The sequence below is a fragment of the Myotis nattereri genome (genome assembly GCF_964212035.1).
Source record: "Myotis nattereri genome assembly, chromosome: 7".
In the NCBI taxonomy this organism is placed as follows: domain Eukaryota; kingdom Metazoa; phylum Chordata; class Mammalia; order Chiroptera; family Vespertilionidae; genus Myotis; species Myotis nattereri.
Window position 1 is genome coordinate 50,222,310 of NC_138082.1, and position 288,358 is coordinate 50,510,667.

Sequence of the window (288,358 nt, forward strand, 5' to 3'; positions counted from 1 at the left end):
GATTCTCTTCAGCTGAGAGAATGTCCCACAGAGGGACATAATTGAGAGCTGTTGGCTGTAAAACTACAACCAATGCTTGAGTCCTCAGTGGGTTCAGGGGGTGTACCCCATTATAAATAAAGCATATTAAGGATGTGTCATGTAAGCCATGTTAGAATAATAGTAATCATGGATTTTAAGCATGGGTGAGACAGAATCTGATATATATATTTAGAAAGATTCTGCAATATAAGGAACGGATTTGAGAGAAACATGACTAGAAGCAGTGAGACCAGTTGAAAGTTGGTTAAAACATTTCAGGCAACAGAGGATGGTAGCCTGAAGTAGGATAGTGACAGTAAGAATGGAGAGTTGTAGATGGATCTAAAAGGTACTTAGGAAGTAGAAGGAACAGGACTTGGTGTTTGGGTTTGAAAAAGTTAGAGAGAGAAGAGTGCAAGTTGTAACCCAAATTTCTAGTTTAGACACACTTGACGGGGAACAAAGCAAGATAAACCAATTATTTGACTGTTATTGTATTTTTTTTTTTAGTAGTAGGAGAGAGAGGCTAAATTCTGTTTTGGAAATGTAGAGTTAAAGTGAGTTACAGTGGCATGTATGTGGGAATTACTAAAAAACATATAAGGGTCTAGATCACACGAAAGTGGTTTGGACAAAAATAAAAATAAGTGGGCCATCAATATAAACGTGGTACTGTGGCCAAGAGAGATCAAGGTTGCTCAGGAAGGTGTAGAAAGTGAGAAAAGCAGAAGGCCTAGGATAAAACCATAAGGTCTTGATTTTTCTCTTTCATAACTCATTAATTATATTCCCACCCTGAACTTTGAACTGGATTAGGAAGGAGAGAAGAAGAGTGATAGTTTTAAAATAACTTTGATGTCTCAAACATATTATCTCATTATCATATAATTTCAAGTTATCATCCCCATTTAACAGATGACAGCAAAGGCTAAGGAAATTAAGCAACTTCCAGAAGTCACAATGCTATCTATATACATAAAACACTAATATGCAATAGACAAAATGCGGATGCTCCTGCATTGAGCACCTGCCCCCTGGTGGTCAGTGAGTGTCATAGCGACTGGTCAACCGGTCGTTCCGGTCATTCCGGTTGTTCAGTTATAATGGTTACTTAGGCATATATATATCCTATCTAATAAAAGAGAAACATGGTAATTAGCGTACGACCACTACCCTTCCCATTGGCTAATCAGCGAGATATGCAAATTAACTGCCAGCCAAGATGGCGGCCGGCAGCCAGGCAGCTTGAAACTAACATGAGGCTTGCTTGCTTCAGTGACGGAGGAAACCAACGTTCCCCGCCTGCCTTGCTGGCCTCTGAGCTTGCAGTTTAAAAAAACATTGTAACAAATATAGAAGCTAAAAAAAACCCCAGAAACCTGCTTTCAGCGAGCCGGGATCTCAGAGCTGGAATTGATACAGAGTTTCGATTATAGAACCTAAACAAACCAGATACCTGCTTTCAGCAGCGGATGCCTAAGAGCTGAAGCCTCAGAGCTAAAGCTGGCCCAGAATAAAAAAAGAAAAAAGAAAAAAGGAACAGTTGGGAGCTTCAGTCCCAGCCTGAAAACAGCCCTCAGCCCCTCACCCAGACTGGCCAGGCACCCCAGTGGGGACCCCCACCCTAAAGGGTGTGTGACCAGCTGCAAACAGCCATCATCCCCTCACCCAGGCTGGCCAGGCACCCCAGTGGGGACCCCCACCCTGATCCAGGATACCCTTCAGGGCAAACCAGCCAGCCCCCACCCATGCACCAGGACTCTATTCTATATAGTAAAAGGGTAATGTGCCTCCCAGCACCGGGATCAGCAGAGCTGAGAGGCCTCCTGGCACTGGGATCAGCGTGACAGGGGGCAGCGCCCAAACCCCCTGATTGCCCTGCAGCTCTGTGTGTGATAGGGGGCGGGGCCACAACCTCCCTATCAGCCCTGCTCTGTGGGTGATAGGGGGCGGCGCCCCAACTCCCCAATAGGCCCTGCTCTGAGCCCGACCAGGGGCTGCACCTAGGGATTGGGCCTGCCCTCTGTCACCCGGGAGCAGGCCTAAGCCAGCAGGTCGTTATCTCCCAAGGGGTCCCAGACTGCAAGAGGGCACAGGCTGGGCTGAGGGACCCCCCACTCCCCGCCCCGAGTGCACAAATTTTTGTGCACCGGGCCTCTAGTATGTATATACTAGAGGCCCAGCTCACAATTAAATCATGCATGTGTAGGGTCCCCTAGGCCTAGCCTGCCATCAGGGCCATGTCTGCCACCCCATGACGACTTGCACACTCCACAGACGCTGCCAGCACCCTGTGACGCTCCGCTGACACTGCCAGCGCCCCATGATGCTCCGTGGACACTGCCGGTGCCCTGCCATGTTCCAGGGACACTGCCAGCACCCCACGACATTTCGCTGATGCTACCAACTTCCTGCGGGTGGGTGGGTAGGGGGAGGGTGGGACCCCAGACCCGCTTCGCCCACTGGTGGGACCCCAGACCTCACCACCGCTGCCGTGGGCCTCATGAGATCATTTGTGCCTGGCTCGCCCCCATTCCTCTCTCCCTAGTGTTCAGTGTCTGAGTCACTGGCTGCTCCAAACAGTTTGGCTCTTTCCCTTAGTAACAGCTTTTACCTTCTGCCTCAATTCCTCTCCCAGCTCCCGTGCTGCCTCTTCCCCCACGTGCTGCCTCCCCCTGCCACTGGCCGTGTGCACCCCCGCCCCTGCCCCTGCAGCACGAGCACCTCTGCTCACCATCTGGGGACCCACACCTACCCCCGCCCACCCAGCGCCCATTCCCCATGCCCTCTTCACCACATGGCCCTGCCCGCCGCCCGCCTTGCTGTGATCGGAGCCTGTGGGCTGTGGGACTGAGAAGTGCTCCATGCACTTCCTGGTGACTGGTCTTTGGTTGTTATGGTGTTAAGGCATTATGGCCACTGGCTTTTTATATAGATAGATAGATAAGCATAGTCTTATCTTGGTTTACATAATGTACTAACCTTTAAAAATATTTTTTAAAATATTAAAAAGTGAAATTAGAAAAATTTAAATCTGCTTTAAGAAATAAGAATATGGTCTCCTATGTTTTCAAACCTTAAAAGAAGATGTATTAATTTGTTTTTATCAAATAGAAAAATAGAAGGAAATGGTTTCATCTATCAATAATTACTCTGTGGAGAAAAGTTTCTATTTTCTGAAGGGAATTAAAAATATATAGCAATAGGCATTTAGGACAAAATTACCTCACAACAAAAAGTGTATGTACTGTTAGCACTGCTGTTATTTATTTATGTGAAGCTAGAATTACATGCCCACATAGGGCCCAGATTATGAAAGTGCCTGAATGGGTTTCTCAGAGCTGTGAGAAACTGTGACTGCAGAAGCCTATGGGGAACTTTCTTGCAGGCGTTCAGAGACACCTCCTCCCACCCAGGGCTTCTGTTGAAAAAGATGCATCAGTGGTCTGTGCTCATTAGCATCTGCGAATGTCCTCGCTAACATTCCTAGGCTCAGAGAGGGGGAGCTCAGTCTTCCTGCCTGGCAACTGAGAGAAAAAGTAATGTTAGCAGAGGGACTTTTGACCATACTCATAAGTGGGTAACCATTCGTTTGCTGTTGGCTCCCTTGGACATATCCTCAATATGAAAGATAGCACACACCCTTCAGAAGAGCAGCATCTCCATCTATAGTTCCAGTGGTGAGGCTTGAATATAGAATAATGTTCAATTATTATCTGTCATTAAAGAGTGTTTATGGCACATGCAATTGTATGGGTGGACACAGTTAAAACCGCAAAGCCTCATGATTTGCTGTAATGAATGTTAAATTACACACATATCAGGATTCCTTGTCAGCCCCAACCAGGAGCAGAAAGAAGGCCTCCTTTTAAAATCATCCTTTGTCTCATTAAGTGTGTGTAGAATATTGGTTATGACATTAAGATTAAACTGGGTCAAAAGCTGCTATGTAGATCTTGAAAAATTATTTCGCTCCGTAAGGAAAGAAAACACACCAAAAATACATTTAAATTGTGCAGATCTCATCCATCATGAATGTGGGTTTTTTAAAGGATAAAAATAATAGAGGATTGTAGGCTTTTAAAAAATATATAGTATACAATTTTAAAACTTGAAGGAATTAAAATGCGTGTAAGTGTAGTCTCGCTTATTTTGTATGTGACTACACATATTCACAGATTGTGGGACATTATTCAAGGTCATACAAGAAAAGAGTATTTAATGGTAAAAGTAGGACTTTAAACCAAGTTTTTTTTTATTCCAAATCAAAACATGTACCACAGAGCTACATTGCCTTGTTTCATAAATACTTGATAAATAATAAATATAGGATGATAAAACGCTATCAGTTGATAAGTACTAAGTAAAAATATCAAGTCATATATTTAGAAATTTCAAGGACACTGAAAACTTTACTAAAACTAAATACTTGTAATTTGCTTGGGGCAGTGACGTTGCTTGATTTTTAAATATCACACAGTAATCACTCCTCACTTTATCTTATTGGCTTCACTTCTTTGAGGAAAAAAGTGTCCTTCTGTCATTGAAAATGCTAAATGAAATGCATCAGTAGAAATTAATAGGCAATAGAACCTGCTGAATTCTCTTGGAGAATGTTTGTATGATGAAAGCTTGGCAACTGTTTTCGTGATTAATCATGATAATGCACAAACCCTTGGCTTCAGATAAACTGTCCTATTCCTTTTTCTGGAATATGTCTCCTTCCTGGAATATTGCTCTCCTTCCCTTTTTCCTTCAAGGAGGATTAACCACTCCACCCTCTTTATATTCTTCCCTATGACAGTTCTACCTTCACTTCTTTATTCAAATCCCACTTTCCCAGAAAAGATATCTCAGACCACCAAAGGAGGACGCGATCTTATTTTCTTTTGAATTTCAACGCCCTTTCTATTTCCACACTTAACACTGATCTGATCATACATTGTAATATTATCACATATTCCCCAGACCTTAAACATTACAAAAGGATTGAGTTACTAGTATATGCTCTACAGGGTAAGTATGGGGATAGGAAGCCAATAAATATTCCTTGCTGATAGCTAGAGTGAATACACAGCAATGGCTAAGTACATCAGAAGCAAGGATACTTTAAAAATCAATCAGTGGATCTTTGGTTAGCACACATGCTAAAAGTGAACTTTCTTTATGAAGACAGAATACTTTCAAGCCTTTCCTGTTACAGAGAATTGAGAATATATATATATTCTCAATATATATATATATATATATATATATATTCTCTCTCTCTATATATATATATATATATATAGAGAGAGAGAGAGAGAGAGAGAGATTTTCGATTTAGTTTAATCTTAAAGTTTACTTGGCTAAGAATAGTCTTCCTCCAGCTGACCAGGGATCAAAATTTCCATCTCTATGTGACAGAGACAAGAAAGATAGAAGTGAATGTGAGTGAGCACTCATCACAGGCCCGGTGACTACCATATATTTCCCACTAAAATTTACAATAATCCTATGAGAGAGGATCATTATTTCCCTTTCCCCCCTCCAAAGGTTTCCCTGAATATAGGGAACCAAGATTACAGAGAGAATATGGTCAAGATGTGCTATTTCCTATAGGCAATATTTACTCTGCTCTGTTTTGAAAAACCAATTTATTTTGAAATACAATAGCTTGTGTTTTTAACACTCAATATATATAAACCGTTATTGTTTATTAGACTAATAATTCATTGGGGCTCAAAATTTAAATATCAAACTAGTAAAATTACATTTTAAAAATTGTCTTATATTAGTACAGAAAAATAGTGGTTTGGAATTTGTTCTAGAAATATTTTTTCCTAAAAAAACAACACACTTAAAGCCAAACTTTATCTGCTTTGTATTTGTCAAGGTACCCATGTGGGGCAATAGCAAAAATTGGGGTTTTATCCAGCCTCCAAATCTTATGATTTGTTAATTTACAATGTGCCTTAATACTGGAATTAGAGGCAAAGTTTTTCTCCCTAATTAAGCTAGCTGATGGAGTTGTTCCTTGTACATGTGAAATGTGCTTGCATTTAAATGGAGCCCAGTGGCCTGTCCTCTGTAAAGAGGGCAATGTTTTCAAATCTGAAGACATGTGCAGCTGTTCAGCTAGTTGACTAATCACTTCTGAGATTTTCTTCCCCAAAATAAAAATCATCTGGGGACTGATTGTTAGTCAGAATAGTAACAGAGCTTGGCATTTCCGAAGATCTGTTCATCACTGGGTTTCACAGGTCTGAGCCCAACTCTGAAGTCCTAAGCTTCTCTCCCAGGGGTCCAAGTGGAGGCCTGAGTGGGAACAGACAGCTCTGCGGCAGGTTTGGAGTCAGGACTGGACATTCCTTACTCACATTTCCACTTCACATCCATGTGGCCCTGCACTTGACTAGTACAAGCCTACCGTGTGACGTGCTGAAACAGCACTATTCTCTGCAGAATCCCATGATGTGGGATGCATCCTGGCTCTCTCTTAGGAGGGGCATGGAATTAGGTAAGCAACTGCTGTACAGACCTTGTGTGGATCTGGTACAAATCCAAGTCTCTCGGGCAGGGATTTTCAACCAGTGTGCTGCAAGGATTTATAAAACATGCAATACCTGACTGTTTAGTCAGGGCACTGATATCTTCTCCCTTAGACTGTCAAATAAAAAAAAAAAAAAATGACAACAGCCAACACAACAGCCATCTGGTGTGACTGAACAAAATTATACCTATTTTTTGTCAGATTGGCAAAAAATATAATGTACTTTTTGGTGTGCTGCAGAATGTTAGTAATTAGTTTACCATGAGATGAAAAATGTTGAAGATTTCTGTTCTAGGGGATCAAATATATGAATGTGTTTTGTAAACTATTAAATAAGTTCATATACTGGAGCTCCAATGGCGCAATCGGTTAGCGCATGGTACTTATAAATAAGTTCATACAAATGTAAATTATGATTAATATTTATCTCTCATTTGCCCAATATCCTCATCAATTTCTTCACTTATAAAGGGGGTGAGTAGATCATGACTCGGCATATATAATGTCACTATGAAGAACATGTTTAGAGATTTACTAAATGGAATACATTCTAAATTTTTTATAATCCAGCTATATCTACAAAAAATCTGGGCTATTTAATGTCTATTTTAATAATTGATTTTTCATTTAGTTGACCCTACTCAAGAAACCCTATATGTAGATTAAGCCCTAGAAACAACTAGCTATATGCCCTCAGGCACGTTGTCTAATTTTTAACGGAGAAGTCGGAGGTGGGTGGGTGGGTGGGAAGGGTAGGAAAGAGATGAGACAAAAGGGACAGACAAAGGGATCTGGGCCACCTGCTTTAGCATCTACTGCCTTAATTCTCTACCTCCAGGAAAACTATGGCCTTAAGCAAAGAGAGCTGGTTTAGAGCTCTACGTACTCACTGATTTCATGTTCAAATATATGAGGAAGCCAATATTTGCTATTTGAAAACATCATTTCTAAAGCTAGGTTCCAAATTTGGAGTTCTGACTAAAAATGCCTGAGTACTTTGCAGAAGTCATAAAGGTCGGCAATCAAAAAATGTTTGTTGACTGATTGATTGGCAGACAGGCAGACATAGCTTGGTGACTAAATAAATTAGAATCCCTTCTGGAAAGTAATCACCTAACTAGGGACCACATTCCTCAACCTTCATTGCATCTAAGTGGAGCTGTGCGACTATTTCTCCCCCGTGAAATAAAAGCCAGTTCATGTGTGTCACCTTTGGGCTGAGAAGTAGGTGTAATTCTTTAGGATCTCTTTTTCCATCTGTTGGCTGCCTCTGAGCACCTAGAGGCAAGAGAAGCCCCAAGATGGAAAGATCCAGGATTCATGAATGATCCCATGGAAGGCCACCTCCCCACCAGGAACAACCACATAGAAATCTGCAGGAGTAAAACAGACAATTTCATTGTGCTAAGCCACCAAGACTTTTGGGGGTACTGGTTGCTAAAGCTAGTGTTACTCTAATATAAAGGGCAAAAATAAAAAGCTCATGTTTTACGGAGTTAAACCTAAGATAACTAACAAAGTACTAAGGTGATTGAGCTGGCCTAGAAATAATTAAATTTTCTGTCATTAGGCAAAAATGGGACATTAAAGTAGAAATTAATTTATAGGAGCATGAAGAAAGTTACAGTTGTGTTCTCCCTTGAGTTTACGATTTGTAAAACTCATACCTATCAGTGACTAAATATATTTTAATTTTGCTGTCACCTGTTCAGCTGGATATAGTCTGCTTTTCTGCAAGTAATTTCCCTTATTTATTCCTATAAGTGAATGAAATGAATAACGTACTCTATGTGGCTTTTTAGTGCAGAAGAGACTGGTGCAATATTCAAATTTTTTGAATAGGTTATATCAAGGTGATTGTGACTTGGTTCAGAAGTCAACTATCTTCCATGTAAAAAGTGAGTTGAATAGAAATTAAAAATGCCCCCCCCCCTCCCCGTAGAGTTAGCTTCTATTCCAGTTAGGGCAGGAACCCTCTACAAGTTCAAAGTGAAACATTTGGTTTGAGGGGCCATCTTGTTCCAGGTCCTTTAAAAGATATCAGTATTATTCTTCGTTCCAATATGAAAAGCTGCTTCTGGCTTAGGGAAGCATTCTTGCAAACTGATTGCATATCTGACAAAGCCCTTCCATGGCTCAGCAGGAGGAACCATGTGCTTTTCAGTCTAGCTGATTCTAGCAAGACAACAGGCAGAGCTGAAAATGAAAAAAAGTAAAAATGTCTTTTCTAAATTAGTGAGACACCATTTTACTTAGTAATTGCAGAAATTTAAAGGATTGGAGATTTAATTCCATGTTCATTCATTCTTCCATTGTCAGAATCTTTTCAGAAAGAAACCACTTTAGACAACCTTATTTTGAGGGTGAATATGGGGTGAAATGGTACATGAGCTTATTTTCCCTTTTCATTCTGAGAAGTTTGCCTACATCTTCCTCCTTGCATCCACTGGACTACAGTGTATGTATATTCCCACTGTTACCCAAGTAATATTCTATTGCAAAAGTAGGATATTTATTTTTCCCCATAGAAGACCCAGCTCTAAAATGAGAAGCCTTTTCCTTCTTTTGGTTTAATAAATGAGTTTAGACTAAATGATCACACTGAATACTTTATGATTTTACCAGAACTACCTAAACTATACTAAGGGAGAATGAATATGGGGGAAGAAAACCTCTTTGCCTAAAAAAAAGAAGAATCCCAGTTTTATTAAGGGAGTGGCAATGGGTTCAGCTAAAAACACAATTATTCCAGATTCCCCTGCATGAGTGATGGCATTTTTCACAGTTATGACCCATAAGGATTAAGTCAAAGTTTCCAGGGGATCTGGGAAGGCTCTTGGAGAAAGAGCTGATTCAGCTGTTACTTGCCTTTTACCTTTCACTCGTCCTGTCCCCCTACCTGGAATGTAGACAGGATGCTGAAGATGAGGCAACCATTTTGAGACCACAAGGCAACAAATTAGACGATAAAAGCCACATAGGATGGCCAAGCGGAAGAAAAATGAGCTGAGGTCCCCGAGGACTGTGGGTTTGCCAGGACTGTAAAGTCCTACCTTAATGTCACTTGACCTTAATGTCACTTGACCTGACTTAATGTCACTTGAGAGAAACAAAACGTCTATTTGATTAACCTAGTGAAAGTTGGATTACCCTTATGAGCTGCCAAGCCTATATCAACCTAACACAATTAGATTGTAAGGAGGATGCTATTTTTTTTATAAGAACAAGTTTCTTAACAAGGATTTCAAAAGCATTCATTTACTATGGTGATTATTAACCTGATATACTTATAAATTATTTTTTTACATTACTTAAAATGACTCCTCCAAGGAACTCTACTAGGCAAATAAAATATGCAACCCCCATAAATGGATTATCATGAATGTGTTTCAGCCCTCCCTTTATTCATTCAGCAAATATTTATTGAGGACCAGTAAGCACTGTTCTAGGGGCAGGGATGCAAGGTTGAAAACAAATGCCTGACTAGAAGGGTCTCAATTTACTTAAAAGTAATAAGATAAAGTATTTTTTTTTTTTTAGAAAACTCTATTTTCCAATTCCTTGCTTCTGATGTGTTGTTTATTTCATGAACATTATTCTACAAGAGGAAAAGCCAAGCACCACAAAATAAAAGGATCTTAACCACAAACGTGGTGTCCATCACTTAATGTTCAGAACACTTTCATCATTTGAAAATTTAATTCAACTTTGCACCAATACTTTCATTAGCTATGAGAAGTAATTGAATGAAATTCCTCATTCTATCCACTGCAGAACTTGTTTGCCCCAAAGCAGTCTACTGCTAAGAAGACTAGTGCTACTCCGCTTTGGTTTTTGCCATTTCTATTATTTTAAAAAATAAAAAATACCTTTACACCAGTATCCAAGGGCAAGCATTCACTGGAGTACAGTAGGCAAAATACTGTGAAGATCAAGAAAACCACTTTACACTCACCTATTCCTCTGTGTCACCTTAAGCAGACCATTTAACTTCATTCTACCTTTGTTTCCTTAGGGGTGAAATGATGGGGTGAAAATAGATCATTGTATTGTTCCATGGACCTAAAATTCTCTTATCTCCCTGCTCTATTCTCAGTGTGACGCATTAGTACACAAGTTTCCCCCACTAAGAGCAGCACATTAAGATTATTTTTAAATGATGCATGGCTTCTTCTCTATTTCTGTTGTCTCAGGAATTATGTCTTAGCCCACATCCCCACATCAAACCACAGTTTTATATATAATTAAATAATATAATGCATCTTATATTAATAATACCATGCCACTATCCTCAGGATCAGCATATAGGACAGGTTTTATTATTTCTAGTTTTATTATTTCTAGTTTTCAAATTAGAAATTTCTAATTTTCTAGTTTTATTTCTAGTTTTGCGATAATTGAATAAAAATTAGATGGAAAGAGTATATTGTTTTTAATTTGCTATTTTAAAATATTCACCTCATCCTTGGAAATGAGCCTAGCAAAGCTTATTTCAAAAGCACAGGAATGCTATTGCCCCATTCTGAGAAACTGCTTTCAAACTCTAACAAAAGATTTATTATATGCAAAATCTGAATGCTGAAATTCAAATCTTCCTTTTTGGTATTGACAAAGGAAGTAATTAATTCACACATCTAACAGTTATCTGCAAACTACCACAGAGAGGCACCTGCTTTTCTTACTGCTTTCACAAAAATATTTCAAATTGAAATAGACTAAGCACCACTGGTTTAACCCACTCCATGCTGAATGTGATATATAAGATTTAAAGTGCCCTGATCTGGCTTGCAACAAGACGTTTAAGGAACATGAACACTCCTTACAATCCTTTAGTTATCATCCTGCAAACCAACTCACACCTCCAACTATTACTCTCATTACATACATACATATTCCCCTTACTCACCACAATGAGTTAAAGGCAGACAAAAGCTCTCGGTGGCAGCCTTTGAGTCATTACTTTGCGATACCATTCCCTTCATCTTAGGTGTCATGGCATAGTACTTTGCAGACAGCTATTCATTCTGCTAGGTTTGCTGCAAACACTGAAAGAGGTGTCTTGCACTTGCTGGAAGATTTAGCTTTTATGCTTCTGGTCATTCTTCCCACAAAAAGAATGAGACCAGTTTCTGAGCCATTCTTAACTCTCCTTAGAAAATATTTCAAAAGAGAAAGACAAGAAAGACTTCATGATTTTCACGCAAACTCCCAGCCTGCCTGCTTGCCTGCTGCTGCCAACACTTCTAACTCTTGCTGGTGATGACATTCAGCGAGCTCCCCAGTCCCGATGCTTCTTATGTAAGGCTGTCTAGGTCAAGTGTAGGAGACACAGTGCTGGCCTGTGAAAACTCATGGAACTGTTACCTTCTGATTAACACTTCAGGGGCTATGGAAGCTGGAGGAAGCTGAGCTTGTACTACATCTTTTGGGGGTAAATATTTTTGCATGATTCAGTGGTTTATATGCTATAGTCTTGGCAGATGCCTGTCAGCCATGCTGAGAGGTGCAGGGAGAAATTACTAAGAGATTCCAGATCTGTTAGCATGCTTGAATAAGCACAGTAAATGTGTTAGCAATCCTAGCTTTAAGCGTTTAAGGAGTAAATGAATCATAAATTAGGGTTTGTTTATCAAGCATCATCTCTAACCATCAGGGCATGAATGTTGATTTGACTGTTTAAACTCTGAATGCAATTCATTTGCTCGGAGGTGCTGTAGAAGAGATGATTAGATGTAGCTATTAGTTTGAAGAGATTTACTGCAGTTCTTGGCTACTGCATTGCTCTTGTCTGATTGCAAATTTGCTTCCCTTGTAAATGAGCTAGATGTTTTCCTGTATGTGTTTTCTGTTGTAATAACATGATAACAGAGCCTGCCAAACCTGGCAGTTTTGTGACTTCCACAAATAATAAATCCTGCCTACTTAGTACCAAGGTGAATACTGCAGTAAGAGCGCCATTCAATCCTAGCACTGAATGATGTTGGGTTAACTTCCTTGATTCAAACTGTGCTGTGTTTAGGGGACTTGGAGGTATGATCTCAGGTTTGACATGAACAGTTAGTTACTTACTCTCTGAATCAAAGTAGAAATGTATAGCGCCGATTCTGTTTTAGACTCTCACTGTGTCCTGGTGTGGGAATTCATTAGAATAGCAGGCTCTTGGTGAATGCTGCAGAAAAGCCTGGAGAAGTAGCAGGGTGAGATTGCAGCAACAGTGTGATATGGGCAAGGAATTTTAATAAGACTTAACCAGAGATGATGGTACAGCAGATGGCACCAAATTTAGAACGTAGCTGGATATTTAAACAACGGAAGACAAATGCAGCACATTTGAGAGGGTTTGGCTTCCTGTGCGCCCTTGGGCAATGAAGTTCAGTCCCTTGAACAGGATGCCTTGAGGTAGTAAAGTGCAGGTTGTGTAAACTGTCTTCATGATTGAAGAGCTAAGTGGGAAGTTGAATATTCAGTCACTGGGTGTCTCTCAATGGGGGCACTGTCACAAGGCAGGTAATTAGAGCACCTTCACTAGGTAAACAGGTAGTTTTAAGTCTCTGGAATTTCTTGCATTCATTTTACTAACTTAAAGAAATGAAAATGGGTGTCACTAAAATAAATTTCTTATGGGCTACTTTTCATTCTATTAATCATGATAGAGGGTCAGATATTCTTCCCTGTGGAGCCTGATCTGCGCGTCATATAATGAGGAGCAGCCCTGGCCCTGACTCACAAGGTGACAATAGCAACCCCTGGTTGTGACAAAGATATTTCCAGACATTAACACATGTCTCCTGAGGGAAAAATTGTCTTTCCCAACAGTAGCACATTGATTACTTATGATGGGAATATACCGCTTAACATTTTATGCTATATTTAATTGATTAAGCATGTACATTTTCCCCAAATAATTTGAGGAGACAGTTATAGTTCCTCAGGGACGGATTTTATCTTGCTGATGTCAATAGGCATTTTCCCCATAGACTTAGCTTGGCATAAGCGCCTCACCAGACCAGGTTTTATTCAGCGTGGCATACAGAATATTCCTCATAACTGTAACATTAAAAATGATGCATTCATACTTAGTTGTACTCACAATATTTGAGTTTACTTATCTTCAAGGAAACACTCAGTACTCAAATGGTCTATAAATGATTTTCATTTGATACTTTTTGTTTGCCCATTGTCTAAATGGGATTCTTCTTTTTAGGCAATGAAGCCTAAAAAGTTCTCTTAATGTCTTCATTTTTAAAGTAAAGGATTTGAATTAAAGGAGGTATAAAGTTAGTTTTGCTTCTGCTATCTGTAGTTTCTCTGAGGGAATTACCTTTATTGATTAATCTTTGCTAACATGAGATTACATCATAAAGTGATATTATATTTTTAGAACCTACAATATTAGGCTAACGTTTATGGAGTACCTGTTCTAGGCCAGTCAGTGGTCCTCAACATGTCACCTCCCAACTAGAAGCATCAACATCACCTGGGAACTTTTTAAGAATGCAGATTCTCATGCCTCACGCAAAACTTGCTGAGTCAGAACCTCTGGGGTTGGGGTGGGGGTATTTGATTTTTAACAAGCCCCCCAAGTTACTGTGAAGCATGCTAAAGTGTAAGAACCACTAGCTGGGCAGTACTTTGGTTAAATATTATGAAAAATAGGTTTCACTACATGCAATCAAGTGTACATTACATGATAAAATTCTCTATTTTTCTGGTTGCCCAGATTTCCTAATGTAAGCAGTTCTGTGTTTTAAAGTTTTATGCAATTTTGCATTTAGTACATCTTAAGCCTAAATTTGTCCATAAGAAGCTTTATTTTCCGACAGTTCCATTTTTTAGCTTTTAGAAGTTACATAGTGTGATGGGAAAAATGCTAAAGGATCTATCTCTTCGATTTGCTCACTGTGCGATGGGGCATGTGTCACTGACCCTCTCTGATGTTCAGTTTCTCATTTGTATAAAGAAAGGCTGACCTAAGCCAGGGTTTCACAACTCTGCACCATTCACTTTTTGGGTCAGATATTCTTTCCTGTGGAGCCTGTTCTGCACGTCATATAATGAGGAGCAGCCCTGGCCCCGACTCACAAGGTGACAATAGCAACCCCTGGTTGTGACAATTAAAAATATTTCCAGACATTAACACATGTCTCCTGAGGGAAAAATTGTCCTTCCCATCCCCTCACATCTTCCCTCCCCCCGCCCCATGTTCGAGAACCACTGGCCTAGGTTAACTCTACTATGTAAAGTTATATTATACTAAATAATACAACTGTATTATTTCTCCCTTTATTTTTTAAAAAAATATATTTTATTGATTTTTTTACAGAGAGGAAGGGAGAGGGATAGAGTTAGAAACATTGATGAGAGAGAAACATCGATCAGCTGCCTCCTGCACACCCCTTACTGGGGATGTGCCTGCAACCCAGGTACATGCCCTTGACCGGAATCGAACATGGGGCCCTTCAGTCCACAGGCCAACGCTCTATCCACTGAGCCAAACCAGTTAGGGCTTATTTCTCCTTTTAGAAGCAGACAAGTTAAAAATTACAAATAAGTAAGTATGTGTCTTACTGGTATAACACAGGTATAAGCTGGGGCCTCTACCCCCTGATGGTATAATTTGCTCAAATACCTAACAATTTCACAGTCAGGAAGTCCAAACACCTTCTGCAACTTCACGGGGATTTAAAGTCTTACATTATCTTCTGTGTCCTGGAGTCCTGGTTCCATGTAAAAAAGTGACCCAGATTCCAGCTCTCACTAGTTTCCACCAGAAAAGTATGTAATTATCTATACCAATTATCTTTGGGTTTTAATGGACTTTAGTAAGGATTTGGGTTTTCTCCCCATTCCCTCTCCTATCACCTTGCCCCTCCCTGCAAGATGTTCTGAGAGCTACAAATTCTTCTTCTCTAGGATACACAGTAGTCCAGCTTTTCACAGCTGTTATAGCAGCTAGATGTAACTGCCCAAATCCATCAGAGTTCAGAAGATCAAGGGCCTTTGGTTTAGGGCTATTTCCCCTTCACAGAAGGAAGTTGGGGTCATATTATATCACCATAAAGTCATACGACTGAGACTGATATTGAGTTTAAGTTTATTTTCATGTGTTTAGAAGTCATACTGAACGATAGCGCCTGGCTCTTAAAATCACATATTTCATGCTAGTCATAGAATTTTAAATTATATCATCCCATGAATTGTTACCTCAAACAATTCAGCAACTTAGTCCTGACTTTTTCTAAAGCTGATATGTATGATAGGAATAGATATGTCCATATGAACACATGCATAGACACACTTCACAAGTTAGAAATTCTTTTTAATTCACTGTGCTGCAAATTCAAATTAAGTGTTTTTCCAAGATATCTGTGAATTAGGGACTTAATCTATAATGTACATATAAAAATGTACCAGATATATATATATTTTAATTAATCAAATAGCTTATATGTAATGATTATATCTGTATTTCTAAATAATTTATACAAGATTCATTCTGAGACCCACAACATCCTCATATGAAAGGTCCCATTACTGTTTTCATTTTATAGATAAGGAAAAAACCCTTAAGATTTCCAGATGCCAAATCTACTTCTCTTTTCACTCTTCTACAAGGCAAGACTCAATAGTGTATGCAGTTTGAACACTTTGGTGAGTACACTATCTGTTTTTTGATAAATACCTATTTAAGAATCATCATGCTCCAAAATCATTCAGATACATAAGGGCTGATATGTGTTACCAAGTCTTTGCTTTAGTTGCTAAGATTAATACATTTCCCCTGACTTATCCTACATTGATGTGTATAATATACTTAACTAGAGGCCCGATGCATGAAATTCATGCAAGGGGCTTGGCCCCTGCTGCCGCCTCTGCCTCTGCCTGGGAGTGGTGGCTGGGGGCCTCTGCCTTGGCCCCCGCCACCGTGGCTTCATCCGGAAGGTGGTCCGGTCTAATTACCATATTACGCTTTTATTATTATAGATTGTTCTTTCTACATGTTACTAATGTATATGGAATGACTTCAGCATATCACTTATTATACTAGTAATCACATGTATTATCACTTAATGTCTCAAAAATAACCATGAGGATGGGAAAATTCCCCCTCCTAAAGGATGAGATTAAATTTAATTTAACATAAACTTGAGTTTCAGCAGATTTCCTGCACTGACCCAGCCACCTGCTCAGTCTTCCTGAGAATATAGAGCCATAGCAACAGACCTTCTTTTTCCACTGCTACACCCCAGTGCACGGCACAATGTGGGGCAGATACTGAGTCTCAATAAATGTTTACTGAATGAATGTTTCATAGTTGTCATTGCTATCTAGTTCCATTATATTTTGGACTTTACATAACATTATTCACTAAGTCATTTAAATACCAACTTACAAATGAGATCTAAAAGGAACAATCAAATTCTAAAATAAATAAATGGATCATTTATGGCTGCCATATATATGACTCTCAAACATTCATGCTACTTTTATTTAACTTGAGAACAAAATTGTTTGGGTTTGATATAGAGACTTTCTCAGATTTACATCCTGAAAAATTATTTTCAACATCAAGTATAAATTCTTCCTTTAAAGTACTAGTTTTCCTAAACCAGATCACACTGCCACTGGCAGCTTAGTTTGATCTTAAAGTAAATACCTGAGAACTTGAAAGATCTGTTAATCCATCTTAGAATATTAACTCAGAAAATTTTATTAATAATAGAAGCTAAATTAAACACATATTCAATGAGTGAAATCCAAATTAACTGATTGTATATGCAAATTCCATTTGTCTGAAGCTGTCACTCAACTTAGTAGTAGTCCTCCATTCAGAGTGGAAGTTGTCAACCGACATCCCATCCCTGCAGAGTTAGGGATGTGAGCTTGTTGTCAAACAGTGCCCTTCCTTTCCACTGGTTAGCTCCGTGACCACAGGCAATTTGTTTAACCTCTCTGACAGTCTCAGTTTCTTCAGCTGCCAAGCAAGAACCAGACTATCTCCCTGTCAGAATTTAAAAGAGATAATGTATCTAAGTGGTTTATTACAGTGCTTTTCACAATATTAAAAGTATTAAGAAAATAACAGTTTATACTCCAAAACATATCAGGCATCACATACTCCCAAACATATCAGGCTGTCATAGGGAGTCCTCCTAGTCTTTTCTGAGCAACAAGGACATTGATATCAAAATTAGGATTTGGGACTCAAAAGATGCTAGATTCAAGGATTGAGGTTCGAAGAACTGATGAGCCAGGAAGTAGTGATTAGGCAGGGCAAGGCTAACCCATGATGGGTGAATACCTGGATTCCCTCACCCTGTCCCTAAAGATACTTTTCAAAATGCAATACCCTAAGATAACTAGTCAGCCAGATGTCCACTTTTTTTCTAAAATGTCAGCCCCTATTCTTAAAAAATCAGATTATCAGGATAAATAATCCTTTGAGATATTTAAAAGCCTACGAAATGTAGAATTTTTTCCCCTACAGTTATTAGGAGGACAAACAAGTATTACTGAAAAAAGAAAATTTAATTACAGATTTTATTTATTTTGAAAAAAAAAATAATTTGGACCTAAAGATAAACCAAAACAAATTCTACCAAGCTAATGTGAATTTTTTGACAACAGAGCCTGAATGAAATAATTCCTCAGAATTTTTTTTCTAATCTTAATAGTCTGTGTAAATAAGTTTAATTCTGGAATATGATCATATAAATAACAAACAAATCCAAGGTGATCCTATTTAATAGGCCCATTTAGTTTATGCATTGATAATTAATTATAATGACTTGATATTGACATTTTATCATTGTCCTACAGTGCATCATTGGTTACATATGTCTCGGGATCTAGACCAGTGGTGGCAAAACTATGACACTTCTGACACACGAACTCATTTTTTTGGTAGATTTTTCTTTGTTAAATGGCGTTTAAATATATAAAATAAATACCAAAAAATATAAATCTTTGTTTTACTATGGTTGCAAATATCAAAAAATTTCTATATGTGACACGGCACCAGAGTTAAGTTAGGGTTTTCAAAATGCTGACATGCCGAGCTCAAAAAATTCGCCATCACTGATCTAGACTTTATTTGATAAATATGCTCATTTATGAAAAATCATTGTTTCTTTTTTTTAATGTGTTTTATTGATTTTTTACAGAGAAGAAGGGAGAGTGATAGAGAGTTAGAAACATTGATGAGAGAGAAACATTGATCAGCTGCCTCCTGCACACCCCCTACTGGGGATGTGCCCACAACCAAGGTACATGCCCTTGACTGGAATCGAACCTGGGACCCCTTCAGTCCGCAGGCTGACGCTCTATCCACTGAGCCAAACCGGTTAGGGCCATTGCTTCTTTTTCAAAGTGGCATTATACTTATTTTTATGTCCAGAAGAGTGAAGCAGTGAAATAGGATACCTAAAAGACTTGTCAATATCCTGTTAGGATTGTCTCATTTGGGGATACAAGAAAAATAGAACAGGTGTCAATCTTCCCTATGAAATTTCCTAAAAGATACTGTTACCACCTAATATTGGGGGAAGGGAAAGTGGCAGTAATAGAAAGAGAGTGTTGGTTTCAATTGTACAGTTTCTAGTGAAACCATTATAAAAATTTTTGTATTAGCACAGTCGGATATCAGAAAGAAATGTTTTGGTCTATAGATTTACTAAACATTTCCCCCTGACATAAACCACCCCTCCCACATGCACATCCACCTTGTCTAAGCAGGGTTTTAAGAACAAATAAACCAATTATAAGGATACTGCTAGTATTAGTCAGTGCCCTTGACAAGAATAGATGGCTCCCTCAAACTGGTGGAAAGAAAAAAACAAAATACTTGGTTTTAGCTTCTCAGCACCATATCCTCCTGGTTTCCTTGTGAACAGAGTCCCACCTTTCTGTAGCAGGTGTGCTGGGCCCTGTGTGATCTGGCCAACTTCCCACCTATCCAAACTGTAGCCACTTCCACAGATCTAACCTCACATCTGTCTGGAAACAGGACTCCTCTTCTCAGACTGCACTTTCCCTCTCTCCTCCACACATCTTAGTAAACTCCTATGGGAAACTCCTAGGTAAAGTCAGAACTTTTTTTTCCCAGTTAACAAAGAAAAAAATGTGATAATTCTTACTGATAGCTATCAACCTATGGATGGTTGTCAACACCAATAGGAATCCCCAATGTGGAGTGCAGTGAAGAAGAAAACTTTATTCATTGTAAAGCAGTTCAATGATAACACAGCAGGGCTCCGAGGCAGGGCTGAGGTCAGGCCCCTCTCTGGCTAGACAGCTCTGTTCTGCTCCTCTTGGGCTGCTTTGCCCCACACTGCTTGGCTCCGGGGAGACATCTTCAGTGTTTCAGCTCAGCCAGGGAGATGCAGTCTTCAGTCTTTGGTGGGAAGGGAAGTATATTCTCAGAACCAGAGGGAAGCTGGCTGATAGAGACAGACATCTCCACTCCTGGTCCCTGATTGGTTCATCCTCATGTAAATGAGGACTCCAAATCCTCGCAGTTTGATTGGTCCAAAAGGCACTGTCCTGATTGGACAGAGTCACTCTGATAGGTTGATGGGGATATAACTACACTGCTCCAATTAGATGGGGTAAGCCTCAGTCCTATTGGCTGAAATAGGATTCCAGGAACTCCTTCATAAGGGCTGGCTCAGATGGCAAACATACAGCACAAGGAGAAGTCCAGTGCAGAGGCACACAGTTCTGTGCAGGCTTCTCTCTGGAGTGCAGTTCGCGTGAGAAGCCCCTGTGTAGACATGGATGCTAGGCTCTGGCTATTATTATTATTATTATTATTATTATTACTAGAGGCCCAGTGCACAAAAATTTGTGCACTCGGGGGGAAGGGGGAGCCCCTCAGCCTGGCCTGTGCCCTCTTGTAGTCTGGGACCCCTCTGGAGATAACGCCCTGCTGGCTTAGGCCTGCTCCCGGGTGGCAGAGGGCAGGCCCAATCCCGAGGTGCAGCCCCTGGTCGGGCTCAGAGCAGGGCTGATTGGGGAGTTGGGGCACCGCCCCCTGTCATGCACAGAGCAGGGCAGATTGGGAGGTTGCGATGCCACCCTCAGTCATGCTCAGGGTAGGGCCGATTGGGGGGTTGGGACACCGCCCCCTGTCACACTCAAGGCAGGGTCGATGGGGAGGTTGCGGTGCCACCCCGTGTAACGCACAGAGCAGGGCCAATCCGGGGATTGGGGCTCCTTACCCTGTCACGCACAGAGCAGGGTCGATCCGGGGGTTGGGGATCTCCCCCCTGTCACAGAGCAGGGCCAATCCGGGGGTTGGGGCGCTGCCCCCTGTCACACACAGAGCAGGGCCCATCAGGGGGGTTGGGGCTCCTTACCCTGTCACGCACAGAGCAGGGTCGATCAGGGGGTTGGGGAGCTCCCCCCGTCATGCACAGAGCAGGGTCGATCAGGGGGTTGGGGAGCTCCCCCCTGTCATGCACAGAGCAGGGCCCATCAGGGGATTGAGGAGCGCCCCCCTGTCACTCACAGAGTAGGGCCGATAGGGGAGTTGGGGCACTGCCCCCTGTCACACACAGAGCAGGGCTGATCAGATGGTTGGGGTGCCGCCCTCTATCACCCACAGAGCAAGGCCGATCAGGGGGTTGGGGCGCCGCCACTGTCACACTCAGGGCAGGGCCGATGGGGAGGTTATGGCTCTACCCCGTCACACACAGAGCAGGGCCCGTGAGGGGGGGGGGGGGGTTTGGGCGCCGCACCCTGTCACACACAGAGCAGGGCCGATCAGGGGGTTGGGGCACCACAGCCTGTCACACACAGAGCCGCAGGGCGATCAGGGGGTTGGGGAGCTCCCACCATCAGGCACAGAGCAGGGCTGATCAGGAGGTTGGGGCGCCTTCCCCTGTCACGAACAGAGCAGGGAGGATAGGGAGGTTGTGGCCCTGCCCCCTGTCACACACAGAGCCGCAGGGCGATCAGGGGGTTGGGGCGCTGCCCCCTGTCACGCTGATCCCAGTGCCGGGAGGCCTCTCGGCCCCGCTGATCCCAGTGCTGGGAGGCATATTACCCTTTTACTATATAGGATAGAGGCCTGGTGCATGGGTGGGGCTGGCTGGTTTGCCCTGAAGGGTGTCCTGGACCAGGGTGGGGTCCCCACTGGGGTGCCTGGCCAGCCTGGGTGAGGGGATGATGGCTGTTTGCAGCTGGTCACACACCCTTTAGGGTGGGGGTCCCCACTGGGGTGCCTGGCCAGTCTGGGTGAGGGGTTGAGGGCTGAAGCTCCCAACTGCTCCTTTTTTTCTTTTTCTCTTATTCTGGGCCAGCTTTAGCTCTGGCTCCAGCTCTGAGGCCTCTGCTGATGAAAGCAGGTATCTGGTTTGTTTGGGTTCTATAATCGAAACAATGTATAACTCCAGCTCTGAGATCCCTGCTTGCTGAAAGCAGGTTTCTGGGGTTTTGTTTAGCTTCTATATTTGTTACAATGTTTCAAACTGCAGGCTCAGACGCCAGCAAGACAGGCGGGGAATGTTGGTTTCCTCCATCACTGAAGCAAGCAAGCCTCATGTTAGTTTCAAGCTGCTTGGCTGCCACCCCCCATCTTGGCTGGCAGTTAATTTGCATATCACCCTGATTAGCCAATGGGAAGGGTAGCAGTCGTACGCTAATTACCATGTTTCTCTTTTATTAGATAGGATTTAAATTTGAGCCCAGTTAGCCACCAGGAACCCTTCTTATTAAGTGTCTTCTTTTAGGGTCCACATGGCAAAGGTATAAGAAACAGGTATCTTAATGCTATTGCTGCTGGAGTACAAAATGTTGTCAAAATTTTGGAGGGAAGTTTAATATATCTACCAAAGTTAAAGACACTTACCCTTCCACTCAGCAGAGCCATTTCCTGAGAATGAAGCCTACAGAAAAACAGTACAAGTGGGGAAAGAGCTTATAAAGTGATGTTTTATACCAGCATTGTTTGAAATAACAAACAACCCAAAAAGCAAAAACAAACTAAAAAACCCTAAAAATAAGTGTTTATCATTTGAGGACTGATTAAATGTAATTTTTTGAAAGTAAAGTACTCTAAGTAATAGCAAGGTAAGGGATTCAAGGTAAATTATGTGCATTAAACAAGTACTTTGTCAATTCTGGAAAACAAAACAAAACATATATTTCAGATGGTTGGATAGCTATAAGAAATTTCAGAAAAGTTGCAACAAAGTTGTTAACAGTGACTTCCTTTGCAGAATGGGCCTGGGGAAGGGAAAAACTGAAAAGTTAAGACCCATAAAGGACAATTGACATTCAAATGTTACGCGAAGGGTAGGTTAGGAGTTTTCTCAGTGGAAGAAGGGAAGTGCCTGACACAGACTTCCAAGCACACCTCCCAAAGGTGGAGGGAAGTGTCAGGGAATGGTGAGGAAATGGCTGATTTACACATTACGAGTGCGGAGAGACGTGGGTAGTCGTAAGGCTCTGAGGCGGCTATGACGGTCAGTGCCAACATTAGTACTTTTTCAAACTTTAAGGTGCACAGGTATCACCTTGTGATCTTGTGAAAATGCAAATCCTGCTTTAGCAGGGAAGAGTGGAACCCAAGATTCTGCATTCCCAAGAGATGCCCATGCTGGGAGTCCGCAGCCATACTTTGAGAAGCAAGTCTTTAAATTTAGAAAGTATGGTGTTTTTGTGTGTCTTTCGTCTTCACAAATATCAAGCCGAGCCAGAAAGCACTTTACTTTTTGTGTTCTGAAAATGAGCTGAAAAAAACCAGCTCATTGAGGATGATGCTTGCAACATGAAGCTTTGCCAGAGCAGCCTTGTTGTGAAATGTTCATGATCAGCAATTCTGCTTGAAGAGCCTCCCCGTTTGTAACAAATGTGGACTCTGGAAACTAAAGCAGTGCCAGACCGAGGCATGCTTCTCCCCTCCACTCCTCCTGTGGGGTTTATTTGTTGACTTGGGGTTGACATAGTTACATTCTGTGGAAGGTAGAAGAATCCAAAACAAATGAAAAGGAAGAACTGCCACCTGCCACCCTCCCAGCCCGCCACAGGCCGCAGCCCCCCCAACATGTCTGGCAGAAATCAGGCTGTAGATCTCCTGCACACCTACCAGCTATCTTGGTTTGGCCACACGGAGAAATGCCTTTCCTCCATTGCATCCTGAGTGAGTGTAATGCGATGTAATCCAGGCACTGGGGAGCAGCTCTGTCATCTCCCACTTGATTGCCTTTATACTTGGATCCCAGAGACTTACCACAATGAGTTTCATAATGTGATGTTGCAGAGGTTTTATATAAAACAAGACAGTGGGAACTTGTGGTAAGATCGGGTTCTCTGGAGACAGATTCTCGGTTTCAAAACCACACTTAATCATCTCTTACTGTGTGACCTTGGCCAAGTGACTAAAACATTCTGAGTCTCAGTTTCCTTATCTATCAAATGGTGATAATGATTTCAGAATCCATTTCATGAGATTGCTTTGAGGTTTCCATATTTATCAATTATTACTTCTCTTAAATCATCATTAGAAATTACTTGAAAATAGTGATGTTATATATCAATATATTTATTTCTGAGTACCTACAGTATAGTAGGCACTATGTTGAGTTAAGGTATTCATCTCATAAAGATGTTATCTCTGCAAAATACTTTACATTCATGTGTTTGCTTTTTAAAGCCAAAAAAGAGAGTGCTTTTAGAGATAAAATGGGGCACAGTTCCTCTCCCCACTTCTCACCAGCCCTTCGCTGGTAGAACTTGCAAGTTACCCTCCCTGTGGTTTTAAAGGAATAGAAGTCTTAAGAAGGACAGTGTGAATGAAGGGACTACACACAGAGAGGGTTTAAGGGCACTAAAACAAGATGAGGAGGTACCAAGAGTCATGCAAACTTGGGAGGACAAATATGCACATGGGAGGAACAGAGTTCAGAGCCCCTTGCGAGTGCAGCCGTGGAAGAGGGGCCACCCCAGCAGAAGCTGCTGAGTGCACGTCCAGGGAGGGGAGTGGAGGGAGTGAAATGCCAGGTAGAAGTGGGAGCAGGGGATGGAAAGACCCTTATCCCCTAGAGGGCACTTTCCGTGGGTAGACAAACTCAAGGAGCCTCACGTCTTCTTGCTTCTTTAGAGTTTTGCCCAAGGCAGGCACTAGTAGAAAACTGGAGGGTCCTCCCATCACACGCCTGCCTTCCAGCTAAGGAAGAGGCTGCATTCTCCTGTGGGTCACCTCCTGCCCGGCCTGCCAAAGCTCCAGTGTTACTGGAACCTGGTGCCATTGCCCTCCTCTCACCTGTTAAGACCAAGGGGGTGGCCTTGGCTCTTTTCATGGCTGGTCCCTGGATGCTTCCTCAACTATCTTCACCTAGTTTGTAAATAGTTTCTCTGTTAAATTATTTTCACTTCATTTGACCCCTTTTGGTTAAATGTGTATCATCTATTTCCTGACTGAAGCCGAGTGCAATTTTAAAGCATTTGATGTTTCATGGAAGGTAGCTCTGTTGTGAGTCCCTAGAGAGGAGACTGGGCAGATGAGAATGTGAGTAAAGGTACTGCTGTCTTGGGAAGCAGAGGGGAGAGGAACAGGAAAGCAGAAAACAGGAGTTAGGACATTAACAACCATGTGAAGAAGGGGAAATAATTAAGTAATTTCTGCGTTTCACTATTGCTGAAGTCATGTAAGTTTCCCCATTGTGTATTTGCTTACTTGCAGAAAGAGTAAGGGGAGGAGAAATATAAATGGTCACACCGCATGTGTGTGAATTAAAGAGGTGCAGATGCAGAAAGAGCCCTCTTCTGTCACCCAGCCGGCTCTTCCCCACAGGGAGTAGGAATACAGGTTACTTTAACGTCATGGTAACAACCAGAATGTATAGACTTTCAAAGGGACCAAGTGGGGCATGGAAACAAATATATCAGTCTCTGAGCTTCCTCATGTATCAAGTGCCATGGAAAATATTAAGGCAAAGTGTTTTTGGCATGTCAACATCCCCTGATGAGTAGAGGAATCTGTTTGTTTTCATCTGACTGCAGACCACCACATATAGGAGACTGCCACAAGCCTGGGAGTGCGGCTGCCCAGCGCCTCTCCTACCCTCAAACCCCCAGTGATCGCAGTTGTGTGTAAGAAGACATTCTAGTGCTCTACTATCCAATATGAATAGAGACAATCCCAGAAGCAGCAACTCAGTTCATGGGCCACAAAGTTTCCAAGGCATTCTGGCAGGACTGGGCTAAATGTAATGATCAGCTGGCTCTCCTTGAGGACTTCTCCCCATTTATTTGTTAATCTGTTCTAAAGAATCGGAAGCCCTGAAGGGGGCCCTGAATGACCTCTGTCCATTATTTGGCCCGCAGTGGAATTCTTGCTTTTCCCAAGGGGACCGAGAAGACATAGAATCATATGTGATTTGTGTAAATTTGTGAATAGATCTCTGAAGATTGAAACTGCTTAAGGATGTGTAAGCGATGTTGTTCACTGGGAGAAACACGGCAGCACCTAATTCTAATGACATGTGCACCCATTACGGAGAGCTTTGCTGTGCTCTTGGCGAAGTCAATGGCTTTCTGTGAAAAGAAAAAGATGCTGGAAAGAATTCTTTAAGGCAGGAGTGGGGAACCTTTTTTCTGTCAAGGGCCATTTGGATATTTTGACATTATTCCAGGGCCATACAAAATTATCAACTTAAAAAATAGCCTGCTATATTTGGTCAAACATTTAATTAACACACTCCTAGCGCCTTGGCAGGGCCAGACCAAATGATTTCGTGGGCCTGACGTTCCCCATCCCTGCTCTAAGGGAACAGGAACTACATGTTTGCTTATGCTAAATTATAGCAAAGTTCACTTTTATTCTGTAAAGAGCTGTCTTCATAAATATCAGTTATTTACTTCATTATAAAAACAGTCCTCTTCATTAAAAAAATCTAATTAGACCTCCTCAATATGTAGACAAAGTGATGTAGTTGATTTAAAGATATATTAAAATAGCAAACTGGCATTTAGGTTCTAATCACTGATCAACCCAACACTAGCTTTAACTGACTCTTCTTTGCAAAGTGGGGAAATTGCTACATTAATTAGATCATGCAAAAACCCAAGCATAATATTTAATTGACTTAAGAGGATGGGGAAAATCACATGTAAGCACAGAATAGAACCCAGCACAGTAACTCAGTTTTGTATGATTGTTCATGCATTTTTTAACAACTGACATTTATCTTTCTTTCCTCTCTTTATCCTTCTGTGGCAGTTCCTCTGGACACAATGCTTTATATATTATGATATATTTGATCTTGTCTCAAGAGTTTTATGGAGCTTTTATATATTTAAAGAAAAGGATAAAACTCAACCGTGTGAGACAAATTTTATTTCCATATATGAAAGATAACTGCCATATAAATATGGTTTCTGAATCTAAAGACACAGAAAATAAATTTTAAAAAATATATATTTTATTGATTTCTTACAGAGAGGAAGGGAGAGGGATAGAGAGTTAGAAACATCGATGAGCGAGAAACATTGATCAGCTGCCTCCTGCACACCTCCCACTGGGGATGTGCCCGCAACCCAGGTACATGCCCTTGACCGGAATCAAACCTGGGACCCCCCAGTCCGCAGGCTGACGCTCTATCCACTGAACCAAATCAGTTTCGGCAGAAAATAAATTTTTAGATTACATTTTGCCTTTTCAAAGACATTTGAGAACTTTATGACCATTTGCTTCCTGGATATTTCCTGGGACTGTCTTGGGGCCTGCGTTCCTGAAATCTGTCAGGGTTACATTCTGAGTAGCTGGTGCTCACACCCTTGAGCTTGAACCCTTTGTGGTTAATTAATATTTAAGATCAGTACATGGAGCTAGACCGAAGGACGGTCATTTTCTTTAACCTTTGTTAAAACTAATGTTGGTTAGTCCATCACCTTCTTAAACAGTAACTGCAATCAGATCCTCCATCGCATCCATCTCTCTGTCAAAACATGAGTGAAAATCAATTGTGGCATTTCTAGAAATATTCCACTCACTTCCATTTTGCTCCTTATGTGCTGATGCACCTACTCAATATTAATTTCTTTCATGTGGAAAAAATTTGAATGGGCTTTTGTGGCATAAAACTAGCTGTGTGACCTTGGACAAGTCACATCGCTGCTCTTGACATCATTCCTCAGATCCAAAATAAGAATCCTTGTCTGGAGGATCTCTGCGAACTCTGGAGCTCCACAGTTCCTCAGTGGTTATCATCTCTCTAAAGCAGTAGTAAACATTTTTTTGGTCAGTTGACATTGTGTTTTATAAGGTTTAAAAAGGTTATTTTATCCTACATATAAAGTTTTCTTGGATTTTATTCTGGAATTTTGATTCATCGAGTCAGCAGATGTCATCAGTTCAGAAAATACCTTAATTCAACCACAGACACTGGCATGTTTGAGAAATAAAATACATAAGACATTGTTCTTGCTCTCAAAGAGATTGGGGGTGGAGGCAGGTGGTGGAGAGGTACACAGATAAAGGGTAGAGGGGATATAACCAGAAAAGAGAAGGTCGCTAAGCAGAGGAAATGAAGGAAGCAAGCTGTCGAAGGTGTGATACTCCTGACTAATTTCGGGAAAGGCAGAGTTTGTTGTTATGAAAAATGCCATCAATGGCATCCTCAGTAGATACTGATAGTGGACTCTTACACCTGAGCTGAAGAAAAAATAGATAAATAATCCAAGCTCCCAAATAAGAAAGAATTTAAAATGGAAAATTCATACAGAACACTAAAGTGATTTTTTAAGTGGAGATATAATTAACATAACATTGGATTAAGTTTTAGGTGTATAACACAATGACCTGATATATGTACATACTGAGAAATTATAATGTGATTTTTTTAAAATATGTTGCTTGGTTGTAAAATCGAAGATGAATAATACTTATAAACTTATAAAAAGTAGTTTGGTAATTTAATGCCCATTTTGAACCAGTATTGCAATGCTGACTTCATTGGATGTTTTACATTCTTATATTTAATTCCTCTTTGAGAAATCAGGTTTGTATCTTACTGTGTCTTGTCCATAAAACTGATTTATTTGGTTTAGGATGACCATTATTTCCTTCTCCAACACCAATGGAAAAGGAAATTGCTATGAATCTTCCAACAGGAGACATTGCATCCTTAGAAAAGTTTGCCTATGGATTTATAATGAAATTATGGCTCTCATTGCTTTGGATGGAATGGCAGGGATGGCATGGGGAGGCTGAATGCCCTGATGTCCATCATGATCCCACAGCCTCCCTCCCACTTTAAAACACAGCATTGTGGTGAGGTCAGAAAAGCCCTTCCTTTTCTTCTGCTCTATGACTAGAGAGATTCCTGGGAGTCATTTTAATGACTTTTTGAAATTTTTTTGTAAAACCTTAAATATTTCTCTGTGTGCCCACAACATATTGGTTCTACAGACATGAGAAACATTTTAAAATAAAACCAGTAAGAACAACAATTCCAGTTATTTAGACTCAATACATTGTAGGTGGTCCTAAAAATGGCAGTCTACGAGTGAAAAAAAATCTCAACCCTATAATAGATTTGATTCAGTGCATTCAAGGGGGAGGGACATGAAATATTTTGATATCATGCTTGCTAAAATAGCTGATTTGCATGCTTAGGGGAGGATATATGGACTTTACCACAGTTTCAAATGTCTACCTTCTAATACTGGTGTTCCGAAACTAACAGACCAATTTTGTGCTATTAAGAAATTGTAACTTTAGCTTGGCTGGCATCGCTCAGTGGTTGAGCTTCAAATGAACTAGGAGGTCATGGTTCGATTCCTGGTCAGGGCATATGCTCAGGTTGTGGGTTCGATTCCCACTGAGGGGCATGCAGGAAGCAGCCGATCAACGATTCTCTCTCATCATCGATGTTTCTATCTCTTTCTCCCTCTCTCTTCCTCTCTAAAATCAATAAAAATATATTTTAAAAAAAGAAACTGTAACTTCAAACTTGCTAGAAAACTAATTGGCTGTAGTCCTAAAAGAGGGTTCTTAATTGCAGTTTCTGCATTTATTTATCTGCCGGGAGCCGGTCCATGCTTGCTGTTTCAAGGGACCTGGCATTTATGGCATACTGTTCTTAATATGTTTTCTCACCTTCTTGGCACTATGTGTTTTAACCAAGGTTGTTTCCCCAGGTAGGGATTTTCCCCTGAAGTCAGGGAGGGGATAAAACTCCTTAACTAAGTGCCAGGCAGGTAGTTAATCACTTTAACTACAAACAATCATGCTTAAGCTACATAATCTTTACTCCCTGGAATGGAGATAAGAAACGCCCTAACCTTTGTAATAGAGATTGAGAGGATTGAATCAACTGGTATAAATACAGATGCAACAAGACAGAAAGAGACAGAGAGAGAGACAGAAATTGGCACAGAACCTACACAGAACGTTCTCTAGAGACAGAAGAACTTCGCTGGAGAGAACATGGCAAAAGATCCTGGACAGAAACTGCCCTCAGAACCTAGAGACAGAACCTAGGCACAGAACCTACACAGAACGTTCTCTAGAGACAGAAGAACTTCGCTGGAGAGAACATGGCAAAAGATCCTGGACAGAAACTGGCCTCAGAACCTAGAGACAGAACCTAGCGAGAGAACATGGCAAAAGATCCTGGACTGAACCTGACTACAGAAATTGGCAAGAGAACCTGACTAGAACCTGGTGACTGAACCTGGCTTGAGAACCTGGACAGAAACTGGCTGAAGAACCTAGCGAGGGAACATGGCTACAGAACCTGGCTGGAGAACCTGGAGAACCTAGCAAGACAACATGGACACAGAACCTAGCTGGAGATCCTAAGCAGAACCTCTCTGGAGATCGAGACCATTCCTTCTTCACCGACTCCGTCTACGCCTTTGGGAACCCCTGGACCCGCTGGGGTTGGACCCCAGCATTTATCTAGTAACAGGTAAATTCACTTCTGGCTCATTTTCAAAAAGACAAATTAACATGGAAAGTAAAGATATGAGTTCATTATTTTCTGCTAGGAAATGGTTTTTATTTCTAAAATAGTGGCTGCTACAGGCCCCGTGTTAGTAAATGCTTGGGGGAGAGCAAGACATTGGCATTAAGTCTTTGCAGAATGCTGCATTATATGAAAAAGTATTGGGAAAGTCACATCTACAAAAGCAAAATTCTCAGTGATAAATTATGTTTACTGGGGAATCACATCAGTTCTGTGCTTTAGCTGAGTTCCATCTTCTGATCACAAAAGGGCAAAGTGAGGATTTGAAGTGAGGTGATGATACAGTGGCCCTATGGATTTAGAGTCATAAGGTCTGGGTTCAATTTCTGGCCCTGACATTTGCTATCCATAATGGAATCACTCATGACTCTATCAGAAGACCTGCCACCACCCACAGCCCCTGTGGCATCTCCATTAAATCCTCAGGGTCCCAAGGTCAACTCTGGGTACCAACATCCCCATCCCTCTCCTTCAGGGAGGAGTTAGCGTCTTGTCATTGGTGAGCCAAATTCCCAAACAAATTACTGAAGGATCTGTAAACATTTTCTGCCTTAAAACTCGAATGTAATTTATAATTCTGAGCAAAAAAAAAATAAAAATAAAAATAAAAAGCATAATTATTTGACCATTACTCTGGGAAATGTTTGGCCAAAGATCAGGTATGACCCCCGCCTCCCTCCATCTGCCTGCCGGGCCCCAAATTAGTTAACTCATTTTGTAAGGCAAGTGGGTATTCAGAACCTCAAGAGGTGGAAATCAGACAGAACGTTTTGATAACACATTCCTTTATTTTCTATACAACAAAATATCAAATAATATTCTGATATTAATCACACAGATACTTCAGCCTTCTGACATCGAGCTTTCTTTCAAAGTTCTAATTGCAACAGGTGATTCTCCTGATTTGGAACTGGGAGACAAAAGTAACTGGTGCAGCTTTTTCCATCTGAGACACCTCTCTTCCTCTTTAATGGCCAAGACTCACAGATGGTGATTACGTGCCACTGCCGTATTCCCTGACTCTTTTGGACATTGAATAGTGAACTGCTGCCACTGCCCCCCAAAAGAGCTGTACCAAAGTAATGATCCAATTCACATGACGGAAGAACTATTTGAGGACTAAAGGACATCTTATGCTTTCATCCTCTTTGCCTTGTTAGACATTCTCTCACAAGAAAGGTACAGCCCAAGCCTCTTAGCCAGTTTAGCAAGTCCATGCAGACACAGGTTAAAGTATTGTATAGACATGTATAGTCTTTCCATTATCTGAGATTACAGAGAATCTCTTGGATTGGCTAACATTTGGATGGGAGGGAAGGCTGAAGTTACCATTTCATTCTTTGAAACTAGAAACAGAACGGTGAGAAAGAGAAAATTGTATCTCAATAAACCAACTTGATTCACAAAGATTAAAAAAGTGCACAGATGGTTCCACAGGGAGTTTATAATTTTAGAGGTGAATAGGATATACATAAGACTCTCGGCACAAGGTCAAAAGGAACAAGTGCAATAGTGTTGTAGGGTAGCACATATAAAGTTTCATTTAAATTTATCTTTTGCCATATTTTATGAATAAGTGATTTCAGTGTATATTACACTAATTTAATAAAAACCTCACATTTTGTTTTTATGCCAGGCCTAATATGAGGAATATTTAAAGTTACCAATGTTGTTAAATTGCTTCAACTCGGACAAATGAAATGTCCTCTGTATAGAGTGGAGAGCTACTCATTCATTAAACATTCTCATTGTGCAATGGGAAGATGTTGGCCTTTTTTTCGGTCTGTTTATTCTCTTATGTCTAATGCTTTCAACTTAACAAATAACCATATTTCACAAAATGAAATGTGAAGTTGTTCTGTAATTAAAGAAAAAAAGAATTCTACCTATAGAGAAAAAAAAAAAAAAAGAAAGACATTCGAGAAAAGAAAGATTATGTGGCCTAAAAACATTGGTAGAATTTTTCCATATACAGACAGGGGGAAGGTCTTTCAAGAAAAGTCAAGGTTGTGAGCAAAGATACAGAAGTGAAAGGGGGTGGGGGTGTTTAAGCAGCGTGGCTTTCCATTTGCCTGAAGTGTCAGAGTAAACTCAACTAACGGAGGGTTGTTGATCCAGGTTGTTCATTGATGTAACCTCAGGAAGAGTGACTGGCATATAGCAGGAGCTTGAGGACATGAATAAATGACGTACCAGAATATGAGCAGCATTTATAGCTTTCAAGAGCGAGGGCCATTGGATTCCTGCAGTGAGTGAACTAGTTAGGACTCCACGGAGTAACAGAAAATAAGTTCAACTGAGCAAAAGTGGAGTTTACGTATATCTATCACGGAATCCCAAATCAGGGAAGTATCTGGGTCTTGGGAAGGACTGGAGCCAGAAACAGGAGGTCAGTCTGGCCCTTTTTGCCACTACTTCTTCCATCCCTGCAAGATTCCTTTGTCTCAGCTCCCTGGCCCACCTGGTCCTGAGTCTGCATGGGGAGCGAAAGCTGGACCCTGCAGCTGCTAGGATCAGCTGGTCAGATTCCCTCCCCTGCTCTGGTTCTCTGTAACTTGGAGCACAAGCTCATATCTGGAGATTATAAGAGGCAAAGCTATAGAGAGCACTGTTATGAGCAGACACTCAAAAACTTGTGCCCTATGATAAGCAATTAGAAGGTGTTAAAGCATGTGGCCAGGGCGTTCTTATTTTTATGCCTATATATATAAACCATAAGGACTATTCATATGGAATATGTTAGCCTAAGATTTTATTTATTTTTTTAAAATTAAATCTTTATTGTTCAGATTATTACAGTTGTTCCTCTTTTTCCCCCCCATAGCTCCCCTCCATCCAGTTCACCCCACTCTCTGCCCTTACCGCCCCCCCTCCACTGTCCTCATCCATAGGTGTACGATTTTTGTCTAGTTTCTTCCCGCACCCCCCATACCACTTTCCCCTGAGAATTGTCAGTCCACTCCCTTTCTATGTCCCTGATTCTATTATATTTCCCAGTTTATTCTGTTCCTCAGATTATTTATTCACTTGATTTTTAGATTTACTTGTTGATAGATGTGTATTTGTTGTTCATAATTTGTATCTTTACCTTTTTCTTCTTCCTCCTTTTCTTAAAGGATACCTTTCAGCATTTCATGTAATACTGGTTTGGTGGTGATGAACTCCTTTAGTTTTTTCTTATCTGTGAAGCTCTTTATCTGACCTTCAATTCTGAATGATAGCTTTGCTGGGTAAAGTAATCTTGGTTGTAGGTTCTTGCTATTCATCACTTTGAATATTTCTTGCCACTCCCTTCTGGCCTGCATAGTTTCTGTTGAGAAATCAGCTGACAGTGGTATGGGTACTCCTTTGTAGGTAACTGACTGTTTTTCTCTTGCTGCTTTTAAGAGTCTCTCTTTGTCTTTTGCTCTTGGCATTTTAATTATGATGTGTCTTGGTGTGGTCCTCTTTGGATTCCTTTTGTTTGGGGTTCTCTGAGCTTCCTGGACTTGTAAGTCTATTTCTTTCACCAGGTAGGGGAAGTTTTCTGTCATTATTTCTTCAAATAGGCTTTCAATATCTTGCTCTCTCTCTTCTTCTGGCACCCCCATAATTCGGATGTTGGTAGGCTTAAAGTTGTCCCAGAGGCTCCTTACACTATCTTCATATTTTTGGATTCTTTTTTTCTTTTTGTTTTTCTGGTTCGGTGATTTTTGCTTCTTCGTATTTCAAATCTTTGACTTGAGTCTTGCGGTCCTCTAGTCTGCTGTTGGAACTCTGTATAATATACTCTATTTCAGTCAGTGTATGCTTAATTTCTAGTTGGTCCTTTTTCATATCCTCGAGGGTCTCACTAGATTTCTTGAGGGTCTCACTAAATTTATCAGTGGTTTCTAGAAAATTCTTGAAAAACCTTATAAGTGTGGTTTTGAACTCTATATCCAATAGTTTGCTTTCCTCCATTTCTGTCATTTGTGGCCTGTTTCTTTGTCTCCACATTTTGGCTGCTTCCCTATGTTGATAGAGTGGCTTTGTGTGCTAGGTGTCCTATAGGGCCCAGTGGCTCAGCCTCCCCAATTACCTGAGGTGGACACTCTTGGTGCACCCCTTTGTGGGCTGTGTGCACAGTTCTGTTGTAGTTAAGCCTTGATTGTTGTGGGTATCACTGGGAGGAATTGACCTCCAGGCCAATTGGCTGTGAGAATCAGCTGTGTCTACAGTGGGAGAACTTCTTTGCTGTAGACACCCTTCTGGGGCAAGACTTGCTTCAGTGGAGCTTTGGTGCTCACTGAGTCTGCCCCCTGAGTGTGTCCCTTATGGATCTGAGGGGTTGTAATCTGGATGGTCCCACTCTGACCACTGGGTACACTGGCTCTTGGATCTCTAAGGAGGTGATAATTTAGCCTCTGCCTGAGTCTACTCAGCAGCAGCTATGGAGAGATCTGCAGATTCCTCTTCTTTGTTTGGGATTTGGAGGTGCCCAGATGAGGCCCAGCTGTGAAGCAATGCAAGCTGCTGTGGGGCCTTGGGCCTTCTTTTGGAAGTTCTGGGTCTCTCTGACCCAGCTTCAGTTTGTTAGGTAATTTTAGATTACAAAGGGCCAGGCCTTTCATATGCAAAAGCCACTTTGCACAGCTTGGGTGGGGCGGGGTCTCAGGGAATTAACAGGGTGGAGCAAACAGCTATGGCTGATCCTCAGCCCTGCCCTGAGAGGCCCCGGGTCTCCGTGTCCTGGTAATCACTGCAAGCACCTCTGAGAGAAAGCCACCCTCGAGTTCAGCCCGATGCCAGACAGTCCAGTTTCTCCCCGTATGAGTCTGCATCCCCAGAGACTCACCTGGAACTGGAGTTCAGGGCCATCTGGAGCTTGTGTCTCCCTCCCAATCGAAAAAGACAACGGCATCCTCAGTTGCCTGCCCTTTCCGCACCCACCTCCGTACCTCTGCACTTTACTTCCGCACCTCCTCTGAGTCTCAGTGTTTAGCCTAAGATTTTAAAAAATACCTGTTAGTTGACATATTTTCCATTCTTTATTTCTACATCCTGGTAATTATTTACCAAATATTGGTCAACTGACTCTCCAGCTCCTTTCAGCATTGTCCTGACTCTACCAAAGACTGAGCAACACCACTTCCAGACACTGACTAACTTTATTTAATGTATTCATGCCACCTTGATTACCCTTTGGAGGATTTTTAAGCTGGGACAGGAAATGATTACTCAATTTCTTTCTTTTTAGAGATGAGAAGATGGGTCCATGAGTAATTTATAATTAAGGGCTAGTAAATGTTTTGCAAACATAGAAATGAAAATTACATTCTTGTGATTCTAGAACAAAGAAAGAAAGGCGGACTTTTAGTATGTTCTAAAGAACAATGGATTTGGGTCCCAAGAGCCTTAATATTATTGCTTTGCTAGTTATATGTGCAGCCTTGAGCCTTACTTAATATGGTTCAGAAAGCCTCAGAACTCTCAAATGTACCAGGAAAATAACTATAATGATATTAATAGTAACTATTGTACCATCCTTTAGTAAAAAATAAAATGTTGAAGGTGATGTCATTTAATAAATGGTAAAGAACATGCCATGATAGTTATCAACAACAAGTATGTTAGGTGGTAAACAACCAGAATGAAATATTTTGTACAAATGACTGCAAATGACTATCTACACTTAGTTAATTGTGAGCTTATACACCACCAAATGTTAAAGGCTGTTTCTGTTTTAAAGGACAGTAGATAACATAGGAAGCTCTAAAATCAGTTTCTGGAGTTATGAATAGTTTCACATAGGTTCTCCAATATCAGGAAAACCTGATGCATATGGCTTTCATAATTCTATCAATAAGTGATACTTAATTGGATTCAAAATTTGCTTACTAAAATATGGTCATGTAACTAAGCTTTAGGTTATGTCCACAAGATGGGGAAACATATTGTGGTAAAAGAAAAGAAAATCATAGACATTTAAAGTGGAAATATAATCTTGTTTAACCTCTCATTACAGCTAAAGATGAGGAAAATGTAAGTTTTCATAGAAGAGTTCAGTGACTTGCTCAAACGTATATGGTCATTAGTGTGGAGCCTGAAGTAAAACTCATATCTTCTCACTCTGAGCTGTTCACTATAACATAAAACCTATTATTTAAACACGTTATTAAAAATGAGTAAAATTTTAAGTAGATCCCCAATGGAAAACCGCAGATCTGTAATAAGTACCACCCAATTTTCTTCAGGTGGAATAAAACCACAAAGTTTTATTCACAAATTTTACAATTTGTAAAGACTATAATGATTCATAATGGGAATAAAATAATTCTTTTAAATAAAAATAAAATGCAAAAAAACAAAAAGGTACTTGCTATATTTGAAGATAGCTATATTTAGTTTTAAATTTGATCATCTTTGAGTCATTAGGTATTTGGTATGATGGAAGTATTAGAAATGAAGGAGAAACAAGAGGGAGAAATAATGAGAGAAGCAAAAGGGAAAGAAAGAAGCTGAGAGGAAAGAGGTTGAGAAAGAACATGTAAATCCGGCTAATGAGAACATATCTAACGTTGGACCACTAGATGGCGATATAATGTAAGGTGCTTCCTCGACTTTTTTTTTTTTTTTTTTTTTAAACAAGCTATTTGCTGATTTGTATTAGGTACCATAGAGTGAGGCCGGGATGAAGCCGAGAGGATGCTGCAGAGGTCTCTGGTGCATGTGTGTATGTGTGCGTGTGTGTGTTTGTGTATGTGTGTTCTGCCCCAGTGAGACTGCAGCCCTTGTAAATCCTTGGTCACCTTTTACAAGAAGGAATCTGAGCAATTGCAACTGAAGGCACGTTGTTATCTGGTCTCTGGGAGATGCAGTTCCTCATTGCGGATGGATAATTTTCTTTTAAATCAGGTAAGCCATCTGGTTGTTTCGTTGCGATGTTAGACATATTCATTCCAGTTATTCCTTTGGAAAAAGAGCCCTTGGAAATACAGTTTGGGCTGAGCAGGAAGTCCATTTTTGTCTGTGAATTCGGACTAACTGTCCCCCTCCTCCCCTCTTCTCCTCCCCGTCTCCTCCTCTTCCCCTCCCCCTCCTCTCTCAACCTTCCATGAACTGAAATCAGGTTTGTTTTGCAGCTCTGCATTTTGATACAAGATGGGATTCTTTGGCCTGAAATAGCTTGGAACCTGGCCAGTTCTTGCCTTTGCTTGCCTCCATCCTATTCAAGGTCTCCCTTGAAGCCCCCTCCTGCACTGGGGCTTTGGAACTGCACTAGCTGGGAATAGAGGTCATGGTGTTCTTAAGGAGGGAGCACACATTAGATCTGTGTTAAGCCCAGGAAGGGAAGGCAGCGGACCGCTGCTGGAGCCTAGCATTGCAGGGGTGCTCAGCCTCCCCAGGCTGAGGCTGGGCTTTGGAGGAGAGATGCCTCATGGCTTGGCTTGGGCGAGAAGGGGACAATGATCTCTCCCCGCTAACTCCGATGGAACTGTGCTAACAAAGGAGCTAGCGGGCAGTGGGCACAGACCCTTTCTGTGGAACCAGATGGGAAATACTGAGTTACTTTTAATTAGACAGAGGTCACCATCAGCAATGATACTGCAGATGCTGTTCCGTTCCCAGTGTGAACGTCTTGCCTTTCCAAATGGCACAAGAAATGTCTCTGGGTGGATGGGAGGCTTTTCCGAACGTCTTCATTATCATGGATTCCCTCTCTCCTACCTGTTTGAGGCATGTGTGTGAAGACACCCCCACCCCACGTTTACTTCTCATGTTTCTTTTTGTTCCTTTCAGTTACTCACTGACAACTGTCACTCCTCTTTAACAAATGAGTCCAGATAGAGCGGTGGCAGTTGCTTTTTTAGGTGTCTGGTGAAATGATTAAAACCAAAGCAGGGTAACGTTCTGTCCATACGTGCATGTGACTAAATATTTCTGAGGTGCCAAACTTGCAAATTGCCAAATGCTGTTGCTATGACACTTACAATGTGGCTTCCTTTTCTATGGATTGACAGGTTCACGTGCTGTGGGCAGGTTTCTGATGCGCTAGTGTAGTAACAGAACATATTTCTCCATAAAGCCCTTTAAATCATCCCAAGAGGGTGATGCCAGACAGAAATAGGAAAATTCCATGCTGAGGTTGGTGGATTCTGCTTTAGGAGCAGTGGGTACCTTTCCTATTGGCTGCAATACCTGGCAGGCCAGGGTGATGCAAGTGGAGGTTCTGCACGTCCCTGGGCGTCTGACACGTTCTTTCCCCTCCTCTGTGCATTTGGGAAGCAGAATAACTACGATGAAAAACTCCTGTGACCCTCCTCTGTGGTTGCTGCTTTTGTAATTGCTATCGAGCCATTGCACCCTTCTTCTAGGAGCAGTGTTGCAATTTAGGCCTTCCTCCACAAAGCTCCTTGAAGAGATTTTTAGATGGTGTCTATTTTAGGAACATAATGTGTAGACAGGAATGGATGGCCACAGAGATTTACGGGAAAACAATTTCGTGGAGGGGTCGAAGTAACATTATAAACCACTAGAACAGAGCACAGTGGCTGGTTATATATCACATGAACCCAGCAACAGAATTAGATTCATTGAACTCACTGCAACTCGTTTGAAGACTTTTTCTTTTTTCTTCCCTCTTAACATGGTTGGTCTGTTTTTTTTCCAAATATCTCTTTAGGTGGCCATTGCATCTAGAATGCTCATACTGGTAAAAAATAACGCGTTGGATTTTGCAGCCAATACTAATAGTGTTCATTTACTTCCTGTGATATTTTCTATCTAGAGACTCGTTTATTAGGGCAGTTTCCCTTTAAGGCCTGGTCCAGAGGGTTTCTCCATGTATGGGAGGGGAGGGGAGTGGAGGCACACTTGGAGGCCTAATTAATTATACAGTATCCAAGAGGGCACTGGGGATTTCAGACAGGATTCTGCTTTATTAACCAGAGATAGCAGGGTGAAGGGATGGACTAGAGACCCAGAAATAAACTCTCTGGCCACCAACCCAGGAAAACTCTGGATCTCCCAGAGGAGTCCCGTAAGAAACATTCTAGCTCCTTGTGTAGAGGGCCCTGTCAGGGAACCCAGCGATTCAGAGAGGGAAACATAAGAGCATCTTCTCTGGGGGTGGAGGGGAGAGCCTGGGGCTTGTTTGGGGTTATCCCTAGCGCATTACAGACCAGGCAGTCCTCACCAGCTTAAACTGGTCTGTGCTTGACACAGAAAAGCAGCCTTCCACCATTTAGCCTGGGGGCCCACACCCGGTGTTTTCCTCCGGGGCAGTTGGAGAGGCGAATCCCGTCACCTCTTGCAAAAGAAAGGCCTATTCTCTCAGCTACCTTGGGAGGGGAAGAGAGAAGGAAGAGGAGGGTGGGGGGAAGAGTGGGAACTGGCAATTGAAGCTCTCACAATCTTCAATGCAGGGTCCCGGATGCTGTGGCTGTGAAGTAATCACTTCCCTTTGAAATTCTGATTAGTCAATTAAGCTTGTTTCACAGCTCACTTTAGATTATGCTGGGATCGGGTAAAGGTGGGGGAGAGAGTTATTCTGAGAGCAACTCTGGTCAGAAAAAATAAGCCAAATTTCCCCCAAACTGTGCCTTTCCAGCTTTTTCTTTTGGTCGTGTTTCGAAGTTTCCAGCTATTAATTATTTTCTTTAACAAAAGATGTATAACATCTATTTGGTGCCAGCCACTATTTTAAGCAGCACTTTACAGATATTTTCTCATTTAATTCCATGAGGTAAGTGCTATTATTAACGATCGCTTTATAGAGGAGGAAACCAAGGCACAGTGAGGTGAAGTTAACTTGCCTTTGGGCAGACAGTTTGTAAGTGGCAGAGCTCAAACTTGAACCCAGGGGGTCTGGTTGGAGTGTCTGTCTGTGCCCTTGCCGCCCTAGCACCTGAGTGATGGTAGAGCTATGGCTTGGCCCCTGACTAGGACTGAGGTTGGTGCAGTCTGTACATGGCAGCTGTAATTCATCTGCTTTCGGACTCACCAAAATTTCAAAATACTTTCTTTGAATGAGTACAGATTCCCTAAATCTGCATTCATTCATTTTAAAAAACAAACAAACAAAAAAACCCGAATGTGCTCACCTATAGCATAGGTCAGTCCCTATTCTAGGTGCTGGAATATGGTGAATAAAACAAAATTCCTGCCCGCATGGTGTTTTCAGTCTAGTGATGGAGGTAGGAAGTAGACAAATCAACGCGTAATGAAATACCAGTGAATATACTTTCTTTGACAAAAATATAGCAGGGTAAGGCGATGGTGAAGGCAAGATTGGCATGAAGGTGGCAGGACCCCTTTCGTCCTCTTGTTCTAGGACTAAAGGGGTCTGTTTGTCTGTGCGCTTCAAAGCGCAGTAAGACAGGAACAAGAGTTTGCAGCAAATAAAGCAAGGTTTATTTTTAGAAAGTGACCCAAAGACAGGTTAGCTAATGCTCTAAGACCTGGCTCCCCAGTGGCCTCTGGGAATGGGCTAAGTCGTTAATACAGGAGTAAGGGTTGTGGTCCGGGTTGTGTTCTCTACTGATTGGTTGGTGCAGGATGCGGGGTAGTTGATCAGTGCATCTGGTCCTGATGTCAGCCACGGCATTCCTCCCTCTGGTTTTGCCATTTTTCTGGGCGTGGAGCTGAAACACAACTTGAGGCATAGATGTTATCTCCTCTGGTTTGATCAAAACTCTGTCCCTGGGTTAAACAGACCCAGGCTTTGTTCCTAAGATTATTTTATCTGAATCAGAACCTCATTGTCCTGAGGGCTTAAGGAATAGGAATAAGTTAGTGATCCTACAACAGAGAAGGAGATAGGTGAGTCAGGGTGCTGGGTGAGGCCAGTTAAAATCAAAAGGAGAAACGGTTATGCTAAAGAAATGAAGTTTCTACACTGTTACAAAAATGTTATTAAAGAGGAGCAGAAAGTGATTTTTATCTGAATGAGGTGAAAGAAGAGGGTTCAGGGCAGAGAAAAGGGAGAAACACAGAGGTCCCAAAGGGCGCAGTGTCTCAGGGGTATAAGGAATGGGACCTGTTTTCTGATCCTGAGAGCAGAAGAAATGGAAGGAAATGGGCCACAGGGTGACCAGCCTGACCTGTGGAGTGGGTGAGTGTGCTCTAATTGTCCCTGCAGGGCTTTGACAAAAAACAAATCAAGGAGCAATTTAATGGTGACAAGTTACTAGGTTAAAACACACACACACACACACACACACAGTCATTTTCACACACAAAACAAGTTTTAGCAATTTTTTTAAAGTTCTTTGAAAAATGCTATGGTTCCTAGAATACAGTGAAATTGAGAGGTGTTTAAAAGACACTATTAATGAAAAAATCTGTTTTAATTGAAATTATAGGTTAGGTTGCTGTAAATTATCTGTTAAAAATAGTGCCATGACCAGTTTGGCTCAGTGGATAGAGTGTCGGCCTGCAGACTGAAGGGTCCCAGGTTCAATTCCGGTCAAGGGTATGGGTATGTACCTTGGTTGCGGGCACATCCTCAGTACGGGGTGTGCAGGAGGTAGCTGATCGATGTTTCTCTCTCTCATCGATGTTTCTAACTTTCTATCCCTCTCCCTTCCTCTCTGTAAAAAATCAATAAAATATATTTTTTAAAAAATAGCCCGTGACCCATTCAGTCTTGTTTGCACTTAAGGCCTTACCCTGAGATGACTGAATTGAGAAGGTGCAGCCACAGCAGACACTGAAGATGGAATCCATCGGTACATTCCCTGGAGTGGTCAGGGCATTGCAGGGGCTCAAATCATTTTCTAAAAATTAATTAATATTAATGTGATGTCAAAGTAACATGATGACATATAAATATAAGCTTTGTTTTTTCCCTAAATTGAACCTTTTGTTTATATATTTCTGTCTCTTCAAAATTTACCCTCTAACGGTTTATGCTTTTATAGTTTCTGGCTCTTTGCTCCCACTCCTTCTCAGTTCCCTACCAACCTTACAGTTCCTCTCTGGCAAATGGGAGTTTCTATCTAACTTGGTTCTTGTTTTATTCCTCTAAGTGGAAAAGAACTTCTTGCCCTCTCATATGGCCTCTTCCTCCTTTGGCGCTCCATATACAACCTTGGCCTTAATTTTGATGCAATATGTATAATCTTTGGCTTTAATTTTTTCTTTTGTCACTTGTGTTTTTGATATGAAATTGGGCAACAAATGGGCTGCCTGTCACTACTGGAGCCAATTAAGCAGAGATAGAGTTGAATCATGTATGAGCATTAATTCCAATAATGCCTGCAGTATAGGAGAGCAGCAGGTCATCCACGAAAATCTACTCTACCTTTCCCCATAAGCCAGCTGCTTATATTGGGTAGAAGGACAAAGATTACAAGGGAAAGTAGGAATTATAGGACCAGATTTTTTTGGCAAAAAGGTTGTTAATCGCCCTAACCAGTTTGGCTCAGTGGATAGAGCGTCAGCCTGCCGATTGAAGGGTCCCAGGTTTGATTCCAGTCAAGGGCATGTACCTTGGTTGTGGGCACATCCCCAGTGGGAGGTGTGCAGAAGGCAGCTGATCGATGTTTCTCTCTCATCGATGTTTCTAACTCTCTATCCCTCTCCCTTCCTCTCGGTAAAAAAAAATCAATAAAATATATTTTTTTTAAAAAAGGTTGTTAATCTTTCCATGATGATAGGCAGTTCTCAGAAAAGGAGAATGGATTGCATTCCGAGGTTAACTCCCATGTCTTGGGGAGTACACTCTCAGCCAGGTGTTAGAATGGGCTTTCTTTAATCAGAGCAGAACAGTCATGGTTAATTTAGCATGATTAATATTTCTTATAACTATAACTAATCCCCAGTGCTCTATTTCTGCCCCTAACAGTTATATACATGAAATAGTTGCCAAATGCAAAGTCATGAAACTTTATATTTTTTTCTATAAGTTTTATAGTTTTAGCTCTTACATTTAAGTCTATGCTCCATTTTGAGCCAATTTTTGTATATAATGTGAGGTAGGGGTCTAACTTCATTCTTTTACATGTTGCTATCCAGCTGTTGCAGCACTGTTTGTTTAAAAAACTATTCTTTCCCCCTTGAATTGTCTTGTTTATCTTGTTGGCTGTGCCATAGATACGTGCATCTATGTTTTAGCAAATTATTATTATTATTATTATTTTAAAATAGATTTTATTGATTTTTTGCAGAGAGGAAGGGAGAGAGATAGAGAGTTAGAAACATCGATGAGAGAGAAACATCAATTAGCCGCCTCCTGCACATCCCTTACTGGGGATGTGCCCGCAACCAAGGTACATGCCCTTAACCGGAATCGAACCCGGGACCCTTCAGTCCGCAGGCCGACGCTCTATCTACTGAGCCAAACCGATTTCGGCGCAAATTATTATTAACAATACTTTTATACACTAGGTGCTAGGGACAACTTTTTTATTTAAGAAAAGAGCAGTGATATTCTTCTTTCTTGAGAATTCACATAACTTTAAAGAGAAAGTTGGCCCATATGACCTTAACTGTTAAACACTTTTTTGACCTAACTTCATGTCAAAACTTTCTAATTTAAAATATATTCATTTTTATTCTACTGGAAATTTAAGAAGATAATGATGTACAGTTCAGTAAGGACCCAATATTTTAGGAGAAAGATTACTAGTTATTTCTAAGAAACATCTCTAATGTATTGCACATGCTTTACCAAACTTACACAAACTTTATCCGTGCCTTTTATGATATTTGTTGCTAGTCTGCTTTTTTCCCTTAACCCTCAATTGAAGATATTTTTTTCCATTGATTTCTAGAGAGAGTGAAAGGGAGGAAGGAGGGGGAGAAAGAGAAACATAGGCGTGAGAGAGACACATCAATTGGCTGCCTCCCACACACACCCCTACCAGGGCTGGGGAACCTGCAACCAAGGTATGTGCCCTTGACCTGGAATTGAACCTGCAGCCCTTTGGTCCCAGGGCTGATGGACTCTAACCACTGAGATAAATGGGCCAGGATGCTAGTCTGCTTTTGTTCCATAAATACCATTAAAGGGAAATCATTGAACTAGAGATAGAAGAATTCCATTCATATTGGATTGGTTGTTGCTGTAGCTTGCTGAGGCTGCCATGACAAAATACCACAGAATGGATAGCTTAAGCGACAGATATTTATTTCTCACAGTTCTGGAGGCTGGAAGTCCAAGATCAAGATGTGGGCAGGTTCATTTTCTTTTTCTTTAGAATTTAGTAGAATATTAGAAAAGTCTTTATATACTCATGGAGAATCTACTATTTCCAATGAATAGTTTTTGTAAAAATTGTCTTCAGATTGAGAACAATAAAGAAAAACAACCAACCTGTAAATACTATCACAATATGTACATAAAAATTTTAAGTATATAGAATAGAACTTATCAAATTGGCAAATGAAGTTATAAAATTACCATCATTAGCAAATGTAATGACAACAAGAGTAAATTAACAATGTACGCTACTGAGCCAGAGTTGGCAGAATGGGGCAATGAGGGTAATTACTAGTATGTATTGCATTTGGAGATGTGAAATTATTTGTGTTGAGTGTGTAGTGGGAGGAATCTGTGTGAAGGGTAATAAATGGTTAATGACAAGTCTTAGATTATAATATGACTTATTTTAAGCTATTATTAATAATTTAAAAATTAAAGAGAAATATTGAATAAAAATTTAAAAAAGAAACCAGATTTCAGGGTTTCTAATAATATATTCAGCGAGAAGGGAAAACTACGAGAGTTCTGTTACATAAAATATTTCAATCTAAGAAATTCAGGGAATTTGAAAATCCTGAAAAGAGTTACTTTGAAACTTGACAAATGCTACCAGGCAGTACTTTTGATATTACCCTGGAATGTGATATGCCATTTTAAAAGGCCAGTGGTATTTTGGGCTATGTATGTTAGTGCGTTGGGACAAAACCAAAGAGGCAACAGGCTGGTTTTAAGTCTAGAACACCATAATTTATGTGCTACCTGGGCCTGGGCCGTGGCGTTTCAGGTTTCGGGTGATTTGAGAAGTCTGGAAGATTGCACACCATTTTTTAAAAAGGCATTTAGAGGATTAGAGATCAACCTGTATGAATGAAGAAAGAGTGCTTTTTGTAGAAATTCCAAAATGGAAGTTTGAATATAGTCAAGAAGTAAAATAGAAGCAAGCAAAGAAAAAGAAAATAAGAGGGTGATCTTCTCCATAAAACTCTCTATGGAATACCAAAGGATAGAATCTCAACTGCCTCCTCCTGGGGCCAAACTTTATTTTACTGCTTTTCTTTACTTTTTTTTTTTTCATTCCTAGGCATTTTTGTTTTACCCTCTTGTTTATGCATTTCACTTCTAACCCTCCCTCCACTCATTGAGTTATGTAAAAATAATCCACAGTTGTGTTCTCTGCATATTCATAGTCTTTGATTCATATAGAATATAATTCAAGAAAGAGAAAAATTATTGGCATGATTTCAACAGCTATTCTCAAAGCATAGTCCACAGACCCTCTTGAATTCCCTTGAAACATTTTAGGGAGTCCATCACATCAAACTATCTTCTTAATAATACAAAAACATTTTTTGCCTTTTTCACTCTATTGACATTTGCACTTATTATGCAAGAACAATGAAAACTCCTGGCCTTAACACTTGTCAAGATAGTGGCACCAAACTGTAGTAGTAGTCATTAATTATATTAGTCACTGCCATATACTCCCAATAAAAATAAGTAAGTAAATACATAAATAACATTAAAATCCAGTTTTACTAAATAAATGTCTTTGATGAAGCACTAAAAAATATTAACTCTATTTCATCTAGACATGCAAGTGCACATATTTTAAATATTCTGTGTGCTGAAATGGAAGTACACATAAAGAATACCTGCCACATGCTAAAGTATGACAATAGTTGCCTAAAAAACCACAAAAATCGCATGCAATGTTTGAGTTGCAAGCAGAACAAACTGCTTTTCTTTTTTTAAATATATTTTTATTGATAATTTTAGAGAGGGAGAGGAAGAGAGAGATAGAAAATCAATAATGAAAGAGAGTCCTTGATCAGCTGCCTCCTGCAAGCCCCTCACTGGGGATCGAGCCACAACCCAGGTATATGCCCTGACCAGGAATCGAACCGTGACCTCCTGGTTCATAGGTTGATGCTCAACCACTGAGCCACGCCGGCTGGCCATAGCTGCTTTTCTATGGGAAATCATTTTTACTTGAAAGAATGACTGACAGACAAATAATGGTTATTCATACTTGGTTATTCAACGGATGATTTTTAAAAAATGAATGAAGTGAGCCTATCAATAAAAAAAATAACTGATAATATTTGTTACCAATGACAACATTTGAACTTTCAAAAGAAAAATTAGAATTTTGGAAAACTTGTATTTGTCACCATGAGCTCAACAACTTCTCAAAATTTACAGGATTTTCAGATGTGATTAGTGCTGATGTTAGCAGAAGGATAATGAAGTATTTCAATATTTCAAAGATCTGCATGACTTAGTCAACAGATACTTTACAAATGAGAAATGGATAATGATATAAAATCATGCATGGATAATGGATCCATTCAAAGTGCAAGATAAGCAAATAGATTTTAACGTAGCAGAAACAAGAAGTTTATTGATATGGTTTGAGATTCCACCTGTCTAGTTTTGCTAGGCTATCAAAGAAGACTATTCACACTTATGTGAAAAGGCTATTAAAACTTTCTAGCTAGATATCTATATGTGACCAGATTTTCTTCATCAAGTGTAAATTATAACATTGAATAAAAAACAGATTTAAGAATCTAGACATTAAGGCATATATTAAAAAGATTTGAAAAGTTATGAAATAATGCCACTCAGATATTATTAGGGCTATGATTATTTTTCATCTAATATATTATTTTATTAGCATGTTACTGGTTTGTTATTATTTATAAATAAATTAATACATTTTTATGATTTCTCTATTTTAAATTTCTAATAAAGTAAATATCAATAATCTTACCCCAAAATATGTGACTTGTGTTTAACAGGTAGTCAATATATATTTGTTGCTTCTGATTAATCACAGGAAGACGAGGAGGATGATAGGATATTTTTACATGTACATGAAACAACTTTATTGTTTCAACCCTTTTTTTAAAAAATGTCAAATTGATTAGCACAAAGACACAGGCTAAATTAAAAAAGATATCCTGCCCTAGCCAGTTTGGCTTGGTGGATAGAGCATCGGCCTGTGGACCTAAATGTCCTGGGTTTGATTCTGGTCAAGGGCATTACCTCCGTTGCAGTCTCCTCCCTTGCCAGGATCCTGGTCAAGGCGCGTACTGGAGGCAACCAATCGATGTGTTTCTCTCACATGGATATTTATCTCTGTTTTCCCTCTCTCTTCCACTCTCTCTGAAAATCAATGGAGAAATATCCTCAGGTGAGGGTTAAAAAAACTTCTATTACTAGAAGGCGACAATAATGTGTATTAAGGAAAATCAATGCAAACATCAGGCATCATCTTTATGCTATTTTATTACCATTTCTCTGTTAGAGTGTCTAAGCAGATCAGTGCAATTGGGCATAAATTGGAAAGAAACAAATGAACAATGCAGATAATTATACAGTATTCATAAAGGGAGACAGTATAACTGCCTTCAGGTATATGCAGGTGTGTCTCAAGGAGAGCATGCAATTGGATCTTTTATCGCTGAAAAGAAAGGTCACTGGAAATGGGCATAAGCTATAGGAAGGGAAAGCTTCATTTGGTTTATTTCTTTTCTACTTCCAAAAATGATTTGATCTGAATTACAAAGTCAAATACAGTATAAATCAGAATAATAAAGGCCAAAAAGCCAAAAAGAGTGGTGAACTTGTTGCCAAATGCTGAAGTATAATGTGTTTTTTGTTGGATCTTGAGTTTAGCTTTGTGCTTATAACACTAAATGGATCGTGGCAGATTACATAGATAGACTCCCTTGTCTACACAGAAAAGTTATTAATTAAAGGGGAGCACACTGCAAATCTCTGATGGTCCTACTTCCTCCAGCATCTAACTTAGCATAGTTGTGGTTTAATCGTTTCTTTGGTGCTTGATTGACTGGCTGATTGGTATTTAGTGATCATTTTTTATTTTCTTGTTGAACTTTATTCTACTATATGTATGCCTAGCAACTGCATGCCAATGCTAACTGAATAGAAATTTTTGGCATTTTTATCATATCCAACTTATTTTCTGGCCTTACTTTGAAACATCTAAAACACTAGACATTTTTATACCAAGATTCTTTGAATTTTGAATGTTATTCCTTATTTCTGCCAAAAGATTATATAACATACAAAACTGTGACTTTATGTGGAAAATAAATTTGGCTCAATATTATGGGCACAACTTAGTGACGACTACACTAAAACTTGTTCTTTCTGGCAGATGTTATACAAGATCTAAAATGATCATTTAAAAGAACACTTTCAATCACTCATTAAATGGTTCAGAGCTTCCATTTGCAGGTCATCCATTCTGACAGACCTATCAGTATACCAGTCTCAAAATCAGTCTCCAAATGTAATCCTTCTCCTCCTCCTCCTCCTCCTCCTCCTCCTCCTCCTCCTCCTCCTCCTCCTCCTTCTCCTTCTCCTTCTCCTCCTCCTCCTCCTTCTCCTCCTCCTTCTCCTTCTCCTTCTCCTCCTTCTTCTCCTCCTCCTTATCCATCCTTTAAAACATAAAGCTCTGACAGCCCAACTAGAAATTTGTCCAAATGTTTGCAATTATATTAAAGACCATTTTTGAAAAAGATTTATCCTGGAAGGATTCTTTTAGTCTACTTTTATGAAAAAGTACATGGCTCAATTTCTCAGTGAGAAAGCTTGTTGGGACAATAAATGTTTCAAATAAAATATCAGCTCTGCTGCCTGAATTCCTGTTTTTTGTGGGAGTTTTTTAAGCATTGAGTTGTGAACCAGTAGACCCAAATTAAAATATCAAACTTCCTACAAACTATCTTTCATCTGTGATACTTTCCACTCTTGAAACTCCATTTTTATTTTCCTCTTTGAGGTAGGCAGTTAACATTTAAGAATTTTTATAAGCAAAGCCATTTTACATTTTTAAAGTTTTGGTCAGGGAGCACTGACCAAATTTCAAGGAATAAAAACACATTCAAGCTAGTATAAGTACAACGGGCTATTTATTGTAAGGATACAATTGGAAAGCATTTTGACCAAAACATAGCTAAGCCATAAAGAGCCTGAACTGGAACTGAGAAATCAGGAACCAAATCAAAATAGCCCTTTTTTTTTTTTTTCTCAGTGGTTTCATGCTTGCTTCTTGTTCCTGCTTATCTCTCTTTTGCTGTTTTGGCTGGTGTCCTCTGCTTGCTCATGGCCAGATATCACTTCCCCACACTCAACTTTAGATCACTCAGTTCATGTTCCAACAACATTCTGACTCATTCAGTCTTACTCCAATTTAAACATTCTCTGGAAAGAGAATCCTATTGTCACAGTTAAGCTTATGGATTGGTTCCCCCCTGCTCTGTGTCCTCATTTAGTCTACCAGACTCTGGTTCTGGGAATGGGATGGAAATATGAGGTGGTACAAACACGGTTGTCTAGTTTCATCTTTCAGCATGATTTACACATGGGGCACAATTTCCAAAAATGTGTGAAGGCTGGGAAACACCTAAAGTTATTATAACAACCATTTATGGTTTATAAATGGTGTCATTGAAGCTGAGGGAGGTCAAGAGATTATTTTAATGTCACAATTTTTTTAAGAATTAGCACCGAAATGTGAACCAAGATATTCTCATTCTAAATCCATTGCTTTACCACTGAACTTTCATGGTTAAGAAAAATAAATCTCTGGCCTGGTCAGTGTGGCTCAGTGGTTGAGTATCAACCTATGACCCAGGAGGTCACAGTTCCATTCCTGGTCAGGGCACATGCCTGCTCTAGGTCAAAAATGATTCCTTCCAACATTTTAATTAATTGAATCATGAATTTATCGTTAATCAACAAAATAATACTTGTATTAATTAATTCCTTACATATCAAAGACTTGTTTTTGATATTCGTTAAAGATGTTCACCCAGTCCATTATTCTATACTAGTGTCTTGCAATATTTTCCTATTGATAAAGTACAAGCCCTATATCCTAATCACCTGAACAGTTGTTTTGAGAACAGATTCTGGACCCAATATCAGAGCTCTAAAACAAAACCTTAGGGTGGGACCTTAGACTATGTATTTTCAAAGAGCTCTCTAGATGATTTTTATATCCTCAAAGTTCAGTGTTTATTAGAAAAACAATAAGCATTATGCCATATAATTTTAGTTCACAAATATAAAAATATTCCCTTAATTAAATTTTTATGTTACAGTCTTGGATTTCAAAGAAAGGAGAATTTTTATCTGAATGAAGCTCTGAAAATTGTCATTGTGGCCATATGTTTTAGTTCTTTTAGTTTAATGATAATATGTGTGTTAGAATGAGATGGGAGACTAGGATAGTGATGTTGCTGTCTCATGACCTGTGTACTGAGCAGATGACCTAGGATAAGCCATTGATTATGAATTCATTCATTCATTCATTCATTCATTCAAAAAAACATTTACCGAACACAGTGCGGCACACATTTTGGTTCCCTAATGTGTCAAAATAGAATGATGGTAGGTATATTTCTGGGGGATTTGGAGGAGAATATAGGACACAAGAGACTGAGTTGATTTCGTTCTTATTGAATAGTTGCACAATTTGCCTTTTCCTTAATGCTGAAGTTGTCTTTTCTCCCTTTCTCTTTGGCGGAAAAACGAACAATGGAGCAGCAGTAAAAAGGGTCTCAACTTGCTTATGCAGCTGGCAAGATTTATCAGTTTGTGAAAATGTCCAAAAGTGCTGAGTAATGCCTGCAAATGTAACAGGCAATCAGCCCCTTCTCTGCAGCTCAGTTAACGTCTCTACCAGCGCTATTCAATCCCTGAGTTTGTATAGCCCCGTTTCTAAGCCCTGTTTCTAAAATGAACCTCAAACTAAATTAAGCCCACGATAAGTTTAGCACTCATTTCTTTATTCAAATCGGCAGCATCGAAGTCTCTCCTGCAAGGCCCCTCTGCTTTGGTGAATAGATTAAAATATTTAATAGTTCTATGTCTCTAATTTCAAAAACTTTCTAAACAATTTCCTAAGGTAAATGCCTTTCCTTATAGCCAGTAATGTTAGATTAGTTATGTGAGTTTAAAAAAAAGAAAGGAAAAGAACATGTCTTTTTTTCCCCTCAGCTGAAAACAAGCAGTGCTACTCCAGAAATGGTTTTATTTGTAGCCTCGCTGCAGCCTCGCTCTGCTGCATTGGTACGTAGCTTCAGAACTCTGCATTGTATAACTTGCCCCTTCAGTTAGGCAGCTGTTTTGTTCTCTTTCCCATTAAAATCATTGTTCAGGAGGGGATAAAAAACAAAAATATAATGCAGGTTAGCTCATTATGTCCTGATATCTGTTTCATGCAGCCTGTGGTGCAATAAAGTACTAGTAGCTGAAATAGAATGTAAATGTAGTTTGAGTTAATTTTGGTAAATTGTGCTATTTTAAGCACAAATCTTAGGAACATGAAATTTTAAACTTGGATTATTTGATTAGGAACGGCAAATAGAAGTATGAATGAACCAATAGATAATAAACAATATTAGGTTTTGGAATATTAAATATTAGGTTCTGAAATTATAGAATATGTTTGGAGAATTTTGCTTAAAAGATGAATTTTAATGAACAATTGTCCAATTAACCAAAATATTTGGTACATATTACTCTTCTGGGTGGTAGGGGAGGTAAAACAATTTTTGTAGCTATGTTCAGTGTACAATATAGTTACATTTTATAAGAAAATACCTGTCTCTGCACAGTGAGTGGTAGAGACAATACAATTGGGCCTTGAATAATATGAGGTTAGGTGTACTAACCCTCCCATGCAGTCAGAAATCCATGTATAGCTTTTGACTCCCCCAAAACTTAACTACTAATAACTTTCTGTTAACAGGAAGCCTTACAATAAACAGTTGATTAACACAGGTTTTATATGTTATATGTATTATATACTGTATTATATAGAAAAAATCATGTATAAGTGGTCCTGTGCAGTTCAAACCTATGTAAGCTGTCAACTGTGTGACAAGGGAAGACTTTATGGCCTGACTGTGTATAAGGAGAGCTAAGTGTTGCCAATTCCTACTTTTCCTTATGCTTTTGCTAGGAATTTATTGCATCACCTCTAAGACTGAAGGGGAAATATAATTGCCTTATCTCTCAAAAATACATATAGGTTTATGATGCACACAGATGTTTAAGAGTATTTTTCTTTTTGTTTTATGGCTGTTTAGGTTTAGCAGTTTAATCCATAGTCATCTGAAATTACCTTCTCTTTCTTTCCTTGTGAAATATGCATGTATCAGACCTATGGCGTCAAGAGTGAAGTGATAAAATCAACAGAGGAGAAAAGTCATTGATGTAGAAAGATGCACTACCCAAACCTTTGAGAATAATCTCACATTGATAAATTTTATAATAAAATAAACCTAACCAATTAGCACGTGAGCAAACAGATATAACCCATGCCAAGAACTGGATTTTCAAAATTGTCTATGTGAGATTTCTGTTAAAAATGGAAGCCAACGTCATTATTATAAATATTATTATTTACACCTATTGAGGCCACATGAAATTAGTTAACTTATTTGCCCTGTGATTTTGTTTTTCCTTTCCTCCAGATATACCTTCAAAAAATGAGGTATTAGAGACCTCATAATTCAATTTGCTTGAACTGACAAAGGAAAAATTATAAGCACAGCACACACAAATTTATATTTCAGTAAACTATGTCACCACATAATGATTTTCTAATGGCTAAGGCTCTCAGTCTAAATGTAGGACACATATATTTCAGTACCTCATACTGTCAAAGCATCATTTTACTTAAGTGCAAGTTATGTCTTACTGGGTTGAGTGGTTTCCGGAGTTCAGGAAACAATCCGATGGTATAGGTGAAGGCATAATCTGAAAATAGCAATGCACATAAAACTGGACCCAATGAATTATTTTTCCAAATAAAACTTACCATATGGCAAAGACAAATAGAATTTAAGACAGGATAATATCTATTAGAACTAAATTTGCATAAGAAAGTTCTGTGTGGAGCAAGAGTACAAGCCTATGGGCTACAACACCATATATATATAGTTAAGCACATTATGGGAACTGATTTGAGTGAGCTTATGTATTTTTTAAAATATATTTTAATTATTGATTTATGAGAGGAAGGGAGAGGGAAAGAGCGATAGAAACATCAACAATGAGAGAGAATCATTGATTGGCCCTCTCCTACACTCTCCACACTGGGGATCTAGCCCGCAACCCAGGCATGTGCCCTGACCGGGAATCAAATCGTGACCTCCTGGTTCATAGGTCAATACTCAACCACTGAGCCATGCCAATCGGGCGGGTCTGTGTATTTTTTTAAATTCATCAAATACTGCCTCAAACATATTCCTAAACTCTGATTATATTCAAAGTTAACTTTGATGTGATGTAACATTCCAGATGTGCCTGGAATGTTAGATCCTATTGTGCCTTTCTAAACATTTAATTCAGTAGTTATACAATGAGCCAAAAAAACATGCCCCAAGCTGCACAATTTTATTAATAAAGTGATGTGTTACATATTTCTTGATTCCAAGCATGCCTAGAATGTAGTGTTTTATTTTAGTTTACCATATCATGCTATTTATGTTAACTTTGCATTAGTATCTGAAGTTAATATAGACCTTCTATTCAACAGAGTAATTAATTGTGTAGTCTTAAACAATGTATTTTATAGATATTGGATTGTCAAAGGCAGTCATGGATTGAGTGAATTTTGTAGTTTGTGGTTTATTATTAGAATGTCCTGAAACATACTCGTAAAAAACACAAACGAAGAGGTAGACATATGTTAGTTATGTGACCTTATTTTAAATGTAATCTGCATTTACCATGAAAACTTAAGGGTGGATAATAAAGTTATTAAAGAATGTAAATGTTTTAAACACATGTATGAAGTATGCTGTTTAGTTAATCCCAATTGTAATACTAAATATGGATATTATTATAAACCATATGAAATACATATCCTAAACATACTAAACTAAATTATTTCTGAAAAAAGAAATTTATAAAGCAATGTTTCCTAGACTTGTGAAATTCTATGTACAGCAATTTCTTCCTTGGGTGTTAAAAAAAAAAGAGTTCTGTGAGATCTCAACTGTAAGAATAACATTGTACCTGGTCATTTTTGTTATTAGTGGCAGTAACAGTCTTTTATAAAGGAGGTGGCGGAAACACCACAAAAGCACCTCAAATACTTCTCCACGATTTGCCAGGCCCAGATGGTGTATGTCCCAGAATAGCAGAGGGACTCTACAAGGAGCTGGCAGTCATTTTGGCAGCGGTCTATTTTCTCCTCAGTGTGAAAATCAAGCCCTCTTAAAGAGAGAATTGCAGGCATATGCATTTTCTCCACCTCAAATTATATAGTATAAGGTGGTCAAGATCCATAAATATTGTATGCTTATATTATAACTTTGGTGTTAGGAAACCTTTGGGGAGATTAAGTGGGACAGGTGAATTACAGAAAGTGATTTGCTCAATTGATAACTAAAAATAACCAGGTTTAGCAAATTTTTTTTTAAAGTTTTAGAAGTAAAATATAAATTGACTGTGGAAATATAGTTCATCAGGTTTCAAACCTGTATAATACAATTTCTAAATTCAAATATTATGAGTATTTTCTTTTTGGTCTCTTGTTTTTCAGATTTTTAAAGATCGCCTCTATTTCTGCCAAAATACTTCATTTACTAGACTTGTTTTGTGTTTCTCCAAGGAATACAATTCATTGAGTGAATACTAGTTTAATATGGCTACTGTGATATATTTGCATACATTTAATTTAAGTTTACAGTCATTTTAGTACTTGAAAATTATTTCAGAATTGTTCGAAACTGGCAGGCACTGGTTTGGGAATCAGGAAATAAAAGTTCTGATTTCAGTTCTATCATTAATAAGCTGTGTGACCCTGAACAAATCACATATTTATTTTGGAGGTAGGAAGCACACAAATTCTAAACAGAGAAATGCCATTTTGTTCTCTGTTAAGCAAGAGGGCTGGATTTGATGATCTCTAACTTGGCTTTCAATGTTTGCTATTTCTTGATTTTATGATTTACTTATCTTTGATTTTCTTAAACTAATTTATTTAACATTTCAGAAGTTCAAAGGTTGAAGCTAACTAAATCTTCTCTTTGGAAAGCCTGTGTTGTAAACTCTAATGACCTGCTCCACATCAACATCAAAATACGATTATGGTACATTACGGATTACATATATACTCTCGTCAGAAAGGAAACACTTACAGACTATAACCCATGACATTCTGAGACAACATATTTAATTCACTCATCAACTAGTCCATTTTTTTTCTTGTAAATTTCTTGCAGGGTCACATAAGGCATTAAATAATAGCAACATTCTAATAGATCACAATAGCAGCAGTAGAAGCTTGGATGAAAAGATGAAATAGTTGTCTCAGCATTGTTGGGGGAGAGGAATGGAGAGAGGGGATTACTTTTAGGTTTTAAAAACAGCATGGAATTTAAGGACATTGTTAAACAAACCAACAAGCAAACAAACAAAAACAATTCCCATGAAAAGTTACTGGATTATGTTACTAAATCCACGATGGCGTCAGAATGCAAAGTTGTGGATGTTGGAAGCCTCTTAAGGGCATCATGTAAAGACCACCCCTCTTTCTCACATGGATTCTGAACAAAGACAAAATTTAAACTGAAGACTAAGACAGATATGTAGCAGAGTATCATCTTGTAACCTCATAGAGGTGTGTTTGTTGAGTGTAGCTTTGTGTGAAAACCCAAAAGGACTGTTAACCAAACTCCAGAGTTAGACAGACCTGCCCATGCAGGCCTGAGTAGTCATGGCCAGAGGTGCTCCCCAAAAGAAGTAGAATAATAATTAATGTTTAAATGGCCATATTCAAGTACAAAAGCATTTATAAGATTAAGACCTTTGTGTGAAATGCCACAATGAAAATGAAATACTCCATTCTGAGCTATTATAGATATATCTATGTGGGTGGAAAAATACAGATGCCCAAAGCAGTCGGAACTGTGAGACCTCATTAGTTATGCTTACATTAAATGAAGCTTCTCCATCTGTGCTATGAAGGTAACCAAAACCATACTGCTCACCAAGCCACCTCAGGACAAAGTCTTTTGGCTGTGATAGATGCTTACTCAAGTCCAACATGTAATACATGTGTAATCGCTGCGAAAGAGAGATATGAAATGTCCAGAAGAAAAACCTCATCCAGACTAAAATATTTATTATAGTAGTAAATGGAATGGAATAGGAGTGTCTTAGAAGTGATGCAGAACATTATCATTAGTAACTTTTGTATCCGACAACCCCCCTGCAAATGTGTATTATTATTAAAATAGCATTCTAATGCTACTGACTCCTCCTCTTTTACACCAGTTTTATATCACCAGCATGTATTGTTGCTTTTATTTATTATTTGTACAGTCTAATAAATTTCCTCCTCTTATTCTTCTTTCACCCATATTAAGTAATATTGATCATAGTATTGCTTTACTTTACTATTTCTTTCCACTCACAAATTCTACTTTGCTTATTTATTAAAAAAATTTTTCCCACAGCCTCTGGCTTCCATTTATTTTCTTTTGGATTTTTTTTTCTTCTTTAGGAGTTCTTTTCTAATTGGTTTCTACTTTAGTTTTGCTTGTCTTTTAAAAAAAAATCATCATTTTTCTATTGCCCACTACGTTACTTATTCCCAATATCCTTTTGTTGTTCTTTCAAATTTGCTGTCTGTTAATGTATGCTTCCTTTTATTTTTATGTTTCTAGCTATTGTTAGCGCTCTCTCTTTCTCTCTCTCTCTCTCTCTCTCTCTCTCTCTCTCTCTCTCTCTCTTCTCTTCTCTTCTCTTTTTTATTTTTTCTAAGTGCCTGTCATTATTCATAAGGGAAATATGCCATCTCCTTGGAGTATTTTCTCACCAAGAAAGTTATGTTGCTTTTCTCTTTTGAAAGGGCTCCTCTGTCAATCCAAACACATATTTAAATGCTTGTTCTCATGTACAGAGAAAGGTGAAAGCCAAAACTACAGATTCTGTGAGGAGTCTCTCTCCCATATCTAATGAGGTATAATTTCAGAAATTAGGACCATTTAAAGTATTCAGTAAAAAATTTTACACTAAAGAGTGAGGTATGCCCGGCCAGCGTGGCTCAGTGGTTGAGAGTCTACCTAGAAACCAAGAGGTCCTGGTTCGATTCCCCATCAGGGCACATGACCAGGTTGCAGGCTTTACCTCCCTTGCAGGAGGCAGACAGTCAATGATTCTTTCTCATCATCGATATTTCTATTTGTCTCTCTCTCTCCTTTCCTCTCTGAAATCAATAAAAATACATTTTTTAAAAAAGTGAGGTATATCACCCTAACTGGTTTGGCTCAGTGGATAGAGCGTCGGCCTACGGACTTAAGGGTCCCAGGTTAGATTCCGGTCAAGGGCATGTGCCTTGGTTGCAGGCTCATCCCTAGTAAGAGGTGTGCAGGAAGCGGCTTATCGATGTTTCTCTCTCATCGATGTTTTTAACTCTCTATCCCTCTCTCTCCCTCTCTGTAAAAAAATCAATAAAATATATATTTTTTAAAAAAGAGTGAGGTATAATGTAGATAGAAAACACAATTTATTTCTGTATTTTTAAGCAATGTACAGATTTTAAATGCAATTCAGAATTTTTTCTATAATATTACTGACAAAGTGTTAATATTCATTATACTTAACAGTTTTTAGATATTCCATATGAAACATTTTTTAAAATTTTATTCTTGTAATTACTGTAATACAGAGTTTATTCTTAAAACGATTTGAATATAAGGTATACTTAGAGTAAGAAACACTTTCATTAACCTCAATATAATATCATTATAATATGGGTTAAATTGCTCACATATAAATGTTATCCCAGTATTTGATAAGACTAAGCTTAAATAAACAAATCATTGGAAAAAATATATTAAAATATATTAATCTATTATTTGGAGATTTTAAACACTTTGATTTACCATGGCTTCTACAATAAAGAGGAATTTTAAGTTGGAGTTTAATTTAAGAATTTTCTGTTATTTTTGTTTGGTTGATTTTCTGTATGAGGTTTCAAATAGGTTTGTATAGTTCTAAATTTTCTGTTATTTTTATAGGGGCTACATTTAAATTATTCATCAATTCGGGAAAATTTCATCTTTATTATATTGTATTTCTATCCAAGAATAAGATGTGCCTTTTCATCCATTTATATTTCTTTTCAGTTTATTCAAAACTTAAAAAAACCCTCTCATTTTATTTATAAAATTTTCATCAAATGTATTTTCCCCTTTTAAATAGACTTGTTTTGGTTCATAGCAAAATTGAGTAGGAATTAGAGTTCCTATATATGCCCAGTCCCCCGAAAGCACCATCCACCATCCACAGTGCACACCAAAATGTCACATTTGTTATATCGATGAACCTACAATGAGACATCATTATCATTCAAAGTTCATAATTTACATTAGGGTTCACTCTTGGAATTGAACGTTCTATGGGTTTGGACAAATATATAATGGCCTGTATCCACCATTACAGTATCATACAGAAATTTTTCACTGCTCTAAAAATCCTCTGTGCATTAGCTATTCATCCTTCCCTCCTCAACACCTGGCAATCACTGATCTTTTTACTGTCTTCATAGTTTTGTCTTTTTCCGAATGTCATAGAGTTGGAATCAGACAGTGTGCAGCCTTTCCAGATTGACTTCTTCCACTTATGTAAGATGCATTTAAGTTTTCCCCCATGTGGTTTCATATCTTGATAGCTCATTCCTTTTTAGCACTAAATAATATTCCCTTGTCTGTATCCAGTTATCTACTGAAGGATATCTTGGTTGCTTCCAATGATGGCAATTTTGAATAAAGCTGCTATAAACATCCATGTGCAGGTCTTTTAGGACATAAGTCTTCAGCTCATTTGGGTAAATATCAAGGAGGGCAATTGCTGGATTGTATAGTAAGAGTAAGCTTTCATTTGCAAGAAAATACCACACTGGCTTCAATAGTGGCTGTAACATTCAGCGGCTGTATTGCATTCCCAATAACAATGAATGAACCACATCCCTGCCAGCATGTGGTGGTGTCAGTGTTCTGGATTTTGGCCATTCTATTAGGTATGCAGTGGTATCTCATTGTTGTTTTAATTTGCTTTTCCCTGATGACATATGATGTGGAGCATCTTTTCATATACTTATTTAACATGTGCATGTCTTCTTTGGTGAGCTATTTTTTAAGGGCTTTGGCCCACTTTTTAAATCAATTTGCTTGTTTTCTTATTGTTGAGCTTTAAGAGTTCTTTGTATATTTTGGATAGGAGTCCTTTATCAGCTTTGGTTTTGCAAATATTTTCTGTGGATTGTCTTTTTATTTAGTTGATAGTGTCTTTCACAGAGCAGATGTTTTTAATTTTAATTAAATCTAGCTTATCAATTATTCCTTTAATGGATTGTGCTTTCAGTATTCATTAAAAAGTCATTGCCAAACCAAAGATCATCTGAATTTTATCCTAATTTATCTTCTAGGAGTTTATAGTTTTAAAATTTACCTTTAGATCTGTGATAAATTTTGAGTTAATTTTTGTAAAGTGAATATATATAACATGTATATATATATTTGTAAAGTGAATATATATATAACATGTATATATATTCAATAATAATAAAAACATAATATGCTAATTAGACCGGATGTCATTCAGGATGTCCTTCCTTCCAGACAAAATCACAGTGGGCGGGGACTGTGGCAGAGGTGGCAGAGGACCCTGGCCTTGGCGGTGGTAGGCAGGGGCCGTGGCTAAGGCTCTTGCACGAATTCTGTGCATCAGGCCTCTAGTATATATATAAAGTCATGTGGAGGTCCAGTTTGTCCAGCACTATTTTTGGAAAAGACCATGCTTGCTCTTTTATATTGTCTTTGTCCCTTTGTCAAAGATCAGTTACAGCTACAATCTTATTATTGCAATTCATATATACAAAAGATGCAATTAGCCGTATCATAGCTTGCTGACCTTAATGAGTTAATTCAGTATCCAAATAAACCTTGGGGCCAAGCAGTAGCATGGGCTTTGTGAAGTTCTGGCTCAGTAATACCTGTGAAATTTGAGCTCATATTAAATATGCCTGAAAATAATACATTTGGGATTTGGCCTCTGGCATCAGATCAGGTCTGACTCTGCTATCTGGAGTTGAGAGTTTTGCCTCAAGTTCTCATAATAGGACTATAGCGCTATAGGACTATAGTATCAGCAAGAATATTATTATTGCTTTAGTGAAGAAAAATAGTGCAGCTCCTATTGAGCTCATGGTATCCTGTCTTCTTTCTGGTCATGTTTTCTCCCCTGAAATAGGAGAACCCTGCTGTCTCCAGCAACTTTAGCTATCTTCCACCATGACCCAATCTAGTACTTTCTCTCTAGTCTAGTCTTTCTGTCATTCTTAGTTATATCAAAGGCATTTGTCCAGTCTTTACTTGTCTCTTTCTGTGTGTGTTCCAGTACGACAACCTCAATATGGCTAATGACATGACCAGGTCACAGTTTTAGTTGTCTCAAATCTCAGAAAAGAAGACTCAATCAGAACAGCCGGATTGGTCATTAAGGCTGGCTGCAGCAAACTGTTCTGACCACCTTGGCCAGGGGCCGCTTGTCAGGACAAGAGGATTGGACTTTTTAAAAATATATTTTCATTGATTTCAGGGAGGAAGGGAGAGAGAGAGAGAGATTAATCTTGAGAGAGAATCATTGATTGGATGCCTCCTGCATGCCCCCCACCAAGGATCAAGCCAGAAACCTGAGCATGTGCCCCAACCTGGAATCCAACCGTGACCTTCTGGTTCATGGGTCGATGTTCAACCACTGAGCCACACCGGCCAGGTACTAGAAGGTTGGGTTTTATATCCTTTAAGAGACAGCTCTCTTTCCACTTCATCCTGTTGATGAACTAACCATTGTCTCTATGGGGTTATATCCTCATCTTCTGTGTGTCTTACAGAGTGAACAGCCCACTAGGGACATGGTGGTATTTAGCCTAATGTACTTTAATTAAGGCTAGACTTGAACCACTTTCTTAACTTATGGCACAGTTCCTGTATCTGCAAAGCATAAGACTGAATAAACAATGTTGGTACATTTCATAAAATCCTAGATAGAAACCATGTCTGTTAAGCCAGGATCATAGAAGTAGAGAGTAGAATGGTGGTTACCAGGACCTGGGTGAGAGAAAAATGGGGAGTTTCTATTCAGGTCTATATCTGTTCCAGTTTTATATCAAGGACTCTAGTATATTTAAGGTTTACTGAAGAGAAAGCTCTCATTTAAGACCAATTAGTGATTTTTTTTCACTCCTGAAGTAACTGGAATAAGTGCTACAAGTGTTGTACAATTTCATGCCTTTAGTTAACAATACTGTCTTACACACTTAAAAACTTTGTTAAAATGGTAGACCTAACATTAAATGTTCTTATTACAAAAAAGATTCACATTTAATAATTACATTTCAATTTAATTAGAAACAAAAATGTCAATGCTCTAATGTTTAATGCAAGAGTTTATAGATATTAAGTCTTCTCTTAATCTCCTTAAAAAATGTCAACATTCTTTTTTTTTTTAGGACTTTCATATGTGGAGTAAATGGTAATTAAAATGTGCAGGATGACAAGATGGAGCAAACAGTGCTTGTACCACCAGGACCTGACAGCTTCAACTTCTTCACCAGAGAATCTCTTGCGGCTATTGAAAGGCGCATTGCAGAAGAAAAAGCTAAGAGTCCCAAACCAGACAAGAAAGATGACGATGAAAATGGCCCAAAGCCAAATAGTGACTTGGAAGCTGGAAGGAACCTTCCTTTTATTTATGGAGACATCCCTCCAGGGATGGTGTCAGAGCCTTTGGAGGACCTGGACCCGTACTACATCAATAAAAAAGTGAGTGTTTTTTATCAGGCATGTTTTGCTGCTAATTGCCTACTGCATACCTTGGATGGTTGTAGCACCAACACAGGCTGAATTAGCACAGTCTTAAGTACCCTTCTGTTTAAGAAATAAAACATGTTTGCATGTGTTTATGCACATACGTGAGAATGAATATATCATAACCGACGGAGCTGTTCCAAATGCACCACCACAGATACCTAATAACAAATTTAAGTTATAGGCAGCTAATTTAATGAATTAAAAATTTCTACCCTAAGATTATATTTACTATAAAATGTTATGTTTTCTGTACTTGAAAATCCTGGAATTATCACATTAAGACTTCAAAAATATTATTATTAATTTCTTATGGAACAAAATTTGATGCCACAAGTGTTTTTAATTTCTAAAGCATGTTATAGGTAAATCGGTTAATTTCTGGAACATTACTATATAAACTCCAATTTTAAAAAAATATTCAACTTTTGGTAAAAATATATTTATATTGATAAGAATTAAGAAAAATATAGTATTCTGAAGAATGTATAATGATATTTTAATGCTTGCATTTTCTGTATCCATGCTTGAAATAAGTACCTTGCATTAAGCACCCAATCTTTTATTAAGACCATGATTTCACCAAACCAAGAAGAAGAGCCTACAGGAAAGGATAAAATAAAAAATGATTATTGTATTGATTTTGGATTGCAACATATTTTTATCTTTTTCATCTGGCACAATATATTTTTGAACTCTTGGTGGAAGGGTAAGGCACAAAGATCGTATTTAAGCAAATGAAATATTTTAGTTGGACATGGACCTTAAAATACACTAGGCTCTGTTTGTTGCTGACACAGTTCTTAATAACATGAAATTAGCCTTTGTCAAATGCTTAAGTTTGGCAATTTTAATATGTGGATTTGAGACAGTCTTGTAAATCACTTCTCATTGCTATAGTTTCAAAGATAAAAAAAAGAACCCTCACAAAAGAATGACTAGCACTGTGTTTGTGTGTGTTTTTTTCTTTTAAGTTTCAGGATATAGCTGGTTTAAGTGTAACACACTTTTTACCAAGCATTTGCCCATTTTACATTATAGGAAGAGATAATCGTTTTCCAAAGATTTTATTTTTCTCTATTTAACATTACTTATAATATTGCCAAATCTTAGTAGGTAAGAGATTATCCATTTCATAACTGCCTTTCAAATTATAAGAAAAGTTTCACTTTATCATTAAACCAGTCCTTTGGAATATAATTTAATATATCACCTGAAATGCTAAAGCCCAAATTAAACAAACTAGGAGGGGTTTATTTGTATGAGGAAAGTAAAAATGCAGATAATCAAGTTATTTAAACATTTCAACTTATTGGAAAGTACTTCATTATTGAGGTAATGACTCTGCTGTGTTCTAGACAGAAATTTATTCACCCCATAGAGTGTGCTAGTTTATTTGTAGATATTGGACATATTTAGTCTGTTCAAAGACTTCTCTTATTATGGGTTAGGCCGGGGGATCGATCCCCAGAAGGCCTTTTGCTATTCAAAGACACCCAGCCCCAATCTCTCCAGCAGTAAACACCTTCTAATAGTTGTTAAAGCTACACAGGGTCTTCATCAAACAGGGCTGGAATCTAGCATCCAGCTCATATGCTGTATCCTTACTTGTGAAACAACAAATGAATGGTGTGTTTTTTTCTTTTTCAAATGAATGTTTGATAAAGACCAAACTAATAAAATGCAGTTTGACAAAAGCAGAGATTCTTCATGTGAAAATCAGATAACCTAATTCATATTTCCCTTTAAATCAGGGGTGGGGAATGCTCGGCCTGTGGGCTGTGTAAGACCCAAGAAATAATTTGGTCTGGCCCTGCCAAGGCATGAGGGGGTGAGTTAATTAAATGTTTGACCAAAGACAGCAGGCTAATTTTTAAGTGGATAATTTTGTATGATGCAAATGATGTTAAAAAAAATATCCAAATGGTCTTTGGCAAAAAAACGGTTTCCCACTCCTGCTTAAATTAAAGTTTTCAGACTGATAAAATTTGTTATCTTGAGAGGATGTCCCCAAAATAAAATTATTGGTTCATAATGAATGATATATAATCCTCCATACTAATAAAAGGGTAATATGCTAATTAGACCAGATAGACCGGACACCTTCCGGACGCCCTTCTGGACAAAGCCACAGTGGCGGGGGCCAAGGAAGAGCAGTTAGGGGTGATCAGGCCAGCAGAGGAGAGTGGTTAGGGGTGATTAGGCAGGCAGGCAGAGGGGTTAGGGGCAATCAGGCAGGCAGGCAGGTGAGCAGTTAGGAGCCAGTGGTCCGGATTGCAAGAGGGATGTCTGACTGCCAGCAGCCAGACATCCCCCAAGAGGTCCCGGAATGGAGAGTGTTCAGGCCAGGCTGAGGGACCCCCCCCCCCCCCACCATGCACAAATTTTGTGCACTGGGCCTGTAGTATATAATAAAAGGGTAATATGCAAATTGACCCTAAGAGTGGAACGACCAGGAACAACCGGTCACTATGACATGTTCTGACTACCAGGGGGCATACGCTCAATGCAGGAGCTGCCCCCTGGTGGTCAGTGTGCTCCCACAGGCGAAGCTCCACTCAGCCACAAGCTGGGTTGAAGGCTGTGAATGCAGTGGCAGTGGCGGGAGCCTCTCCTGCCTTCTCAGCAGCTCTAAGGATGACCAACTAATGGCTCCCTAGGGGAGAGCAGGCCTAAGCCATTAGTCGGACATCCCTCAAGGGCTCCTGGGCTGCCAGAGGGATGTCCACCTGCCAGCTGGCAGGTGGACATCCCCCGAGGGGTCCTGGACTGTGAGAGCATGCAAGCCGGGCTGAGGGACCCTCCTGAGTGCATGAATTTTGTGCATCAGGCCTCTAGTAAAGAATATAAAGGCAGATGGAAAACAAAATTATGCAAACCCTTTTTAATACTGAAAAGAACGGTCTTAAAACTGGGTGTGAAAGACCACCTCTGATGAAATGACTAGTCAGCCAGATTCTTGTGCTGATGTAACCCTTATAAACTTTGTCAGGTTCACATTCAGACTTGCCATTAACATCTTCTATCCTTATCTTCAAATGCACATTGTGTGAGGAAGGAAAAATATTTTGGAATTTTGGAACAAATCACAGTGAGCAAGTAGAACAACCTGATAAGAAAAATATTGTTATCAGGAAGGAGTTTTCTCTGAGGTAAGACACTTCCATTGCTTTCACATTGAGCTGACATTAAATGAGTCTTCAAATGTAAGTCATTCAAAGCAATGCAAATGAAACTTCTTACAAGTTCTTTAAAACCAATATGGTATATTTAGGATACCTTATTGAGTTGTGTTTGAAATTTCACTATTTTGCATTTTCATGTTTTAAAACTTTCTCTAGTTGCCTATACAGTTTTCTAGTCTTAAATTTTCTTTCATAATTGTATTATTTCATATGCAGGAATAGTCTTAAATTCTGAAATTGTTTTCTATGATTAAGGTTTGAATGCTTAGCAAAATAATAACCTTTTAAAAATAATAAATTTTTCTTTTCATATTTGATGACTAATTTTATTTTAGTGACTTGAATATCTGAGATTGGGAAAGTGATCATCATTAAAACAATGCAATACACATGCACAGTACTCTGGCATAGCTATAGGGTCTAATTGTGGAAATGTCACTAGAGAAAATGCTTCTTAGAATGAGATTTCCCACTGTTACTGATATTGAGGATGTGGATTGTATTGCCTGAGTGAGTTGGAATATGTAAACCTCAGGTAGGCCAGTGACTTTCCTAAGATTTTTCTCAAGTACAATAATTAAGGGGTCATTCTTACCGATATATAGTTTCTAGTTTGTTTCTTAATAATATATAGAATAAACAAAGCAATCCTATATAATAAAAGCCTAATATGCTAAGTGTCCGGTCATCCAGTGACCAGTCAACTGTTCAACCAATCAAAGTGTAATATGCTAATGATATGCCAAGGCTGCTCAACCACTCGCTATAATGTACACTGACCACATGGGGGCAAACTCTCCTACTGGTAGGTTAGCTTGCTGCTGGGGTCCAGCTGATTGGGACTGAGCAAGATGGGCCGGACACACCCTGGACCCCTCCCTCGGTTCCTCTCCAGCCCTGATCATGCACCGGTGGAGTCCCTCGGCCTGTCAAGTGCCCTCTTGCAATCCGAAACCCCTCAGGCGATGTCAGAGAGCTGGTTTCAGCCAGATCCCGCAGGCTATTCCCCTCAGAAGGATTCCAGATGCAGGGATCATGGCTGGCGAGCACTGCTGTGGTGGCATGAACCTCTCCCAATCGGGACTGAATGGGCACAAGCCCGTGGCAGGCACAGTGGGGCCAGGATGAGTGGGAGCGGCAGGTAGGAGCTGCAGGCAGCATTGGACTGCGGGTTTCAGCCCAATGCCCACAGGCCACCCCGAGGGACCCCACGTACGCACGAATTCGTGCACTGGGTCTCTAGTACTACTATAAAAATGGTTGCAGGATCTCTTTTTTCTGTTATACTTTTGATTAAATTACATATATGTAGCATATGTGGAATGTATTGTGTAAGAAATAGAAACAACACTAAGCTCTCTGTCATCTTCTACAAAGACAATTTCAGTGAGCTTATGGAATTGTCACTGCTGATGGTGTATTTCCAGATGGCATATGCCCACATATTTTTATCTTCTTTGCTCCAGTTTAAAGTGTGCAAATTATGTAATGTTAAAAATTTTACTAAAGTTGTTAAAGTAGTTTAATCCATGATCAGTGACACCATCTCATGAGCATTCCTGGTGCATGGAAGCATTAGGAACTTCCCAGACCCTCAGATGCTTTGAGCCTTCAGAAGTCCAAGGTAAGAACTAAAGAAAAAAAGAGTGCTATCAGAATATTGTCATAGAATTCCCCATACCATGTGAGCTCTGGTCCAGTGTTCTTCAGAACATCATTCAAGGTTTGATTCCTTTTATTTGTTTATTTACTTTAGTTGTGTGGCAAGGCATATTTGAGCTTGTGAACTCACCTCCTTCCTGCCCCCCTCCATGGGATTTTTTTCCTCACCGTTACTTTTATAGCTTGGGTTGATTTTGTACCATTTGGCTATGCATTCAAATCCTTCACCCACTCTTTATTACAGAAAATGTCTCCCTTCTCATGTTCTTAAAATTACAGATGACTCACTAGCACCATGGGAGGAAATATCCTTTTGACAGTGTGACAGTGCAATGACAATAAAATGAGGTATTTTAGAATTGTAGTGAGAATGGACGTTTGTTCATTATGGAAAGTAGAAATTTATCCTTTAAAAATGTCTAATGGACCATATAGAAATAACTTATTCTCTCTTTTTATCAGCTCTTCTTAAAAAGGTGCATAGCCCTAGCCGATTTGGCTCAGTGGATAGAGTGTTGGCCTACAGACTGAAGGGTTCCAGGTTCGACTCTGGTCAAGGGTACATGCCTGGGTTGTGGTCTCCATCCCCAGTGGGGGACGTGCAGGAGGCAGCCAATCAATGATTCTCTCTCATCATTGATATTTCTATCTCTCTCTCCCCCTCTTCCTTCCTCTCTGAAATCAATAAAAACATATTAAAAAATAAAAAATAATAAAAGAAATTAAAAAGGTGCATACTCCTTCTTTATCAGTCCTGCATGAAGAGTCATGCATGAATTTGCTATTTTAATCCATGCCTGGTCTGTTATTGCTAAAGGAATTTTTAGTTATTATATTGGGTAGAGAAAATTATTTACTTTGTTTTTAATTGGGTTTAGGGCATTTTTTTTCTTGCAAAAAATAATTTAGTAAGAAATCAGAAAAGTAGATAGTAATTAAAAGATTATGATTCCATGACTTATCATATGGATAGTTCCCAATTTATAATTTTTTTGCATATTACTAGCTCCTCTTGAATTACCAGTCACCTAGTATCTCCCTTACATCTAACACAGTATAATTGACTTTCAAGTCTTTCTCCTCCCCACCCATAATTTTTTCCTTAAGCCCCCTTTTTGTTACCTCTAAGCCTCTGTCTCAGAAACAATCCCAAGGTGATGATATTGGTAATTAAATAATGGTTAGCGTTAGCCTTTATTGAGTACCTGCTGTTAGTAAGAGACCATTCAAGTCAAAGTGACCAAAATGCATCAGAAACTAGTTTAAAAAAGAAAGAAGGAAATATGTAGGTGAATCTGGTTTTTTAACATTGAAAGATCCAGTACCTACAACATCATCATCAGGATACAGTCCTTTTCCATCTTGGGTTCTATTTCCACCCAAGCTAGCTGCATTGGTAGGCTGGCCCTTCCCACACGATGGCACAAATAGCCGCCAGTAGCACTAGACTAACATCCTGCAGCTTAGTAACTCCAAGAAAAAGAACTGTCTCTTCTAAAGCTCTAACAAAAGCCCTGGAATTGGTTCTAATTAGGTCACATGGCTAAGGGGTTGTGATGGTCTCATTGGCCAGAACAGTGTCACATGTTCTCCTGTGTTGAAAGGGGTGAGTCAGCTCATCAGAAGCCACCAGGGCAGACATGGGGCGGTGGTTTTTCTAGAAAGAAGAGATGAGGCCTGTTTAAAAAGGTATGTGAGGCAGGCAAAAACTTGAGCTCTGTATTCTATACAAAATGTATCAGGTACATACAGCTCTTATTTAAAACGCATGTCCTCCCAAGATTGCTTTTGTCTGTATTTAAAAATAATGAAACTGAGGTGAAGTAATTTCCCAAGTTAACAAAGATATGAAGTGAGAGAGATTAGATTTAAACCTGATCTCTCAGCTTCCATAGGCCACTGCCATGCCACTTTGGGTCTGCACTTGTAGTAACGATACAGTGGAAAAGATAAGCCAGTGATAGAATCTAAATAAGCCCGTCACTGCTTTTCCTCTCCCTCTATCCATGCCACTGTGCTAGCCGTGGTCCTTTTCTCCCAGGCTGGCAGTGTTTCCCAACGCTGACTTGTCCCTCACTTTTTTCCCTCCATCAGGAGCACCCCCTGCCTTTGTAAAAACTGAAATCTTAGAGACTCATTGGGTCTGCATCGGCTTCTAAAATAAGTCAATAATTTCATTTCCCACCAGATTCTAGTTGTCCGATAAGCACCTTATTTTTCAAAGAGGACAGATTCGGGACACTTCAACTGTGTGCCGCTGTAAAGAAATGGCATTCAAATTGGGATCTGAAGGACAGAAAAGAGAAGAGAAAGAAGCATCTTCTAGAGAAAGAGCAGTCTATCAGAGGATGTGTAACGGAGCTGGACTGTATCAAGAAGAGAATAGAATGAGGTTGGGATGTGGGCCTGGGGCCAGGCAAAAGGCCCCTTTTAGTACATCCGAAAGAGTTTGAAGTTTAAGGGCAAAATGAATTATCAGAAGCTTTGGGTAGAGGGGTAACATGGTCCACTTTACATTTTAAATATATTTTTATTGATTTCAGAGAGAAAGAGAGAGGGAGAGAGAGAGAGAAACATCAATGATGAGAGAGAATCATTGATTGGCTGTTGCCTGCACGCCCCACACTGGGAATTGAGCCCGCAACCCGGGCATATGCTCTTACTGTGACTCAAACTATGACCTCCTAGTTCATAGGTTGACACTCAACTACTGAGCCAGGCCAGCCGGGCTCAAACAAAATTATTGTAAGTTCTTACATTGACAGCCTAGAGCTGGGGAAGGGTGCATAGATCGACACTCCACACTGAGCCACACCAGCTGGGCCACGTTACATTTTAAAAGATCAATTAGGAGTCCTCTGGACACTTGGTCTAGATTTTTGACAATGAAGATGGAGAATAATGGGTAGGATCAGGATCTATTTTGGAGGTGTAACATTTAAGTATCAGAGGGAACAAGCTAATGGCGTTGTTTCCTAAATATGGAATTTGGGAGGAAAGTTATTGAACAAAAAAGTTCCAATGTGAAAAGTGGCACTGCTTTCAGAAACATGTGTCCATATGTGTATATACTTGAAAGCCAGGCAGACACACACTTTGAATCTTTTAATCCTTATCATTTTATGGTAGTTTAGAACTTAAGGGCATTCACAGGTTGTATTTCATTCATACTCAAAAGAAGTCTGAGAGCCCTAACTGGTTTGGCTCAGCGGATAGAGTGTCGGCCTGCAGACTCAAAAGAAGTCTGAGGTTAGTACTACTGTAATTCTCTCCATTCAGATGTAGAAGTTGACATAAAGTTCTCACACAAGTCTGCACTGACACTGGGGCTCAACTTGTTTTTTTCCAGTCAATGAAAAGTTAACTGCACAAGTCGAAGTATACCACAGTCACAGTATGGGATAAGATACAGAGCTAAGAAATGTTTGATCCCCAGATTTTAACATTTCACCTATGGTTATAGTTTTTCTCTCTGTGATAGAGGCAGAGGTGTCCCCACCCCTGGCTGATGAGAGCCCAGCTGGCACCTCCGATGGGTCATCCCCTCACTGGCTCTCCCCACCACCTCTTTTTCCCCCCAGCTACGGGCCAGGGACAGCAATTTTACAGACTTCTCTACATACAAATTCTTCTCCTTTGCAGGAGCTTACAGCAAAGACAAAAATTGTCTGTGAAGCATTGAGCTCAGAGATATGTTTTGTTGACTCATGCAGTATTGTTTAAAATTTTGAATTAGTTTCAGAGATGTATGAATCTGGAGATTATGCACATATCCATGCCTACACACACACACACACACACACACACACACACACACACACACGCTCACAGACACACACACGCGCGCAGGCATGTTTAGGATTTCTGATTTGCATACCAAAAATTGGCACACACCCCTTGATAGCCAGCCTCCATGAACACTGATTGTAATTGCTGGCTTACATGTCACGTGTGTAATTAGGTAAAGGCTGTGTAGTAGAGCCTGGAGGGCCCAGCAGGCAAGTGCCACAGGTTCTTTAGGCTGCTTATTCCTAAAATAAAAAGAAAAGCAGAATGAGACTAAGGAAGAAACAAAGCTATTTTAATATTGATGCTCACTTCCGGGTCAGGTAGAGAACCTGTGAGAAAGCGTCCCATCCCTCTGTGAGCCAGGAAAGGAGGGAAATCTTGGCCTGAATCCACAGGTTATAGCAAATAGGCAGGGAAGTAGGTGAGACCATTTAGAGTGCCCCCAGGAAGGAAAACAGAATTAGATGCCATGGTATTTCCTCAGGATGAGAAATGTCCCTGGAGATATGCAATAATAGGAATCTCTTGACTTCTCCATGCAGTTCTCTACACCCAAATCTCTGAAGCATCTCTCCTCCTGCCAGGACTCATTCTACCCCTCCCTGCTAGAACCTCTTCTTAAGCCAGCAGCCTGGAGCTGGAAAAAGTTTGATCCCTTTGGTCCCACTTCTGGCAGAAGATAGAGCAAGGGAATGCTCCTAGTGCCAATGCCAGGGCATCATCAAGGGAAGAGAGGTGTACCTTGCAGCCCAACCTAGTACTCTGTTGTGGGAGTTCTAAACAATTGACTTCCAAACACATTTTTGGAACACAATGTATGTTAAAAGTTGAAAATTACTTGTTTTAAATTTTGAAGCTGAGGCATAAATTTAATAACCAATAGTGTATTCTGCATTTTTCTATTGTTCATGATCATTGCTAAGCTTTCTCTGTTGCGTATAGCTTTTGCTAATGAATGCATGTGTACAACATAATCATTGATAATTTGAGCAATTTAAAAGATCACTAGTTAACCAAAACAGATTCACAGCCCTGCTATTGCAGAATCACCTGAGTCATTATTATTATTTTTTTGTTAATCCTCACCCAAGGATATTTTCCCATTGATTCTTAGAGAGAGTGAAAGGGACGGGGAGAAACAGAGAGAGAGACACATTGATTGCTTGCCTCCCGCACGTGACCCGAACAGGACCTGCAGCTAAGGCACATGCCCTTTACTGGATCCAGGACCCGCGGGGATCCAGGACTCTTCCACTGAGCCAAAACAGCTAGGGCCTGAGTGTTGTTTTAAAATTCAGAATACTAGGCATGAGAATTGAAATTACAACACCTTTATAAGCTAAATATTCTTATTCACATTTTTCAAAACAGGCATGTAAGTCACAGGAAAGTCAAGTAAGTTGATTAGAATCTCACTGCTGGAAGGCACCAGAGCCAGATTTTGACCCTGGCACCCAACTCCATTGTCTGCACTTTTAAAAACTATATAAGTTCCAACGAATCCTACTTATATTTTTCTAATGTTTCTTTACAGATTGTTAAGCTGCTGATGACTGATTTGACTGGGGGTGTTTACCTATCCTTCTTGGTTTGTCTTTTTTTTTTTTTTTAATATTTTTTATTGATTAAGATATTACATATGTGTACCCTCTACCCCCCCTCTCCCCGCTCACCCCCTCACCCCCCCGTTGTCCGTGTCCATTGGTTAGGCCTATATGCTTGCATATAAGTCCTTTGGTTGATCTTTCCCCCTTGCCCCCACCCTCCCCTACCTTCCCTCCAAGGCCCGACAGTCCAATCAATGCCTCTCCGTCTCTGGATCAGTCCTTGTTCATCAGTTTATGTTGTTCATTATATTCCACAAATAAGTGAGATCTTGTGGTATTTATCTGCTCTCCAGTTCCATCCATGCTGTGGCAAATGGTAAGAGTTCCTTTTTCTTCTTCCTCTTCTTAAAGAATACCTTTCAGCATTTCATATAATGCTGGTTTGGTGGTGATGAACTCCTTTAGCTTTTTCTTATCCGTGAAGCTCTTTATCTGACCTTCCATTCTGAATGATAGCTTTGCTGGATAAAGTAATCTTGGTTGCAGGTTCTTGCTATTCATCTCTTTGAATATTTCTTGCCACTCTCTTCTGGCCTGCATGGTTTCTGTTGAGAAATCAGCTGACAGTCGGATGGGTACTCCCTTGTAGGTAACTGACTGTCTTTCTCTTGCTGCTTTTAAGATTCTCTCTTTATCTTTTGCTCTTGGCATTTTAATTATGATGTGTCTTGGTGTGGTCCTCTTTGGATTCCTTTTGTTTGGGGTTCTCTGCGCTTCCTGGACTTGTAAGTCCATTTCTTTCACCAGGTGGGGGAAGTTTTCTGTCATTATTTCTTCAAAAAGGTTTTCAATATCTTGCCCTCTCTCTCCTTCTGGTACCCCTATAATTCTGATGTTGGTACGCTTGAAGTTGTCCCAGAGGTTCCTTACACTATCTTCATATTTTTTGAATCTTTTTTCTTTTTTCTTTTTCGGTTGGGTATTTTTTGTTTCTTTGCATTTCAAATCTTTGACTTGATTCTTGGGATCCTCTTGTCTGCTGTTGGATCTCTGTAAAGTATTCTTTATTTCAGTCAGTGTATGCATAATTTCTAATTGGTCCTTTTTCATGACCTCCATGGTCTCACCATACTCCTTGAGGGATTCATTAAATTTATCGGCGGTTTCCATAAAATTCTTGACAAACCTTATAAACGTGGCCTTGAACTCTATATCCAGTCGTCTGGCCTCCTCCGTTTCTGCCAATTGTGACCTGTTTCTTTGTCTCCGCATTTTGGCTGCTTCCCTGTGTTGATAGAGTGGCCTGCGCGCCAGGTGTCCTGTAGGGCCCAGTGGCTCAGCCTCCCCAGTTACCTGGGGTGGACACTCTTGGTGCACTCTTGGTGCCTTGGTTGTTATAGGATAGGAATTGACCTCCAGGCCAATTGGCTGTGGGAAGCAGCTGTGTCTGAAGTGGGAGAATGGTCCCCCTCTGACCACTGGGTACAGTGGCTCCTGGATCTAAGGAGGTGCTAATTCAGCCCCTGCCTGAGGCCACACAGCAGGAACTACGAAGAGGCTCAGCTGTGAAGCAATGCAAGCCGCTGGGGGGCCTTGGGCCTTCTCTTGGAAGTTCCGGGTCTGGCTGGCCCGGCTGCAGTTAGGTAATTATCAGGTTGCAAAGTTCTGGGGCATTCACATGCAAAAGCCTCTGCCGCAGCCCGGGTGGGGCGTGGTCTCAGGGAGTCAAAGGGCGTAGAAAGAAGCTATGGCTGATTCTCCGCGCCCGGAGTCGCGCGTCTCAGTGTCTCGGTAACGGCTGCAAGCACCTCTGAGGGAAAGCGGCCCTCAAGTTCGCCTGCTGCTGCCTGAGAGAGCAGCCTCTCCCCGTATGAGTCCTAAGTCCCCAGAGACTTCCCGGAACCGGAGTTCAGAGCAGTCAGGAGCTTGTGATTCAAAAAGACAGCCGCGTCCTCAGGTGCCACCCCCTTTCCGCGCGCGCGAGCCACCGCCGTACCTCTGCACTCAGCCTCCGCAGCTCCTCTGGCTCTCAGCGTGCTTTTCTTTTCTTCTAGTTGTAGAAATTACACTCAGCCAGCGTTCCTGTTTTTCTGGACGATGTTTGCTCCGTCCTTTGGGATAATTTTCAATTGTTGTGGGAGGCGACTATTTCCCGGTGTTTATCTATGCCGCCATCTTAGTTTCTCCTCCTTGGTTTGTCTTTAAAGTCAGAAATGATAGTTTACCTGGCAGTCTTCCTGTAGGGAGTTGGACCTTGCAGTACAACGAATGGTTTATGTCCAGGTCTGTGCTGCCCAACAGAGTAGACATTAGCCACGTGCGATTATTGTACGGAAAGTGTGGCAAGTCGACTTTGAAGACAGGATTGTATGAAAAAGGATGTACAATATCTCCATCGTTTAAATATTGATTTCATTCCTAAATGGTAATGTATTGGAAATACTGGATTAAAGAAAGCATTTATTTCCCTGGCCGATTTGGCTCAGGGGATAGAGCATTGGCCTGTGCATTGAAAGGTCCCAGATTCTATTCTGGTCAAGGGCACATGCCTGGGTTTCGGGCTCGATCCCCAGTAGGGGGCATGCAAGAGGCAGCTTATCAATGATTCTCTCTTATCATCATTGATGTTTATATATCTCTCTCCCTCTCCCTTCCTCTCTGAAATCAATAAAAAATATATTTTTAAAAAAGAAAGCATTATTAAGTGGAATTTCACCTGCTTTTTACTTTTTTAAAACATGGCTACTAGAATATTTAAAGTCACATATGTGGCTCAGATTTATAGTTCACATAATGTTTCTATTGGGCAGCTCTAGTCTATGAAAACCTTCACTTACCCTTTTGGACTTTCTTCTATTAGAAGAGACAGTTGAGCACTCACTAGTTTATGAGCTTCTTGAGGTAATGACGTATGTATCTTTGCTTCCTCTATAAGCCATAACACAGAGCTTTGCAAGTATTGTGCTAAACAAAATACATTTTTTTTTACAATGAAATTAGTTAAATTAAAAGTTGAACCTAAAACTAGTTTCATGCTACGTTCCAGGTATCTGCAATGCTCATGCTTATTAATAGCTTATTGTACAGGGACTCAATAAATGTTACTTTAGTAACTATACATGAAGAGATAAGTGGAAAAACTTGACAAATATCTAATACTAGAAGCCCGGTGCATGGATTTGTGCACTGGTGGGGTCCCTCAGCCTGGCCTGCGGGGATCGGGCTGAAACCGGCTCTCCAACATCCCCCAAGGGGTCCTGCTCTCCAACATCCCCCACAGGCCACACCAAGGGACCCCACCAATGCACGATCAGGCCAGGGAGGGACCACAGGAGGGCTCCAGGGCATGTTCGGCTGTCTCACCCAGTCCCAATCAGCTGGACCCCAGCAGGAAGCTAACCTCTCGGTTGGAGCATCTACCCCCTGGTGGTCAGTGTGCGTCATCACGACCAGTCACATGGTTGAACAGTTGGACACTTAGCATATTAGGCTTTTATTATATAGGCTATAAAGAGTTATGTTACTACAAATATATCTTTAAAGTGGTATTTCATATATAGAATCTTATTTTTCTAATTCAATCAAACTGCTATATTTTGAAATTTGTTTTCAAGCACAAAATTTTTCACGTTAAACTGATTTCATGAATTCCCTACGGCCTTGGGCTATAAAGAGAAGCCTGTTTCAAGCTAGATGCTATTGGATCAGCCTTTTCTCTTCCACCACCAATTTTGAACTTTTCATTTTGTATTGATGTGATTTCAGGCAAAATAATGTATCTTGAGTTGTTTTAATTAAATTTTTATAGGACTAATTTAGATTTAAAGGATGTCAAGATACTTCACTGTAATAAGCCATCCAATACATTGTGTAAGAAAAAGCCAACACTGAGCTGTATGTTTAGAAATGGTTAAATGGTAAATTTTATGTTATGTAGTTTACCACAATAAAAATTTGAGGGGAAAGTGTAAAACATCACACTCAATTGAACAATTGGTAAATCTTGATTTGCTTAAACTTATATAATTCAGGTTGGGGCAAAAGTAGCTTTACAGTTATTCATATGGGAAATAGCACAATACTTAATAAGTAATAACACACGAATAAACTGTTTTGAGTACTCACAACTGTAAACCTCCTTTTGTCCCACCCTGTACTTGTTTATACAATTTGAGATACATAACATCTTGGCTAGTCTTTGAATTCTTCCCATTTCGAGCCTTTTCTTATTTGTTAAATGGGGAGGGCAATTACCGATCTATATGTTTGAAAATTCTAGATTTACCTTACTTGTAAATAAAGTGTTCCCTTCTGATTCTATTCTCCCTTCAATACTATTAATACCATTATTTGAAGAACCATGTATCTAAGTCCCATTAATTCTTGAAACTTGTAAATGAAATATTTAGCTTCTTGACTATGCAAACAACTATAAGGATGATAGATACAGAGATGAGGAAATAGAAATCAAATCAGTTGCAAACAGTAAATTTTCAGTTCTAAATGGAACTTACTGATAAAAAAATGGTAACACATTTAAGATTCTATATATTGGGTTGCTCCATAAGTCTGCTTTATTGGAAGGCTATTTAAAATAAACCCATAAACCCTTTAAAGCGACATTTATGAAGTTTTTTGGTAAGTATATATGTTTCAACCTGAGAAAAGCACAGGAGTCCTAGCAAGGATGCCTTGGCCATCTCTATGAATTGTGAACAATTAAAAAAGAATAAACATTATTGTACAGTAAACTTCATTAATATAATTATAAATTCAAATTGCAAGCACTTACACAATGTACATATATTTCTTGTAAATACTAGTATTGTTAAAAATGATTATCTCCCACACATTATTTGAATTTTATAAACAAACTAGAGGCCTGATGCACAAAATTCATGCACCTGGAGGGGGGTCCCTCAGCCTGGATTGCAAGAGGGTGCAGGCCAGGCTGAGGGACCCCACCAGCGCACGATTGGGGCTGGTGAGGGACATGGGAGGTTGGCCAGCCAGAGAGGGACTGTGGCAGGGCTCCAGGGCATGTCCGGTCTGTCTCCCTCAGACCCCAGCAGCAAGCTAATCTACTCGTCAGAGTGTCTGCCCCCTGGTGGTCAGTGCACGTCATAGCGAGCAGTTGAGCAGCCTTAGCATACCATTAGCATATTACGCTTTGATTGGTTGAACAGCAGACCAGACAACCAGACACTTAGCATATTAGGCTTTTATTATATAGGATAAAGGGAATACAACCTAAAATCAGTGAAAGTTTCCAACTAAGGCTGGAACAATTGAGAATTATGTCCCTTTGTGTTTAACTTTTGTGACAAAGTATGGACTCCTCCATGTGAAAGCACTTTTAGCTTTAGCATTACTTTTCAGCATCAGGGGTGCAGTGGACTTCGTTCTATTCACGTTAATGGTTCCAGCCATTTTTACTGCCTTTTGGGGCTCCTCTCTGCTTAGTTTCTGAGTTTTGCTCCTTTTTGTTTTAGTTCTCAAGGCAGAATTTTTCTTTCTCTCCCCTACCCCCTCTCTTGGCCTCTGCAATTCACTGATTGCTTTACCACCTCTTTCACTATCTACTTCCTTCTTCCTTTGGGCTGGAAGGTGCACATAGCCAAAGTCACAGGTGACCTCTTATGTGCATGGTCCAGTCTCCTTAGAATGAGCCAGTTCATTTTTCCCCTGTCCACTGAGCTACATTCAGTACCATCATCATCCCCCTTACCCTCAATCCCATTGTTTAGGCTACCTATGAATTGTAACTTCTTTATTATTATGTCTTTGAATCACTAGTATCTATTTCAAAATTAGTTTATAATATTATTTGATGTAAGAAGAATCTTTTTTAAAAAATATATATTTTTATTGGATTCAGAGACGAAGAGAGAGAGAGATAGAAATATCAATGACGAGAAAATCATTGATCAACTGCCTCCTACATGCCCCATACCAGGGATTGAGCCTGCAACCCGGGCATGTGCCCTGACCAGGAATCCAACCATGACCTGTTTCATAGGTCGATGCTCAACCACTGAGCCATACAGGCCGGGCAGGAGATTCTTAGTTTTAAAATATATATGCTAGGTTTTATTTTTGTTGGCTCTGCCATTCTTAGCCCCCAATATTTCTGTCAGGTTTTACTTAACATGTTTTTGGAAAAAAGAAACATATGCTGTAGGTTTGCAAGGTGGACCATACTCAGTCCTTTTTGTGTCTTTGTATGCATGTACTCCTTAAGGCAAAGGCATCTGTATTGCACAAGTCTGTTCACATTTTATGGAGAACTCAGAATGTCATTTAGGGACAGGAGCATTGAATGAATCAGAAAAAAAAAGGGGAGCTAAGTATTGTAGACATGATTATTGCTCCTCCAGTAAGTACAGGTGAAACTCTCCCCTCCTACAATGGAACTTGGTATATAGTTTTCTTTGTATTCTGAACCAGAGACCTTCAAAGATGAAAAAGAAAATACTAGTAAAGGTTCAAAGTTAAAGTTACAGCAATGCTTCTCAAACTCTCTGTTGTAGAGGTGAGTTCACCATTCTTCTATAAAATACATAAAATTAAGTACTAGAAAATGAAAAAGCAAACCAATGAAATACACCCACTTTTTATTATTGTATTTAACTGATGAAATTAGTGTGTCAAATTGACTTACAAGTTTCTAAACACTCACTGTCACGATGTTGTCCCAGTCCAGCAATGGCTTGGACACCAGCACAGTGGAGAGACTACACTTTCACAGCCCCGATTCAGGGCATTCCACACATACCAGACAGGAAGTGCTACTTTCAAACAGAAACTCAGTGAACGTTTTGGAATGATTGCTTTACTTGAATTTAGAGGGAAAAAGAAATGAGAAATCTCTCAATGAATGACCTGAAGAATAAATGAAGCATGTAAACACTTATCAAAGATTCTTAGTAGAAAGTAAACATAGTAAATGCTGGCTATGTCTTAATGTGATCGAAGGCAAAACCCCACAACTTTTAAAGAATTGGTGAATTTTAATTAAAAAGGTATGAAGTTCTCTTCCTATGAAATATTCTTCACAGAGAAAATGGCTTCCCCCACCCCCACCTCGGTCTGATTGTAAGTAAACACCTTAAGAAACACTGAGTCAGAATCTTTTCTATGCCATTGTGGGTTGCTGCTTTTTTTCTTTTTCCCCTGCACACTGCTAATTGCTTTCTATACTTAATTTTTGGGATGCAGTTTCTTTCACATTTATGGATTCCAGGTTCTACAAAGGCTTTGAGCTACTCTTCTGTGCTAAGAAAGCACTACAGGAGATAGGCAGTCAATTGGGATTAGAATTCAATGTGTCAGCTAATTCAGAAATCCCAGTACAGAATTTAGCACTCCTGGTCAACAGATACTCTCCAGGGAACTTGGCCCCCAAAAATCAATTATTGGGTTATATCCATCTAACCCAAGAGTGGGTTTGATGGTGGCTGTTTTTATTTCCTATTACCAATAGAGTTATATTCATTTTATAAGCATAAATGTTAAAAAAAAAAGTTATTTTTTTAAATATTAGTTTTGTTGAATGATTTTGCATTCTACAGAGTTACTTTTCAAGATATTTGAATTGGAAAAGCTGAAATCGCTAGAAAGGAATGTAGTGCCTTAGGATTTTCAGAATAAAATGAAATATCCACCCGTTTAAGGCATTCATTTAACTCAGATGTTTAAAATATTAAGAAAATAAATAAATGTCTTGTGTGATGACATTGCATGGACGCATTGGGTGAAAGGTAAGTGATGCCTTTGGATGCCCTCCCTGTTAAGAAGAAATCCAGGGGCAGATTGTCTTCATGGTGCACATCAGAAGTTGTAACATTGGAAGAGTCATTGTGACAGATAATAGAAAGCAGATAATAGAGTTTAAACGGTTTATGCTTTTATACTTCTCTGTTGTGTTCCTATCTTACAGACTTTTATAGTATTGAATAAAGGGAAGGCCATCTTCCGGTTCAGTGCCACCTCTGCCCTGTACATTTTAACTCCCTTCAATCCTCTTAGGAAAATAGCTATTAAGATTTTGGTACATTCATATCCTTTTCAAGTAATCAATATTAACTATATGTACATAATCTATAAGTGCTTTGTAGCTAAATATAAAATTAAGTTGGGACACATATATTTTATGGCTTTTGTCACTCTAATTTTGTATCTACTTTTGTCATATAAGCCTTATTCTTTTTTTATAAGCTTTATTCTTAGAGTGTATTAGTCACATAGATGTCACTGAAACTTACATTCTTAACATTATATATCTACATATATCTTTCTAATAATACTTGTATGTGTTAAGTCCTACAAATCTAGTGTAAGATAGCTATACTACTCTTTACTATAGTTGTACACAGTTTGTAATGACCAGGGATATGCAGCAGAGAATGATATAACAAAGAAATCTAATTCCAAAGCCAAGTTTAGACATATCTATAATAAAGAGCAGTTTAGTTTACCTTAAAATAAACCTTTAAGCATATTTTCTATGAAAGATGGTCAGAGGGCTTGACCAATACTTAGCTAATTATTGAACTTTCCTAATGAATTCTGTGAAGGAATTAGAGTAATATTGGCTGAATTTCCAATTTAAGTCATTAAATTATTATTATCAAGCAAAACTGATTGCTTAGTAAAGACTACAGAAGTTAATGAAAAAAGCTTAGATTATATTTCCAAATGGTCTTTAGGAATGTGGCAATGTGGTTCCCATGGTGTTAAAGAAAAAGAAGGACTTTGCAAATAACTTCATCTGTTCATATTCATTGGCAAAAACTTAATTTCTGATTATGTCTCATTCAATGGCTTTGGCAATAAGAAAAATAGAAATACTTGTATAATGATCATAAACTCATACAACCTGGTTCTTTAAAAAATTATAAAACTTAAAAGACCATTCTGTTTTTTAACTGATAACAAGAAAATCCTCAGTGATATAAATATGTTATTATTAAAATTAAAAGATTTGAAATATTAAAATCATATTTCAGCATTTTTACAGGTATGGTTTCCATATCCTAGTTTTTGTTTTTAGTGCCATCGTGTGGTCATTTGATGAAAACTTTCTTTTTCTTACTTATGGAAAATTTTTGTTTTGGCAATAAACTGTAGTAGAAAGCATATTGAATATGAAGGCAGAAAATTTGTGTTCTAGTTCTCGGCTGAGTTATCTAATTTCTCTGTTTTAGGCCTTATTTGCCTGATGTCTAAAATAGAGTGATTACAATATTTGTTTTTCTAGGTCCCTTTTAGTCATTTGTTTTAGCTAATACTTATCATATCACACACATTAACTCATTTAATCTGCACCTCAAACTGAGACAAGACCACTGTTAGGTTAAATTTTAATTATATTCACATCATGTTAAGTCCTGGCCTTCAAGAATATTCACTTTTAATCATATCCATGGCTGCTATAGTTAATTCAGTCAAAACAGAGCAACCCAACACCTGGCATCATGCTGTACTTTGTACATAAATTTTTTAAATATATTTTTTATTGATTTTTTACAGAGAGGGATAGAGAGTTAGAAACATCAATGAGAGAGAAACATCGATCAGCTGCCTCCTGCACACCCCCCACTGGGGATGTGCACACAACCAAGGTACATGCCCTTGACCAGAATCGAACCTGGGACCTTTCAGTCCACAGGCCAACACTCTATCCACCGAGCCAAACCAGTTAGGGCTGTATATAAATTTTTAAATGTGTTTAACTATATTAAGTAACATTTGTTTCAGAAATTACAATATTGCAGATATATGCCCTCTTCAACAACTTACTATTTTAATCACCTGAAATAGTTTAAGTCAATCTCTCTGCTCAAAAACTGTATAACTCCAGATTGCACATAGCTTTCCCTCTAAAGTTTTCTAGGGGGTAAATATGTTGATTTAGTAATATTAGCAAAAGCAACACTTTGTCCTTATATAAAGCTTTCTTGTACATTATCTCATTTAATCTATATCGCTACTCTGTGAGGGTGATATTATTGCTACATTTTACCAATGACAAAACTGAAGTTTAAAGAGATTAGATAACTTGTCCATGGTGTATTTTTCATGAGTCCTGGCTAAAATTCAGTTTAAGCTTTTCAATGTTAATTTTATATAATACATAGATTTAGATTTTTTTGTGTGTGTGTGTGTTCCTTAACAATAACCCACATTATTCAGCATGCTAATTATGTGCACTATTTTGACCAACTGTGTGTTTATGACCATGAGTAACCCTCCTGAATGGACAAAGAATGTAGAGTAAGTTCAACTTATATTTTAAACCACCTACTATGTGATTATCGATATACATATATAGTTAGGATTTTGAAACTATGTCTTAATGTACCTTCTAAATAAAACCAAAGAGCGTAATAACTAAAGGCATTTCTAAGCACAATTACAAAGCAGGAAGACAATACTCATTGACCCGTAGGCCTGCTGGGGTTGGGTCTAATATCTCTCCTTCACGTGTACTTGGTGGATACCAGGAGCCCATCATTCTTGGACACTTATCACTTTTTCTTTAGTATCTACAGTGGTCAAAGCAAGTGTGGTGAAAACAATTGCAAAAAAGAGCCAGTATAGTAGGACTTGGTCCCAGGTACATTTCAGATGAATTCAGTGTGTTACAAATTTACAGGGCGGGTTACACATGCCATCAGAAGACATCGTTGAGTCTCACAAGTTTTCCCTTCCATCAGGCACATCCCATTCAGGTCAGGCCTGTATCAGTTTCACCAAAAACATGGCAGAAAAAATATCCCAACATTTGGGATTTTAAAACTTGAAATTCATTAGACTACAGGCTTAACTAACTGAGGGGAAAGAATAGCATTTTCAGAAAACAGAAGCATTACTAACTACAGTTGTGGGCTCTGTTCTGGAATACATTTGAGCCGAGGGTCCAGATCTGTGATAGGTGCTCATTCTGCTCATGTTGTGACCACTATTGCTCCATGGCTGTTGACCCTTAAAACAACAGCCCAGAGTTATTCCCAAGATCTTCTTCAGTTCTAGACAGTTCCAGGTTGGAGCCAATCAGAAAAGGGACAAGATTATGAAGGAAAAACTATATGCAAAGAATGCCTAAAGTATTGACATTGACATGTGAGGTCCACAGGTCTTTAGTCATCCTAGTTTTTGTGATTTTATTCTTTAACTTCTGAGTAAAATATTTAAACCTTGAAAACATCCAAGTTTCTGAGTTAGCCTCATATTTCATTCTAAACTTTGATTCTAGAATTATCTACTTTGTTCTTAACAAAATTCTTTTTACAAGTAAGTTAACCTGTCTTATCTTATGGAAAGAGAGCAATAAAGACTTGCTAATTTGTCAATGTTTTTCATTTATAAAACATGATGGAAATTGAGTTTTTTACTTTTGGAAAGAAAATCATTTTATGCTTCTACAATATTATGGATTGGCCACTCCATCACATGAATGTACTAGATAATTCTCAAGGAGCTTTATTCATCAATGTCAATACTAAGACATTTCAGACAGCACCTAGCTGGACTTTATACAGCATGTATTTCTCACTCTGCTCTCAGGGCACTCTTCATGTGTTAGGGAATTGAATTTAAATTAAGGGCTATGTTTTATTTCCATGAAAATAATATCAACCTGCTTAGATTCCTTTTAAAATAATTCATCTATTCCACTGACAGGGTGATAAGAAGTTGACTTACTATGAAAAATATGTTACTTTATCAATTCTTTCTGGATACTTATCTCCAGGTACACCTTCACTGGAATATATACTTTTGAATCACTTATAAAAATTATTGCCAGGGGCTTCTGTTTAGAGGATTTCACTTTCCTTCGGGACCCATGGAACTGGCTCGACTTTACAGTCATTACATTTGCGTAAGTGCCTTTTTTGAAACTTCAAAAGAGTGTGGTTTGGCTTTCTATGAGTGTTTATGCCTTGAAAGAATAAGTTTGCTGTAACTGTAGACTATTTTGGTGTGATTTATACATTTAAACTTCGGATTTTAATTTAGTATAACAGAGGTCAAAGTGACATTTCACTTTGGCATATAAAGTCTTTGCATTGGTTGAAATTATAATTTTCACATTTAACAAACATCTAGCAAATTTCACACATGCTGCTTTTTCAACACACACACATGCACACACTAGTAAGAAAGCAAAAGTTTATTCATTTTACATTGGTAAAATGACTTTTAAAAAATACAGGCACAAACAACTCTGCTGTCTGCACCAATTTTCATTGACCTTACCCATTGACTTTTCCATCTTCTATTAGTTTGGTAAAATAATCTATACTAATAATAGAGGAATATGAAAATTGTCCTGGACGCCATCATGTAACAACCAATCAGGATGGGGGTGGGGCCGCAGCGGAGAGCTCTCAGCATGCCTGGGCCAGGGGTCCAAAGGGCACGGAGAGGAAGGGAGAGCAGATAGGCAGTTAGGGGGATCAGGCCAGGAAGGGAGGGCAGTTAGGGGGATCAGGCTGGCAGAGGGGAGCAGTTAGGAAGTTAGGGTGATCAGGCCAGGAGGGAAAAGCAGTTAGGGCCATCAGGCTGGCAGGGGAGCTGTTAGGGGCATCAGGCAGGCAGGCAGGTGAGTGGTTAGGAGCCAGTGGTTCCAGATTGTGAGAGGGATCCTGTATTGGAGAAGGTGAAGGCCGGACTGAGGGACCCCTTCCCCCCCGCCCCTCCCCCCCCCCGCATAAATTTTGTGCACCAGGCCTCTAGTAGAAAATAAACATCTATTAGCATCAAAACATTCCAAATCAAACTAATTGGGGGGGGGGGGGGATAAGTTATTTAATATATTAAATTTTTATTTCATCAGCAAATGATTTTAGTCTTATAAATGGACATACTCTCTCTGCCACTTCCTACTTCTAAACTGATTTCTTTTCTTTCTTATTTCCCTTTATGATTTTTGTCATCTCTCTCACCACCCTCAACATAAATCTTTTATCCTTACCTTTCTTCCAGATTCACTCAGTATGTGCACAATATCTGCATCCCTGTCTACCCACACCCCACACCCCCCACCACCACCTTTTTTTTTACGTGGTAAATTTCCCCAAGAGAGAGGAAACTCAGAAAAGTAATAGAAGGTCATACAGGAGCAGGTGGAACTAGAATGTGGAGGAAAGTGGACCCGCACCACTTGCTCACATCATTCTTTCCGGAGCGAACTTTTTAGCCTTTACAGGTATACGTAGATGGTTAATGGGAAGAGAAGCAGAGCTGATATTCTCGGGGCTCCAAGCACTGCCTCTCTTGTCTTCATTCCACATCTAATCAGGAAGAGCCAGTTCTTTGCCATTCCCTCTGGCCATGATTTAAAAGAAGGCATGCTGAGACTACTGTTTTTTAGAACAAAATAGCAGCAATGGCAGGAGCATCATTGGGCCCCATGAAATATTCTTAATTTACCTTTCACTTAAAGGTTACACTAGAAAAACTTTGTCATGTACAGCTAGTCAGGCAATCTGCCTTTTCATGCATCACTTTCACTTGCATAATTGTATGCATTTTTTTTCTAACTGCAACCTTGAAACTATAATTAAGCTTTCTTTTAACTTAATTATCCTAAGTTACACATGATGTTGATTGCATTTGCTTTTCAAAATGGCAACAGGATTGTGTACTTTATGAAGTTTATATCTAGTTGGTGGCCTTAACTTATGTGAATAAAGAAACCCATAGCAATAGCCTCTAGTATTTAAATTGCTATTGACACAATTATCATTCAAAATCACCAAGAATGTCTTCATAAGAGACCCAAGCAAATATATAAAATCCTGCTTAAATTTTGAATAACTCTGATTTAATTCTACAGGTATGTAACAGAATTTGTAAGCCTAGGCAATTTTTCAGCTCTTCCAATTTTCAGAGTCTTGAGAGCTTTGAAAACTATTTCTGTAATCCCAGGTAAGAAGTCGTTAGTGCAAAGTATAAGGCTCGTTGTACCTACAGCTCTTTTTTGTATCCTGTCATTGTGTTTGTGTGTGAACTCCCTACTGCAGATACGTGACAGAGTTTGTGGACCTGGGCAATGTCTCAGCGTTGAGAACATTCAGAGTTCTCCGAGCACTGAAAACTATTTCAGTCATTCCAGGTGAGAGCTGGGTTAAAAGACATCATGTGTTTTTCAGCAATAGCTTCTTTACTTGATATGCAGCATTACAGAAAATCAGAACCATGAAAATCAAAATCATAGTAATCATGATAGGGTGTTTTAAAGAAAAGTATTCTTATTATTGGGACAAAGGTTTTTATGGTCTCACATTTTTTTATTGATTTTTTGTTTTAGAGATGAAGGGAGAGGGATAGAGAGATAGAAACATCTATTTGCTACTTCCTGCACAACCCCTTGTGGGGGGGCGAGCCCAAACCCAGGCATGTGCCCTGACCAGGAATGGAATCAGTGACCTCTGGGCTCACGGGCCAATACTCAACCACTGAGCCACACCGGTTGGGCTGGTCTCACATTTTTTATCAGCCTTGGAGTTTAACAATGTCTTGCCTGAGACACTGTAATATAGAGTCTGTATGATTTACACTTAGAGATGTCAATTTTTCTCTATATCAATTGTAAGGATTTGTGCCGGGGTCCGACCCCAGCAGGTCCAGGGGTTCCCAAAGGCGTAGACGGAGTTGGCGAAGAAGGAAGGACACGGAGACAGTGTTCAGTTGATCAGCAGCCTAGCCAGGATCTCTAGCCCGGATCTCCAGCCAAGTTCTGGTCTGGATCTCCAGAGAGGTTCTGCTTAGGATCTCCAGCCAGGTTCTGTGTCCATGTTCTCTTGCTAGGTTCTCCAGCCGGGTTCTGTAGCCATGTTCCCTCACTAGGTTCTCCAGCCAGGTTCTGTCCAGGTTCTCCAGCCAGGTTCAGTCACCAGGTTCTAGTCAGGTTCTCTTGCCAATTTCTGTAGTCATATTCAGTCCAGGATCTTTTGCCATGTTCTCTCCAGCGAAGTTCTTCTGTCTCTAGATTCCGTGTAGGTTCTATCTTCTTTCTGTCTCCTAAGTTCTGTCTTGTTACATCTGTATTTATACCAGTTGATTCCAATCCTATCAATCTCTATTCCAAAGGTTAGGGCGTTTCTTATCTCCATTCCAGGGAGTAAAGATTATGTAGCTTAAGCATGATGGTTCGTAGTTAAAGTGATTAATTACCCGCCTGGCACTTAGTTAAGGGATTTTATTCCCTCCCTAACTTCGGGGGAAAATCCCTACTTGGGGAAACAACCTTTCTCAGGGAGGTGACCTTGGTTAAAACACATAGTGCCAAGAAGGTGAGCAAACATTTTAAGAACAGTATGCCATATATGCCAGGTCCTTTGAAACAGCAAGGATGGACCGGCTCCCGGCAGATTTGGTCCCTATTGAATGTACTGATCTGTAATTGCTTATTTATTGTAGTCATTGATATCCATGCCAATACAATGTAATCTTAATATTGTTTAAAAAGACCAGGGAAGCCTGGCCAGTGTTGCTCAGTAGTTGAGCATCAGTTTATGAACCAGGAGGTCACGGTTCCATTCTCTGTCAGGGCACATGCCTGGGTTGTGAGTTCACTCTCCAGGGAGGGGCATGCAGAAGGCAGCCGATCAATGATTCTCTCTCATCATTGATGTTTCTATCTCTCTATCCCTCTCCCTTTCTCTCTGAAATCAATAAAAATATATATATTTTTTAAAAGTCAAGGGAATAAGATAATACAGACTAGCATGAGTCTGCATGGAAAATGTATTATCTTAAGGTGTATTTATACTCCAAACCACCCCCAGTTTTACATCAAAATATTTGTTACTTATAAGTAGGAATTCAAAAATACTTATTCGGGTAATTTGGTATAAAATTATGGGGCAAGTTTCATTAGCAAAAAGAGAAATACAAGAGCCTTTCCCAATATAGGCTTTATGAAGACCATGAATCTTCCCTTATTTTCTCTCCAATATATTGGGACATGGATCTTCATTTCATTGTTTATTTCTGGAGGTCACCTCCATAAGCACCAGCCTACCATCAAGTGTTGCTTTTCCACTAGCATTGGCATCATTTTCAGACCTGTGCATGGAATCTATGTTTTCAAGAAAATTGTAAGGCTTTTATTTTTTCAGACCTTGTAAGTCTTCATGGTAATGGCCTTCTTTCGTTCTTTCAGGCCTGAAGACCATCGTGGGGGCCCTGATCCAGTCTGTGAAGAAGCTCTCAGACGTCATGATCCTGACGGTGTTCTGTCTGAGCGTGTTTGCGCTGATCGGGCTGCAGCTCTTCATGGGCAACCTGCGGAATAAATGTGTACAATGGCCTCCCACCAATTCTTCCCTGGAGGAGCATAGTATAGAGAAGAATATAACTGTGAATTACAATGGCACACTTGTAAATGAAACTGTCATTGAGTTTGACTGGAAATCATATGTTCAAGATTCAAGTAAGAATTACTATTATGTAGATTTATTTTTCATTGTTGATCTGCCTTCCATTTAGGCATAGATATATTTTGTTAAATGGTTGCATCATGGTTTGTAATCTCTTAATCACCATATCAATGTTTTGCACATACATTTAATTACTTTATTTATAACTATTCTAATTTTGACTCCCAAATGGCATTTTCTGTTGTATCATCATAAGGGAGGCTGAAGAATTCAGTTAGAAATTTTCCTAGGATCTTTGGTTGCTGTACATTCTCCTTGTGCTGATTGAGACAATTGAATAACATAAGAATTTCTAAAGCCCTTTTGAACTGTAAAGTACTATCCAAATGTAACCCATAAAACGTTAATTACAGAATGCCTTTTATGTACTAGAAACTGTACAGGATGCTGGGAAATTAATGGTGATTACACATGGCTTCAGGGTGCTTATGTCTTAGTAGATTATTTTTATTGTCATTTTATGGAAATCAAGTGAGACCTAAAGGCAAACATTACTCTTATACTATATTTGTAGAATAAGAATTAAAAGTAGTATCACATCAAGTAGAAGGGAATTGGAGTCAATTAAACTTTAAAAAAGAGTAATAAAAATGTTAAATCAGTGGATTTATGGGAATTCAGTTTATTTTTATTTCAAGAGTTCAGACAAAATAGTCAAATGTTTAAATAGTCTACTTTAAAGGATGGAAAAATAATTGGCCTAATATTCTTTCACTTTTAAAAGTGACAAGAAAGTAAGTCAAATTTTCTCTTTTATTTAATTTTAGTATCTGCCAGTAGCAATATTTCAAAGGCAGAGAGAGTTAGAACATGATTCATGGGTAACAGGAATGTTCTTTTAGAGAAAAATATTAAATATATGAAACAAACTTTAGATGTACTTATATTAAATTTAGTTATATCTTTATTACTTTAAGGTGATGCTTAGGGAAAATTTTTAGTATTTTAAGGTGATATTTAGGGAAAAATCAAAGAAGGGAAGAAACATTAATGACTGTTTTTATAAAAGGTTACTGGTGGTCTGATAATTCTTTTTTTAATATATTTTATTGATTTTTTACAGAGAGGAACTGAGAGGGATAGAGAGTTAGAAACATCGATGAGAGAGAAACATCGATCAGCTGCCTCCTGCACACTCCCCACTGAGGATGTGCCCGCAACCAAGGTACATGCCCTTGACCGGAATTGAACCTGGGAGGGACCCTTGAGTCTGCAGGCTGACGCTCTATCCGCTGAGCCAAATGGGTTAGGGGTGGCTTGATAATTCTTAAAGTAATGATAATATAATCTTTAAAAATGAATCATTGTCTTTTTATAGTTGTAGATCTAGAAAATACCTTAAGAAAAATACATGTCAGAGTAGTCCATGAAATGTCCCTTATTAACTACATATGCCAATAAGTCCACTGATGTCATCAACTCTCTGAAAAATTTTTTAATGTAATAACAAGGAGCTGACTATGAAGATATCATTTAGGGTATATTTTCTCTAATGAAATTTATTGGGTGCCATTTTTCATATATTCAAAGTCAAGGATATCTAAGGCCATTTCCAGCTCTAAAATTTGTTTCCTAATTATATTCTTTTGTTGAAACATTTATTTTAAAGCAAATACAAATATAAACAAAGTAGTTTATCTTTTAAAATATTAGAAAATTAAATTTATTAAAATTAAAGGTAAATTTCTTTAGATTAAGCATATAGATCAGTGAATTTAATTGGGAATAAAACTTCATGTAAGTACCTGATATCAAAAATTCATCCAGAAACTACATATTTCTTTTGCTTTGTTTAATTTTAAATAAAAGTTAAAGATTCTATCATAATTGTTCTATGTTCAAAGAAATAAAGATGTTAGAAATGAAAATTAAATTTTGCATTATGTGTTTTGTATCCCTTACAGAACTATGCATAGGTTAAATTTCTCTGAAAGTTTAGGATCTAGAAAATATTTCTTCTGCGAAAATCGAAAATTTTTCTTCTGAAAAATTCTTCTTACAAAATGATTATTTAATTTTGTGTTTCTCTTCTTGTTATCCCTTTACTAATTCATTCAGTAAACTTTATTGAAAGACTACTACATTCAAAAATACTATAATGTGGAAATAATTAACCATTAGGTTTTCTTTCAAGGAGAAACAATATTTGTAAACAACTAATTACACTATAGGATAATGAGTATAATAATAATTGAAATATATACGTGTTATTGGCAGCACGGTGGGAGCTCTCAATTTGCCAATCTTTAATGGGAAGGAATTAGAAAATATCAAAGAATAATTCACAGAAGTGACTCTTCAACTGAATAGTGAAAGAATCTAAGGAATTTGCCAGAGACAGAAAACTTTGAGATAATGAAGTATTCACCTATAATTATTATTTAAGCTTTAGTATTTAAGATTATTTTTATTTCATTTGTTTTACATAACTTGACATGACTTATGTATCCTTTACATAAAGACACCTATAAAAAATAAAATAAAAGTTACCTATGATATATTCTGGGTGTTGGTATAATGTAAATTATAATTAATTATTAAACTTTTACAAATTGTGTTTAAAAATAGAGAAAACCAGAAAAGATACAATACCTCTATTTTGAAATATGTGACTATTTGGAGAAGGCAAAGGAATCCATTTTATTTTTATCTATTTTTACAGAATGCAATTTTTACTTTTTATGAGGGTGGTGGAAAAACACTGATACCTCCTAAAATATTACGTTAATACCTATAGTTACCACTAATTTTACATTTACCAAGAACAAATGCTTTGTCCTAGTAAGTAATCCCCTTAATGTAATATCTAACATTTGTAGAGAGAAGGGGCAAATACCTGTGTCTTTGAATTATATAGTGTATTTTAAATTACTCAATGAACTCTAAAAGTAGGGCCTCATCTTCTTGTTCTCATTTTTCAATGTAATGCAAATGTTCATCACATGACTTTCTTTTTTCTAAATAGGATATCATTATTTTCTGGAAGGTTTTTTAGATGCATTACTATGTGGAAATAGCTCTGATGCAGGGTAAGCCAATAATTTGTGTGTGTTCCTGTATATGTGCATGTATATATACACACTTATTTTGTCTCTTTTTTGTGGAAACTGACAGATAACAGCCAACTAACTTTATTTATACTAATTTACTATAATTATGGTTACTTATAAGGTGACAACTTATCTAAATGTTAGGCAAGTGCTTATGTTTTATAACTTTAGCTCTAATGCTGTTTTTAAAAATAAGTTTTTATTGATTTCAGAAAGGAAGGAAGAGGGAGAGAGAGATAGAAACATCAATGATGAGAGAGAATCATTGATCAGCTGCCTCCTGCATGCCCCACACTGGGGATCAAGCCAGGCAACCCGGGCATGTGCCTGACCGGGAATTGAACCATGACCTCCTGGTTCATAGAATCGAACTGTGACCTCCTGGTTCATAGGTCGATGCTCAACCAGTGAGCCACACCAGCCAGGCTCCAATGCTTTTTTTCTTAGATGAGCATATATGAGCCAAGGGTCAACTCTGGAGGTTTCCATAGTAGGGACAATGAAAAAGAGATAAAATGCTAATTATTGACAGAAAACAATTTTGTAAAATATCATTAGAAATTCTATGAAATATGTTAATGATGACATCAAGTGGCTAGTAAAATTACGTTGTGAAAAATTGAGAAAAGTATTAGTTACTTATTTATCATACTTCTATTCCTTGAAATAGACAATTATAACATGCTGCAAGAATAAAAAAAAAAAAACACAGAATAACTTGTAAAACTTGCTTTTTCCACATTACAGCCAATGTCCAGAAGGATACATATGTATGAAAGCTGGTAGAAATCCCAACTATGGCTATACAAGCTTTGATACTTTCAGTTGGGCTTTTTTGTCCCTGTTTCGACTGATGACTCAGGACTTCTGGGAAAACCTTTACCAATTGGTGAGAACCTGAAGCAACACATATTGCATTTTTAAGTAGAAGTATATAAGAAAACCAAGTTAATTATGAAATTCAAACCACAGCATAATATAATAGAAAGGGCACAACGTGAAATCGGGAGATTTGGGTTCCTTTATCCTATTGATGATAACATTTATTAAGCATAGTGATGCTGGGGATAGTGGTTCTCTCTAATTTCCCTTGAGCTCAAAACTTACTAACCATCCTTCCGAGACACATCTTCCCAAATAGAAGGCACACCCTTTCCTGGGCTCCAACTACACCCTCAGGTATTATCTACATCCCACAGGTGGCAGGAGATGAAAATTAATAAGCAGATGTAGAACGATGATTTTGGTTTCTTTCTGGACTTTCATTTAAGACTCAGCTCCTTGATGAAGGTCTCCATGGTATTTTACTCCATTCTGTTTTATTCTTAATAATTCCAAGAATTCCCTCCTAGAGTTCAAAATGTGAATGCATGAGTTAGGGAAGAAGAGGATAAGGTTAAAACAAAACAAAACAAAACAAAACAAAGAAGTGGGAGGGGGTGTGACCATCATTATGGTTGTTTATGTCAGAATCCTTCAAAATACACAAGTAAGTTGAAAGTCGGGGCCACCAGTTAATGAAATTATATTGAAAACTAATGCTGATGTTGTTGTTTCCAGACATTACGTGCTGCTGGAAAAACATACATGATCTTTTTTGTGCTGGTCATCTTCTTGGGCTCCTTCTACCTGATAAATTTGATCCTGGCTGTGGTGGCCATGGCCTATGAGGAACAGAATCAGGCCACCATGGAAGAGGCAGAGCAGAAAGAGGCTGAATTTCAGCAGATGCTCGAACAGCTTAAAAAGCAGCAAGAGGCAGCTCAGGTAAATTCATCAAATGAAATATGTCCTGTCTCATGGTATGATATTTTTTATTGTTATGGTTGTTACAAAAATACTGGAAAGAAAGTGAGAGACAGATAATTTGATTGTATTTAAGAGAAGCTGGTAGTAGAGGAGATTGGTAAAGATTTCTACATTTCGAGCATCTATATAGATCCTTTAGACATTCTACATTGTTTAAAATATTAACCACAATAGAACACTCTCGTGCTATTTTAATCAGCTGAATATCTTTAGAATAAAAGGGAAATATGATTTTTGGGGTCCTCTCAAGTGAGAGACACTTACTGAATGAGTATACTGGCATTAGGAAAAATCCTAAGAAATCATCTTTTCTTAGAAAAAACTGTATTGGTTATTTAAAAAAATATTGGAAATTAAAAGTGTTCACCTTCGGTCCCATGCTCACATGGCAAGAATCAGTGCTGAGCTGAAGAAGCTAGGGACTATATTGGGGAATTGAATGTCTTGTCTTGCTTGGCAGAAACTATGGACCCTCCCCTCTCTAGTTTTCTGAGAGAGCATTATGCAGGGCTGAGGAAGAGGTTTTACTACCTCCCATGGATTTTATTGATAATATTTTGAGGATATTGGACAACCCAGTTTCAATAACTGGAGAGAGGACCTCAGCTCTTATCTCATTTCTCCTGCCTTTGGATATGACCTCAACTAACTCATCAGCTTTTCTCACAAGTGCCAGTTTCCTTCTCAGAGAAAAGAAGACAGTGCTAAGTAAATACCAATTTTTAGAGTACATGAAATCCCCCAAAGTACAATGAATATCTGTTCTTGTGGATGCCTGATTGATCCTTTTGAATATGTGGTCTGTGAAGCATAATACAAACACAATAAATGTTAGCACAGAGAACACCAAATTAACTTTGCAAGTGTTCATTAGGTGGAAAGAAAAAATAATTCCCTCTAATAATTGCAGAGCTGCTTCTATATAAGATCAGCTTGAGTCAGCTAACTGTATTTTTTAAATGTCATGCAAATAGTTGGGCCATTTTTTAAAAAAGATAAAGTCTTCTCTAGTGCCATGCTAAAACCATTTCTCCTCAATGTAGCAGGCAGCCACTGTAACCGCCTCAGAGCATTCCAGAGAACCCAGTGCAGCAGGCCGGCTCTCAGACAGCTCATCTGAAGCCTCCAAGTTGAGTTCCAAGAGTGCTAAGGAGAGAAGAAACCGGAGAAAGAAAAGAAAACAGAAAGAGCAGTCCGGTGGGGAAGAGAAAGATGAGGATGAATTCCAAAAATCTGAATCTGAAGACAGCATCAGGAGGAAAGGGTTTCGCTTCTCCATCGAAGGGAATCGTTTGACCTATGAAAAGAGGTACTCCTCCCCACACCAGGTATGGCACTACTGAGTTAAATGATGCCCGGGTGAAAATGAGAAAGCTGAAAGAGGGAGAGAATTAAATCAGACTTATGAATCTTCATCAACTGAATTGACTGCTATGTTTATTATATTTAAACCCATCCTTTCTTCACATAGTTATGAGAAAATTGTACTCCATATATATGTAAGTCTTACAGCCTGGTGTAGTTGAGACAACACTAAGTTGAAAATAAGAGCCCTGGATTCTCATCCTGATACTGTCTGCTGCTACTTGTAACTAATGGCATTTAATATTTCTGATCATCAACTTTTTAAAATTAAATTTACTGGGGTGACATTGGGTAATGAAGTTATATAGGTTTCAGTGTACAATTCTGTAATACATCATCAGTAAACTGTATCGTGTGTTCGCCAGCCCAAGTCAAGTCTCCTTCCATTGCCATTTATCCCCCCTTTCCTCAGCTTTTTGTTGTTGTTAATGCTACCTCATATTTTTCCCATTGAGTTTTAGAGAGAGTGGAAGTGGGGGGGGGGGGGGCAGAGAAAGAGAGAAAGAGAAACATATATGTAAAAGAGACACATCAATTGGTTGCCTGATGCATGTACCCAGACTGGGTCTGGAGATCAAACCTACAACACAGGTACATGCCCTTGACCAGGAATCAAACCCATAATCCATTAATGCGATGGCCAATACTCTAACCACTTAGCAACACCAGCCAGGGCTTCTCAGCTTTTTTAATTTTAAAAAAAATGGATTTTGGACTAGCTAATCAGTGTCTTTTCGGTCATTTTATACTGCCCCTCCCTCCTAATCTACACTAATAAAAGAGAGCCATGGTAGTTGGCGTACGACCGCTACCCTTCCCATTGGCTAATCAGCGAGATATGCAAATTAACTGTCAGCCAAGATGGCGGCCGGCAGCCAGGCAGCTTGAAACTAACATGAGGCTTGCTTGCTTCAGTGACGGAGGACTCCAAAGTTCCCCACCTGCCACTGCAGGCCTCTGAGCTGGCAGTTTGAAACATAGTTACAAAAATAGAAGTTAAACAAAACCCCAGAAACCAGCTTTCAGCCAGCCAGGATCTCAGACCTGGAGATGATACAGGGTTTCAATTGTAGAACCTAAACAAACCAGATACCTGCTTTTAGGAGTGGAGGTCTAAGGGCTGGAGCCTCAGAGCTAAAGCTGGCCCAGAATAAAAAAAAAAGAAAAAGAAAAAAAGGAGCAGTTGGGAGCTTCAGTCCCAGCCTGAAAACAGCCCTCAGCCCCTCACCCAGACTGGTCAGGCACCCCAGTGGGGACCCCCACCCTGAAGGGTGTGTGACCAGCTGCAAACAGCCATCATCCCCTCATCCAGGCTGGCCAGGAACCCCAGTGGGGACCCCCACCCTGATCCGGGACACCCTTCAGGGCAAACCAGCCAGGCCCCACCCATGCACCAGGCCTCTATTCTATATAGTAAAAGAGTAATATGCCTCCCAGCACTGGGATCAGCGGAGCCGAGAGGTCTTCCAGCACCGGAATCAGCATGACAGGGTGCAGCGCCCCAACCCCCTGATTGGCCCTGCTCTGTGCGTGACAGGGGTTGGCGCCGCAACCTCCCCATCGACCCTGCCTTGAGTGTGACAGGGGGTGGTGCCCCAACCCCCCAATTGGCCCTACCCTAGCATGACTGAGGGTGGCATCGCAGCCTCCCAATCCGCCCTGCTCTGTGCATGACAGGGGGCGGCGCCCCAATTTCCCAATCGGCCCTGCTCTGAGCCCGACCGGGGGCTGCACCTAGGGATTAGGCCTGCCCTCTGCCACCCGGGAGCAGGCCTAAACCAGCAGGTCGTTATCTCCTGAGGGGTCCCAGACTGCGAGAGTGCACAGGCCGGGCTGAGGGACCCCACCCTCCCCGCCCCCCGAGTGCACAAATTTTTGTGCACCGGGCCTCTAGTTTCTTTATAAAACATCATGTGCGCTTCTGAAAATATGAGTCATGGTATACTTTATCAAAAAGTTCATCAGTCTGATTTCAGAAATTTTAACTTCGAGTCCCAAGATACTGAGCCTTATAGATGAAGCAGACATTGTGATTAATTTAAAGTGATTTTAGAAAGATGTACTAAAGCAATTTGTGAAAAGTGATGAAATTCCTTGGAAGAAAAGAGCAATGAAAACAAATGTAGCCTTCTTGTGGCCCTGCTACTGATACTTACCGATTGTTTACAATGTCCTAATAATATTGCAATGATGTTTCCTTCTGAATTTGAAAAATGGTAGCTCAGGGTTCTGTTTTTCAATATCTTTAAATTGCAATCTGTCTCCCCATTCATTAATCTCCAGGACTCGAAACCTTCTCTTATAAAACGAATTTGAAAATGCACATAAAATAAAAATGTTGTTAATCAAAAGAAATGAATCATGCTCTGTCATGAATGCTAAAATCTCCTTCAACTTAATCTTGCAAATTAAAAACACATTTCAAATGGCTAAATTAATGATTTTGCTTTTTTTTTTTTTTTTGGTGTCCAACTTTAGTCTTTGTTGAGCATCCGTGGCTCCATATTTTCTCCAAGGCGCAATAGCAGAACGAGCCTTTTCAGCTTTAGAGGGCGAGCAAAGGATGTGGGCTCAGAGAATGACTTTGCTGACGATGAGCACAGCACCTTTGAGGATAATGAGAGCCGGAGGGACTCCTTGTTTGTGCCCCGACGACATGGAGAACGACGCAACAGTAACCTAAGTCAGACCAGCCGGTCGTCCCGGGTGCTGGCAGTGTTTCCCGCGAGTGGGAAGATGCACAGCACTGTGGATTGCAATGGTGTGGTTTCCTTGGTTGGTGGACCCTCGGTTCCTACATCGCCTGTTGGACAGCTTCTGCCAGAGGTGATAATAGATAAGCCAGCTACTGATGACAATGTAAGGAAGTTTTAAACAGTTCAGGCATGGCTGGCCCATTACTGCTGCACCAGCCAGTGTTTCTACAGAATGGAACCCCTTGAGAATGATTCCTGGTTGGTCAAGCTGTGAATGCACCTGCATCTTGTAATACCTTTATAGACTAACCAACTAAAACTTAAAGCCTCAACACTCTCTTGCATAACACCTGAATGCATTTACCTATTAAACACGCTAAGGATAAATTAGACACAATCATAAGTTACTGTCTCCAGTTGGAGGATTTGCTATATACCCATGCTGAACTTAGATAGTAGGGCATCTTCTAGAGCCTGGTAAAAAGTGAATGAATGATGTCTATGTTTAAGTGTAAAGGGTGTATAATAAATCTTTCCAACAGAGTCTTCAATATAGCCCTGCTTTAGTTTAGAAGATTTTTAAGAACACTGTGCCTAAATACATAGCTTCATTGTTCTCTTAAAATTTTCTAGTACTCATATTTGTCTTACTAAAAAAAAAAAAAAATGCTGATATAGGCTTTCTCAAAACTAATCTTAGTGAAAAGAAACAAATAAATGATTAATACAGACAGGTAAAACAATTGTCTGTGTTCAAAGGTATGTTATATGTTTGTGATGCATAACCCGCTGATGAGGAATTTCTAAACACATGCTGCCTCATTAGACTGTTAACTCACTTGGAAATATATCAGCATGATGAGGCATGACTAAGTCAGTATCAGATGACTTATTGCTTTGGTACCCTGGATGAAACTGTTGTCCATGCAGCATGCGTGTCTGTGTGTTCTTAAACATACATTTTGTGTTGTCAGTGACCATCTATGTCTTGTGCCCAGAAACTGAGATGGCAATTACATGTGTTATGATCATTTCTATTTCTTTAAAAATAAGCAGCTTCCTTTCTCAAAAGAAAATGCCCTGATCATTTATATGAATTTTTCAAGTTGTTAGTTTTTCGCTATTAGTTCTAAAATAAAGGTAACTGTTAAATCTGTCTCTCAAGAGATTTATCAACTCTATCTAAATGACATCATGTCTCATAAAATTATGAAATCAGAAGGTTAAAAAAACTCAGTTTTTGCTGTATGGCTAAACAGTTGACAGTTTGGACACTCCAGGTTAATTATACAATAAGTCAGCAATACCTGCCATCACCAATTAAATATGAAAGTGCATGATGCATGTGTTTCATGCAATTCACTGCATCATGTTAGTTGTTTACTCATCATATGGTTCAAGTTAATTATTTAATACATTAGCATTTTCTTTACAGGGAACAACGACTGAAACTGAAGTGAGAAAAAGACGGTCAAGTTCTTTCCATGTGTCCCTGGATTTTCTAGAAGATCCTTCCCAAAGGCAAAGAGCGATGAGTATAGCCAGCATTTTAACAAATACAGTAGAAGGTTTGTAACAAGTTCCATTCAATTCAATTTATTAAACGTGTCGTCTCTTTTAAACAAATCTCTCTGTGCATTGGACACAGTATATTCGGTGGAGAGTATAGTAGGTCTTCTTCAAGAGTTATTGTTTGTTATACCTACTTAGAAGTCCTAGGAACTTTAAAAAAATTCTTTAAACTCAGTGATATTGGACCTCTAACAAATGTTTTCCTGTGTGTGGAAAATCCTTGAAAATGCAGAATAAGCGTTTCTTTTTTAAAAAGAGTTAATATAAGTTTAGTATAGTTTATTTTGAATCTTTACTGTTGAAAATATTACATAGGTCCACCTTTTTCCCCCATTAACCTCTTCCAGCCCACTCCCGTCCTCCCCGCCGAGGGCCCCACTGCCCCATTATCTGTGTCCAAGGGTTATGCATATATGCATACAAGTTCTTGGTTGGTCTCTTCCCACCTGCCCTCCCCTGCCTTCTCTCTGTGGTTCAACAGTCTGTTCATGCTTCTATGACTCTGGGTCTATTTTTGATTATCAGTATTTGGTTCATTAGATTCCACATATAAGTGAGATCATGTGAATAAGCATTTCTATTAGGGGTTTCTAATCCCATTAGTCATAATGATTCTCTCTTCTGTTCTACTTAGTTTAAGACTTCCAACATCAACCTAAATACTCTCAAGATTGCAAGAGAGAAGTAGGTCATTTTTGTAAAATAAAAACAAATTTAAAAAAATGATTTTTGGCTCATGTTGATCCCTACCCTATCTCTTACAGCCAGAGGATAATAGGTTAGCCAGATATTAACACAGAATGGCACTTCCCCAATCCATGTTTCTATTGAGACTTCATTTAAAAGATGGTTCAGCCCTAACCGGTTTGGCTCAGTGGATAGAGCGTCGGCCTGCGGACTGAAGGGTCCCAGGTTCGATTCCGGTCAAGGGCATGTACCTTGGTTGCAGGCACATCCCTAGCAGCGGGTGGGCAGGAGGCAGCTGATCGATGTTTCTCTCTCATTGATGTTTCTAACTCTCTATCCCTCTCCCTTACTCTCTGTAAAAAATCAATAACATGTATTTTTTAAAAAATAAAAATAAAATACAAGATGATTCATTTAAGTTAAAGGCTGAGCCACATTATCAATACATACAAGGAAAAAAAACTGTTCTTTGCTACTTCTGTTTTATGTGTATGTCTAATGAAATATGTTCAGGAGTCTAAAGAATAAATACTTTAGATTTTTGTTTTGAAAAGAAGTCTAGTGGATCTGAAATAAATGTGTGTATAAAATAAATCTTTTGGTGGTGGTTCTTATTTTTTTTTTTTTTCAATCTAGAACTTGAAGAATCCAGGCAGAAATGCCCGCCGTGTTGGTACAAATTTGCCAACATATTCTTAATCTGGGACTGTTCACCATATTGGTTAAAAGTGAAACATATTGTCAACCTGGTTGTGATGGACCCATTTGTTGACCTGACCATCACCATCTGTATTGTCTTAAATACTCTTTTCATGGCCATGGAGCACTACCCCATGACAGCTCATTTCAATCATGTGCTTACAGTAGGAAACTTGGTAAGCATATTAGAAGGTAAATGTGTTCAGTCTTTGATTATTTTTGTTTGAGAAACTGTTTACATTTAATAGCTTTTAGCAGTCTTTCCACCAAACTTCCTACTCCTGGCTCCCAAAAGATAGGAAATATATCTAGCTGACTTCACTGTACATTTTGCCAACAATAATAGTCCTTGATATCAGAGCAAAAAAACTAAGAAAGTAATAGGCATAGGACTTTTTGAAAAGTCAATATTAATAGTTACAATGTTTTTAAGATGCAGAAGCAGTTTAAGGACACACTTTTTGAAATAATATTATCACAGTTTCCCTACCGGTAGAAGATTAAAATAAAATAGTAGATCTTTCTATCTTGCTTAGTCATCATCATTATAAGCAAGAACTTAACCAGTCAAAATGTCTCCAGCTTTTCCACTTCCAGAATCTAGGTAGGACATATATTGTTTTATCCATCTATTCTATAATAAAACTATAAAATATTGAAATTGCCCAGTACATTTTGTGTATTATATGATTAACAAGGCCATTTTGGTTGCAGGTTGCCACTTGATTCTTTCTCTTCTGTGCTTAAAAAAATAAATTATTGAAGTGTTTGTCAGTTGACTCAATTTAGGAATATTAGCTTTTATTTGCTGAAAGAGAGCTCTACAGTAATGCTTGCATTTGCCATATTTGTTTTGAGATTTAGGATTTTTGATGGTAAAGGCAGAGCATGTAAAATGTACTGCATTGTAGTATTTACATTTTCAAAGCACTAGGGTTTATACTATGGAAGTAAATTTATTTTTTGTGTGCTTAACAAATTGATAATAGTAATATTATATCATTATAATGATATAATATTACTATTATATTATTATAATACATATATATGTTTAATAACTATCTGATTTGAGGGAAATGAGAATAAACCTCTTGATAAATAAAATTGTTTCTGGGCAAAATCTTGTCAGTACCTGTGCTGTTTGAAAAGGCAGTTTGATTTAATGCACAGAACATTAGTTAAAAATAGATTTGCACTCAAATCCTAGTTTTCCCATTTTCCAATTGTATGATACCAGGCAAGTCATTGAACCCATCTAACGTTCTCTTTCCTCAACAGTAAGGTAATTATAATACCTGCCTTAGCCACTTAGCAAACTTCTGTGAGGCTCGGCCAGCATGGCTCAGTGGTTGAGCATCAGGAGGTCATGGTTCGATTCCCAGTCAGGGCACATGTCCAGGTTGCGAGCTTGGTCCCCAGTGTAGGGCCATCAGGAGGCAGCTGATCAATGATTCTCATCATCATTGATGTTTCTATCTCTTTCTCTCCCTCTCCCTTCATCTCTAAAATCAATAAAAATATATTTTTTAAAACTTCCGTGAGAATAAAATGAAATGATGTCTATGAGAGCCTTTTATCAATTATAATTGTGTAAGCTAGCAATAGAATCATTATGGGGAAAGTAGCATAAGCATTTTGTTCTAGGAGCAAATATTGTGTCATTCTACTTTATCATTATTTGATGGAATTACAGTAATTTTGTTTTGATCTTAGGTTTTCACTGGGATCTTTACAGCAGAAATGTTTCTGAAAATTATTGCCATGGATCCTTACTATTATTTCCAAGAAGGCTGGAATATCTTTGATGGTTTTATTGTGACACTTAGCCTGGTAGAACTTGGCCTCGCCAATGTGGAAGGATTATCAGTTCTCCGTTCATTTCGATTGGTAAAAACAAACAAACAAAAACAGCAACAACAAAATCTTTCCAATAACCAGGGTTTTTGCATAACATTATTGTAGATTTGAACACACAACCACTAACATTTTCAGTTTTTGTGTGACATTTGCATTGTCAGAAACTGTTCCTAAATGGATAAAATTTCCCCACTTATTTCAAAAAATGTTTATTGCAAAAAGCATAGTCATGTAAAGTTTAATGTATTTCTCAGTTACCATTCTAATTATTGTTTCTAGAGATCTACAGTCAATATTTCTGGATCTAAAAATATTTATAATGAAAATGTATCCCATTTTAGTTATAACTTAAAATATAAACAACCCTTTGTAACAATGGATGATGATGAGATACAAGATGTGCGGGCAGAAACTTTTCCTAATTCTACCTCTGGAAAACAAGCTTCTTCACAATCACAGGAAAGAAAGCTGTAGAGTTACTTAACATGCCCATTGATTCACATATATGTTCTTATACATCAGAAAAAGAATTACAATCATGAGAAATATTCCAAACTTTAAAATGCAGGCACATCTAGCTATGCCAGTGCCTCAAAGGAGCATTAATAAATAATAAATACTTTTCTACACTTATAGTAGAACTCAATATGATGTTACTTTGCATGCTGTTAACAAATAACTATCTTCAGAAATCATTGCAATTCCAATGTTAATATTAGGGTCAGGCCTAGTATAGCTTATAACCACCTTCACTAAACAAATTAAGCACATTTGGATCCCACATCGGCATTAAACATCTACTCTTAGGGAAAATGATCTACATGGTTAAAATATGTAAGAACCAGATTCTTGTTAGGGGATCCAAAATTACCCATGAGCCAGAGAGGGTTCAAAGGCAGGGCAGATGTTATAACAGACTCAATACTAATCACCATTTCTTGGTAAACCATAATATATATATAACCTCTTTAAAAGTCATGATCATTTTTTTTTTCCAGCTTCGAGTTTTCAAGTTGGCAAAATCTTGGCCAACGTTAAACATGCTAATAAAGATCATCGGCAACTCAGTGGGGGCTCTGGGTAACCTCACCTTGGTGTTGGCCATCATCGTCTTCATTTTTGCTGTGGTCGGCATGCAGCTCTTTGGCAAAAGCTACAAAGATTGTGTCTGCAAGATTGCCAGCGACTGTAAGCTCCCACGCTGGCACATGAATGACTTCTTCCACTCCTTCCTGATTGTGTTCCGCGTGCTGTGTGGAGAGTGGATAGAGACCATGTGGGACTGCATGGAGGTCGCTGGTCAAGCCATGTGCCTTACTGTCTTCATGATGGTCATGGTCATTGGAAACCTGGTGGTATGCACTTATTTGAGATATGTGTTTCAGAAATAGATTAAGAGCACGGTAGAATGATGCCATTTTATCCAAAAGAAAAACTATGATTAATAATTTTGAAAGTCTCTTACCTTGTATATGCTTATAGTCTCGTTTTGACAACACATCAATATAGCAGGGACTCTACAGTAATACTCAACACCACTTTGTCAATCATGGCATCACATTTATTATGTGAATTCTTATACAGTATCATATTGAAGACAGGCCTAATATGATATGTTGAGAACATTCAGAGACAAGGGAAGGAAAAGTCTGGCAACAATTTGGATAAAACCCAATCTTACTTGCTAGTTGAGGACTAAAAAGTGAAGCCGTTAAGTGTTCATACTGATTTTACCATTTTCTTGTCCCTTCATGGACACAGTAACAGTCACTCTCTGGGATAGCCAATTCTCTAGTGGCTCTCAGTCAAAACAAAGGTTAGCTAATAAGTCCTGAGGTTACCTGAATCGAGTAACTGATCAACTCTTCTCTCTCTTTAAACTTGGAATATTAATTACTTTTTATAGTATAGAAATAGATAATATATTCCAAAGGATATATACATTAGTGTGTCAGTCTTATGGAAATATTAGGAATAAATAGCTCTCCTAATTAATAAACAGTTCACCTAATTAGTCAATTAGTTCAATTAGTGAGGTATGAAAAATATAATAGATTAAGAAAACAAGTGTCAATGCCTATGTTAAACCCCTAATTCTCATTCTGGGTCATAATGGTCATATTTCAATTAATGTCCTATGCAGTATCACTCTTTATCAATAAAGAAACTATAGAATGTATTTAAATTCATAATTGCAAGCATTAGTGATTTCTAAGTTCAGAGCTCTTTTATAAGTACATACATCAATCTGTTTTCTTATAATCAAACAGTTTTAAACTTAGCTAAACATTAGGGCATCTCATACAACTTCTCATTCTATACGTGAGAGAGCTTGAGACCAACAGAAATCATCTCTTTGCTAAAGGATGTATGTGTAGGGAAATAGCTATTGAGCAGGATCAAAAATTCAGATCGCCCAATCTCTAATCACTGTACTGTGGTGTTCTTTTCTTGTTTAGTTGTTAGAACTTATAGTTTCCTCTACACTTAGAGGAATAAGTGATGTCCATATGCTATTCTTTATATTGGGGTGAAATTACAATCATGTTTATATTATTTTTAAGGTCCTGAACCTCTTTCTGGCCTTGCTCCTGAGCTCATTTAGTGCAGACAACCTTGCAGCCACTGATGATGATAATGAAATGAACAATCTCCAAATTGCTGTGGAGAGGATGCATAAAGGAATCGCTTATGTGAAGAGAAAAATATATGAATTTATTCAACAATCCTTCGTTAGAAAGCAAAAGATTTTAGATGAAATTAAACCACTTGATGATCTACACAATAAGAAAGACAGCTGTATGTCCAATCATACAGAAATTGGGAAAGATCTTCGCTATCTTAAAGATGTAAATGGAACCACAAGTGGAATAGCAACTGGCAGCAGTGTTGAAAAATACATTATTGATGAAAGTGATTACATGTCATTCATAAACAATCCCAGTCTTACTGTGACTGTACCAATTGCTGTAGGAGAGTCTGACTTTGAAAATTTAAACACAGAGGACTTCAGTAGTGAATCAGATCTGGAAGAAAGCAAAGAGGTAAGATTTTGTAGTTGTGGGTAGATATGACTATGTATGTGTATTTATAATTATATATTTTCTATCTAGATTTTTTTTGCCATCATATAAAGTTTTATTTCACTGATAAATCGAAGATTTAAGACCAGGGAAATGATTGATAAATTAAAGAGTAATGTAGTTTTTGTGTGAATTTTCTCATTTTTATTCATGGATATTTGTTAGATGGTGAATAAGTGAATGATCCCAGAAATAAATAAGCATCATCTGATTTAATACATAGGATAACTTTAAAAGGAATGTGTTATTATTCTAAATTTTCAGAGAAGAAAATTAGCTGATGGAGCTTAAAGTCATATAACTAATGAGGGGTATAGCTGAGAATTGAACTTACAGTCTTTGTTTACAAGGGTCTGTATATCTTCCATTGCATCACATTGTCTCATATACATGGAAGAGAACTTAACCAGAAGAAATATCCTATATAGATCCTCCAATTAAAATTATAGTGACCTATGTGTTAATCTTCCAGGATGCCATAGAATATGTCGGACATGGCATGACTTAAGCAACCAAAATATATTCCCTCACGTTTCTGGAGGCTGTAAAGTTTGAGATCAAAGTGATAGCAGGGTCAGTGCCTGGTGAGGGTGCTCTCCTGGGGCTGCAGATGGCTGCCTTCTCACTGCGTGCTCACCTGGCCTTTCCTAGATGTCATGTGTGGAGAGAGAGCTCTGGAGCCTTTTCCTCCTCTTGTAAGAGCAACTGCCCTGTCGGATTAGGGCCCACCTTAGGATCTCCTTTAACCTCTATCAATACCTCACAGGCCCTGTCTCCAAATACAGTCACACTGGGAGTTAGAGCTTCAAGAAATTAATTGTGGGGGCACACAATTTAGTCCATGGCAACTTAATTAGAAATATTAAACTAAAACTCTAATGGATATGAAAGATAATTCAAAGGAAGTCTAGAATAAAGCATCTTCATTCCCCATTTATTGTGGGGAAATCTCAAAAACAAAAAAATACTCTTTAGTTTACATTGTTTAAATTGTTTTCTTTTTTAATTAAAATTTTTAAAATATATATTTTTATTGATTTCAGAGAGGAAGGAAAAGGGGGGGGAGAGAGAGAGAGAGAGAGAGAGAGAGAGAGAGAGAGAGAGAGAGAGAGAGAACCATCAATGATGAAAGAGAATCATTGATTGGTTGCCTCCTGCACACCCCATACTGGGGATCGAGCCCGCAATCCAGGCATGTGCCCTGACCGGGAATAGAACTCTGACCTCCTGGTTCATAGGTTGATGCTCAACCACTGAGCCATGCCTGCCAGGCTAATTAAAAATTTTAATGTTGACATTATTGCAAGTATCTTCCACTTTCCCTTCCTTTGCCTACCTCAATCCACCCTCTCCTCCTCCTCCCTCCGCCTTTACCACACTCATATCCATGGGGTTTGCATAAATGTTTTTTAACTAATCTCTTCACCTTCTTTATCTAATCACCATCACCCCTCCCCCTTCAGGCACCCACCAGGCTGTTCCATGTATCCATTATTCTGGTTCCATTTTATTCATCAGTTTATTTTGTTCATTAGATTATACATATTAGTGAAATCATCTGGTATTTGTCTTTCTCTGATTGGATTATTTCACTTAGCATAATACTCTCTAGTTCCATCTATGCTAATAGCAAAGGATAAGAGTTCCTTCTTTTTTACAGCCATGTAGTGTTCCATTGTTTAAATGGCCCACAGCTTGTTAATCCACTCACCTGCTGATTGGCACATGGGTTATTTCCAGATCTTAGCTATTGTAAATAATGCTGCTGTGAACATAGGGTTGCAAATATTTTTTGATTGGTGATTCAGGATTCTTAGGCTACATTCCTAAGAAGTGGGATCACTGGGTCAAAAGGCAGTTCCATTTTTCATTTTTTGAGGAAACTCATACTGTTTTCTACAGTGGTGTCACCAGTTTGCGTTCCCACCAATAGTGCATTGGGTTCCCCTTTCTCTATATCCTTGCCAGCACTTGTTGTTTGATGATTTATTGATAGTAGCCATTATGTGAGGTGATACGTATATTACAAACTATATGATATTGATATGAAAATTATTATCATTTATTCAGTAAGCATATGCCAAGCATTCCTCATGTGTTATTTGGTTTGATTCCTATAGCAACTATGTGAAGTAGGGACCATTTTATAAATCAGAAACTAAAGCTTAAAGAATCAAGTTAATTGCCTAAGGTCTATAAAACAGTTATTGAGACTCAAACCCAAGCTTGTCTGACTAAAAAGAGAACTAAACGCTTTCAGTAGACACATTAAATATTTGTTAACTAGAGCCTGGCACGGGTAGGATCCCTAGACCTGGCCATCGGTCAGGGTGATCAAATACCCTGCCTCCCAGCCTCCCCACCTCCTCCTTCCCTCACTCCCTCAGCACCCATCTGCGGCCGCTGGTTGCCCGCCATGTTCCACGCCGCCCTGGTGGTCAGTGCATGTCATAGCAAGCTACTGAACTCTCCGTCAAACTCCTGAGGGGACAATTTGTATATTAGCCTTTTATTATATAGTACTAGAGGCCCAATGCACGAAATTTGAGCAAGGGGCTTGGCCTCCGCCACGGTGGCAGCTGCCTCTGCCTTGGCCCCTGCCACAGCGGCTTTGTCCAGAAGGTCGTTTGGAAGTTCGTCAGGAAGGTCGACAGGAAGGTCATCAGAAAGGTGGTCTGGTCTAATTAGCATATTACACTTTTATTATTATAGATTATGTTATTTAACATTAAAAATTAATATCAAAACACTAGTGACTCTGCTCAATATAGCAAAATGAATTTAAAAATGGAAATACTCATTTGGTTTACAATTTTATTTTCTAGCCTGGGAATTATTAATGAATTTTGCAGATTTTTTTTTTTTTGGTGTCTAACTTATTTGTGTTATAATAATTTTCTGTTGGTCCAATATATGATGGAATGTTATTTTTCTTTTGTTACTTTAAAGCTAATCATTGATACAAAAATTCATGTTAAAAAGCAGAATTTAGAATATATTAGAGTTTTATTCCTCCACCATCACCTCTACTCTGGGCAATTGTTTGACTATCATTAGATTTCACAATAAGAACAATTCAATATTTAGTAAATGTGAATAATCTACTGAAGACTGTCACTCTAACACGCAGCTTGATGAAGAAATCATCTGGGTTTTAGGGATGATGTGGGAATTAATGACAATATTTAATTTTTCTAGCTGCTCTGTGAAAATACTAAATCTCTGTATAGTGGTTTTTCCTTTGATATTATATGGGTGCTTTGTTGAGAGTCTTTAATAGAGGCCATTTTAAAGTTTAATATGCTTAGTGTACATTGGAAATATTTACTAATGCACAATATACACAATTAAATATTAATATTGTTGAGGTTGTAGAACATCTCATTTATGTATGACTTAAGGTTATATATATATATATATATATATATATCTTAAATATGTAATAATAGTGAAAAGTTCACCTTTAATACACTAGGCATGTATTAAAATAGTACATGCCTAGGTTTAAAAATAAATATTTTTCTCAAAAATAATATTTATAGACACATACATATTCTGTACCCTTTTGACCCCTAAATTCTAGGTTTATTTTTTAAAATATGTTTTTATTGATTTCAGAAAGGAAGGGAGAGGGAGAGAGAGACAGACACATCAATGATGAGAGAGAATCCTTGATCGGCTGCTTCCTGCATGCCCCCACTGAGGACTGAGCTGGGGCATGTGCCCTGACCTGGAACTGAACTGTGACCTCCTGGTTTATAGGTCGAAGCTCAACCACTGAGTCACACCAGCTGGGCCCACTTTATTTTTAATATATTTTAGCACTTATTATCAATTGAACTTATATTAAATCCTATAGATAAGTTCCCTCTAACAAACCAAGTCTAACATAAAAGCAAAAGCATCCTAAGATCAAGTCAGAGAACAAGAAAATACTATTTAATCATGTGCTCTTAAAATAATATCATGGAGTATTTTATTTGCTTCACTTTGTTTTCACACTCAGGGTCAAAATCATTTGCTTCCGTAGCAAACATTTTTAAAAGGAAAAATGTTGCATAAAGCCACTGAGAAGAAAAATGTTCCTATTATCAGGGCTGTAGTTATTAAATGGTTATTGTACGAGGCGAATTGGATGCCTCAGGCACCATGTGTTTCCGGCATTCTCTATGTTCCCTTGTTAAGTCAGCCTGCCAAAAACACATGGAGAATGCAAGTCAGTGCAGACTCTGTAGTTTAGCTACTGAGAGTCATGTGTGGAAATATACCTGTTTTCAAATAAACTAGCTCATTTTGGAAGTTAGTAAATTAAAGGCTGATTAATGGTGTAGTAAACATTAACATGGGTTTTTAAAATAGTCTATTAATCTAAAAACTATGAGAATCAGTGGCTTTATTAGGTGAATTTCAAAATAAAATAAAATTTTAATGTAAGAACAGAAAAGGAAAAGTTAATTGACCTTATTGGTTTTTAAATCAATAAAATACTTGTTTGAGGATGTTTTATTTTGCTGTTATTCTATTTATTTAGTATTTTATTTGAATGTATATCTAATGTACTAATGTAGAAACAGATTCTTTCCACAAATCTTTCCCTTCTCTTTTTGTATAATAGTGTTATTACCCCAATCAAATAAACTACTCAGAGCCACTTTATCTTTTCTTTCAATAATGAGAACTATACAAATATATTGATAAAAGTAATGTATACTGATTGTGAGGGTTTTAATAATATTCTTTTAGCCTTTGATTAAACAAAGAAAATTCAAAAAGGACACTGATAACTTGAATATTATCCTATATAATAAAAGTGTAGTATGAAAATTGTCCCCTTGACCGGGAGTTTGTCTGGGAGTTCGACCAGGGAATGGGGTCGGCCGAGGGAAGGGAGGGAGGCCCTGGCCAGCAGCGGTGGCAACAGGCGACCAGGGGAAAGGAGAGAGGCCCTGGCCGGAGGTGGTGGTAGCAGCAGGCGGCCAGAGGGAGGAAGGGAGGCCCTGGCTGGCAGCTGCTAGGGACCCTGCCAGTGCACGAATTTTGTGCACTGGGCCTCTAGTAAATAATAAAAGTAAATATGCTATAAATGTTTATTGTCTCAAAAATTATATTTACAGAGAATTCTTATTTTCAAGTGCCCATGTTACATTTATGTAAATTAACAATATACTGGATCTCAAAGTAAACCTCAATAAATTCAGAATAGTAGGTACTGCATAGTGTTATTGTCTCCATAAATTCAAAATAGAAGACATCATGTAGGTTATTATCTAATCACAATGCAGCTAAACTAGAGATTAATAGTGAAATGACAAGAAAAAATTCTAACCACTTGAAAATTAAAAGATTTGCTCCGAAGCAAACATGGGGGCTTCTCTAATCCATAGAACAGTGGATTGCTTAGTACATGTTTCTGATTGGCTATTTGTGACTTCATGACGTAGCAATCTGACTTCACATCTACATTGTGAGTTATGGCAAAGAAGTCCATATAGGCAATTTCCTTATTTCGTCTTCTTATCCAAAACCTCTTCATTTCAAAGAAAATTCAAAATCAGTTGATACTACTAATCACTTCTTGGTGGGATACTTATTAGTTACCAAGATTAAAGTGATTTGCTCATTATGTCCATCTCGTGCACAGAAACTGAATGAAAGCAGCAGCTCGTCTGAAGGCAGCACCGTCGACATTGGCGCCCCCGCAGAGGAACAGCCTGTGGTGGAGCCTGAGGAGACCCTGGAGCCTGAGGCCTGTTTCACAGAAGGTAAAGAACGTGACCCTCCTGCTAACCTTCCATTTGTGGAGTGAAGTTTTGTTTTGCGTGTGTGTGTGTGTGTGTGTGTGTGCTTTTAGCTCTTGATCACCCAAAATAGACCACTCATAGCAGGATAGAACTTTGTAGTGGATCTATTTCATTGACCTCTAACATGCTAATGAATTTTCAATCTGTTTTGTTTCAGTTATCTCTGCCCATTATGTGGTAGGGATCATGAATGTGGAGAAAAATATTTTAATATAATCAAAATTAGTGACTAATGTATCATTTTTAAAATAAAACGATTTCACAAGTGGGCATCTTTGTTTTCCCTATGAGTAGTAATTCCCGTAACCAGATTTTCTGGAGAATTTGAGTTTTGAAGAGATGAATCTATTTGAATATTCTCTATTTAGTGATCCCTTCTTCAAAGGCCTGATATCTAATATCTCCCTCTAATTCTTATATAAATTATACACATCACTCAAAGTCCTTCTCAAACTACCTTCATCTCACCATAGTGGAAAAGAACTCAGCAGCTATAATCAATAGATCCATTTAATTCTCCTGATAATTAGTCATATATTCTTTTATGAGAGCTCTTCTCTCTTTTGAACTGTTATATGTCTCTTCTCTTTTTTTCTCTCCTCCTCCATCCCTTTCTCCCTCCTTCCCTTTCTGTTCTTTTCCCTTTTTTTTCCAGCATACCTGGCTTTTTACTTTTTCCACTTGGGGCAGGGTTCCTGTGTTTATATCTTTTCGTGAAAACTGGGATGTAATACTATCGGGAGCAAGGTCCATGTTCTTTTCTTTCCCCTTTCTTCTTCCCTTCCTTCCTTTCTCCTCCCCCTCCCCTGCCTCCCTCCTCCCTCCCTGCCTTCCTTCCTCCCTTCCTTCCTCCCTCCCTTCCTTCCTTCCTTCCTTCCTTCCTTCCTTCCTTCCTTCCTTCCTTCCTTCCGTGTATGTATCCTCCCTGGTGCTTACAAAGTCATTCACAGTTTCCTGTTGATTTAATTCTTATGTTAGAGTGAGTGGAAGCAGTGTAAGGAAAAAAATGACAAATAAAACAGGGCCATGCAAATCACATTTTAGTGAACAAAATTAATTTTGAAAATTATGTAAACTCTCCTAGGAGCACCACAAGAAAACCTAAACAGTAACAAACCTAGCATTGTTGGGAGAGATGTAGGTTATTACTTTATATTCTCTTTAAAAGGGAAGATTTCTGTTTATTATTAATTTCCATTTTGAAGTCCTTTTCTAGTAGGAGTGGGAAATGTCCAGCCCGCGGGCCCTATAAGACCCACGAAATATTTTGGCCCTACCAAGGCATTAGGGGTGAGTCAATCAAATATTTGACCAAATATAGCAGGCTAATTTTTAAGTTGATAATTTTGTATGGCCCTGGAATGATGTTATAAATATCCAAATGGCCCTTGACAGAAAAATAATGTTCCCCACCCCTGCTAGAGATTTTAACAGAGCGCAATGGGATGATAGAGGAAAAGGCAAAGCTCCTTTACATTGATTTGTACCAGTGGTTCTCAACCTTCTGGCCCTTTAAATACAGCTCCTCATGTTGTGACCCAACCATAAAATTATTTTCGTTGCTACTTCATGACTGTAATGTTGCTACTGTTATGAATTGTAATGTAAATATCTGATATGCAGGATGGTCTTAGGCGACCCCTGTGAAAGGGTCGTTTGACCGCCAAAGAGGTCGCAACCCACAGATTGAGAACCGCTGATTTGTACTTTACAAAGTTCTTTCTTGGAGAATAACAGGTGAGTCAGAAAAAGCAGGTATTATTAACCATTTAAAGAGCCTGAATGATTTTATAACTTTAGCTAATAAATGTGCTCTCACTACTCAGGCTTAGAGAGTTATCCTAGCAAGGTAGAGCTGGCAAAAGGGAAGAAAAGATGTATCTGGGACATGGCAGAAGTTATTATGGAAGCAGCAGAATTATTTTATCTATTTGAACATTATACTTGCAGGCTGTGTACAAAGATTCAAATGTTGCCAAGTCAGTGTGGAAGAAGGGAGAGGAAAACAATGGTGGAACCTGAGAAGAACATGTTTCCGAATAGTTGAACATAACTGGTTTGAAACCTTCATTGTTTTCATGATTCTCCTTAGTAGTGGTGCTCTGGTGAGTGAATATTAAGCAAAAGTGGTATAATCTAAGTTTTAGAATAATCTAATACCAGTGACTTATTAGCCCTTTCTGTTGCATTGTTTTAGTAAATGTACATTTCCCCCTTAACCTTCATTGTACATCCATTTTCATTTCCACAGCATCAGCCATCACCCCCATTTAATTAATCCCTAACTGTTATCTCTGCTTATGACTTCTTCCTGGAACATAAATACATCTCTATATCAACCATCTTACCCTTGAACCCGTTTCCAAGGCATTTTTAATTACCCCCGCTTCATATCTTCCAGACTATAGACTTAATGTATAACTATTTATTTCTGAATTTAATATATATATTTCTAATAAGTTATTTAATTTTTGCTTATTCAGTAACCCAGAAAATTTCTCCCTCCAGTTTATTCATTATAACCAAATAATATGAATATTTAATTACTTACATTTTAATAAGAAAGTAAGCATGGCAGCTACAGTGAAGTTAATGATAATCCTGTGATTGGGAGTTTATAACTTTTAAATCCTGGTGAATTGTGTTTCTGAATGGTATTATTATCTCTTTATGGACAGTCAGTAAGTCCTTAGGAACCACTTCTCTGACCCTTTTGAATTATGAAACTATTCTTATGCTATTTAGGAAACAATGAATATTGGTAACAAATACTGGTCAGTGTGCCTAAGTGATTCATTTAAGGACTGGTTTCTCTTTATATGAAGACTTCCTTTACATCAGAATAAATTTACATTGATATAAAAATAAATTATAAAAATATAAACTGTAACATATAGATAGCATTTCAGAAAAAACACTAACACAAATGGAATACTTAAGCCATTAGATAGATGATAGATAGATGATAGGTGGATAGATTGATGGCTCTTAATGTTTCTTTAACTTAAGTTTATAATTAGAATATAGGCCTATATTTTCTGCATACTTCTCTGATAAACTGAATTTCTTTATATACTACTAAGACAAGAAATAATACTTTACCATTGAAATACATGTGAGACTTTGATGTGAAATATCAAGAGAGGTTCATAATATTGTGGTCTCAATAAGAAGTAATTTTATCTAAATGAGAAGTAATGTAGACTAGTAATGTATCAGACCTTGTCTTTGCTGAGAAATAGAAACTATCAACAAAATGAAGGGGGAAAGGGACAAATGAACCAAACTAGTAAAATTGGACAATGTGATTATCAGTTACAATTCTACTTTATGTAAAATATAAGCTTTACTTTTCATTTTTTCAACCTCCTTTCAGTAGCAAAAAGCCAACAAGGGGAAGCAAAAGAAATCAAACAAAAGGAATAAATAACTTCAAGCTGGGATAGTACTATCAGGATATGACATCAAGAACTATTTTCTAATAAGTCAAATTAATTCATAAACATTTACTTTTTTTCTTTTAGCTATATTATAAAGAGAGACTATAACTTTTCCCTTGATTCATTAAAAGATCTTAAAGAGAAAAAAAAGCAATAACTATTGTTCCTCTGTCCTCCTATTCCAATTGAATATCATACATATATATGTATATATAAGTATATACACATATATACTTATCAGAAAAAAATAGCTTATAGAGTACAATGGTTTTAGAAATCTAAAATGTATAACTTTTTCTTACAGGCATTTGAAGATATATATATTGATCAGCGAAAGACAATTAAGACAATGTTGGAATATGCTGATAAGGTTTTCACTTACATCTTCATTCTGGAAATGCTTCTAAAATGGGTGGCTTATGGCTATCAAACATATTTCACCAATGCCTGGTGTTGGCTGGACTTCTTAATTGTTGATGTAGGTATTCTCCATATCTTTGTCTTCCATTAAAGGTAGTTTGTGTTATGTATATGCTAATTCTAAAATAGTGAGTCTCTGACCACTATGTTGACTGGATGTGCTACATAATAGTCCCTAAACTAATTCACTGAATGTAACTGTAGTTTTGGTAAGAATAGGCTAATTTAATAATGATTTAGCATTGGAAGGATGAGATTTATGGTGATTATTTAGGGAACAGCTGAATATAAAAACCAGCACTTTGTAGGGACAGTGGTAAAACTGGGCATGTTGTTTAAATTTCTTGTGTTGTGAATCAGGCAGATGGGCTTGAATCCCAGCCCCACTTCTATTTGGTTGTATGCCAGTGCGAAATGTACTTGGCTCCTAACTCTGTAAATGATGATATTAGTACATACGGTCTTAAAGGCTCTCGATAAACAGTCATGATAATGGGAGCTCCTGTCAATTTTTAAAATTCTCTTTGATCTACTCAAAGTTTTTAAAGGGTAGGTTTAAAGAGTATATAATACCAGAGGCCCAGTGCACGAAATTCGTGCATGGGTAGGGTCCCTAGGCCTGGCTGGTGATCAGGGCCAATCTGTGGGGCGACTGGCGGGGTGATTGGGGCCCCTGCCTCACACCCGCCTTAGCTGGCCTGGTACTGCCCATTCACCAGCCACGCCCCGCGCTGCTGCTGTAGGTTGGGGCCTGCAGGCTGGGGGCAACTCCTGCGTTGAGAGTTTGCCCCCTGGTGGTCACTGTGCATCATAGCAACTGATCATTCCACCATTTGGTCGATTTGCATATTAGGGTTTTATATAGATAGATGGCTTATAACTTTATTAAAGGAGGTAAAGTACAGAGTATAGGGAAAATCTATTTCATACAGTGATGAGAGTTCCCCTATACTATAAACTAGTAATGTACCAGACCTTCACAGATTTCTACACCTAATGATCAATAATACTTCATTTTCCCTAAAAGAAATTACTATCCTAAAATTTGTTAAAATTAAACATCATGTTTCATATTATCAATTTGGCATAATTTCAGCTTTAGAAAAGTGTATCCAAAATATCACAGATTTCATAGGTAACAGTTTTATCCCAAAAAGAAAATAATCCAGCAGAAAGATGCAGGCTTCTTGTGGAAAGTATTTCTAGGCTAAGAGTCCTGCATATATTATATCTTCTTAATTCTAAAAAAAGGCAAAGCCAGAGCTATTTAAAAAGCTTAATAATGTTACTATGAAATTAGTAAATTGAGAGAAAACCTCAAAAAAATTGCTTCATCATATCATAGAGAGAAATAGTTTCTAATATTAAGGTTTCAAACATTGGAAGTTATATTTCAATTCTCACAATTATTACAAGTTGGTTTTTAATCATCATTTATGATATATTTTAAGAAAATAATTCTATAGAGCATTTTGTAGTTTTGTAATAATGATACTTTTATTTTTCAATGTTCTATTTTCATTATTTCATATGGATTAGAAAATCACTCTAAAAAAGACAAAAGGAATTATAGTAAATCTAAAGTAATATAAAAATTATAATAAATACTAGAGGCCCAGTGCATGAAATTCGTGCACAGGGGGGGGAGGGCGTGTCCCTTAGCCCAGCCTGCACCCTCTCCAATCTGGGACCCCTCGAGGGATGTCTGACTGGCTGTTTAGCTGGGATCGGGCCTAAACGGGAAGTCGGACATCCCTCTCACAATCTAGGACTGCTGGCTCCCAACCGCTCTCTTGCCTGCCAGCCTGATTGCCCCTAACTGCCCTCTCCTGCTGGCCTGGTTACCCCTAACTGCCCTCCCCTGCTGGCCCAGTCACCCCTAACTGCCCTCCTTTGCCAGCCTGGTCATCCCTAACTGCCCTCCCCTGCAGGCCTGGTCCCTCCCAACTGTCCTCCAGTGCAGGCCTTGTCCCTCCCAACTGTTCTCCCCTGCAGGCCTGATCACCCCCAACTGCCCTCTCCTGCAGGCCTGATTGCCCCCAACTGCCCTCCCTTGCAGTGTCCAGTGTATTTGGAACTGCCCAATACTAGCCATTTTCAACTGAATGAAATTGTAACTCTATTTGGACATGGAGTTTTGGTAAACTCTTTGCCAAAGAGAATTAGACACCTAACATTTTTATTTTTTAGTCTTTGTATATAAATTCATTGATTTATTTATTTGATAAATATTTGATTGGCCATTTTGGACCAGGTATTATAGCAGAAGCTGTAAATTAGTATAGAAATAAAAAACTGAGAGTTTCATAGTAAAATAACATTTTAAGTTATATTTACTTAAATAAGAATAAACTTTAAACAAATGAAAACACAACATATTAGCAAGACAAAGAATCCCCTTCCAAAAATAAACTACAAAATCAAGGTGATTTAGCACCTTAATTTAGGAGAGTATCAATTGTAGTTAGGTGAACATATGATTGCAGGATAGAGATTTCTTGCTTTTTCTGATGCAATGGCAGTTTTTGTATTTTATTTAGCCATAGGCAAAACCCTATATTCAGCAGTGACTTAATAAAATAAAGGAAGGATAGCCAATGACATTTTCTTGCACTTAGATGTCTTTCTTTGTTAAATTAATTTTTATTTAGTTTTTAAAAACTAATTGGTCTACTAACATATTTTTTTTTTAATATATTTTATTGATTTTTTACAGAGAGGAAGGGAGAGAGATAGAGAGTTAGAAACATCAATGAGAGAGAAACATCGATCAGCTGCCTCCTGCACATCTCCCACTGGGGATGTGCCCGCAACCCAGGCACATGCCCTTGACTGGAATCGAACCTGGGACCCTTCAGTCCGCAAGCCGACGCTCTATCCACTGAGCCAAACCAGTTTCGGCGGTCTACTAACATATTAATTGAACAATTAATAAATTACATGGCATTTGAGGTGTTTTTATTCAACTAGCTTTTAATTAACATATTAAAAGCTACTTTTTTTCATCAGACTGAAAATATTTCCTTAAAATTTTTAAAGGTTTACTGAAAATATGCAACCACTTATCTTCTGAGTAACTATAAGCAAAATCATATTTGTTGAATGACATAGTAACTAAAAATTGAATGACAGTTATCTTTGTTTGTGTTTGTTTTTTTTATTGGTGCAGGTTTCATTGGTCAGTTTAACAGCAAATGCCTTGGGTTACTCCGAACTTGGTGCCATCAAATCTCTCAGGACACTAAGAGCTTTGAGACCCCTAAGAGCTTTATCACGATTTGAAGGGATGAGGGTAAGGAAACTGAAAGAACCAGAAGTATAGCCTATAGCCAAAATTAAATTATATTGAGTTTTAAAAAGGAAAAAAACCCATGCATGCAAAGGAATGGCAAATCCTTGCAAAATTGCTACTTTATCTTTTTATCTGTTGCATATTTACTTCTAGGTGATATGCAAGAGAATTTAGGCCTCCCTTGAAATGATACAATATCATTTATCTGCTGTGCTTATTAAAATGACTTTATTTCCTAATCTATCTTGGGAGTTTCCTTACAAACCTGTATACAAAAAAGCAAATGCACTATTAGAAGTACTGTGTGTAATGATATGATAATAATCAACTAAAGTGAATTTGACATCATGTGCTTCTCATTGTGATGATCTAAACTGTACTTTATGAGTTTTATGAAAATAATATGAATCACACATGTGCCTAAGAATAAGCAAAAAGAAAAAATTGACAGAGTTTTGTCTGTATAATGCCAAAGCTTGCATTATTGTCAAGGGTAGATATTAAATATTGACTAAATTTTAAACTTTTTTAAAAAGTTATGTTTAATATAGCCTCAATTTATAATTGCATTAATCTTCTTAATTTATACAAATAGTAATAGTAACTTAAAGATTTTATATATAAATCCACACAATTTTTCATGACAATGTGGTAAAACATTTACAGCATAATGAACAGAAAATGTAATTTTGACTCATTACATAGATGATTTATAAATTAACCATAACTTAAATCTCATTTATCAGAATTACACAAAACTTTATACTACTTCTTCTAAGGAAATACTAAACCATTCCCTATGGTTTATAACAGATTAGAAATTTTGTTGTTATTTACTTGTTAATTTTCCAGACCTTTTTAAAAAGCATGAAGCACTTACATATGATATATAGAATAGAAGTAGTTATTTATTAAACAATCAATTTTTAACCAGAACAAAGATTTTTAATTAAGAAAAAATATTGCTCTTTTATTGACTAAGATTTAGTTATGTTTGTAGAATCCAAGCAGACTTGTCTTTTTCCATTTGCATTTTCTACGTTGCTGATAGCCTTATAATATGTTCTTCTAAAATAAAAATTTTTTAAATGTCACTTTTTAAGAACATAAGACTTGTCTTCAGTTTCCATAAAACATATAAATAATTCCCTCATTAGAAACAATTTAACACAATATAAGATAGTCTTATTTTATTTCTCACAGAGATCCTTATGTTTTTACTAAAACATTAAAGTAAATTCTCTCCAGGGTATGTGAAAATTAAGTTTATTTTCCAATTAAATGTCGCTTTCTATTGTTTTATACTGCCAGTGTCAGTTCTGGAGAAAAATATTACTTTAATACGTTCTACTTGAAAACTTGTCAACTGAATCAAAGTATAGCAGTTCCCCTTTTTTCGAGGTTTCACTCCATGGTTCCTGTTATCCATGGTCTGAAAATATTAAATGGAAAATTCCAGAAATAAATAACTCCTACATTTTTAATTGTGTGCCATCCTGAGAAGGCACACACCGTCCAGCTATGTCCCACCCAAGACATGACTCATCTCTTTGAATAGTGAGATAGTCACTTAGTCGCCTTCTTGGTGACCAGGCTGACTGTCAGTCACGGTATCGTAGTGCTTGTGTTCAACTAACCCTTATTTGGCTTAATAAGGCCCCCGAAGCTCAAGAGTAGTGATCCTTACAGGGCGTGTTTCCTTCAAGTGAAAAGAGCAGTCCAGTACAGTTAGATATTGTGAAGAGAGAGACCCCATTCACATAACTTTTATTATAGTGTGTTGTTATAATTGTTCTATTTTATTATTAATGATTGTTGTTAATATCCTATTGTGCCTAATTAATAAATTAATCTTTATTCTAGGTTTATATGTATAGGAAAAAGCACAGTGTGTATAAGGTTTGGTACCACCGTTAGTTTCAGGCGTCCACTAGGGGTCTTGGAATGCATCCCTCCCAGATAAGAAGAGACTACTGCCATACGTTTCAACTGTCTCCTGAACTCCAAACAGTGCTAAGCATTTGAATATGTTATAAACATTTTGAAATTGACCATGAATCAAATGGCCAGATACTCCTGTATTTAACACTTTATTTTTGTAACAAGGTTGGTCTTGTGCATCTGCCTGCAATCTTTACAGGAATAACCTTACCTATACTTTTTGATCAATGAGGCTTTTTATAATATAAGGAGCGATTTGTTTTTGAATCTTCGAGTTTCAAAAGCATAAACTCCTTATAAATACTGATGGAAGATGAACTAGTCATTTAAATTAACAGATTTATGAATATGGTTCCTTGCCTCATAATGACAGCATATACACAACCCTAAAATGGCTGATCATTTCAGTGTGTATTTGGCATTGTAGAGACAAAATAATCTGATTATAGATTCTGTTTTTCTGTGTTTCTAAGTGTTTGGATCTTTTGACTTTTTATAAAATGTAATCATGGATGGTGGTGAGGATGGAGATAATAATGATAATTATAATTGGGAAGTGAGATTGGAATATACGTAGAAACTCTCATTTTATTCTTTTTCCTAGCAGCATAAAATCACAATAGCTGTGTAAAAGCGTAAATCAGCCATTCATTTTCTTTCTGTTGTCTTGTCACATTTTCAGAGCATGTGCTTTTATGCGACATTACCAAGTAAAGCATGTTGCACAATGCTTGATAGGAAGTTAGAAAGTAATAAACAAATTATCATCACGTTGCATTTTATGTTTTGCATGTTTTATGCACATTCTGGCTGAGAGCTTTTCAACATTTATTGTATTTCAAATTTCCAGTCCAAATTTTTCAACTTGTAAAATTGAACTGAGTGAATTGATGTCATGACTATCTAGAGTAAAATAAAATTTGTACTTAAATTTGTGTTCTTAATTTCCTAATCTAGGAAATGGTAAAGACCTTTTTCAAAAGAACTCAAGTCTTGATTGATAGGGAAACAGACAGAGAGCATCATAAAAAAAAGTAACACCAAATGTTCTGTCATATCAGATTTCTAACTAATAACAAACTATATATTTCTATTTTATATAGGATAATCTTGCTCCAACTTGGATGGGGTGGAGCGCTGGTTCCTCCCCTCAGCCCTTTATTATGGGTACTGTATTACCCCTTTTGCTACCTTTCATCCTTTCACTGTGACTTTGTGTAGTGGGATGAGGGAGGGATTGGGAAGGGTACCACAGTAGGGAAAATATAGTATTTACATTCTAATTCCCAATTTTCAACTGTCATGAATTTTCTTTTGAGAAAAGTAGCTTTGAATATTTATTTACCCTCTGTGGATTTGAACCCCAATCATTGATGTTTTTATTAAGTTTCATTGAATATGGTTTAGTTATGTGTATATTGAGCTGTCTATTGATGGGGAGATTGATTGGTGATGGTGGGGAACCTTGGTTTAGAAGGATTGGGTGAATATTTTAACTTGTCAAGTTCATGATGCTCTTTGAGACATACAACCCTTGCCATTTTTTGCATTGGTCTGGGTCCTGACAATTGCCAGCAGTTGATTCCTTGCCTTGTTGACTTACATGAGCAGATGCAAGGGTACAATATTTCTGGTTTCTTAAGATTGGTATTGACTGTGTGACCATTCTCACTTTTTTATTAAGTGTAAGTTTATAGGGTTCCTTTAAAAATGTAACAAGGCAAAAATATATTATGAAAGAGTTGAGTTAGCACATGTGATTTATATTTTAAATGAAACTTAACATACAAGTACTTTTTTGAATTATGTAGACTAACACACCCACCTAAAAATAAAACAAACTGATTTCTTAGCATGTGTGTTAAGATAAGATGTTTAAATTAATAAATTTAAATTAAATATTCATTAAATTTAGATGTATTAATTAAATGGATTTAATACAAAAACTCACTTTTAGAATAAGATCCATCTAACTGCTTAGGATCTTAGAAGATGTCACAGTAAAAACATAAATGAAAATAAATCTACATTTTATGTATTCCTAAAGTTGAGAAATAATGTACAAGAAGGAGAGTTTTTATTTTTGAGGCAAAAAAAGGTTGGAGTATTTTCCTGGATAATTGATGTATCATATCTTCCAAAAATAATTACCTTAATTAAATTCCACAACAAATATAGTCATTAGATTTTAAAAAGATTATCTGACTCTTCTTCATACTTAATAATGTGTGATTTCTACTTTACCTACTTTTATTTTTTTATTCATGTAGTTATTTTGTATTTGGATTAGAGACACATTAGAATCCATGAGTAGTATTGATTTCAATTTCAAAGTCAATTCGTTCAGACAAGAGGACATTTCTGCATGTATCAAAATTCCTCACATTAATTTGCATATTCAATTGTCAAGTCCTCATTTCATATTGATTTAATCAAAACTGCAGATAAGGAACCAAAAATAGAGTTTTTATGAGAATGGATTGTGCCAGAATAGTGAAATTGCATTTGATGATGTTTTACAAAACATTTGTGAGAAGAAGCAACCTCTAATGTTAATTCCTTAAAATAATTCCTTTCTTAGATATCTCATTTTACACAGCCTGAAACCTCAATCTGTTCCTTCCAGTGTATTCAGGCTAGTGCTGCCTAGAGCCTTTACCAAATGGCAACCAATTACTGCAGTTCCCTGGAGGCTGGAAAGAGTTAATACACCTCTTTCTGTCCTGAACCAAGAACTGTCTTGAGGCTCTTGGAAAAAACAGTCCTTTCCCCCCTGCTCCTTCATTGCCCACTTTAATAAAATTTTGAATATGAATGGACCTTTGCATAGCAAATTCCCTAATACTAGTGGAATATTTTCTTACATATAGTTATTTTACCTTCATAAAAATAAACGTTTTCTCTGGGCCAAATGTATGCCAACATTGTAATCATGTCTGAAAGGCAGTGCTGCGGAGCACTTGTACCATAAATGGATTAATTTTAATGCCAAACAAGTCCCCATTTTCAAAGTAAATATCTCAGACATATTAACTAACCCCCAATTTTTTGTTGTACCCAGCTCTTTATTCTCATTCCATATCCACAATGAGCATTTAACAATTATGCTTTGATCAATAAATGCTAAGCTAAACTTCATTCATTCATTCAATGAACCATTTTTATATTTCTTTATTCAAAGCACTCTGTTATATTCCTATTTTCACGGCACTCAAGGCCTTGGAGAATTCACAAATATATTTTTTTCCATCTTAAATTTTAAAAAAATAAAAAGTATACCATCATTGAGGATTATTAGAATGTAATGAACTCTAATGAAGAGCAATATGTGTAGCAGATAAGTGCAAGAACTCTAAGGAGAATTAGTGAAGTTGAGTGCAAAGAGCACTAGATGGTACTTCTTTCTAGTCTCCTTTCTGAACTTGACCTACCTTAGCCTCATTCTTCTCATTTACCAAATGAGAACACAATACTAAATTATTTGTATGGCCCTGACCAGCACTGGAATTCTAATTCTGGAAGTCAAAAGAGGAAACATTCACCTTTATTTTGGAAGCTAAACTGAGGGGGTAAAGTTAGGCTCCATGAAAAAAAAAAAGTGCTGCTTGAAATAAAGCTTGGAAGAAGAAAGAGTATCTAAGTAAAGAGGATTTGGGACAACAAATGGCAACTCAGTTCTAGGGTAATAATATTAGTTAGATTGTCATGAAGAGTAGGTGGCTAGCGAATTTAAAACTAGAAATGTAGATTGTAGAGTATTTTTAATATCAAGGTAGGGACATTTTTGATAATGAGTGGGAAGCCATTAAATAATTTTAAAGTGAGACTTGGAGAAGTTTAATTTATCTTACATGGATCAAAGGAAGGAGAAATTAGAAGGCTCTACTGATAGTGCAAGTATAAGCTCTCACAGGCCAGAACTAGGATGGTGGAGGTGAAAATGGAAAAGAAGTGACAGAGGTGATAACGGTTTTGAAGAAGTATGACACCTACAGATTGATATGGAAAGAAATAGGTGTAGGTAACCATTGCTCTGGTCATGCTCTAAATTGGCTGTTGGTAAAAATATACATTTTAACATGTACTCTCCTGTGTGCACAATAGAAATAGCTTTTTTATCTGGATGGTAGGCAAAATATTTAGAAAAAAGAGGCAAGTAAATAATAACTTGACTTCAGCTTTCAAATTTTGAATCCAAGAGAAATCTAAGTGTATCCACATATTTAAAATGAAGTATAAAATAAGTATTTTTTTCAATCAATTACATTAATGCGGAAAGCCAAATGAGACAAGGCAAGGTGCCATGGGTCAATGAGAGTAGGCTGCATAGATGACATCATTCGGATCTGCCTGGATAACCCAACTGATTTACTTTTTCATGCTCATGTCTCCACCTTTGTCATTAGTGGTTTTATCCTATCCTTTGGCCCACTTATTGCACTATTTTGTAACCCCAGAAGGCCTACGGTTATTTACAGACTTTAATAAGTCACTAAATATCAGGGTTCAGAAGCATCTGGAATTCACTGTTTTTTTCAGAAACTTTGTTCTAAAAATACGCTGACATCCTATGGCCGATAGAGGATATTTTGAAGCCTGTTGTTTGCTTTGGATCAGGTTGACAAGAATACTGAGATTCATAGGTAGAATTCACTTAGCTATTAATGTTCAAGTCTGAGGGGCCATCTGCCACTGAGGAGCATTGTAGGGGCTGCTTTCTTTTCCCTCTTAGCTACTCACATACAGCTCCAATGGGGACTGTGGAGGGGGAAGCAAGGACAGGCATCTCTACAATGTTGCCAAATATGAAAACTCAGATTTTGAATTTATGATAAAGAAATAAAGACAAGGGGAGAGAACATGTTTCAGTAGGAAAGAGTAGATAATTAGCACAGAACCTGATGTAATCACATCAGATTTGGGAAATATATATATGGCATCCCTCCTTTTCTTATTTTCCTAAGAAACTGATTTCTATTATGTTTCATTTAAAATAAGTTTATTGAATTAAACTCAGTAAATGAAACAACTGACATGACTGGAGCTTGAAATAAAGATGTGATGATCTAATGAAATACATAATGCTAAAGTGTCTTGCTTCTTCTGCAGAAATTATTAGTCATAGCAATGCATGAATAATTAAGGACAAAATTATGTTAGGTATTTAATATTTTTATACTTATATATCTTAAATTTTAATTAATTAGAGTATATTGGTCAAATCAACTCATCCAAATATTTTACTTTGGTTTTTTAATATATTGCCTTTTTAAAAATGAGTTAGTCTGTATTAGGATTTCCTACTTCTCTTTTTTTTTTCTTCTGATAAACGGCACATATTCTGACTTCCTCTGGCAGCAAATTCCTCTAATTTTGCTTTTCCTTTAACTTTTGAGTACTTCCCCTTCTCTATTTTTAAACTTTTTGTTTCTTTGTCATATTATCTATATTTGTTTCCCTAAATGTATTGCTTAAGAAATAATAGATTTTATTGTAAGATTTTTTTACTTTACTTTTCCAGTATAAACTCAATACTGAAAAATTAAAGATTGGTAGGGGGATGTCTTATTTTCTTAACCAACAAGAATTCTGACTTTTCTTTTTTTCCATTTGTGTATTAGGTGGTTGTGAATGCCCTTTTAGGAGCAATTCCATCCATCATGAATGTTCTTCTGGTTTGTCTTATATTCTGGCTAATTTTCAGCATCATGGGTGTAAATTTGTTTGCCGGCAAATTCTACCACTGTATCAACACCACAACTGGTGAAATATTTGACATCAGCGAAGTGAACAATCATTCTGACTGCCAAAGGCTAATAGAAAGAAATGAAACAGCAAGATGGAAAAATGTGAAAGTAAACTTTGATAATGTAGGATTTGGGTATCTCTCTTTGCTTCAAGTTGTAAGTGACACTCTTTTTCTCTGAAATTTGTTTATTGTTTGGAATAATAACAAAGTAATTACCTATATCCATTATTTAGCTACTAAAGAAGAAAGTTTATAACGTTTATTTTTCTAATTTTGTTTTATTAGTACCAGTTTATGAGCCCAAGTGGGTGGAAACTATATGTTTAAGAAATACAGACATAGTTGATAGTGGCCAGGTATTTCAGTTCATTCCTAAGTTCTTTTTCTCTTTCTTCTCATATTGCTTTCTCTTCCCACGTGAAAATGTTGATTAATACATCAATAAGTTTATTATTTTTTCCTATTGCAATTGCAAAGCTTGTTTTCACTGAGGGACCACCTCCCCCCCACCCCCGCCCCCGCCACACACACACACACACACACACACACACACACAAAAGCACACAGACTCAATACACCTGATTAGACTGACGCTGGTGGGCATTAACTGCTACTGAGTTGTATCATTTGGATTGAAGGTCAGGGAATGATATTCAGGTTTTAGGATCAGATTCTCACAATGAAATGGAAATAATAGCGGATAATGCCTGGATACAGAAAAGAAACATAAGCAGCTGTGGTTACACCTCAAATGACCTTTCAATACAATTACTTAAGTCTATTTTATCATACTAGTAATGTTTTCACTCCTGGATCTCTAAGACTGACTCATACAAAATAAAAATATAATTTATAAAAATGCAAAAGATGGTGGCCCTTTAAATATTTTCCTATGATGCTGCTTTTAGCTGCAGCTGCATATTAGCAAAGCAGTGGATAAAGGCTGCTGAAATGCCACTTAAAATTTTTAAAAGTTGAGTAAGTTCTCCCCTTGTGATTTTACAGAGTTCTTAGGGCAGAAGTCTATTTTTTTTTTCATCAAGGTTATGATTTCAGTTGTTCAGCTGAAGACTAGACCAGCAAACAAACCTACACTGGTCTCTTGCATCTCTTTCAGAGGTGTCTGTACTACTATTTTTTACACATTCTTCCCACCTTCTTGTTAGAATTCTTATTTCTCTTGTGGATATTGCTGACTTATTCTGAATGCTCAGGCAATTAAAATAAATTAAAACAGGGATTTTAAAAAAATCTAGCGTGTATGATTTATTTAAATATTATAGTAGACACATTATATTTCCTTGGGCATTTAGCCTAACCATTAACTAATGGCCACACTTGTAAAGTGTCTCACTTCATAAAATTGAGGAAATAGAATTTAAAAACTTCAAGGAATTCCTTAAAATTCTGAAAATATAGGATAATGAACCTGCACAAAACTATAAAATAAATTCTGCTCTTTAAGAAACTAAGTTTTATACTTAGCTTTAAGCAGAATTGCCTCTCTGTTGTTTAGTAATTCACTGAAATGGTTCCTTGAATCACCATTCTCTGTTTATGTTCCTAGTGTGTGATGGATATACTCTATCATTGACCTCAGCCATTGATACATTCAATATTTCCCTCTTTGATATACAAATAACTTCTATTTTCTAGCTAAGAGTCATTTCATGATCTTCACAGCCATCAATACCCACCGTTATGTGGCTTTCTTCCTACAATACCCACCACTTCACAAGTGTTAGTGTTATGAAAATATATGTGTATTGTGTTGCAATATAGATGCTGAAAGTTTAGTTAAATTACTAGCTAACAAACAATCCTCTCAGGCTCATAGGGCTCAAAATTTATATCGTGGGACAAATAACAAATTGCTATAAGTTATTAGACTCAGGATCCTTCTTGAATTTATGAATGCCAAGTGTCTACTGTACATTTTTTCACCTTTCTTATGCATATTAACTCACTCTCATAAAAAATTATACAGAAGAATGTAATATAGGATTATTTCTGGATGTTATATTCCAAAATTCTTAAAAGGATAGTTGCAACTCTAACTTTATATGTAGGGGTGGGCAAAAGTAGGTTTAGAGTTGTAATACAAATAAATAATACAATGATTAATAAATACTACCAGAAAAACTCTGTTTCCTATACTCATAACTGTAAACCTACTTTTGCTTACTCCTATATATATATATGTGTGTGTGTGATCTTTAGTGTTACAAATAAAGAGAAATCTTAAACTTTTGGATACTTTGATCACCTTACAGATGGATTTTAGTAGATGATCAGATCATTGTAATTGTTTTGCTGCTACAGATATTGCCAAATGTGGTGGTATTTGTAAAGCTTTCTAAAAGCATTCTTCCAAATTTTGCCCTAACTGGTTTGGTTCAGTGGATAGAGCATCGGCCTGCGGACTGAAGGGTCCCAGGTTCGATTCCAGTCAAGGGCTTGTACCTTGGTTGCGGGCATATCCCCAGTAGGGGGTGTACAGGAGGCAGCTGATCGATGTTTCTCTCTCATCAATGTTTCTAACTATCTATTCCTCCCCCTTCCTTTCTGTAAAAAATCAATAAAATGTAAAAAATAAATAAATAAAAAATAAAAGTATTCTACCAAATTTTGATAGCACTTTAAATTGTATGATTTCATTAACTCTAAAGAATTGAGAAGTATTTGTGATTTCTTAATCACAAATATCACAAGTATTTGATATCTAATGACCATTTTGTTCATTACGTGTTCTAGAAATGAAAAGACTTACTTAGATATTGTGTTGTTCCAAAACCCATGTCAAATTTGTTTTGAAAGTCTTTTGAAAATGTTCCTTTGTAAGAAATACATAAGTGAGAATATTTATTATAAGTTAGATCTCAATTATTTTTATGCCAAAGTAAAGCATATGTGTCCTTTTTTATAGGCCACATTTAAAGGATGGATGGATATAATGTATGCAGCAGTTGATTCCAGAAATGTAAGTATTTTGTATATAGTTTTTAAAATAATATTTGTTAGGTGCTAAAATTAATTCAGCAGAGTATTGCAGTCAAATAGAATGATTCTACAATGATTAAAAAAAATAAAGGGAAAAGTATGACTCAAATTAATATTCAAGTATACCAATGTTTATAAAAAAGATCTTACAAAGATCAATCAAAACTATTTTGAAAGGCAAACTGAAATAGCATATTCATATATTTAATAACTAACAAATATCTTTCTATTAAATAGTTCCTATTTTTATCCTCTTCTCTACTAACTCGAGGCCCAGTGCATGAGTTCATGCACCAGTGGGGTCCCTTGGCCTGGCCTGCAGGATCGGGCTGATACCGGCTCTCCAACATTCCCTGAGGGGTTCCGGATTGCGAGAGGGCATAGGCCAGGCTGAGGGACCCCACTGATGCACGATCAGGGCCAGCGGGGAATGCGGTAGGCTGGCCAGCCGGGGAGGGACTGTGGGAGGTTTCCAGGGCATGTCTGGCCCATCTTGCTCAGTCCTGATTGGCCAGACCCCAGCAGCAAGCTAACCAGGGAGTGTCTGACCCCTGGTGGTTAGTGAACATCATAGCGAGTGGTTGAGCAGCCTTAGCATATCATTAGCATATTATGCTTTGATTGGTTGAACAGACGACCGGATGACTGGATGACCGGACACTTAGCACATTAGGCTTTTATTATATAGGATTATATAATCAGTAATAATTTTGGTGTGCAGGAGCAAATGTGAAAATATATGTGATTGTCAACTACTGTCCAAATATCAAGAGGTTGAAATATATAGTTACTCCCCATATTGAATGGTATGAAAGTTTGAGATGTTGTTGTCCAGGCAGCTTTAAATTTCTATAACAGTTCCTTTCAAATTAATTCTTTTATATGATTTTAGTATCCATACTTTACTAATGCTGTTATCACTTCTATGGCCAACAGATACAATGAAGTGTATATCACCAAAGTAAAGACCTACTTTATTTGATTTCTCCTACCACAGCCTCTTTCCGGCCTCAAGAAAAGAACTACTATCCACGCTCATTCCAACTCAAACTTTGCAAAATTAAGGTTTTCTAAAAGCCTTGATTTTTTATTCTGAAGCCCAATCTGTTTAGTCTATCATTATAGACTGTCCCGACAATCTTTAAACTGACCTGATAGACCTCACTTTTATCTTTCTTGATATGCACTTCCCCTAAGTGGCTTTGGTTTTATGTTAAATATCATCCTGATATGCTCCAAAATACCTAATATTTTGTTTTGTGTGTTTGGTTGGCTTTTAACTCTATTGTCTTTAGAAGGACATAAACCTATGAGTGAACTATCCATAATGACTTCTTTACTTCTTTACTAAGTGATAGATAATAGTTCAATGCTAATTTACTATAAGCACAATCTAGATATTAAATTATCAATTGAAGATTTATAAGATGGAGTTCTAGTTATATCTACTAAATCTGAAAAATTCAGTGAATGTTGTAATGTTAAAGATATGATGCTGAAAATGTAAACGAATAACTCAATTCCTATTTGCTGAATAAATTCATGTATGCACAAATGGTTGCTTCTAAGCATTGTATACATATTTACTCAAGTAAAACTTTTTCACTAATTTTTAAATTATTAAAATTCAGTACCTTAAAAATGTTTCCAAATTTTACATACTACTGTCCAAATATCAAGATGATAGTTGTATTTACATTTATAAAAATAGATCCTTAAGTGTCTTGATAACCATATTTTTTTACATGAAGACATCCTTAAAGGCCACTTTCAGAGATTTTTTTAGAAGTAGTTGATACAGAGAGAAAAGAAGTACTGCTCAAGTATTACTAGGAATTTTCTTTTCTATTCTCATGAAAAAGTACCAATGACTTCTAGTCTCAATATGTATTGTGATATTTTACAAAATATTTTCCTTTGGTAGGTGGAATTGCAGCCTAAGTATGAAGAAAGTCTATACATGTATCTTTACTTTGTTATTTTCATCATCTTTGGGTCCTTCTTCACCTTGAACCTGTTTATTGGTGTCATCATAGATAATTTCAACCAGCAAAAAAAGAAGATAAGTATTTCTAATATTTTCTCTCTCACTAAAGATAGTAAAATTATTTGAGGTACTCGCCACCAAAGTATACTTTAATCCAGAGACCAACTGTATAAGAGTCTTTTTTTTATCTCCCTTGCCATCCACTGCTCACACCCCTGGGAATAGGTTTACAAATCCTCTCTCCCTTCTGTTGTTGTTGTTTTTAATCAGAAACTAAATTTTCTATCTTTTGAAAGAGAATACTAGAAAGGAACCCAGGCATATGCCCTTTTCCCAAAGTCAATTTGTTGTTTTATCGTTGCAACTCCCCTCCTAAAAATAAATCTTGCAGCTAAAGCCCTTCATTGGTTCCTTTTATATATCTCTACTTCATTCTTCCTGATATTTAATTATAAACTACAAGTTCCCACATTGAAATAACAGCTCTTTATATTACTATCATCTTTCCAAATATATATGCACATTATAGAAAATATGGAAAGTAAAGAAATGTCATGACTCTTGAGTAACCACTATTCACATTATATGTTTTCTGTTCAAATTTTCTCTATACAGATTCTTGTTATTGAAATTATTTTATCTATAACTCTGAATTCTCTTTTTTATTATACTTAAATATTTTGTTAAGTCTTCATATACACATGATCATTATTTACTTAACCACTTCCCATAATATTAATGATTTAGGTTGCTTCTAATCTTTAATGATTTAAACAGTGTCTTGTCAAAAGGTTTTGTGGGGAAAACCAGTCTAATTATTTCATTAAGATAAATTCCCAGAGTAAAGTAGTTTGCTTTCCCAAAATAACAATCCCACTTACACTGCCAATAGCTATGTACAGGTGTGCCCAGGTCACAGCTGCTTCACTAACATCAAACACTCTTTGTTTTTACTACTTGATATTTGATAAATTAAATTAGTGTTTCATTTTATTTATTTATTTTTGTTGTTGTTGTTAATCCTCACCTGAGGATATTTCCCATTGATAGAGTAAGTGGAAGTGAGGAGAAGAGACAGAGAGAGAAACATCAAAGTGAGAGAGACATCCATTGATTGCCTCCTGCATGAGCCCCAACCAGGGTCAGGGATTGAGCCTGCAATTGAGGTATGTCCCCTTGACTGGAATCAAACCCAGGACCCTTCAGTCCATGGGCCAATACTCTATCCATTGAGTCAAACTGGCTAGGGCTCATTTTACTTTTGTCTTTTATTGGTAGGTTTGAATGTGTTTTCAAGTGCTTTTTTGCCATTTATTTTCCTTTCTTTGTGTATTGCTCTTTCATCTCATTTGCTCAGTATGTTTTCTTATTAAATAACTAGAGGCCTGGTGCATGAGATTCATGCACTCACGGGAGTCCCTCAGCCCAGCCTGTGCCCTTGCAGTCTAGGAACCCTCAGGGGATGTCCCACTGCCAGCGTAGGCCCAAAGGGAGCGGGCCTAAGCCAGCAGTGAGACATCCTTAACCCTGCCACATTGCTGCTAATGCTCCTCCTGTGGGAGCACACTGACCACCAGGAGGCAGCTCCTGAACTGAGCATCCTCCCCCTGGTGGTCAGTGCGTACCATAGTGACCAGTTGTTCCACTGTTCGGTCAATTTGCATATTAGCCTTTTATTATATAGGATAATGAAAATAATAAAGTCAATTTTAGATGATTGTGAGAATTAAATAGGATTACAGTACCTAAAATGTACTTTTAATTTTTCAAATTTTAAGTCCCAGGCATAATTATCCCAACTCGTTGAAGTTTGCATTTCCTTTTTTAACTACCCCTTTCCTATTTTAAGTTTATCATTGAAATATGTGTGCAAAGGGACATAGTTTTAACTAGTTTTGTTTTTTCTTTTCTATACTTTGGAGGTCAAGACATCTTTATGACAGAAGAACAGAAGAAATATTATAATGCAATGAAAAAATTAGGATCGAAAAAGCCACAAAAGCCTATACCTCGACCAGGAGTAAGAAATACCAAATGATATGGGGGGAAAATATACCCAAAACAAAAACTTGCACGGGTTTTCTTACAAGAGAGATAGCAGCTAATGTTTCTAGCCTCAAAGCTTTCTTCAATTTTTTAAAACATCATTAATTCATACCTTTTATGGTAATGGTAAAAATTATTTTAAAAAAGAGAGAGACCAAAAATAAAAAAGAAGAAGAAATAGAAAATGTGCTCTTAATTTCAAGGGATTTAGAATTATACAGTTAGAACCCAAACTAAATGGCAAAGGACACAAAATACTAGTGAACTTTCATAATATGCTAGCCAGCAGTTGCATTCATGAGAATGATGAGTAATATAAACTTTCCCTTGATAAGCCTCAACAGTGGAAGTAGAAATGGGTCAACTGTGTATAGGGAAAATGTAAGATAGAAAATATCCTCAGAGTTCCTCAGTGACCTAGGGAAATGAGCCAGACAATGACCGGCTGTGACTGACAGTGGCAGACCTGGGGAGCAGAACCATGGGTCAGTGACAAGGGATGTGAATTTTAAAAAATGTCTTTATTGATTTTTAGAGAGAGAGGAAAAGAGAGGGAGAAAGAAAGGGAAACATGATGTGAGAATGGAACATTGATTAGCTGCCTCCTCTACACCCCCTACCAAGAATGGAGCCCACAACCCAGCCAAGTGCCTTGACAAGAAATAGAACCAGCAACCTTTTGGTGCATAGTAGGATGCCCAACTGAGCACCAGCCAGGCTGAGGATGTGAATTTTTTTTAATTTTTGTTTTATTGCTTAAAATATTACAAAGAGTGGTACATATGTCTCCTTTTTTGAGGATGTGAATTTTTGACATCAAAGAATAAGGGAGTGCTTTTCTGGTCTGATTATCCCCATATAGACTCAATCAGAATTGTGTGTCTGACAATGTCAGCAAAGACTATGTGGTGGAAGAACATCAATACTGCCATAAATGAACTTTAAATGCAAAATGTCCTAGAAATCCCAAGTTCCCTTGAACAGTTCTTTAAGAAAATAAGACAAATGGAATGTTATTAGATACTGCATTTTGAAATGGATGCATGGTTCAACTGATAATGGGACATTGTGGTAAAACAAAATAAAGCAGATTTCTTACCTTCTTATAAACTTAATTCGTTAATATGCACTTGTATTACTATGCGATGTTTCTTATCAGAAATCTCCTCTTGACAAGAGATTGTTATTCTGTGGAATACACATTGGTAAACAGCAATTTAGATAACTGAATTAAAAAAATTAATGTATTGCTGAGTCGGCATGGATCAGTGGTTGAGCATTGAATTATAAATTAGGAAGTCATGGTTCGATTCCTGGTCAGAGCACAGGCCTGGGTTGCGGGCTCGATACCCAGTGTGGGGTGTGCAGAAGGCAGCCAATCAATGATTCTCTCTCATCATTGATGTTTCTATCTCTTCCTCTCCCTTTCTCTCTGAAATCAATAAAAATATATTTTTAAAAAGTAATACATTATAAACCACCTTTTACAAAATTCAGGGCCAGTGGTTACTCTGTACAATACTAGGGAGTCAATGGAGAAAATGTTTCTATAGATGTTAATATGTACAGGAAAACTATTCTGTTGCTAAAAGCATTTCTGTTTCTCTATAGAACAAATATCAAGGAATGGTCTTTGACTTTGTAACCAGACAAGTTTTTGACATAAGCATCATGATCCTCATCTGTCTCAACATGGTCACAATGATGGTAGAAACAGATGACCAAAGTGAATATGTAACTAGCGTGTTGGCACGCATCAACCTGGTGTTCATCGTGCTGTTCACCGGAGAGTGTGTTCTGAAGCTCATCTCCCTCCGCCATTATTATTTTACCATAGGCTGGAATATTTTTGATTTTGTGGTTGTTATTCTCTCCATTGTAGGTAAGAAGTAAAGTCTCTTAAGTTCAGCTCAATAAAAGTAAAAGTGGGAACAATCAAGTTTAAATTAGAGGTCACCCCACTACTCAGAGATAACCACTAAGAAAATGTTTATGTATCTCATCCAGGTGTGTTTGCTTTTCTTACAAAATGAGGCTCCTGCTGTACATACAGTATTGTATCCTATTCTGTCCATTCTAGATACTAGGTGTATTATTTGTCAATATAATAAACTTTCATTTATTTGAATTAGAAATGTACTATTAACTGAGATCAAAATGTTTTGAGATGTTAAGATTGAATAGCCTATACATTATCTAGATGGCTCTATTGAGAAGAGGACTAGAAATTTAGTCTGGTATTTAGGAAATACATTGCATCAGAGATATGGACATAGAGCCATCAGCAAGTAGATAGGACTGAAAGTAGATGACAAGAGAAGATAAAGCCTAGAGTGAGAAAATAATAAAAATAAAAACAAAAAATGTTACCAAAATCATATCAGAAGTTCTTTAAGGATATCAGGTATAGATTTTCTAGATTACCCTGAAAGGGTTTATAGTAATGATGCACAAAGGAAAGTGCAGGTGGCACAGGACATTGTTTGATGTTTGTTCAAACCCTTAACAGGTCACATGAGCAATATCTCATCTTGTTAAAGATACAACTCCAGCTCCAGTGAAACGAAGAAATCTGTCCATAGGAATGAAGCATGCACTCTTTCCTAAACCAGATAATATGATTAGGTCAATATTTAACCTCCAATATGGGGCACCTCTATTGGGAAGATTTTTATGTCATTCCCCTCTCTGAAGAAGTTGATTGATACCCAATTCATACATTGTATGTAGCCTTTGATTCCTACACTAATCCCTCATGTAATCCTATGTGGATAGGGTACTAAAGTTGTATGCATCTCTCTTATTCTCTCTCTCTCTCTCTCTCTCTCTCTCTCTCTCTCTCTCTCTCTCTCACACACACACACACACATACACACACATACACAATTATGTAGGCTTACTTACCCTGTACAGAATGAGACAGTGTAACTCCAAGACACTTGGTTTCTTGAGCTCCTCTTCAGTACAATTATTATTTCATTATTTAAATGGTAAAAGGAGAAAGAAGCTTAAAAGAAGAGGGCTGAGAGACCAGTATCAGCTACAGGAGACCAAAAAGATCATCAGCCTTAGACTTCTTTATACATACAACAGAGCATTTATAAATAAATGTATAAGAACTAGAGGCTTGCTGCAGGAAGATTCCTGCAAGAATAGGTCTTCCTGAGGCCGGAGGGAAGCAGTGGAGAAGGGAATAAAGCCCGCCTGGCTTCCTCCCATCTCTGCTGCTGTCCCACCCGGCCAGCCCGGGTCGCACATGGGAGGGCTGAATGGAGTCCAGGTGGCAGTGGATGGCACTGTCCCACCCTGCCTGCAGTATGCAAATTTAACAGCCATCTTGGTTGGGTTAATTTGCATACTCTTCTGATTGGCTGGTGGGCGTAGCGAAGGTATGGTCAATTCACATCTTTGTCTTTTATTAGTGTAGATATTATAGAGGAGACTCAGAAAAGTATTAAGTTCAAATAAATATATAAAAATATTATAGAGGAGACTCAGAAAAGTATTAAGTTCAAATAAATATATAAAAATATTATAGAGGAGACTCAGAAAAGTATTAAGTTCATGGAGAGATGAAGATAGCATCAAAAACTGCAGATGCTTTTAGATGGTTAAGGACTGAAAAGAGGATATGTGATTTGCCATTTTAGGAGAAAAAAAAGTATATTCATGTAACTTTGTTCTTATACTATTGGCCAATGTTATTCAGCCAGAATTGAGAATTTTAACTTATTTTTTTATAGATTCAGTCTGGAAATTTTAAGTAAGCTAATAAATTGTTTATAAAGTCAAAAAGTACTGTAAAATTTTTATTGAACTGAATGTTGTTTTAACTCAGACTTCCATAACAGAACAGGTGGCTTGAACAACTGAAATTTATTTTCTCAAAGTTCTGGAAGTTAAAAATCCAAGATCGAGGTGCCAGCATGGTGGGTTTCTGATGAAAGCTCCCTTCTTGGCTTGTAGACAGCCATCTTCTCACTGTGTCCTCACATGGCTGTGGGGAGGGGGGGCTTGAAAAGGGACAGAAAGCTCTCCAGTGTCTCTTCTTATAATGGAACTAATCCACCATGAAGGCCCACCCTCAGGATCCGATGTAAACCTAATTATTTCCCAAAGGCTTTTTCTCCAAATACTATCACAGGGAGGGTGGTTAGGGCTTTAACATATGAATTTGGGGCTGAAAATATTCCATCTGTGCCGAAACCGGTTTGGCTCAGTGGATAGAGCGTCGGCTTGCGGACTGAAAGGTCCCAGGTTCGATTCCGGTCAAGGGCATGTACCTGGGTTGCGGGCATATCCCCAGTAGGAGGTGTGCAGGAGGCAGCTGATCGATGTTTCTCTCTCATCGATGTTTCTAACTCTCTATCTCTCTCCCTTCCTCTCTGTAGAAAATCAATAAAATATATTAAAAAAAAAAATTCCATCTGTTGCAAATATTGAGTTAATACTGAATGTCAACATTTTGGTTTATTTATAACCTATATTATGTACAATTATATATATGTGTGTGTGTGTGTGTGTGTATGTCAAATTTATTATTTTTTTTAAAATATATATTTTATTGATTTTTTACAGAGAGGAAGGGAGAGAGATAGAGAGTTAGAAACATCGATGAGAGAGAAACATCGATCAGCTGCCTCCTGCACATCTCCTACTGGGGATGTGCCTTCAACCCAGGCACATGCCCTTGACCGGAATCAAACCCGGGACCTTTCAGTCCGCAGGCCGACACTCTATCCACTGAGCCAAACCGGTTTCGGCTTAAATTTATTATTATGTAACTGAATTTCAATACTCTGAACTTTACCTTAGAGCCTTGACAGAAACTTAAGTGTTATTTTAATAGATAACTTCTTCATTGGTTGACATTCTCATTTTTTTATCCACAGGCATGTTTCTGGCAGAGCTGATAGAAAAATATTTCGTGTCCCCTACCCTGTTCCGAGTGATCCGTCTTGCCAGGATTGGACGAATCTTACGTCTGATCAAAGGGGCGAAAGGGATCCGCACGCTGCTCTTTGCTCTGATGATGTCCCTCCCTGCATTGTTTAACATCGGCCTCCTGCTCTTCCTGGTCATGTTCATCTACGCCATCTTTGGCATGTCCAACTTTGCCTATGTCAAGAGGGAAGTTGGAATTGATGACATGTTCAACTTTGAAACCTTTGGCAACAGCATGATCTGCCTGTTCCAGATTACCACCTCTGCTGGCTGGGACGGGTTGCTAGCACCTATTCTTAATAGTGGACCCCCAGACTGTGACCCTGATAAAGTAAATCCTGGAAGCGCAGTTAAGGGAGACTGTGGGAACCCATCTGTGGGGATTTTCTTTTTCGTCAGTTACATCATCATATCCTTTCTGGTTGTGGTGAACATGTACATCGCTGTCATCCTGGAGAACTTCAGTGTTGCTACTGAAGAAAGTGCAGAGCCCCTGAGTGAGGATGACTTTGAGATGTTCTACGAGGTTTGGGAGAAGTTTGACCCCGATGCTACCCAGTTCATGGAATTTGAAAAATTATCGCAGTTTGCAGCTGCTCTTGAACCCCCTCTCAATTTGCCACAGCCAAACAAACTCCAGCTCATTGCCATGGATTTGCCGATGGTCAGTGGTGACCGGATCCACTGTCTTGACATCCTATTTGCTTTTACTAAGAGGGTTCTGGGGGAGAGTGGAGAGATGGACGCTCTCCGTATACAGATGGAAGAACGATTCATGGCTTCTAATCCATCAAAGGCCTCCTACCAGCCAATTACTACAACTTTAAAACGAAAACAAGAGGAGGTGTCCGCTGTTATTATTCAGCGTGCTTACAGACGCTACCTTTTAAGGCGAACTGTAAAACAAGCTTCATTTATGTATAACAAAAATAGAATCAAAGGTGGGGTTAATCTTCTTGCAAAAGAAGACATGATCATTGACAGAATAAATGAAAATTCTATTACAGAAAAAACTGACCTGACCATGTCCACAGCAGCTTGTCCACCCTCCTATGATCGGGTAACAAAGCCAATCGTGGAAAAACACGAGCAAGAAGGCAAAGATAAAAAAGCCAAAGGGAAATAAACAGAAACAGACAAAAATAATTGGGTTACTATTTGTTTACAGCCTGTGAAGGTGATGTATTTTTGTCAATAGGACTCCTTGAGGAGGTCAATGCCAAACTGACTGTTTTTACACAAATCTACTTAAGGTCAGTGCCTACAATAAGACAGTGACCCCTTGTCAGAAAACTGCAACTCTGTGTAAAGGGGAGATGACAGGAGGTTACTGTTCTCACTACCAGCTGACACTGCTGAAGACAAGAGACAAAACAGCTACTCAGAATGTGAGGACCAGTTCCAAGGGGTGCAAACCTATGATTTGGGTTGTTCAACATGAAATACTTTAGTGTAGTAATTGTATCCACTCTTTTGCATTTCAACTGCCACATTTGTCACATTTTTACAAAATCTGTTCGTGGATTCATCTTTTTTTTAATCCATATGTTGTTTATTATATGTGACTATTTTTGTAAACGGGGTTTCTGTTGGGAAATAGATTAAAGGACCTCTTTACCAGGTATGCCACCGGGAGTGATGGCAATCACAGGGCCCTTCTCTCTGAACAAAGACTTGGTTTGCATGAGGGCATGCTACACTTAGAGATCATGCATGAAAAAAGGTCACAAGGAAAGCAATGAGTTCTTAAATTCCATCCATGTTTCCGGTGGGGTAATTAGGTGGTAATTGGAGGTGCTTTGCTCATCTTGTTTTGTGTTTTTGTTTTCAAATCCAGCCCCTAGACCAAGTACATCATTTTGGGGGTGGTAGGCCACTAAATGTTAGTAGGTGCAAACTTCATTCAAATGTCTGGAATCATAATGTTATGTTTCTGTTTATTGTATTAAAAAAAAAACCTAAATAATGAGCATTGCTTCTCCCCTGAAGACTGAATTGACCAAAAGAACCCTTTATAAATTTCTGCTTAATCCTGCACTTGGTTTAGCCATCTTCTGCTCAGCAAGATCAACGCTGTATATGTTACTGAAATGCTATTTATTATGTAAATAGTCATTTTACCCTGTGGTGCATGTTTGAGCAAACAAATAATGACCTAAGCACAGTATTTATTGCATCAAATATGTACCACAAGAAATGTAGAGTGCAAGCTTTACACAGGTAATATAAAATATTATGTACCATTATAAATAGTTTGGATGCTGTAAATGCATGTTTTTATTACCATGCCGCTATATCTGGTTTCTCCCACTGCTCAGAATCTCATTTATGAGAAACCGTATGTCAGTGGTAAAGTCAAGGAAATTGTTCAGCCAACTTCATTTCTTTATGTCATTAAGCAATAGCTTGCAGCACTTTAATAGCCTTTTGGTTATTTTTAAATTTTAAGTGGATAACATATGGTGTATAGCCAGACTGTACAGACATGTTTAAAAATAAACAAAAAAAAGAATCTTGCTTAACCTGTTAAAAATGTGTTTAGAATTTTATAAGCAAATATAAATACTGTAAAAAAAAAGTCATTTATTTTATTTTTCAGCATTATGTACATAAATATGAAGAGAAAATTACCTTCAGGTTGAGATCACAATCACTTTTCTTACTTTCTGTCCATAGTACTTTTTAATGGAAGAAATTTGCTAAAAAAGAAATGAAAATAAGACTGGGTAGTTGTGTATTTCTGCTTTTTATTACATTTGCTAATTTTAGATTATTTCATAATTTTAAGGGCCAAAATAGGTTCACAATTCACATCCAAATTATGCTTTGCAATTGGAAAAGGGTATGAAATTTTATTTACACTTTTGGTGTATTTACACTAGCTGATTGAAGGTAGTGTTTATTTTTCATTTCTGTCCTTTTTTCTAACTTCTGTTTATATTTTTATTTCTTTGGAGTCATGCTGCTTTAGAGTGCGGAAAATATGATGTGAGTTTCACATTATCCCCACACACACACACAAAAAATAGAGTAGTGAACGTATCTAGGCAATTACATCAGGACATTTTGTGTTTCTTACAGATGAAGTAAACCGTAGGCTCCTCTTTTTCTTAAAACTACTTAGATAAACTGTATTCGTGAACTGCATGCTGGAAAATGCTACTGTTACCCTAAATGATGCTAACCAACATTAAAAATGTGCAAAACTAATAAAGATTACATTTTCTATTTTATTGTTTGCCCGGGTACTTCATTTATAACAAAATGAAGCTATTTTTATTCAACAAACTGGGGGAGAAGGGGAGCTAAACACACACACATACACCCACAACTGGGTCTACCTGGGCTGACAGTGGGGTGTGTCTCTGTTAGGAGAAAGAACTAATGTCAGAGTATAAGCTGGTGTCTGTCTCCAGGAGGAAACGTAAGGAAACCCAAATGATGGTGGATGGCGACTTGAAGCACAAAAAGAATCCCTTAAATTTGTATTTTAAAAAAATGAAAGTTGCTATGTGTGAGCTGAATATTTTGTTTGTACCCCCAGAGCCACACTTTTCCAAGTTTCTCCATGCTGCTCTGTATGAGGGTAATTGTATGCATTGCATCAGTCTCATCAATCAATCTCTTACTCTACAGCTCACAACTGCTTTGGCCAATGGGAAGCAGCATCAGGAAGCACCGATGGGAGAAGAGTGAATTAGGTGTTTATCCCCAGTACCTTTGTTGAGCTGCTCTGGGTTGGCAGTGGCTGCATTTGACAATCTCAGTTATGAAGCCAGAAGGGAGAATATGACCTTGACAAGAAAAGGAACAGTAATGTGCAGTGTTTCTCTCATCCTTCAACAACCTTGTCTTTTCACATGGTAGCCCTGAAACAACATGAAAATAATACTGATGTATCAATGGCTGAAAAGAATTTCCTATTTCCAATCAATATAAATAAGAATTATAACAAAATTCTTGCCAATTTTTTATACTCCACATCCATACCAGTACTCAACAAGTACAAAGAGAACTGGTGAACATAATTCTAAAGATCAACATACTCATTTTTGTATTATTTTGCATAATATTTTGGTACCAAAAAGTAACTAATGCTCATGTAATGAAGTGATGTTAGTGTAAGACATAGTAAACAGCTTGAAGGGGGTTCTCACTGGTCGAAATGGGCAATTTGACATCAAAATAAATAATGATAGTAATAGATTATAACCCATTGAATGAAATAACAATCCACCAGTATATACTGATATAAGTGGAGAAAAGGACAAATCTAACCCTTACAGTTAAATGTTAACTGTCAAGTATAGTAGAAATAATGGAGTTAGAAAGTCACCAGTTAGCCATCTTCATAATGACAATTGATTCAGGCAAAAGTAATCAATGAATACTAAAACTCATGGGTGAGTTCAATGAGGAAAAGGAAATTTACATAGTCTCAATGGTATCTCTTCTGTATTAATTATAAAAATAACGAAGTTTACAGTGGAAAAATCTAGCAAACACTATCTTCAAAAATAACATCACCAATTATGGAATCAATTATACTGAAAAAGACAGGAGTACAGTTTAAGAGAGCTGTGAGACAAGGAATTTTTTTTCAGCCTTGCAGAATATCTTACTAGGGTGCTGTTTTCTAAATGCCCACAAGAGGGTGCTGTTCTCAGAATACCCATAAGAGAGGACTATAACAAAAATAAAGAATTTTAAAAATAAATAAATAATAAATAAATTTATAAAAAGACTAAAATTATTTTCGTTATAAAGCTCTTTTAGAAATTATGGTTACAATGATTTGTAGTGGGTTGTTTATTTAATATTTTATTTGGCCAAATTAACTATTTGTGTTCTACTAGCACATGGAATCTAGAAACCACTGGGTTCACACAAACACTCATCCTCTTAAGTTTGAGATTTGTATGTGTGTACCAGATAGTTCAGACATTAGAACTGTATAAGCTATATTAAAGACAGAAAATATGTCCTGTAATTGCCTATCATATCAATGTGCACAGAAAGTTCATGTTATTATGTAAGAAAATAAATGTTTCTGAATCACTATGAACTTATTAAAAGGTTCATAATAAAAAATATTACTTCAATCCCAGATAATACATTTCTTCCTGGAACATGGGAACAGTCTATGAGGTTGTCAATTAATATTTATTCAACCAGTGTGGCAGCAAAGGCACTGGCAGAGGAAAATATTCCAGGCAGCCAAGTATTGCTGGGGAAGTTGCATCACCAAGAAATTCTTAACATCACAAGTGGATAATCTGCAATGTCAATTTAATGTTGCTCAAGTTCCTTATCATGCCTTCAGAACACTCGTATTTGAACTGGCTTTTACTTCACCAAGAAACATGAGGACATTGTCAAGAACTTCTTCAACTTCCTTCCTCTTCGAATGAAAAATGTCTTCCTTTCCATTCCCTTCCCTTCCTTGCCCCTCTCTTTGCTGTCTTTTCTTTCACTCTCTTCTTCTCCCTCCCTTTCCTTTCCTTCATTTCTTCCCAGAGATCATTTTCCCCCATTCATTTCTACATACCCTGATACTTTGTTCCATGGTTTATTCTCCTCTCTTGTATCTATTATCTCTCTGACTCTTGATTGATCCTTTTTGTCTGGATTTGTATTTTCAAAACCGTTTTTATTTTATTCTTGCAAAATAACTGCTCAAGTCTGATGCATTTTGACCTACAGTTCCATTATCTCATTCCTTTTAAAAATTACCTTCTAAAATCAGGGTTCTATACTTATCACCTTCTATCTCAGTTAAAATTCAATGAAATATAGGCCCCAATGATATTTATGTGAAAATTTGGCTGTGAATAATATTATTAACATAGCACTTTGAGTTTTCAAAATGCAATTCTGGCTATTATCCTTTCAATAACATGAGGAGGGAAAGGACTAGAAAATACAAAAGGTGGATATATGAACAAAGATTGTTACCCATGTGAAGCAAAGCTGTACATACTCTGCTACTGGTTATCATGAATTACGTCTCCCCTGTTTAATGCTTACTTAAAAAGGCAAGATGTTCATAGAGCTTCAATCCTAACTGCAGCATTTCATTTTCTTTTTTTGTTTGTTTTCCAGGAATGTAACAACCTTTTTTTTAATGAAGGTATGGGGACCAGAAATTTCTTAAAATAAATTTATAGGTAATTATATTTTGTGTAAATTCTTCATGAAAAATATATTGTGATAGAAAATTTAATTTGCTCACTAAACTATTAATGACTTCATTACCTTATGTTAAACTTGCCACAATATGTATATATTTCATGGGAAATGGGCAAGCATTAATACACAGGTTTTTCTTCTTTTTTTCAAGCTGTGTGAAAGAACTTGTGATGGACAGATTCAAATATCAAACAGATGCTGAATTTTATTCTTCCAAAGCACCTTCTTTCTCTCTTTAATGCTCTCAAATCCGCCTCTTCCACCAGTGTACAATTAGCCTAATCCAGTTATCTTTACTCAGTTGTCATCATATTTCATGGATTTTCAGAATTCGATGTTAATGATCATCACCACCTCCTTCATTAAATTGTATCTTCTGCCTGGCTGGTATGTCTCAGTGATTGAGCATCAACCTATGGACCAGGAGGTCACAGTTCAATTCCCAGTTGGGGCACATGCCCAGGTTGCATGCTTGATCCCCAGTGTGGGGCATGCTGGAGGCAGCTGATCAATGATTCTCTATCATCATTGATGTTTCTCTCTCCCCCCGCCCACTCCTCTCTGAAATCAACAAAATATACATATATGTTTAAAAATCGTATTTTTCTTTGCTGTCAATAAAGCTAAATAAACTATTCTAGGCCTCCTCTTGTATTTTAGGTTCTTTGCCTTTACTGTTTATTAACTTTTCCTCTCCTTTGTTTTATACTGCAGCATTTGCCTTTTTGCCAAGCCTGTGCTGCAGTTCCAAAGATTGGTCATTTATACTTGAATACTCAGCTATCACCGCCAATTAAATATGTGTAAAACTGATCTGACGATATTCTATTCCTCTCAACCACCAATAGCACTAAACTGCTTTCCCAACATCTGTTACTATTAGGATTATTCTTGTAGCTCAGCAAAAGAAGTAAGTATAAATTTACTCTATGGGAGAATACAGGGATAGTTATAACAGGGTAAATTCTGATCTAGGTTAGAAGAATCAGAGGAGTAGGGCAGCCCAAAAACACCAGAAATTTTCTAGAATAGAGGTCAAAAGCATAGACTCTGAAGCCAGATTATCTGGGTTCAAATATCAGTTAAACTACTTACCAGCAACCTTGGACAATTTCTTAATCCCTCTTTGCCCCAAATTTTCATCAGAAATGGAAGTAATAATTCTTGAGAGCGTGGAATGAGTTCATACAAGTGAAGGTGCGGGTTAGAGCAGATTTTGACTTTTAGGAAAAGGAAATAGAAACCAGGGACATAATTTAAGAAGCTACGGGGAAACAGAAAGCAATGATGAGACATAAGCCTTGACCACCCTCTCATCTCTGCTTCTACCTCCTGAAACAAACCCACCCTTCAGGATTTGGTGACAGCTTCCTTGTTTCTTATTGCTGGAAGAGAATTTTATCTCCAATGAACTCTATGGAGTTTTGATGTACATGCCCAACCCCAGACACTTTTGAGAATGAAGGAGAGGACTGCTAATAATTACACTAAAGCAGCAGGCGTAAGTGCAGACCCTTCTAGGCTAACCAGGACCTCACATATGCCATTTGTATGGCCTGTAAACTGCCTTGGCGCAGTGGTTGGAATGCGGGCTTCTGCCTCTCATCGCCCTTCTCCTCCACTTCTGCCATGAGAACACACACACCAGATAATGTCGGATAATCAGACACTGGCCTTAAGTACTTTGTATCCTTTACAGTATTTTGTGCACAGGAGGTGCTCAGTAGATAATTTGTAAATGAGCAAATTAGTTAATTTTTAGCACTGCTTTAAATTGTTCTTCTCTTAACTTATTTACCTTTCTAAGATCTTTTCCTGTCGTATACTATACTAGAGGCCCGGTGCACAAAAATTTGTGCACTCGGGGGAAGGGGGGTCCCTCAGCCCGGCCTGTGCCCTCTCGCAGTCTGGGACCCCTCGGGAGATAACAACCTGCTGGCTTAGGCCTGCTCCCAGGTGGCAGAGGGCAGGCCCATTCCCTAGGTGCAGCCCCTGATTGGGCTCAGAGCAGGGCCGATTGGGGAGTTGGGGCACCGCCCTCTGTCACGCACAGAGCAGGGCCCATCAGGGGGGTTGGGGCTCCGTACCCTGTCATGCACAGAGCAGGGTCAATCAGGGGGTTGGGGAGCTCCCCCCTGTCATGCACAGAGCAGGGCCGATAGGGGAGTTGGGGCACCGCCCCCTGTCACACTCAGGGCAGAAAGGATCAGGGGGTTGGGGCGCCGCCACTGTCACACTCAGGGCAGGGCCGATGGGGAGGTTATGGCTCTACCCCATCACACACAGAGCAGGGCCTGTGGGGGGGCGGGAGGGCTGGGGCGCTGCACCCTGTCACACACAGAGCAGGGCGGATAGGGAGGTTGTGGCCCCGCCCCCTGTCACACACAGAGCCACAGGGCGATCAGGGGGTTGGGGCGCTGCTCCCTGTCATGCTGATCCCGGTGCCGGGAGGCCTCTCAGCTCCACTGATCCCAGTGCTAGGAGGCATATTACTCTTTTACTATATAGAATAGAGGCCTGGTGCATGGGTGGGGGCTGGCTGGTTTGCCCTGAAGCGTGCCCTGGATCAGGGTGGGGTTCCCACTGGGGTGCCTGGCCAGCCTGGATGAGGGGATGATGGCTGTTTGTAGCTGGTCACACACCCTTCAGGGTGGGGATCCGCACTGGGGTGCCTGGCCAGTCTGGGTGAGGGGCTGAGGGCTGTTTTCAGGCTGGGACTGAAGCTCCCAACTGCTTCTTTTTTTCTTTTTCTTTTTTATTCTGGGCCAGCTTTAGCTCTGAGGCTCCAGCTCTGAGGCCTCCGCTCCTGAAAGCAGGTATCTGGTTTGTTTCGGTTCTATAATTGAAACTCTGTATCAACTCCAGCTCTGAGATCCCAGCTCGCTGAAAGCTGGTTTCTGGGGTTTTGTTTAGCTTCTATATTTGTAACAATGTTTCAAACTGCAGGTTCAGAGGCCGGCAAGGCAGGCGGGGAATGTTGTAGTCCTTTGTCACTGAAGCAAGCAAGCCTCATGTTAGTTTCAAGCTGCCTGGCTGCCTTCTGCCATCTTGGCTGGGAGTTAATTTGCATATCTCGCTGATTAGCCAATGGGAAGGGTAGCGGTCGTACGCCAATTACCATGTTTCTCTTTTATTAGATAGGATTAGAGACCTGTCATTATAGGTAAAATATATAAAGTAGTAACATCACAAAAGTTACCAATGAAACTCAGTTTTGGTATACTGTAGTAATAATGGGTATACATATAATAAACATTAAAACATATATGACATCCATAAGAGCACATACACTTCCTCTCTATTATATAAGAAATAAACATAGTGTAAGTGTGGATATAGGTATACATAGATATATACATAAATATTTCCAAGGTATAAGAGTCCATACATTGATACTTGACTTTTTAGAACTTAAGGGTTATACAGTACTTACCTCATTCTTTGTTATGGTGGAACTGTTGAACTTATCATTTTAAATTTATTTTGCTAAAAGGAATTAGAGCTTCTGGGCCTTGTTTTCTTTTCAGCATCGCTTGGCCTGGCTCTTATATGCATTATTAATGTTCATTTTTCATCGAGGATGGTGAAAAAATGTCTTGTTCTGCAGTATCTCTGGAAGTCATTGAAAACACAAATTTCTAAAGGCAAGCAGATTGTACCTTTGTTCAACCGCAGTGGTAAGTGCAGCCTTTTTGCCTTACCTTAGGGAAAATATCAAGTTATACTGACTGATAACCTGAAACAGGTGCAATGCTCAGGCAAAATATAGTAACCAGAAGATTGTGAACTTACAAATATGTAAAAAGCTAAATAATAGGATTTATGGAGAATGGTCAGAGTACCTAGAAATATTTCAGAGAAAAGGAGAGTGAGGAAGGACTTCATTCAAATAAGCAGAGGTCGTTCTATTTGTCATATATAACGTTCGCGGAAATAAAACTCATTTGACAGTTAATAGCATTAAATATAGTATGGAACTAGCCAGGTATGTCTTAGGACTTTATGATATTCTGCTTTCCCAACCAAAACCTAGCTATTTCCATGGCATTCTCTTGGCCTTCCTTTAAACATCCAAATCAATCAAACCACGACCTCAGTATAGTGGGCCCCAAGTCTCTGGACCTATTTATATAATCCAGGGGTGCGCAACCTTTTTGTGAGTGCGTGCCAAAACCAGCAAAATCTCTGACTCAAAATTCTTCTGCGTGCCAACCCTAATTTTTTGAGAACATGTTACGCCTACTTGATATCTCTTAAGCTGTATGTATGTGAAGAACCTTGAAGAAATAATAAAATTCATTTGAGCGACAAAAACACAGTATATGATGATGAAAAATACATTTATTTTTAATGTATACATGTACACTGATAGTCCGACAAAAAACTTTATGACTCCGTTTGATATTATCAGTGGGACTTTTGCTGCTGCATCACTGATGACAGAGATTTTACATCAGGTTTATATTCCATGACCTTCAGAGATATGCACGAGCTACTACTTTCATCTGTCAGGCTACTCCTATTACGAGATTTAACAAAATTCATCACTGAGAACAAAGATTCACAAGCATATGTGGATGAAACCAAAACACTGGTCGGATCTAGGGAGGCAGGGAGAGTTAAGGCAGAGGCATAGAAATTGCTCTTCCCCTCTCTCGTCAATCCATGTCTATGGTCTTTAAGATAACTTGCTATGTAAAATTATTTATTTATCTAAGATGCACCTACACTGAATTTACCTGAAAAATAAAAAAGTCAATATTAAGAAAAAAATTGTAAATGGAAGATTATAAGAGAGGGTTTCACGTGCCAGCAAAAGTTACTGGCGTGCCATGTTTGGCACGCGTGCCAGGGGTTGCCCACCCCTGATATAACCTCTTTCAATAATCTTAGAACAATTAAAAAAAAAAAAACTCCTCTAATTTGAAAAACCTCCCAGGGCAATATCTAAAAATACAGTTCTAAGTATTACCTGAAATTAAATCAGAATCCCCATAAATACATACATACAAACATACTTTGGCTGGTGTTGCTCAGTGGTTGGAGTGTGGTCTGAGCACCAAAGGGTCTTGGGTTCAATTCCCAGTCAGGGGTGCATGCCTGTATGAAGATCAATGGAGAAAACATCCTTGGGTGAGGATTAACAAAAATAAATAAATAGATAAATATCTCAGTGAGTAGCTTGATCATTTTGTGCCTTTAACCATGCTCCTGAGACATTTTCTTCCAGATGAACTTTTCACTTGGAAGCAAAGGCATCCAGTTAAAGATTACATTCTTTGATAACCACGTTGGTTTGCAGTATTCTCTTCTGCATACCAAGTGCAGATTAATCCACTGCTCTCAGTATCAGTCCAGCAGCTATTACCACAGACATTTAGCGTGCCTATAAATGTTGGAAACAGAAATAACTATCCGTATGAAAATAATATGTGCTTCCTTGGGTGGAATACTCTTTCAAAGGAGGCCAATGAGAGATCGTGCCTAGCCTTGAAGCCTGGGAGGGTAGCCACCCCCTTCCCTCAGGTTGTCCTTACCCAATCTACTGGCACCAAAGTTCATGGACTCCACAACAAATTTAAAACCAGACTCACGCAACTATAAATCACACCGGCTAAATTAGACAACACTAGAATCAAAATTTGGAATTCATGTAAATGACTACAAAGATCACCGACACCTCAAATCTTAACTGCTATTTAGAAAACATCTCTAAGGAAAAATAGAACATCTCTTAGTCCATTATATTTTAATTTAATGTTCTGAAAAAGTGAAAAAAATCTATGAGCAGTTAACAGAGTTGCCTGATGGGAACAGACATAAAAGTCTGCCTAAAGATTAATTTTATTGTCAACTTGAAATCAATTGTATCATTTTAAAAAAACGAAACAAATTCTTCCTCTCATTATCAGGGCCATAAAAAAAAAAAAATTCCATATTCATTCTTACAACAATCATGGGATTGCAGCAATGCCTGTGAAGATGAGCCCAAGAGGCGCATCCCCTTTGTTACAAGTTCGTGATTTTTCCGCGCCACCTTGTGGCCATCGTACAGCCACCGTGACACTTACAGGGTTTCCCCCCCGAGGCTGCTGGGGCCTTTCGGTAGCCGCATCGCTGGAACCGGCCTCGGCACGAACTTGCCGAAAATGGTGTCCTTCCCTATGACCACAGATGAGACACCGACTTGCCCGTTTTCCTTCTTCCTCCCCTATTTTCTTTTCTTTCTTTTTTTAAAACATTTGTTGTTGATTTTTAGAGGTCAGTTGGTTGGGCGTCCTCCCTACTTTCTTTCTCCCTTAATTTCAGGCCCGCGGGCCCGCCACCCACTGTCCCCTCGGGCCGCCTCCGGTGGGGCCTCCTTGGTCTTCCCCCCGCAACCGCGGCGCCCCCGCCTCCACGCGCATCGTCCCCGCGGGTGGCGGCCCCGGTCCCGCCTCCTCCCTGCAATCCCTGCAGCGCGGACCGCCCTCCCCGCGGCAGCCAATGGCGGCGTGACCCCGCCTCGCCCCGCCCTCTAGCCCCGCCCGCTAGCCCCGCCCCCGGGCCCCGGAGCGCGAGCCGGGTCTGGGCCTCGCTGCGGCGCGCGGACCCCTGCTCTCCCCGGAGGCCCGCGGCCCGGCCTCGGGAGCGCCATGGACGCGCAGGGGCTGAAGGTGAGCGGGCGGAGCCTGGACGTGGGGTGCATCTGGGGAGGATTGGGAGCCGGGGCGTGGGGAGACCGCGGCCGTCTGCGCTGGGCGTTGGTACCTGCGGTGCCCGCGCCCAGCCTGGCGGGCGGCCCGGCGCTCGGTCGCCCGGTCCACCTCCCAAGCGCTGCTTTGGGAGCTCGAGGTCCCGGCGGCCTCCCCCGCGCGCCGCTCCCCGCATTGCCTGGCCCGCCCTGTCTGCTGGGTGCGCGTTTACTTTGGTGCCCTGTTTGCTCGGAAGCCTTGGCCCCCACATGACACCTCCGGCGCCTCCCGGTGAGATTTTAGTAACTTCCAGCCAACTAGTGTCCGCTCCCCGAAAGGAGCGCGGGAAGATGAGATGGACACAGTTAGAGGCAGAGCTTGGAAAATGGAGGAGGCTCTATTCTAGGGGGATGGTCTTCTCTGTCTATCACCGATTCATCGGCTCAGCAGACGTTGACTGACAATCCACTTAAGAAATTATGTGAAGCCCTAACCAGTTTGGCTCAGTGGATAGAGCGTCGGCCTGTGGACTGAAGGGTCCCAGGTTCGATTCCGGTCAAGGGCATGTACCTTGGTTGTGGGCACATCCTCAGTAGGAGGTGTGCAGGAGGCAGCTGATCGATGTTTCTAACTCTCTATCCCTCTCCCTTCCTCTCTGTAAAAAATCAACAAAATATTTAAAAAAAAAAAAAAAAGAAGAAAAAAGACAGTATTCAATTTGCTTAAAAAAATAAATTATGTGAAAACAAAGACATGAGACTTGAAAAGAAGTTGCTTTTAGGATGACGGTGCTCTCTGTACCTTTGTGCACCAAATCCTTCGTCCAGCGGATGGTGATGAAGGGCGCACACAGTGTGTCCACTAGGTGCTGGAGATGGTGATGAGCAGAATGGAGCAGTCCCTGCCTCCACACATTGTATGGCTAGTGCTGGAGAAAACCTTAATTAAATTAATGCACTAGATATATTGAATGCCTCTTGTGTCTGGCACTATTCGCTATAAGCCCTGCAATAATAAAGTTAGATAAAACCCTCTCAATCTCGGATTTTACATTTGACCAAGAGACGTTAGACCGTAAACAGGTAAATAAAATGGGTGCCGCATTGGATGGTGGTAGGTGGATGCAGGACAGTTGGGCAGTGGTAGGGGATGCTGTAGTGTCGATATTTTGCCGAAATTTTGACATTATTGTATCTTCCTGTGAAGCCTACTCCCCACCCCTTAAATTTTTGTCATCACTTGAAATGTATCCTTTGTACTACCACCCAAAAGGAATTGTTTAATAAGAACACTTTTCATGCTAAAAACTGTTATGTGTTCCTCATCACTTAGACTAGAGCAGTGGTCGGCAAACTGCGGCTCGCGAGCCACATGCGGCTCTGTGGCCCCTTGAGTGTGGCTCTTCCACAAAATACCACATGCGGGCGCGCATGTACAGTGCAATTGAAACTTCGTGGCCCATGCGCAGAAGTTGGTATTTTGTGGAAGAGCCACACTCAAGGGGCCACAGAGCCGCATGTGGCTCGCTGAACTAGAGGATCAACTTAATATAAGACACTTCTTGACCCTACCTGCCTCTCCAATTTAGTCATCCAGTAATCCCTGTCTTACTTAAGGTTCTAGAACAGGGAATGGCAAACCATGGCTTTGTTCCAATAAATTCTTATTTACGAATCCAGAAATTTGAATTTCATATATGCTATGAGGTATTTTTCTTATCTTTTCTTAACAATTTGAAAACGTACAAACCATTCTTACCTTGCTGGCCATAGAAAACAAGCATAGGCTAGATAGGGCCATGAGCCATAGTTTGCCAATCCTTTCTCTAAATTATGGAATGACCATTAGTCCTCTGCATCCCACCCATCCCTCTGTTTCATTACTGGATAGCTGCAGTGCCTCTGCCTCGCTAGCTCCTGTACCTTCCTCACAAATCATGAGAGGGGCATCGGAAGAGTGTGTTTATGTGTGGAGGGGGAGTGGGAGTTTGCAAATCAAGAATCAGCTCTGAAGTCCTCTCCAAGAATCTTTCTCTTAATTTTACTTTTCCCTGCTACCCACACCCAATCCTCCTTCTCCTATATCCTCAAAGCAACTTTTCTTGTATTTAGTACATCGTATTTCAGTTTTCTTAGATTCTAGTCTTATTTTAAAAATGTAAGCATTTCTGGGCAGGAGCTGCCATGTTTTACTCATCTTCACATTCACAGTACCTCGCCCAGTGCCTGGCACTAACTAGCAGATGGGTGGTCAGTAATTGTTGGACTGAACAACCTAACCTGAACCAAGGTAGTGGTAATGGGTATGGAGGGTGGGGAATAGGCTACAGAAACAGAAGAACCTAATGACTGCTTACGTAGGGGACTGGGCAAAAGGGAAGGGAGGATTCCATGACTCCACATCTGGCTTGGGCAGTGGGGCAAATGGAAGGATGAATCTGGAACTTACATGAGAGGTCTTAGCTGGGCACATGGTGTTTTATTTCATCAGCATATAGGGGTAGGAGGAACTTTTTTTTCCAAATAGGATTTTTACAGTATGATATCTTAATTAATCTTCACAATGACCTGTAAACAACTAACAGCATTTTACAAGTGAGCAAACTCAGGAGCTATAAGATGGACCAGAAATTTGAAACCAGGTCTTTTTGTCTTTAAGCCATGTCCTCCCCCCACCCCCCACCCCTTTATTTATTTTTAGAGAGAGAGAAGGGAGAGGGATACAGAGAGAAAAACATTGATGAGAGTGAAGCATCCTCCGTTGTCTGCCTCCTGCACGCCCTCTACTGGGGATGGAGCTCGCAGCTCGGGCACGTGTCCTGACCAGGAATGGGACCAGAGGCCTATTGGTTCCTGGGTGCATGCTCAAATGCTGAGCACACAGGCCGGGGCAGCCAGGGCACCCAAGTCCCTTTTACAATACCATGCCACTGCCTTTCCAGAGAGTTAGATTCTTAGTGATACTAACTGCTGGACAGAAGTCAAGTAAAATGATATTAAAAGTATCCTTAGTGTTGGGAAACTAAGAGATCATTTCCCCTCTAGGAGGGGGCACTGGGGGAAAACTGCATTTTATTGAGATGTGCTGTGGGGGGCTTGGAGATGGAGTATGGATCAGACTTTCAAGAAATATAGCCAAGACGGAGACTAGAGAGCAGGAGGGAGGCAAAGTAAAAGTTCCAGAGAACATTCGCTTAACAATTTAGAAGAAAGGATCGAAATTACTAGAAAACACCAAGATATTTAAATAATTTTGTGTTCATTGTGTTCTGTATTTCTTCGTATTAAGTGCTATGCTTTAACAAGTTTTAGATTATTCAAGATTTTAGATTATTATCTGCTTCGATATCTCAGGACACCAGAATCTCCTTGTAACATTTACTTCTTATTTCCTTTTAGACTTTGATTAATTACTATTGTCAAGAGAGGTATTTCCATCATGTGTTGCTTGTTGCCAGTGAAGGAATTAAGAAGTATGGTAATGACCCCGTCTTCAGATTTTATCATGCCTATGGTACATTAATGGAAGGTATGTGCAAATTATTAACCGTGCTGCATTGAATTCTTGTTTTGCACTAAGAATAATTTTTCACATCATAATTTTGACTTTCAGGTAAAACTCAAGAAGCTCTTCGAGAATTTGAGACTCTTAAAAATAAACCAGATGTATCACTTTGTTCTCTGCTTGCACTGATATACGCCCATAAAATGAGTCCTAATCCAGGTATAGTAGGACAATTTTTCCTACTCAATTTATTTTGTTTTTTCTCAATTGCCATAGCATTTAGTCTGATCATACTGTATTACATATTATCTATAGGTACTTTTTATATCATGTATGTTTTATCATCCCGACAAGATTGTAAGTTCAGCCGAAACCGGTTTGGCTCAGTGGATAGAGCGTCGGCCTGCGGACTGAGCGGTCCCAGGTTCGATTCCGGTCAAGGGCATGTACCTGGGTTGCGGGCATATCCCCAGTAGGGGATGTGCAGGAGGCAGCTGATCGATGATTCTCTCTCATCGATGTTTCTAGCTCTCTATCTCTCTCCCTTCCTCTCTGTAAAAAAATCAATAAAATATATTTAAAAAAAAAAAAGATTGTAAGTTCATCAAGCAGAAGACATACGTATCTTACATTTCTTTCATATTCTTATATCCTTTGGAAGAATTTTCATTTGTACATAGGAGTTGTTTGAGTTAACATAAAGGTGAACATATATTAGCAGTTGTTAAGCAAACAAACAAAAAGAATAGCCCCAAACAGGTATGTACATAAATTGCTCTGTAACAGCCAACTTTATAACCAGTTATGTTCAAATATATAGCTTTATACAGTGTATTTCTTCTGCTATATCTTAAGCTTCTTAAAGACCTTTATGTCCCCAAGAGGGCTAATCCTTGGAAGATATTCAGTAAATTTTTATTAAGTAATAGTTTGGACAATATTATAGAAAAACTTTATGCAAAACCAGCAATTCAAATTGTGTGAACTGTCTTTATATATTTATTTATTTAATATTATACATATAAGTTGTGATCCATAACATCTTATATGATCTAGTTGAAAAAAGAAAATGTAAAAACCACCAATATTAAGGGTAAGGGATTAATGGGGGGAGAAAGGGGACATAGGTAATACTTTCAACGATAAAGAGTTTTTAAAACACCAAGATTAAATTCTAATGTTGCTATTAAATAAAATGATAAATAAAACAAATTACTCCCGAATTAATGGAAAATAGTATGTACTATTAATCCATAGGAGTAGCCTGGGAAAGCTTCGTGAAAGATAGGAACTTAATCTGGATCTTTGAAAGACAGGCAGGATTTCAGGATAAAGCATATTTGTCAGACAGGAGAAATGCATGGGCAAACACATGGAATTGGTTCAGGATTCAACTCTTCTGTGGATCCCCTTTCTCTATGCCCCAGCAGGAGTTTTAAGCTGGAACAGAGAAGTTTCATAGGAGAGCTGTAGTCAATAAGCCTTTAAATAAATTAGTACAAAATATTTTCTTCCTAGAATCAAGTTTTCATTTAATTGATTATTCCCAACAGTATTGATTCTGTTGGGAAGTGTGATTTTCGGGACACTAAAAAGATGGAGGCAGAAATATTGCCGAGGGACACTTGAGTACTGACTCTACTTTTCACCATATGTGATGCTGAGTAGGCGTGAGCCCAGGAGGGGCCCAGAGGTTTGTCAGTAGTGCCTAGGAAAGGCCTGGATTGTTCCTGTACATTCTTCCTGAGTTCTGACGTAAGTCCTGAATATAAAAGGGCTGTGATGCAATAAGAACTTGAGCTGCGAGGGGGCAAGAGCTAACTTTGTGCAGGTGGTGTCCCAGCTAACTGATGCCTCGTTGGAGACCTGATGGGAATCTGGGCAGAAGACTGCAGCTCCTGCTCCTGCCGGATGAGTTCTTTTCTGTCTCTGTATCGTGGTTCTTTAACAAACGTTTCTGAAGGGAGGTGGGCGGCAGGCAGGAGTCTTCTTGCCAAGCAAGCTGTAGCCCACTGAAAATGATTGTATTTCCGAAAGTCATGAAGTGGTACCTTGGTGATTCCACACTTCAATTTAAATTCTGTCATTGGACTAAAAGGAAGGGTCACTTATCTTTCCTTGGAAGCCATTTTCAGAAAGGTAGAGGCTGTTAGAATCACTGCCCTCAACTAGGACATTTCCTTCTTCCTTATTGTATAACTGCTCCTGCTCTGCTTTGATCCAGGATTTGGATCTAATTGACATTTGTGTCCTAAGCACATACTCACATATGATAGGTTTGATAGTAATGGTTAGAGTTGTTAGAAGTAGACTGTCTATTTAAGGGAGCAGTCATGCAGTTATTAACCTATGTATGGAACAACCATTATACTACCTTTCACTGGCCTGTGACAGTAGCTGCCCATGTTGATATATTTTAGAAATGGATTAGGGAATTGGGTAATTTAAATACAAGTCGTGGTTTGCCTCTAATAATTACAGCATTTTAGAATCATTGCTAATTTTTCAATTCTTATTTTAAAAGTTGCATTTATAGCCTTTATATCTTGGGGATGACGTAAACTTTAGAACTGTACATTACCCTGATCATTAACCACAGGCGGCTATTCAGCACTTGGGCTTAGTTTGAGGAACCAAATTTTTAACTGAGTTCTAATTACTTTTAAGTTTTAAACTTGATTCAGCTATTAGAAGTTATATTTAGAGCAGTGATGGCGAACCTTTTGAGCTCGGTGTGTCAGCATTTTGAAAAACCCTAACTTAACTCTGGTGCTGTGTCACATATAGAAATTTTTTGATATTTGCAACCATAGTAAAACAAAGACTTGTATTTTTGATATTTATTTTATATATTTAAATGCCATTTAACAAAGAAAAATCAACCAAAAAAATGAGTTCACGTGTCACCTCTGACACGCGTGTCATAGGTTTGCCATCACTGGTTTAGAACAATGAGTAAATGAATATACTTTTTCATAAATTTTATGAAATCAAAGTACAAATTAAGTATTTCTGGATAAAATTTAGGAACTTAATGAGAGATGTGTAAAAAATATATACCACATTTTAAAGATTCAGTAAGAAGAAAACAAAGAATCTCAATGGTTTTCTTATCAAATTACAGGTGAAATAATTTGGATATACTGGAAAAACTAATTTTACTTGTTTCTTTTTGCCTCGTTAATGTGGCTACTAGAAAATTTTAAGTTATATATGTGGATTGCATTTTATTTCTATTTGACAGTTCTGCTATAGAGAGAACTTAATTCTCTCCCCTGTTAATCATCTGACCTATTATAAATACTTGGTCTAGAATTTAACTTTCATTTATGTCTTCTTTTTCCATTCCAGATAGAGAAGCTATTTTGGAATCAGATGCCAAAGTGAAGGAGCTACGTAAAGGAGCAGAACCGAGAGCTTTGTACCATGCAGGCTTATTTTTATGGCACATTGGTCGTCACGAGAAAGCGAGAGAGTACATTGACAGAATGATCAAAATGTCAGATGGTAGTAAAGAGGTAGCTGGTTTTCTTATTGTGAAATAGTGACATTAAAGGAGACATATTGTTTATATATTCAGCGGTAACTGCTGTTTAATTCTTTGTTATTGCTCACTCTATTCTCACTTTATAAATAATAGCTTTACTTTAATATTTTATTATTTTGTAAAGTTGTGGTTCTCAAAGGTGGTTTATTTTTATGCTGTTAATGAACTCTTGAAATGATCTCTCCCTGGTTCCCTTCCTTCCTTATTCCTTTCCTTCCTTCCCTCCTACTCTCCTTGTTGAACTTCTGTAGGTACAAGGCACCATTGTTTGTACTGTTAATAATACAAAGACAAGGAATGCATAAGCTTTACTGTCCTGAATGGATCATGTAGCAGTTGTCATAGATCATATACCCAGCCAATATGTTGAGAGAGGTGTGATTAAAGAGTGCAGGAAAATGATAGTTGACATTCATTGCTTGCTTGCTTTGTGCTAGGCACTATTTTAGGTACTTGAGGAAAGATAACATCAGTAAGTATTAGAATGAGAAAGAATTTCTTGCAGTAGCATTTGAACTAAAACTGAAAGATGGATAGTTTCCATAGGCAAAGATTATGGAAAAGGGAAGTAGATACTCCCAAGGTGGGAAGTAATAGATGGAAATGAGAAAAACAAGGAGACATATCGGTTCTGGGTACAGTGAGACTCTTCATATTTGATGGGAACATGGGGTACATAGATGAAGAGGATGGAAGAAAAATGTGGAGATGTGGGCTGGGGCAAATTGAAGGATCTTGACAGTGAGATACAGTATTTGTATCTCATTCAATAGGCATTGAAAGACCATCAATGGTTCTTAATCACTTCAGCGATGTTATTAGAGTACAGATTCAGAAGATTAGTTTAACATGCTGTATAGGGTGGACTGACCTGGGGGGAAACTAGAATGCAGCCAAAAGGGTACTGCTTTCTGGCCGAAGACTTTGAGGGCTGATACTAAAATACTGTAGAGGGGGTACAAAGTTGAGAATTATTAAATATCCACAAGGCTTGTCAACTGATTGTAAATAAGAGGGGAAGATACTGAAGATATCTCTGAGGTTTTAAGCCTGGACAATTCAGAGACCAGTTAACATAAATGGAAACTATGTTGAATTAAGAAGGTAATCTTAAAGAGAGATGTGTTTAGCTGAAGACATGCTATATTCCAGGCTCTGGAGAACAGTGGAATAGAGATAGTATATGAGCTGTTGGAAAAAGAAAATATTAAAAGAGGTAGTGGACTGCAAGTAAAGCTTGGGAATTATCCACCCAGAGATAGTAGTTGAAACAATTCAAATAAGCACACTGATCAAGTGAGTAGAAATAGCACTGTTTGAGTAGTATTAGCTGTCTTTTCAGGTGAAATACAGAGAGCTAAATATAATCTCAGTTAAAGATTTATAAGTTTATGAAGTAACCTATAATTTTTTGTGTTAATCCTCACCAGAGGATATTTTTCCATTGATTTTTAGAAAGAGTGGAAGGATGGGTAGGGGGAAAGAGAGGAGTAGAGAGAGAGACAGAGACAGAAACAGAGAAAAACACCTATGTGAGAGAGACATTGATTGGTTACCACAGCCAGGTATCGAACCTGCAACCCAGATACATGCCCTTGACCGGGAATTCAACCTGAGACTCTTCGGTGCAGGGGCTGGTGCTCTAACCCAGTGGTGGGGAACATCCAGCTCTTGGGCCTTATATGGCCTGCAAAATCATTTGGCCTGGCCCTGCCAAGGCATTAGGGGTGAATTAATTAAATCTTTGGCCAAATATAGAGGGCTAATTTTTAAGTTGGTAACTTTGTATGTCCAGATAATGATGCTATAAATATTCAAATGACCCTTGGCAGAGAAAGGGTTTGCTACCCCAGCTCTAACCTGACCATTTAGCCACACCAGCCATGGACTATACATCTGATAGAAGAGCAGATTTCATAATTTTTGTTTGAAATTAAAAAGAAAAATATTCGACCTATGTCTATCTTCTTTTCAACACTATAAATCTTGCAACCCATTGGCTCACTAACATTTCTGAAGGTAAACATCCATGACTTCTTCAGTTTGTAATTTCTTGGACCATATATGCTTGCATTTGAAACTCACTGGACTAGTCATATATTAAAGAAAACATTGCCACATTATCTTAATTTTTAATGTATGTGAAGCCTGTTTTTCTATCTTAGTTCATTTAGTCTGATTGTTCAAAAAGAGGTCACAAATTCTTATTTATGTCTCAAATTACATATTTAACTGTTATTAATAACAATTTGCTGGCAAAATCCCAGATAAGAATATTGATTATTTAGCGTTAATGGACTTTTTGATAAGCTTCTTCATATTAATATTGAGCAGAGTAGTAAGGCTGAAATTCTTAATACTTTCCCATACTCTAGGCTGGCAACAGTTAGAAAGCATTTTTACTGCACAGTTTTATTGTTCATAATATTATTTAATAGAGTGATTTTTGTTATTAATTACCAAAAAGAAAAGACATTAGGTTTACTTCTTTTACCCATTTTTCCCCCCAAAGAAATGGAAGTATGATTAGAATTTTTCATTTTACAGGGACAGATCTTGAGAGCATGGCTTGATATAACAAGAGGAAAAGAACCTTATACTAAGAGAGCACTAAGATCTTTTGAAGAGGGATTACAAAATGGAAATGATATTTTTGCTCTGCTGGGTAAGGTGAGTTGGACTTAGGTAAAAAAATCATGTTTTAAAATTTATTCATAATATAGTTGAAACCCAACAAAACTAAGTGCATCAAAAATAATTTTCATGTTACTTTTATCAACTCTCAATTGTAGAAGGGACTTACGTTTATATAGGACAATGAGCAGTAAACTAGAGAAATGTGTTCCCTGCCAAATTCTTCAATCCTAGGTCAGTTTTAATTGTTTTTTTTGTTATTGGTGTTGGTGGTTGTGGTTCCTATGTTATTTATTCACCAAACATTTACACCCTGTCTAATATATGTGAGATATCACTCTAGATATTGGGGATACCCGGGACACTTCAGTTGCAGGCCGACACTCTGTCCACTGAGCCAAACCGGTCTGGGCAGATTCCATTCATTTTTATGGCCAAGTAATATTCCATTGTATGTATAAACCACAACTTTTTTATCCACTTGTTTATTGATGGGCACTTGGATTACTTCAATATCTTGGCTATAGATAAGTAACTCTGCAGTGAACATACAGGTGCATATATTCCTTTGAATTATAGTCAAACCTTAGTTCTCGAATATCTCCCGTTTTTCCACAATTCGGATCTTGACCCAACAACTTTTTCATGCTGATTCTTATAGAATTAGTCAGGCATCTCTCAGGTGACAAACAGAGGAGAGAATGTGTGAGTATGAGTCAGTTTACCATTATACCTCGTGTTGTTAACATCTCAGGAAATTATGCTGTGAATATTTCTAATGGGGAAAAAATGATTCCGTTTTCAACCAAATTGCTTCTCAAACAACCTTCCGGAACAAATTAAGTTCTAGAACTGAGGGTCCACTGTAGTGTTTTGGGTTTTTTTCAGATATATATCCGGAAATGAAATTGCTGCCTCATAAGGCAGTTCCATATTTAAGTTTTTGAGAAACTTCCATACAATTTTCCACAATGGTTGCACCAATCTGCATTCCTACCAACAGTGCAAGAGGGTTCGCTTTTCTCCACATCCTCCCCAACACTTGTCTGTTGATTTATTGATGATAACCATTCTGACAGGTGTGAGGTGATATCTCGTTGTAATTTTAATTTGCATTTCTCTGATGATTAGTAAAGTTGAGCGTCTTTTCATCTGTCTATTGCCCATCTCTTTGTCCTCTTTGGAAAAGTGTCTACGTATTTAGGTCCTTTGCCCATTTTTTTATTTGATTGCTTTTTTGGTGTTTAGTTGTATGGGTTCTTTATAAATTTTGGATATTAACCCCTTATCAGATGTTTCATTGGCAAATATGTTCTTCCATTCAGTAGGTTTGTCTTTTCATTTTGTTGATGATTTTCTTCGCTGTTATTTTGCTTATTCTTTAAAATCTTATCTTCTTTATCTTGAAAATATTTTTTAAAGGTACAAAATATCTTAGTTTTAGTTGCTGCTTGTGAATACACAGGAAATATTTTATTCTAAAAGGAAACATTATTTTATGGTGTTTCTAAAAACATTTTTAACATTAATTGTATTTCTCAAGTATTTAAAAGTGGAATTTAAAACTTTTATTCTTCTGTGATGTTTTAAACTTTTGTTTTGATAAAAACTATTTTTTCTTATTATAAAAGTGATCACTTCCTTACGGAAAAGTCAGAGAACAAAAATATAAAAAATGCTAAACACTAGTTTTCTCCCGACTTCAGGATAACTGTTGGGAGAACCTTGGTATATATGATCACAGTTTTGATGCCACTTCTTTTTTCTCCCATTAGGCACAATGCCTTGAGATGCGCCAGAATTATTTAGGTGCTTTGGAGACTGTGAACCAAGTAATTGTGAACTTTCCAAGTTTCCTCCCTGCTTTAGTACAGAAAATGAAACTACAACTGGCCTTGCAAGATTGGGACCAGGCGATTGAGATTGTGCAGAGGTAAAGTACAAAAACGTGACACCCACCCCAACCTTTGGATCTCGTTTTAATTTTGAGAAAAAATAAAATCTGCACATAATTTTTTATCTTAGGATTTTTTAAATTTGATTTTTCCAAAAATACGGAATTGAAAAGTTTAGTATTGCATTGTTTAAAGCTGAATTGATTGGTTTACATACATATCTGACTAGCTGTTCTAAGGCAGACTTTTTTTTTTTTTGCAAACAAATACCCCTGTCCTCATGAAGCTTATATTCAAATGAGAGGAACCATATGCTAAACAGAACAAATAAGAAATTTTGTAGTAGTATGTTCAAAGTTTAAGTGCTATGGGGAAAAGATAAAGCCACAGCTGGAAAGTGAATGGGGAGTGGGGGTGAGGGAGTGGATTTTATGGGAATGGCCAGGGAAGGTCTCACTGAGATGGTGGCATTTGAGCGAAGGAAATAAGCAATGCGGATATTCGGGGAAAACTTTGCAGGAAGGAAAAGCAAGTGCGAACACCTTGAGGCCAGAGTATGTGTCCTATGTTTAAGGAATGGGAAGGAGTAGAATGACTAGGAGTGAAGTCCCAGCAGAAAGGTGGGAGGGAGCAGGGTGCCAGGTTGCGAACATATGTAAGTTTATTTCGACAAAATGTTTTTCCGCAGGTTAATGCTTCAAGACAAACAAAATGTAGAAGCACTAAGAATGCTGGCTCTTTACTATTTGTGTAGGGAGGGGGATATAGAGAAGGTAAGTTGCATTGTGCTAATGAAGTTTCCTGTATTAATAATACAGGAAGTACTCTTTTAGAATGTATGTCACTGTAGTTTTTAGTTGATTTTTGAAAATACACTTTAACAAAGAGGTGAGCTTCTTAATTCAGCTAGAAAAGTAAAAACAGTATGTAGTCAACATTAACACTGAAAATTCCTTTGATCATTAATTATGGTATATGTGGTTTTTCTATATAAAACTCCCATGCAATAATATGTTTGATTAATGTAACTGGTGATACTGGGTATGGAAGAGTACATAGAAAAAATATAATTTATAATATTTTGCTGGGGTCCAACCCCAGCAGGTCCAGGGGTCCCCAAAGGTGTGGACGGAGTCGGCGAAGAAGGAATGACACAGAGACAGCGTTCAGTTGATCAGCAGCCTAGCCAGGATCTCTAACCAGGATCTCCAGCCAAGTTCTGGTCTGGATCTCCAGCGAAGTTCTGTGTCCATGTTCTCTTGCTAGGTTCTCCAGCCAGGTTCTCCAGCCAAGTTCTGGTCTGGATCTCCAGAGAGGTTCTGCTCTGGATCTCCAGCGAAGTTCTGGTTAGGATCTCCAGCCAGGTCTGTGTCCATGTTCTCTTGCTAGGTTCCCCAGGTTCTCCAGCCAGGTTCTGTAGCCATGTTCCCTCACTAGGTTCTCCAGCCAGGTTCTGTTCAGGTTCTCCAGCCAGGTTCAGTCACCAGGTTCTAGTCAGGTTCTCTTGCCAATTTCTGTAGTCAGGTTCAGTCCAGGATCTTTTGCCATGTTCTCTCCAGTGAAGTTCTTCTGTCTCTAGGTTCTGTGTAGGTTCTGTCTTCTAAGTTCTGTCTCTCGTTGTCTTCTTACATCTGTATTTATACCAGTTGATTCAATCCTATCAATCTCTATTATAAAGGTTAGGGCGTTTCTTATCTCCATTCCAGGGAGTAAAGATTATGTAGCTTAAGCATGATTGTTCGTAGTTAAAGTGATTAATTACCCGCCTGGCACTTAGTTGAGGGGTTTTATTCCCTCCCTAACTTCAGGGGAAAATCCCTACCTGGGGAAACAACCTTTCTCAGAGAGGAGACCTTGGTTAAAACACATAGTGCCAAGAAGGTAAGCAAACATATTAAGAACAGTATGCCATGTCTTTGAAACAGCAAGGATGGACTGGCTCCCGGCAATATTTTTAAATTTTATTTAAGTTTGGATAGGTTACATGGGCTTAGGATAAAATCCCATTGGACCTTACAGTAAGGTAACATGTTTCTCTAGTAGTGAGCATATTGACTATATACTAGATTACAGAATATCATCATCCAGTCTTAAGTAAATAGTATTATAAAAAGTAGTAGATTTGGATTGTGTTGAGTTTGGTTAAATTAGTTAATATGACAGTGCCTAATAGGTACTTTAGTAAATATTAAAAGGATTTTAGTAGAGGCAACTATTCGGTAAATATTCCGGGCATTGAAATTATTTATACTAAGTATCTTAGTGATTTTTCTATTCTAGATCATTTTAAATATAAACCAGGCTATATATGTAATCCAAGGGCTGATCTTATATAACATTAGTGTTTGTAAATATGTTGTTATTCATATCTCATTTGTGTCATGGATTCATTATTTTAGAGGGAGCTTGGCATGTATAGTTAATTGAATATTATTGGTATCTTTATCTACCCAAAGGTTCCTATTCAGTAACAAATATTAAAAAAATACATTCTAAAACTCTGTTCTTTATTGATAATTAATTATTGAGCTTTTTAAAAAAAGTTTTTTTTTAAAAAAAAAAATTTTATTGATTTTTTACAGAGAGGAAGGGAGAGGGATAGAGAGTTAGAAACATCCACGAGAGAGAAACATGGATCAGCTGCCTCCTTCACACCCCCTGCTGGGGATGTGCCTGCAACCAAGGTACATGCCCTTGACCGGAATTGAACTTGGGACTCTTCAGTCCACAGGCCGACGCTCTAGCCACTGAGCCAAATTGGTCAGGGCTAAAAGAAGTTTTAATACATCTTGCAACATATAAGATTTTATTGGAAGAGGGAGGAATTAGTAAAAGCAAATATCTTTTTAAACAATAATAGTATTTATTAGTCTATATGTCATATATTATGTTCTTTATTTCTTAGTTTATTTTAAAATTATCCTGGGTACTTTTGTTTTAGGCTGCAACCACACTGGAAAACTTGGAAAATGCATTGGATGCTATGGAACCACAGAATGCTCAACTTTTTTATAAGATTACCATTGCCTTCAGCAGAACTGTAAGAGGGTCCACTATGTACCATAGCTCTGTTATCTACAGCTGGAAGTAGAAAATAAGTCACCAAGGCTGAGGCACCAAAGAGCATATGGCCTAGAGTGAAAATATGATATGTATATAAATATGTGATATATTCCTAAGAAGGGCAGTCCAGAGGAGATATGGGTTCCAACTGTAAAAAGCCATCATGGAGGCTTCATGGAGCAAGTGGCATTTTTTGAACCTTTAAAGAGAGGGAAGTGCCTTCCAGGCAAAGGAAATAAGTGCATAGGATTTATGAGTAGGAATGTTCTTTGTTTTGTATTTTTAAAATATTTGAAAAATGTTTTAATGTGTGTAATAGACTATTTTGGTAGGGGAAATGGCTGGTATCTTACTTTTTTAAAATAATATTAAAGAAATGTTCACATTATAAGTACACAGTTTTAAAAAGGTAATCAGGAATGGATTAAAAAAATCAGTAGAATCTTGAAATCAATACCTGAAATGAGTGGATTAAAAAGTTAATTAAGCTAGGAAAAAGGCACACCTGAGTAAGTAAAATAATTAGTAAATACAAAGTTGAAAGAAAAAATCAAGGGTGTTGTTAAGTGACATAAATAAACTGAATTTTCTCATTTACAAACAAAGATTGTCAGATTGTGTGAAGTTTAGAGAAAAACAAATTCTGCTATTACAAAAGTTTAAGTTAAGGAGGGTATATTTATCCTTTTTATTTGCCTGTTGCCAGATACCTGATTAGTTTACAAAAATTCAAACAGTTTAGTATTATACTCATAAAAGATGTTGTCTTCAAGTGTTACATACTTACTCTAGCAACATTGCCATTTCTTGAAATATTTTTGAAGCTTTTTAAAATGAAGATTCTAAGGCATAATCTTTTAAAATAGTCTCAGTGGTGCCATCCTTGTCTTTAGGGGGAAAGCCCTACATTTTTTTTCCATTAAAAATGTATATGCAAACTTAAAGCAATAACTTCATTGTCTACTTTGTAAAACAACCATACCACAGTTTGAAAAGAGGTCTGGAATATGTTTGTATGGCAACATCATTAGGAGTTTACTTTTCAAGGTAGCTGTTTTTAAAAACACTACTCAGGATATATAAGTTCTCAGAGGATATCAACTGTTTCTTGCTATTCTGCCTAGATAGTAAATAGAGAAGTTTTATTTTTCTTGGTTATTAAATCATTGTTTCTTTGCATTTTGCTTCCGCAAAATATAAGTAACATATATGTATGTTTAGAAAAACAATCCTTTTGACTGAATAGAAGTGTTCTAGTCCAACTAAATCTTTTCCTCTTTTTAGTGTGGACGTAATCAACTCATTCTTGAAAAAATCCAAACATTACTAGAAAGAGCTTTCAGCTTAACCCCTCAGCAATCAGAATATGCTACAGAGCTCGGATACCTAATGCTTTTACAAGAAAAGGTTAAGGAAGCATGGAAGTGGTATCAGATTGCCATAAATCTTGAAGAAACTAGTATCACTGCAGTGATTGGTATGACCGCTATTTCTACAAATGTTCTTCATAGAGATGCATTTTCATACCTGCCATTAAAAATGTTTTGTGATTTTCTAAAATTAAACAATTCTCCACTATCCCCAACAGAAAAAAAAATCATATATCTTTAAAAATAAATTTTTTATTTCATAATTGATATCTTGAGAGAGTAGGTTTTTATGGGATAGTTACTATACTAGTATATTATGAATTCCATCATAACAGATTTTATGTGAGTACCAAGCCACCCATTTTCTTTCACCTTTTCTTTCTTTTTTTTAAATATAAAATTTTCCTGTATTATTGGTGGGGAAATCCGTGTTTTATTAATGTTGTTGGTATTAGCTTAAAGTTTGCATGCCTAAAACCAGATATGCAAACTCTGTTCTGTTCTGTTTGGTTTTAGGATGTATCCGATGTCAGTTAATAGAAGGGCAATTACAGGAAGCAGATCAGCAGCTAGAATTCCTTAGTGAAATTCAGCAGTCTTTTGGAAAATATGCGGTACGGTATTTTATTTTATTAAATATTAGGTCCCAGCTACTATTTATAAAATATGAAATTTTAAATTGTCTTATTTAGTAATAGCTTTAAAGGAGTAATATACACCAATTTTAATATGTAACTTCATTTATGAATTTAACTCCATGAAAAATTAGACTTTAAATAGTCTCCCATAAGATTCTAAAAATCTAAGCTAAAACTTAAGTATGAATAAATATTTAACATCAAGAGCACTTCCTATACATTTGAAATCTAAATAGAAAGAAATTCCTTTATAACTGAATGGAGTGATTTATAAAAACTACTGATTTTTCAGGAATTAACTTATTTACAAGCAATTCTTGCTATAAAGAAAAATAAACGACAAGAAGAAGTTATTAACTTGTTAAATGATGCCTTGGACACTCATTTTTCACAATTACAAGATTTACCTTTTGGCATACAGTATTTTGAGAAGTTAAATCCTGATTTCTTGCTAGAAATCATTACAGAATATCTGAATTACTGTCCATTGCAAGTAAGTAATTTGGGGACTTTAGGTGGGGGGATAGAGGGTGACTATTAAATTTATTGCGATCACATTGGTTAATAAAATTATCTAGGTTTCAGGTGTACAGTTGACACATCTTCTGCATATTGTATTGTGTGTTCACTGCCCAAAGTCAAGTCTCCTGTCATGTTGAGCCCCCCTTTCCCCTCTTCTGCCTCCCTCAGCCCCCTTTCCGTCTGGTAATCACAATACCAATGTCTGTGTCTGAGTTTTGTGTGTGTGTTTTTTCCTTAATCCCTCAACTATTTCATCTGGCACTCTAATACCACCTCCGGAAGCTGTCAGTTTGTTCTCCGTATCTGTGAGTCCGTGTCTGTATCTGTGAGTCCGTGTCTGTGTCTGTGAGTCCATATCTGTATCTGTGAGTCCGTGTCTGTATCTGTGAGTCTGTATAAGTGAAATCATATGGTATTTGTCTTTCTCTGACTGGCTTATTCCAGGTCCATCCATGCTGTTGTAAGGGGTAAGATTTCCTTCTCTTTTTTATGACTGAATAGTATTCCATTGTGTAAATGCAACACAGCTTTTTTTACCTACTATCTACTGATGGGCACTTGGGCTCCTTGCAAATCTTGGCTATTGTAAATAGTGCTGCAATGAACATAGGGAGCATATATTCTTTCAAATCAAGAGTTTTGAGTTCTGATATAGTCTCAGAAGTATATTCACTAGGTCATAAGGCAGTTCCATTTTTAATTTTTTGAGGAAACTCCGTACTGTTTTCCATAGAGGCTGCACCACTCTGCATTTCCACCAATAGTGCCCTAGGGTTCCCTTTTCTCCACATCCTCGCCAACACTTGTTGTTGATTTACTAATGACAGCCATTCTTTCAGGTATCAGGTGATATCTCATTGTGGTTTTAATTTGTATATCCATAATTGTTAGTGATATTGAGCATCTGTTCATACGTCTATTGGCTATCTGTATGACCTCTTGAGAGAATTGTCTTTTCAGGTCCTCTGCCCATACTACCTGACATCAAACTATACTACAAGGCCATAGTAATAAAAACAGCAGAGTTCTGGCATAAAAACAGCCATATAGATCAATGGAACAGAACAGAGAGCCTAAAAATAAACCACACCTATATGGTCATTAATATTTGACAAAGGAGGCAAGAATATACAATGAGATAAACACCATCTATTCAATAAATAGTATTGGGAAAATTGGACAGATATGTGAAAAAAAAATAAAACGACCACCTTTTACACCATATACAAGCAGAAACTCATAATGGATGCAAGACTTAAATGTAAGGCTTGAAACTAAAAATCCTAGAAGAAAACAAGCAGTAAAATGTCAACCATTTCCTGTAGCAATATCTTTTCTGATATATCTCCTCGTGCTTATTGAAGACGTTTACTCATTGTATATTCTTGCCTCCTTTGTTGTAAATTTAATTGATTATATATGTGTGGGTTTATTTCTAGGCTCTTTATTCTGTTCCATTGGCCTATGTTTCTCTTTTTGTGCCAGTATCATACATGTTTTTATCTTAACAGCTTTGTAGTATAGTTTGAAATAACTTCCATTTCATTTACTTCTGCTGTGGTCTTTATTGTTTTTTCTTCCTTCTACTAACTTTGGGCTGTTCTCTCCAGTTTTTCTCTTATAATTCGTTTTTATTTTTATTCTGTTGTGGTTGGAAAAGTTACCTGACATGATTTCAGTGTTCTTAAGCTTTGTGACCTAATATGTGTTCTATCATGGAGAATGTGCACTTAAAAAGAACACACATTCTGTCTAGCCAGTTTGGCTCAGTGGATAGAGCATCAACCAGCAGACTGAAGGGTCCCACGTTTGATTCTGGTCAAGGGCATGTACTTCGGGTTCAGGCTTGATCCCAGGCCTCGGTCAGGCTTCAAGTGGGAGACAACTAATTGATGTGTCTCTCTCACATCGATGTTTCTCTCTATGTCTCTCCTCCCTTTCTCTCTCTCTCTCTCTCTCTCTCTCTCTCTCTCTCTCTCTCTCTCTCAACAGAAAAAAAAAAGAATGCGATATTCTGTTTGGGGATAGAATGTTTTGTGCACACCTATTATGTCCATCTAGTCTGTCACCTAAGGCCAATATTTCCTTTTCTATTTTTTTAAATATATTTTATTGATTTTTTACAGAGAGGAAGGGAGAGGGATAGAGAGGTAGAAACATCAATGAGAGAGAAACATCCATCAGCTGCCTCCTGCACACCTCCCACTGGGGATGTGCCCGCAACCAAGGTACATGCCCTTGACCGGAATTGAACCTGGGACCTTTCAGTCCACAGGCCGATGCTTTATCCTCTGAGCCAAACCGGTTAGGGCCTTTCCTTTTTGATTTTATCTAAATGATCTATCCATTGATGGAAGTGGGCTTAAGTCCCCTATAACTATTAAGAACCACCTTTATTATATATTTGCCTTTACTAGTGAGATTTTTTATGTATGTGTATGCATTTTTGGCTTTTTCTTTTCCATTTAAAGAATTCCCTTTAACATTTCTTGTAATGCCAGTTTAGTAGTAATGAACTCCTTTAGCTTTTGCTTGTCTGGAAATTCTTTAGCGCTTCCACAATTCTGAATGATAACCTTGCCGGGATAGAGTATTCTTGGTTGTAGGTTTTCCCTTTCATTGTATTAATGTATCCTGCTACTCCCTTTTGGCCTGCAAAGTTTCTGTTGAAAAATCAGCTGATAGTCTTATGGGTATTCCCTTGTACATAACTAGTTGTTTTCTCTTGCTGTTTTAAGATTCTCTCTTTAACTTTTAACATTTTAATTATGATGTGTTTTGGTGCAGATCTCTTTGAATTCATCACTGTGCTTCTTGGAATTGGATGTCTATTTCCTTCACCAGGTTAGGGAATTTTTCAGCCATTATTTCTTCAAATAGGTTTTCTGTCCCTTTCTCTCTCTTTTCCTTCTGGAACTCCTATGTTAGGAATGTTGGTATACTTGATGTTGTCCCAGAGGTCTCTTATCCTTTATGCTATCCTCATTCTTTTAACTTTTTAAAATATCTTCCAGTTGGGTGATTTTCACTACCCTGTCTTTCAGATTGCTGATCTATCCTTCTTTGTCATCTAATCTGCTTTTTCCTCTAGTGTATATTTTTATTTATATATTAAATAAATAATATATATTTTATTTATATTATTCAGTTTTTATTGGTTCTTTTTTACAGTTTTATATCTTTATAGAAGTTCTCCACTTGTCTGCAGAGTTTGATGAGCATTTTTATGACTATTACTTTGAACTCTTTATTTAGTAGACAGTTTGCTTTTGTTTTGTTCTTTTTCTTTTTTTGTTTGTTTGTTTATTTGTTTGTAACATATTCTTTTGTCTCCTCAATTTGCCTGTTTGTTTCTTATGTATTTGGTAGATCAGCTAAATCCCCTGGTTTTGTAAAAGTGGCCTTATTTAGAAGGTGTTCTGTGGGGCCTAGTGATAGAATGCCCCCTAGTCACTAGGACCAGATGCTCCAGAGGTATTCCCTGCCTGGACTACTGTGGCTTCTTGTTGTGGTTGGGCTACAGCTGCTAAGGACACACTGGCAGGTGAGACTGGCCTCTGGCCCAGCCTCAGCTGTTGCAGGCACACTGCTGTGTGCTGGTGCCAACTGAGGCTGCCCACTGGGTGTGGCAGAGTAAGAGCCGCATTGGAGGGATGCCAGTGGTGGGTCCTTAGGTAAATGCCAGGGTGGAATGAAATGTTAACAAAGTTAATAGAGAATGTCAGAAATGGTGCCTGCCAGTATCAGACCAGCTAGAGGAAAGGAAAATAAGAAAGGGGAAAAAATTGTGCCCACCGTGTTCTGTCCCTGGAAAAAGTTCCAACAGCTCTCTGTCTGTTCAGCACACACCTTAAAATTAGTCAGTATATCACCTTCATGTATGACTCAGATGCTTTTCAAACTGTTCCCTCTTCACTTGGACTCGGAAAGTGTGCCACCTTAGTTTCCTACAGCCCTTTGGCTTTCCCAAATGTAAGCCCTGTTGATTTTTAACGCCAGATATTATAGGGGCTCCTCTTCTTGGTGCAGGTGCCCAGGCTGGGGCTCAGACCCCTTGTTCTTCAGAGGGATATCTCTCCAACTCGTGGGTCACTGCATAGGGTGTAGGGGGTAGAGTGGATCCTGACTAGACTGAGTCTCTCTGCCCCCTCCTACCTGTCTCAGTGTGGCTTTTTCTTTATATCTGTAGTTGTAGAAAATCTGTTCTGCTAGTCTGTAGGTTGTTTTCAGAGATAGCTGTTCTATACATAGTTGATATCAATGAGAGGAGGTGAGCTTAGGATCTTCCTACTCCACCATCTTGAACCCGAAGTTGGGAACCTTGGTTTGAATGCCAATTAAGCCTGTCCTCGAAATGTTGTTCCTTGCAGTTGATGCTAGTCATTTATTTTTTTATGACAAGTTTGAGAACCCTAGTTGTGAGTTAGAGGATTCCTTTATTTTGTCAGTGCCTCTCATTATGCCCACTATTCCACATATGGATTTGGACTGCAAGACCTAGATTAGATCCTTTTCCTCCCAATTCTGGATTTCCACCCAGGTTTCTTTCTGTGAATCATGTAACAGTCATTAGATCCTCTACTCACTGTAACTTTGGACCCCAGTATAGGACTCCACATTTATCCCTATGAAATTTTATCTCCCTGATTCATTCCATAATTCAAGATGACATAACCTACTAAATCCTGAATACCATCTATTTTGTATGGATCTTATTGTCACCCATCATCTGCCTTAAATAGCTCTGAGTAGAACTGAGGATGGAACCCTCCGATTTATTAACAGAGAGTTTATTACAAATTAGCATGGATCCATTACTCACGCTTATTTGTTATAGACAGTAAGTGGATGGATGGCTTAATTATACTCAGCTCACAAAGCAACACCGGGACATCATGATGGGCACTATCTTCATTGCTAAAAGCGTAGTTCTTAGCATTTTCCCTGATCTACGGCTTGTTAGACAACCAGGGTTGTTTAACAAGGAAATGAGAATAATGAACTTTCCTTGGGGAACCCATGCTGCTTTTTATTGATTGTCACTTCCTTTTCCACACTTTCATAATCTATTTTTTTAAGTATCCCCTCTAGAATCACACATGGGATTGATCTCATCTCCCCAGACATGATCTTAGAAGTCTAATGCACTTCTCAATACTCATGCAATATTCAGAATTCATTCAACAAATGCTTGCAGGGCATCCAGCACTCTGTTCAGAGCTAGGGAACTAGTGGTTTAAAAGCAAACTACAACCCTTGATCTCTTGAGGCATGTATACTATTAGGAGAAGACAGCTAATAGAATCAATAGGTTATATAGTATTTTAAAAGATCACAGAAGAAAATAACAGGGTAGGGAGGAGTGATTTTAGTTAACATGATCTGGATAGGCCTTATTAAGATGGTAAAATTTGAACAAAAACTTGAAAGGGTCATGTGGAAATTTGGTATAGAGTGTTTCAGACAAAGGGAATAGTTGTTCAGTGGCCCAGAGGGACACAAGAAGGCGAGTATGGCTGGGATAGATGAGGAGGAGAGGAGTTGTCAGAAAGAGGTCATAGCACAGGAGACCAGCTGTAACAACTCTGACTTCAATTCTGTTTGTAACTTCTTTGGCTTCAGTTCTGAGTACAGTGGGAATCCATGAGAAGGTTTCTGGCATGGCCATATTCAACATTTTTAAAGGATATTTCTAGCAGCTGTGCTGGAGTAAACTGTAGGTGGAGTAAGAAATAATTAAGTGGTAGTTGGCTCCCGAGTCCACAGACATCCTATTTTTTCATAATAACTTCTATCAGCATGATAGAATCTAATTAGCATTTATAATGCTGTTTTCATGGGGAAATATCAGAAAGGCAGACTTGTCTCTCTAGCTCTGTCCCTACTTCTTTGGCCCTTTTATATATACTTTTTTTTTTAAATCAAATAGTTGTTATCTTAGAGATTATCCACAAAAGTCCTGCTTGGGGTTTTTTTCTGATTCATTCTGAAACTATAGTGAAAACAATGCTTATTCTCAATAACTAATTCTTAGCAAGTGGCAAAGAACATTATCATAACCTCACCATATCACCTATACTTTCATTATTTCCAGTTGTGCTGAAAAAATATGCTTTAAGAAATTTATTCTGTATTCATTACTGTGTGAAGAAGTGTAAAACTCTGATATTCAAGACCTAAAGACCCTTCGTCCTATAAAAGAGGCAAAACTAAATATGAAACTACTGTAGAAATGTTATAAGATATAAAATGCTAAATTTTATTTCATAGATTACAAATGCTATAGGAATTTCAAGAAGTTAAAGTATTCTAACCATCTGCGGTCATATTCTGAAAATGTTTTTGAGCACACATTTTTGTGTGCTTCAACATAGTGAGAAAATGGGACACTTTTTGTCAGTAACAATCGCTTGTTGTAGGAGTGATGGTCAGTTAAGAGGCCATACTCCAGTTAAGGATTTATACGTGTGGGATATAAGGGGCGATGTGGAGGGCCATCCTTTAAGTAAAGGAAACAACAGTAATAGGGCAAAGCAGGGAGAATATTTGATATTTAGATTCTGAGACCACATTCTAAGTTGTGAGTGGATAACCACTGAATAAAGATTGGTTGAATAGGCAGCCATTGAAAGAATAAGCAAATGGCTTAGTACTTCTTTAGTTACAATATTCATTATTAATAAAAATGAAAAAAGGTTGAGGGCCTATAACAAGCTAGGCAGAAAAGAGGGAATATGAAAATATGATCATTTGGTGGAGTACACATGAGTGTGTTCTACCTTCTGATTCTACCAGAAAACACAATCTGAATCCTCTAAAAACTGACCATACATTACTCTCAGGGGTAGTGTGAATTATTGAATTGAATAAATCACAGGTAAGGTTTAAAATTAGAACTCACATGCCCTTGACTCTTAATTCCAACAAGAAACACTACCTCTTGGTTATTTTGCCTTTGAACAGATATGTACCTTTCATATGTTATTGAATGAGTAATTGTATTATTAATAATTATTTGCCTGAACAAAGCCATTATTATATAGTCTTTTCATAGGTCTCAGGAAAATAAATTGGTATTCATCTAGTCATAGCAAAGATATTGGACAGTTGCCGAACTGGTTTGGCTCAGTGGATAGAGTGTCAGCCTGCGGACTGAAGGGTCCCAGGTTCGATTCCGGTCAAGGTCATGTACCTTGGTTGCAGGCACATCCCCAGTAGGGGGCGTGCAGGAGGCAGCTGATGGATCTCTCTCATTGATGTTTCTAACTCTCTATCCCTCTCCCTTCTCTGTAAAAAATCAATAAAATATATATTAAAAAAAGATATTGGACAATAAATAGAATAAGAAAAATTTTAGAAAAGTATAATGGTTTCAGTATTCACATTATAATTAATAAGTGCTTATTTTTAGCTAAATTCCATTATAAACTTATAAAATGACCTGCTAATTTGTTTTGTTTAGCCTGCAAGTCCTGGCCAACCTCTTTCTCCACTTCTTAAACGGTGCACCTCAGTCCTGGAGGCTATAGTAAGGACTGTGCCAGGTCTCCTGCAAGCTGTCTTCCTAACAGCAAAAGTGAAATATTTGTCAGGTAAGGTCTACCTTAAAAGCTTAAAGGAACTTTATATTCTGATGTTGATTAAAAACAACATAAACAAACTAAGAATTTCACATATATGGAGAGTTGTAACATAAAATGCACATTTTACATGTGCACAAATAACTCAGTTTTATCCAAAATAAAATAGTGTAACTTGCATTACTGTTTAATTCTTTTAAACTTACTACAATCTTTTGTGATTCAAGTGACTAGTTGGGAAAATACAGTTTTAACACTTTACAAAACTCCATCACATAGTACTGGGGCCTCTCAATGATAATTTACAGTCTTTAATCTATAGTTGTTGACTCATCGGCATAACAAAACGTGTGATGTTTACTAGGTTTCAGGTCCTAATGGAATTTCTTTTTTAAAAAAAAATATATATATATATATATTTTATTGATTTTTTACAGAGAGGAAGGGAGAGAGATAGAGAGTTAGAAACATCGATGAAAGAGAAACATCGGTCAGCTGCCTCCTGCACATCTCCTACTGAGGATGTGCCCACAACCCAGGTACATGCCCTTGACCGGAATCGAACCTGGGACCTTTCAGTTTGCAGGCCGACGCTCTATCCACTGAGCCAAACTGGTTTCGGCCTAATGGAATTTCTTAATTCCTGTTTAGTTTCTGTGACTGGTTACATGGTTACATACAGCCAAAAAAAAAAAAAAAACAGGAATAAAAGGGGGAACATCTGTAATATTCTCAACAATCAAGATTTTTTAAAAATAATAATTAATAGATAGATATATAGGTAACCAAAAAACCAACCTCCATTACTCCATTATAGCCTTAGCTTTTTAGGATACAAACATATGTAGGATATATTCATAAAAATAGACTATCACGTGGTGCGTATATATGTACCTTTGCTGGTTGAATACTGTGCTAAGTAAATTAAGTTTATAAAGTCCTAATGGGCAGAAACCAACTTAATGGTATTCTCATAAACAGTTATATCTTATACATAATGGAAAGAATTAAGAGATTGACTTCACAAATTTTTTGAATGACAGTTTTAACTGTTAAAAAAAAAGACCTAGGTAATCTCAAAAGCTTGTTTCACCTCTAAAGTACTCTAGTTGTGAGACGTGACCTTCTTCTGGTTGACTTCTTTTGAGCCACATGATATTTATTTTTTTATTGAATTTATTGGGGTGGCATTGGTTAATAAAATTATAGGTTTCAGGTATACAATTCTAAAGTACATCACCTGTATATTGTATTGTGTATTTTCCACCCCAAGTCAAGTCTCCTTCCATTATCATTTATCCCTGCTTTCCCTTCTCCTACCTCCCCTATCACATGATATTTCTATTTTTTCTTCCCAATTACAATGGGTATCACATACTAGTTAATTAAACTGGAACTTAGAGTTCAGATTAATTTATTAAACATTTATTATTTATTTTGAAATTTGATATAAATAAGTCTCATTATTGTAATACTTAAATGCCAAAGTCTCTAGGAATAAAAGTCTCATATATTAACCCATTTTAAAAAGGAGCAGCCTGAAATCATTTAAAATGGTGCTGATGTTGCTAAAATTGTCAGAATTCAGATTCGTGTGTCTGATGCACAGATAAGCCAAACACTGAGACACTGGTGCTCGGAGATAGAGAAAGGTTTATTGGCCAGAGTGAGAGGACAGGAGAGTAAGATCTCTCAAATCTGTCTTCCCCAAAAAGCAAAACTGGGGACCTTTTTTGCAGTGAGGGAGTAAGAGAGAGAGGGAGTTTCAGGGAACCGAAGGAGAAGTCTGTGTTTCTTCAGTCCCCGTCTCATGTGACACCTTGTGTAACCAGACTTTTGGGCAGCAGCAGGTGGTCACAACTTTCTTAAAGGCATTCATTCCTTCTGCAGAACAGTCTCATAAATTCTCCTTGCGACCCTGGATTTATCTCCTGCTTGACAAAGAAACAATACATCAGCAACTTACAATTATATTGTGAGGACAAGGGGTGCTGGGCAGGCAGAGCAGTTGGGGTCTGACCACACTGGCATGTGTCTAAATAGCAGTATTCTTGCTAATTTGCCAACTGCACCAACTACCTGGATCTGGACCAAACTTTACAAGTTAAGGCCATAACCCTCTATCAGAATGCCCTGGTTTAGACCAAAAGAGCCCTCTGTAATTCAGGGCCCTCTGCACTTCTGACTAGCTGGGTCCAAATTTCAGGCTCCCTATTACCCTTCAAGTTTGAGAATTTACCAGAATGACTCATAGAACTCAGGGAAGCATTATACTTTAAATTACAATTTTATTATAACAAAGGGCATTAATTTGAACCAGCAAAAGGAAGAGATGCACAGGGTGGGGTCTGGGTGGGTCCCAAATGTGATGCTCCCATTGTCCGCTTCCGGTGGAGTTGGGACACATTAACTTTCTGCCACGGTGATGTCTGACAGTGTCTGCAGTACATTAGCAGCCATGGAAGCTTACTGAAGATTTAGTCTCCATAGGGTTTCATTACATAGGTATGGATCAGATCATTGGCTGGCCTCGTGACTGAATTCAACCTCAGTTCCCCTTCTCCCAGTCAGGTTGATATCACAAGGTTCAACGCCCCAACCCTCTAATCATGTGGTGGGTCTTCCTGAGGTGGGCAGCCCCCATCCTGAGTCATACTGTTATCATAAACTATCAGAGTCCACCACAGATAACAAAGACATTCCTGTTATTTGTGAAACTCCAAGATTTAGAGTCTCCCTCTCAGGAACCTTGGAAAAAGGCCAGCTATATTCTTTATTGTAGGAGACCCTGACAAAAACAGATCATCAGACAGTAAAAGCTTTCATTGTTCCTTCAAGAGAAATTGGACTACTCTTAGATAAGAATGTGATGTTGATGTGATCTTTGTTTATATGGTCTTTTTTTCCGCCCCCAACAGTGATGACCCATTTCTCTATTTTTAAATACTTCTGAAATAAGTGGCACATTCTTCTCCTTGCCCAAGATTCTTATCTCAGTTATTCATGCATTCCTCATTCAGTCACTTTTTTTGCAAATCCTGATTCTTTTCCATAGACTTTCTCCCCTTGTTAATAACCTCTTATTTCAAGTTGCCTCCTTAACCCTCCTAGAAGAACAGGGGAATGGTAATTCCCATACAAATTCATTTGCTTAAACTTCACATTTTCCTTTTTCATCTGTTCTGAGTGTCGGATTGCATCACAATTATGCTTGATGGTGAATGGACAAATTTTGACACTATATTTAATAAGTTTTGTGCTACCTCAGCCAAATTTTTGTCTATTAATTCTCTGTCTCTAAGAAAAAATGTTTTCTGTTTAAATGGATTCGTATTATATGGAGGAATTCTGGAGCCCTGGCTATAGCCTTGTCTGTTGAGGTGTCAGGTAATGTTAAGGAGAGTAATTGAACAGAGAATAGTTGAGGATCTCTTCTTTCCCCATTCTCCTAGCAAAGCTGAATGGGGAGTTGGCCTAGCTACACTTACCTAAGGCCAACTTATGATATGGCTAATGCAGATGAGCACATGTTATCTCACGTGAGACCACTGTTCAGAGGAAGAGCCTCTTTGTACCCCATCTGCAAACCCAGGGTAGGCTCCACTCTTCCAATCCCTTTAGTCTTGATCATTTGCTTTTATCTTAAGATTCCCAGATGTATAGTAGATGTGTTTCCATACCTTTAATATTTCAGTTGGTATTTAAAGGCATTTTAAATCTAAAACTCATGTTTCTAAATCTCTAGAGCAGCGGTTCTCAACCTGTGGGCCGCGACCCCTTTGGTGGTCGAACGACCCTTTCACAGGGGTCGCCTAAATACATCCTGCATATCAGATATTTACATTACGATTCATAACAGTAGCAAAATTACAGTTATGAAGTAGCAACGAAAATAATTTTATGGTTGGGGGTCGCCACAACATGAGGAACTGTATTAAAGGGTCACGGCATTAGGAAGGTTGAGAACCACTGCTCTAGAGTGTATCATTATGCCTTTTTGTAATTTTATGGATGGTAATAAAATTTCTAGATTTTTAAAACTTTTAGTCTAGAATGATACTAGACTAAATCCTCTTTGTTATTATAGCATTCTACCTATTTAAATTTCTGTTTTACAGAACTTATTTTAATGAAATTGTAAAAAAAAAAAAAATTAACAAGGAAAATAAATAAAGGTACATGCATAGGTCTCTCAGTAACAGTGGTGCTTGACTCTGATTTTTTTCACACTTCCTCTGGCTTGCTCCTTATGACCAAGGTGTGGTCTTACAGATGTATAGTATTCTGATTTACATGTAAATTCTTTCATGTGGACTACAAAGAAGAGATTAAATCATGGCCCCTTGAACAGAGGACTTTAATCACTGGAACTATCCACAGACTAACTACTTTTCTCCCTTTTACTTCTAAGATCTCCAGTTCTTAATCATTTGAATTAAATGGTGCTTTGTGTCCCTCATTAGGTGACATCGAAGCAGCTTATAATAACCTGCAGCATTGCCTGGAACACAATTCTTCTTATGCAGATGCTTACCTCCTGATGGCTCAAGTTTATTTGTCTCAGGATAAATTTAAATTATGTTCTCAGTCTCTTGAACTTTGTCTGAGCTATAACTTTAAGGTAAGTATTCCAGACTCAAATGGATACGTATCATATCCCTCATCAACCTCCTGGAATCTTTTGCAAATGTTTGTATATCAACTTTTTAACAAATTTTAGCCTTTAATATTTTGCTAAGAAATGCATTTTTAAATTAAAAAGATTTTGGATTCATAAGCAGTAGAAGAAATGGAGCAACTGTGTATAGTTAAAAAATTATAGGGACAGGGCAGCAAAGACCTGGGGTCAGCGTCTGATGTTTCCACTATCTCTCTGAACCTGTTTTCTTTTCTATACAACTCATAATAAATACCCTACAGTTACAGTGAGTGTTAAATGCAATAATGAAAGTGTTAAAAATCGTTGTAACTATAAATATTTTTATGTATTAGGATTTATTTTATTGCCTGTTTCCTTCTTGGACCTTGTTTTTTTGTTTTTTGTGTTTTTTTAAAAATATATTTTATTGATTTTTTACAGAGAGGAAGGGAGAGGGATAGAGAGTTAGAAACATCGATGAGAGAGAAACATCGATCAGCTGCCTCCTGCACACCCCCTACTGGAGATGTGCCTGCAACCAAGGTACATACCCTTGACTGGAATCGAATCTGGGACCCTTCAGTCCACAGGCCGACACTCCATCCACTGAGCCAAACTGGTTAGGGCTTGGACCTTGTTTTAAAAAAAAAAAATCCTCACCTGAGGATATGTTTTTACTGATTTTTAGAGAGAGAGAGAGTGAGAGAGCAACATCTATTGGTTGCCTTCCTTATGCTCATTAACGAGAGGTTGAACCGCAACCAAGTTGTGCCCTGATGGGGAATCGAACCCACAGTCTTTTGGTGTACAGGGCCTTGGACCTGAATTTTTAATAACTTTTCTCTAGATTTATCATCAACGATGCTTAGTCATTTTGAAACTTAGTTTGTGGTTTGAGGATATAAACACTAGATTTCTACCCAAGATATTCTGTGATACATATCATATCCCTCAGCGTTAGGGGATATCCAGGTTCAGGTGCTTCCCGAGCTACCTGTAAGGAGTCATGGAGTCATGGAGGACCTCCTCAGATTTTCACTTGGGTCCACAGCCTCTTAAGCCCTGTATGTGAGAACCCAATGATGGGCTGAAGAGTTAAAGTTCCAAGCAAGGTTTGCAGGCGATAGCACCTGCTTCCTAGGATAGGAGTTCTCAAGACTGGTGGGGCTTTGGAACCCAGTCATTGAGAATCTCTAAGACAGTGGTTCTCAACCTTCTGGCCCTTTAAATACAGTTCCTCATGTTGTGACCCAACCATAAAATTGTTTTCGTTGCTACTTCATAACTGTAATGTTGCTACTCTTATGAATCGTAATGTAAATATCTGATATGCAGGATGGTCTTAGGCGACCCCTGTGAAAGGGTCGTTTGACCGCCAAAGGGGTTGCGACCCACAGGTTGAGAACCGCTGCTCTAAGAGAAGAGACAAGCAGGAGTGTTCACACAGAGTTCATAGGTAACTAAGACTTAGAAACACAGCCTTACAGAGTAGTGTAGCTGTCCCAGGCATTAAATAGCTCTACTTCACCTCATTCTGGGTTATCTTCTTTGACTCCTTCCTCGCTCATTTTTGTCATTTTGTTTTTCTGTATACACTGTTGCTAGCTACAATAAAGACAGAAGCTTTGTTTCATGTTTCTGAGTAGTACCAAATGGTTAAGACCAATGTTTGATTAACGTATACTAAAATGTTTAATCTTAAAAATAAAGAAAAGAGGGGAAAACTTTGTTTCTAGAAATATGACTTTATATTAGTACCAGAAGTCCCAGATCAAGAAATTCCTTTCCTGAAAACTCAAATTATTTTAGAATATATTTTCTAGCCTTAGTACTTTGTTGCATTTTCTCCTCTATCATAGTAGAAGCACTTAATTACCTGGTTTTTCATCCAGCGGGATGCTAGGCAGTGGCAGGCTTCCTGAATTTGATTTAATACGATATTGGATCAGAAAGTTAATAAAAGGACAGAAATATACCTTATGTATATAATCACAGGCTGTCCTCAAAGATCCTATCATTTTAATGTTTGATGGACTGTAAATTATGTGTTGATGTTGTAAGCACTCCAAGGAAGTATTTCTGAATATTATTTTTTCAGGTGAGAGAAAATCCTTTGTATCATTTGATAAAAGCTCAGTCACAAAAGAAAATGGGAGAAATAGGAGAGGCCATTAAAACTCTACATATGGCAATGAGTTTACCAGGAGTGAGGAAAATTGAAGCTTCCTCAAAATACAAAAACACTGAAGTTGATGCAAGCCATCGTTTATCAATATTTCTTGAGTTGGTAGAGGTTTACTGCTTGAATGGAGAACAGGTAGGTCAAGTTTTAATTCATTGACTCATATCTGAACTTTTTATTTTAAAAAAAATGATATATATATATGCATATACTATATATATGTTAGTAGGAAATGAAAAAGCTAGCCTGACCAAGTAGTAAAATTTAGGAAATTTATTTCTCACTACTTTTCACCAAATCATGTACTTTTTGCAAGCCCCTGAAGTTAGACATAGTTTGTACTTGGAAGACATTACGTATCATTGTACTTAGGTTGGCTACCATAGAATGTTACAACATAGCATAACATAATATAGCATAATATAATGTAATGTGAATAACAATACGCCGAAACCGGTTTGGCTCAGTGGATAGAGCGTCGGCCTGCGGACTGAAGGGTCCCAGGTTTGATTCCGGTCAAGGGCATGTACCTGGGTTGCGGACATATCCCCAGTGGGGGATGTGCGGGAGGCCGCTGATCGATGTTTCTCTCTCATCGATGTTTCTAACTCTCTATCTCTCTCCCTTCCTCTCTGTAAAAAATCAATAAAATATATTTTAAAAAAAATAACAATACAATGTAATATGACATATTATGAAATGTATTAAAATGTATAATAGTATTATAATGTATGATTACCCCAGCTATAGTTATAATTCTGTGAATTCCTAAAGGCTTCACACACACATGTACACACAAGTTCTACTGAAATAAAATGGAAGTACCAACCTGAAATTTTAATACTTGAGGAAACAAAAGAACCAGTGGATGAATAACAACTTTGATAAACTTATAGGACAGCCATTAGATCAAATGCTTTAAAAAATAATAATACAGATGGATGGATGGATAGATGGAAGATAGCAGGTAATTCTGAGAGAATTCAAGAAAATGAAGAACTTAATGTCATTGATACCTGATTTTTGGATTGCAGCAGTTGCTAATTTATTTTTATATTTCCGTGGAAGTTAAGAAGGCTATCCTATATAATAAAAGGCTAATATGCAAATTGTCCCCTCAACTGGGAACTCAACTGGAAGTTTGACCAGGGGGCAGAGCTGGCTGGCCAACTGCCTGCGACCCCTCCCCCTGGCTGGCCCCGCCCCCAATCGGCACCCCCACCCCAATTGGGGGCGGGGCCGTTCCACCAACCACCTGCGGACCCTCTCCCTGGCCAGCCCGGCCCAATTGACCCTGATTGGGGTGGGCTGGCTGAACCCCACCCATGCATGAATTCGTGCACTGAGCCTCTAGTCTATATATATAAAAGGCTAATATGCTAAGTGTTCAACCAGTAGCCTTGATGCACACTGACCACCAGAGAGCAGATGCTCAGCTCACAGACATGGAAACATGGAACAAACTGATGGATCTCAGAGGGGAGGGAGAAGTGGGGACGGGAAGAGATTAACTAAAGATCTTATATGCATACTAGAGGCCTGGTGCATGGATATGTGCACCGGTGGGGTCCCTCATCCTGGCCTGTGGGGATCGGGTCAAATCCCTGCACTGGGCCTCTGACATCCCCCAAGGGGTCCTGGATTGTGAGAGGGTGCAGGCCAGGCTGAGGGACCCCACCGGTACATGAATCCGTGCACCGAGCCTCTAGTGTCTAGATCAGCCATGGGCAAACTACGGCCTGCAGGCCGGATCCGGCCGTTTGAAATGAATAAAACTAAAAAGAAAAAAAGACCGTACCCTTTTATGTAATGATGTTTACTTTGAATTTATATTAGTTCACACAAACACTCCATCCATGCTTTTGTTCCGGCCCTCCGGTCCAGTTAAGAACCCATTGTGGCCCTCGAGTCAAAAAATTTGCCCACCCCTGGTCTAGATAATTGCCAAGTCTCAACTTCTCTTTCACTAGTAAATGAACATAAAATGCATTTAAATAAAAAGAACCAGTTGCCATGCATAAATAATTGATTCTAAGATGTGCTAGTTTTTTCACATCTTAACATTTCTGAAATCCGGATGTTCTATAATACTTAAAGTTGAAATGGATCTTAAATGACATTTGAGATGAATCTTAAATAACATTTTAGATTCATTGAGGTACAAATTTGGAAATGAAGTAATATGTTCACCTTAGGTATAAGAAAAATGATGTCCTGATGTAGATAATAAAGGAGTCTGCTAGTTAATGGGAAGCCATTGGGTGCAGTCGGTGACCAGACTAGATCGCATTAGTGAGGTAATAATGAACATGGCTAACATTTAGGCTTTGGAGTCAGGCTGCCTGAGCTTGAATTCTGGTCTATCATTTGTTAACTTCTTAACTCTCTAAATCTCAATTTCCTTACTGCAGGGTAGGAGTAATATAGTAACTACCTTACTGGTTGTTTGTGAGAATTAGATAGGTTAATACAATGCTGGGTGTAAAGTAAATGCTTATCTATAATAATAAAAGTTTAATATGCTAATTAGACCGGACAGCCAAACAACCTTCTGGACATCATTCCAGACGTCCTTCTGAATGAAGCCGCTGTGGCGGGGGCCGAAGCAGAGGCGGTTAGGGGCGATTGGACAGGCAGGCGAGCAGTCAGGGGTGATCAGGCAGTCAGGAAAGCAGTTAGGGGCAATCAGGCAGGTAAGTGAGTGGTTAGGGGCAGGCAGGCAGAGTGGTTAGGGGTGATCAGGCAGGCAGGTGGGTAGTTAGGAGCCAGCGGTCCTGGATTGCAGGAGGGATGTCTGACTGCCTGTTGAGGCTCTATCTTGGGATCAGGCCTAAATAGGCAGTTGGACATCCCCTGAGGGGTCCCGGATTGCGAGAGAGTACAGGCTGGGCTGAGGGCCCCCGCCCCTTCCCCTGTGCACAAATTTTGTGCACCGGGCCTCTAGTTAAATTATAGTAGTGGTGTCTCTTGTGTAACAACTGCTGTTGTCTCAGTTATGTAAACACTTGTCAGCTAACCAGTGTTTATAGTGTTACCTGAATTTGGTTTCTGCATTTAGTTTTAAATTTTTGTGCTTTTATGAAAATTCATCAGTATTTCATGAATATCCTAATTGTGCTAGCATTTTTTGTTCATTGTGTTTTCATAGAAAATCCTAATTTCTAGTATAATTTGTTGAATATTTTGAATGTTATTTTTATTTTATCCTTACAGCATGAGGCAGCAAAAGTGTTACAAGATGCTATCCATGAATTTTCTGGGACATATGAAGAATTGCGTGTTACCATTGCTAATGCAGACCTAGCTCTGGCCCAAGGAGATGTTGAGCGGGCTTTAAGCATGCTTCAAAATGTTACATCTGAACAGCCTTATTTCATAGAGGTCAAAGAAAAAATGGCAGATATATACCTGAAGCATAGAAAAGAGAAAATGTTATATATCACTTGCTATAGGTAAATGGTTATTTTAATGCATTTACCTCCTAAAATTAATTCCCAAATTTGTTTTACTTCTCTTTTAAGTGTTTTGTGGATACTTTATAGATCCTTGCCTTCATGTTCTCACTTCCTTCTCCTACCATCAACCACAGTCACTCTAGCTGAGCTACTCTCTCAAAAATATAAAGCATAATACTTATGATTACTTCAACCTGTGGCTCATTCTGGTTTCTCAGTTCTCCTCCCTCATCAGATGGTACTTTTAGACATCTTTCTGTTGGGGGAAGGGAACGAACAACAGTTATATGTATTAACAATTTAAGACAATTATGTAATGTAACATCAATTCAGGGGCTATGGTCATGTTTAATTCCTTAATATAATAGACTAGAGATCCGATGCATGAAATTCATGCCAGAGGCTCAGCCCTCGCAGCCGATGCGGCTTGCCTTGGCCCTCGCAGCCCCAGCTTCGTCCAGAAGGTCATCCAGAAAGATGTCCAGAAGGTCATCTGGCTGTCCAGTCTAATTAGCATATTATGCTTTTATTATTATAAATACAGAAAAAGAATTATTGCTTAGTTTATACTACACTAAGGTATGGATTACAAATGTTCCTTGGTGAAAGGACAGGGACTTTAAAACTTATATTGTGGCCCTGGCTAGTGTAGCTCAGGTTGTTGAATGTCATCCCATACACCAAAAGATGACAGGTTTGATTCCTGGTCAGATCACATACTCAGGTTTTGGGTTCAATTCCCTAGTTGGGGCATGTGTGGGAGGCAAACAATCAATGTTTCTCTCTCACATTGATGTTTCTCTCTCTCTCCCTTCCTCTTTCTCTAAAATCAATAAAAATAAATTAATTAAAAGTTATATTCTGATGCCCTTAGGAGTTATTGGGATACACAACACATACACATGGACATATACACACATGCACACACAGAGGTTGCTTTTACTCTTCCACCAGAACAAACAGATAAAAATACATACACACACTCCACATAAGAGAAAAATTAACATTTTTAACTTTGGAAAACAGTAAAATACTGATGAATTGTCAAACCAAGTCAAATTGGTTCATCTAATATATATACATATATATACACATATGTGTGTGTGTGTGTGTGTGTGTGTATCATAGCTCAGAAATCTGCTCAGATTCTTTTTTCTTGTCTCTTTAGATCCTTTTATTTTTTTAATTAAATCTTTATTGTTGAAAGTATTGGCATGTCCCCCTCTCTCCCCCATTGATCCTTTCTAGCCTGCCCCCATCCCTCCTCCCATGCTTAGATTCTTTGTAGGTGCTGTGTGATTCAAAGAAAGGGAGCAGTACCCCAATATAGATAGATGAACTAAAGTTTCTACATCACATTTCCTAAAGATGAGCACTAACTATCATCTCTAATGGTGAAAGTATTTCCAAATAGGATTGATTTGTTTGAATGCAGTATAATATAACAGTTAAAAGCATAGGTTTCTGTTTCAAGAAGATCTGACACATTAGCTGTAGACAAATTCATCATCTATAAAATCAAAATAATAATTCTTTTTCTCATAAAAGTTTTTGACCAATTACTAGTAAATGAGATACTATATGTTAATGACTTAATATTACATTCTTATTTGAGTAACTTTGGTATTTTGACTTTTACTAGTTAAATTTTTCAGGTAAAAAATAAATAGGAAATACTGAAGCAGAAGACTGGATATTTTTTAAAGTAACTCATTTCAGCACATGGTTAATGCCATGAATACCAGAGCTCAAGATACCTAGGAGAATAAGTGGTGTGTCTCCACCCCCTACCTACCCAACCCCCCCAGTTCCATCCTTTTTGGTACCTTTACTTCCATGTCATTTCAAAATTAAACATAACAAAATATATTTCTGGATGCAATTTATCCACCTGTACTCTGTTTCCTGCATTTCAGAAAATGCAAAGACTTAATGAAAAAAAATGATTGACCTAGCATAAACAGTCTGGTTATGGTATGGTGGTTTTGTTTTTTGTTTGTGTTTTTCACAGTGTTACACTGTTGGATATGTAGAAGGTACTCTGAAGGTTATTGGGTAATTGAAATAAATGTGCTTACCTTTTAGAAGAAGATATTTGTATTCAACATACTAAATAGTGTTGGTCTGATTTCCAGAGAAATTGCTGAAATAATGCCTAGCCCTCATTCTTTCCTTCTCCTTGGAGATGCATACATGAATATTCAAGAGGTAAATTTCTGATGCTACTGAACTTAGACTTTTAAAAAATCTTTGTGATTAGTATAGCATCCCAAATTAAAAGGAATTTGGTTTTCTAAATAATGTTTACTTTACTTAATATTCAGGATTCAGTCATCACAATGAAAGGAGACAACCATTATAATAAAAGCATGCTTTTCTTTTCAAATTGTGATCCAATAATTCAACACTATCATTATTTAAAATAGAGATGGTATCAGAAGCAAGTTAAGAGGCTCCTTTAAACAGAAGGATGAAGAGAACTATTAGCTATGTGTGTTTTCTTCAAAGGGAAGCAGTCCTCTGACTCTATCTGGCTTTTGTGATGACTGCCAGAAATGAAAAGTCAAGAACTTTTCTCTTCTCAGATTATTATTATGAAGGCAAGAGACAATTAACATGGGTAGGAATATACTGATAAGTTATACCTATACTGGTGACTGTCACCTTTCTGAAATTATTAAGGTTTCTAGACTTAAATACATGCTTTATTAATCTTATTAAATATTCCAAATGAAAAACATAATTATATAAATGTTGCCATTAGTGGAATCCAGCCAAGCTCTTTATCTATTGCCTATTTTTTATGTCTGTCAACATTAGCCTGAAGAAGCCATAGTAGCATATGAGCAAGCATTAAATCAAAACCCAAAAGATGGAACACTGGCAAGCAAAGTTGGGAAAGCGCTTGTGAAAACTCATAACTATTCAAAGGCAAGTAATTTATAGTTTAAAATATATTTATTAGGTCAAATTTTTCAAAGTCTACTCTATGATAGGCCTTCAGCAAACACCGTTTGTATCTTGCTGGTTGTAAAACTCCAAATTTGTGTCCACGAGCTGGAATTTGTGCTAAAGGCTTTCTCTTGTCTCAAATTCTTGTTCACTGCATTTTGCAAAGACTGTTTGGACTAAAGTTCACTTCAGGCCTCATCTTACACCTAAATTCTTAATCACTAAACCAGTTGCTATTAACATCTCTTTCATTATATGACAAAGCATAATAGATGTCCTTTCTCTGGAATGAATTTTGGTAAGCTATGTGCTTTGAGGGTTGGGTTTGGTGTTTATTAGTTTGTTTGCCTCTTACAGAAAATGCATATTCTTTAGTTATATTTTTGCTCTATTCCTGGTAACTGTTGAATATTTATATAACAGCTAGCAAAGTATTTGCATTTGATAAAGTTCACTGGCTTCTGGAATAAAACCATTATTTTTTTTTTTCACCAAGCACTCTGTTAATAAGCTACTTATACAAGAAATGCTAGTTGCCTTGTGTGATGTTTGATTCGCTGAGGAAAATGGCATAGTTAACTGGTAGTGCAGATACATGCCTAAGCTTCTCCTTGGTTGTTTTCAGTTATGTGTATGTTTTAAATCTGTGTGTAAGTTACCTATGCTTGAATGCCATTCTCATTGCCTCTTTCTTCCTAACCAAAATGGATTTTGTTTAGGCAATCACTTACTATGAAGCTGCACTGAAAAATGGACAAAATTATCTTTGCTATGACCTGGCAGAGCTTTTATTAAAATTGAAGTGGTATGACAAAGCAGAAAAAGTCCTTCAACATGCTCTAGCTCATGAACTTGGTATGAAAATATTCCTGATTTGAAAAAAAGTACACCTGATATACCTTATCTTTTTTATTTTTGTATTATATAAATGTGTATTTGTATTCCCAGTATTTTATATGTGAAGTTGTTTATTTCATTGATCTGAATACCACTCTATTAAAATAAGACATTTGAAAAATCTATAACAGATTTATGAAACAGTTAATTGTGTTACAGAAAGATACTTCCCAAAATGATGTAAAGGAAAGTTCTTTTAATTTGCATCTATGTCTGATGTTTAAACAAATAAACATTTTTATTATAAGTTTTTTAAAAATGTATTTTTATTGATGTCAGAGAGGAAGAGAGAAAGAAAGAGAAACAGAAACATCAATAATGTAACATTAAAGAAATAATTTAAATAAACCACTTTAAACAGATTGGCACAGACCACGTGCTTCTTAAATGGTGGAAGAAACATATTTCTGTTAATTATTTAGGGTTCTTTTACTACTCTTAGATCACAAAGTAATAATACTAAATATTTAAATCGCACTTAACCACATGCCACACTTTATTTTAATTGCTTTGCATATGGTGACTTACTTTGTACTTATTAACTTTAAATATTATATGAAAACCCTATGAAATAGGCACTATTAATTCCCCTCTTTCACACATGGAAGGGAGGCACAGAATAGTTAAGTACTTGTTCAAGGTTAAATAGCTAATAAATGATGAAGCCTAAATTTGAAACCAGACTGGTTGGCATTACAATTGGTGTTCTTACTGGTTACGATTCATAGCCTATCAAATAATCTATTATTTTAAAAAACAGCACGTCTTCATTACATGCAGCAGATATTCTATCTTATCTTTTAACTAGAGGCCTGGTGCATGAAATTCATGCACAGAGGGGTGTCCCTCAGCCCACCCTGCACCCTCTCCAATCTGGGACATCCCTCTCACAATCTGGGACTGCTGGCTCCTAACCACTCGCCTGCCTGCCTGCCTGATTGCCCTTAACCACTTCTGCCTGCCAGCCTGATTGCCCCCTAACTGCTCCCCTGCCAGCCTGATTGATGCCTAATTGCTCCCCTGCCAACCTGGTCACCCCCAACTGCCCTCTCCTGCTAGCCTGGTCACCCCAACTGCTCTCCCCTGCCGGCCCGATCGCCCCCAACTGCCCTCCCCTGCCGACCATCTTGTGGCAGCCATTTTGTGATGATGTGGGGGTGTCATGTGAGGGCGCGAGGGCCACCTAGGCTTTTATTAGTATAGATGACTTCAATAAGCAGAAATTTTATATACTTAAGAACTAAAATTGAAATTATTAACTAAGTTATTACATTGTTATTTCTAAATATATGTCTTAAGAAAAACCTCCAATTTTTACCCAGTTCTTTATTTTTTTCTTCCAAGCTATTTGTATCTTTAAAAAAAACAAAAACAAAAAAAAACAAGCATGGCCATTCCTCAGTTAACTGAATGAAAAATTTTTAACTTTGTTCACTATTTTTCAAAACCATTCTTTCCAAAGACCATTTTTTAAACTGGTTGAAAAATGTAAGCATTTGTTTAAAAATATTTTCCCCCAATGTATTCAATTCTTTCATAGTAAATGAATTGTCCGCTGTCATGGAAGATGGACGTTTGCAAGTTCTTCTAGCAAAAGTTTACAGTAAAATGGAAAGACCTGGTGATGCAATCACTTCATTACAACAGGTAAATGCATTTGTTTGTGAGGGTGGTTGTAGGTGGAGGATGGATGCAGAAGGAAATATGCCACATGTAAGAGTAAACCAATCTCTTTTGACCCATCATTCACAGAAAATAAGTCAAACTGGAAATGATTGAATGCCTATGAATTATACAGTTTAAATATATTATTGCTAATTATTATAACAAATAGGGAAGTTGATTTTTTAATTCTGTTTTACAGCTGAGGAAGTTTGGTTTAAAGCTTTTGTGAAGTCATATGATAGGTGGGATTTGATATGAATTTTTTTTCTTCCTTTATTTATATCTTCTTTAATTTATTTTAACATTTTGTTGTTTATACTGTAGGGGTTTTGCACATTTTTCCTTTGAACTATTCCCTAAGTAGGTGATATTTTTAATGATTTTTCCATTTCTAGTTTGCTAACAATTTTTTATAAATTAAATTTTATCATAAATCACTTTCTACATCTATCAGGATACTCATGTGACTTTTCTCCTATTTTTTTTTCTGTAAATGTGATCTATAAAATTGATTTTCAGATGTTAAATCACCGTAATAGCCCTGAAATATGTCATTTTTTGTAGTTTTTTTAAAACAATAACTGGAATTTAAAGATATTAGCTAGTATTTTGTTCAAGATTTGTATATCTATGTTCATGAAAGATATTGATCCATAGACTGATGCTTTTTTTTAACATTTGGAACAATTTGATATTAAAACCATTGGGACTTCAAGGCTTCTTGATGGAAGATTTTTATTAATAGATTCAACGTCTATAATGGATTTAGAGTGATCATTTTAAAATTTCGCTTATGTTGGTTTAGATGGCTATTTTTAAGCAATTTTTTATTTCATTAAATTGTCAAATTAATTGATATTTGTTCATTATATCTTAACCGTTGAAAATCTGGAAATACTGTAGAAATATCTTCTTTTATAGTCCTGATATTGGTCATTTTCCTTCTGTTATTAATGATCAGTTATGCCAGGGGCTTATTATAATAATATTAGAGGCTTGGTGCACGACATTCATGCACTGGGGGAGGGGTGTCCCTCTGCCCAGTCTGCACCCTCTTCAATCTGGGACCCCTTGGGGGATGTCCAACTGCTGGACTGGCAGTTGGACATCCCTCTCACAATCTGGGACTGCTGGTTCCCAACTGCTCACCTGCCTGATTGCCCCTACCGCTTCTGCCTGCTAGCCTGATCACCCCTAACCACCCCCCTGCCAGCCTGATCGACACCTATCTGCTCCCCTGCCAGCCCAGTCGCCCCCAACTGCCCTCCCCTGCAGCCATCTTGTGGCTGTGGGCACCACCATCTTTGAGGATGGGGCAGTCTATTAGCATATTCCCTCCTTATTGGCTGTGGGTGCTGCCATCTTTGTGACAGCGTGAGGGTCAATTAGCATATTCCCTCTTTATTAGATAGGATTCTCAGAGAACCAACTTTTTCCTTTTCTGGCTTGATGAAATGTTTGCTTTTTTACCTCACTAAATAGTTTTCTCTACTATCTTTGGATATGGTGCACTAATCTTTTTCTAGACTATTGAAATACTCCATTAGGTAGTAACATAGGCTGGGTTAGCCTTTGTTCTTTTCTTATTTATTTAAGGTAATAAATTTATCTCTAAGCATTGCTTTAGATACACCCCACAAGTTTATTATTGTTCAGTTTATAATATTTCCTTACTTCTACTTTGATCACTTCTTTGACCCATGGGTTATTTATAAGTATAGTGTTTATCCAAGGATCTCACTTCTAGGAACATATCCTAAGAAGACTGAAACACTAATAAGAAAGAATATATGCACCCATGTGCTCATAGCAGCATTATTTACAATAACTAAGATGTGGGAACAGCCCAAGTGCCCATCAGTAAATGTGTGGATAATAAAGCTGTGGTACATTTACACAATGAAATAGTATGCAGTAGTAAAAAAACAGGATCTCTTACTCTTTGAGAAAACATGGAAGGACCTGGAGAATATTATGCTAGGCAAAACAAGCCAGTCAGAGAAAGACAAATCTCACATGATTTCACTTACATGTGGAATCCAATGAACAAAATAAACTGATGAATAAAATAGATCCCGAGACATGGAAGCATGCAACAGACTGAAGATTCTAAGAGGAAAAGGGGGTTGGGTGGGTGGAAAGAGGTTAACCAAGGATCTTATATGCATACTAGAGGCCCAGTGCATGACATTTGTGCACTTGGGGAGCGGGGGATACCTCAGCCTGGCCTGCCCCCTTTCACAGTCCAGGAGCCCTCAGGGGATGTCCAACTGACAGCTTAGGCCCACTCCCCGGTGTTAAGCATCTGCCCCCTGGTGGTCAGTGGGTGTCATAGTGACTGGTCATTCCACCATTCAATTGATTTGCATATTACCCTTTTATTATATAGGATATACATAATCCATGGACACAGACAATAGTGAGGTGGAGGGCTGAGGAGGGGATAGGAATGAGAAGGAGGGGATGAATGGGGGAGGGGTGAAGGGAACATCTGTAATACTTTCAACCATAAAGATAAATTTTAAAAAATTTAAAGTGATAACTATTGCATATGGAAATAACATAGTAAACACTTAATATATGGCAGTTATTTTTCACAGCATATAGCTATAAATATGGTTTGAAGTAAAATCTGTTTATGTATAAAAAATAAAAATAATAGTGCTCAATTTCCAGGAAGTTCCATTTTTTGTTGTTATCTTTTTTATAATTATTTCTAGTTTAATTTCGCTGTGGTCAGACACGGTTTGAATGATTCAGCCCTTTGACATTTGTTAAAGCTTGCTTTATGCCCTACATTGTAATCAATTTTGGTACAGTTTCCATGTGGATCTTAAATAATGTTGTTGACTGGGTCATTTGTTCATTGATTTGCCCCACATCTTCGCTGAGCTTGAAGTAGAACATAGAGCATCTCACTATTTTTGCTTTTTAGAATACCACTCTTTTGACCTCATTTTCATGTACCCAGAAGAGTTTTGCATTCTGTGCAACTTATTTATCAAATGTTTTGGTTTTGAGCTTTAGCTAACAGAAGTTCTAATTCTTTAATTGCAGGAAAATTCTAGGGGAAATCACTTTTTAGCAAATTATCTTCTCTGTGAAAAACATCTAAGTAAATCAGAAATAAAGAATCTATATGCCATAAAACACTTAACAATTTTATAATTTTATAAAATTTTAATTGATAAGTACAGACTTATATTTTGTTATGCTTCTTTCACTTAATATTCATTTCTGTGGATTTTACCAGTATGTCTTTGTAGCTACAACTCCATCATATAAAAGTAAAATTTCATGAAGCAGTCTTAACCTTCACCAAATGCTGTATCTAATAATATTCTCTAATCCTTTCTCTTTCATTTCCAGAAAAATGCTTATTATAATGTCCTAAGTTAATGTTAAGACCTGTAATTCCAAAACATACTCAGCTTTAGACCAGCTTCATTAAACACCAGTTGTCAACCGGCATTTTGACAGGGGTCTCCAAAAGGGCTCCCTGTGTGTAGCATAATGTGTGGCAGATGGTGAACATTCACTGTTTGTTACATGAACACATGAATGCATTAGTGAATGATTAGCTCAAAGTTAAATTTTATTGTGCAGGCTTAAAGCACAGGAGTTCTCTGTCACTTATTAAAGGAAGGTCTCAGTGTGTCAGAAAACAGATCTGTGGGTGGAAAGACTAATGTTCTTCTAATTTAGCAACCTTCTCTACATTCTTACCCTGAGGAAGACCCCAGCCTTCCTTCTGGTTGTCTGTGAACAGTGTAGGACCATATGTATGTATACACCAAAAATTGATTAGCTATTTTCCATTCTTAGACATTGGGCTATTTCAGAGATTTTTTTTGTTTTACTTTTGATGTTTCTTCGTTTTTACAACAAATAACAGAATGCTTTTTTTCTTTATAATAAATAACATGTTTTAAGTCATTTCCTCAATATCTTTCAAAGAGTGGAACATTTTTTCCAAATGTTGGTTTTATGGTTGTATTGTTCCCTAGTGAGCTTCCTGCACATATCCTTATAACAGTGGGAAAGACTCAGTAATTTTTAGTACTTCAGTTGAAAAGTATAGGCATGCTGGCTCATTTGTGAACAAGTGCATGTTTAAGACCTCAACTAAGATATTTTCTTTAGGTCAGGATTTGTTAGCTCAGGGGCCAATAATGCTTTAATAAATCTTCTGTAAAGTTTATATTGTGTGTTCATATTGAGAATTTGTTAGTTTCTACTTCTTTTTTTAAAAAAAATCCTTTTTATCCTTATTTTTTCCTAGGCTCGAGAATTACAAGCTCGGGTATTAAAACGTGTTCAGATGGAACAACCAGATGCAGTTCCTGCACAGAAACATTTAGCAGCTGAAATTTGTGCAGAGATTGCAAAACATTCTGTTGCTCAGCGAGATTATGAAAAAGCAATTAAGTTTTATAGAGAAGCGCTTGTTCATTGTGAAACAGATAATAAGGTCAGAACCTTCATAAAAGTTTAAGCACCTTTTATTCCAGATGTCATCTAATTTCTCCAAATGTAAAATTCGTATCAGTTTATTAAGAAAGATTTAAAAAGAAATATAACAAAAATACAAGTTAAAAATTAATACTGTGTCTAGAAATCCTTCAAAATAGTTATGCCTTTAATAATATTAGAATCTAAAAGTTATGAAGGAATAAGTGACAAAGTAAATCTGTAAGCTCTTTGATGTTCAATATTCATTTGTGTTTTAGTAATTACTTTAAAACAATTTCTCAGTCTCAAATAAATATCTGGCTCTAGATGACTCAATTCAGCTTGCTACACAGCCCTTGTACACCTCTTTTTAAATTACTGGATATGCAGAAATGACTAGATTGAATCTCTTAACTCAAATGGCACAGTTTGGGAGTAAATGTAAAAGTAATATTGATGTAGAAAACAGATACTGTATAAACTAAAAGTGCAATTTCTCAGATGTTGATAGATGATTAATTTTTTTTTCTTAGAAATCTCTAAAAATAGCTAAATACTTAAATAAGTGATGTATAACAAAAGGCAATCGTATTCTAGAATTTAAAGTTTAGGATTGAGCATTTTGAAAATACAATTCTTTCAGATATAAGGCAAAAATAATCTTTTTTAAGGCATTACCAAATAGGCACCTGGTTCCATGATGGCTGCAGGAGCTATAATTCTAGTAGCAGTATAAAGCATACCTTGGGAATTGTCTGTTTCAGGCTTTTTATTTTACAAATGAGAAAACAGGTTCTGAGAGGTAAGAGAGACTTGGCCCCATCATGGGAAATCTTGGACCAGAATCTAATTTCCCGATTTAAGCCAGTGTTCTTTTCACAATGTTTTGTGTCTCTCTACTTTTCAAATGAGTTACCACCCATTTTTCCTTTTTTCCCCCCTCAGGTATAAGAGAAAAGAAAGATGAGTGTGCCTATAGTTTTCCTATCTATCATGCTTGGCATTTTTATTCCAATAACTTTGATCAGCTAAAGGTTAATCTGTGTGCAGACAATTTCCTCAGGCACTGTTTCTTCCAGTCTCTCACTAATCGTGCCCTGACTGTCCACAGATAATGTTGGAGCTGGCACGGTTATACCTGGCACACGATGACCCTGAGGCCTGCCTGCGGCACTGTGCTCTGCTTCTCCAGAATGACCAGGACAACGAGGCTGCCACCATGGTTAGTCCCAGAGCCTTCAGTTCTGTAAAGGCGGCTGTTTTAGGATCCACGGGGGAGTGTCACCCTTTATCCATAAAACTAATGCTAAATGAGAGGCCTGCCTCATGTTGGCTTTTGGAAGAAATAACATTTTTAACGTTTTACCAAAGAAGACTAAGATTCTTTTTTCATTTTATAAGAATGGTAAACCTGTTTTTCTAAATAAGGCCGGATTTGCCGTCTTGGGCCTAGTTAAATTTTCTTTATGCATAAGAGGATGTGTGATCAGTCATGTGGTAAAGTCATAATTTGCTAAAGACTGACTTTTAAGTACTCAGACATGCTGGACTAATTTATAAGTTGCAGTGGGACTTTTGGAGTTACAGAAAAAACTTCCTTTATTGTTTTAAGATGGTGAGTTTTAAACAGAACTTTTTTTTTTCATTTTTACTGGGGCTGAGGTATTTGTTGGCTTTTCAAATAGCTATATAGATGACAGTTTGTGAGGTTTATTCAAGGTTACTACAAATGTGACTAGAAATGTAGGAAGTCTCCCTTTAAGACATATGATAAGAAAATCTCAATAGGTCTTGCTTATTTGAAATTCCTTTGAAATATTAAGAATTTAAGGGTGTTTTTTTTTTAATCTTGTCATTTTGACAAGCCCAATGAGGCATCTTTCTATGATGGCACATAGAGTGTGCGATTTCCTAAAATTTCTGCTTTTAATATAACCACTTGAAGCATATTTTTCTGCTAAAATTCAGTTTGTGAACAGAGAATTCTGTTCACATCCTGATAACCTTCTGTTACACTGATCTCAGGGCTAATCTGTGTAAGGGGCTCCTTTCTGTAAACATCCCTCCTGTTTCAAACGTGTCCTCCTAGTGCTAAGTCTTGATGGGAGGAATATGCTTTGTAAGATATATGGCAATATTTTTAGATCCAACTTTTACTTTTATAGATGATGGCAGATCTCATGTTCAGGAAGCAGGACTATGAACAAGCAGTGTTTCATTTACAACAGCTTTTAGAACGCAAGCCAGGTAAATATTGATTGATTGTATTGGCTAATGCACTCAACTCCCTTTCTCCTCTTGGCTGTTATACCATTTCTGCCTTGGGTTCTAGACTCTGTTTTATCCCTTTCTCCTTTTCTGAATGACTGTTTAAGAGAGTGCACATAATATTTTCATTCTTTCTGTTTTAAGCTGTTCCCATCCTATCTAATAAAGAGGTAATTGACCATCACTCCAACACACAAGATGGCCGCCCCCATGTGGACACAAGATGGCCAGCAGGGGAGGGCAGTTGGGGGGGACCCAGGCCTGCAGGGGAGGGCAGTTGGGGGGACCCATGCCTGCAGGGGAGGGAAGTTGGGAGGACCCAGGCCTGCAGGGGAGGGCAGTTAGGGGTGACCAGGCCTGCAGGGGAGGGCAGATAGGGGCAATTGGCCCAGCAGGGGAGGGCAGTTAGGCATCGATCAGGCTGGCAGGGGAGTGGGTTAGGGGGTGATCAGGCTGGCAGACAGAAGTGGTTAGGGGCATTCAGGCAGGTAGGCAGGCAAGCGGTTGGGAGCCAGCAGTCCTGGATTGTGAGGGATGTCCCAGATTGGAGAGGGTGCAGGCTGGGCTGAGGGACACCCCTCCCCCGCCCTAACCCCCCCCCCCCCCCGCACTAATTTCATGCACCGGGCCTCTACTATTGCAATATTTCCCTTTGAGCCCATAATCCAACCTGATGTCTTTAAAAAAACAGACTTGTCCCCTGTGTGTACATGTGTGTCTAAAAAACAGACCTCTCCCTTTGTGTGTATGTGTATGATATGTTTTTATTGATCTTAAAGAGAGAAATATCAATGTGAAAAACATTGATCAGTTGCCTTCTATACATGCTGACTTGGGATTGAACCCACAACATTTTCAGTGTTTGGGATGATGCTCCAACCAACTGATCCACCTGATTTGGGCCCCTTGTTAATATTTTTAAGCCATTGATGACAATATTACCCTCACATGAAAGATTTGAAGAAGCACTCATCTAGAAGATGAATTTTGTCTCACCCAGCATCTCTCCAAAATGGCAATAACATAATTAGCTTAGTAGACTGGCTACTTTGGACTGTTCATAAGCACATATAAAATGAATTATTTATAAATTCAGTACAACAACCTTGTACTGCAAAAGTATCAAGTGACACACAACCACACCTCCAAGCCTATACATGGTTTTTTTCCTTTTGCCCATAATGAATTTTTTTAAAATATATTTTATTGATTTTTTACAGAGAGGAAGGGAGAGGGATAGAGAATTAGAAACATTGATGAGAGAGAAACATCAACCAGCTGCCTCCTGCACATCCCCTACTGGGGATGTGCCCGCAACCAAGGTACATACCCTTAACTGGAATCAAACCTGGGACCTTTCAGTCCACAGGCCGATGCTCTATCCACTGAGCCAAACCAGTTAGGGCCCATAATGAATTTTTCCATCCTCATTCTTCTGCTATGTTTTTCCCTACACATAATCCAAAATATACACCCTTCACCAAATAAAAATCCCAACCTACTGCCACCACCAACATTATAAAATATCTTATGTGATGCTGAGTAGGTGACCACCTACCTTGATTTGCCTAAGACTGAAGGGTCTCTGAGAAGACAGGGCTTTCAATGCTAAAACTAAAAAAGTCTCAGAAAATCAGGATAAGTTGGTCACACTAATAATGAATCACTTCACTCATGCCTCTTTATCACATAATTCTATTATTTTGCTAAAAGTATTTATGCATATATTTGTCATCTCCATTAAACTGCAAACTCCAAGCTTGCAGGGATCATCTCACATCCATCTGATATCCCCACCATCAAACACGTTGTGGTGTAAAGCACACAGATGGTACAAAGTAAATGTTTATTGGTTGAATGGATTGGTGAATGGCTGTACAATACTAAGTCATTTAAAAATGCAAAATAAGTTTTTACTGCCTATGTCAGCGGTTCTCAACCTGTGGGTCGCGACCCTTTCACAGGGGTCGCCTAAGACCATCCTGCATATCAGGTATTTACATTACGATTCATAAGAGTAGCAACATTACAGTTATGAAGTAGCAACGGAAATAATTTTATGGTTGGGTCACAACATGAGGAACTGTATTTAAAGGGCCAGAAGGTTGAGAACCATTGGCCTATGTGATATTTCATGTTTTGAATCTTGTGTTCTATTTGATTTCTAACAGGACTTTACAAACTCATCCACTGATCTACTTTGTCAGACATGATTCTAAAACCTATGATCTACTTACTTTACGTGTGCATTATTCCTCACCCTTAGTAGCACATTTAATACTTTAAAGTAAGGCTGCATTTTAGCTTACTTGAGAAATGTACTGTCCAATTTGACTTGACCTTGCTGGTTAAAAGTTCTCCTTATAGATCTAATTACTGCTCTCTTGACAGATTACACTTTTTCACTCAAAAAAATCTCCAAATCCTCCCGAGTTCTCCCCTGCCCTCACAGCAATTGATTAACAAGTCCCATCAGTCCTGTCTGTTTGATAGCTAAGTGTCACATCCAGTCTCTCTTCTCCTAGCCCACGGCTCTAATTAAGGCCTGTGTCACTTCTCACCGAGATTAGTGCAGTTTCCCTACTGATCTTCCAGCCCTAGGTTCTTGCAGCTCTGTCTCATGATAGGACTGCTATATTAATTCTAAAAACCAACAACCACCCCAAACATTGTCATCAGGATGTACTGTTCTTACCCCCTTGCGTGCTGTAGTAAACGGAAAAGGTTGTCTCACAGACAGACCTGCCCTGCACAATCACATCAATCCTCCTAAATTTTACAGTTGGAGTTTAGGTTATCTATACAGAGACTGTTTCTAGAATATTTTGGTCCAGGAATGATTGAAAAGTAAGTTACAGCAAATGTGCATTTTTGTCTATTTGCCTATAGACCCTGTCTCACTATGATCAGACCAACCCACCCTTTATCATTTGATTGATCATCCGGTTGTCCACACAGTCTCTTTAGGGATTATAACCCCAGAGGCGTTCCTTTGTTTACATTGTATTTCATTTAAAGTAAACTATACTTTAATAAAGTAGGATTATAAGCATTAAAACAAAAGATATAAAATGTGTCTATATCTGAAATATTCTTTGTTTGTAGATAATTATATGACATTATCTCGCTTAATTGATTTCCTAAGAAGATGTGGAAAACTTGAGGATGTTCCAAGATTTTTCTTAATGGCTGAGAAACGTAACTCCAGAGCAAAATTGGAGCCAGGATATCAGTACTGTAAAGGACTGTATCTTTGGTAAATCTATTGGCAAATAAATCCTGCGTAATAATTTTTTTTCCTCATTGTGAATAAAGTAGAATATGCATTTCTTTGTTTTGAAAAATATCTACATTTTAGAATATGTTTATTTATCAAACACACTATAAATGACTTAAAGTTTATAGTCAGTGATTGAAATAAGTCATTTTTTTTTAACATTTAACCAGGTATACTGGAGAACCAAATGATGCCCTTCGACATTTTAATAAAGCTCGGAAAGATAGTGAATGGGGCCAAAATGCCCTTTATAATATGATAGAAATCTGTTTGAATCCAGATAATGAAACTGTCGGAGGTGAAGTGTTTGAAAATCTAGACAGAGACCTGGGGTGAGTAGTGTTTGACAAATTACTCTTTTTTAAGAAACACATTGAAGATAATAAGCAAGGACACCTTACAAAAGAGAACTGAATTCTAGGGTAGCACTAATGAAGGGTTAGATAAAAAAAAAAAATCATAGCTAGAATAACTGTTCTCTGTAGCAAGCATGAATTACTTTTAGTAGGTTTCCTAAATCAGAAGAAACTTATACACTCCCCTACTCTGTGAAAAACAGGCACATTATAGAATTTGATCACTTTCACAAAATTGTCCATCCAATAATAGTAACTCTTTAAGAGACGGTGATGCCATACCTGTGTTGCTGTGCACTCTAAATGCATTGTCTTATTATCCCCTACAGCCGTATTGTGAAATTAGCTCAGAGTTACCTTGTCTAATGTGATAGAGTTAGTAAGTGGTGGGGGCAAGATTTGGGCTGAGTTCTACCTGACTTCAAAGCCACTGTGTACACTGCTGGTAAGTGGTTATATTTCTGTGAACCTGTGTTTGTTGCTTGTCCTCTCATTAAATTGGGCGAGGTATGGTGGGGGGTGCATAAGTATGTAAATATGTAATGTATAGGGATAGTTTCTACCTTCAGAAACATGTAATTTATCTAGGAGACAGGACAGTATCTGAAAGCATTCAATCTCTGACGAAACAGATCTGAAGTGTTACAGGAATTCATAGAACTCATAGCAGTGCAAAGCAATTAAGGGGAGATGTATAAGGGAACGGGAGTAAGTTAGAACCAGAATGCTGAGACATTTCAATGACAGATTTGAAGGCGTGGATTCTAGAGACCATGGCAAGTTTTAGAGTAGGGAGAGACATGTTTGTCTTATGTTTGTTTTGAAGAGGCTAAGGTAAACTACTGTTAGGTGTCTATAGGCTATTCTTCAGCAAGTAGTTGAAAAGATAAAACTAGAATTCAGAAAGGAGGCCATAGCTGGAGATACAGATTTGGAGGACATGTGCACAGAGTGGATGGTTGGAACCCCATGAATGGCCTCTCTGCAAGTAGAATGTAGTAAGAGAAATCTGAGAATTAAATTTTGGGCATGCTAACATTTAAGGGGACTGGATGAGGAAGGGAAGTCAGAAAAGGCCAATCAGTGTGGTGGAAAGAGAACCAAAAATTGTGTAATGTTACAGAGTGAAGGGAGGGGAACTTTGAAGAAGGTAGCCAGCAGTGTGAAATGTTTTAGAGGAGATAAAACATAATCCCTGAGAAAATGACCAATGTCTTTATTGAATGGGCTTTGAGAATTTAATTTTCTTTTATTTATATATATATATATATATAGAGAGAGAGAGAGAGAGAGACAGAGACAGAGAGAGAGAGAGAGAGAGAGAGAGAGAGAGAGAGAGAGCGCTGGGTGTGGATATTTGTTTAAAAAATAAGAAAAATGCTAGTACATATTTAAACTGTCATTGCACTTACAATTTACAACCCTTTGACAGATACATAGTTTCTAAGCATCTGATAAGGAACTGAGTGAGGAAAATAACGTAGACTTTTTATATGTCTGACAAACTTAGATTCAGATCCCAGGTTTACCGTTTATTAGCTGTGTGACCTTGACAAATTATTTCACCTGTTTGCGCCTTAGTTTTCTCACATATAAAATGGATTCAACATAGATTGAATGACGTAATCCAGTGCTTAACACAGAGTAGGTGCTTCCGTGATGTTAGTTACTCTTTGCTGCCTCTTCTCTTTTTCTGAATAGGTGCACCACTGATAGTAGGATAATTCTACTTATTCTTAATTCTAGTTTTATATTAGCTGGAATGATAATACCACATGTAGATATTGTCCAAATTTTATCTTCACATTAGAGTGAATAAATGTTTAATGGTATTTTATTGAATCTATATTAATTTTAAAAACACTTTATAACTGCGCTTTGTACTAGAAGAAAATGAGTGACATTCTTCAAAAGGATTACTTATAAATTGATGACAAAAGAAGAAACCATATGTACCCTAGATCTCATTTCATTCTCAATGAATTTGACTTTGTGAGTAGCAGATATAAGAGATTTATTTTTCATTGAATACAGTAATTCAACTGAGAAGCAAGAGTCTATGCAATTAGCAGTAAGAACGGCAGAAAAACTCCTTAAAGAACTAAAACCTCAGACTGCTGAGGGTCACGTACAGCTTCGAGTACTGGAGAACTATTGCCTGATGGCTACCAAACAGAAATCTAATGTTGAGCAAGCATTGAATACCTTCACCGAAATAGCAACATCTGAGGTTCGTAGATCTTCTTTTTCAACTTCTTATGTTATGTTTCTACTAGAGTCCTGGTGCACGAATTTGTGCATGGGGGGCGTCCAGTCCACCTGCGGGGGCCGGAGGGGACCATGGGAGGTCGGCTGTCCCCATTCCTGATCGGGGTAGGGGAGGATCAGGGAGCTGGGCTGGCGGGGGCGGGGGAGGGGCCGCAGGAGGTTGGCCAGCCTCCTGGTCATTCTGGTCGCTTGGCTTTTATATATATATAGATGATGGTATAGAAATATGTGTTTTGATTAGTTGTTTTCTGAAAATTGAATTAATTACTTACTAGTATTAAAAATTAGGCATATAGCCCTGGTCGGTGTGGTTTGGTTAATTGGGCGTTATCCAGTGCACGTTGAGGGGTCCCTGGTTTGATTCTCAGTCAGGGCACATGCCCGAGTTGCATGCTCAATTCCCAGAAAGGGGCATTCAAGGGGACAGCTGATCAATGTTCCGCTCACATCAATGTTTCTCTCTCTCTCTCCCTCTCCCTTCCTTTCTCTCTATAAAATTCAATAATTTTTTTTAATTAGGTATATAGTTTGGCATAAATTGACACAGTGTACCTTTGTCTCCAGAGAGACACTGTCACTGTTTTTATGTGTTTATCACTGTTAGGATGGTGAATTCTGGAGAAAGGAAATTCTTCGAAAGGGCATAAATTAATTCTCAAGGGAACAGCTTTATCCCTGGAGAAGTCCTGTGTTGTTGATGTAGCCTAGCTTAAGTTACTAAGGGAAAATAAACACCTGGCTGCCTGCATTGCTCACCTTTTCACTTACGTGAATTTGAAAATTTTCCATATGTAAGGCTAAGTGAGATCAATACTGACAACCTGTATCATGCAAATAATGACATTGATCTCTAGCAACACTGAAATAATTCCTACATCATTATTATTATTGTTATTGTTGTTATTATATTAAAGGCTTCCTCTTTTCCCCACTCAGACCCACCGTCCTTCTCATTCTCTGGTGTTCTATTTCCCTTTCCTCAAATGGTACTGTATTTCTTTAATTACTTGATATTAAGGAAGGAAATCTAGGCACCCACCCCATTAGCAGTTGGTAATAACTAATTCTAAGCATACTCATTAGGTTTCATGTTCTTCACTCGATAATGTTGCAGGCCACTCGTAAGTTTGTGTCTGTCATAAGATTTATAGAGTTTTGCTGTGTTTTCTTGTAGTTCAGAAGTCACTGTGGTAACAATAAACCACCAGGGACCCCTACTGTGACCCTTTCCTCTTGCCTCCCAGACCCTGAAGAGATTTGGGAAACCCAAAGCCCCATTTGCTATTTGGTTCCAAGTGTCCTAGGTGGCACTGTATTACCATCTAAGCCACCCTTGGAACAGACAGCGAGATAGCATCAGCAGCAGCCCCATCCTGGAGCAGAGCCTTCTGCTGCCGTTGAAGTAATTTTCCCTGGGGTTGTGCTCATTGGAATTGGCTGTGAGGCAGCAGGTGATGACAGTGGCTGACTGAACTGAGACCAGAAATAGGACTGTCATATCAGACCAAGAAAATGTGTAAGAACATGATGAAGCACCATTTCAAGTAAGGTGTCACAGCCACCGAATGTGAAGGAGCATCCTAGCATGTAATGCAGGGGTGGGGAACATCTGGCCCATGGGCCACATAAGGCCCACAAAATCATTTGGTCTGGCCCTACTAAGGCATTATGGGTGAGTTAATTAAAAGTTTGGATAAATATAGCAGGCTCATTTTTAAGTTGATAATTTTGTATGGTCTGTGAATGATGTTATAAAAATCCAAATGGCCCTTGGCAAAAAAAAAAAAAGGTTCCCCATCCCTGAATGTAATCAGAGTTTAAACTGTGGGATCTGAGAAAGAACACAAAAGCAGCAAGTGATATCACAGCTATTTCCTAGAAAAACGATCAATTTTTGTGTAGGTGAGACTACAATATTTTTTTTTTATTCTTACATATGTGATTAGTAATATACTCTCCTCAAATCTGTTTACTGACTGAACTGTCCAAAGACTGGTGTGTGAACTGAAGTTTCATAAGCAACAAATTTTATCTTGCACTTTTTTCTTTTAACTCATAGGCTGCATATCCTATCTAATAAAAGAGAAACATGCAAATTGACCATAACCCCAACACCCTTCCCATTGGCTAATCAGCAAGATATGCAAATTAACTGCCAACCAAGATGGCGGCCAGCAGCCAGGCAGCTGAAGCGAACAGGAGGCTTGCTTGCTCCAGTGATGGAGTAAGCCAAGGTTCCCCGCCTGCCGCTGCTGGCCTCTGAGCTGCACTCTAAGAAACAATGTTGCAATTATAGAAGGTAAATTAACCCGAGAAACCTGCTTTCAGCCATCAGAGCTGGAGCTAGCAGGACCGCAACAGTGTTACAATTATAGAACCCAAACAAACCCAGATACCTGCTTTCAGCAGCTGAGGTCTCAGAGCTGGAGCTGAGCCTCAGAGCTAAAGCTGGCTCTCAGTTCCAGTGACAGCCATAGAAGGTAAATAAATCCCAGAATAAAAAAAGAAAAAAAGGAGAGGCTGGGAGCTTCAGTCACCCGCCAGCCTGAAAATGGCCCTCAGCCCCTCACCCAGACTGGCCAGGCACCCCAGTGGGGACCCCCACCCTGAAGGGGGTGTGACCAGCTGCAAACAGCCATCATCCCCTCATCCAAGCTGGCCAGGAACCCCAGTGGGGATGCCCACCCTGAAGGGGGTGTGACCAGCTGCAAACAGCCATCATCCCCTCATCCAGGCTGGCCAGGCACCCAAGCGGAACCCCCACCCTGATCCGGGACACCATTCAGGGCAAACCAGCCGGCCCCCACCCGTGCACCAGGCCTCTATCCTATATAGTAAAAGGGTAATATGCAAACTGACCCTAACAGCAGAAGGACTGGGAATGACTGGTCACTATGACACACACTGACCACCAGGGGGCAGATGCTCAATTCAGGAGCTGCCTTCTGGTGGTCAGGGTGCTGTCTCAGGGGGAGCTCTGCTCAGCCACAAGCCAGGCTGATGGCTGCTAGTACAGCGGTGGTGGTGGGAGCCTTTCCTGCCTCCTCAGCAGCGCTAAGGATGTCCGACTGCAGCTTAGTTCTGCTCCCTGCTGGCAAGTGGGCATCCCCCGAGGGCTGCCGGGCTGCCAGAGGGATTTCTGATTGCCATCTTAGGCCAAATCCCCTGGGGAGCGGGCCTAAGTCAGCAGGTGGTCATCCCCTGAGGTGTCCCAGACTGAGACAGGGCACAGGCCGGGCTGAGGGGCCCCCCTCCCCCCCGAGTGCACAAATTTTTGTGCACCAGGCCTCTAGTCCTATGTAATAAAAGGATATTATGCAAATCGACCGAATGGTGGAATGACCAGTCGCTATGATGCACACTGTCCACCAGGGGGCACTCAATGCAGGAGCTGCCCCCTGTTGATCAATGTGCTCCCACAGGGGTAGTGCTGCTCAGCCACAAGCTGGGCTGATGGCTGGCGAGTGCAGCGGCCCGCCTCCGTGGTAGTGCTAAGGATGTCCAACTGCAGCTTAGGCCCACTCCCCGCAGAAGTGGACCTAAGCGGTCAGTTGGACATCACCCGAGGGCTCCCAGGTTGTGTAAGGGTGCAGACCGGGTTGAGGGACCCACCCCCACCCCCAGTGCACAAATGTCGTGCACCGGGCCTCTAATATTAACTATAATGAATATTGATTAAGCAGCCAGTGAGTATGGTACTAAGCACAATGGGAGTCACAAAGTTAAGCAAAGTATAGCTCCTTTTCTTTAAGTTTCTTATAATCTAGGGGCCATGAGGTAAGCATACTGACTGTGGTACAAAAAATGTATGACATTCTGTCCTAGAGTTGCAAATAAAAGTGCTGTAGGAAATAATATAAGGAGAGTTGGGAGGCCCTTTTGTGGAGAAGGTATGATGTAAGAAGAAGTAGCATAAATTGCATTTTCACAGGCAGAGATGGAGAAAGTGCATTGCAGGGTAAGGGGAAATAGGAACAAAGACAGGGAGGCAGGGAAACGGCTTGTTCACAGCACTGTGCAACATTCAGATTGATTGAAAAAGAGGTATGCAACAGGAATCGTGGGAGGAAATGGAGGAAAAAACATTAAGCACAGCAGTGCTTCTGCTGGCTTTCATTCCATCACCTTGAACCATAAAAGCATGTTGTTTATAACATAGCTGTATTGTCCTTTGTAATCCAAAGTGTTGCTGCTGAGCATGGGAGAGGGGAGCTGGCCAAATGCATTAGGATGTCTGCACCAGAGAGACCTCTTGGGTCTGAGGCCAGGGTTATAACTCAGATTTGCAGTTTTATTTTTGTTAATCTTCACCTGAAGATATTCTTTCCATTGCTTTTCAGAGAGAGTGGAAGGGAGGGAGAGAGGAGGAGAGAGAGACAGAGAAACAACAGTGTGAAAGAGACACATTGCCTGGTTGCCCCAACTGGGGGTGGGGAGTTAACCCAAAACTCAGGTACATGCCCTTGACTGGGAATCAGGCCTTATGGTGCAAGGGCCAATGCTGTAACCATTAGCAACACCGGCCAGGGCAGATTTGCAGTTTTAGAAACTATTATTGGGTTCACTCAGCCGTGATCAAGCTGTGAGGAATGTATTCATTCTAATCAAACTTGGTGTGTGATTTTAAAATCAGAGGGTTTATTTTTAAATGTGTAGTGGGGGATATGTTTAGTATGTGAAAAGATCTGGATATTCTTACAGGGTCCTTCTCTTTGTGAGCTGTCCTCGGATCTGACTGACAAATTCATAGCCGGCCTCTATTTTCTTTCCCCTCTACGCCACATGGGGTGAGGGTGAGGGCGAGGCTTGGTAACTGATAACATCCCACACACAGCTTCAGAATTTACTACCAGTTGGGTGGATTTGACACTCAAATAAAACCTTTTTGCCAGTCTTTAATGAGAACAAGTTACATATTGGAAGTTTATTGAAAGACATAAAATTAGAGCCAGGGATATTTTATGTTCTTAAAAAGCTGTGTTCATCAAGCTCTGATGAGTCACCTTCTTTAATCGAGGTTATTTCTGACTTCCAACCATGGTCATGTTGGGCATTGAACGTTTTACTACTCTGCTATCCTGTTTCTAACGGCTTACCTAAACCTGCTGTCTTTCAGTGCATCTGTATTTTATCGTCTACTATACACTAACATCGCACTATAATAGCAATCACGTACAATTTTACCACACAAAACAGAAGAAATTTCTAAATTCTGAAAATTATATTATAAGGAATGGGGGGCCAGCTTAACTACATTGTTTTTTTTTTCCTTTTGAACTCATGCAAAATATCAAAACTCTATAAAAGCATGTTTTAAAACAAGTTTATTTTCTATAATTTCCACATGACTAATTGCATGCCTTATTTATAACATTTCATTGATTGAACTTTCTTGGGAGAAGAGGCTGTTGAATAAAATGAAAATGAGAAGGGAAAGAAAAGGGGTAATAAAATAAGTCAATATAGATAAGGACTATCATTGCGGGTAAATCATTGTTATTCCTTTTTACAGATGAAAGAATGAATGAGTCAAAATGCAAATGTTGAGTCAGGATTCCACTGAAATAGAATTTTATTTTTTTGTATCTGTGCAAAACCAAAACAGCCAGTCAATCCCATTAAAGACTGAGTCACCCAAATTGTCTGGGATTGTGTGGTTGTGGCATCTGCAAATTTATTGAATTATCTTAACCAAGCAGCACCTCACCCAACTTCTACATGGTAGGGTGAGCTTACTTGATGTGTTAATTCATGACCCTATGACAGTTATCCGTGTGGAGCCAGAAATAGAATCCATATTATGTGGCACTTGCTACTTTCCATGTGTTTTCCTTTTAAATATAGGGCATTTACTTATGTTTGTGTATCTGAGGGTCTAAAGTTTGGTTTTCTTACAGAAGGATCATATTCCAGCACTTTTGGGAATGGCAACAGCTTATATGATCCTGAAACAGACTCCACGAGCCAGAAACCAGCTGAAGCGGATTGCGAAAATGAACTGGAATCCTGTTGATGCTGAGGATTTTGAGAGGAGCTGGCTGCTACTTGCTGATATTTATATTCAGTCGGCCAAATACGACATGGCAGAAGAACTGTTAAAGCGATGCCTGCATCATAATAAGGTATTCAATTGAGGGGTAAAACAATCATTGTTAACCTTTATTGTATAAGCCTTCTATAATAGGCTATTACAGAGTGTTGGTCCATTTCTAAGGATTCCTGTGTGTGTGTTTTGAAAATTCAATGTTTATTCTTACCACAATCAGGAAACCAACATTAATAATAAGAAAGAAACTGTTTGCCCTTGAAAATAAATATAAAAAACACAGATTTATACAGTTTTAACTTTCAGCTGTAGTATGCCCTACTTATAGAAAGTGTATTGGAATGTCAAGTATTTGCCTGTGATTGCCCATGCCATCTCAGAACTGATGAAAATCGCAGAATTAATTAATTGTGGGCATCCATCCCTCCTGTTAAGAAATAGTCGATGACTGTGCTGCAGCTGCGTGGCTTCCCACAGAATCAGAATCCACTGTGTATAACATACTTTGTGGGGAAAAGTCTTTTCAGCATTTAATACGATTTGTTTAATAAGTCCTTATCTTTTTTTAAATTTTTTAAAATATATTTTATTGATTTTTTACAGAGGAAGGGAGAGGGATAGAGAGTTAGAAACATCAATGAGAGAGAAACATTGATCAGCTGCCTCCTGCACACCACCTACTGGGGATGTACGTGCAACCAAGGTACATGCCCTTGACTTGAATTGAACCTGGGACCCTTCAGTCCGCAGGCCGACGCTCCATCCACTGAGCCAAACCGGTCAGGGCAGTCCTTATGGCATGAAATTGAAAATCTTAAAATCCTTAGAATTTAAGGCTCTTTACTTAACAGTGCATTTTGGTGTTTAATCAGACACACACAAAAAGGATGTCTTATTCAATAAAACATTTTTTAAAGTTAAGAATTTACTATTTGTTGAGACATATTTGTACTCATCTTAGAAACTTGGAGATATTTATCTTTACACATTCATATCAGTTATTTCAAATCTTTAATCACAGAAAATCAATGTTTTATTCTCTTCAAGCAAATTAGATTACAAAATGGATCATTTGTTTTTTAAAGAGATCACCTGATACTACTCAGTTATTTTCTTAGGAACTTTAAAAAACTAAAATATCAAGCCTTTATCAACTTATAATTTATACATCTAATTTTAAGTTATATTGCCTTGAGAAACAAGAGAGTGCTCATTAGAGGCTTTGAAAAAGTAAAACTATCAAATGGCTGATTCCATGCCAAGAGTTCCAGTTTGCCAGAACACTGACAGCAGTACATTGCATCATTGAAGGTGATGGCTACTGTAGAGGCTCAGCCCTGTGGTTAGGCTTGTCAATATTGGAAGCATAAGATTCAGGAGCTAGACCTCAGAAATCTTGAATTATATAATTTAAAAATGGAGATCATCCAAATCTAGGGCAGGAAATGTACAAAATGACACTAGGCCATCCTGTCATGTCAGATGGCAATGAGTGAACCTTATTTTGATTCTCATCCTAACAAACAAAAATTATATTGAGGCCATTGATATTTCAATAGTGACTGGATACTTGGTGATGTCAAGTTGTTACATTTAGGTGTGACAAGTTGTGGTTCGTGGTTCGTGGTTATGTTGAAAGAAAGTTCTTATTTATATAGTAAAATACTTATGGGTGAAATGACAATATCTGAGTGTTTATCTGATAATACAGAAGGATAAGTGTGGGGGATAGAGGTGAAACAGTATTAGCTATGAGTTCATTGTTGAAGATGTGGATTCATAGGGTTCATTACACTGTCATTTCTATATTTGTGTGTTGAAATTATTCACAATAAAATGTTTTCATGTATATGAATAAAATACAAATCCCCTTCTCACCCAAAAATTCTGATTCCAGGTTTGAGGTGGGGGCTTGGCCTTAGAATCTTTTTTTTTTTTTAATTTTTTTTAAAAATATATTTTATTGATTTTTTTACAGAGAGGAAGGGAGAGAGAGAGTTAGAAACATCGATGAGAGAGAAACATCGATCAGCTGCCTCCTGCACATCTCCCACTGGGGATATGCCCGCAACCCAGGTACATGCCCTTGACTGGAATCGAACCTGGGACCCTTCAGTCCGCAGGCCGATGCTCTATCCACTGAGCCAAACCGGTCCCAGCTAGAATCTTTTATTAAATTCTTTAGATCATTTGATTATGTAGACGAGGTTGAAAACCATTGTTTTATGTGCCATATAAATTAGTTAATATGGGTGACCTCTATGGTCATAAGCACCTCATAAAATCTTAGTGGTATGGAGCTTAGTTTATTGATACAACTTCCATTTTTCTTTAGTCTTGCTGCAAAGCTTATGAATATATGGGCTACATAATGGAAAAAGAGCAAACGTATACAGATGCCGCCTTAAACTATGAGATGGCATGGAAACACGGCAATCAGACAAATCCAGCAATAGGTGAGTTTAACAAATTAGACACTAGGTTTTTACAGGAAACCTGGGTTTTGTTTGTAAACTAGAGGCCCGGTGCATGAATTCGTGCACGTGTGGGGTCCCTTGGTCTGCTGGTGATCGGGGCCCATCAGGGCCGGCCGGGGGGAAGGAGGGTTGGCTGGCCATGGCAGGTTGGCTATGGGAGCACACTGATTACCAGGGGCAGCTCCTGTGTTGAGCGTCTGCCTCCTGGTGGTCACTGCGTGTCATAGCGATGAGTCAACAGGCCATTCGGTCACTTAGGCTTTTATATATAGAGATATTCATTTAAATGCATTAGAATTCCTTTTTTAAGAACAAAATGCACATTAAGAGCTTACTTCTTTTGCCAGTCCTTCTGAAGAATAAATTTTATATTCACAATAAATTATTAGCTACTAATATTTATTAAGTATAATTTCCTAAGATTCAAACTTGTCCTTAGTTCTTTCATTGTGCCATCTTTGTATTTTTTAGACTTCTTGAGTAAACATTTCTCAGAGGCTCTCAATTCTTCAGTTTCTTCCTTAGCATTGTCATTGCATCCAACTTCTCCAACCTGCCTGTCATCTTAATAATTCAGGCCACATTTCCATTTGTCAGGCTATCCGTAATGTGGTCATATTCTTTCCATGGGGTTCACGCTTCAGTGTTGTCACCAGAAAGGGCACCCGGAAGTGAGATCCAACTAGAGAAGAACACATTCATGTTTTTCCTTCACACGCATTCTCAGGTTATCTGACAGTCACTAGGCTGTTCATGTCATTTGTGTTACCCTCCCTCCCTTCTTTTCTCCCCCTTTCTCTCCCTCCCTCTCTCTCCCATTTTCTACCTAATTATAGAAGGTTGAATTCTTATAAGCTTAGCAGGTTTAATGCAGCTTCTATTTTGTGTGTGTGTGTGTGTGTGTGTGTGTGTGTGCCATTTTTAGTCCTTTGGTTTTTTTCTAAAAATTTTTAACAAGGTAACCTATCAAGTGTCTTTCAACATTAAAACTTTGTACTTCTAATTTAGTATTTTCACAGAAAAAAAAAGATTTTTGCAAGTATTTCTGTGGTGCTCTAAAATTTTATAAAGCTTTTTTGTTTTTAAAATTATCCTAAGAGCGAAAAATTATTATCCTATTTTTTAGATGAGGAAGCTTGAAATGGACAGCTCAGATGACTTGGCTGAGATCTCAAACCTAGTCAGGAAGTCAGAAGTTAAATCTAGGTGTTTTGGGCTCTAGTTTCCATGTAAAGTGTGTTTGGCATGGTATCTTAAATTGCTTTCCATTTTAAATGTCACAAACTCTCTTTATTAGTCCATTTTAGAATTTCCTTGTAAGGATACCAAGTTTACCTCTCTAAAGCTTACTGCTTGCATCTAGGACAGTTCTGTGTGTGCCTGCATGTGTGTGTGCGCACTTTCATGTGTGACTACATTAGCCAGTTATTTTTTTCAAACATATTTTGAAATTCTGAAACTGTATTTTGGTACTTTGACGAGAGCCCAAGAGCAGGCTGATAAATCTCAGAGGAAAGGCATGGGTGGGTGCAGAGAGATTAACCAAAGAATTTATATGCATATATGCATAACGCATGGACACAGAGAGTAGCGTGGTATAGGCCTGGGGGTGGGGCGGGTGCAGGATGGAGGGGGTCAATGGTGAAAAAGGGGGAATAGTTGTAATACTTTCAGCAGTAAAAATAAATTTAAAAAATAAAAATTTAAAAAATAATGTTTTTTTTAAATAACACTTTTTTCTAAATTTTCGCCATTTGAAACATGACATTTCGGTATCAGTAACTGTGATAATTGCTACTCATCAATAATGTGGGATATCTGCTGACTAATCTACTCTGTTCTGGGCCACTCTCCCACCTGCTCTGCCCTCTCACCACGTCCTCTAGGTCCCTTTGGTTCCTGTGTGTTCTTTATACCACAGTTCCCTCGTCCTGAAAGTGGTCTCGCTTCACACCCTCTTGGCTCAGTTCATGCCTCCTTCAGATTTCAAACGTTGCCTGACACCACCCTCTCCCCTACCAGGTTTCTCATTAGAGCTCATTTGGCCTGTACCTTTCTTTCATAGCATCTATCTCAGTTTTGAAATTATTCATTCACTTACATAATTGTTTTAATAATGTGCTGTCTTTCCACATAGGATGTAAACTTCATGACTGTAGGAACCAGTCTGCCTGGTGTTTTAGTGCTGAGTAAATCTATATTGTATAACTAAATTGCTGTTATCATTTACTGTCCTAGGATGAGTTTTTACTGTAGTCTGTAAGTTACAGAATCACACTGGTGGGATGACAGTCTCCTAACCCAAAAGTGTATTCACTGTGGTCCTTTTTCCAACTTCATTTTCTTTCCTACCTGTTCTCCTTTCATGTCACTCCACTTTCTGTTATCTCATCACGTCTGTCTCAGTGCAGTCACCAGCCTCTAGGTTCTCTAATAAGTAAGCACATAAAGGAGGCAAAAAAGGGGGTAATACTAGCAGTGTGCTCTATAAATAGTACTATATTATTATGGGTTGTTGTTTTTGTCTTAACAGGGTACAAACTGGCATTTAATTACTTAAAAGCGAAAAGATATGTGGATGCAATTGACATATGTCACCAGGTAACACTTAAATTTAGATTTCTTAAAATTTTTTAGATGCACAATTTCCTACTTTTAATTAACTTCAAGCTATAGATGAATACGGTAGAGAGTGTAGTATTTTAGTTAAATGACTTATCAAATACATTCTGGACAGTTATCAGTTTTCAAAGTTTAGAAAAATTATGCAATGTTTATTTCCATTTAAAGACAGAGGCCAGATGAGAAGCAAGTGAAATAAAACATTGTCTTTAAGTTAGAAGATATTTGAGCATTGTTATAGGTTCTCCAGGTCATTGTATTGTTCTGAATAGAAGTTCTGTGACTGTGTCTAAGTCTGGTTAATAGAGAATTCAGACTTATAAGTTAGACATAAGAGATATTTCTGTGATGTAGAAGTCATTTGATTACATTTCTGTGATTTATCCCCTATTAAGTCATCCCATACTGAAATGACAAATACGTTGCAGTTTTAGAATTTGCAGTTTCTTTGTATAAACATTGTCCTGTTGATATTTCACATAAAACATTACATTAAGCATTGTTAGAAGCTCCCAGGAAAGCTCCTTAGAAAAGAGCTGCGTAATGTCCCTTATCCCAGATGCTATGTCAGCATCCTTAGAGTCAATACTTGGTCTCAGTGATTGCTGTTGATTATTGAATCTCTCTGTAAACCAGTATTTCACATTAAGGTTCAGGTTGTACATTAATATAAGGTTATACATTAGAATCATTTGTGGAGTTTGGTCTTTTTTAATGAGTATCTCCCTATTTCTAGACTCAGTAGTTCTGGAATTTTGTATGTTCCAAAATCACTCCAGGTAAATCTGATGTGTACTCCTGGTTAAAAATAATTCTTTAGCTGGTTTGGCTCAGTGGATAAAGTGTTGGCCTGCGGACTGAAGGGTCCTGGGTTCAATTCTGATCAAGGGCACATGCCCGGTTTGCAGGCTTGGTCCCTGGTAGAGGTTGAGTGCAGGAGCAGCCAATCAATGATTCTCTTTCTTCATTGATGTTTCTATCTCTCCCTCTCCCTTCCTCTCTGAAATCAATAAAAAATATTTTAAAAAATAATTCTCTAAAGGTTCATTAAATATTATGTATAATAGTTAAAGTTTAAAGATATCTTAATTTATTGATACGTAGTTGTTTTCTGCAACTGACCTATTAAGGAAGTAATTGTATTTGTTGTATTTTCCACATGCAGTATTCATATACTACTGTTTTCATCTAATTACTAGTAATATGAATGAATCTTCATGTCACATCTCATCACATCATTTTTTAAATTGCTGTTATATTTGCTGTATTAATATAATGAAATCTCAACTGTAATGTTCATTACATGTAAGTTTTGTAGTTCTCCAGTTCTGTATAATTACAAGTTCTTGTGCTTTTTGTCATGTTTTTATTCTTTGCTCTCTGTTTTTACAGGTTCTTGAAGCACATCCAACTTATCCAAAAATCAGGAAGGATATACTTGATAAGGCTCGCACATCTTTAAGACCTTGAAAATTATTTTAATTTAGATTGGTGGTTAAGTGGGAAACGGATCTGCATTCTTCCAGTTCAAAATAGGTTTGAGCTGATTTTTTGTAATACAAGCATTCTTTTCTTTCTCCAGCAGAGGCTGCTATTGCATATAGAGAAATGCTATAGCAAATGGGTGAATGAGTAAATGCAGATTTGATGTCTTTGTGGTAAAGATTATAACCCATTTATATAAAGAATATTTTATTAACAGTTAGGTAATTAAGTATCCTATGTCTTTTCTAAAGAATATGAGTTCTTTACTCCAGGAATTATATTTAAAATGCAACTATTCTCCATTAAAATTTTTTGTAACCTTGTTTGTTTAAAAGATCTGAACAAATTTTCTTGTAAATAACTTATGAAAATATATATATTTTAATAAATATTTTAGAAATGTATGGTTTGTATTCCTCTTGGCACTCAAAAGACACGGTAAGTTTTTCTTCATTAGGGTGAGCTTCCCCTGCAGTCTGGAATGTTATGAGTACTGTTGCAGAAAATGTGGCTTTCCTAGAAAAAAATCATTTTGGAAAAACATAAAGAGTGTGAGTTCCCTTTCCCTTTATTAAGCTCATTCTTTCTGCTCTCACTGCCAGTGTGATCTTAAGAAATAATCAGTACCTGAAATCAGTTTAAGTGGTAAACCGAAGACTAGGCCTCCTGGTGTTATTTCAGCCACTGTCCCAGCACCACTCCGACAGAGCAGTTCTCGCCCTTGATGATAAATTTAACCTGATCTTAGTAAATGCAATCTTAGCATTTTTTTAAAAAATTGTTGTCTACATCTTTTCTTGTTGTGTAAAAATATAATAAGCAGTCTTCAATTTTATTTGCATTTTTAGTAAACATATTATTTTCAAGTCACTTGCTGCTCTTCTTTAAATGTCCTATGTTTATTTCTTTTGAGTTAAATTCTCTTGTGTCTGATATATTCTCCAATTTTCCAAAGTCCTTTTAATTCATTATATCTTATAATGTTCTAATCATTTTATTTCACCTACATTTTGTTTATGCCATTTCGTGAAAATGTCCAATATAATAAAAGCCTAATAAGCAAATTGACTGAATGGCAGAATGACTGGTTGCCATGATGTGCACTGACCACCAGGGGGCTTCCCACAGGCCTCAGGCCAGCCAAGGCCGGTGCCAGCAGGGTCCCCTGCCTCCCCTTCCCCCGCCAGTCTCCCCACGGATTGGCCCTGATCGCCGGCCAGGCCTACCATGCACGAATTTCATGCACCAGCGCTCTAGTTTAATAATAAGAGGAGATTTGACTTGGGGTGGTAAATACACAATACAATATATAGATGATGTCTTATAGATTTGTATACCTAAAAACTATATCATTTTATTAACCAATGCCAACCCAAGAAATTCAATTTTTTAAAATTCACAAAAAGAAATTATGAAGCATTTTGTATCTGTTAAAACACTTTCACATGTCTTATTACATTTGATCCTCACAGCCCTATAGTAAAGGTATTATTGTTCCTGTTTGCAGTTCTAGAACTGAGGCGGATTACCTTTTCTCTGTAACTCAGGGAAAAAAATTATCTTTCTGTCTGAATAGACATTGTTTAGGACCTCATATAACAGAATACCTTTAGCAGTTCCAGTGAACTTGCATTATGGAATACTAGAATCGTGGAAATTGGATAGAGAAAGTAAAACATCTGTTCTCCCAGCAAGACATTTCCAAATCAGCTTCCCTTATCTATAAAATAGTTTGTTTTTGTTTCTTAAGCAGCCTTTTACTTTGCACCTGCCATTGTCACATACCATTCTAGAAACTTCCCTTAAATTCTGTCTTTTAATTCTCACTCAGCTCTCCAGAGAAATAATATTCTTAGATTTCAGATGGGGAAGATGAGGCTCAAACTAAATGATTTGCCCAAGGTCACAGAGAAAGTGTCAGAGCCTGGATTCCATGCTGACACACACGATTTCAAAGCCTATGCCCTAGTTCCTGTATTAAGATACTTTTCCTGAGTAAGAGAGACTGTGTCTGTAAGAAAAATTCTTATGTCTACATCTGGCTAGCAGATGAAACTAAGTGTTCTGTCACAGGGATAGGTAAGAAGTGAGGAACCAGATGAACTGAATGGAGTGTTACTAACATAGAAACTGTCAAGGAGAAGTCGAAGTGCACAGCAGAGCAGCGGAGCTGTGGAAAACGTGATATGAAGTCAGACAAGCCTAGGTTTGAATGTTGGCTCTACCACTACTAGATGTTTCATCTTTCTCTAGTTACCTCCGCTCTCTCACCCATAGAGAAGCATACAAGGATAATAACCTGCCTCAGGTTGTTGTAAGGATTAAATGAAAACATGCATAAAACCTCTAATGAATCTGATTCACTTAAGCTCTGAATAAATAGTAGCTCTACGTATTTATTATAAATGGAACAGGACCAAGTAGTAATTGCTACTGAGAAGAACCTTCAGAAAGAAAAGAGAAAATGCAGTCCAAGGTAAGAGGAGGAGGATAAGTTCCCCTACAGAGCACAGCCTACACGGGTTCAGGATTGTCATTCCCTCCTTCCACACACCTTTCATTTCTTCTCTACATGCCTCCCCCACTCCCTCACTTATCTCTCTCTCCCTCTCTTCTCCCCACTCCCTCCACCAAACATTATATTGCACTCTTACATGCATAATCTCATTTCATCCATCTCAAACATGGTTTTGCCCTAACCTCTATTTGGACTTCTCTCCCATAGCCCCTCTTCCTGTCGCCATTCTAGGCTTATTCTTCCATTTGGGTATCAGTCTATCACCTCCTCAGAGGCCATGTTCATATCCAGGCCCACAATCTAAGTAACCATCCTATCATTTTGTATCATACCCCCCTTTTTAAACATTGTGTTCAGCACTTAACTAATCTCTGATGTTTTTCTTGTTCACTAAGGCTTGGTTTATGGCCATGCTTTATATGACGAGCCCAAGATTGCACATCCTGGGAAGCTGCAACTCAGATTGTTCTGAGCTGCTATTTAAAGGAATCGAGTTAATTGAGATTTTGAGACCTACACTCGGGATGAAGAGTGTAGGGACACAAAGAATTTTCCATACATGTGGGATCTGATTACCATCCCACTAAGGAAGCAGTTATAAATTTAATGCACTTTGAACTTAGCATGGGTTCTAAGAGGAAATAGCTGTCTTCCCTAGAAGTCAAGAACCTAGAGGAATTCTGGAAGGGTTGTATGCATGGACAGGTGAAGAAGGTAGGTTGAACAAGTAGGTAATGGAATCATTATGGAAACCAAAAGACCAATTAAGACTGATAGGAACTGTATCCTACTTTGGGTCTATACACAAGTGAATAGCCTTAAAACAGGGTTACATAGCAGTGTTAGTGCTGATTGTGAACCCTGAAAGAAAAAACAAGCAAAAAAAAACCTTTAAGGCTCATGGTGGATAATTAGGCTTTAAAAAAGGCAAAGCCTAGTAGCCATCTCTCACTGGGTCCTCTCACACAAACTGCCTCCACCCTGAACCTGCACTGTGTTCTGCCAGGAAGCCAGCCCTTATAAAGGAGTTTCTGGAGTCCTGTTTCAACCAATAGGACTGAGGTTACCCCACCCAATTGGAGCAGCACAGCTCCAACCAACCAGAGGGGCTCTATTCTGACCAATCAGGACAGTGCCTTTGGACCAATTAAGCAAGATTTGCAGCCCTCATGTGCATGGGAATGGACAAACTAGGGACTGGGGCAAGGACTTCTGTGAAAGTAAGCCAGCTTGGGTAAGTGAAATAAGCCAGTCAATGAAGGAAAAATACCACATGATCTCACTCATTCATGGATAATAGAGACCATTATAAACTTTTGAACAATAATAGATACAGAGGCAGAGCAGCCTCAAACAGATTGTCAAACTGCATCGGGAAGGCCGGGGAGGGTTGGGGGGCAGGAGGTAGGGGGGTAAGAGATCAACTAAAGGACTTGTATGCATGCATATAAGCATAACCAATGGACATAAGACACTGGGGGATAGGGGAGGCTAGGGGACTGTCTAGGGCGGGGTGATAAAATGGACACATATGTAATACCCTTTGTAATACTTTAAGCAATAAAAAAAAAAAAAAAAAGAACACAACCTCTGAAAAAAAAAAAAAAAAAGAAAGTAAGCCAGCTTGGGGAACACACTTCCCAGAAGACCAGAGACTGCATTCCCCTGGCTAGAGCTGAATGAAATGCCAAAGACGTCTCTCCAGGTCAGGTCAGAGCAGACCATCCATCAGAGTGGAGCAGAGCTGAGCTGCCTTGCCCGAGGGCCTGGCCCCAGCACTGCCTGTTCGCAGAGCGGTCCCATGGCATGCTGTTTGCACAGCCATGTGCTGTAGCACTGTTAAGCCGTTTGCACTGAATAGTTTCCTGCTTCACCACACCCCAAATTGGGGATTGCTGTTGGCCTTGAATTGGTGCCATCCACCATCGGTTGACGTGATAAAGTAGCAGATGTTTCTTTGTTTTTGTTTTCTTTTATACTTTTTAAAATTTATCTTTATTGTCAAAAGCATTACAGATGTCTCCCCTTTTCCCCCCATTGACCCTCTCCACCTGCTCCCACCCCCTCCCCAGGCCTTCACAGCACAATTGACTCTTGGGGTTTTTTTGTTTGTTTGCTTAAATATATTTATTGATTTTGGAGAGAGGAAGAGAGAGAGAGAAACATTGATGAGGGAGAAATATCCGTATTGGCTGCCTTCTACACCACTCCTCACTAGTTTTTGAGCCTGCAACCCAGGCATGTGCCCTGACTGGGAATCAAACCAACAACCTCTTGGTTCATGGGTCAGTGCTCAACCACTGAGCCACCCTAGCTGGGCAGCATAATTTTTAATAGTAGTTATATCTGAATGATGAACTATCTGAGAATTTTTATTTCTTTGCCATTTTATAAGTTAACTGCAATGAAACTATACACTAAAAACAAGTTATTTTTCCTTTTTTATTTACATAATAGGCTTTTCAAAGTTGCTTTTTGCTAACTTTTTAAAGCTTTTTTGCTGGGCAAAAATGAATAGAAGAAAATAAAAGGTAGCATTCTTTCAACTCCTAAACCCCATACTTTACTAATTATTTAAACAAAATGTAATCTCATTTATTTCAATTGTCAGAGATAAAGATTCAGAAAGTAGATGATAGAGTCTGCCAGAACATGGTAATGGGAGTGGTAATAGCCCTCATAACATGAGAACATGAGATTGCTGAGGAGAGATGCTGGGCCCCTTGTCAAAATGAGTGAAGAGTGAGCAAAACCGGTTCTCCACGTTTAGTTCATGATTCTAGCAACAATTTTAATGAGGATCCTACCAAAGTTCATTAATAAGAAGCCAGCGGAAACAAACCAGGGCCACAATGTGTGGTGGTGCAGTGTGTGTCTTGGACAGTGACCGAGGAGAGGGAGGCTGAATTCCAACACTCCCAAGTATTGCACATGCAGCTGCCTTCCCCTAGAGCAGCGGTTCTCAATCTGTGGGTTGCGACCCCTTTGGGGGTCGAACGACCCTTTCACAGGGGTCGCCTAAGAGCATCGGAAAACACATATATAATTACATATTGTTTTTGTGATTAATCACTATGCTTTAATTATGTTCAATTTGTAACAATGCAATTGGGGGTCACCACACCATGAGGAGCTGTATTAAAGGGTCGCGGCACTAGGAAGGTTGAGAACCACTGCCCTAGAGGAAGGGGACCCCCTCTTCTAATTTGAAATTTCCTTGTAGGTTAGTGAGAGCCCTGTGAATGGAAGGTGTGGAAAAATGTGTAGTTAGATCCAGGGCTGAGGTTAGGGAGCAACAGAGTGATGGTTACAGAGAGATTTAAGAAGTTTCTTTGTTTTAAAGACAGAGGCTACTTGAGCACCTTGTAATATTTATGGGAAAAACCAATAGAAAATGACTGTATAACCCAGCCAGCGTGGCTCAGTGGTTGAGCATCGACCTATGAACCAGAAGGTCATGGTTGGATTCCCAGTCAGGGCACATGCCCGGGTTGCAGGCTCGATCCCCAGGAGGGGGCATGCAGGAGGCAGCTGATGGTGAGTCTCTCTCATCATTGATGTTTCTATCTCTCCCTCTCCTTTCCTCTCTGAAATTAATTTTTTAAAAAAGTTGCAAAAGAAAAAGAAACTGAAAGTATAAGAAATAGGAGAGGAAAACCTGGGTAGGAAAGGGGTGGGATCTGGTGGTATTTAGGAGAACTAGAGTTCAGAGGGACGTGTGAGTTTTGTTAAGGGAGTAAAGGAACAAACTGCAGAAAGAGGTAATATATATGAGGGTAACCTCAGGGGCTCTTATGCTAATAGGCTGCAGTAGTTTTATAATAAATAAAACGGACTTTGACCTGAGGGCAGTGCCGCTCCTTCGTAAGCAGGGAATTTAGGGGCCTGTATTTGCCTTGGTCCCTGAGGTATTTTTCACTTACCTTCCAGGTTCCTGGTTGTGGTTGCTGGAAGTTGGCCTGCCAGATTACAAGGGGGGTTACTGTAACATAATAAATCTTAGTTATGAGCAAAAAAAAGTGCTACCCACTTTTAATACTCTTCTTAAGAACCAGATGTTTTCTAGACAAATGCTTCACTCTACACTACAGTCTGCCTTCCAGTGCACATAAATGAATCTGGCACAATGCCCAAAAAAGCAATTTGATCCCATAAATGAGGAAAGCTGAGTAATGAGCAGGTTCGAAATGTCTTCCTTCCGAGTGGTATAACCTTAGACTCCATGGCAATCTTTAAACCAGGCTGTTTTCAAATACTGTGCATGTTATTTTTATCTTTCTTCAAACAAATTCTTTTGGCAATGTAAAAGAAACTCTGTTTTAAACAAACAGAAGGGTATTTTAAGAAGGTAATTACTATTTCAGTTTCTGCCAAAGGCAGGCTAGTTTTATTTTTAATGGGTAAATGATGTAAGGACCTTAAAAATAATACATGAGACAGGAAGAGCTGCACTGTGAAGTATTCTGTAGTATTCTCACTTATAATGGGCTGGGGTCATAGGTGTTGTTTCCCAGATAGAGTTTATACTTTCTTTGAAAAAAAAAAAATCATTAAGCTTAGGAACAGTGAAAGGGGAAAAAAATATGCCAAAATGCTAAGTAGTTAGTTACTATAAATGCTCGTGTCAAACAGTTTAAGTTAAATACTTGAAGGGGCTCTAGTCAATGAATGAAAGCTTCTCCCTGATATATAATTTCTTGAAAATTTTCTGGCCAATTTTTTCACAATGGCTTCAGTCACAAACTGCAGAGGATGGTTTGAGGGGGATGTGGAAAATCAGGAAAATTCAGGATATTGAGAACACCCAAGAGCACAGTTAAAATGATTGAAAACATACCACACCAAGAGGCACGGGGAAGAAACGGGATGGAGCCGAATCTAGATCCTGACGTCACTTCACTCTGCTAAACACATAGCTCTACTACTGTCCCTTAGGAAGTGTAATATCTTTTTGTGTGTGTTGGCTATTGTTGTTTTCATAGATTTCTTAAAATGCAAACATTCATTATTCTAGTTCCAATAAAACATTTTTTCCCCTACAAAAACAGAAAATTCTTTTCTGGTTGATTTCTTTTTGAAGTTTCATTTGGAAATCATTTCACACTTAACAGAAGTTGCATGAACAGGAAAAGTCCAAAAGCACCCACATGCCATTTGCCCAGACACATACTAAAGTTTTGCTAATACTTTACCACATTTGTGCCTTCTCTGTGTATAAATATATACATTTTGGTATATACATTTGTGCACTCACACACGTATATACAAACACCTACATGTAAAATATTTTCTCTGAGCATTTTGAGAGCGAGTTGCATGTCTCTGTACACCTGAGCACTTCAGTGTGTAGTTCCCAAGAAGAGGGATATTCTATAGTACAATCACAGTTCAGTTAGGGACTTCAGGAAATTTGCCAAAGTTGCAATACTTTCAAATCTACCACTCTGTACTGCCGATTGAGCCAATAATGTCCTTCGTAGCATCTTTTCCTCCAGCCAGGTTCCACCCTGGGAGCAGGTATTGCATTTCCCTGTCATGTCTCCTCCGTCTTGTTTAATCTGGAGTGTTTCCACAGCCTTTCTCTGTCTTTTACAACACAGCTATTTTTGAAGAAGACAGTTTTCCAGCCCCACCTTTTTATTTTTAGTAGAGTGTGTCTCCGTTTGGGGTTTGTCTGCTATTTCCTCATGACTCAATTTGCACTGAGCATTCCTGGCCGTAATATTATATAAGTGAGGCTGCATCCTCGTGCTATCACATCTGGAGGCACAGTGTCCATCTGCCCTCACTGGTGATATTAATTTTGATTACTCTGTCAATTTGTTCACTATACAGTTGCTATTTTCTCCCTGGCAAGTAATAACCAACCTCTGGGGAGACACTTTTAGATCATACAAATATTCCGTTTCTCTTCAAAAATAGCCACTAGCTTAGCATGAATTCTTGCCTGATCTAATCAGGATGATTATAAAGGATATTTTAACATCAACATTTTATCCACATGTACCACCAGCCAGCCCCTTAGCATTTTACTATAAGCAACAGTCTACCTTGCTTATTTATTATTGTTTACTTTCTATATACTCAACTTATTTCCTCTTTAACATTTAATATCACAGGGGGTCATGAATTCCTATTTTTCCAATGGCTCATAATTCATTAATGTCCTTAATTATTTTAGTGCTTAAATTGTTTCAGATTTGGCCAACAGGAGCTGCCTCACGCTGGCTCCTGCTGTCCTTATGACTGCCCCCATCATGTTTTGTTTTTTGTTTTTAGCACTTTCTACTTTCTAGAATAACAAAGTGCTCCAGGTTCAACTTCGACATACCCTGCCCCAGCCCCGGAATCAGCCATTTCTCCCAGGAACCCTGGGTCCCTTTAGTACGGAAATGGTGTTAGAAATTTAGTGCCAAGTGTGCTCACTGCTACTAGGGTTATTGCTTCTGAATCCTTTCAGCAAATAGAAAACATGCATGTACACACAGACTTATACACACTTCTGCACATACATATTTGTGTGCACAGATACATGACACACATGTATAAATACACGATGATGCATTTTAGAAATCACAAAATTACACTGATTCTCATTTATCACCATAGGGTTCTTTCTTGTTTCCCCCAGTTTTCACTTGTCTCCTCGTCTACAGCGATACCCTGAGGCCCAACAACCTCAACGTACTGTACTGTTCAATGCTTCAGTCCTGGAATCCATGTAAAATCGTTTCAGAATTGCTTCATCCAAATACCCTAACGACAAACAAACCTCCTAAAGCGAGCTCAGGATTTGTTTGCTGTCCCCCTCCCTAGCAGCGCCAATTTTGATTGATTATAATGTTGATAAACTGAACAAACTATCTTAAAATGTTACCGAAGGCGTTTTCCAGTGGTATGAAATATTGTAAAGATCAAACTAAATAATTTATTGCTGGCAGGAGTGCACACTGCTTCATAGGCCAGTTTTGCAGTTTCCTTCCAAATATTCATCTCCTTGCAAAATAAATGCCATCCCTTCCCACGCCAACCAGCCATATTCATGATGCAGTGGCAGGAAAGAGAGGGGGAGACTGGCCCGGAAGAAAACATCATGTGCTGAGGATTCACGGTTGAGCTTCTTGTTAAAAATATGTGGGAGATCTATATGATCATAAACAGATTTATTTTTATGTCTGCCCTTAAGTATTTTCAGACCCTTGCCTGAGTTTACATGGCAGTTATAAATATTTCTAAAAAAACATAGGAAATTTTTCTTCTTTCCTAGATTGTTTAAAATACAAGTTTCTGGTTTGTAGCGACTAACACCATTTTCCCCTCAACCTGATTTTTCAAACTGCTGCCTTTTCTTTATTGCATGAATCCTGGTCTTGTTTGGAAGTATTAGGTTTATTTCCCCTATTCTTTATTTTTGTATTTACATTTTATATCTATTTTCTTGCGTCCTACGGCCGCACAAAGTGGTTTTGAATAGCAGAGCTGCCCAGAAGATGGGAAGGTCAGCGATGTTAATTTCAAAGCGCCCCAGCCTTCGGTGTGAGGTTGCCTAGCAACCCATCTCTCAGGCCTCTTTTGTGGATGCGAGGAGGCAATTCTTCTATAAATTCTCAAGCCGAGATGGTTTTATAAAGTGAAAAACCTTTCGCAAAGGGTCCGACACGACCCCTGTCTCTCCTTTTCTGCCAACTTTGTGCACCCCACACATGATGAGAGAAATATTTCATCGCTCCAGGCCTTAGATCTGACACAGATGGAAAACGGAACCACACACGCTATGGCCAAACATTGGAAGTGACCTGTGTCTCTGTGTTAGATTCTGACGCATGAATTAAACTACTCGTGCTTCTCTTTCTCTCGCATGAAAGCATACTTTCCCCTCAAGTTCTTCTTTCATTGAATTTATTGGGGTGGCATTGGTTAATAAAAGCGGACAGGTTTCAAGTGTACAATTCTATAACATATCCTCTGCAAACGGCGTCGTGCACTCACCACCCCAAGTCAAGTCTTTTTCCACAACCATTTAGACCTCCCTTTGCCCTCTTCCCCCTCCCCACCCTCTTTCCCTCTGGCAGTCACTGTACTGTTGTCTGTGTCTGTTCTGTTTTGTTTTGTTTTTTGCTTAATTCTTGCTCTTTAACCCAGCCCCCTAACCCCTCCCCCCTTTGGTAGCTGTCAGTCTCTTTAATGTATCTATGAGTCTCTTTCTATTTTGTTTGTTAGTTTCTTTTTCTCATTAGATTCCACATGTAAGTGAAATCATATGGTACTTGTCTTTCTCTGACTGGCTTATTTCACTTAGCATAATGGTCTCCAGGTCCATCCATGCTGTTGCAAAAGGTAAGATTTCCTTCTTTTTTTTTTTTTTTTTTTTTTTTTTAAATATATTTTATTGATTTTTTACAGAGAGGAAGGGAGAGAGATAGAGAGTCAGAAACATCGATGAGAGAGAAACATCGATCAGCTGCCTCCTGCACATCTCCCACTGGGGATGTGCTCGCAACTCAGGTACATGCCCTTGACCGGAATCGAACCTGGGACCCTTCAGTCCACAGGCCGACGCTCTATCCACTGAGCCAAACCGGTTTCGGCAGATTTCCTTCTTTTTTATGGCTGAGTAGTATTCCATTGTGTAAATGTAGCACAGCTCTTTTATCCACTCATTTGGGCACTTGGGCTGCTTCCAAATCTTGGCTATTGTAAATAACGCTGCAATGAACATAGGGGTGAATATATTCTTTCAAATTAGTGTTTCAGGTCTCTTCAGATATGTTGACTCGCTGGGTCATAAGGCACTTATGATCCCCTCAAGTTCTAAAAGCCAGTTATGTGCTTTTATGAAACTGCAACTGCAACAGCCTGCCGAGCATTAGTTACCATAGCGACGTGAGGCAGGAGTGGTGTTTTTCTCCTTAGGCATAGGATGGCTGAAATGTATTCCACCAGGGACACAAGCAGCATGCAGACATCTGGGAAGAACCTGATCTATTTCTTTTTCTCCACTCTAACTTGAAAACATAAGGAACCCTTGTGATAGTCCCCCAAAGCTATTAGCTTTTTGGTAGAAACTTCAGTGGGAGGCCGGAGTGCCCTCCCTTAGGGCATATATGAGCAAGGAGAACAATGATACATGCCAATAAAACCCACATGAACAGCTGAGCGCTGGAGGGAAGAAGGCTGTAGAAGATATGCTGCCTTTTCAGACCTTCTGAAAACACAAAGTGAAGCCAACAACTAGAAATCCATGTATTTCCACATTGTAAACACACTTACGTGTAATTTTTTGGAACATTCATGACCCCCTAACCTTGTTTTCTAGGCAGCTGTTGCTATTCAGGAGAACATTATGATTCAGATCAATATTAAATTTATGGAGAGTCTTTATCGAGAGTCTCTATCATTGGTAGTTAAATCGAGTAGAGGGTAAAATACTTTGCGCTGTTCTCACTGGCCTGCATTTGTGGCTGAGAAGAGAGAGGCCGTATAGCACAGCAGGCCTCGGGGTCAGACAACCTGGCTTTGGCATCCTCTGCCACTTATTAGCAGTGTCATTTGGGGCAAGTTTCTCAAGCTCTCCAAGTCCCAGTTTCTTAACATTTAAAATGGGACTAAAAAGAGGAGTGTTGACAGTGAGAAATATAGGAAAAGAACCTGGCACTAATAAGGGTGCAAACACTGAAGTTGTTATGATGAATTTGGCTTAATCACCCACCCAGTGCTTGTCGAATGCCTGGGACATACCCAGCATTGTGCGTGATTGATGTGGAAGGGATACTGAGGTCCCACCCACAAAGAGGGCAGCCAAGTTTGGGGATGCCTTTTGGGGGTGCCTCCTGCAGGTTGGTTACCTTCAGACACTTCAGTTTGGTATGTTATTCTCACCAACATCCCATCCATACTGACATGGCCCTCCTTGTGGGTCTGCCTTCAGGGCCAATTCATGGGGGGAAAGCCTCACCGCTATTTTACAGCTATGTTTTGCTTTTCTTCGCAAACTTGTGTTACCAGCTACCTTAGTCACTCTATTCCTCAGACTGGAGAGCTGCCCCCACTGGTGGAGTTAAAATAATGTGCTATAACCTCTGAATGCACTTCCCTACATAGCTGCCAAACTGTTTTCCTCGATAGTACAACATGGAAAGCATATGAATCCCCAAAGTGCCTGTGTTGGGCTCTCTTTTCTGTCAAGGGTATACCTTCTGGTGATTTACTAACAAATCATTACCTCATTTAGAATTCCTAAAAAGCATTACCTCTTAAACATTCAGATCATTTTGTCTAACCCCTTCATTTTAGATATAGTATAAGGAAAGGAGTTATTTTTTATTAATTTATCCAGTTCATTTGGATATATTCACTTATACATATACTAGAGGCCGGATGCACAAAAATTTGTGCAAGAGTAGGTCTTCCTTCCCCCGACTGCCAGCACCAGCTTCCCTCCTGCACCCGGGCCTCCCTCCCCCAGGCCCCCCCACAGGCACCCAGGACCCAGCCGGCTTCCCCTGGGCTGCCAGCAGACACTGGGGACCCCGGCTGGCTCCCCTCCAACTCCGGCTTTGTCAGGAAGAACGTCCGGAATGACGTCCGGAAGATGCCCAGTCTAATTAGCATATTACCCTTTTATTATTATAGATTATTATTATAGATAGATGATACTACATGCACAAATAGACACTCATGTAGTATACACATATAAAAATGGAATTCTATGGATTTTTCCATGTTTATCTCAAAGAAGTCTCCAAGTTCCCCATTGTTATTAGTGGTTACAATTTGCAAGTAACAAAAACCAACATAGGATGGCCTTCGTATAACATAGGGTTATAGGAAGGTTCCAAGGGTCTCATGGAGCTTACTAAGGTCAGCACTGGAGATAAGAGGCAGGAAGCAACTGGAACCAGGGACTGGAATGTAGACAGGACTCTACTTCTTTCCTCTGCTGCTGTCTGCATGTCTACACTCATCTGTCCACCCACTCACTAGTTCAAGTCATTCAACAAATACTCACTGAAGGCCTATTCTGTGCCAGGCTAGGGGAGAACCCTCACAGTGGGCAGGCATGCTCGCCTCCAGTCCTCACAGACATTTCACTGCTCCTCTGTTACGGGGTTAGCCACATGCAGAAAACTATGTGCAGCCCCTTAGTTCCAACACCCCTCCAACTCTGGTGTGGAGGGAGGCTACCCAGTGAAATAGGTTACCCAGGTCTAACTCTATGGATCAGAATGTTGCTGAGCAGACAGTCCCAAACTTTCCTACAAGCATGCTGTCTGATTCTTTGCACCTCTCTTTCCTCAATACCCCACTACTTAATCCAGCATTGAAAAAATAAAATAAAAAAGGCACTCAAGGCACTAGCATAGCTGAACAACTAAATAAAAAAAGCACAAATTTCAGTTAAATACTGGAGAAAATTACTCAACACAGTAAATTGTTTATTCAAAATTATAATTCTTCTGGGTTTTTTTTCTACTAGATGTCTAAAAACCCAAACCAGAACATATCAAGGGCTACACTACTTTAGTGTTAATTAAGAGTTTAGTGGGGCCTCTATTGCTTAGAGTCTCAACAACCTGATTGCTGCCCAGGCCTGCACTTCTCCATAAAGACCAGGGATTCTCCATGTTGATTAGTAAGCTATTTCAGAGAGTGTGTTGACAGTTGACAAGACCTTTGGCCTTCATATTCCTTCCTCTGTGCAAGATGGCTTTTATATTTACACATTATTTTGTTGTCGTGTAAAAGAAAGCCATAAATCACTATCTCAGCTCATGTGACAGACTGGGAGATCCTGGGAGGGGAACAAATCATGCCAGTTCCATCCAGCTTCAAAGGATTCCTTGTTAGGCCACCCCATTAAGTGTCCAGGACTCCACTCCCCCCCCTTTTTTGAACTCAAATATGTCCTGGGGCACTGTGAGGTAAGAGTAACTCTGACAAACAAAATTTAAGGAAGAGCATAAGCATTATTTCTTCAGGGAGGCCCCAAACAAGATGCTAGCTGATGGGAGTGGAATCTCCAGAAGAATCAGAAGCAATGACAGCTGAGGCCCCAGGGGCAGGAGATGTTCATTCAGATAAAAGCTAAAGCTTCCCAGTGATGACTCCATTCCTATCAGGTCAATGGCTATAGAACTGTATTTTCCTGTTACACACTTGGGGCAAGAATATCATTGCAAACTTGCTGACGGTTTCATTTGCTTAGCTATAACCACCTCCTCTTGCCCCCTTTCCCTTACCCACCTACTCATACGCATGGTACTGAACAAAGCAAGAGCAGAGAGGGCTTTTTGGACACCATCAACAATTCAATGTGGAGTCACTGTCAGCCATGACAGTTATATCAAGTGCTATGTCAAAATTGAGATTATGGGTACAATGGGAACACTCTTAGGAGGGGCCAGAAATATCCAAAACCTCAAGTCTACACACTTGGATAAAGACTCCATTTGGACACCAATATAAGTGGGACCTTCCTCCATCCCTGGTGGAACAAAAGAACTCAGAACTCTGACTACCCAGTGCTCAAGCCTGGCTGTACCATGGACCACACTTGAATCTCTTTCCCCTATACCAAAAGCGTACCACCACTGTAGCTGCCTGGCTTGAGACCCACACCTGCCTCCATACCTGCTGACACTACCACCAGGTACTAGGACTTCATGCCAGACATTTACTCTGCTGACTTCTATCACATAAGCTGCCTCTCTCTGTATGTAAGCTGCCTGTGATTCTATTGGCTTACTGGGGAGGTTTCCCCTAATGAGCCTGGCATTGTGGAAAGACACAAATGTGTGTGACTCCTTTCATGGGTGCTTCCTTGCTCATTCCTCTCTCTTCTTATCTGTCTCCATGTCAGAAGCCCTTCCTCAACTGGAGTGAAGCCCTACTCTCTCCTGTTTCAATATATTATCTCAATGCCCAAATTCTCTTGTTCTGGCTTCTAGCCAAAGTATCTTGTCCTCTTTCTTATAATTAATCTAAACAAACAAACAAACAAACAAAAACCCTAAAATATTCAGTTTTATTTTTAATAGTAAACCTTGAGGGCCTATCAGAGCCAAATGTCTAATCAACATAAAAAAAAATGTCTATTTTTGTTCAATTGCAGGAGGAACTTAAGCTCTAAACTCTTCAGGTACAGCAAGGAAAGAGAGGAAAAACAGAACACTTGGTTCCATATTAATAGCAATGTAATGTCCATAATTCAAAGGCTATTACTAAAGAATGAGAAAAGTAAAAAGTGGGCTTTGAAGAGTTACTGGATCTTGCTGGCCTTTCTGTATCAATCATTTCTCTTCTATTTCATGTAGCTGGGCCCCGCCTCTCTTGGACTTCCATCTGTCATCAGGAGAACACAACCATCTGGACTTAGAACAGATCATCAATCCTTCCACAGATCCAAGATCTTTTAAATTTGTAAAAAAAAAAAAATTTAAAAAATACACACACACACACACACACACACACACACACACACACACACACACACACATATATATTACAACTGAGAAAAAGGCATTGTTAAATTCCTCTGGTGGTTCTGTCTGATTTTCATTAGGGATCCATTACAACTCAGAGTGTTGTGAGTGGTGCCATGGGGTCAGGGCAAAAACTGTGCCTTAGAAGTCTGCATTAGTTTCCTAGGTAACCAATGTGTCTTTAAACAACACAAATTTATTTATGTACTAGAGGCCCGGTGCACAAAAATTTGTGTACTCGGGGGGGGGGGGGGAGAGGGGGTCCCTCAGCCTGGCCTGTGACCTCTCGCAGTCTGGGACCCCTCGGGAGATAATGACCTGCTGGCTTAGGCCTGCTCCCGGGTGGCAGAGGGCAGGCCCAATCCCTAGGTGCAGCCCCTGGTCGGGCTCAGAGCAGGGCCAATTGGGGAGTTGGGGCGCCGCCCCGTCATGCACAGAGCAGGGCAGATTGGGAGGTTGTGATGCCACCCTCAGTCACGCTCAGGGTAGGGCCAATTGGGGAGTTGGGGCGCCGCCCCGTCATGCACAGAGCAGGGCAGATTGGGAGGTTGTGATGCCACCCTCAGTCACGCTCAGGGTAGGGCCAATTGGGGTGTTGGGGCACCATCTCCTGTCACACTCAAGGCAGGGCCGATGGGGAGGTTGCGGCGCCACCCCCTGTCACACACAGAGCAGGGCCGATCAGGGGGTTGGGGCGCCGGCACTCTCACACTCAGGGCAGGGTCGATGGGGAGGTTATGGCTCTACCCCATCACACACTGAGCAGGGCCCGTGGGCGGGGGGTGTGGGGGGGTGTGGGTTGGGGAGCTCCCCCTATCAGGCACAGAGCAGGGCTGCTCAGGGGGTTGGGGCCCCGCCCCCTGTCACACACACAGCCGCAGGGCGATCAGGGGGTTTGGGCGCTGCCCCCTGTCACGCTGATCCTGGTGCCGGGAGGCATATTACCCTTTTACTATATAGGGTAGAGGCCTGGTGCATGGGTGGGGGCGGCTGGTTTGCCCTGAAGGGTGTCCTGGATCAGGGTGGGGGTCCCCACTGGGGTGCCTGGCTAGTCTGGGTGAGGGGCTGAGGACTGTTTTCAGGCTGGGAGTGACTGAAGTTCCCAACCGCTCTTTTTTTTCTTTTCTTTTTTTTTATTCTGGGCCAGCTTTGCCTTGAGGCTTGGCTCCAGCTCTTAGGCCTCCGGAGGCTGAAAGTAGGTTTCTGGCCTTTGCTTACAATGTTGCGAATCTGCTGGCTGAAGTCCGGCAGTATTTGTTACAATGTTTCTTAAACTGCCCGCTCAGAGGCCTGCAGCCGCAGGTGGGGAACGTTGGTTTCCTCCGTCACTGAAGCAACCAAGCCTCATGTTAGTTTCAAGCTGCCTGGCTGCCGGCTGCCATCTTGGCTGACAGTTAATTTGCATATCTCCCTGATTAGCCAATGAAAAGGGTAGCAGTCGTATGCCAATTACCATGTTTCTCTTTTATTAGTGTAGATTAGTTAATTCATTCATTCATTCATTCATTCATTCATTCATTCATTCATTTTCAAGCACAGTTTACATTCAATACCATTCTGCACCAGTTTCAGATATACATCAAAGTGTCAGAAAAACCATGCACTCTACAGAGTGGTTCTCCCACTGCTCCAAGCACCCACCTGGCCCAATACCCTGTTATTCAACGTTATTGACTTTATTCTTCAAATTTGTTTTCTTATACTTCTAGAGGTCAGAAGTCCAACACAGGTCTTATAGGGCTAAAATCAAGGTGCAACAGAGCTGTATTCCTTCTGGGGGCTCTGGGGCACATCTATTCCTAACTTTTCCACTTTCTAGAGGCTGCCTATACTCTGGTTCATGGTCACATGACTTTAACCTCTACTTTCATCATCACATCTTCTCAGGCTTTCCTGCCTCCCTCTTTCCCTAACATAAGGACCCCTGTGATTATATTGGGCCTACCTGGGAATGGTCCCATCTCAAGATCCCTACCCGTGGTCGGCAAACTGCGACTCACGAGCCACATGTGGCTCTTTGGCCCCTTGAGTGTGGCTCTTCCTAAGCCTTAGGAGTACCCTAATTAAGTTAATAACAATGTACCTACCTATATAGTTTAAGTTTAAAAATATGGCTCTCAAAAGGAATTTCAATCGTTGTACTGTTGATATTTGGCTCTGTTGACTAATGAGTTTGCTGACCACTCGTCTAGATTCTAGATGAGTCTCAACTGGGCTGACTGGGCACTTCAAGTCTCTGGCATGTATCTGTTCCATGCCAGTAGGCTACCTCAGGAATGTCCTCATGGAGATGACAGAAACACAAGAAAGAGCAAGGCCTCTCGAGTTATAGACTTAGAAGCATCATACTTGCACTTCTGCTTCATTCTATTACCCAAAGCCAGGCACATGGTCAAGTCCAGAGACAGAGACAGAGGGCACTTCAAAGTTAAATGCCCAAGGGGGTGGATGCAGAGAGGGTAAAAGATCATTCAACCCATCAACAAGACTTATCAATTCTACCTTAGAAATACTTTCTACACCTGTCCAATACTCCTTCTATCTTATTGCTACCACCACTTCAGTTCACCATGATCTCTCTTACCTATCACCACCGGACTGCTCTGTCCAAATCTTTCCTGTCCATTCCTTCTCAGGCCATTCTCAATGCAGCAATGAGAATAAACTTAAAAAGAAAACCTGCTCTGACCACTCATTTAATTAAGTCTGCCAAATGGTTTCCTATTGTTCTCAGGATAAAGGTGAAAATCCTGACAAAGGCCTGAATTGTTTTCAATTGAGGGGTTATTTTAAAGCAAATAGATGAACCCGGTGAAAGGGAAAAAGAGAGTGAAGAGGAAGTGTGGGAAAGAGAGGCTTTGTAATGACTTCCATGTGAGGACAGCCTGGGACCCCTTTCTCCAACCTCATCTCCTTCCATCCTTTCTTTCACTTTATGGTTGGAACACATCATAATTCCCCAACTTGTACACTATTTCAAGCCTCTGGTGTCTTACTTAGACTGCTCTGTGTCTAAGTAGAGTTCTTTTTCCTTCCTCTTGGTACGGATTCAAAACCCTCTGCCATTCTCCTTTTCTGCTGCTAGAGAAAAAGAAGAGAGGAGAAGAGCCCAGATCGGTTTGGCTCAGTGGATAGAGTGTTGGCCTGTGGACTGAAGGGTCTGAGGTTCGATGAGAGAGAGAGAGAGAGAGAGAGAGAGAGAGAGAGAGAGAGAGAGAGAGAGGTAACTATGTACCTACCTATATAGTTTAAGTTTAAAAAATGTGGCTCTCAAAAGAAATTTCAATCATTGTACTGTCGATATTTGGCTCTGTTGACTAATGAGTTTGCCGACCACTGCCCTAACCTAATCACATATGCAAAGTCTTTTTTGCTATGAAAGTTAATATATTTATAGGTTCTGGGGGTCAGGATGTAGATAGCTTTGGGGGTGAGCCATTATTCTGTCTGCCTCAGGGTCTGACATAATCAGAAGCTTACTTCCTGGAAATCAGAGAGCCTGATTTCCAATCAATGATTAAGAATTTTAATCAGGAGAGTGCATGGAGACTGTTGATATCTGGGTTTGACCTTTGGCTTACTTGACTGTAGTCCCAAATTCTGGCACTGCTCTACAGGATGCTATAATGAGAGGCACTGGATTTAAATTAGACTAACCTGGCTTCTCATCTCTGCCACTTAGGAACTCTGAGAACTTGGGCAAACCATTCAACCTCTCTGAACTTCAATTTCCACCTCTCTTTTATGGGGATGTTTTAGAGGAAATGGACTCCAAGACAGAGACTTGACTGCAAGGGTGCTTTTGAGAATAACGTGGTGAGGGAGTGAGGGAAGTAGGGTTTAACTGTAATGAAGTCACAAGAAAAGCTTCAGGTGACCTTACAGGGGCTCTGCTATTGTGACGACTCTTCAGTATAGTCCCCCTGTAGGGCCAATGCCCAGGCATGGGTACCACCAGCTTGGGCTAGAACGAGGGTGAGCACTCACCTCAAGGACACAATTTAGGGGTGCCAATAAACTCAGTAACCAAGATAAATGTTTTAATATGCTACTCTAAAAATCTAAATTAATGCAAAAATCCACCATGAACAAAATACTGAACATTTTAAATAAAGATGGGATCAGTTAGAGTTCTGTACTGTTCAGAGCCATATTGGAGCTTCAGGAAGAGGAGGAATTGGTAATTACTGATGCTATCTTTATCTGAAGGGTGATATGTTGCTCATCACAGAGTCTTTGCATTTTTTATTTTTTAAAAAGAGCCATAAAATATTATTTATCTTCCTTACATAGATTTTTGGCACCTCCTTAAATTTAGTGCCAAGACCAATTCTACACTTGCCTCACCTGCATCCTGGCCCTGCATTGTGTGTGGGCTACCCCTTCCCCCTTCCCTCTCCCCAGAAAGAGATATAATCTTAAGCCGAGGATAATTCTCAGAGAGGGCTTAGCTGTGAGCCATCAGTCGCCAACACACCTGGCATCTTGGGGAAGGAACATCTTGATCCTAAATAGAGGGCTAGGGCTGAGCATAGCATCCACTGGCGAGAAGACAGTGCCTGTTTATAAGGAGATTATTTTGCCATACAATTTTTTACTCATTGGCATAACAAGATAGTCATGAAGCACTTTAAGACTTGTGAGGCTAATTGTTGCAGGTGAATGTAGTCACAGCCAAGCAATGGCCTGACCTCCCCCTTTAGTCTTCCTGACAGCCAACCATCTGACCAAAAGGCCCAGATCATTTACTTAGACCTGAGACTGCCATGAATATTACTGTCAACATACGGCTTAGATCTATGGCTTATTAGCTTTGGTTAGAATTGCTGAGCAAATAAGCCAAATGAAACTTCATTCTATTCCATGGCTTGTCTAGACCCTTAACCCCAAACTTGTGCTAGTGATAACAACCAAGTAGTGGGTAGGCATAAATATTACATTGGTATAAGAAATTGTATATATATATATTAGAGGCCCGGTACACAAAATTCATGAACAGGGGGCGGGGGGGGGGGAGGGGTGGTGTCCCTCAGCCTGTCCTGCAATGACGCCAGCATCCCTTGACCTGGCCTCTGACCCGAGGCCCCTCCCCTCCCCTCCGTCCATGTGGCTGGGGCATGGTTGCAGCCACCAGCATCCCGCCCCAGCCACTATGGGCATCGCCATCTTTGTCGCAGAGTGACAGTTAATTTACATATTACTCTTTTATTAGATAGGATAGATAGATATAGATATAGATATAGATATAGATATAGATATAGATATAGATATAGATAGATATAGATATAGATATAGATATCAAAGTGCAAGCTCTACCAAATGTTGGTTAGGGGGTGCCCTTAGTGAATCTAGCATATATAAACACCATGTTCTAAAACCTGGCATAGAAGAAAAAATATAAATTCTTTGCCTTCATTCAAAGGTCAGTGATTCTCAAAAATGGACAGTTTGTAACCACTAGGAGGACTAGTGATTCTCGAAATGGAAAGGTTTACAACCTCTGAAAGTCATATCAGAATCTACTGAGAAAGGTGTTTAACTTCCTTCTCAACTTCCCACTGGAGGGAGGTTCTAACACTTGACATAGTCTCCCCATGATTACTGTAGGAATGTAGGAATCATTGTTACTGATGGGAGAATAAAATTTATATCAGCTGGCCCTGGCTGGAGTAGATCAGCAGTTAGAGCATTGGCCCACTTACTAAAGAGTTGTAGGTTCGATTCCTGGTCAATGGCACATACCTGCATTGCAGATTTGACCTGGACCCTGGTCAGGGTGTATATGGGAGGCAACCAATCAATGTCTCTCTCTCTCTCTCACATTGATATTTCTCTCTCTCTCTCCCTCACTCCCTCCCTTCCACTCTCTAAAAATAAATGGAAAAAATATCCTCGGGTGAGGATTAACAGCAATAACAAAACCACTGTTCTTGAAATTATGGACACACATACACATGACACAAAACAGTGGCAAGGCCTTGCATAAGTAACTAAAATACATAGTGGCATTTTTGCCACATAAAAAATATAACTGCAGCTTTTACATGAGTCAAATTTCAACAACAGCTATTGAATGGTATTTAAAGAGTGCATCATTTGTTGAAATAATCTTTTTTCAGGAGTGCTGGAGATTTTTTACTTTATATATTAGCTGAAGGGAAAAAAAAGACACTTTATTAAATTTCAATAAACCCTCTCCCAATAAACATCGGGAAATGAACAATGTTGACATACTCCCTTTTCTTCTTGGCTTGATACTAGTTCTCTGGCTTCCTCCTCCTCCCCTCCTCTCCCCACTCCTCCTTCTTCTTTTTTTCTTTTTTTAAAATAACTTCATCATCCTTACTAATGCAAACCTCACATTGATTCTGATGGAAGAAGCGACAGAATTTCTGGACACTGTGTACTCTTCGGTAATGCACTTCTACCATGATTCAGTTTGTTTTTCCAATTTTGCAGATCATTTAGCAAAGTGTACATCCTAAAATGGATTGTGTAAATGCTTTTCCTTTGGTGAGCTTATTATAGTTCCTTTGGACATTTTTCTTTGTGATTTTTACATGTTGAGGGGTTAGGGTGGTGATATGCTATATTTACTTGCTTTATTTTTCTCTGATTGCCTTTTAGATCCAACAGTCACTTCCCTTTCCTCGTGATAATCATCTCTTTTATGATCTGAAAGCACTTTATGTGTGGGTTTTTGTTGTGTGTGTGTGTGTGTGTGTTTTTTTTTTTCCTGTAATCCTAGTTGATTATACATCATCTTCATTGTTGCTCAGTGCATACCTCTTTAAGGTTTCAGCTGTAGTGCCCAAGTCACGATGAGCTTCAGTCATGGCCACTAATGGAAACTCAGGCTTTCAGCTGGTCTTGGGCACAATCTTAATTACTGCCTTTATTATAGTGTTGTCGGACAGTTCTTCATCTATGATCTAATGGAGGTTACCCTTCAGAATCGCTTCCTTGGAATACCAAAGATTTATTTTCCTCATGTTCATTAAGGAGAAAAACAATATATTAAATGAACTAATTGAAGAATCACCTTTTTGTGAGTATTTTACCCTCCATTCCTTCCCAATTTAAACCAACATAGTGTATAATTGAATGCCCACTCAGGTTTCACATGTATTTATTTTTAAAAGCAATTCCTCCTATCGATCAAGGTGGAGAAAATACCAGTATTTTCAGAAACCTGGGGAGAACTTTGAATACTAGAATATTAAAGGGAAATTGCAGACAAGTTAATCTTACAATTGAGATAAGTTACAAAATGAATTATGATAGTATAGATTAAGTGTTGACCTTTAAACTGGAAAATGTAAGCATGATCTTGAATTTAATGAAGTGCAGATATTGTCTTTATTGTCGTATCATGCTTGAACATTGGCTTTCTATTGGACACTTAAATCAAATTTAAAATTTACATTAAATTTTAATTGCCATCATATGTCTTCTAATTTACATGTACATCTATATCAGAATAAAAATTTAGATATGCACCCTTTTTTTTTGCATTTGCCATATTGCAAAGTTTTTTAATGTTTCTATTTATTTATTTTAAAATATTTTTATTTAGTTCAGAGAGGAAGGGAGAGGGAAAGAGAGAAACATTGATAATGAAAGAGAATCATTGATCAGCTGCCTCCTTCATGCCCCCTGCTGGGGATGGAGCCAGGAACTGGGTAAGTGCCCTGACCAAGAATGGAACTGTTAACTTCTTGGTTCCTGGGTCAATGCTCAACCACTGAGCCATACTGGCCACACTGCTGTTTTTATAATATCATAGAATGCATCAAGAATGGATTATTGTATTTTTAAAACATTAAAATATATATTTTTATTGACTTCAGAAAGGAAGAGAGAAATAGAAATGTCAATGATGAGAATCATTGATCAGCTGCCTCCTGCACGCCCCCTACTGGGGATCAAGCTTGCAACCCGGGATGTGCCCTTGACCAGAATCAACCTGGGACACTTCAATCTGCAGGCCAATGCCCTATCCACCGAGCCAAACATGCTAGGGTTGGATTATTTTATTTTTGCCACAAATGGTGGATGATTAGGTCATGTTTGATGGTTTTCTTCATTGAAAATTGTCACCTCTCATTTGTTGGTGATACTAGTCTGAATGTTACTGCTCAGAAATATACTTAAATGCTTTGGCACTTAAAAATAATTATTTCAGAGAGGAAGGGAGAGGGAGAGGGAGATAGAAACATCAATGATGAGAGAGAATCACCGATCAGCTGCCTCCTGCATGCCCCGCACTGGGGATTAAGCCTGCAACCTGGGCATTTGCCCTGACAGGGAATAGAACCATGATCTCCTGGTTCATAACTTGATGCTCAACCACTGAGCCACACTGGCTAGGTGCTTTGGTCCTTTTTAAGGAATGGGGTTCTTTCTTTGGGGTTTAACCATTACATGTAAATTTGTGATATAATCATATTTATGGCTTGAGAGTATAATTATACAGGAATGTTGCCTCAGTATGACATCAAGGTTGACTGTACATTATTATTTAATGCTATTAAAGAAATTAAGGTAGAGATTAGAAGAAAATCTAGCATTTTTCATATTTTTCAGGAAAATAACCTGTGAGTCTTTGAAAAAGGAACTTCTATTACTGCTGGTTAAAGACATACTGGATTAGAGTGTGATTGTCAGAGTCCAGCATGCTGCACTTTATGCTTTTTTGAACTTATAAGTGTTTGTCTCCTTGTACCCTCTGTCTGTGCTAAGTATTGAGGATTTCTCAGGTAAGCATTCAGTTATCCTCAGGCTGTTCTGATGGTCATTTGATTGAATTGGCAGTGCATGACACAGAGCAAAGCTCAGACCACCCAATCTTTCCTCAACTCCAAGAACTGCCAAATACAGTGCCCTATTCATAGTAGATACTTGTGATTGTGGCAGGCATGGAGATGGTCAAGGAAGGGTGGAACAAATTAAAAAAATTAAGGCAAAAAGAAGTGACAGAAACCAATAAAAGGCAGGTTATGAAATTGTTATTTAATATTGTTATTTAATGCAAGATTATTTATACAGTTTGCAGTACAATATAAGGACAATTGTTGGTGCTTCAGAGATATCAGTTTCTTTCAATTCTGTCTGACATATACGAAGAACTCAATGAATAGAAGCTCATAATATTCATGTCATTATGATCATAGTCATTGTATGTTTAGGAAGGTTAAGAAAAAGCCTTGCTTGAAGATGAATATTGATCACTATCCTCTTAAGAACTTTTCCAGTGTTATGTGCTCATAGAATTCACCCATGTAAATTTGCCTAAATTTCTTACATTCCCTCCCAGATCAGATAAATATTTAATATTTGCTTTTTAGAAATATTCTAAGTTATTTGGGTGTTTTTTATACTGATTTTTATTTAAGTTTTTTTTTAATTAAATCTTTATTGTTCAGATTATTACATTTGTTCCTCTTTTTTTCCCCCCCATAACTCCCCTCCTCCCAGTTCCCGCCCCACCCTCCGCCCTCACTCCCCATCCACTGTCCTTATCCATAGGTGCACGATTTTTGTCCAGTCTCTTCCCGCATCTCCCACACCCCTTTCCCCCCCAAGAATAGTCAGTCCATTCCCTTTCTATGTCCCTGATTCTATTATAATCACCAGTTCATTCTGTTCATCAGATTATTTATTCACTTGATTCTTAGATTCACTTGTTGATAGATGCATATTTGTTGTTCATAATTTGTATCTTTACCTTTTTCTTCCTCTTCCTCTTCTTAAAGGATATCTTTCAGCATTTCATATAATCCTGGTTTGGTGGTGATGAACTCCTTTAGCTTTTCCTTATCTGTGAAGCTCTTTATCTGACCTTCCATTCTGAATGATAGCTTTGCTGGATAAAGTAATCTTGGTTGTAGGTTCTTGGTATTCATCACTTTGAATATTTCTTGCCACTCCCTCCTGGCCTGCAAAGTTTCTGTTGAGAAATCAGCTGACAGTCGTATGGGTATTCCCTTGTAGGTAACTGAGTTTCTTTCTCTTGCTGTTTTTAAGATTCTCTCTTTATCTTTTGCTCTTGGCATTTTAATTATGATGTGTCTTGGTGTGGTCCTCTTTGGATTCCTTTTGTTTGGGGTTCTCCTCGATTCTTGGACCTGTAAGTCCATTTCTTTCACCAGGTGGGGGAAGTTTTCTGTCATTATTTCTTCAAATAGATTTTCAATATCTTGCTCTCTCTCATCTTCTGGCACCCCTATAATTCTGATGTTGGTACGCTTGCAGCTGTCCCAGAGGCTCCTTACACTATCCTCGCATTTTTGGATTCTTTTTTCATTTTGCTTTTCCGGTTGGGTGTTTTTTGCTTCCTCGCATTTCAAATCATTGACTTGATTCTTGCGCTCCTCTGGTCTGCTGTCGGGAGTCTGTATAATATTCGTTATTTCAGTCCGTGTATGCTTAATTTCTAGTTGGTTCCCCAATATAACATCGAGGGTCTCATTAGTTTTCTTGTAAATCTCATTAAGTTTATCGGCGGCTTCTAAACAGTTCTTGAGAGACCTTAAAAGTGTGGTTCTGAACTCTATATCTTCCATTGACAATTTTGTCCTGTTTCTTTCTCTCCGCATTTTGTTATGCTTCCTTGGTGCACCCCCTGGTGGTCTTTGTGTGCAGTCTTGTAGTTAATACCAGGGAGGGTTTCACCTCCAGGCCAAGTGGCTATGAGAATCAGCTGTGTCAGCAGTGAGAGAAGTTCTGTCCTCTAGGGAGGTGCTAATCTAGCCTTTGCCTGAGGCTATCCGGCAAATGCCTCTGTGCAGGGCTTGGGCGGGGCGGGTCGCACAGGATCAATAGGGTGGGCCCGAGAGAGCAGTTATGGTGGCTCTCAGTCCTGTCCCCAGGGGCTCTGCCTCTCTGAGTCCCAGCAACGGCTGCAATCCTCAGAGAGAAAGCTGCACTCGCTCTGACCGAAGCCAGACAGTCCCGCTTCTCCCGTTTGAGTCTGGGTCCCTAAAGACTCGCCCGGTATCTGGAGCTCAGAGTCTGCGACTCCCTCCCGATTGAAAACGCCAGCCGCGTCCTCCACCGCCAGCCCGCTCCTCGCACTCCGCACCTCAGAATTTGACTTAAGCACTGCGCCTCCTCTGAGTGTCCGTATGCGTTTCTCTTTCCTCCTAGTTGCAGGACTTCCACTCAACCAGCGTTCCTGTGGTTCTGGGTGATGTCCCTTCCGTTTTTTGGTTTCACTTTTGAAGTAGTTGTTCAAAGCAGCAAACTCCGGCGTTAACCTATGCCGCCATCTTGGTTCTCCTGATTTTTAAATCATCAAATTAAGCCTAAATAGGCTTCCTTCCTTTCTTCCTCTCTTTGGTGGGGGACTAATTACTTTTATCGCTTCATTATAACCTAACACCTTATGTAAGTTATTTCTTGTTGTGTAACGAATTTCTACAAACTTAGTGCCTTAAAACAATGCACATTTGTTTTCTCACAGTTCCTGTGAGTCTAGAGTCTGGGTGTAGCTTAGTTGGTTCCTTTGCTTAGGGTCTCACAAGTCTGTAAGCAAGGTGTCAGCGGAGCTGTGCTCTCATCTGGAGGGTAAACTGGGGAAGGATCCGCTTCTGAGTTCATTCATGTTGTTGGCAGAATTCACTTCCTTGCAGACATAAGACTTAGGGACCTGGTTTCTTTTTTGGTTTCAGTTGGGGGTTGCCCTCCACTCCTAGTGGCCACCCCTAGTTCCTACAGGGCACCTGCAGCTCCCTGCCTCATGGGCTTTCCCTGGGCTTATTTTACCAAGTCAGCAAGGAGATTCTCTAGAGTAGCCTGCTAGCAAGACAGAGTCTGATGTAAAGGTAACACGATCACCAGAGTGACACTTCACCGCGTTGTTATACGCATTGGTTAGAAGCAGGTCCTGGCCACATGCAAGGGTAGGGAATTACACAAAGGTATGTACCCCTGGGGGCAGAAATCATGGGGCCACTGTGGAGTATGTCTGTCACACACCTACAACTCCCCCACATGTAAATAGACAACATAAAGGCAAACACAGAGAATGCTGTTGACATGTGTTATATTCTATCATACCTACATATTTAGAAATCTTAAAACTTTGTAAATTAGGGAATTATTTAATTATTTACACTTATTTTTACCTCTAACTTGTATTTCTTAACACATTTTTAATTTTATTTTTCATCCCTATTTCTACATGAGTCCCTTTCTCTGTTTCTGTTTTTCTTCTCCTCTGCAAATGTATATTTACCTACTTTTATAGTTCAAACACTATTTCAAGTACTGGGGATACAATAGTATAAGGAAATACCCAATGCATCTTTATTTTCATGGAGCTTAGTGGTTATAGGGGACTAAAATTATAAATAACAACTACAATATAATGTCACAAATGTTAACAGAGATAAAGCCCCAGGTGATGGACAGGCACATGGGAGGGCTACCCAACCCATTCTGGAGAGGAAAGGAAAGACTTCTCAGAGGAAGTCTTTAGTTATAAACCTAGACCAATAGCAAAATACTAGAATGGGAAAGTTTGTACTGAGGACCAAATATTTTTAATAATCTAAACATTAAGCACAATTGCTTTTATAGCTTAAACCTCAATAAGTACATAACAGAGAACAGGTTAGTGCTGCATTAGTAAAAATGAACAAACTCATAAAAGCTTATATTATAATGTTGTTGAATAAATATTATCATTAGTTATTTAAATATTATAAACTTAGGCAAAACTATCTCTCTATGGCTCAGTTCTCTCATCTACAAAATGAGTTGAAATTGGTAATTCCATGATTCTATGAGTCTGTAGGATTGAGAATGTAAACAGGAATGATGGTACTGAAAGACACTCAGCTAAGATCCAAACATAGGTCCCTCAGCCAGTCAAGGCAAGACTTCCACTACCTAAGCCTTTGTGTGAATTACCGAAAGGCTCCCCCTCCTGGTAGAAACATTATAGAAATATATCCCTGGTTTAAGGCACAGAGCTTTTCAAGAGCAGTGAGGGATGAATTTCAGGGCCTTGAGTCCTTGTACAGAGCAAAAACTATATGCTGGTACTAAGTCCAGTGTTATTTCTTACCCAGTTATGACCATTTAAGGCTCCAGCTTCATCAGAAATCAGAAATGTTCAACTGGATGGTGATTTGCCCACTGTTATCACCAACCTCAGTTCCTCAGTTCCTTTCTGAATACTCCAGTTTAGGAGGTGTTCTTGGATTCATTTTTAACATTATTCACCTGGACACCAAACATTTTTGAAGGCAGGAGTATGTGTTTGGATACTAAAAAAACCATTTTATTTTCTTCCTTATCCAGTTGTTATCAGGCTCTGGTTTAATTACACTTAAAACACTTGGCGAATGGCAAAAGGATCGGATTTACAAGGTGAAGGCCACCATCTATCAAGGTAGATTTACCATTTGCGCCCTTCTGGGTGACAGCTCCTGTTATAGCCCTTCCTTTGTCCCAGAGCCATCAGTCAGCATCAGTCAATCCCCTTCCTGGTTCCTCTGACACCCCATTGACTCCACAGGAACTCTGTGCATCTTGTGGTTCATTTCCCCAGGACAGGATGCCTCATTGTTTGCCTGGTAGCTATTCAGGAGTCATTAGGTCCTTTTAAATCCATACTTCTCTCAAAGGCCAGTGAGCTCCACCCATTAGGCATCTCTCCTTCCAACAAGGGTTCATTTAGGTCCTTGAATGGTCGTCTTGGCCTCATCACTAGCTGGCAGGTGGATGGACTGTATTTTTGGTTCCGTTTTGGAACTGAGCTGGGTGGACACAGGTGGGGATCTCCTGAAGAGAACTAACCTGAGTCTGAGAGTCCTCCCAGAATGTGACACTGAAACGCGAAAATTAAACTGGAATGCCCTGAATCCTCGGGTTCTTGTCTCGCTGGTTTCAAAGAATGAAGCCAAGGACAAAAGGTTATAGGTGAAAACTACAGAAACTTTATTGCAAGCAGACACTACCTCTAAAACCTAATTCTAAATTCTAAGCCTAAGACTCTGTCTCTCCTAGACAGACAGCGGGGCCCCTGAGAAGGGTGACCACTGCTTTCTTTGTCTTGAGGCATTAAATAGGCTGCAGTTCCTTGTCTGAACCTGATGCCTTCTTATTGGTCATTTTGCTGCATAGAATTAGTTTTCAAAGTTCAAAGCCCACATGGTGTCCCCCACTTCCTCTCTCCCTTGTGTTGCTGGTTGGAGTCACTTTTGATTTATCTCATAGCTCTTCCAGTTGTGTTGGCAGAGAAAGCCCTATCTTATGGCTCTTCCAGCTACTCAGGTCAGGGCTACTTTTGGCCTACCTTATGGTCACTTTAATTACTCAGGCCCGAGACACATTTTGGTTTATGGCTGTCTTTAATTGCACAGGCCAGATATATTTCTATTTGCCTATTCCATTTCTCTACTCTCTGTACAAGTAAGATAAACACCCTGGCGTCTTCAAGTCTCCATTATGTATTCCTTCCCCCATAGACCCCTTTTTACTCCTAACCTAAGCCTGCCTAAGTAAGCTAGCTAGCTAACCCTTTCAACTCCACCTTCACCACACAACAGAGTCCAAGAAGGGTCTTTAAAATGAAAGTATAAGATGAGCAATATTATATATTTTGGAATATATATATCACTTCTCTGACATTAGCAATTTATTGAGACTAAGCTCAAAGAGATGGTTAACTTTAATTGTTATTATTATTAATGTCATAATAGCTAGCATTTCTACTAGTCACTCACTATGTGCCAGACTTTTTGCTAAGCACTTTCCTGAATTATCCCCTGTGCTGGGCACAGGCTACTTGGCACATACTATTCCATTTAATCCCCAAAACAACCCTAGGGATCAGGCATGCATTAGGTTCAGCAACATGCTACAGAAAATAAATAAGAGCAATAGCTCAAACAAAATAAAAATGCTTTTCTTTCTTCTTTAAATGCCTATGTAAATGATCTAGGGCAATTGTTGGGGATTCCATAATCACAGGATCCTCAACTCTTGCTCTTGTGCTAGCCTCAATGCTCAGCTTGCATCTCATGGTTCAAGAGATGCCTGAATTCCAGCCTGCAGGAAAGAAAAAGCAGGGAAGGAACATCTTTCCTCTTCTTTTAAGGAAACTTCTTTAACTTAATTCTTTGGCCAGAAATTAATGACATAAAGACACTCAGTTACAAGGGAGACTGGAAACATGGGCTTTATTTTAGGCATCCTAGGGTCTAGCTCACTTGTGGAGAATCATTATGATAAGGAAGGAGGAAAATGGGTATTGGGGTAAAACTAACAGTGTCTGTCATAGTGTGTTATTGTCATTCTACAAGCGAGGAAACTGAAGGACAGAGAAGTGAATAAAGATGTCCAATGGTACAGCTAGTAAGCAATAGAGTCGAGTCGAGTCTGATGCCCTTGCTCTTTTCCACCATGATGCACTGTCTCTTGTACTCAGTTAATCTATTTTTCAAGATAGAATTCAACTAATCATATAACAACACCTTTTTAACCAGAAGACCAACTAGCAGAGTTTTGCTTTTGCCTGAGTATCTATTTGCTGCATTAGTTATTCTGCTTACCAGGAATAAACAGATACTCCATGCATGTTTACTCTTGGTCAATGCCTAGTTTAAAAGTAAGAGTTCCTAGGATGAATTTCAGTATTTCCATCCCATTGCTGTATGTAAAAGTGGCACTTGGTAAATAAGGAAATCCTTGAATAAAGAGAAATGGCCTCCCCTACACCTATATCAAGAAGACTGTGACATATAAAAGATTGCATTAAATCAGATAAAGGGATGAAATGATATGAGTTTAATGATGATTGTAATAACAAGGTAATTAACTTACCTAATCAAATGTTATGTGTCTTTACAGCAGTGGGCAAAACACAGAGTTAATAAAGCTATTATAATAATCATAAGCTGCATGTCTTTTTCCATAAGAGCAACTGTAAACCTACTTTTGCCCACCCTGCATGCCTTAGGCTGCAACAGAAGTAAAGGAGATTTGTGTGCAGCTGCAACGACACTGTGTACTGGGCACTTGAAATGTGGCCGGTCTAAATCAAGAAGTGCTGTGAGTGTAAAATGCACACAGATTTTTGAAGGCTTAGTACAAATATAAGAATGCAAAATAACTCATTAATAATTTTATATCGACTGGATGTTGAAGAGATATGTTAGGTATTTGGATTAAATGAAATATATCATTAACTCAATTTCAGCTTTATTTTTCATTTTAAAAATATGGCTACTATAAAATGTCACTGCTTGTACTTGAGGCTTATAATTCTTTTAGGCAGCGAGGGTTTATTCAAACAGAAGCAAAGGAGACAAGGCAGACAATCTCTACCACTGTCCAAGAGGGAAAGCTCTTCCTCTGCCGTGCGTTGCATTTCCTAGTGACAAGAGAGGGGTGTTGTGTCTGTGTAGCAAAATTTCGACAGGATTTTTTAAAACAGTTAAAATCCTCCTGAAAACTGCTTCCTAACTATGAGAAAGAGAGAGAGAGAGAGAGAGAGAGAGAGAGAGAGAGAGAGAGAGAGAGAGAGAGAGAGAGAGAGAGAGAGACACTTCTGATAACTAATCTGGATTTCTAGATCTTCTAACATAGAGTGTCTAGCATAGGAGATAAATGCATTTCTGGATATTGGAAAAATATGCTTCAGTGAAAGTAAAGGCATTGATGTTGAATCAATATGATGCTTTTAACTGCAAATAGTAGAAAAACTGGTTTGAGCAATAAGGAAATGTTGTTTTAACAGTAAGCCAGAGAGAAGGCCCTTGTAGGCTTCTGCTCCCTATCTTTTAAGTTATCTCAGCCTCTGCCTTCCGAAGTGTGTTGGCTTTATCTTCAAATAGTTCAGTAATAACAAGTGAGTGGCTTTATTTCTTCTTATTATTCTGTTTAATTATTCCCATATTCTTTATCATTAAACATTTTCCTAATATAATCACATGATTTTTGCTGACATTCATTTATTTATTCATTTATTGAGCACATAAAATGTGCCAGAGACAGCACTATTCTTACTCTCATGAAGTTTGCTGTCTCTCTATATTAGATAAAGTAGACAAATGCACACAAATCATGTCCTCAATTTTGTCAAAATGGTAGGTATTTTCAATATACATAAAGCTACCCATGACCTAAACACCTCTAAAAGTTTACATCTTTGATAATCTGTTGGGTGGCAGAGCCACCCTGGTTAGTCCAAGTCATCCTGATGAGAAACTTGTATCAACAGGTTTTCCTGTTGATTTAGATCCCTCAGTGACTAATGCTTGTGAAACTATGCAGTGGTTCTTTATCAAACAAGGAGAGTAAGGCTTTACTGCTCCAGGAACTTCTGTTTTTCTTTCTGCCCAGCAAAAACACAAAGGAACTCTCTAGGTCAGGACTCCAGGAAGAAGGCCAAGCTGGGCCCAATGCCAACTGATTTTACATCCATGACACCCTTTCTCAAAACAGGTCCCATAGCCCTGAACGGTGGGGGATTCCAGAGAGGAACAAATTGTTCCCTCCTTTGATCTGGTGAAGCATTTTTTCTGGTGCTCTCAAATGGCACTTCAGATCCCTTGCAAATTGAACTTGACAGACCTTGGTTCAGGTTCCTGACTTAGCGATTGTGAAGGTGCTATCTTACATGTGATGATCGGATTCTTTGTGGAGGTTGTCTCCAACTCTTTGTGAAGTAGGTTTTGTTTTGTTTTAATGCCCATTTGAAACCTGAGAAAACTGAAGTTCAGAGAGTGAATGGCTCCTTAAGCTTTCAGTTCAAGCTCCTTACTCAAGGATTTGGGAACCACACTGACCATGGCTTTGATCCCTTCTAAATGATGTCCAAGAACTCAGGAATTCCCTGGTCATTGCACAATAAGCTTTCTATACCTTCATAAGGGACAGGGGCTTCTAAAAAAATTAGGAAAAAACAAAAACCAATCTCAAATTCCATTTCAGTTTTCTCATTTTCTCATTGGATTGTCAGAGTTGGGCTCTCATTTTCTGCTTTAACAATCAACAATCCATAAAAGTGCTAAGTCAGTCAGTAAACATTTGTTAAAAGAATCAATGAATGGATGAGCACAGAATTTCTCATCCTCGAAATTGCATTAAAGTTTTATCTTTAAAGATGTCTTAATTTCTGGACAATATCAGAAAGAATAACCAGCTAGTGTGATACAGGGGTGCTCAAATGGTTTCACTATTCGGTTTCATTCTAAAGCCCCTTCTAAGTTTCATGACCATTCCTCCATAGCACATAATTTTACAACCAAGAGTAGGAGAAAACAAAATGTCTTCAGTGCTTCTCAATTTTCCCCACTACATTTGAGTGGGAAATAAGAGAGAAAACAAAGAGTAGTGAGGATGCCTGGCTCACCCTTGGCTGGCTCCCTTCAGGTTGGAAAGGAAGGTGTTTCTCTTGACTTAGAGCAGCTCCTTGGACTTCCACGTAGGTGCGGGAACATTGACATTCCAAGTGGAACTGACCCTTGAAGCTGATCAATTTTGGGTGGCATATTTGAAGGCTTCAACCTTTAAATTAAATGTGGTTGTGTGGCCCTGAACAGTGTGTATCAGTGGTTAGAGGGTTGACCCACACACCAAAGGGTTGCAGGTTCGATTCCTAGTTGAAGGGCACATACTTGAAAGTTGAGTTTGGAAGTCAACCAACTCAACTGAGCTGTGTCTCTCTCATCTCTCTCTCTCTCTCTCTCTCTCTCTCTCTCTCTCTCTCTCTCTCTCTCTCCCTCCCTCCCTCCCTCCCTCCCTTCCACTCAGAATTAACAACAACGAAAATGTGGTTGTGTGATGGGAAGTGACTCAGCTTAAAACCCTTCATCAATCATGAGAGTTCCCACCTTCTGGTGGGTCATGGAACCACCCCACTCCAGGCCCTTTGCCTTGACAGATCCATCTTACCTAGTGATACAGATAACTGCCTTCACTGATGCTTAATGTTTTAGTGGTAAATTTATAACACACACACACACAATGTTTACAGTGGTAAATTTATAACACACATAGACCTAAATGTGGTAGATGCATAAAGACTAAGATTAATAACTTTGTATTTTATCACTAACAAAAATCCATACTCATTAATAATTTTTCATAATACTCTTGCTCCAGAAGTACAGTCATTAAAAATAAAGTGGGGGAGTATGGCAAGCGAGGATTTTCCTTCCTTCAAGCTTCTCTCTACCACATATCTTGCTGTCCTATTCCTGGCTCCTTTCCCTGCTCTAAAAGGGAGAAAAACACAAAAGCTCTCCTAAGGATACTTGTCAATGTTTAAAATTCCACCATTAGAAGCATATATTCCTTTGATGTGATGTGTTATCTCTTAATGACAAATAGATTACTCTGGAGAGAAGTTGCAGAGTAATCATCTTAGCCTTTATATTGATAGGGAAGAATGCAAAGACCATGAAGAGACTAAAATAAATCTTTATGTGGCATTGGTGGTAGATAGGCTGTAATAGGCAATTTGGAGTATCAAGAAAAGCCTTTGCCTACTGAATATTGTGGGAAGCATTGGCACTAAGACTTGATATTTTGCCTCTTACATATGGCTAGTGAGAAAGTAAAGTGTTATCATGAAAATCACTTGGAATAACACCTGGTACCATCAAACTTTGTTGAATTTTTTACTGATTTGAATAATGTGAATTAAAGTCCATTATCAGAAGGCACTTTACAGTAAGGTTTGGGAATCAGAAACAACTTTGCCACTCGTTAGCTGTATAAACCTCAACTCTCAGAACCTTATTTTCAGTTAAAATGGACTTAACTATAACTATTCTACAGTGTTGCATATTAAGTAAGATAATGTATGGCAATTATTTAGCACACTGCAGATTAATTTAAATAATATAGTGTTGCTAATGACTGCAATTATGATAATATTTTCTATTTGAGAAATACTAGTCAAGGTTTTACCATTTTCAGTCCCTTTATTTGTAGTAAAAGAAAACCCCTTAGGTCCCTCAGTAAAGACATCTATGATGTCATGTTCATGACATTTTGAAACTTTAATTTATTTTGACTTGATTTGGTAAGTCCAAATCTATACATATTCACAAGGCCCAACCTGGATGTAATATTACTGAAGATATTCATATATGTTTTGAGCTCTTTTTAATATAAGTAAGTGATGGATTACATACAGGAGGTCCCAAATAAATGTATACCCACTTTAACAGCTAATAGCTTAATTTTGAAAGTGAAATGTATGTTAATAAACACCGCCTTTGTAATTATTTAAAATGTGTGCATACATTTGGGGGGACACCCTATGTTTTATTTATTTTCTCAGCAAGCCTGTCCTGTGTGAGCCCCTTGAGTTCCACCCTGGGTACTTGTCTGGTTTGTGCTTTCTTCTTGACATTGACCATTTCCACAAAATTGACTGAGAGTGATTCCTTGCCCTGGGTCTATATACCCCACACCAGTGGTTCTCAACCTTCCTAATGCCGCGACCCTTTAATACAGTTCCTCATGTTGTGGTGACCCCCAACCATAAAATTATTTTCATTGCTACTTCATAACTGTAATTTTGCTACTGTTATGAATCATAATGTAAATATCTGATATGCAGGATCTATTTTCATTGTTACAAATTGAACATAATTAAAGCATAGTGATTAATCACAAAAACATGTAATTATATATGTGTTTTCCAATGGTCTTAGGCGACCCCTGTGAAAGGGTCGTTAGACCCCCAAAAGGGTCGCGACCCACAGGTTGAGAACCGGTGCCCTACACCTACTAGTTGTCTGTCCCTCTCCACCTCACCTTTACCTGCTCTGAGCCTTTAGAATTCAGCTTAGGTGTCACCCTGCTAGAAACCCTCCCTTTTACATCTGGTTTAAGAGCTCCTCTTGTAGTGCTTACCACAGTACATTGTATGCTTTTTGTAGCACGATTATTTGGTGCCTCATACGACTCATTTGTGATAAACAGTTAATGTCACCTGGTTCTTTCATCCCTTTCTATCTATATTCATACACATATGTGCTCCACTTATCCTACCTATATACTATTTACTTAATCTATGCCTTATCCATCTGCTCAGTTTCACCTATCCCCTCATTTTCTTGACTTCTACAGCCTAATTACCTCTTATGAGACAAGATAGAAAACATATATTACAGATTATGTATTTTTTTCATTTAATGCCATCAAGTTTAAATATTATTTCTTTTTTCTCTGAAGAAACCTGTTCTTGATAGTTTACTCTTTGAACCTAGTTCAAGTATTAAGCATTTCTAATTTAGAAGATAAAAAATCTTTCTTTTACTTTCAAGGTGATTTATAAAAGTCAAGTTAAATGGAACCGTGGTCAAGCAATTTACCCTTGCTGAGCTTCAGTTTCCTCTGTAATAAAATTAGGATATTAAACATGTGAGTACTGCCCTTTAAACCTCATGGGGACATGAAATCATGTTCAAATTTTGGTGGTTTAGCAGATCATATAGAATGAGCATCTCTCAAGTCTAAGGATGGTAGCAATCTAAGTTGGCACTCAAAAAACACCATCCTATAACCTGGAGAGCGTTATGCTAAACGAAATAAGTCAGTTGGAGAAAGATAAATATCACATGATCTCACTCATTTGTGTAATATAATTAACAACATAAACTGATGGACAAAAACAGATCCAGAGACAGAGAAGCATCTATCAGACCATCAAACCTCAGAGGGAAGGCAGGGGAGGGTGAGGGGAAGGGGGAGAGATCAACCAAAGGACTTGTATGCATGCAAATAAGCCTAACCAATGGACACAGACAACCAGGGGCGTGAGGGCATGAGCAGAGGGGTGAGGGGAACAATGGGGGAATAAGGACACATATGTAATACCTTAATCAATAAAGAAAATTTTTTAAAAAATCTATCTATATAAAAAGCCAGCGACCAGAATGCCCTAACAACTGGAATGACCAGTTGCTATGACGCCCACCCCAGTTAGAGAACCAGCCCAATGGGGGGGGGGGCGTGGGGCTGGCCAGCCAACCTCCCTCGGCCCCTCCCCGCAGCTGACCCCGCCACTGATTGGCCTCTCCCCCCCCCATTAAGGGCGGGGCCAGCCGGCCACCCCCGCCCCTTGGCCCTTCCCCCCAGCTGGCCCCTCCCCCCAGTGAGTCTGGCCCTGATGCCCAGATCAGGGTGGGCCAGCTGGCCAACCTCCCGCTGTCTCCTCTTTCCGACAGGCCCAGCCCGATCAGCCCTGATTGGGGCCGGAGCCACTGGAGCTGCCGGACCCCATCCATGCATGAATTCTTGCAATGGGCCTCTAGTATACAAATAAAAAAAGGCTAAGAGTATATCTGTTGCAGGACCACTTCCCCTACAACCACTCCAAGTCAAGTCTCTCTTTTATGAATGTTTATAGCACCATGTTTCTCTCTTTTATAGATTCATAACATTTATAGTTGCATTTATTTGTGTGATTAGTTAAATAAATTTGTCTTCCCCTCCCCTCCTCGCCCCCCCCCCCCCCCCCCCCGGACACACACACACACAACCACCCTATAACGAAGAAATGCTTGCTGGCATGGAGTGTTCCCAAGTTTTCACTGCAGTAGGCCTGGCCCCTTCATAGTAACTGGCTTACTTGCTGTGTAGGGGAACCAACCATCCTAGTTTGCCAAGGACTCTCCTAGTGTTAGCAGTGAATGACCCACAACCTGGGACACTCCTCAGTCCTAGGCAAACCAGGAGGGTTGCTCCTCCTATTTCTTAACTTCTTTAAGCATCAGTTTCTTCACATGTAAAGGGAGGGATGCAGACATTCATGGTAATGCTGTTACAAGGTCTAAAGGTGGTAATGTAAGTGGAATGATTAACAACAGTGCCTTCACTATGAAGGTGATTATTATCATGATCACAATCTAGTTTCGGTTTTATTATCTCTGGGTGAGCTTGTGCTAACTTTCATTTTGCTTTATTATATTTTTCACAGGAACATGTGAACTATCAAAGAATGCAAGTGGTTCCTCCTAAAATTTCTGATTCTGCTGTGTGTGTGTGTGTGTGTGTGTGTGTGTGTGTGTGTGTGTGGTGTTTGATAATACACAAACACATAGCATTTATGGGTCCTCATCACAATGATTTTGATTGCTCTATTTCAGTGGTTCTCAAACTGCAGTTGGTCCCTAGACCAGCAACATCAGCGTCACTTGGGAACTTGTTTGAAATGTAAATTCTTAGGCTATAATCCAGACTTACTGAATCAAAAGCTGTGGGAAGGGGGCCAGGAAATGTGCGGCTCATCCAGCCCTGTGGGTGATTCTAAGGCATGTTCAGGTTTGAAATCACTGTTCTGTTCCATGTTCACAACTGACTAGGCCACCACTGTGGCCAAGGCCAACTTCAGAAGGAGGTGCTGTATTAAAACAGTGGATGAATTATTTCTGGGGCTGGTAAGATTTTGAAAGATACACATCTTTTCTTCTCTGAACATAGATCACGTATAGGATAGATTCTCATCCTCTGCATGTTCTTACACACAACACTTAACTGCTGAGGGTGAAGGGTCAGCCTCTGAATGGGAATGACCACAGTTTCAGTAAATATCTCCTAGGCAATTTACACCAGCTCTCTGTAGTTCACCGTAATTGAATAAAATTAGAATAGGTAAAATTTCCAGTGCTAACTTAATAGGATATTCATCTTAGAGTTTCGAAACATTTCAAACAAACGCAGAGTAAAATTTTCAATTAAGTGTGGCTGAGTTTGACAGTCACATTTTAAATGGCAGAATTCATGGTTTACAGCTGTTTCAATTTAAGCATTTCAATTTGGATGCTTAGTTACCTTCTCCCCTTTGAGATCTCCTTGACTACTTTCTGCTTTAAAAGAAGCAATGACTTCTTCAGGGGAAGTCTAATCTCATTCTTAGTGATGGAGATAAAATGAACAGTGAAATGTAAGCAATGTCTATTGACTTGAAATAAATATGTTTTAGACTCAAGGTCTCTGTCAAGATGTTCCAAGTCCAAAATCCCTCTTCACAGGGTAATAGCTGCTCCACAGTTTAAACAAATATACTCCTAGCAATTATGTTGCACAACATTTAATGCTGAATTATCTGCCTCAAGAGTCAAGCTTCAATGTCTGCAGGCATCTCTTTCCAAAAGATTCTATTAGCGTCTGAGAAGGTTCCTCTGGCATCTCATCTCACTTTCTTTTTACCTTAATTTGAAGCACTCTTGAGTTTGCAGAGGAACCTCTTTTCTGAATTCTGTTTCCGGCATAGGAATGAATGTAGATGAGTGAGAGACATGATGAGAGGCAAAGAGAAAAACAGTGTTATTAACCCAGGTAAGAATTACACTGTTTGTTCTAGGTGGTTTATCATTATGCCTTATTTTCATACTTAGAAATCAAGTGATTACAGTGCCTTAGAAGGGCATAACCCCCAGCTATGATTCTATGATATATTTTGAAATGAAAAGAGAAACATTTTTAATGTTCAAAGAAGGGTGTTATCTAGGAGACTAAAGAGATAGAGATTGGGAGACTGTTTCTGGACAACTAATTGAAACTTACAAGTCACAAGATCTGATCCTGGTGGGCCCTCTGCTTATTCTGGAGCCTGTTTTCCTATGTGTTATTTGTCTATTGGTGCATAACTTGGTGGCATAAACCAGTGGTCGGCAAACTCATTAGTCAACAGAGCCAAATATCAACAGTACAACGATTGAAATTTCTTTTAAGAGCCAAATTTTTTAAACTTAAACTATATAGGTAGGTACATTGTTATTACCTTAATTAGGGTACTCCTAAGATGGCCTTTGCTAAAAACGTCCTCAATCTGATTGAGGTACGTTCGCTGAGGTTGACCCCTTCCAACTCTCCCATCCACACTTGTCTTGTATACTTGTTTCGTCCATCTCCTTTCATTCATCCTCTCTATATGTCCTAACCATCTCAACATACCTTTCTCAGTCCTCGACGCTACATCTTCTTTCACGCCACAACGTTCCCTGTACGTGCGCGCCCGCAAGTGGTATTTTGTGGAAGAGCCACACACAAAGGGCCAAAGAGCCGCATGTGGTTCGTGAGCCGAGGTTTGCCGACCACTGGCATAAACCAATAGCAATCATTTATTATTATTATTATTATTATTATTATTATTATTATTATTATGGCTCTTCATGGTTTTAGAGGTGGTTGTCACTTGGGGTGTCTCACATGGTTGCAAGTGATTCCAACAGCGGATGGTCCTTAAGTGCTGACTGCTCTCTATCATTATGTGGTCTGTCAAACACAGTGGCTAAGGGAATTAGATTTCCAACGTGGCATTCAGGGGTCCAAAGGCATACAAAGAGCTTCCAATCAGCTCTGTAGTTCCTCATTCTTAAATATGAATACACAGCCAAGGATCACCAGGCAATGGAGAAGTGTCCAATATTAAAGATTAAGGCTAAAACAAAGCAAAATAGAAAAAAAAGGAGCCCAGAGGAAATGGATGTAATAACATTACATAGGCTTACTATTTTCCAGTACTTATGTTCTAAGTGCTTGGTACATATTAATCTCTTTGTATCTCTCAACAGTCCTATGCCTGGGTAGTCTTATTATGTCTATTTTACTGAGAAAACTGATAAACAGAAGTGCAGTAACTTGCCTAAGGTCATTGGTTAAAGTCAATGTCAGTACTGGCATTTGAACTGACTGCAGAGTCTAAACTCCTACTATACCATACATTAGAAACCATACTGGAACTGTGGGACTATTTTCAAAGACAAAAGTAGATTTTGCAACCATAAAACAAGAAAAGAATATTATTTAAAATAAATATTTTAAGAAGAGTTCTTTAAATGTAAAAAGAATATAACCATACAAATAAAATCAGTGGGATGAAAACACAAATTTAAAAAAAAATAATAATTCAGGAAGCCAAATAAAAAAACAAAAAGATAGAAAAGAGAATAGAAAGGACAAGAAAAGCAGAGCTTCATATCCAATTAATGAGTTCCACAAACAAGGAAGAGATAAAAATAGAGGAGACAAGATTATCAAAGAAATAATAGAATAAATATGTTTGCAGTTGAAGGACACATTTTCAGATTAAAGGGACCTGTCATTCATTTCACAATGAATGAACAAAGATCCACATCAAGTTTCATCATCAGAAAGCCAGAGGTCAAGAAGACACCTTAAAAGTTTTCCAGAGAGAACAATCATTTCTTGTGACAAGGATTTAGAGCCGAGAGCAGATTTCATTGAACTTCTCAACAGCAATGCGGGCCCTGTTCCAGCTGGAGCACCGCCTTCAACATTCTGCGGGAAACAGACTTCCAGCCTTGACTTCTGTACTGTGCCAAACCACAGTCAAACTCAAGGATGCAGCAAAGATATTTTCTGACTTGTGATACCTCAGTACATTTACCTCTCGTCCCCATTTTGTGTGTGTGTGTGTGTGTGTGTGTGTGTAAGATACTTTATTATTTTTAAAAATTAATTTACTTTCCAATTACAGTTGACATACAATATTACATTAGTTTCAGGTGTACAACATAGTGATTAGGCATTTATATACCTTACAAAGTGATCCTGCTGATAAATCTAGTACCCTCCTGATACTATATATAGTTATTACAATATTGTTGACTATATTCCCTATGCTCTATTTTATAAACACTCCATGACTATTTTAATAACTGGAAATTTGTACATTTTAATCCCTTTCACCTTTTTCACTCATCCATCCCCCCTAAGTCTCCTCCTAAGCCCTCTTTCTTAATAGGCCACTGAATCGTTTGTTTCTTCAAAATGAGAGAGTAAATAAAAAAAGAGAAAAGGGTAAATTTCGAATGGGAATACTCAGGCTAAGGGCAGAAGAACTTTCCAGGAATTCCGCCGTGTAGCAGCCTGAAGTGGGAAGGACTTCAGACAGCACGAGGAAGACTGTCTCCATGAAACAAACAGTACTAATGGCGCGCTGAGTGTGTCTTATTTATGAAGAGTTTCACAGCAGAGACAAAAGAAGCAGAACAGCACAGGACTACTTTAAAGCCAGGAAAAAAACAAAAATTAATGCAAGGAAAGATGTGTAAGTTACAAAACATGATAAGCACGGTTAGTAATATAACTTTTAAACACTGATTTAACACCAAAGTATGCCACAAATATAGTGGGGAGATAGGTGGAAAGACATGTACTTGTGTTGGTGGGAGGTATGTATGAGGTCTCTTAATATCCACTTTTCATACAGAAAAGTCAATCAATAATGATATCTCATATTGAAAAATCAACCAAAGAACTTGTGTGCATATATGCATAACCTATGGACACAGCCAATAGGGTGATGAAGGCCTGTCAACTTTAACTTTTGAATACTTTTGGTTTATAGTATTTACTGATATTCACAACAATTCTAAATTAAAATTTTCACTAATAAAAATATGATCTAAAAACAACTGTCCTCTTGGTTTTTACACTAATTTTTTAAAAATCACTTTACTACAATCATGTGTAAACTGTTCACCTGTAAAAATGTTGAAAATGAATAAAATATGTTGACTACTAATGGGAAAAAAATTCAATAGATTGAGCAGGTACTTGAGAAATTTGGGGATGTATACTACTAGTATAAACAATTATAGAGTTGAAAGTCTTGCTTTTGAGGTGAGGCAATGGAGCAGGAGCAAACTATTTTTTTAAAAATATATTTTATTGATTTTTTACAGAGAGGAAGGGAGAGGAACAGAGAGTTAGAAACATCAATGAGAGAGAAACACCAAACAGCTGCCTCCTGCACACCTCCTACTGGGGATATGCCCGTAACCCAGGTACATGCCCTTGACCAGAATCTAACCTGGGACCCTTCAGTCCACAGGCCAACACTCTATCCACTGAGCCAATCCAGTCAGGGTGGAGCAAACTATTTTTATTAAAAGCGTTAAAGTGTTACTTTACTTTTTAAAAGAATGCATCTATGTATTACTTTGATAAAATTAAAAGATAAGCAAAATTAAAGCTCCACTGATAATATCTGTCAATATCTCTTTACTATATCTATAACTGTGACTACAAACCCAGAGCTGATGCCTTACTTGGTGTGATTGTGGATTTCTCTGAAAACAACCTGTTGTAAGAAGCTTAAAGTCCTTTTACGTAAGAGATTTCTTTCCACTGAGGCATTAAAGGCCACTTTTAATTGCTTTCTTACCTGGAGTAGTAACACACTGAACTACCACTAGTCATTGCTTTTCACAGGAGTGCATCAGATAAGGGAGCGCCATTTAGGAGTGCCCCGAGGAAATAAATGAAGTCAAAGACTAAAGTGTGCTCATGAGTCTAGAGACGGAGGTAAAAAATGATCACCGGGATCCTACCTGAATGTCCTGTTTTGAAGGGACAGAGCTGGACTGGAGAAGGAAAGGCTTGAAGGGGGGAAGGGGTGTCAATTGGTAAGGTTGGGCACCTGAGAAAAGGTGGCCAGGTTGAACAATAGTATGCAGCAGGATACATTTTCCTATTTAAAAGATTTGCCAAAGCTTGTTTTGCAAAACTAATAACCTCTGTGGTTTTAACCATTTAATAAACACACCTGGATATATAGTTGTAGAAGCATAAGGAGTATCTTAGTTCACTTTGGAAAACTCTCAAAATAGTAACTTTTATTTCTAAATGTATTTCGTCCTGGAGGACGTTTGTTAACTAGATCTAACCCAGTGGGTTCTGGTCAAACCTGAGGATGAGGGAAAAGAAGACAGTAGACTTTGCTAAGTGTAGTAGGAAGAGGTGGGCGTGATTTTAACAGCCCATTGAAAAAACTGGGAATCTTATATTTGAAGATAGATTAAGGTAAGATCTCTTGTTGTCGTTCTCTCTGGAGCAAAACAGTAACATTCCAGCTCATTCAAGCTAAAACTTCTGGGTTACTCATTGGCTGACAAGAGTGTTCTCTCAGCAACGTTGTTGAATTGGTGTCTGGCTTCATGTAACACATACCTTTTTCATTATTTTTTTAAATCTCTGAGCTGTACTCATTTTTCTACCTTCCACAGATTATTTGTCTTACTTTAAGAAATACACCCAGCCCAGCCAGCATGGCTCAGTAATTGAGCATGGACCTATGCACCAGGAAGTCACAGTGTTATTCCCAGTTAGAGCATATGCAGAGCTGCGGGCTCAATCACCAATGTGGAGTGTGCAGGCGGCAGCCGATCAATGATTCTCTCTCATCATTGATGTTTCTGTATTTCCCTCTCCCTTTCTCTCTGAAATCAATAATATATATATATTTAAAGAAATAAATCTAGTATCGTCTTCATCTCTTAGTCCTTCATACCTCTTCACCACTTCTTTTCACCCAAAGACTCTTTCTAAATAACTTTCCTGTGATGTAAGATCATGAAACTATACTGTGGGTTTTAACATTTTGGAAGATAGGTTAAGAATGAATTTCAAACATTGTAAATATCTATAGTGAGAAAGTTTTAGGAATAAAACCAAAAGAAATAATCAAACAAGCTCACATGGATATTTGCATTATATAAAATTAAATTGAAATTGCTTTAATGTTCATTAAAATAGACTGGTGAAATACCTACAATAGGAGTCTTGCAGCATTATAAACAGGGAGGTGGAGACTGATCCATCTATCTACATACCTATCGAATTATCTATCTTTATTTATTTTAAAGGGCTCAGGGGTATATTGTTAATTCCAAGAGTATGGTATGACCCCATTTTTTCCTAGAAAATGTGTGTGTGTACCTGATGTCTATCCACATAAATGTATGAAAGGACATACTTGAAAATATTAACATAGTGGTTTTTCTCTAGGTGCTTAGAAATGTGGGTTCCTTCCTCCCTCCCTCCCTTCCTTCCTTCCTTCCTTCCTTCCTTCCTTCCTTCCTTCCTTCCTTCCTTCCTTCCTGTTTTTATATTTTAGTGGTTTGTCTGATTTTGTTTTTCCATGAATGGGCATTACTTTTAATCACAGGAAAATAAATGATTTTCATTTACAAATACATACTCTGAAAAAGTACTCTTTGACTTAAGTTCTTATCAAACCCTTTCTCCTTCCAATAAAGAGTTTATTCTATTCTCAAAATATATCCAAATTAACTATCACTAAATTATTTTGAATCATAAAACAATAATCATGGAAGCAACTCCAAACATTGTCCCTATCTTTGAGCAAGATAAGCAATCACTATTTGTACTATCTTGGTTATCTTTTAGTTAAATACTTTTATCTATTTTCCATGGGAATGTATTTAGGGTCAGTGTTGGGTGTATAATTAAAAGGCTAATCATGAATCTTAAAAAGGGACAGCAATGCTGTTTGAACAGAGGGAGTAACTGCTTTCATAAACTGAGTGAAGTTCACTGATAAACACATCTATTTCATGTGGGTAATGAGAGTCAAAACTTCACTGCTTCATTAATAAATTGTGAAATAAAATATCCTCACTTGTCAGGAACCCTAGAAGTACAATTTGAGTTGTAAAAGTTTCCAGAGTAAAACAGAGATTTGTGCAAAAGTGTCTATGATACCGAATCAATATTCTGCTCATCAGCTTAAAGCAGAATAACTTGATTGGAATAATTGACTACAGAGAAACTGGAGCCTCTAGAACATAAAGAAAGGTTCCTTTGAACTGCAAACCTCAATCCAATTGAAATGGAAATGAAGCAGATCTTCTCAGAGCTCTCAGAGCCCCCAAAGCCAATTCCTAGTTTCCACCAAATTTCCTTTCCCAGCAGTAAATATGTATTACTTTTGTAAAAATTTTTACTTTTATACTTGGGTCCATCATCATTGCTCTTATTACTAACGGGGACAAGGAGGTTGGTAGAGGTCCAAGTTAAGGTCTGTGGAAGTTAGTTTGGTTTCCTTCCAGACCAAACCAATGAAAATAACTGGTTCCATTCATTTATTAGTCCAGATAAACAAAGCCAGTTTTATTCTGGGCATAATGCTTATCTGTGTGACTGACCTGCAGTGAAGCCCAGGGGAAGACAAAAAACCATGAAAAGCAGAAACTAAAAAGTTGGCCTCTTTCCCTAAGAGCTAACTGTGTTCCAGAGCACAGAAAAATATTACTCAAATGAGCTAAAGTTAAGAGCGGTAGGCTCTCTGGTGTTTTTGACCTTTGGATATAGGAAAATTAAGGCAATTTTACTGAGTAGTCCACAAGAACAATAATTCTTAGCTTGCACGCAGTTGAAATATACATAGGAATGCAATGGATTGTTCATTAGGGCGCTGCTTCCTTTTTGAAAACAGCTCTCTCTTTCCTAAAAATGTGTAAAATACATTTCCTCTTTAAACTAAAGTAAATTACCATTTTTTCTTTGAGATGTTTAAAACAATCCTATACATACTTGAACTGTTTGAAAATGCCCTTCTAATAAAGTCAGGGCTGGGAACTTTAGTTTATTAATATGGGCATTTATGTCCAGATTGTATATTACTTAGTCTCCAAGAAGCCACTATAGAATTGACCCAAACTAGCTTCTCTTCATTAGGGTTCTTTCTTTAATTAAAAAATTTGTAATAAAAATACATTAGCATAATAAAAATGCTGATTACAAAGAATATGCAATGGAAAGTATTCTTAGCCCATCCAGAAGCAATCACTATTTGTACCTTCTTGCTTATTTTTTCAGAAGATTTTTGTGCATAACACAGTGTAGGAAAGAAAAAATTTTACTTCTACCCTTCTAGGTTCTTTGGCTGGTGTAATGATCAATTTAACATAAGACAGATTAACAGGAGAAAACAAATTTAATTGCATACACAAGGAGGCCCCACAGAGGCAATAAAACCAAAGGACACGTTAGCAGTTTAGGCTCATATACTATCCTGAGCTAAGGAAAGGGATAAGGGCCTGAGGCTTCAAAGAGGAGGAGGGTAATTCACGGGACAATAAGAAGAGCAGATGTTTAGTAATTAGATGTTGGCCCTGCCTTTCAGATAGGTCATTCAGATAAAAAGTTATTTCTGGTAATAGCCCTTTTTTGTGGGCCCGGCCTGCTAACTAAATTCTTTTAGGTAATTAAGGGAGAGGTAAAAGTTTTTCCTGAATCTGCTTAGTCTCGATGGCCTTCAGCTCAAAATAATCAACATGCCAAAGTGGCACATTTTGGGGAGGCCTGTTCTGAACCCCTTCAGCAGCATTCATTTGTAATTACTAAATACATAAAATGCACACACGGGTAAATATTTGTTTGTATCATCAATGGGAATTTCTTTTTTATATTTACTCTGTGGTTTACATTTTTTTAACTTATTTTTTTTTAATTTCAAAATATGTCCTGGAAATCATTTCAAATAAGCCCATATATATCTACATTATTCTTTCAAATGACTGTGTAATATTTAATTATATGGATATATCATAATTTATTTAATCAATTTTCTATTGAAGGGTAGCTGAATCATTACCTGCTCCTTTTTTTCCCCACAATGCTTCAGTAAACAGTAAACATTCATATATATGCCTTTGAACACGTGTGTAAGTATTTATATGCCGGATAAAGCTCTAGAAGTAGAATTGCTAGGTCAAAGTCTCATTTTAAAATCTCTCTGTTTAGTAGATTTGACAATTTTTTTTCACTTTAATAATTCCACAGTGAAAGTATAAAAAATCAAGGAATTCACTGTATAAAATAGATACAGTGATGGACATTGATTTAAGGTAAAAAAAAAAAAAAAGAAGCAAAAAACACCACACTCATTTTTAAATATTCAATGACTACAAAAATTAGCATGGGGATGCTGTTAAACCAGAGAAAAGGGATCTTCACAAGCTTATTCTCCCTTAACACACACACACACACACACACACACACACACCACACCCAACATTCAGTTCCTGAAAGAATTTGCCACCAAGTTGTGAAGAAGCCCTTCTAGAGCATTTAAGGTCTCAAAGCAATTCAGTTGAATTCTGTAATTTATTGACTGCCTGCTCCTCATCAAATCCACAGGGAATACTGTCCATGCCCACAGGGACATGGGAGTGAGAGCAGACACCTGACAAACAAGGTATTTGATGAAAGAGCCCTATTTGAGGCCTCAGTATAACTTGGAAAAAATCTTTATATCAAGTTATGTCATGTGAGAAGTAATCTGATGGGAGGAAGGCAAGGATGGAAACACTTGAACAAAAACAATCTCCAGCATGTACCACCCAAAAAGATTTTTTACATGCCTTATTCATCCTTGTATCTTCATCAGTCACATGATGACCCCAGGTTCACACCTTATAGCCCATCTACCTTGAATAATTTGCTTTCTTCTACTACACACATAGCCTTCTCAAGTTTCTATGCCCTTGAACACGTCACATTGTTGGTTTTGCCAGGAATGTCTTATATTAGTCCACCCAGCAACAACCTACTTATCTTTGCATTGTTGACTCAGGGATCATTATTTCTCCTGCCACACAGAAGGATACACCCACTCCTTCCCCTCAACTCCCATGCCTGTAGGGCATGTCTTCATTACACTTTTTATTTTTTCTTTCTGACCACTTATTCTTCTGAACTATCAATAGGACATGTCTGTTCTTTCTTGCCTATTTATCATATGCTATCTTGATTACAGTTGTTTCTAAATATTACTTACAACTATGCTATAATTTATTTCATTTTTCTCCTTAAAAATACAGGTTTATATTTCTCCCTGTGTTTAGCACTGTATTTAATAAGAAAACTTACTGGACATCTGCTATTCAGGCAGTATGCTAATTTAATGGCTTATACTGCATCATGAAACATTTGGTAATAATAGCAAATAATTATAGGGCTTACCAGGTGTAGGCACTTTTAAGTAACTTTACATAATTAACTTATTTAATTCTCACAACAACCATGGGAGGTAGGTTTGCTATTATTATCATTTTCATTTTCAGATGTGGAGACTGAGGCACCAATAGGTTCAGTAACTTGCCAGAGTTTAATAGCTAAATGTTGGCACCAGACACTGGTGAGACTCATTATGTCAGACTGACAACAGGCTTGAGTAGATGTTTGCATTAATACTTAAATATAGGCATCACAATTTCTAGATAGAGACAGGGCTCAGAAAGCAAAATAACTTGTTCAAGGTCACACAGATTACTGGTAAAGACAGGTTCAAAATTACGTTTAACCCAAATCCCATATATTTCCCAATACCTATGCTTCAAGTCAAATAAACATCCTACCTTTCCCCAGGGCATGACTCAAGTCTCCATTTGTATTTTTCAGTGGTAGTTTTTGCCTGCTCAGGCTCCATTTCCCCCCTTTCTAACAGCATGCTGTTATTTCTTCCAGGACCAACTCCCTCACACTCTAGGTCCATGGAGAAAACCTATAAATTTTATTGCCATTATGTTTACCTGTCTACTTCCCAAGAACATTATTAAAGTTCCTTGGGAGAAGGAATAGTTCCTTTTTCTTCCCCCTCTTCCTCCTCCCTTTTTTTGTCATATCTTCTTCTTTTTCTTGTAACGAATCTCTCATGCACCATACATAGTTGAAGTTGAAAATATTTGTTGAATGAATGTTCAACACACAGGATGCTTGTTCACTCAATATTTGTAAGATTGAACTGTTTGCAGAATAAGAACAAATAAAATGGGCCTCACCAAAGTGTTAGAATCTCAGTAAACAGAGAAAGGTCACCATCAATAGGACATATCTGTTCTTTCTTGCCTACTTATCACATGCTATCTTTATTACGGTTGTTTCTAATTACTTACACTATGCTATAATTTATTTCATTTTTCTCCTTAAACATACAGGTTTATATTTCTCTGTGTTTAACACAATGCACTGTATTTAATAAAAAAAATTACTGGACATCTGCTATCCAGGAAGTATGTTAATTTAATGGCTTATATTGCATCATGAAACATTTGGCAATAATAGCAAATAATGATAGGGCTTATGATTATTTGCTTTATAATCCAACCTGTTAGATATAAAGGAGCATGCTGACAAATTCTACATCTTGGAGGGAAAAAAGTCAACCTTCTCCAGATGAAGGCTATTATATGTCAACTAGAGGCCCAGTGCATGAGATTCATGCACTCAGGGGGATCCCTCTCATAGTCCAGGAGCCCTTGGGGGATGTCCAACTGATGGCTTAGGCCCGCTCCCCACTCCTGCCACTGCTGCTGTGCTTGCCAACTGTGAGCCCGGCTCAGGACTTCTGGCTGAGCGGCGCTCCCCCTGTGGGAGCGCACTGACCACCAGGGGACAGCTCCTGCACTGAGTGTCTGCACCCTGGTGGTCAGTGCACATCATAGTAACTGTTCATTCTACCATTCAGTCGATTTGCACATTAGCCTTTTATTATATAGGATTATTATATAGGATAGAAAAAGCAAATCATCCCTATGCACTATTTGTCTAAATTTGATTAAGACATTTAGAGTTTCTAAAAAAGAAAGTAAAAAAATTATGATATCCACCCATCCACCAGCTTTCCAAAACTATAGTTCCAAAAACAAATAAACAAACAAAATCCCCACAAACTCTAAACCAAGCACAAAGGTATGACAAAGTTGTAAAATTCATTTTTTTCCCACTTTTAGGCTTTTCCCAAAAGGATGAAACATAAATTTTTTTCAAAAAAATTTTTTGCGGGAGCTTGCTCTACTATGTCCCAAGCATGTCCTTTGTTTTTCTTTTGAATAGCTGTGTGTTACCTCTAAGAAAAAAGGCAACAGCTATGCAAGTGCTGACACAGTCATGAAAAGATAACTTCTCTGCTTATATCTCCTCTGGTACTGTACAGTGACCCTAACTTGGTCTAGACAACTTCTATTTCCCTGTGGAAGACCCACTATTTATTTCCCATTACCCACAGCAGTACTGCCCCAAGTATGTTCTGAAGAAAATAGTTCTAATAGTTGCAATGAAAAAAAAGTACATTGAGGTCCCCCATATATGGGGCACTCTGTCTCATCCACTGGTGTTATCAAGATATTACATTGCCTATTATCATCTAACTAGAGGCCCGGTGCACAAAATTTGTGCACTTGGGGGTGGGGGGGTGTCCCTCAGCCCAGCCTGTACCCTCTCCAATCTGGGAACCCCTCAGGGGATGTCTGACTGCCAGTTTAGGCCCAATCCCACATCCTTCTCACAATCTGGGACGGCTGGTTCCCAACCACTCACCTGCCTGCCTGCCTGATCGCCCCCTAAACACTCCCCTGCCAGCCTGATTGATGTCTAACTGCTCCCCTGCCAGCCTGATGGCCCCAACTTCCCTCCCCAGCCGGCCTGATTGCCCCCAACTGCCTTCCCCTGCAGTCCCAGTCGCCCCCAGCTGCCCTCCCCTGCTGGACTGTTTGGCCACAACTGCCCTCCCCTGCCAGCCATCTTGTGACCACATGGGGGTGGCCATCTTGTGCGAGGGCATGATGGCCAATTTGCATATGACCTCTGTATTATGTAGGATGACCCGGGTGGGAAAAGAAGATAAATGTAGGTAATATTGTGGCCGTAAACATCTATCATTGGGATACCATAATTACTATGGAGGCTAGTATAAATGGGGAAGTTAGACAAGATGCAAATAATTAATCTTGGTACTTCACTCTAGCCCAATGATGGCGAACCTATGACACGCATATCAGAGGTGACATGCAAACTCATTTTTTTGGTTGATTTTTCTTTGTTAAATGGCATTTAGATATATAAAATAAATATCAAAAATATAAGTTTTTGTTTTACTATGGTTGCAAATATCAAAAAATTTCTATATGTGACATGGCACCAGAGTTAAGTTGGGGTTTTTCAAAATGCTGACACGCCGAGCTCAAAAGGTTCACCATCACTGCTCTAGCCCCTGCTTTTCACTAAAGACCCTAATATTTCAACCAGTTACTCTCTGGTCTTCTGAGTCTAGTTTGGAGGACTAATTTTTTTCACTGTACATAGATGTAAAATCATGGGAATTCGGGGATGGGGATGTAGAAAAGAGGAAGTATGGCATAGATTATTACTTCCTTGCACAGCCATTGCTACTTCTCTTTTCGCTAGTTTTGGATCTAAATTTCTCATTTTCTGGCTCTATTTACTGAAAGACAACACTGAGAAGAGTGAAGTCTGGAGAGGAAGTAGCCCCAAGGATAGTTTTAATAATGGTTAATATTTCCTAATTGCTTACAACATTCAGTCACTGTGCTAAAACTTGGATCATTTTATTAATTTCAGTACTCCAAAACGTAGGTATTTTCATTAACCAAAGTTCACAAATGAGGAAACGAAGGCTTATAAAGGTTAAAAAATACTTGGTCAGCTTCACACAACTGTGCTTCAATCACTATCCTAAAGTGGCAAGTGAACAACATTTAAGTGTAATACCCTGAGATAAGTCAAAGGGTCTTGGTCCAGGAATAAAACAGCCCACACTGATGCCTCAGTTTCCTTAACTTTTCAGAGCTTCAGTACCTCATCTACCAAGGTTATGGGTTATTGTGAAAATCAACTAAGATAATGGTTTCTCTAAGACCTCTGTTCATGGACAAAAACCATGCAAACACTCTGCATTACCATATTTCACATAAGTCAGGAAATCTCCATCAGAAGACTGAAATTAAAGGAGACCAGCCTGAATATCAGAAGAAACATGGCTACATTGTGAAGTATTCTGATACTTGGGAAGTTGGGCAGACAGAGGAGGATGCAACCAAGATGCCTCTGGGAGAGAACAGGAATGTGGATTCCTTTCTGGCTGCTAGATTGTCTACTTTTGCTGCTATCGCTGCTAACAAAAGCTCATCTATTCTAAAGGTGAGAAAGTGTACCCTTACTCTTCTGTATATTTGTTTTGGGAACTCAGGCCATACATAGTTAATTTCTGTGGGCTTGGTTTTTTTCCTATTTTGTTTTCCTTTGGTGGAGAACTCACAAAATTGAATTTGACATTTTTGCCAAATCTTCTAAACCAGTGATTCTCAAATTTAGTGAGCACCGGAATCCTTGGGATAGGTGTACCAGATTTATCAATTAAAAATATAGGACATGCAGTTAGCTTTAAATTTCAGAGAAATAATGAATAATTTTTAGTGTAAGTATGTCCTAAATATTGCACAGAACATAGTTATACAAAAAATTATTTGTTGTTTACCTGAAATTCAAATTTATATGGAAATCCTGTATTTTGTCTAGCAACCCCACTGGAGCTTGTTAAAATACAGTCTTACTAGTTTTATATTCTGTCAGTAAGTCTGAAATAGAATTCAGTGATCCTCTGGGTGATTCTAGCGCAGCCTGTTTTTATACAGCACTTTGAGAAACACTGGTTGAGCTTGGATAATGCTAACCTGGGAGTGAGAGATTTCAGGAGGCCAGGGGAACATCCTGGGGAGAGGAGGGACTGTGCATGCACAGCTGTAGTGAGAAGTCTTGAAAATAAAGGACCTGATCCTTGAGTGACAGCAGAGATAAGTCTAGATCCTGGGAGCCTGATATGGTAACCAAAGAAGACATTCATTGAGCCTCTCTATTGTGTCATTTAATCCTCTCAACAACCACAAGAAGAAGATAACTGTTATTATCTCCATCTCATTAGATGAGGAAATAAAAGCTCAGGGTTAAGTAACTTGCCCAAGGTCACATAGGTAGTGTTTAGTGGAGTCAGGTTTGATCTAAGACCTATTGTTTCAAAAGTCCACATTCTGAACCAGCCCTGTGCAACAATAGGAGATTTTGGCAATGTTGCCAATATAACTTTTTTTTTTTTTTTTTCTATTCGCAGCCTTCTTCAAATTGCTAAGTTAACTAAAGTACAGTCAGGGATTTGACATCTGCTGTATAGAAATGCTCAAAGATCTTCACATTCTGAGGTATAATAGCCAAATGACATAAAAGTTTGTTAAAAGCTTAAGGGTGTGAGCTGATGAAAAACATGAAGAGCTGTTAGAGACAGTATGGCTCAGTGCCAGCCAAACCCATCATCCCAAAGGCAATGTGTCAGGGGATACCCTACTTTGGAGGATAAACCAACAATTTTCTCACCAGGTGACCTCAGACAGCTGAATAAGCTCTGAAGAGGAAGGTAAGTGAGATCATTAAATAAATATAGGGAACAGGTAGATGAAGAAATTGGAGCCGATTTGAATAGAAAGGAGACAGCTCAAAGAAATCACAGCTGCAGTGCTCTAACATTTGTTGAACTGGTTGAGATAAAAGGCAATGACCAAAGAGCACAGGTTGGCTGTTAGTAGGAAAAGGAGCTTGACTCAAGAAATACGAGGTTGCCCTGGCCAGTGTGGCTCAGTTGATTGAGCCTCATCCCATGCACCAAAAGGTCTCCGGTTCCATTCCTCAGAGTGCTTGTGGGAGGCAGCCAATTGAAGTTTCTCTCTCATCAATGTTTCTCTCTCAAATCAATAAAAACATATAAAAAATATGGGGTAGGTTGTGCTACTATTCAAAATATTTGCTGCCTATCTCTGGGATGTCTCTCTCCCTGGGGTAGGATTCCATGTGACTTGTGTTGCTAAGGAAAAGTGAACACTGTAGGGGATGGCCTATCATTCACCACCATCTCTTTTCCTCTGCCCTGAGGCCTGCAGTGACCTAGGGAGGAACTCCCCCATCAGCCAGTGTCCCAGAGGGGAATCTACATGGGGCAGAACCAAGCTGACTTGTGATAGGCACATATTGTAAGCAAGAAATAAAGCTTTTTTGTTACTGCAGAATATGTCAGTTATACTGACTGGTAAAATAAGAAAGCAGTATTTAAAAGTGCAGAGGTGTCCAAAGATAGAAAGGACCACTGCAGAAGTGGTAAGTTCCCTAGTTTGGAAGTATTAAATATAGCTAAAATACCACTTTGTAGATTGTTAAAAAAAAAAAAAAAAGTTGTTGTTGGTGATGGACAGGGAGAGGTAGATTCAGATATTGACTGAGTGGTTAGGACCTTAAGCTCCTTTCCATATCTGAGATTCTGTGCCACGTAACTGATGGGCAAGGCCTTCTGTACATCCATGCTTTAAACTCAATTGAAGAGGAGGAACACGGTGACATTAGGGTAGATTAATCTCAGTTTGTGGTTACTGATATTTAGAGTATTAACTTATGCTTATTTGAGAACAGGCTTCTGGAATGTAACTAAAAGGAGAGTTAAATATTTATGTGGTTTGAGATTAACCATAAAAGACCTTCAGGGGAGGATTAGAACACAAGAATAGCTAGAGAAAGCGTAATTCAGTCACTACCATGAGCCTCTCCCAGAACCCTGCTAAATGTTAGATGTACCGTGCCAAACCACACTCTGGCCAGAGATCAGAGAAAGCAGGGACATGGAGTGGGATACTGCCATTCGCCTCAATCCACAGCCCAGTGAAATACCCAGTCAGTAATCACTCCTTTCTTCTCTCTCCCCTTTCCTGTTTGTTCCCTGCATAATCCCACATTTTTCTCTTTGCTCTTTTTCCACTCTTTCATTCACCTCTTACTCTTAATACTGCCTCCTAACAATCTGATCTCCCATCACTTTATCATCTCTCAATAATCTGATCTTGTTTCCATCTACCCATTTATCTAAGTCACTAATGGGAGAGCTAGGAATAAAGAAGAGTAAAACAAGGCAACATTATAAAATGAGGGAAGCTTTCATTCACAAAATGAAGGAGGCAGCATGTGGTGACATGTGTACATGTGCAAGCATGGCTTTGGGGGAAAAGACCTAGTCCAGCTTCAGCTTCATTGCTTAAGATTTGGGTGACTTTGAACTAGTTACTTAAAGTCTCAGTGTTCTCATCCTTAATGTGAGGTCAGTAACTACCTAGCTTGTTTGCTGGCATGATTATATGTTATATTGCTAATATATAATAGACCACAGGTAAAAGGTTGGTATTATTATATAGATTATGTAACATTTTAGTTCAGTTTGAATTTGCATTACTAGCTTTTTTCTCTGTTTAAATGCTTTAAAAGCTGGAATCTTTTTTTCTTTGTATTTTTCAGTGTCTACAATTTTTTTGGTCACAGAAATGAGTAAGTACTCAAAGACTTGGGACACCCCCGATTATATATGTAATATATAGTATATAATGTATGTTATGAAACGACTGCTTCCTCCCAAATGCATATGTTGAGTCTCACCACCCCCCCTTTTTTATCCTCATTGAGGAGATGTTTTATTTTTTTTTTTAGATAGAGAGGAAGAGAGAGAGAGAGAGAGAAACATCGTTGTGAAAGAGAAACATGATTGTTTGCCTCCTGTGTGCACCTGGAACCAGGAATCAAACCCAAAACCTAGGTATGTGCCCTTGAGAGAAGTTAGCTTGCAACACAGGCAATGGGTCCGGCGGAAAACAAAGGTAGGTGGAACATAGGCAGGGGCAGACAGAGAAGTTTGAGCCAGCCTAATCACAGAAACCAACCATGCTGAAAAAAATAACATGTTTTTGGACACAGAGAGGGAGGCATGGGAAACCAAGGGAGGGCCTGCAGCAACAAGGTGTATGTACAGATAGACACAGAGAAAGTTCAGGTCTGTCGCTGGGCAAGAACAATGAGGGAATCAATCAGGTGGTGAGACAGATAGATTTGGAGCAGGCTTGTAGCACATATATACTCCTAAAATGACTTGCTTTGCTGGCAACCCTTTCTTTGGGCCCCCTCCCCCTTGGGGAGTCTGAATCTACTTGTAATAAATTTCCCACGCTTTTGCTTAAATCTTCTGGTCCGAGAAGCTCATTCTTCAGCTTTGTGAGACACCACCCAGGGAAAAACCCCAGCTCACCATTCCAGTTATCACCCTGACCAGGAATCAAACAAGCAATCTGTTGGTGTATAGGACAATGTTCCAACCAATGCTCCAGCTAGCCAGGGCAGGTCCTAACCCCTTCATGTGATGGTATTTGGAAGTAGAGACTTTGGGAGGTACTTAGGTTTAGGTGAGGTAATGAAATGGGGCCTTCGTGTTAGATTAGTGTCCTTTTAAGAAAAAGAAGAGCGATTTCTCTTAATCACATGTGGAGTGTGAGAAGGCAGCAGGCTGTCTGCAACCCAGGAAATGTGCTCGCAGGAGGGACTTCATCTTGGTGGCACCTTGATCATGGACTTCCCATCTCCAGAACCATGAGAAATAAATGTCTGTTGCTTAAGCCACTCAGTTGATAGTATTTCATATAAAGCAGGTGTTGCTGCCAACCTGAGCTGCCCAAGACTATATAGATATTACCCTCTAGTTTTGTTTAGTACCTCTTATACTAGTGCAACTGAGTGAAGGGATGTTGCCTTATTATATAGGACATAGTGGATCTATATCTATAATATAGGATTTGTAGTGTCAGCAATTTTTATGACCTAGTCCAGTGGTCGGGCAAACTCATTAGTCAACAGAGCCAAATATCAATAGTACAACGATTGAAATTTCTTTTGAGAGCCAAATTTTTTAAACTTAAACTATATAGGTAGGTATATTGTTATTAACTTAATTAGGGTACTCCTAGGGGTTAGGAAGAGCCACACTCAAGGGGCCAAAAAGCCGCATGTGGCTCGCGAGCCGCAGTTTCCCGACCACGGACCTAGTCCTATACATAAGAAAGAGAATAGACACAACAATTTTACATCTCACATGACCTGAAACATTTAGACAGAATCTTTTTGCTGCCTACCAAATATCCATTCCATCTTTTCTGCTGACAGAATTTATAATTTTGTTTGAACCATCAACGTACCCATCCCCGGGCAATGTTTCAATGATGAGACTTGTTTCCTGCTTTCATCGCCTCCTTTGAAATTCACGTTGGCCTTGAGCTGTCAAGAGAAGTCACTAAGGGGACTTCTAGGAAAGCTTTTGCCTTTCTGACAAAAAGAGACATAAGTAGCTGGCAGCCCCTCCCGCCATCCTGTCCTGGCATGAGAAGGTGTTGGTGGCCAGGGGCAGCCATGTTGACAACCTTGGGGAAGGAAACCAACACCTTGAAGACAGTGGACCAGGAAAACAGAAGCACGGTATTGGTTATACTGTGGAGTAACTAACCCAAAGGCGGCAGCAACCACCTACTTCTAGACTGTTCACATGAAAGAAGCAACCTCTATTTGTTAAATCACTATTAGATTCTCTTTTTTTGTAAATTTTGGTTGAAGACCAGAGAAAAGTATAATGTATAGTAGAACTTTTGCTGCTGTCAGATTTCAGGACAAGTAAACAATGGGGTGAAATATCATTGGTATGGAAATAATTAAAAAGAAGAGGTTATTCTGAGGAGCTCTTTCTTCAAAAGAATACAATTTATTTGAACAAATAAAATCCTCATAGTGCTGAGACATGATAATCAGAGACTAGTTGTCCATGGCATTTTATAGGCAAATATTAATTTTCAGTATAAAGAATATTCTTAAAGTAGACATAGTAGGAAATGTAAAACTTCATATTTTAATCTGAAAGGAAACAGAAAAGGATAATATATACTTTTAAAAACATTAACAAAGAATGCTAGATGTATACAGCTATACGATAATGAAAAAAATTATTTTGAGAAACATATTTATAGTAAATATTAGTTATGTTGGCAATCAACACATACAGTTTTACCAACTGTCTTCACATTTGTCAGTATCACGTGTTGAGATGTTTAAAGGAAACTAAGCATCAGTATATTCCATTTAAATTTTTAAAAATTTTTGGTTGCAAACTGATTTTTTTAAAAAATATATTTTTATTGATTTCAGAGAGGAAGAGAGAGTAAGAGAGAGATAGAAACATCAATGATGAAGGAGAATCATTGATTGATCCAGGTCAAGTCCACAACCTGAGCATGTGCCCTTGACTCGAATTGAACCTGGGACCCTTCAGTCCACAGGCTGATGCTCTATCCGTTGAGCTAAACCAGCAAGGGCCTTTGCTTTTGATTATATGTATTTGTGTTCATGTTTACTGACCCCACTCACATCTACATTGTAAGCTCTTTGGGAGAAGAGGGATAGTGAATACGTTTTTATATTATTCTCCACAGTATAGTGTACACCAAGCATGTCAAACTCAAAGGCTAACAGGGCCAAATAAACAAAGGTTTAAGTTTATGTGGGCTGCAAAAAACCAAAAGCTTCAATTTTCATAAAAACGTAGGTTTATTTCTATAGAGACATGCTGAATACAAAGGTCTGACATAAATGAGTAATCATTAACATAAAATAATAGAACATTTTAATAAAAGTTAATATTTTTTCTTGAACATTAACTTACCAGGCAGTAAATAACTGCACAAATTAATAAGCGTAATGCAAATAAAATTATTTTTCTTGTTCTCCAAAAGTGAAATAGTTCCTGTTGCACACACCAAACAAGTCAGTACAAAATGAATTACAAGGCAATCAGCTGCTAAAATATTCGCTGCTAGTATTAGTGGAGAGAAATGGTGCACCTGCGCATAAGGTGCATAAGGTGCATAAAGGAAATGAATGCAAGGTGATTATAGTGATCATTCATTAGCAAACGTTGTAATTAGTTCGTTTTTAATAATCTATCCTATCTAATAAAAGACAAAAAGGGTAATTGACCATACCTTTGCTACACTTCCCATTGGCTAATCAGGGTGATATGCAAATTAACCGCCAACAAAGATGGTGATTAATTTGCATACATATGCTCCAAGTGGTGGAGCAAGCCAAACGTACCTGAAGCCGGCTGAGCCGTGAGGCCTCACACCCCCGGGATCAGTGGAGCCGCGAAGCCTGCGGGGGGCGGGGGGGGCGGTTCTGGCCAGAGCCCAGCCAGAGCGAAGGCCTGAGTCCCGGGTGCCAGAGGAAAACTGGTGCCAGCAGTCAAGGGAAGGGAAGGCCTATTGCACGAATCTCTTCGTGAACCGGGCCTCTAGTCTACACTAATAAAAGAGAAAAATGGTAATTGGCGTACGACGCTACCCTTTTCATTGGCTAATCAGGGCTATATGCAAATTAACTGCCAACTAAGATGGCGGCTAATTTGCATATGTAGGCACAATGCAGGGAGGCGAAAGGGAAAGCAGGAAGAAGCCCCCTGCCACTGACAGTGATCGGAAACCCAGCGGGGAGCTAAGAGCTGGGGGGCAGGGCAAAGGCGGCCCTGGGGCCGCCTTTGCCCTGCCCCCCAGCCATGGTCGGAGAATCAGGCGCCTTTGCCTCCCTGGCCTGTGATAGCAGGAAGTAGGGGTGGAGCCAGCGATGGGAGCTGGGCATGGTTGAAACTGGCAGTCCTGGAGCTAGGGGTCCCTTGCCTGGGCCTAAAGCAAAGCCCACGATTGCGGGGCCGCTGCAGCTGCAGGTCCCCGCTGCCTGGGCCAGACGCCTAGGCCAGAGGCGTTAGGCCTGGGCAGGGGCGGAGCCTGCAACCGCGGGGAGCTGGGGGTCCCCTGCCCAGGCCTGACACCTCTGCCAGAGGCCTCAGGCCTGGTCAAGGGGCCAATCCGGTGATTGGTGATCGGAGGGTGATGAGGGTCAACTCCTCTGGCTGAGGCATCAGGCCTGGGTGGGGGGTGGAGCCGGGGATTGGGGGGATATGATGGTCCCCTTGCCCAGGCCTGAAGCCTGGGTCAGAGGCGTCAGGCTTGGGCGGGGGGTGGAGCAAGCGATCAGAGGGAGATGGGGGTCCCCTGCCCAGGCATGATTCCTGGGCCAGAGGCCTCAGGCCTGGGCGGGGGCCAGAGCCAGTGATCGGGGGGAGATGGGAGTCCCCTGTCCAAGCCTGACACCTCTGGCGGAGGCATCAGGCCTGGGCAAGGGGCAGAGCCAGCAATCGGAGGGTGATGGGAGTCAACGCCTGAGGGCTCCCAGTATGTGAGAGGGGGCAGGCTGGGCTGAGGGACACTCCCCCCTCCAGTGCACGAATTTTGTGCACCGGACCCCTAGTTCTATCTAATAAAACAGAAACATGGTAATTGACGTACAACCGCTACCCTTCCCATTGGCTAATCAGCGAGATATGCAAATTAACTGACAGCCAAGATGGCGGTAGCCGGCAACAAAGATGGCGGTTAATTTGCATACTCACAATGATGAGAGGCCAAAGGGGAAGGACTGAAGAATGGTGATCGGCAACCCAGGTGGCAGGCAAGAGTTGGGGGGTGGGCAACGGCTGCCTTTCCCCACCCCCCAGCGGGTGATCTTCACAGGAAAGCTGGGGTTGCCCACTGGCCTGGGCCCTGATCACCATGGCAATTGGAGGGCAGGAGGGCCGGAGTGCAGGCCAGGCGGCAACCGCGGACCTGCCATGCCAATCAAAGGACGGGAGGGCCATGTTGCACGCCAGGCAGCAACCCCGGACCCCCACCATGGCAACTGAAGGGCGGGAGGGCCTGCGCCCCTCGGTCGCCATGGCGATCCGAGGGCAGAAGGGCGGGGGCAGGCCCGGCCGCAACCCAGACTCCTGGAACCTCTCTTAAAGGTTCTCTTATGGCAGTTGCCGAGGGACCTCGGAGAGCCCCAGGGGGCCCTGGTGCCAGCAAAACTGAGACCTGGGGCCGCTGTCCCCAGAAGGTCCAGAGAACAGCCACTGCAGCCCGCCCCCACCCCAGCCAAGGCATGGCACGCTGGGCCCGAGGCCCCACCCCCTCCCAGAGGCCCTGGCTTGCTCATGCAGCCCTGGTCACATCACCGGAGCAGCTATAAGGCACAGAAAGCCCAGGGACAGCCGCTTGCTCCCACTTGCATTTGCAAAGACAAGGCCGGAGGGTGTGAGGGCCGGCTCACATCTCCTTCTCCCTCCTTTTGCTCCTCCTCTGGCTGCTTAGCTCGCCCAGCTTCTTATCCAGGCTCCTCTGCAGCTGGGCCCACTTGGCGGGGTCCAGGGACTGGTCCTGTCCCCACTGCCAGCGTACAGCACTCCCTCCCAGCTGATTCTCTGCAGGGCGTGGGCGCGGGCCCTCTCCCCACAGCCATGGATCTTGGGCAGGCAGTGGCTGAGGCAGTAGCGGTGGCTGCAGTGTGGGCAGAGCAGTCCCGGATTACGAGAGGGATGTCCAACTACTGATTTAGGCCCGATCCCTCTAAACTGGCAGTAGGACATCCTTCGAGGGGTCCCAAATTGGAGAGGGTGCAGGCCAGGCTGAGGAACACACCCTCCCCCGTGCACGAATTTCGTGCACTGGGCCCCTAGTATATATATAAAAGCCTAAGTGACTGGCTGACTGGCTGACTGGCTATGTCATACACTGACCACCAGGGGGCAGAGCTCAATGCAGGATCTGCCAAGCGACAGCAATTTTGCAGAGTGCCCTCTCACACTCCAGGACCCCTCATGGGATGTTGGACTGCCGGTTTTGGCCCTATCTCCACAGGCCAGGCCTAGGGACCCCACCTGCCAGACGGACGCCGCTCACTCTGCAGATGCCCTTTGAGCCCCAGTACCGCCCCAGGTGTGGCTAGCCAGGGAGGGACCACGGGAGGTTGGTTCCAGGGCATGTCTAGCCCATCTTGCCCAGTCCCTCCTCGCCAGCCACCTCCTAATTAATTTACTTTCAATGTGCACAAATCTGTGCACTGGGCCTCTACTTATGTATAACAGGATATTGTGAAAATTAAGTTACAAAATTTTTATTAAAATGTTTCTTACATTCCGTTATATTGGCTGGGCCACAAAAATATTTGTTGTGGGCTGCATGCGGCCCATAGGCTGCGAGTTTGACATGCTTGGTGTACACAATAAGCATGCTATTTAGATAGTGTTTGGACCATCAGTCTTCTTAGATGTGAGAAGGAAAGTACTAATGGAAAACATATATTGTTATGGTATTTAGAATTAAACAGTGTGATTAAGAACGCAAGCTTTTGCATCAGCTTGCATGGACTGAGTCCTTACTCTGATGCTCAGTAGCTTTGTAACCTTGGATAATTTATATATAATCTTCTAGCCTCTGTTTCCTCATCTGTAATATGGTAATACTATGACCTACCTCATAGGGCCTTGTGCAAATTAACTGAAATAAGATAGGTAAATGCTTAGTATACATAATTATCATTCATTAACATTCACTCAATATCATTATTATTTTAGCTTAACATGCTTGATTTTTGTAATGGCTGATATGCTTCCTTTGCAATATTGGATGGTAGATTAGAAAGTATCTCTGTACTGACTAGCCTTCCGTGAACATGAACTCATTTAGTACACTGGCCCACTGAAGTGAACACCTTGGGAAAAATCCAAGCCACTGAACCTTAACTGCAAGATAAGGTTTTGTCGCTTTCTGATCCTATTAGTCCTAGGGATACACACATTAATCAGGTGAGCATGAGAGCTGAGAGGGTACCAACCACCCAAGGAATTTTCAAGATAATATCTTTGCTTTATTCTAATTTAAATAATGTATAGTTCCTATAACATTAGGAAGCTTTGAAAAGTAGGATGTGTATGCAAAGGGAATAAAGAAAACTTTTTTTGGCATTTTACAAAATGTTCCTTCTAAAGAACAACATGTTTTTGTGGGCTTGCACTGATTAAAAAGAAGTATTAGATATAAATGAGAAGCATGTGCTTCTGGTGGTATTGTACCCAGAGGGTTTTAGCTAAGTAAAGCCTACACTTTTAGAGTATTTGCCATATACCCAATTGGGCCGTTAATGAACCCTCTTCAGCTTAAAAATGGAGAATTGTTACAAGTGAAAAAAAAATGTACAAAAACAGTTATGGAGGAGACAAAAAGATACTGAAATCTTTTCCAATATTTCCATTTTGACAATGTTTATGTTATAGCTAAGGAAGTGCAGCTTTCCCTCCATCCCTGAAATTGGTTTCTTTGCATAACACATTATTTTGAATGTTAACAATCAACCCTTGAGCTTCTTTAGACAATCAAAGACCAAGATTGAGAATGGAGTCAATTATTATTTCAGTCCTGGAAATGAAGACATCAGTAATGTAATAGAAGGCAAGTAAAAGATAAATACGTTTGTTTTTCCATCTGTTAAGACATAACTAAAACATTCTTTTAATTTTTCTTTAATATTTTGTTTCCTGGCAACAAATAACAAAAATTCCCAATCAACCACATCTTTCACAATTCTTGGGTCTTTGAAAAAGCAGTACTAATAGTATTATTTAGATCTCTAGTATAAAAAATAATTTCAGAAAAGCTATATATGTTAAAAAGAGTAACATATAATTACAGGTGGATAGATAGAGACAACATATAACTCAGTAAAGGAGCGTGCCATCAAGCCACAAGGACGTTATATAACCACTCTGGAAAACCCTTTGTTATTATCTGGTAAATTTGCTCTAACCCAGCAAATTCACTTCTTGGTATCTTTTACATGCACCAGAAGGCAAGGATAATGTTCTAAGCAGCACTGTTTGTAATCTCTTTCTTTCATAGATACGCCTGGAGATTTCTCAAGTGTTCATCAGGTGTAGAATGGATAAACCCAATACAGTGTGAATATTAATTAATTACAGCTACCTGCAAAAAACATGTATAAATCTTGGGTACATAGTGAGCAAAAATTCAAGTAGCAGACTATAATGCATACATTTTCATAATATATAAAATTCAAAAGTGTACAAAATTAGTTAGCATTTTGTTTAGGCATGCAAACATATGTGGCAAAACTAAAAAAGAGCAAGGAAATGATTACCACAAAATTCACAATTGGGAAGTGGTAGGACTTGAGTCCCACAGGGGATATCAGAGTAATATTTTTTCTCTGGTAAAAATATTGGTGGTAGGTACACAATTGTTATGATTCTTTATATACTCCATGCCTTTAATAAATGTTCTTTTGAAACTGCTATTTGGTAAAATAAATAAGTAAAAAGAAAATATTGTTACCCAATCATTGCCATTATTGTATCTAAGCAAAATATTTAAAAGTAATATAATCATTTAGTCCTTTAAAATGCATCTACTTGTGTTGAGTTTGGTATGGTCTGCGATGCTACAAATTCCATAAAACAAATCTACAGGCTTCCCCAGGTCTTTTGTGTTAGATAATCGTTAGAAATGAAATGTTATTTTGAAAACTCTCACTGAGATATTGTAAAATATATTATATATGAGTATTCTTATTTTGGTCTACCTTTTCATTGAATAGTTTTATATTATACACTGCTAGAATGGATCCTTAAATACAATCCAAACACTGCAATTTCATATATCTAGTATGTGTATATGTGCACCAGTAACATTAAATTTCAAAGTTCACAATTCCATTTTTATATAAATGCGCTTTATTGTATCTTCTCAATTCACATTTTTGCTTCCAACAAGAGATTGATTTAGTTACAAATAATTGGTCCAATAGTCTTTACAAGCATTTCACTTTCAACTAAAGTTATGTAGCACTTAGAAGTAAGAGAGACTCTTATATTTATGCTAAAATATCCATTTGGAGGTATTTTATTTACATTTTTTAGTTATAACTAAACTAGAGGCCCGGTGCATGAATTTGTGCACGGGTGGGGTCCCTCAGCGATCGAGGCCTATTGGGGGGCCAGACAGCAAAGAGGGAGGGACCACAGAAAGTTGGATGGCCAGGAGGAGGGGCCATGGGAGTTTGGCTGTGGGAGTGCACTGACTACCAGGGGGCAGCTCCTGCACTGAGCATCTTCCCCCTGGTGGTCAGTGAGAGTCATAGCAACTGGTCGACCAGTCATTCCGGTTGTTCGGTCATAACAGTCACTTAGGCTTTTATATATATAGATGGATAAAATTATGTTATTAAATATTATAAAGACTTACTTTGGAAGATTTTCTTTTATGTTTTTGAATATCACATACTCAGTTACTGTACAATTATACCAAAATTTTAACAATCCAAAATTTTGAATTCTCATTATATTTATAGTTATACTTAAAGTACCCAAATGAACAATTTGTGTTCCTTATTGTGAAATGGAGCTCTGTATTGAAATGGTTTTGTACTCTCCTTTATTCTCTTGAGTTAGCTAGAGGTTCCTGTGATCCTCAATGTTTTGGTTGTAGAAATAAGTGTGTTTACTTTTTTGGTATGACATCATTTCATAGCATCTTATATTTAAAGAAATCTTTACATAAAACAAATTAACCATTTTGGTTTTAATATACTTGAAAATACTGTAAAATGTATATGTGAATAAAACCTTATGTTGCTTAACTTTTCCATATGTTATCAGTATATGAATGGATTGAAACTGTGAAAATAGAAATTGTTAATGAATGCCTAAAGATAAACAAAAGATGACAAATCATTCACCCTTCGATTTGAGGCAAAATTATTTGATACCTTCTATGGTATGTAGTTAGTAGAGCAAGGGTTTGGGGGTTTGACCTGCTTTCACATGCCATCTCTATTAGCCATGCATATCTGAGCTTCTCATTGAGGTCTCCTCACTAACTGAGATATGTAGGAATAATTCCTGGCACAAAGTTAGTACTCAGTAAATGTTCTCTCTGCCCAGCATTCCAGCTCAAAGTAGGAGGTAAAATTTTCTCAGTACAAGAACATCAGTCATTGAGTGGATCATAAGCAACTTCCTTATGTGAAGCATTTACCAATATTTTGGGGGGGTTTGAGACAAGAGAGAGAAATAGTTTTCTCAGGGATTGGAAAAACTTACAGTTGAAGTAGTAAAATAAGGAATTATGCATCATCATTATTATTATCAATAGACCTGGCAATGCTTTTTGTAAAGCAAGAGACCAAAAGAAAACCCACTGAGGCTAACCACTCAACATAGATTTCTTTTGCATCAATTTTGTGCTTATCACTATGGACGTCCTTGTAGAGTGCTAGTTTCTGAAGACAGAATCCTATATAACAAAGAGGTATATGCAAATTGATCATCACTCCAGCACACAAGATGGCCACCCCCATGTGGTCAAAGATGGCTGCCACAAGATGGCCATCAGGGGAGGGCAGTTGTGGACAATCATGCCAGCAGGGGAGGACAGTTGGGGGGGACCAGCCCTGCAGGGGAGGACAGTTAGGGGCAATTGGGCCCGCAGGGGAGCAGTTAGGCATCGATCAGGCTGGCAGGGGAATGGTTACAGGGTGATCAGGCTGGCAGGCAGAAGTGGTTAGGGGCAATAAGGCAAGAGAGCGGTTGGGTGCCAGCAGTCCTGGATTGTGAGAGGGATGTCCGCCGGCCCATTTAGGCCCGATCCCACCAGGATCGGGATTAAACAGGCAGTCGGACATCCCTTGAGGGGTTCCATATTGGAGAGGGTGCAGGCTGGGCTGAGGGACACCCCCTACCCCATACCGTGCATGAATTTCATGCAGCAGGCCTCTAGTCAAATATATAAGAAACTTAAAGTTATTTTTCTGTCTATAAGGTTGATTTCTCTCTTAAATTCCTTTCACATCAGGTGGTAATAACCAAATCTCAGTAAAATCAGGGATATGCCCTGTTTCATGAGGAAATCAGCTATCTTCCATAGGTGTTTTCTAGTGCAAGCTATGGGATGAGAGTGGGGAAATATCAGCATTAGGCCATCACAGCTATCTAGGCTGTTGTGTGCTCATACTATATCCTGGTTCCAATGCATCTTTTGGTCATGGTCTACACAGTTTATTTTTGGTAGGTGTCGTCACACAAGATTAAGGTTTTTTCAGTTCTTTGTGCTTCATCTAAGGATTGGCAAACTTTCTTCTATAAAGGGCTAGACTAGATAGTAAATATCTTAGCCTTTATGGACCATACAGTTTCTCTCACAATTATTCTACTCTACACTTGGTAGTAACAGGTAAAGGAATGCGCATGTCTCTCTTCCAATAAAATTTAATTTGCAAAAACATGTAGATCTAAATCATTGTCACCTACAGTGGACGACATTTTGGGGGTTCACTGAATCTTTCTGGGGCACAAGAAGGCTGTGGGGCTATCCAAGGCCTGCCTGACTCAAGACCCCATTTAGAAATGTTTTCTGCTATCACCCAACATTGGGCAAGGAATAACCCTGGGCTCTTACTTCTCTCCAAAGTACAGCCCATGAGCCCAGCTTCTCTTTTGCTCTCAGGGTCCCCTCACCAGTCTGGACCTAGCGTCGCTGTTGCCTCACTGTGCACTTCATTCGATGTGCATGGTGGCCCATGTAGCTGTCCAGTATGGCGGGACTACAGGGCTTCTTCTCAGCACGCTGCCAGTGCTCCTACCCACACCCCGCCTGCCCCCGGTTCTCTTCTCTTTCCCCATTCTGAACAAATTCTATCAAAATTTGGGCTGGGAATAGAAAACCCACTCAGGCTGAGCACATATTCTACAACACACATGGTTTATGGCATATGCTTTGTGTAGAGTCATTTAAGGCTTAGACTTTAAAAATTCCAAAAGCTTTCTCTGTATGAAAAGGTAGAGTACAAAGGGTGCCTAAATGTAAACGATGCTTATGTTCTTATTGAGAGGGCAAATTTAGATAAAATAGTTAAATAAATTAAAAATAAAAAAAAAACCACCCAAATTTAGTGGCTTAAAATAACAACAAATTAATAATGTATCAAAATGTCATGGGTTGACCAGGTGGTTCTTCTGCTGACATTTTTGCCTAGGCTCCAGCACAATATTGCATTTAGCTAGTGGTTGGCTGGAGTCTGACCTCAGCTGGTACATCTGGGACAGCTGGGCCCCTCTCTCTCTTCATGATCCATTCCAGTCTCCTTTGTGGCTTGGCAACATTCCAAGAGAATAAAAGCAGAAGGTGAAAAATCTCTTAAGGACTCGCCTTGGAAGTCGCATAATGTCCCTGCTACCATATTCTATTGGCCAGTGTGGGTAGCACAGGCACTCTAGGTTCAAACGGAAAGGAGACAGATTTCACTGGATGAGACACCAGGTTGTGTATGTTGTGCCCTGAATAACGGTATCTTGCCAAAAGGCAAGCAGGGCTGGAATGCTGCCTGGTTCCATTCAGCCAGTGGAATGCCTTAGAGTGGATTTGCATCGAGCACAAGGTAGGGGTCATCCACTTGCCAGGCCAGGAACTGTGGACTCTCTCTGCCTAGCGGTGAAATTTCCTAATTCACACAAAGCACTGTTTTGGGTAGTCAAGGCCCTGCTGGTTGTCATCTTACTATGAAACAAATACACACTGGATCTTGATGAAGGCTAAGATCTTTACCACAGAATTTAGGTAGTTATTCCAAAGTTGTACAGAGTTTGCAGTGGGGAGCGAGGGGGGCTGGGGAGGGTCAGAAATTGGAGGTTGTTCCAGGTTTAGCTAAACTGCTTCCATTTCATTCCCAGGAATGAAGCTGCTTTACCAGGCCTTGGAATAGGGGGGTGTCTGTGCCCAAAGCTTCCTTTAAGCCTTCAGAGGATGTGCCATATGAATGATTCTTTCATCCTTTATTCTTCTTTATCATTTCCTAAACGCTCTAAACCCCTTTCTACAATAGCTTCTTCCTCACTCTCCTTTTTCTCTGTTATCCACCAATCATTCCAATAGAAATAAATTTCCTTCTCTGGCAGTGATGTGTGTGTGTGTCCCTAAATGTCAGCTGCATGTCCTGTCTCTGAAGCTTGGCAGAGCAGAAGAGTGGGCTGTGGTCTTAGCGTCTGCTGACTCCCTTGGGAGTAGAGAACAGGTGCATTCTGATACTGTGATTAGCTGTGAGGGAGGAGGCATGATGATGACATTCAATCTTGGGCAACAAGTCATTCTTCTGTTAATAAATTAAAAATCAAAGACACTGGAAAAGTATAATTTCCTTCAAAATTCCCTTTCTGTAATGCATGAAAAAAAATCCATATTCCTTTCTTAAACTTGATGCTATTTTGTTTGGTTTAATACCTTAGACCTATTATGGTGAAATAGCATCCCTATCTCCTAGGATTTTATTATTTAAAATTTTTTTTTTATTGATTTCAGAGAGGAAGAGAGAGAGATAGAAACATCAATGATGAGAATGAATCATTGATTGGCTGCCGCCTGCATGCCCCCAATTGGGGATTGAGCCTGCAAACCTGGCATGTGCCCTGGCTAGGAATTGAACTTTGACCTCCTGGTTCATAGGTCCATGCTCAACCACTGAGACACACTGGCTGGGCTATGGCTTTATTTTTAATATTATTGTAAGTTATCTGGCTGTAAATGTTACCAAACTCAGGTAGTGTCTCTCCACAATTTTCCCTTTATGGTA

The 288,358-nt window shown here is 38.8% G+C and overlaps 2 protein-coding genes across 2 annotated transcripts; both read left to right on the plus strand.

Annotated features, from left to right (window-relative positions):
- The first annotated feature begins 11,538 nt into the window (after positions 1-11,538).
- LOC308522009 (sodium channel protein type 1 subunit alpha) lies at positions 11,539-141,922 on the plus strand. Its single transcript, XM_081095207.1, has 28 exons — positions 11,539-11,984; positions 16,105-16,204; positions 62,268-62,580; positions 80,748-80,899; positions 83,003-83,083; positions 84,564-84,692; positions 86,839-86,930; positions 88,983-89,252; positions 92,225-92,288; positions 93,057-93,198; positions 93,870-94,076; positions 95,162-95,446; positions 97,962-98,342; positions 99,615-99,747; positions 101,075-101,313; positions 102,851-103,024; positions 103,993-104,349; positions 105,559-106,038; positions 111,719-111,839; positions 113,829-113,983; positions 115,623-115,796; positions 118,908-119,030; positions 126,593-126,874; positions 129,647-129,700; positions 131,645-131,786; positions 133,630-133,727; positions 135,365-135,635; positions 138,646-141,922. Exons 3-28 carry the CDS (start codon positions 62,317-62,319, stop codon positions 139,821-139,823), a joined length of 6,048 nt encoding a protein of 2,015 aa, XP_080951333.1. The 5' UTR covers positions 11,539-11,984; positions 16,105-16,204; positions 62,268-62,316; the 3' UTR covers positions 139,824-141,922.
- Positions 141,923-151,436: 9,514 nt separating this feature from the next.
- Positions 151,437-217,675, plus strand: TTC21B (tetratricopeptide repeat domain 21B). Its single transcript, XM_081096287.1, has 29 exons — positions 151,437-151,542; positions 154,959-155,088; positions 155,173-155,283; positions 158,416-158,582; positions 161,159-161,281; positions 163,021-163,178; positions 163,829-163,913; positions 166,082-166,180; positions 167,488-167,680; positions 168,090-168,187; positions 168,504-168,704; positions 176,196-176,325; positions 180,777-180,934; positions 183,051-183,269; positions 186,348-186,586; positions 188,725-188,797; positions 189,410-189,520; positions 190,261-190,396; positions 191,979-192,085; positions 196,386-196,574; positions 197,667-197,777; positions 198,721-198,802; positions 201,929-202,079; positions 202,271-202,432; positions 204,491-204,686; positions 210,622-210,846; positions 213,106-213,226; positions 215,781-215,848; positions 217,262-217,675. Exons 1-29 carry the CDS (start codon positions 151,522-151,524, stop codon positions 217,337-217,339), a joined length of 3,942 nt encoding a protein of 1,313 aa, XP_080952413.1. The 5' UTR covers positions 151,437-151,521; the 3' UTR covers positions 217,340-217,675.
- Positions 217,676-288,358: the final 70,683 nt, after the last annotated feature.

Bases quoted from the DNA above. Each gene is read 5' to 3' on its own strand.
- LOC308522009 (XM_081095207.1), top strand. From the start codon at position 62,317: ATGGAGCAAACAGTGCTTGTACCACCAGGACCTGACAGCTTCAACTTC. The intron at 113,984-115,622 runs GTGAGTGAATAT...TTTTTCTTACAG, and splicing joins TCCTTAGTAGTGGTGCTCTG to GCATTTGAAGATATATATAT. The intron at 119,031-126,592 runs GTAAGGAAACTG...TTTGTGTATTAG, and splicing joins CACGATTTGAAGGGATGAGG to GTGGTTGTGAATGCCCTTTT.
- TTC21B (XM_081096287.1), top strand. From the start codon at position 151,522: ATGGACGCGCAGGGGCTGAAG. The intron at 166,181-167,487 runs GTAAGAGGGTCC...TCCTCTTTTTAG, and splicing joins CCATTGCCTTCAGCAGAACT to TGTGGACGTAATCAACTCAT. The intron at 168,188-168,503 runs GTACGGTATTTT...CTGATTTTTCAG, and splicing joins AGTCTTTTGGAAAATATGCG to GAATTAACTTATTTACAAGC.